This window comes from Saimiri boliviensis, chromosome X, assembly GCF_048565385.1.
Source record: "Saimiri boliviensis isolate mSaiBol1 chromosome X, mSaiBol1.pri, whole genome shotgun sequence".
NCBI lineage: Eukaryota > Metazoa > Chordata > Mammalia > Primates > Cebidae > Saimiri > Saimiri boliviensis.
Genome location: NC_133470.1, coordinates 84602511 through 84856984, shown reverse-complemented (window position 1 = coordinate 84856984; position 254474 = coordinate 84602511). Strand labels below are relative to the sequence as shown.

At 55.0% G+C, this 254474-nt stretch overlaps 11 protein-coding genes and 3 pseudogenes across 34 annotated transcripts; 9 read left to right on the top strand and 5 right to left on the bottom strand.

Annotated features, from left to right (window-relative positions):
• Positions 1-11030: 11030 nt before the first annotated feature.
• Positions 11031-17745, top strand: SLC6A8 (solute carrier family 6 member 8). The gene is made up of 13 exons (XM_039464153.2): positions 11031-11368; positions 12894-13025; positions 13776-14025; positions 14438-14570; positions 15438-15572; positions 15659-15762; positions 15864-15988; positions 16257-16369; positions 16468-16605; positions 16685-16787; positions 16874-16974; positions 17054-17224; positions 17410-17745. The coding sequence occupies exons 1-13, from the start codon at positions 11107-11109 to the stop codon at positions 17548-17550; spliced, it is 1908 nt and encodes a 635-aa protein (XP_039320087.1). The 5' UTR covers positions 11031-11106; the 3' UTR covers positions 17551-17745.
• A 4860-nt stretch (positions 17746-22605) lies between these two features.
• On the bottom strand, positions 22606-50629 carry BCAP31 (B cell receptor associated protein 31). 2 transcript variants are annotated; one of them, XM_039464155.2, is made up of 8 exons: positions 50523-50629; positions 49318-49453; positions 47202-47302; positions 41707-41854; positions 26063-26198; positions 25010-25133; positions 24078-24178; positions 22606-23079 (listed from the first exon to the last, which is right to left on the bottom strand). In XM_039464155.2, the coding sequence occupies exons 2-8, from the start codon at positions 49407-49409 to the stop codon at positions 23041-23043; spliced, it is 741 nt and encodes a 246-aa protein (XP_039320089.1). In that variant the 5' UTR covers positions 49410-49453; positions 50523-50629; the 3' UTR covers positions 22606-23040. The 2 variants fall into 2 exon arrangements, with proteins under 2 accessions (XP_039320089.1, XP_039320088.1); XM_039464154.2 differs by having other exon boundaries at positions 50450-50623.
• Positions 50630-50973: 344 nt separating this feature from the next.
• ABCD1 (ATP binding cassette subfamily D member 1) lies at positions 50974-68598 on the top strand. The gene is made up of 10 exons (XM_003943876.4): positions 50974-52360; positions 55629-55809; positions 59154-59296; positions 59386-59554; positions 60170-60264; positions 63303-63448; positions 63749-63894; positions 66018-66102; positions 66251-66376; positions 66520-68598. Exons 1-10 carry the CDS (start codon positions 51461-51463, stop codon positions 66764-66766), a joined length of 2238 nt encoding a protein of 745 aa, XP_003943925.1. The 5' UTR covers positions 50974-51460; the 3' UTR covers positions 66767-68598.
• An 8-nt stretch (positions 68599-68606) lies between these two features.
• LOC101031351 (cytochrome b-c1 complex subunit 7 pseudogene) lies at positions 68607-69176 on the top strand (annotated as a pseudogene). Its single transcript, XR_012515568.1, has one exon. The product of XR_012515568.1 is annotated as a cytochrome b-c1 complex subunit 7 pseudogene (transcript).
• A 3299-nt stretch (positions 69177-72475) lies between these two features.
• On the top strand, positions 72476-73182 carry LOC101051701 (small ribosomal subunit protein uS5 pseudogene; annotated as a pseudogene).
• An 18106-nt stretch (positions 73183-91288) lies between these two features.
• On the top strand, positions 91289-105624 carry PLXNB3 (plexin B3). Of its 3 annotated transcripts, XM_003943882.3 has the most exons (36): positions 91289-91392; positions 92476-92584; positions 93850-94890; positions 95210-95389; positions 95881-96009; positions 96095-96195; positions 96668-96800; positions 96907-97063; positions 97153-97261; positions 97343-97457; positions 97573-97698; positions 97780-97896; positions 98123-98216; positions 98296-98465; positions 98713-98864; positions 99057-99162; positions 99529-99659; positions 99963-100139; positions 100251-100446; positions 100584-100823; positions 100913-101071; positions 101145-101296; positions 101398-101498; positions 101575-101798; positions 101920-102098; positions 102289-102355; positions 102548-102875; positions 103016-103119; positions 103206-103299; positions 103580-103752; positions 103914-104074; positions 104252-104399; positions 104538-104602; positions 104673-104748; positions 104883-104957; positions 105217-105624. In XM_003943882.3, exons 2-36 carry the CDS (start codon positions 92540-92542, stop codon positions 105319-105321), a joined length of 5730 nt encoding a protein of 1909 aa, XP_003943931.1. In that variant the 5' UTR covers positions 91289-91392; positions 92476-92539; the 3' UTR covers positions 105322-105624. The 3 variants fall into 3 exon arrangements, 2 of the variants coding, with proteins under 2 accessions (XP_003943931.1, XP_010330077.1); XM_010331775.2 differs by lacking the exon at positions 99963-100139; XR_743898.3 differs by lacking the exons at positions 103580-103752; positions 103914-104074; positions 104252-104399; ... (2 more) ...; positions 104883-104957; positions 105217-105624 and having other exon boundaries at positions 102548-102808; positions 103206-103294.
• A 1053-nt stretch (positions 105625-106677) lies between these two features.
• Positions 106678-111898, top strand: SRPK3 (SRSF protein kinase 3). Its single transcript, XM_003943884.4, has 15 exons — positions 106678-107393; positions 107465-107595; positions 107763-107871; positions 107999-108086; positions 108382-108469; positions 108986-109092; positions 109167-109332; positions 109434-109459; positions 109936-110065; positions 110155-110394; positions 110475-110575; positions 110921-111028; positions 111105-111174; positions 111247-111339; positions 111501-111898. The coding sequence occupies exons 1-15, from the start codon at positions 107344-107346 to the stop codon at positions 111683-111685; spliced, it is 1692 nt and encodes a 563-aa protein (XP_003943933.1). The 5' UTR covers positions 106678-107343; the 3' UTR covers positions 111686-111898.
• Positions 111899-111923: 25 nt separating this feature from the next.
• On the bottom strand, positions 111924-120107 carry IDH3G (isocitrate dehydrogenase (NAD(+)) 3 non-catalytic subunit gamma). Of its 3 annotated transcripts, XM_003943885.4 has the most exons (13): positions 120023-120107; positions 116305-116346; positions 116156-116167; positions 115793-115890; positions 115354-115466; positions 114117-114177; positions 113867-113999; positions 113510-113643; positions 113091-113193; positions 112842-112988; positions 112537-112631; positions 112385-112445; positions 111924-112131 (listed from the first exon to the last, which is right to left on the bottom strand). In XM_003943885.4, exons 1-13 carry the CDS (start codon positions 120101-120103, stop codon positions 112030-112032), a joined length of 1182 nt encoding a protein of 393 aa, XP_003943934.1. In that variant the 5' UTR covers positions 120104-120107; the 3' UTR covers positions 111924-112029. The 3 variants fall into 3 exon arrangements, with proteins under 3 accessions (XP_003943934.1, XP_074248024.1, XP_074248023.1); XM_074391923.1 differs by lacking the exon at positions 116156-116167; XM_074391922.1 differs by lacking the exon at positions 116156-116167 and having other exon boundaries at positions 115793-115906; positions 116309-116346.
• On the top strand, positions 120102-124172 carry SSR4 (signal sequence receptor subunit 4). Of its 3 annotated transcripts, XM_074391926.1 has the most exons (7): positions 120102-120168; positions 120452-120532; positions 122154-122272; positions 123237-123311; positions 123484-123573; positions 123836-123901; positions 124012-124172. In XM_074391926.1, the coding sequence occupies exons 1-7, from the start codon at positions 120102-120104 to the stop codon at positions 124114-124116; spliced, it is 603 nt and encodes a 200-aa protein (XP_074248027.1). In that variant the 3' UTR covers positions 124117-124172. The 3 variants fall into 3 exon arrangements, with proteins under 3 accessions (XP_074248027.1, XP_074248026.1, XP_010330078.1); XM_074391925.1 differs by lacking the exon at positions 120102-120168 and having other exon boundaries at positions 120257-120532; positions 123484-123630; XM_010331776.3 differs by lacking the exon at positions 120102-120168 and having other exon boundaries at positions 120258-120532.
• Positions 124173-127799: 3627 nt separating this feature from the next.
• PDZD4 (PDZ domain containing 4) lies at positions 127800-156154 on the bottom strand. 9 transcript variants are annotated; one of them, XM_010331778.2, is made up of 9 exons: positions 155442-156151; positions 133840-134093; positions 133395-133637; positions 132786-132876; positions 132281-132379; positions 131638-131700; positions 131104-131205; positions 130692-130802; positions 127800-130507 (listed from the first exon to the last, which is right to left on the bottom strand). In XM_010331778.2, the coding sequence occupies exons 3-9, from the start codon at positions 133400-133402 to the stop codon at positions 128960-128962; spliced, it is 2022 nt and encodes a 673-aa protein (XP_010330080.1). In that variant the 5' UTR covers positions 133403-133637; positions 133840-134093; positions 155442-156151; the 3' UTR covers positions 127800-128959. The 9 variants fall into 9 exon arrangements, with proteins under 9 accessions (XP_010330080.1, XP_003943938.1, XP_003943937.1 ...); XM_003943889.4 differs by lacking the exon at positions 133395-133637 and having other exon boundaries at positions 155442-156152; XM_003943888.4 differs by lacking the exon at positions 133395-133637 and having other exon boundaries at positions 133858-134093; positions 155442-156152.
• A 25117-nt stretch (positions 156155-181271) lies between these two features.
• On the bottom strand, positions 181272-208300 carry L1CAM (L1 cell adhesion molecule). Of its 3 annotated transcripts, none has more exons than XM_074392245.1 (28): positions 208283-208300; positions 195404-195586; positions 192821-192835; positions 192162-192267; positions 191723-191925; positions 190745-190867; positions 190479-190649; positions 190096-190207; positions 189780-189964; positions 189551-189682; positions 189268-189411; positions 188588-188699; positions 188331-188497; positions 188072-188228; positions 187767-187891; positions 187571-187681; positions 187126-187323; positions 186897-186967; positions 186512-186734; positions 185273-185388; positions 184892-185093; positions 184683-184805; positions 184414-184587; positions 184180-184299; positions 183932-184072; positions 183503-183637; positions 183151-183223; positions 181272-182618 (listed from the first exon to the last, which is right to left on the bottom strand). In XM_074392245.1, the coding sequence occupies exons 2-28, from the start codon at positions 195477-195479 to the stop codon at positions 182387-182389; spliced, it is 3747 nt and encodes a 1248-aa protein (XP_074248346.1). In that variant the 5' UTR covers positions 195480-195586; positions 208283-208300; the 3' UTR covers positions 181272-182386. The 3 variants fall into 3 exon arrangements, with proteins under 3 accessions (XP_074248346.1, XP_074248345.1, XP_003943942.3); XM_074392244.1 differs by lacking the exon at positions 208283-208300 and adding an exon at positions 205766-205885; XM_003943893.4 differs by lacking the exons at positions 192821-192835; positions 208283-208300.
• Positions 203930-206868, top strand: LOC141582716 (putative lung carcinoma-associated protein 10; annotated as a pseudogene).
• A 19361-nt stretch (positions 208301-227661) lies between the features above and the next one.
• On the bottom strand, positions 227662-253142 carry ARHGAP4 (Rho GTPase activating protein 4). 5 transcript variants are annotated; one of them, XM_010331786.3, is made up of 22 exons: positions 252962-253142; positions 248176-248380; positions 247935-248097; positions 247667-247729; positions 247173-247355; positions 246419-246547; positions 246097-246318; positions 240662-240763; positions 240293-240484; positions 240103-240187; positions 239909-239936; positions 239563-239665; positions 238057-238117; positions 237850-237927; positions 237625-237759; positions 237422-237527; positions 237088-237321; positions 236930-237003; positions 236662-236845; positions 236365-236457; positions 235991-236090; positions 227662-235000 (listed from the first exon to the last, which is right to left on the bottom strand). In XM_010331786.3, the coding sequence occupies exons 1-22, from the start codon at positions 253026-253028 to the stop codon at positions 234767-234769; spliced, it is 2841 nt and encodes a 946-aa protein (XP_010330088.2). In that variant the 5' UTR covers positions 253029-253142; the 3' UTR covers positions 227662-234766. The 5 variants fall into 5 exon arrangements, with proteins under 5 accessions (XP_010330088.2, XP_010330087.2, XP_074248030.1 ...); XM_010331785.3 differs by having other exon boundaries at positions 236930-237321; XM_074391929.1 differs by lacking the exon at positions 237088-237321.
• Positions 230990-233881, top strand: AVPR2 (arginine vasopressin receptor 2). Of its 2 annotated transcripts, none has more exons than XM_039463979.2 (4): positions 230990-231889; positions 232233-232286; positions 232700-233584; positions 233676-233881. In XM_039463979.2, exons 2-4 carry the CDS (start codon positions 232262-232264, stop codon positions 233879-233881), a joined length of 1116 nt encoding a protein of 371 aa, XP_039319913.1. In that variant the 5' UTR covers positions 230990-231889; positions 232233-232261. The 2 variants fall into 2 exon arrangements, with proteins under 2 accessions (XP_039319913.1, XP_074248031.1); XM_074391930.1 differs by having other exon boundaries at positions 231152-231245.
• Positions 253143-254474: the final 1332 nt, after the last annotated feature.

Sequence of the window (254474 nt, the reverse complement as noted above, 5' to 3'; positions counted from 1 at the left end):
TCAGCCTCCTGAGTAGATGGGATTACAAGCGTGTGCCACCACACCCCGCTAATTTTTGTATTTTTAGTAGAGACCAGGTTTCACCATGTTGGTCAGGCTGGTCTCAAACTCCTGACCTTGTGATCCACCCACCTCAGCCTCCCCAAGTGTTGGGATTACAGGCGTGAGCCACTGCACCCAGCCAAGACCCCATTTTCTACAAAAAATTTACAGATTAGTTGGGTGTGGTGCTGTGTGCCCATAGTCTCAGCTACTTGGGAAGCTGAGGCAGCAGGATCACTTAAGCCCAGGAGTTGGAGGCTGCAGTGAGCCATGCTCATGCCACTGCACTCCAGCCTGGGAACCAGAGAGTGACGGCCTAACTCAAAAACAAAAGGAAGAAGAAATTTCAGCCTTTGCATCTGTGTAAACATCATTACAACGCACACGTGTGTGTCGGGTGGTGGAGATTACAGTTCAAATCTCGTGTTGAACGGTAATACCCAGTGTTGAAGGTGGGGCCTAATGCCAGGTGCTTGGGTCATGGGGATGAATCCCTCATGAATGGCTGACTGCTGTCCTCACAATAATGAGTGAGTTCTCGCTCTGAGTCCGTACAAGGTCTGGTTGTTTTAAAGAGCCTGGCACCTCCTCCACTCTCACTCTTTTGCTCCCATTCTTTTTTTTTTTTTTTTGAGACGGAGTTTCACTCTTGTTACCCAGGCTGGAGTGCAATGGCGCGATCTCGGCTCACCGCAACCTCCGCCTCCTGGGTTCAGGCAATTCTCCTGCCTCAGCCTCCTGAGTAGCTGGGATTACAGGCACGCGCCACCATGCCCAGCTAATTTTTTGTATTTTTAGTAGAGATGGGGTTTCACCATGTTGCCCAGGATGGTCTCGATCTCTCGACCTCGTGATCCACCCGCCTCAGCCTCCCAAAGTTCTGGGATTACAGGCTTGAGCCACCGCGCCCGGCCTTTGCTCCCATTCTTGCCATGAATATTCCAGCTCCCTCTTCACCTTCCACCACGATTGGAAGCTTCCTGAGGGCGTCACAAGAAGCAGATGCTGGCACCATACTTCCTGTATAGATAGCCTGCAGAACCATTAGCCAAAATAAGCCACTTTCTTTATAAATTACCCAGCCTCAGCAATTTCTTTTCTTTTTTTTTTTTTTTTTTCTTTGTTTTTTTTTTGAGTCGAAGTCTCACTCTGTGGCCCAGGCTGGAATGCAGTGCCGTGATCACGGTTCACTGCAACCTCCGCCTCCCGGGTTCAAGGGATTCTACTGCCTCAGCCTCCTGAGTAGCTGGGATTACAGGCATGCCACCATGCCCAGCTAATGTTTGTATTTTTAGTAGTGACGGGGTTTCACCATGTTGGTCACGCTGGTCCTGACCTTGTGATCTGCCTGCCTCGGCCTCCCAAAGTGCTGGGATTATAGGCATGAGCCACTGTGCCCAGCCTAGGAACTTCTTTATAGCAATGCAAGAACGGACTCAGACATGACAGATAAGAGCTTTTCAGATCCATTCAGGGGACACATGACACAAAAGTTAACTTAAGGCCAGGTGCAGTGGCTCACACCTGTAATCCCAGCCTTTGGGAGGCCAAGAAGGGAGTATCGCTTGAGCTCAGGAGTTGAGGCCAGCCTGCGCAACATGGTAAAACCCCATCTCTACAAAAAATTCAAAAATTGGCTGGATGTAGTGGTACACGCCTGTAGTCCCAGCTACTCGAGAGGCTGAGGTGGGAGGATTACTTGAGCCTCAGAAGTGAAGGTTGCGGTGAGATCACACCACTGCACTCCAGTCTGGGTAAGAAAGCGAGATTGTGTGTCAAGAAAAAAACACCTCAAAATGGATCACAAACCTAAACGTAAAATGCCAAAGTATAAAACTCATAAAACTTCCAGAAGAAAACAGGAGACAGTCTGTGTTACCTCAGGCTTGACAATAAATTTTTAGATGCAGTATGGAAAACACGATCCATGAAAGAAAAAATGATAAATTGTACTGTAACAAAATTTAAAATGTTTGCTCTGCAAACAGTATTAGGAGGATGAAAAGATAAGCCACAAGCCAGGGAAAGAATCTTTGCAAAACACATATCTGATAAACAACTGAGATCCACAATATAAAAAGAACTCTCAAATCTTAGTGAGAGGCTGGGCATGGTGGCTCCCACCTGTAATCCCTGTACTTTGGGAGGCCAAGGCGGGCAGATCACTTGAGGTCAGGAGTTCGAGACCAGCCTGGCCAACATGGCAAAACCCCGGCTTTACCAAAAAGTACAAAAATTAGCTGAACCCAGGAGGCAGAGGTGGCAGTGAGCTGAGATTGCACCACTGCACTCCAGCCTGGGCAACACAGTAAGACTCTGTCCCTCTCACCCCCCAAAAAAAACCTCAATAAGAAAACAATCCCAATTTAAAAATGGGCAAAAGATCTAAACAGATGCCTCTCCATAGAAGAAATACAAATGGTAAATAAGCAATCAGAAAATGTTTAACATCAGACATCATTAGGAATTGCAAATTAAAACCACACGGAGATACCGCTGCATACCTGCTAGAATAGTCAAAATACAAAACGCTGACAATGCCTAATGCTGGCGAGGACACCTAGAGCAACAGAAATGCAACATGGTTCAGCCACCCTGAAAAGCGGTTGGCAGTTCCTTCCAAAGCTAAGTATACTCTTACCCGTACAATTCAGCAATCATACGCCTTGGTATTTACCCAAATGATTTAAAACTTATGTCCACACAAAAACCAGCACACACATATTTATAGCAGCCTTTTTTTAAAAAAAAGACCAGTGTGATAGTATATAGCAGTTTTATTGGTAATTGGCAAAAACCAGAAACAATTAAGATGTTCCTCAGTGGGTGAACAAATAAAACATGGTACATCTAGACGATGGAATACTAGTCAGTGATAAAGAGGGAAAAGCTGTGAAGCCATGCAAAGAAATCAGTCACTCTTAAATACATATTGCATAGTAAAAAACCTGACACAAGCTACATACTGTATGACTCCATTTATCTGACATTCCGGAAAAAGCTAAACAGACAAAAAAAGGCAGAAAACAGATCCATGGTTGCTAGGGGGCTGAGAGAGGGGGTCATGCTTGACTAGGGGCAGCACAGGGATTCTGTAGGGCAGAACCCATAGCACTTTACAGCAGACAGAGGGAACTTAAGATAGGCAACTTTTCAAATAATCTTTTAGAAGGTTGGGAGATCACAAGACAGAATGCAGACTGCGACAAAAGGCAATTAGAAATATACAAAACATTAGCCGGGCGCGGTGGCTCAAGCCTGTAATCCCAGCACTTTGGGAGGCCGAGGCGGGTGGATCACAAGGTCGAGAGATCAAGACCATCCTGGTCAACATGGTGAAACCCCATCTCTACTAAAAATACAAAAAACTAGCTGGGCGTGGTGGCGCGTGCCTGTAATCCCAACAACTTAGGAGGCTGAGGCAGGAGAATTGCCTGAGCCCAGGAGGCGGAGGTTGCGGTGAGCCGAGATCGCGCCATTGCACTCCAGCCTGGGTGACAGGGTGAGACTTGATCTCACAAAAAGAAAAGAAAGAAGAAAGAAAAAGAAAGAAAGAAAGAAAGAAAGAGAGAAAAGAAAGAAAGAAAGAAAGAAAGAAAGAAAGAAAGAAAGAAAGAAAGAAAGAAAAAGAAAGAAAAGCAAGCAAGAAAGAAATGTACAAACAGTCTCACTAAAGGGGCGTCTGTCAGACTAAAAGCAAAAGGAAGCACACAAGCTGCACTCGAATTGATAAGATCGCTCCCCACCACATTAGAGTGATTCTGAAACCTCTCCACCTTTATACTGGAATTAAAGACCTGTGGCAATGGACGGCAGGAGGCAGAAGCCAGTTTTCTCACTTTAATGTTAATTTTTTATTTTAGAGATCTTGCTGTGTGGCCCAGACTGGAGTGCAGTGGCACAATCATAGCTCACTGCAGTCTCGACCTCTTAGACTCAAGAGATCCTCCCACCTCAGCCTCCTGAGTAGCTGAGACTACAGGCATCCACCACCATGCCCTGCTAATTTTTTGTATTTTATTTAGGGTTTCACCATCTTGGCCAGGCTGATCTCGAACTCCTGACCTCAGACGATCTACCCGCCTCAACCTCCCAAAGTGCTGGAATTACAGGCATGAGCCACCGTGCCTGGCCTAGGTTTCTCACTTTTAGAGTGAGAGGTTATAGACAAGCAAGGGCAGGCAGCTAGAATGACCCAGATGGTGATGGATTCGAGTTGGAGACATCAGTGTGCACTTGTGTTGAATTTAATATAAATACTGATACATAAGTGTATCTTTTTATAGATGTTACATTACTAACATAACATGGGTTAGTATATACATAAATACATGGATTAGTGTATACAAAAAATGGGTTCGGGTATGTATATATGTAAATACACATACATGGGTTAGTATATATTTTAAAGTCCTTGCTGTCAGTGGAGAGGGCCTAGAAGCAACAACACTCCAGGAACAAGGGACACACCTAGAGCCCAGATCTTCATCTCCAACACCATTCTCTCAAAAATGGCTCCTTAAAGAAAATGGCTGGTTCTACGACTGGTTCAGGAAATATAAGGGATGAGCACAGAGCCAGATAGTAAGGCAATGCTCACACACACTCACACACACTCACACACACTCCCACTCAGTCCCACTCACTCCCATTCACACACACACACACACATACACACTCACACACACTCCCACTCACACACTCCCACTCACACACACACACACTCCCACTCATGCACACAAACACACACGCACACCACTCACACCCACTCACACATGGGCACACACACACATGCAGTGATGGATGCAGTGATGGAGGAATGTCAAAAGGACACAGGTGGCCAGGTGTGGCTAACGCCTGTCATCCCAGTACTTTGGGAGGCCAAGGAGGGCAGATCACCTGAGATCAGGAGTTTGAGACCAGCCTGGCCAACATTTTGAAACTGTTTCTATCAACCCGGGCATGGTAGTGGGCGCCTTTAGTGCCAGCCACTTGAGAGGCTGGGGTGGGAGAACTGCTTGAGCCCACGAGGTGGAGGTTACAGTGAGTCGAGATCACACAAGTGCCCTCCAGCCTGGGAGACAGAGTGAGACCCTGTCTCAAAAAATAAAAAAAGGACACGGGAGCCAACAGAAAGAGCCCCCAATGGTCCAAGATGGAAATTTTGAGCAAGAAAATAAAGAGTTGTGTTAGATTATAACCAAATATAAGGTACACGTCCACAAGTCCGTACCATTATAAATAAACGATTACATAAATAAATGCAGGAGAACAGACAACTCCACATAACTTGTGCAGACACTCCCTGTCCAGGAGGTGGCCCCGCTCCCCAACTGGCTCTTCCCAAGAGCTCGGTAAAGAAACGGGGAACAGTCAGATCCCAGTGGACCCCAGCCAGTCGTCCAAAGTCCACATGGCCACTCATGAGGAGGCACTTCACCCCCGTGGTCTTCCTCCTGATCACCTCCCAGGCCCACCAAATCAGCAAAAGATTCCCAACAGGGGGCTGTCAGGGTCACCAAGAATAAGGAGTCTGAGAAACTGTCGAAGCCAAGAGGAGCCTCAGGAAACAAGATGACTAAAGGCAACATGTGATCCTGACAGAAAAAAAGACAGAAAAGCCAAGAAAATAGGAATAAAGCATGGGCTCTAGTTACTAACAATGTTGATTCATTGTTTGCAATGGCCGATGTTGATTCATTAATGGCAATAAATGAGCTGTCCTAAGGTAAGAGGCTAATAAGGCGGGAGATGGGGGAGGTGCTCCATGGGAACTGTACATCTAAAACTAGTCTAAAAGGTGAGGGTTGAAAAATTACCTATTGGGTACAACACTCACTATTTGGGTGGTTCATTTTGCCCGCTGCCGAGATAGATAGAGCCGACTTAGCATGGCGGGGTAATTACAACAAAGTTTTGTTTCGTTTTGTTTGAGACTGAGTCTCACTCTGTCACCCCGGCTGGCGTGCAGTGGCACGATCTCAGCTCTCTGCAATCTCCGCCTCACAGGTTCAAATGATTCTCCAGCTACACAGTAGCTGGGTCTACAGGCGGGCACCACTGCATCTGGCAATTTTTGTCTTTTTAGTAGGGAGAGGCTTTCACCACATTGGCCAGGCTGGTCTCGAACTCCTGACCTCAGGTGATCCACCCACCTGGACCTCCCAAAGTGCTGGGATTACAAGTGTGAGTCACCAGGCCCGGCCAGGAAAGATGTTAGTACTCGTAGAAGACACTGGAGTTTTATTATTACTCAAATCCGCTGCCCTGAAATTTTTTTTTTTTTTTTTTTTTAGGTGGAGTCTCGCTGGAATGCAGTGGCATGATCTCAGCTCACTTCAACCTCCACCTCCCAGGTTCAAGAAATTCTTCTGCCTCAGCCTCCTGAGTAGACAGGGTTACAGGCGCCAGTCACCACGCCCAGCTAAGTTTTGTATTTTTACCAGAGACGGGGTTTCACCATGTTGGTCAGGGTGGTCTCAAAGTCCTGACCTCATGATCCACCCGCCTCAGCCTCCCAAAGTCCTGGGATCCCAGGTGTGAACCACCGCGCCCAGCAGGATTTTTGAAAATAGTTTGTCGGACACGGGGCTAGGGAATTGGGGCCGCTGACTGGTTGGTTGGTGTAGACCCATCTGGTAGTTAGAAATGCAAAAATCTGAAGACATCTCAAAAAGCCGATCTGACAACAGTAATGTTATCTACAGGCGGAACTGAAGAAGTTACAAATCTCTCAACCTCTGGAACAATGGCTGGCAATCTCTAACGTTTGCAGAATTCAGGCCCCTCTCATCCTCCTAACCTGGTGGGCTTTCATTAATTTTACAAAGGCAGTTTCATTTTGGGAAGGTCTATTATCATTTAAACTATAAATTAAATTTCTCCCAAAGTTAGCTTGGCCCATGCCCAGGAAAGACCAAAAGCAGTTTGGAGGGCAAACGCAGATGGGGTTGGTTAGATCAGAGCTCTCACTGGCGTAATTTTGTGACTGTTGTAATTGTTGCAAAGGCGGCTTTAGGGTGATGGGTCCGCTAAAAGCTCAGACTTCACCCCCACGAAATATATGCATGTACCAAAGCGCCTCTCAATCTACAAAACGAATCAATAAAATGAGTCTAATAAGTTTACGCAAAATGTAAAAAACAAACCAAAGCCTCCTTTCTGCGGGCCTGTGTAAAGCAGCACAGCTGGTGAGAAGGGTGGCGGTTCTGTGGCCCCCATCCCTGCACTGCTGCAGGCCCTCGCCCCCAGCCCATTCTTTCTGTTCTCCGCTTGGCTGCAGCTGCTCGGGCCCCCTCCCCAGGTGGACTCTGGCTCCCCCTTTGTTCCCGGCTCATTCTCATTCCAAAGCGCATTGTGCCGGCTCGCCTGCAGAAGACGAGGCACCCCCACCCTGTCCAGCTGCCTGTCCTCCCGGAAGAACCAGTCACCCACGGCTGCGTGGCCCCCTACCCAGCCCCTCCCGGTCCGCAGCTGCCCTAGACTTCAGTGGGCACTGGCTCCAATTCCCAGGCCTCCCCTGACAAATGGGAGCATTCCCACTAGGCCTCCTCCCCTGCCCTCCCTCCAGCTCCCCCTCTCCTCCCCTCTCCCTCCTCCTCAGCTCCTCAGCTCATACTCCAACCCCCAGCCCCAGCTGGGACCCGAAAGGCCGCCCACTCCCTGGGATACCGTAGGGGGACGGCGCAGCTCTCCTCCATCACCTCTGCCCCAGAGAACAGTTTGCTTCTCACCCAGGAGCCACCATGGGAGCTCTGGGCTGGGCACAAGTCACAGGGCACCCTCGCCCCCTGCTGCACGTGCTCGGAAACCCCCTTCGGTGAGTAGAACACAAGGGCCTGGCAGGACAGGCGGAGGCTTGGACAGGGCTGGGGGGGGGGGACAGCTGTTGCCCCCGGGCCAAGCCTGATGTGCCTTGTCAAAACCCGAGAACACTCTGGAGCCTCCAGATGTGGGAGGGGACCCAGCCAGGGCTGGAAACTGCTTTGCCTTTGTTCCCTCCCCCCCACCCCCATTCCCTCAACTGCTCAGCCGCCTCAGAAGACACTGTCACTGGCCACCTGGGTCACAGCCTGCGGCAGAGACCAGAACTCTGGCCTGAGCTCCCAACCAGGAACTCCAGCCTCAACAGCCTGAACTTCATGCACTGCTCAGAGGCGCAGCTCGCCCTGGCTGGGCAGGGGCAGCTCCCAGGGTGGCTGACGAGGGCAGGGCTTCTGAACCTCCCTCAGGAGCCTCCTGGAACAGAGACCTGGAGGTCAGCAGAGAAAGGGTAGCGCAGGCTGTCGGCCCCGCATGGAGGGAAAGCTCAGGGGGAACGCCCTGAGGCTGGGAGGCCACAGCACCATCACACGGAATCTTGTAGTCTGAAAAGAATTGAGCTGTATGTCCAAGGCACAGAGAAGCCCAGATAAGGGATGAGACAAGGCGGGGGTAATCAGATTTGTGCATCCGGAGGGTCCCTCTGACTGCTCAGAGAGTGCGGTTTGGGGTCTGGCCTAGGGCATGAGGGGGAGTTCACAGCCACTATGGGGTCCAGGTCAGCTAGGGGGGCCCTGGCCCAGGGGCTGGCAGGGATGCACCCCAGCAGAGTTCGGAGAGGGAAGTGCAGGCTGGACTGGCAGGGAAGAAGGCGGATATGGGAAAGGGTGGCTGCCGGGAGGTCAAGGGAGTCAGGTGTGGGGGCCTGCTGGACCTCCCTTCAGATGTGGGGGCCCCCACTCTGAGGGTCCATGGTAGACACTCTCCAAAGCCCCTCACCCTTCACTTGTCTCCAGTACCCTCCAGCCTGGCCACCTTGCCCTCCTCCTCGGCCAGCTCTGATCTCACAGAGGCAGCAGCAGTCAGGGGTGGTGGCTCCCTCCCCATCCTGCCCCTGGCCTCGGAACCCGCCAGAGTAGAACCTTTCGCCAGCAGTGGCCACTTCCGCAAAGTGCCATTGGCTCCCCACATCCTTCTCTAGCCTCTGCTCTCTTACCCTTCCACACCCACCCCCTGGACAAGCAAGATCTGAAAGTCTTCCCTGCCCTCAGTTCCCAGAGCTAACTGGCCGTGGACCGAACTCCCCCTCAAAGTGGTGCTCCCCCAGGTCACTGTCCTCCCTTCGCTGACATCACACGCCCACCCTGAGCTCCCGCTGGGCTGAGGCCCTCTGAGCCTACTTCACTGGATCCTCTTCTCTCTTCTTTGAAAGGCCATGGGGTTTGCCTGCGGTCCAGTTGGGTCAGCCCTCTTCCCCTCTGTCCTGCGTCCTTGAGTGGCCCTGGCTTCTTTAGGCCATCTATGCGTCACTTCTCTAACACCCCTGTCTTCAGACCAGCTTCAGTCCCAGGCTGGGCCAGAGAAGGCCGTAGTGAGAAACTTCTGATGAGCAGTGTGACCCCGCCACGTCAAGGGTACCCGCGCACCACCCCTGGTCGAAGCACAGGTGACACGGCCAGTCTCCCCCAACCACACACACCCCTTGAGGCTCCTCCTCCAAGCATGGGTGGGGACATGGCCCCTCCCTAAGCCAGCAAGCTCAATCTGGCTTGGGCCGGAACTGCTTTTCTTCCTAAAGCTGGCCGGATGGCCGCCGGCTTAGCTTAACGGGATGAGCCATCTGGGGACTGCAGTGTCCACGATCAGATCAGGGAGCATGAGGTTGAGGGGGGCACTGTACCTCCCAGGTCAGGACAATGACCCCTTCCTTCCCCACCCCACCCCCAGGCTGCTCTTGGCCCTAGAAAGTGCTAAACAAGCTGCTGAGCTGGCTCTTGCTGGGCAGGCCTGGGGGGTCCTGGGGAGAGGAACCCTGGGTGGGTGGGGGCGGCAGCAGGGGCCTCGAAGCTGAAGCCTCTGGGGAAGGGTCCGTGCACCTGCCAGGCATCAGGGGGGCAGCCTTGCCGTATTTCTGCTCCAGTCCCGTCAAGTCTGAAGCCCTTACCCACTCTCACACCAGGCACTGGTGGGGGCCGCCAAGGTCATTTACCCAGGCCCCTTGTTTGCCTTGGTGACAAAGTCGAGCCTCGCTCCTCAGGCAGCCAGGTTCCCCTCTGCCCCGTGTGGAGACAAAGAGTCCTGTCACCTGAAGAGCTGGTGGTTCCGACCTCTAGCTTCCAGGGTAGCCGGGAAGCTTTAGCCCCAGTGTGGCAGCGGTGGACAGAGCTGGAGGAAGCGGGGGCAGCGGGAGGAGAAAGGGAGGGAAGGGGAGGCGAAGGGCTGAGGGGGTCCGAGGGGCGTCTTCCTAGGGCTGGGAGGGGCGGCCGGGAAGCCCAGACCCCGCGGGGGACGCTGGCGGCCGCCCCAGGTAGCAGCCATGCTGCCCCCAGCTGGAGCGGCGTCTCCTCCTCGGGAGGAGGGCGGGGAGGAGGTGGGCGGAGTGACAAGGAGGGAGGGATGCGGGAGGGGGAGGGGGCCGGCCGGCCGTGGGGGTGGGGCGACAGTGACATCACCAGGAGTCGGTTCTTAAGCAGCGGCCGGCCGGGGACGGGGAAGAGAGGGACAGTCGGAGCGTGGTGGCGAGTCGCTGAGCCCGCCGCGGCCCCGAGAGCGGCTGCAGCCGCCGCCGCCGGGAAGGAGGGGCGAGGCACTCCCGAGCCGCCGTCACCGTCACCGGAGTCGCGGGCGAGCCGGGTAGCCGCCGCGAGCCCCGGCCGGGGCGGGGGGCACGGGCCGCAGGCCCCTCCTCCGGCCGCTGCTTGCAGACCGCGGGCGCCGATGCCGCCGGCGCCCCGCTAGGCTGAGCTTCAGGCCGGGCGAGGAGCGGCCCGAGCCGCCCAAGCCGGGGACAGAAGCCTCGGGAGCCGCCGCCGCCGCCGCCCGGCCGGGCCCCGCCGCCGCCCGCGCGCCCCCGGGTTCCCGACACACATGAGATTCTTCAGGCTCACTTTCAAGTGCTTCGTGGACTGCTTCTGACTGCGCCGCCCGCGCCCCGCACCCCGCCGCCCGCCCGCCGCCCCGTCCCCCGGCCCCCGGCGGGCCCGCGCCCTCGGGGCCCTCCCCGGTGCCGCCGGCGCCCCCGCCCGACCGCCGCCCCCTGTGAGGCGCCGCGACCCCGGCCCGGCCTCGCGGCCCGCCGGGGCCATGGCGAAGAAGAGCGCCGAGAACGGCATCTATAGCGTGTCCGGCGACGAGAAGAAGGGCCCCCTCATCGCGCCCGGGCCCGACGGGGCCCCGGCCAAGGGCGACGGCTCCGCGGGCCTGGGGACTCCCGGCGGCCGCCTGGCCGTGCCGCCGCGCGAGACCTGGACGCGCCAGATGGACTTCATCATGTCGTGCGTGGGCTTCGCCGTGGGCCTGGGCAACGTGTGGCGCTTCCCCTACCTGTGCTACAAGAACGGCGGAGGTGAGCGCCCTTACCCGCCGCGGCCCCCTCCCCCAGCCGGACCCCGAACCCGGATACCCGGGACCGCCGCCGAGGAGCGAAGTCCGGGAAGCGGGTGGCCCTCGGACGCTCGGGGTTCGGGGCCGCCCCTCGTCCGCCGCTGCCGCTCGGTGGCCCGGCCGGGCACCTCCACCCCCCTCGCAGTCATGTGCCTGGCAGGGTGGGGGGAGGGGGCCGGCGATGCCCACGGGGCTGCCCCCCAGACTCCCGGGCTAGGAGGAGCGATTGGCCGCCGAGGTGAGAAGGCAGGCCTCTGCCTTGGGGTCTCCGCGAGGTAAGGAACCCTGGCTGCCCCCGCGGGTCGGGCACACAAGGGGCACATTGTGTGGTCCCCCCACGTGTGCACACACGAACACACACACACACAGACACACACACACACACAATGGGCCACTCTGTCCCTCCCCCTGTCCTCCCCTCCCCTTGCGGCCCTCCCGCCCCTCCCCTCTGGCCTGGGCCTGGAACACTGGGTGCCGGAGCCAGGCTTGGGAAGCCTGCGGCCTGGCCGGCCTGGCGCCGCCACTGGACACACTGCATGCACGTCCCATGCCCGCCCGCCCGCCCGGGCCCAGCTTAGCAACAGCGATGGGCATGCGTGTGTCCTGTGACTACAAAACAGCACTGGGGTTGCTGGAAGCCGAAGTGACCCGGTGATGGGTGGGAAAGCAAGGTCCAGAGCAAAGGCCTTTGCCCAAGGTCAAGAGAAGGATGCTGGGACCTGGCATCAGACAAGTTGCGGCCAAGCTCAGCCTCTGAGTAGTGGAGCGAGCCCAGCTGAGGCAAGGGTACGAGGCCCAGAGAGGAGGAGGGGGCAGTGGAGCTGGGCTCTCCCTGCTCCTCTGCCAGCCCCACCCCGGCCTGCTGGCCAGGACCTGTGTTTGGCCCTGCCCTGCCCCCCGCTGCAGAGCCCGACTCCTGGGACTTGCTAAGGCTGGCCTGGCCCCTCTTCCCGCACCTGTCTCCCTCTGTCCTTGCACATTGCCACCCCACCAGCAGGCGACTTCGACCCACCCACCCTCTGCCTTGGACCTCACACTTCCAGGCAAGCGTCCAAGCGCAGGACGGTTGGGCTTCCTGCCTTTGGACGAGCCCCCCAGGCCTGAGCACGCAGCCTTGGCGCACGCACACACGCACGCACACACACGCACGCACACACACAGGCACGTGCCCTCACTGTGCTGTCTGAAACGGGGAACTGCAGCATTAGGGACAGCCTGCGTGTCTCCGTGTGTGTGTCCTCCATGGGCATCACTCCAAGTGACCGTGGGGGTGGAAGCCCTGTGGGCCTAGGGTCCCTCTGCCACCCTGGGAATCGGGCTCCAATGGCTCAGGGCTACCTTAGCCCCACTTCCACACACTCAACCCACCCCAGCAAGACTCCGCCCTGGGCCTGAGTCAGTGGCCGCCCCTACACTGACTCACCCAGTGGGAAGTTGTGATGGGGCCTTTGGAGCCTGGGCAGCCTACCCTGTGCCTCCACCCCCAGGTGTGTTCCTCATTCCCTACGTCCTGATCGCCCTGGTCGGAGGAATCCCCATTTTCTTCCTGGAGATCTCGCTGGGCCAGTTCATGAAGGCCGGCAGCATCAATGTCTGGAACATCTGTCCCCTGTTCAAAGGTGAGCAGCCCTTGGCCAGCCTCAGGGACTCCCGACTTTCCCAGCTGGCTCCCATTTGAGAAATCTTCCTGTCCTGAACGCCGGGCCTTGGGGCCACGTGATGGCGCCCAGTGTCAAGGGGGAGCCTGGAGATGTACGGGCCACACAGTGAACTTTGGGAAGCACGGACTAGAGGGGCCATAGACAGCTCCACAAGGCAAGGATGGGCCAGGCATAGCCTGGCTGGGGACGAGACCCGCCCAGCACACTTGGCACTCTAGGTGGGTGGGTCCCTCTATTATCATCCCCAAGGACACTGGGGCACGGACAGGTGGATGGACTTACTGAGGCTGCCCACTACAGAGGCAACTGTCTCCAACAGTACCTCAGGTTACTAGAAACCCCCCAGCTGATGTGCACTGGATGCTACCGGGGAGCCAGGTGGAGGCTTGGGCCTCCTGGAACCGCCATGGTGGCAGTGGGACCCACAGATGGGGCCACGTGTATGAGGCTGGAGAGACTCAACAGCACTTGGTCAGATGCGGCAAGAGGGGAGGGGCTCAGTCTGCCTTGGGTCTGGGGGCGGCTGGAGGAGAGGAGACAGGCTAGGGAGTCAGCCCAGTTTTGGGGCTCACACAAGGGCGAGTCCAGGGGGGTCAGGAGCAGCACAGAGAAGGCTCCAGGAGGACAGACAGTGGGAGCACAGCCAGCCGCGGTAGGGAGAGAGGTGCCCAGGAAAGAATCCACATGGCAAGGACTTTCCGGCCACAGGCCTGGGCTATGCCTCCATGGTGATCGTCTTCTACTGCAACACCTACTACATCATGGTGCTGGCCTGGGGCTTCTATTACCTGGTCAAGTCCTTCAGCACCACGCTGCCCTGGGCCACATGTGGCCACACCTGGAACACTCCCGACTGCGTGGAGATCTTCCGCCATGAAGACTGTGCCAATGCCAGCCTGGCCAACCTCACCTGTGACCAGCTTGCTGACCGCCGGTCCCCTGTCATCGAGTTCTGGGAGTGAGTCAGGCACCTTGGGGACAAGCCCATCCCATCCCCCAGGTCTCCCTCATGGGGACCGGCTCCAGGGGAATGGGCCTGAGGACACAGAGCCAGGGCGTTGCCTGGCAGCCCATCCCGGATTCTGCCTGCCCTTGCCTGTCCTCGGAGACTGTTGGGCCAGGTGGGGTCTCGTTCTTGGGTTCAGCAATCTGTCACTGTCCTGTTCACTGCAGCTGGGGTGGGGAAGCTGGGGCTGCATGTAGCGTGGGGTGGGGTGGGAGTGGCCTCCCACTGACCACGGGCTCCTAGGCTCTAGACCCAGCCCAGGTAGACAAGAGGGACCCACTGACCCCTGCGCTGTGGGAGACAAGGAAGCCACGACCCCTGGGGGTGGACCCTTTGGCCTCATGGGACCTCTTCCTTCCCCTAGGAACAAAGTCTTGAGGCTGTCTGGGGGACTGGAGGTGCCAGGAGCCCTCAACTGGGAAGTGACCCTGTGTCTGCTGGCCTGCTGGGTGCTGGTCTACTTCTGTGTCTGGAAAGGGGTCAAATCCACGGGAAAGGTACCACTAGAGGCATGCAGGTGGGAGGGTGCCAGGCACACATGTGGCAACAGGAGGTGACCAAACAGTGTCTAGCCCTGAGGAAGGGCCAGTGTTGAAATCCAAGCCACACTCCCCACCCTCCAAATCCAGGGCCTAGCAGCCTTCACTCCTTGGAGGAGAGGCCCCGGCAGGTGTTGCCCCTTCCCTGTACCCATCACTCCCACCGGTGCCCTCCTAACACTCTCTGTTTTGACAGTCTGGGTAGACCTGGTCTGACCATCTGTTACCTGCCTGTCTTGCCTTGGGGACCCAAAGCAGAGTCCAGCCACATCCCTTGGGGGCTCCTTGTCAGGCTGGGGAGTCATCTGAACAGACACATAAGACAGTATCTAGGGCCATGGGACATGGCCAGGTCCCTGGGAGACAAGGTCCCCAGAGCAGCATGTGGGAAGAGGGGGCAGAAGGCGTGGCAGCCACATCTCGCCTGCCTCTGCCTGGCCCAGTTCCACTCTCTAACTGCTCAGCCCCCACCTCTCTTCAGAAGAGGAGGGGGACCCGGCCCCGGCCTGATGTCCTACTCCCTGCCTGGGCCCCCCACACCTGCACTGCCCACACACTCAGAGAAGTCCTCACAGCCCTCACTCCCCACACCTCCAGTCCCCACTGAGGAGAGCTCCCAGAGGCTTGCCTGCTCCCACGGACCCAAGTCCCTGCAGACAAATGAGGCACCCAGAGCACGTCACCCCTGCATTTGCTGGAGCTGCCGGGTCCCAGTCTTCCCCTAGCTTCCTCTGAACATACCTGCCCACTAGGGGACCAACGGTGCCGGGAGTGGGGGTGTGGGGGAGGTGGTGCCTTGCCCCGCTGAACAGCCTGGCCCCCCAGATCGTGTACTTCACTGCTACATTCCCCTACGTGGTCCTGGTCGTGCTGCTGGTGCGAGGAGTGCTGCTGCCTGGGGCCCTGGACGGCATCATCTACTATCTCAAGCCTGACTGGTCAAAGCTGGGGTCCCCTCAGGTGAGGTGGCAGTGGGGAGGCTGCAGCAGGGCACTGCAGGAAGCCCAGCAGACCCCTCATGCCTGTGCTCTCCTGCCCTCCTCTAGGTGTGGATAGATGCCGGGACCCAGATTTTCTTTTCTTATGCCATTGGTCTGGGGGCCCTCACTGCCCTGGGCAGCTACAACCGCTTCAACAACAACTGCTACAAGTACGCACTGCTGCCCTGCCACCTGTGCCCTGCCCTGCCCTGCCCCACTCTGCCCAGCAGCCTAACCCATCCACTCTGGTCCCTTCACCCCCCCCCCCCAGGGATGCCATCATCCTGGCTCTCATCAACAGCGGGACCAGCTTCTTTGCTGGTTTTGTGGTCTTCTCCATCCTGGGCTTCATGGCTGCAGAGCAGGGTGTGCACATCTCCAAGGTGGCAGAGTCAGGTAGGACCCTACCCCCCACCCCACCTCCAGAGCAGAAACTGGCACCCAGATGCACAACGTACATGAACACGCAATAGAAATGCCGAAAAGTGATGAGGATTCAAACGGAACTTGTCAGATTGTGGGCCTTCGGGGGCAGGTCCTGGGATTCGTCAGTGTTGACAGAGGGAGACAGGACCTCCCAGCCCCTGCTGCACGACCCAGGGTTCACAGCCCCTCCGAGGCAGGACGCCTGCTGCGAGGTCTAGAGCCTGCGCCTTTTCCACAGGGCCGGGCCTGGCCTTCATCGCCTACCCGAGGGCTGTCACACTGATGCCAGTGGCCCCGCTCTGGGCTGCCCTGTTCTTCTTCATGCTGTTGCTGCTTGGTCTCGACAGCCAGGTTTGCATGGGGATCCAGGACAGGGAGCCAGGAGGGAGGCAGGCAAGGAGAGGGGTGGAGGGTGGTGCAGGGCTGGGCCTGAGCTGCCCTGGCCACAGTTTGTAGGTGTGGAGGGTTTCATCACCGGCCTCCTCGACCTCCTCCCGGCCTCCTACTACTTCCGTTTCCAAAGGGAGATCTCCGTGGCCCTCTGCTGCGCCCTCTGCTTTGTCATCGACCTCTCCATGGTGACTGATGTGAGTGGGGTGGGGGGGGGTCTCCCTGTGGCCTCTGGTGGCCGTCTGCCACCTTCCCTCACTGGACTCTGTCCCCCAGGGCGGGATGTACGTCTTCCAGCTGTTTGACTACTACTCGGCCAGTGGCACCACGCTGCTCTGGCAGGCCTTTTGGGAGTGCGTGGTGGTGGCCTGGGTGTACGGTAGGTCATGGCTGAGGGCTGGGCTGGGGAACAGTTGGGGGGCAGGCAGGTCTCCAGCTGGGCCCTCCTGCCTCACCTCACCACAGGCGCTGACCGCTTCATGGACGACATTGCCTGTATGATCGGGTACCGACCTTGCCCCTGGATGAAATGGTGCTGGTCCTTCTTCACCCCACTGGTCTGCATGGTAAGGGCTGAGGGAGGCGGGGTCAGGGGGAGGCAGGGCAGGGTGGGGGCCCCACTAACCATGGCATTCTGGTTCGTAGGGCATCTTCATCTTCAATGTCGTGTACTATGAGCCACTGGTATACAATAACACCTATGTGTACCCGTGGTGGGGCGAGGCCATGGGCTGGGCCTTCGCGCTCTCCTCCATGCTGTGTGTGCCGCTGCACCTCCTGGGCTGCCTCCTCAGGGCCAAGGGCACCATGGCCGAGGTAAGGACCCCGCCCAGCCCACTCTCCCCTCTGCTGCTGTGAACATTCAACCCAGCCTCCTTCCTAGCCAGGGAGTGGCCCCGACTGGGCTGGCAGGCAGGGGGAACTGGAGAGAGGCAGAAGTAGTCACCTGGGAATAAGCAGGTGACGCGGGGCTACAGCATGTCCTCCTCCCTCTCCTGCAGCGCTGGCAGCACCTGACCCAGCCCATCTGGGGCCTCCACCATTTGGAGTACCGAGCTCAGGACGCGGACGTCAGGGGCCTGACCACCCTGACCCCAGTGTCCGAGAGCAGCAAGGTCGTCGTGGTGGAAAGTGTCATGTGACAGTCCAGCTCACATCACCAGCTCACCTCTGGTAGCCATAGCAGCCCCTGCTTCAGCCCTACCCCATCCCCTCCAGGGGGGCCTGCCTTTCCCTGACACTTTTGGGGTCTGCCTGGGGGAGGAGGGGAGAAAGCACCATGAGTGCTCACTAAAATAACTTTTTCCATTTTTAATAAAATGCCAAAAATATCACAACCCACCAAAAATAGATGCCTCTCCCCCTCCAGCCCTAGCCAAGCTGGTCCCAGGCCCTCCCTAGCACCCCACCCCCGACCTGCAGTGCTGCCCTCCTCCCGTCCCTGCCATGCCCACCCCTGCCCACCTCTCCAGCCTCTGCTCTGCAGCACACCCTTGGGTGACTCCTCACCCCAGAAGCAGCAGTGGCAGCTTGGGAAACGTGAGGAAGGGAAGGAGGGAGACACAGGAGGGAGGAGAGAGAAGACAGGCAAGGGAAGGGCAGCGGAACTAAGGCTACACCCTCTCCCCCATCCCTGTTACAGAAGCTTAGAGAGCCAGCCAGCAATGGAACCTTCTGGTTCCTGCGCCAATCACCACCAATCTGTGTGAGCTTGGGTGCGAGTGCTTGCGTGCGTGAGTAGGTAGAGTATATATAGATCTCTATCTCTTAGCAAAGGTGAATACCAGATGTAAATGTTGCCTCTGGGCAAAGGAGGCTTGTATTTTGCACATTTTATAAAAACTTGAGAGAGTGAGATTTCTGCTTGTATATTTCTAAAAAGAGAAAGGAGCCCAAACCCTCTCCTTGCCACTCCCATCCCTGTAAGCCGCGCCTTGCCCCTCTACCCCTAGCCAAGGAGTGTGAATTTATAGATCTAACTTTCATAGGCAAAACAAAAGCTTCCAACTGTTGTGTGTGTGTGAGTCTACTGTGTGGATGTGCGTGTGTGGTCCCCAGCCCCAGACTGGATTGGAAAAGTCCACGGTGGGGGCCTCAGGGCTGTCCCCATGCTGTCCCTTTGCCCACAAGTCTGGGGCAAGAGGCTGCAATACTCCGTCCTAGGTGTCTGGCCTGCTCACCTGGCCTGCTCAGTCTTCCCACCCTGTGCCCTGGGCTGGGCAGACCCCCCAGGAAGGGACCCCGGGCACAGCTTCCACCTCCAGGCTTAAGGCGGATATACTTCCTGCACCTCCAGTCTTCTGTGTAGCAGCTTTCACCCGCATATGTCTGTGTCACATCCAGTCCTGAGACAGCTGAGTGACCCTGAGAAAGGCTTCCCCCACACCCGGACAGAGGCTGGAGGGCTGGGGCTGGGTGAGGCTGGCAGGCCTGCAGGGACATTCTTACTGTGCTAAAAAGTCACTGCAAACATAGCAATAAAAACATGTCATTTTCCAAAGCGGGCTGCTGCTTCCGCCTCTGCTGCTCTAAGAAGGGGTTGGGGTGCAGGAGGTAGGGGAACCTCTTCCAGCTGGAGCTGCTGCAGAGGGCAAGGCTCTGCTCTGGAGGCCTCCGCAGCCGGGGTCGGCCCCCTTCTGGGGACTGGGAAGGCAGCAGCCCAGGGAAAGCCTCATCCCCTGGAGCGGAGGCACTTGGGGAGAACAGGACGAGAGTAAGCTGGAGAGCAGCGACACTGTCGGGGAAGCCATGGGTGCTGAAATTTTCAAATTGTTGCCCCAGGAATTTGTTACTGACCAGGTGGCCTTCCAAGATCTGAAGCAGGTGATGGGGCAGGCCAGGGCCAGGCAGGTAGCAGCGGAGGGGATAAGTCTTTGCAATAACTTATCCACAAGCCACGGCAATAACCCAGGGAAGAGGTGGTGTCACTTGGGCCAGGCAGGTGGCAGCGGAGGAGTAATTCCTGCATCAGGGATCAATTTGGAAGGTGCAGCCAATAGGGGCTGTGCACGACCAGGATGCAGGGCTGAAAGAGTTCAGGATGACAGATTTGGCCTGAGCAGGAGGACAGGTGGAGCAACAGGGAGGCAAGGAGAGAATCATCCAGAGTCGGCCTTGGGTGTGTCATGCACGAGTGACATCCAAGTGGAGATGTCTAGTTGGCAGGTGGACACAGGAGTTCCAAAAAAGCATTGGAACTGAAAGATGGAACTTTGCAAGTTCTTACCACACAGAGATGACACGGAAAGCCCTGAGCCTGGCAGAGCTCACAGGGAAGCTGCGCACCCCAGGACACGATGAGAGGAGTGAGGGAGGTGTGGCAGCGGGCAGGGAGGACACCCAAGAGTGCCTGGTCCAGGAGGGGCAGTGTCCGGCTCCCATCTGTCCAGCGCTGCTGCTGGTGAAGGACAGTGACCTGCAGAACACTCACTGGGTCTGACGAGGGTCACAGGGGCCTGGCAAGGGAGGCTTGCATGCTGGGGTGTGCAAAAGGCTGGTTGGTGTGGGATTGAGAAAAGGGGTGGCGGCAGCCCAGTGTCATCTGCAGATGAAGGAGAGATACAACGGAGTTCATCCAGACAAGGGAATACGAGCTGGCCTGGAAAAGGAAGGAACTCCAACACACAACAACATGGCTGACCCTGGAGGGCATCTGTGAAATGAGCCATCATAAAGGGACAAGTGCTATGGGGTGCCACTCCTGTGAGACAGAGGGCAAGGGTAGAGGCCAGGGGCTGGAGACGGGGTGAAGAGTGTTGAGTGGGGACAGAGTGGCAGTTTGAGAAAATAAATTCTAGAGGCAGATGGAAGTGGTGGCCGCATTTCATGCCACTGAATTCTACACTTAAGGATGGTGATGACGGCTCCTTACAGATACACTGATGACACTACATATACACTATATATACACACACGTTTTACCACGGTAAGAAGAGGCGGAGAAGAACTAGAGGCAGCCAGTACAGACAGGTCCTTCGAGGGGCAGGACCCGGGGCACAGGGTGAGCATGTGGTACCCCACCCGCAGGAAACACAGTGGGTGGCCCAGGCAGGCACAGGGATGGGAGCCTGTGAAGGGGGAGCAGGTGACCGCTCAGAGCAAAGTGACAGCTTGGGCTGCTCCCTCCACATCTTGCCCAGGACTGCTACTGTGCTATGGGAGAGGCCCTGCTTCTCAGCAGGCAGCACCCTCTATGGAGGGGCTTTACTCACACTTCTGGAGCCAGGGGAGGGACCTGGCTTGGAATATGGCCAACCAAGGAGAGGCCAGGTAAGAAATACACGGACCAGACAGGGAGCAGAGAAAGGAGTGGCAGTGCAGTCCCTTAGCCGGGGACTCTGGAGCCTGTCCTGTGGGCCCCACCCCCACCTCTTCAGCACGGCTGTTTCCAGTTTTCTTTCTCTCCCTGCGAAGCCTCTCCTCTCACCATGGCTACACCTTCCAGAACCCTGCCTGCTGGCAGCTCCCAGACGCCCAGCCTGGCCCTCCTTAGCTGCAAAGGCGCTTCCCAGCGTCCCTCACACAGCCCCTGCCCCCAACTGACTCCAACTGTCCTGCAGCCCACGGTCACCCTCAGGACCCCTGAGCTCACGCCAGCTGCTTCATACACTGTCAGCCAGGTCTCTGCCTTCAATTGTTCTCCACACCTCCAGGCCACCTCATGCACCGCAATGCTACCAAACATACAGAAAAGGGACATTGAAAAAAGCAAACTTCACAGAGGTGTGTCATCGAAACTGGGTCCCGAAACAGAGACACCATTTCCTCAGGAATTGGCTCCTGCAACAGAAGTTGGGACACAGAGATCAACAAGCAGCAGGCTCTGCCCTCAGGCAGCTAGCAGTCTAGTGGAAGATGGGTAAGAAGACAGATCAGGATGCCCACGACTGCAGACGCCCTGAGGAACATGCGACCCTGCAGGCAACCCTCCAGTCCAGGCTGGGCACATGCCTCAATTTCCAGCTCTAAGAGCCTGTACCCCTAATCCATTGTTGTTCCATCCCCCTACTAGAAAGGGCACTCCAGAAGCCAGCCTCGTGCAGAATGGAGGAAGAGGCTGTCAGGGCAGGTGAGGGCAGTACCCGTCTGGACTTTAGCCTTTCAAAGCTCAGAGAAGGGTGAGCTCAGGGAGGCCCAAGGTAGCCAAGAACACTTCCTGGAAAAGTGGGATCAGCCTTCGGCCTTGGCACAGCAACCAGAGGGCATGGCCCACGTGCCCCCTACTCCCCCAGACACCACCTCTGAGACTGCCTGGAAAGGGACAGAACTCGTCTGAGCACGGGGAAGGGTGATGGGAACCACCGGCCTGGACCCGGACAGGGCAGGCAAAAGCAAGCATGCACAGCGGGCCGTCAGCTACCCTGCCAGCATCAACATCCTTCAGGGGTCCCCCTACAGTTCCAAGAGACACACCTCTAACCTGCTCTAACCTGCTCCCTGCCCCCTCCACCCATTCCTCATGCAGACACCAGGCATGGCAGAGGTCCTGCAGGGGGAGCATGGGGCTGCGGGCAGGGGCCGCCTTCCTCATGCGCTGCTGGAGAGCAGCAGAGTGCAGGGCCTGGGCACTGGCGGCACGCAGGAAGCCCCATTCCTGGCTCGGCATGCCGTGGGCCTGGAAGACAGCTCCGAGGAGCCACCGGAGGGATGCCCTGGAGCCAGCGCAACACTGTGTGGCAGGCACACACCCAGCACGTTCGCAGGGCCAGAGCCCCGGCCCATTCCCAGCCCCTTTCTGCCTAGCTCTGCCCTGGGCAAGCTCCAGGTCACTGCCAAGGACAAGTCTCCTCTCCCGGCTGGCATTAGTCAGAGGTCATCCTGCAAACCTTCAGTGGGGGGTGGGGCAGGGAGTGACTAGTGGCATTCTGCCATGTTCTGTCTATCCCAAATGTGACGAAGAGAAACCCAGAGAAAGCAAGCAAGTCCTTTACCTGGAAGCCTTGCCGGTTTACTGAGCCTCCCAAGCTGCCCACACCCAGGGAGGCAGACAGGACACACACTCAGCGGGTGGCCCTGAAGCGGGGTCTGGTCCAGCCCAGGGAGCAGAAGGGCAGAGAGGCCAGGGCCTTCGAGACCAGGTGTGAACCCAGGCTTCAGTGGGGGAAACAGGTTGAAGGGCTATGGCTACTTGGGAGTTCTGGACAGGAGAGGAAGCAGAGGCCTCCCCCTGGCCGTAGTCACAAGCCGCACCACGCACACACCATAACCATTTTTATTGCCCTCGAGAGAAACTCCAGTCCACCTGCTTCACCCGCCCTCCTTCGGGACCAAAGAAAACACCCAGAGGGCAAAACAAAAAGGGCGTTCAAATCTACGGGAAGCCAGCCCCACCGCAAGCCAGACTGCAATTAACTCGTGCCCTCCACGCTCAAGCGTGGAAGCTAGGGCCGCCAGGCCTGGCCAGGCCAAGCGGGATGACAGCAAACGCATTCTGAACCTGTAGCAATCAGGTCCCCTGTGGTGTGCTGGGAGAGTGCGGACGGGGGCCAAGATGACGAGCTATGCGCTGTGGAAGGGAATGGGGGAAGCAGAAGAGCACGAACAGAAGTACCAGAGGGAGAGGCCCGGCTCTCAGGAAGCAGCAGGCACGTGCCAGGTGGAAGCCGGCTGCAGGCAGGGGAGGAGGGAGGCCCTTACTCCTCCTTCTTGTCCGTGGGACCATCTACTGCAGCCTGGAAAGGGACAGAAATCCCACAACAGTAGGTTGGCTGGGCCCACCCCTCCCCTGCCACCTGTAGCCCCGTGTCCCCCGAGGCCCAAGCTTGGTTCCTGTCTCCCCTAACGACAGATCTTCAAGTGAGCAAGGGGCCCCCTCCCCAGCTGTATCCGAAGACCTGCCAGGGTGGGAGAGTCAGCCATTGCCTACACTCTAGGGAGAGCCCCGGACCTAACGCCAGCCAGGGAGGACCGCCGGGACCTCACTGGCGGCCGAGTTCTGGCTGTGGGGAACAGCAAGGCCTGCCAGGCCCTTTCAAGACCTGATCGGGCCCTTCCCAACTCTGCGCACCTTTGACAGGTGCCCTCAAGGCCCAAGTCCCATCTGCAGAGCCTGCCCCATACAGACGGTATAGGTGCCCTCTTTGGGGCTGGATCCTTCCTCCCCACCTACTGTGGTGCCCAAACTTGGGCCGCCAAGCACCAAGGCCAGCTGTCCAAAGTTGGGCATATTTACATGGCCCTCACTCCCAACATCAAGACCACCGGAGCTTCCAGACGCAGCCTGCTGCACCCAAGCTAGTCTGAGGACTCGAACGAGGCCTGGGGCAGCAGGCAATGGTAACAGCTAGGGCCTGCTGGGGAAGGCGCCTTTTTGGCACCTTGTACCCTCACTTGCCCGGGGTGTTTGCCCCACGTCACACCCGTAGCGCTCTAGGAGAGAAAGCCAGCAGTGGGTCCCAGAGTTTCACCTGCTTCTGTTCTTCATGGGGCTGCAAACCATGGACTGAATCTGAGCCCGAAGGTAGGAAGGCTGAGAGCCTAGTGAGCCAGTGCCACTCCTGAGGGCCACCCCTCTCCTGCCCAGTGAAGGCTCCCACACAGCGGGGCAGAGGCGGCCAGTGGGAGTAGGGGAGAAGGCAGCCGGCCCCTAGGCCTCTGGAAGGCTCCCTCCCCACGGCAGGGGCTGCCCCATCCTGTTCTGCCCTGGACGCGGCAGCATGGGAGGGCTGACCTGCAGCTTGGCATGCTCCTCCAGCAGGCGGTCGTACTCCTTGGTGAGACCCTCAGACTGCTTCTGCATGGCCAGAGCCTGGTTTTCAGCTTTCTCTAGTTCTGGAAATGATGTGAATGACCAAGAAAACAGAAATGAAAAGGCTGGAATTAGGGGGGAAAACCCGATTGCTACAGGTACCAGAAACTAACCCAAATCTATCTCAAATGAGGCTATATAGGAGCCCACTTCTCAAATAAAGCCCCTCTTATTTTGCAGGCCCCAAAGTAGAGGGAAAGGGCTAACAAAAAAGCTACATAAAATCGAAGAAATACAGAGGATGTCCCCTACTCCCTTTAATGGAGGAAACTCTAGTGGCTCTCGGCCGGGGTCACCTTCAGGGAGGCTGAGAGCCAAAGGCAGGCAGCGAGATCCCAGCCTGAAAGCAAGACCCCAGATGACAACCGTGCCTTGCAGAGAGCAGCAGCAGCTGAGGCCTGTGGTGTTGGGGGAAAATGTCGCAGACTTAAGTCTACGCATGGGAGAGCAAAGACAGGCAGGCCACTTGGGAGCCGCCCATTCCCTTCCTGAACACCACTCCCACACTCCCCTTATTCTCAGCCCCCAGGCATGCTGAGGCTCCCGTGCCACACTCTGGACAGGGAAGTCCCAGTGTGCACTGCTCTAGCGCGGGGCGATCGAGGCCCTGCAGCTGCAGCCTGGTTCCTCCTAGGACCCGCTCAAACCACTTAGCCTCAACAGCCTGCAAGCTAAGTGTGGCCGCACTAGGGTGGGAGGCACAGGGTGCTGTTTGTTTTCAACCAGCCCTCAAGCATGTGTGCGTACGTGCGTGCGAGGCTTGTTACTAATACTCTGGCATCAGACAGACAGCAGCAGGCAGAGGAGCCTCCTCTGGACCTCCCTGAAGGGGAGGACACGGGGTTGAGCCTCACTTTGCTTAGTGCTGGCCAGCTCGTCCTTTAGCTTCTGCAGGTCAGCCTTCAGGCTCCTGTTCTCTTCCTCCAACTTCACCTCAGCATTCCCGATATCCAACTTGCCTCCATCAACAGCAGCTCCCTGGGAAAAGTGCCAAAGGCCAGGGTTACTGAGGGAAGGAGGGAGGGAGGGGCTCCGGCCCCATCCTCCCTACAGAGCGGCAGTTCCTCAAGCTGCCCTGGACACTTGCCCCTTCGGAAATGTCAGCGCGGAACCGAGCCACCACTTGCTCCCAGCTCCTAGGCAAAGGCCAGGGCGTGGCTGCACGCCGAGGGAAAGAGAAGTGCCAGCAGGGCCACCTGCTGCAGCTCGCCAGGCACGCCTTGCCTGCCCTGGCCCTTGGCCCTGCCTCCTTCCTGAGCAGCAGGGCTCAGCGGCTCCATGGCACTCACCAATCCCTCAGCGGATGGTGGTGCCTTCTGCGCCCCGTGCGGTGCTGCCTGCTGCAGCCAGGAGCCCCAGTCTGCCCGGCCAGCTCTATCCCACCTCTGCATCACATCCCTCCGCGCTTAGCTCGCAGCTCACCTCCCAACTAGAGGCCTAGGACTGACCAACCACCCTGCCCCCACCTTCTCTCCAGCACTGGTGGATGCCACAGACCCCGAGTTCCAGACAGGGTGCAGCAATCTGCCAGAAAACCAGGGCCTAGCTGATGGCCTTCGGTTCACAGTGCAGGCCCTGGCTCACTGAGGGGTCGTTTTTCTCTGGGAAGGGTTTGACTGGAAGCAGTGGATGGAAACGAGAGCAGCAGCACCCTCTTCCTCACCAAGCCCTCGCAAGCTAAAGGCATCGCAGTTGCCCAGATCCTCCCACACGGACGCCTCCAGCAGGCACACCCTCCCCACTGAGGACTGTCCCTCTGCGGCTCCACCCAAGTCTGGCTTTTCAAGCAGTAGGAGTTTCACACATTTCCCAGCCTGATAGGCTACCAGTGGCCACTGAGGCCTTAAGAAGATGGCTCCCACGGTGTGGCACCAGGATGCCCCGTGGTGGGTCGGGAAGGGGCTCACCTTCTTGAGCTGGTCATTCTCTTCCATGTACTTCTTGGCTGCCTCACTAGCGCTCTCCGCCTGCTTTTTAAAGGCTTCATTGGAGGCCAGCAGTGTGGCCTGCTGTGAGATGAGAGTCACCAGGCGTCTAAGCAGGCTGCAATTATTTACAAAAAGAAGGGAGAAGTGAGGAAAGGAGCATGAAGGGCTGGCAGGAGCGCCTCCTGGTTGCTCCCACCCCACACCTGGCTCCCGCCTGGGCCTGCCCTCCTGCCAGGGCAGCTGAGCAAGAAGCCGCCAACCTGGCGCTGGCAGTGTGAGGGAAAAGGTGGGGCCCGGAGCTGTCCTCTGCCACTGTGCCCAACAACCACCCTCTGCTCTGGGGGATGGCTCAGGGAGGGGCTGGAAGCAGAGGTCTGGGGAGCTGGGAAGAGCCTCACTACAGCATGAGGTCCCAGAACGTGGCACTTTCTCAATCAGGGCCTAGACATGCCAGACAAGCCACAGCACCACCTTCCTCCCTGCGAGGCCGGGCTTGCCTCAGTAAGGTAACGAGAGCAGCTCATCAATGCAGGCACTTCCAACATGCCGGCCGCATTCTCACGTCTACCTGACCAGGAACTTACTATTGCTGCCCCAGCTTATAGAGGAGGAAGCTGAGATTCAGCAGCGTCAATCAATGTACCAGAAATGGACGTGGCTGGAATTCCAACTTACGTCTGCCTGACTCCAGAACCTGAGCTCAAAGCCACTATATTCTCTAAACTAACAGGGAACAGCTCCCAGGTCCCGACATAAGACAGAACTCTCTTTTCTGGCCAACCTCCTTCCCAACCCGTCATGCAGGCTGCACCGGAACATATCCGTTATGTAACAGCGCCCCAAATGAGGTCTTCTTGGGCTGGAGGGTGTAGAGGAATCAGGACACAGGCACACACTGCCTATCTGAAGCAGCCAGGAGAGACAGGCAAACAGGTGGCACCTGGAGGCAGATGCTGGTCCCCAATCAGAGGGAATGACCACTTCATTTCCCTTGGTTCACCCTTGCCCTGAAATGTTAGCCGGCAGGAAGAGAGGAGGGAAGGACTTGGTCAAACAGTCAAAACAAGACAGGGGTACCTTTGCCAAACACCTCAAAAGGCAAGGCACACACAGGGCCTGGGGGAAGGAGGAGACAAATCTGCTTGGTTCAGGGTGCTTCAACAACAAACCGCTTGCTCAGAAGAGCCGAAGTGGCCTCCTTGGCCAGCCAGGCCTTCAAAGCCTCTGCTCACAGCCAGGGGCAGCCTGGAAGGGCTGGAGAAAGCAGAGAGCAGACCAGGTGAGCTACCTCCCTGGCCCACGGCATGGCTGTCCAGGGCCTCGGCAGAGCCCCTTTCCAGAAGGACTCAGGATAGAAAGGACCCACCCGGGCCAGGAGATACCCGAAGTTCCTAGTTTAGGGAGAGGCTCCCTGGGGCCCCTGGCAGCACTAGGAGAGCCAGGCCATCGATTCCTGGCAGAGGAGGAGAGTTTCCAGTGACATGTGCTTTCTAAAATTAGCAGCCCAGGACCTCGTGGCCTAGGGCTCAGGTTTCCCTGCCTCAGCCCCCAGCTGCCCACCAGCCTGCCCCCAATTGGGCTGGAGCCTGAAGGTGGAGGAAGCTACTGAGCGCCCAGAGAGAAACAACACGACTGACTCACATCAGCATGGCCAGAAGTCACTGGGGAGGCCTAGAAAGAAAGGCAAGTCTGACTAAGACCCAGCCCCCCAGCAAGGAGCTGCCCAAACCCAGACCAGACGGCGATGACCTAGAAAGAGGAAGAGGACCGTTCCTCCCAGCTGGAATTGTGGGGTGGGGTTCATGCCACCTGGTGGTAGAGACAGGACTGAGGGACTGAAGGCTATACTCCCCGCCACCAGGCCAGCCAAGTGGCTGCTGGTGAGTGCCCATGGCTGTCACCCCAGTCCCCAGGGAGATCGCTAACACAAATGCTTCCTCGGCAGGGCGGCAGATGCCCAGCTCTCCTATGACCGTCCCAGGCTTTTCCCGGCTATCGAGAACCAGGGCTTCCAAGACAGGCCACGGCACACACAGTCTAGTGCAAGATCCATGCCGTGTCTCCCCAAAAGCCTGGCCCCGCTCAGCCCCAGCCCAGGCCTTTGGTTCCCAGCCTTGGGACAGTCTGGGGCTCCCCGCTGCCAGGCTCTGGTTCCCCTTCCTCTCGCCAGCCCTCACAAGCGCTCCCCACCCCACAATGCCCTGGGCATACTCCTCCCACTGCCCCCCTGCTAGGTCCTCTCTCTTCCTGCTGGATGACCTGGGATCATTCCCCCCGCCCAGGAACCTCGCCTTCAACTGTGTCCTTCCTGGAGTCACCCTGCCCAAGTCCCTGGTCTTTTCCCTTGCATACATTCCTCAACCTAGGCCAGCCAAGGCCTGCCCTTCCAAGCTAGCAGCAGGGCCACCAGTGGCCTCCTAACCGCCCAGTCCAGCGGCCACCCTGATGTCCTTGCTCTGCTGTTAAGTTACCCTCCTGAGGTCCTCCTTGCAACACCCCCTCCTGCTATCATTCTGCTCCCTCTGAGTTCTGTACTCTTCAGCTGATAGCCTATACTTTCTCCTAGCCACTCCTATCCCTGAAAGGGTTTTCTCTGAGGCCCAGACTCATACCTAACCCCTTGCTAAACGTTGGCTCCTGGATGTCCCCAGAGACATTCCAGACTCAGTTTGTCCAAAACAGGCCTTCCCTTGCCCCACCTGACCTGACCACCTTGTGCAGCCCCTGCTGTAGTGGTGGGCATGCAAACCGCCTTAGACTCAGCCCTCTTGGGCCCCTAGCCCAAGCCACAACCAGTGCTTTCCATGTCAGCTGCAAACGTGCCTGCCTTCATCCCCACTGCCAACACGTCCTCCCTATCTGCAGCCATTAGGCTTCCCCAGCCACCTCCCTGAGCCAGGCAAATCCGACCACGTCAGCCCTCTGCTTGAGGCACCTGCCTCCGGTACGCAGGCCCTCAGCGAGCTCTCCTCCCTCACTAACCACGTGGCACCCTGCTCTAGTAACACCTAACCCTTCGCCATTCCTGGAACACGCCTGGCTCTACGTGGTAGTCCTCCAGGTCGGAATGTCCTCTCTACCCAGCTCGATCCTCACCTCCCCCAAGAAACCCTTTCGGCTCTCCTGCCCCATCAGAGGGACGCAGTCTCCTGCAGCAGCCCCCTAGGCACCCACACGAAACCACCTCATTCTCTGTTCTCTGCGTGGCTGCCATCCATTTATATGGCTGCCCTACCAGGCTATGAATATCTTTAGGCTGGGCGCTGTGCCTTCATCTCTGCACCCCCATACCTGGCACACTGAAAAGGGGTCTTCTGCCCACTCCACAAAGCATAGCTGAAAAAAGGGGAGCAGGCTTCCAGATGACCCAATCCTACTCCCAGGAGAGGAAGTCCTCCCTGACAGGTAAGAGGATGGGTTTGAGGCTGCACGTCAGGCTAGACAGAATCTCCCTGGGCTTAGACTGCACCTGTGTCCACCTGGGAGCCTGGCACCAAGAGGGGAAGAGGCAGACACACAGCTGGTCAGTCTAGCAACAGAGGAAACAGAAGACAGGAGTGGGAAGGCGACGTCTCAGACCCATGCTGATGAGCAAGCCAGGCTCCGGAATACCGGGGGGAAAGCATTCACTGCCTCGAGCTGAAGGCGTATCCCAGAGCTACGACATCCTAGTGCCTCCAATCCCCTCAGGACCCCAGCAATGCAGACCAGGCTTTCCCTCATCACTGGGATTTTTCAGCCTGGAAGCCAGCCTTCTAGAACATTTTCCTGCTCCCTCACACTGGGCCACTCAGGAACATTAAGATGCCCTTCTGGGCCGGGCGCGGTGGCTCAAGCCCGTAATCCCAGCACTTTGGGAGGCCGAGGCGGGTGGATCACGAGGTCAAGAGATCGAGACCATCCTGGTCAACATGGTGAAACCCCGTCTCTACTAAAAATACAAAAAAGTAGCTGGGCATGGTGGCGCGTGCCTGTAATCCCAGCTACTCAGGAGGCTGAGGCAGGAGAATTGCCCGAACCCAGGAGGTGGAGGTTGCGGTGAGCCGAGATCGCGCCATTGCACTCCAGCCTGGGTAACAAGAGCGAAACTGTCTGGAAAAAAAAAAAAAAAAAAAAAAAAAAGATGCCCTTCTGTTTGTCCCTTCTGTAGTTTCCCAGACCCCCAGGACAGGGCACAGAACAGCCTCTGCTGGATCTCCTGAGTCATGTTACCCGAATCACTGTTCTTAGCTATTAATTTCCGGAAAACAAGCAAGAGCCTAAGAGCCAAAGGTATCACCTACAGATACAGGGTGGTCACCAAGAGAATGGCCTGGGGTCCAAGCAAAGGCCAGTGAACACAACTTAACAGAATCCAGATGTAGCCTTGGCAGACACATGGCAGCCCCAAATGCCTCAATCTGACTGCGCTCTCTTGACAGTGTTCTTGGACACTGAGCAGGGCTATCATGCTTTTATAAAAGGTTGAGTAAACCAGAGAAGGCAGGAGAAACAGAACCTCTCCACAGACTCAAGAGAAACAGGGCCAACCATATCAAATGGGGAGAGCCATGGCTCATAAGCACTCTTCAGCAGCCCTGTCTTCCCCCCTGAACAAGGGGAGGAGGACATGGGCTTCACGGGAATGGGGGGGGAACAAATCCCAACCAAAAGGTTCCATGCTGTGGCCGCCCCCAGGCTGCCCTGCTGACGGGTTTCAGGTGAGTCGAGTCCTTCAACCCCCAGCCCCTGCACACACAGGGTGTTCACACAAGCTCACTCCTCTGCCCCCAGCCGGCAGGAAGCTGGTGTCCCAGCGCCACCTGCTGACTCTCCAGGCCTACCACAGGGTGGCCAATGGACTCTGGGTGAACACGCCCCAGCTGTGGAAGAAAAAATGAGGCAGCGCCCAAGCAAGGATCCAAGTCAGGTGACGCCTCAGGAAGGCTTTGGTGAAGGAGAATGATTAACACCAGGGCTTCTACTGTCCTGAGCGAGTCTCACCTGCCAGTCTGGAATCAGGAAGACAGGTTACAACTGGGAAGTCACCTACTGCAGACCCGAGAAGGCCACCCCAAAGGACTGTCCCAAGTCCACTCTAGTACAGCTGATCGGCATTCCCTGTAGCCTCCCAGCACAAGGTGCTGGAGAAGACAGGAAGAGGAGGGCCAGAGCTGGGGGATATATAGGCCCTTTCGCATAAGAACATGCCTTGTGGCAGCTCCAGCCTGCGACCCAAATGGAGCTCCCCAGTCCTGAGGACAGTGCAGCGAGCACAGGGCGAAGGGGAGGTGTGGGTCTGGCCTGTCCTCTCTTCTTCTTGAGAACAAGTGACATGGACCAGCTGGGTTTCTGGGGTTTTGCCGTGTTTCTCTTTTAAAACCAGCTATCTGAGGGGTTTTGGGTAATACGCTGGAGGGCAGAGGGCAACCAAGTGAGGTCAGACAACTTAGGCAAAGATAATCTGTGATTAGATAACTCAACCTAAAAAAGAAAAAGAGGAGTGCAGCAGAGAAGCACAGGCAGTTCCATCTGGGTTAATGGCAGCGATGGGATTCTACCCTGGAGGGGTAAGGAGGAAACGAAAGATGCCTGTGGATCAAGTTCAGGTCAGCAAAAATCCAGGGGCTCCCACACAAACAGGGGCCTTCCTATCCCTGGCTGCTAACTGGCACTTCGGGCCTAACCTTGACCACCATTTAAGCTGAGTAAGGCAGAGAAGACAGTGCAGCTCCTCTGAACACACAAAACCCAGCCCAGCAGGAGCTGCCATCCCCAATGCCCTCCGAGACTCAAGAGGGTTCTGGCTGGCTGTGCCCTCAAAGTGCAAGGCTGGCATGAAGGGAACAGGAGTGATGATATAACAGGGGCGACTGCCAGAGTCTTTCCCAAGTGGAAACCAGTGGCTCATCCAGTGTGGTCCCCTGGAGGTGGCCCCAACACATCCATCTTCACAAACTGTCATAGCTCCTCAGACCTGAAAAGCTGGGCTTCTCATCTAAAAAGCTGGACCTGACAAGTTCAACCCAGACACACACCTAAAACTGTTGCCATCAGCCCAGGACAGCCCATTCCATCACCAAAGGTTTCAGGGGCCCTTCATATATGCCAGGCCCTTGACACTGAGCTGAACAGTCTAAATGGAAGAGCCCAGGTTCCCATGATGAGCAACCCTGCCAAGTGCCACGCCTCAGAGCTGTGTGTGCCGGCTGCCCTGGGACCCGAGGACAGCACTCTAGGCCAGCTAGGGACACGGCGTGGGCCCTCAGAACAGGCTCTACAGGGAAGCCTCGGAGATTCACGAGTAAGAGGTGCCAGCAGGGCCGGCAGGTGGAGGGGTGTTCTGCACAGAGGCCCCCAAAATGCTCAGAGAATAGGGTGTCAGGGAGAGCATGTGTTGTGTGAGGAGACCCACGTGGCTGCTTCATGACAGGGAGGCCGAAGCAGAGCCTGTGGGGGAGCTGCATCGTGGAGGATCCCTGTGATACCAAGCCACTGGAAGTGGGGTGCACAGGCCAAAGGGGGGGACGGTGGGTAGCAGGGCGCTTGCTTGGTCTATACAGGATGTTGGTGGCCCCACCACAGCAGCGGTCCCAAGGGTGGTGAGAGAGGCTTAGGAGGTGACATCCACAGGCTGTTTCATGCGTGGAGTCCAGCTCTGCAGGTTGAAGACTTCTGGAGGTCGGCTACATGACAATGTGAAAGCGCCTCACCCTGCTGGGCCTCATGCTGAGAAATGGCCACGATGACTGGGCAGTCACCTGGGACAAGAAGAAAGGGCAGAGCAGCCCCAGGCTTCTGGGTCAAGTGGCAGGGTTGAGACAGTGGTGGCAGAGGCAGGACAAAAGCCCAGAAGGCTTTGGCTGGGAAGCTGGGACTCTCCCACTGCTGCCCCACCCAGCAGCAGCAAACTATGGGGGGAAGGGGAATGCAAGCCTGCTTCTGGGTGTGATATCTTCTTTCAGGCCAGGCCTTCTTTCCCAATCACAGAGGCTACTTGGGGGTTCTCAGGCTAACCTCCTGTGTGTCCTGAGCCCAGTCCCACTGAAAACTAGTGCCGAGCACCAGGCCTTCTCTGGAATGCGCTCCCCTCCTTGGCCACTGACCTGCTCACATCTTCCCTCTTGATCTGGCTTCCCTCTGCCTTCTGCTCCTCCATCTTCTACTGCTAACTGGGGGCAGGAGCCTGGCCTGCCAGCACATTCCCTTTGCCCTGGCCTCAACACCTCTGTGAAGCCAGCAACCCAAGCTCGACTGCCTGGCAGGACCCTATCCTGTTCACCTGCCAGGCCTTCCCCTGCTTAACCCTGCTTTCCCTGTCCCCTCCTTTCCTTGCTATCCCCAGGTCTAACCAGAGGTCCCACTCTGCAGCCAGCCCTCAGTCCCAGCACAATAGTGTTACCCCATGGGCAGCCAGAGCTCCCTTTCCAGCAGGGGCCTGGGTCCTCGCATTCTGCAAGTCCAGAGCAGAACCAAGACCATCTCAGGCTCCCAGAGACTGGAAAAGCCTGGTGATTAACTCCACCTGGGCCTCTCAGGTCTGTCCCCTCCTCCCCACTCCTGCTACCACTGCCCCAATTCAGGCTCTGAGCAACTCTCACTGTGACGATCTCCAACTTGGTCTCCTCACTTCAGGCTCTCCTGCTCCACACCATCCCATACACCCTTGCAAAATATTAATCCACACAGGTGACCACATCCTAGCAGTACTGGAATACCCAGTAGGCAAGAACCCTTTACCCCTAACCATCTAACCTTCTCCAGTCATGAGCACCTGCTCACATTCAAGAACTGAGCCAGCTCCCCACAGCAGGACATAAAAAACATGGAAAGAAAAAGACAGGGCCGGGCGTAGTGGCTCGTGCCTGTACTCCCAGCACTTTGGGAGGCCGAAATGGATGGATCACATGAGGCCAGGAGTTGTAGACCAGCCTGGACAACATGGCAAAATCCCAGCTCTACCACAGATACAAAAATTAGCCAGGTGCAGTAAGGAGTGCCTATAGTGCCAGCTACTGGGGAGGCTGAAGCGGGAGAACTGCTTGAACCCAGGAGGTGGAGGTTGCAGTAAGCTGAGATTGCGACACTGCACTCCGGCCTGGGTGACAGAGCAAGAGTCTGTCTCAAAAAAAAAAAAAAAAAGAAAAGAAAATCAACAACAAAAAAGAGAGAGATAATAGGAGTGGCACAGATGCTCAAAGAGGATCAGGAGGCCCAAAGAAAGCTGACTGGCTAAGGCCACTGTTTATGACATCGGAAACAGAGCCACAGGCTCAACGCCTACGAACGAGGAATTGGCTCATGCCTGTAATCCCAGCACTTTGGGAGGCTGAGGTGAGAGGATCGCCTGAGCCCAGTGGTTTGAGACCAGCTTGGGCAACAGAGCAAGACTCTGTCTCTACAAAAAAATTCAAAAATTCGCCGGACGTGGTGGTACGTGCCTGTAGTCCCAGCTACTCGGGAGGCTGAGGCAAGAGGTCAAGGCTGCAGTGAGCCATGATCACACCAATGTATTCCAGCCTGGATGATGGAGCAAGACCCTGTCTCAAAAAAAAAAAAAAAAAAAAAAGCTGGAGACAGGTCCCAAAAAATATTCATGATAAACTGAGTAGAACACTCAAGTCACCAAGGGGCATTTAAAGCATGAAAGTTTTTAAAAAGCATGTGGAGGCCAGGTGCGGTGGCTCATGCCTGTAATTCCAGCACTTTTGAGAGGCTGAGGTGGGCGGATCACCTGAGGTCAGGAGTTCCAGACCAGTCTGACCAACAGGATGAAACCCCGTCTCCACTAAAACTACAAAAATCAGCCAGGCGTGGTGGCACGCACCTGTAAGCCCAGCTACTTGGGAGGCTGAAGCAGGAGAACCACTTGAACCCGGGAGGCGGAGTTTGCAGTGAGCTGAGGTCACGTCACTGCACTCCATCCTGGGTGACAAGAGCGAAAGTCCATCTGGGGCGGGGAAGGGGAGCATGTGGATTCTGTAGGGAGAAAACCCCAGGTGATCAGGTCAGATCATTGTAAGTCTGAATTTTCAGCTCTGCTGATGGCCAGCCTGGGCAATACAGCGAGACCCGATCTTTTAAATAAAAACAACATCCCTCAAGCAGGGGAACTATGAAATATCTGGAAAGGCATACGGCAAAGGTGTATGGCAAGAGCAGAGACAGTGGCATTTCAGAGCACTTATTTTCCTGGTTTTGCTTATTTAAAGCCTCATCTTTCTACAACAAATGTGAGCTACCAAATAATTTCCTGATAGCCAAACACAGAGAGGGCCTGAGATTAGATGTCAGACTCATAAAATCAAAACTAATACCTAGAATATGCAGGGAGTCACAGATTACACGGGCACTTTCTTACCCAACGCCAGGTAATGACTACACAGGAAAAAGCAGCCCACACCAATCCAGGACTCACAGCTTCCAATAGAAAACACCTCGTATTTGAACAAGGAATTAGAAGCAGGCAGGGGCTCTGGGCTGGGCCACTTAGAAGCCATGCCACTCAGGCCACACCATCTCACCTACTGCCCATCTTCATTTACAAAGGCCCATGTCATATGAAGAGTTACTGAGGTCCTGAGTGATTTCAACTAGAACCAAAACGAACCACACAGACAGCTTACATACACACACACAGGCAGAGTCTGGTGGCTGCTGTCTCCTACATAAGCCCTTAAACAGATGAGAACACTTAGGGCAAGGGGGCTGAGTTGCTGACCCACAGCCACGCAGTTGCTAAAGTACCGCCTCGGCCTGGGAACGCAGGCCTCCCGGGGAGACATCAGGAGCGTGTGACAGCACGTGCCGTACATCTGCGCTCCCGTGCATTCTGAGCATCCCTCTGTCCTGTCTATGAAAACAGCCCAGCACTGTCTCACAGAGAGCAATACTCTAGTGTTCACTAAGACTGTGAGTGGGCCCCCACCAAACAGTTCTCGTGATACAACAAACCTGGCCCAGCAAAGAGAAAGACACCTCTGTCGTTTTTACATATAGGTCTGCACCTGGCTAGCAACAGTGGTTCATTTTTAAAAGGTTGTGCATAAAAGTTCGGAGGGCACATCAACAACAACTAGCCTACCACAGAGATCAGCCCATTTATTTATAACCCAACTAGGGCAGACGGCATGTGCTGACAGATGCGAGGCTCACTTCAAAAAGAAAGCACGCTGCCCAAAGCAATCTACAGATTGAACGCGATCCCTATCCAATTATCATCATCAGGCCAGCACGGCGGCTCACGCCTGTAATCCCAGCACTCTGGGAGGCTGAGGTGAGCAGACTGCTTGAGGTCAGGAGTTTGAGACCAGCCTGGACAACATGGTGTCTCTACTAAACCCCATCTCTACTAAAAATACAGGGTGGCACATGCCTATATTCCCAGCTACTCAGGAGGCTGAGGCAGAATTGCTGGAACCTGGGAGGCAGAGGTTGCAGTGAGCCGAGATTGCGCCACCGCACTCCAGCCTGGGCAACAGAGCGAGACTCCATCTCAAAAACTCCATCTCAAAAAACAAATAAAAAACCCATCTTCTCATCGGCAGGCCTGGGCCAGCCCAAGCGTCTGCATTTCTGAGAAGCCCAAGTCCTGCCAAGGTTGCTGGACTCTGGGCCGCACTTACAGTATTGAGGTGCAGCAGAGCAGGTGTCAACTATCCAGTTCCAATGATTAAGAAGGGGAAAGGCAAAAAGGAACAGTGTGCAGAAAGCGTAGACAAGAAACCATGGATGTGGGCCACTAAACTGTGGCCGGGCGCGGCGGCTCACACCTGTAATCCCGGTACTTTGGGAGGCCAAGGTGGACAAATTACTTGAGCCTGGGTATGCAAGGCCAGTCTGGGCAACATGGCAAGACCCCATCTCTCCAAAAAAAAAAAAAAAAAAGTTAGCCAGCGTTGGTGGTCCGCACCTGTAGTCCCAGCAACTCAGGAGACTGAGGAGGTCGAGGCTGCAATAAGCCGTAATCAGCCCACTACACTCCAGCCTACGTGTCAAAATGAGACGCCATCACCAAAAAAAAAAAAAAAAAAAAAAAAAATTGATGGCACAAAACAGGCTGGAGTAAAATAGAAAAAAAGATTTCAAAGCAGCTCACACATGTCTGAGTAAGGAACTGGTTAAACCCCAGCAACTGAACACTGCATGCGGCTGAGGATGACGGCGGTCTGCACAAGCCTTGTGGACCAATCGCTAAGAGGCACTGCTGGGTGGAAAGGGCTAGTGAAAGCAGGACAAAAGCAGGCCTGGCACTTGTGAGGAGGAAGTTATCCATAATGTAAAACATCTGAACCATTGAGAAACACCAGCCACTCTCTCTGGGTGGGCCCACTGGGGAGCTCACCTGATACTTCTCTATTATGTGAAGTTATTTTTTGGGGGAGGAGTGGGGCTTGTTTTTACAATGAGCAGGTATAACATGTAACAGAAATATAAGTACGACAGCTTTGTTTGTTTTGTTTTGTTTTGTTTGAGACAGAGTCTCACTCTGTCGCCCAGGCTGGAATGCAGTGGCACCATCTCGGCTCACTGCAACCTCCACCTCCTAGGTTCAAGCAATTCTCCTACCTCAGCCTTCGGAGTAGCTGGGATTACAGGTACCCACAACCATGCCCAGCTAATTTTTGTATTTTTAGTAAAGATGGGGTTTCTCCTTGTTGGCCAAGCTGGTCTCAAAGTCCTGACCTCAGGTGATCCACTTGCCTCAGCCTCCCAAGGCGCTGGGATGACAGGCGTGACCACTGTGCCCAGCCTCCTTTGTTTTTAAGTGTCTCCCGCAAGCTGCAGATGGGCTGTGTGGCTGTAAGGCTGGACAAGAGCATCACAAACAAAGCGAAGTTCCGCTAGGGTCACAGCCACCATCTTAGATTTAACTCTTAGACTATCAAGGAATACCGAGTTCTGGCAAAATTCCAGAAATGATTAACTAAATCCCTTATGGGCAACTGGTGAATCCCCACTGATCCCTGGGATCACCGTTTCTTTTTTTAAAAATTTTTAAATTTTTTTTATTTGTTTTTTTCCTCCTCCACCCACCATTTCCTTTTCTAAGAAGTCACGAAAGACCAACCTCGTGCCTTTTTTGGATCAGGCTACTGGATGGGAGGATGGGAGGAGGCGGCAGGCACACCGAGGCAGCTGATGCGCAGCTTCCAGCCAAGGTGCACACACGATGTGCGTGACTGCGTGAACCGTCCGGCCGAGAAAGCAGTAGGGCCGCTTGCTTGTCAGACTTGTTCAACAGTGAGTGAGGTGAGGCCTCACACTCGTGTCAAAGGGAAAGGTAACAGAGAAGTGAGAGAGGCCGCAGACACCAGAGAGCATGTCAGGACTGTAAGAGTGGACTGCAACAGCGGGCCGAAGTCAACTGCACTGCAGCCTCCGGGCATCACTTTGGGTATACTGGAGGTGCTCCTGAGAACTGCCTTTACTGGAAGCCAGGCATTGAGGGTAGAAAGTGTGAGCTGTGCTGCATCCTAATGGCGGTGGTATTAACCAACACTCTGCATGTCAAAACACTCACAACTGTATGCCAGAAAGTTAATTTTACAACATGTCAATATTTTTCAAATGTCTACTGTAGAAATTAATCTGGAACATCCTAGCTTCACACTAAGGCACACAGAGAGGACTACACTGAGCGCAACACATTTGCCTGGTAGCCTAGCTACCTCAAAGCTACAGGAGGGAGGTGACCATTCCACTGTCCCCTGGCATGGTCAGACAATACTTGTAGCGCCCAACCTGGAGGCGTCCTAGAAACAAGATCATGAAAGCAGAATGGAGTCCAGAGAACAAAGGACTTATTAGTAAAAAGCAGTCTGTGAGGAATCAGCACTGGCATACCTGCTACCACTATGACAGCTTCTGAGGCAGCAATCTGCTCCCAAAAAGGTGGGGCCTGAATGCAATCCTCCAGGTAGCACAGGACTGGCAGCCAAACCTGCCAGCGCCAGCACCTCTCTCCTGGCAGCCCTAGCCTTCACTGAAGGCTGCTAACTGCTCTTTTTTGCAGTAGTTCTGTCACTAACATAAACTGAACTGCAATAAGCCCCAACCCCTAAGTCTTTGAGCTCCTGGGTAGCCCAGTCCTCCCTGCCCTTTATGAAGCTACATGCCCTTAGAATAATGTCTCCCATTGAAAACTCAAGTCTCACTGAATTCATTCTGATCAGGGAGCCCATCTAGACAGCTAAGGATTCTGAATGGTCACTAACCTTCTTGCTATTCCTCCTAGCATCCATTTCTCCCCACATCTGCTCACCATGACAAATGTCTTCAGGCAGATAAACACTGGGCAAGCCAGACATAAAGAGTGAGCCTCCTAGGGCTTCTATGTGGATGGAGCTGATCCACATGGCAGCCACCCATGTGGGTTCGGACCACACCTAACTACACTGTTCTCCTGGCACCTTCCTCGCACTTCAGCATCTGGTCCTTAAGAACAGACTCAGACTAGCAAGCGTCACGCTAAAAATCCATCTACACTCCATCTATAGAAGGCTGACGGAACTTCTCCAAAAATTCACAGCAGTCACCAATGATCCCACTCTTCTTTTCTGAAAGCATACAGCTATTCTTTGTAGAGCATGTCTGGAGATCAAAGTCAACCCTCCCCATGTCAATTCCTCATCTACCTGCTCCTCCCTTTGGAAATTGGGTTGCTTGCCTGGCTGCAGTCTGCCAGTATTGCTCCCACTCTGCAAATCCTCAAGCATCGGTGGCAATTCCATCTGCAGACCAATCTCAACAGCTTCTGGGCATAATCTCATCAAGTCTAAGCAGAAAGTACATCATTTAGGGACGCTACCCTCGCCCATCTGGAAATTCCATTTTCTTATCCAAGTGTTTCCTTTGCCCTTGACCACCTACCCTCCATCTCCTTCCCTACAGACATGAAAGGGACTGCCTTCTCCCCACTTCTCCCCATCTCTCATGATTCAGAGTTCCTGGCAGGTTTTTACCTTCCCGATACTATTCTTTTTTTTTTGAGATAGAGTCGTTCTGTCACCCAGGCTGGAGTGCAGTGGTGTAATCTCAGCTTACTGCAACCTCTGCCTCCCAGGTTCAAGTGATTCTTCTGCCTCAGCCTCCTAAGTAGCTGGGATTACAGGTGCCTACCACCAGCCCGGCTAATTTTTTGGTATTTTTAGTAGACACAGGGTTTCACCATGTTGGCCAGGCTGGTCTCGAACTCCTGACCTCAGGTGATCCACCTGCCTCAGCCTCCCAAAGTGCTGGGATTACAGGTGTGAGTCACCGCACCCGGCCCCCGCATACTGTTCTTAAAGCTCTAGATGCTTTTCTGGTAGATGGCCTTAGTTTCCTCTCCTTCCCTCCTCACTGTGGTCTTTTTTCCTCATTTGGCTGACTGTCATACTCGGAATTCTGGTTTTGAAACTCAGTCCTCCAGATCTGCTTCCCTTTCAACCTCAGCCCACAAGATCATACTTGTTTGGAACTTCCTGGAAAATCTAGGGTATGTGTCTGACTCCTCCCGGCCTTCTCACTTCCTAAGTTTGAAGATGGCAAGCTTGTAGATCAAATCTGTGATCAAACCCATTATCTTGAAAAAACAAAAAGTGTTTACCTTTTCTAGCTCCACAAGTCTTTCCAACTTGGACACAGAGTACAAGATTATCTGAATGACAGACTTTAAGACAAGCAGTCATCGTAGTGCCTGGTAAAGCAGGACACACCAGGTAACTAGAGGGCAAGAATCTCCTAGGCATGGAGATTCTTGAGTCTCGGGACACAAAACCAAGTGGAGAATAACTGTGCATGAGCCTGAGAATCCACGTGATCACTTGATGCTATGGGCTAAGTGCCCTCCAAAATTCATGTGTTAGAATTTCATCCCCACCATGGTAGCATTAAGAGGAGGGGCCTTTCGAGAAGTGATGAAGTCGTGAGGGCTCCACGCTCACAGCAAGCACCTTTCCAACGCCTTCATACACTCTTGGTCTGAGCTTCCATCTACCTCTCAACCAGGCCCTGCAGATCAGAACTGCTGGGTAAAGCAAGATGCAGCAAACAGGGCCCCAGACTCAAATAGGCACCTCACAGCAGGCAAATCTTGCCCAACTAGCTTCGTCCTGACCAAGGTACTTAATTTTACCCAAAAAATCCACCAGAAATACTCTGGCTGCCATGGAAGCTAACATGCCCTCATTACGAGTTTTACGTGAGAAAGGCCCTGAGGTGAGGGGAGGAGAGGCCTGGCCTCTTCGTGCCACTTCTACCTGCTGTCCCTAGGTCAGCATCCCAGACACAAAGAGCCCCCATTCGCTTGCTCCCTTGTGAGCTGGACTCCGAAGGTCCTCTCCCGGAGGAGAACAAGGCCTTACCACTACACCTAACTCTCCATGCAAACAGAGCACGAGATAGTCATTTGTTTGCCCCAAGAGAGTCTGTGGTGCGTTAGGGTCTTCTGACATTTCGGGTGGCCGTCTCCCACTCTCCATGCTGCCTCTAGAGGTGAGGACAAAACTATGTGGCTTCCCTAACACAGACAGGGCCTTGGGGTCCAGGCCACAGACTGAGGAGGAATCAAAGTCACAGGGGAGACTGAGCCCACTGAGCTTCGTGTCCCTGGCTAGCCCAGGGCTCCTCTAACAGCACCTGCCCCTCGACCCCCCACTCACAAGGACAGCAGCAAGGAAAAGCCAGCAATGTAGAGATTCCTCTGGGCACGGAAAAGCTTCATGTGGAAGTGTTCCATGGCTCCAGGGTTGTTCTGGAGGTTCACCTTTTCGGTCACATCATCGTACTTTCGAATCTCGCGCACGGCATCTGTGGTGGAGCAGAGGGAAACATAAGTGTGTAGCAGACACTAGGGCAAGTCAAGGCTGTACCAGGCAGACGCAGCAGGAGACAGGTCAGCCTCACTTCCCCCCTCACATTGGCCTCCTCAGTTCTTCCCACTTCTACACCCACACACCCCTTGTGGGATGCTGCTATCAGAAGCTCCCCCTCAGGGGGGGCTCACACCGTAATCCCAGCACTTTAAGAGGCCAAGGTGGGCAGATCACATGAGGTCAGGAGTTCAAGACCAGCCTGCCCAACATGGCAAAACTCTGTCTCTACTTAAAAAAAAAAAAAAAAAAAAATAGCCATGAGTGGTGGTGAGCATCTGTAATCCCACCTACTCAGGAGGCTGAGGCAAAAGAATCGCTTGAACCCAGGAGGCGGAGGTTGCAGGAAGCTAAGATCACACCATTGCACTCCAGCCTAGGGGACAAGAGTGAAACTCCGCCTCAAAAAAAAAGAAGCTCCTACCCTCAGACCCACTCCTTTCTCCAGTTTTTCAATCCCTCGCCCCATTCGATGCAGGCTTGCTCTGCAGTTCAAGATGCCAACCAAGCCTAAAGAGTTGCTAGAAACAGGGGTGGCTTCCTTTTCCCACGGTGCACCCAACCACATCTTGTTCTGTTCATCTCAGGTTGGCCCACCGGCCGCCCCCAGTGATAAGCCCGGGTGAACCTGGTGATAGAAACGCCTGCTGAGGGGACCTAAGATGCTGAAGAGTCAAGCCCCAGGCCAGATGTGGTGGCTCACGCCTGTAATCCCAACAGTTTGGGAGGCCAAGACAGGGAGACTACTTGAGGCCAAAAGTTCACGGCCAGCCTGGGCAACACAGGAAGACCCTGTTTCTACCAAAAAAAAAAAAAAAAAAAAAAAAAAAATTAATAGCTGGCCATGGTGGTGCACACTTGTAGTCCCAACTACTCGGGAGGCTGAGACAAGAAGATCGCTTGAGCCCAAGACGTCAGAGGAGCCATGAGTTAACATCATGCCACTGCATTCCAGCCTGGGTGACAGAGCGTGCCTGTAATCCCAGCTACTCAGGAGGTTGACGCAAGAGAATTGCTTGAACCCAGAAGGTAGACGTTGCAGTGAGCCGAGACCGTGCCATTGCACTCCAGCCTGGGCAACAAAGAGCGAAACTCCATCTCAAAAAACAAAACAAAACAAAACACATTTTTTGGGTCCAACTCTCCCAAACAAGAGTACAAACTTCACAAGAGCAGAAATCTTTTCTACTATATTCCCAGGGCCTGACATAGCTCTGGGTGCAGAGTGGGCACTGAAATAATTGCTGAGTCAGTGAACAGCCTCTGCTCCTCAAAGAACTGCTGTTAGACATATAGAGCACCAGTTAAAATATATTTACATTTGTCTCTAACGTAGAAATTGAAAATTGAGCCACACCAAACCTACTGCTTTTTACCATGTATCCTGAGACATCTTTTTAAGTCAATACACTAAGATGTACCTAAAGAATGTGCTTAACAGACTCCCATATGAGAAGGGTAAGATATCACTGTAAGGGCATCAAGATTCTTTTTGTAGGGTAGGTTACAGGGTCTCAGTCTGTCACCCAGGCTGGAGTGCAGTGGCACAATCTCAGCTCACTGCAACCTCTGCCTCTCAGCCTCAGGCAATCCCTCCACCTCAGCCTCCCCAGTAGCTGGGACCACAAGTGTATGCTACCACACTCAGCTAATTTTTTTTCTTTTTCTATGTTTGATAGAGACAGGGTTTCACCATGTTGCCCAGGCTGGTTTTGAACTCCTGAGCTCAAGCAATGGCCTTGGCCTCCCAAAGTGCAGGGATTACAAGTATGAGCCAGGGCTCGGCCTCATGGCGTTCTTCATTTCCGGTTTTAGGCTGCTTGGTTTTTAGCTGATCTTGCATTATAAAAATCTGCCCATCCTTCCTGGCGTCTTTGTGTTACATCAGTACCATGAAGCAAGTACTCTCTTCTTTTGTTTGTTTTGTGTAGAGACGGAGGTTCACCACGTTCGCGGGGATGGTCTTGATCTCTTGACCTTGTGATCTACCCGCCTCGGCCTCACAAAGTGCTGGGATTACAGGCATAAGCCACTGCGCCCGGCCAAAGCAAGTACTCTCAAACACTATTAGCAGGGGTATAAACAGCACACATGTATAAAATGTAAAGTGTTCATATCCTTGGGTTCAGCAATCCACCTCTGTATTTGCCCACAGAAGGATTTGCATAAATTTGCGATGATGCGAGGAGGCTTATAAAGAACTGACCAGGGCACAACCATATGAAAGAATACTACATGATCTTTAAGAAGAATGATATTGAAATACAAAGATGTCAGCCAGGCATGGCGGCTCACACCTGTAATCCCAGCACCTTGGGAGGCCAAGGCAGGCAGATCACATAAGGCCAGGAGTTCAAGACCAGCCTGGCCAACATGGTGAAAAATTAGCTGGGCGTGGTGGTGGGCACCTGTAGTCCCCAGCTACTCAGGAGGTTGAGGCAGGAGAACTGCTTGAACCTGGGAGGCAGAGGTTGCAGTGAGCTGAGATGGTGCCACTACACTCTAGTTTGGGTGACACAGTGAGAGTCTGTCTCAAAAAAAAAAAAAAAAAAAAAAGCTGTCTAAGGTGCAGTAAGTGGCAAAAGCACAATCCGAAGCACTGGCTCAGCTCTGCTGTGGACAGCAGTCTTGTCTCAGAGCTGTGCTGCCTGCTTAAGCGTGGAATGCTCCTCCCGCCATGTCCCAGCAGGACCGTGGAAGGAAACATAAATACTCAGGCCGGGCGTGGTGGCTCACGCCAGTAATCCAAGCACTTTGGAGGCCAAGGCGGGTGGATCACCTGAGGTCAGGAGTTCAAGACCAGCCTGACCAACATGGTGAAACCCCGTGTTTAAAATAAATAAATAAATAAAAATAAAAACTAAAATTAAAAAAGAAACATAAATACTCTGTGTGTATGAACCCACTGCTGTAGACATTTTATTAAAGATGTCAGCATAGAAAACACCTGCGGAAATGTGTAACAAAATATTCATGACGGTTACCTGTGGGACATGGGATTAAGAGGAAGTTTAATTTTCTAAACTTAATTTTTGAATTTTTAAGAATTACGCATTGTTTTTGTAATCAGAAAAACAAGATAAAATACATTTTTTCTTACACTGTCAGCTGCATCCAAGAACCCCATCATCCTAAGGACCACCTTGGCCAACGACCAAGAGTGGGGACGGAGGACTAAGCAATACTAACCCAAGTCTCTCCCTGTCTCAGGCCTCAGCCCAGGTGGGAAGATCCTACACCCTCCCAGGCAGATCTGCTCGAACCTCTCTGCCCCCAAGTAAGGATGCAGCTCTAGCTGGTTATGCCCATTACCCTTCACTAGTACCTGTGACTAATACTTCTATTTGAAGAAGGCTCTGCAGATCTTTCTAGATTATGCTTCTTAACATGAGAGTAGGAAGCAGCCAGTCACCATGGCCATATGTTCCTCTAGAACTTCTAAGCAGTTGCCTGATCCCAAAAAAGAATGAAGGCTTTGTCAACTACTGGATTCTGCAAAGGATCTCTCCAGCCTACTCAGCTGCTCTAGGAAAGAGATATACTCCTTCTGGTTTGGGGAGGGGGCAAGGCCCTGAGGGAATCATCCTCAGCATGGTCCCTCTCTTCCCCAATCCCCACCCCAGACCCAAAAACCAAAACACACACGCTCAGTTCAAAAACTCTGTAGCCTGGCTTTTCATGCGCACTTAGCCCTGGGGACGACACATAGATTGCCTGCTTGGAGGGTGCTCAGGGAGAGAACGAACCCTGGTTAGAAAGAGCTACCTATTGGTACCTTGCCTATTATTTGGGGAACACTGAGATACTCAGGCAGCTGGTACCTACCCTCTGTGGCTGGAAGCTGTCAGGTCACAGTTGGCCTGTTCAGAGGTAGTCTTGCCCGAACATAACCTACCAGGCCCTGAGACATCAGGAAGGATAAATGCCTGATGCTGAAGCTGGTAGGTGGGGCTTTGCACATTCCCCTGAACTACAGCCTCCACAACTCCCCCACCCCCCTCCACCTCCCCCACCGGACTCAGTGGGAGGAGTGTTCCATGCCTAGGCAGGCACCACAGCTCTGAGACAAGACTGGTGTCCACAGCAGAGCCAAACCAATACTTCGGAGCCCAAACAGGGGGACATACTGATCACTTACCACAGCAGAGCAACAAACACCTAACAGTCAGACAAGAGCTTTATCGATTCCTCATCTCCAGATGGTCACCCGACTACCTCACTGTAAAATGTCTGCCATTCATCTTAACACCGCCTGGCCTGGCCCCACTACCTCACTGTAAAATGTCTGCCACTCATCTTAACACTGCCTGGCCTGGCCTCATCCTTGAGCTGCTTTCCCTCGGACCAGCTTATCCACCAAGTCCCTGCTGGTGTGCACCTCAGTGTCAGAGTTTACAGAACTACAGAGCTGGAAAGACCTGGCAAAATGTCAAGTCTAGCCCAGCCGCAGTGAGGTCTAGGACCTCGCGCCACACATCTCAGTGTCCTCCTCCTCCTCCTCCAGGGAACAGCAGGACCTCCCTCACAGCTAGGTTCATGGTGAGCTTGCCTGCTCAGTCCCCCACTAGAGGCCTTGCTCCAGACAATGCTGCTCTTTCAGTGACTGGTGAGCAGCACTCCTCAGACCAAGGTCTCAGGCCAGTTAGCTTCTCTTGGCTTCAGTTCTACAGTGACCTGAGGAGCAGCCTCAGAAACCTAAGGTGTCCTTTCTCCCAAGGTCTTGAAAAAAAAAACAATGTAGGGTGGCCATGATAAGGCTGCATACAAACTGCTTAGTATAAGCCCATGCCAACTGCTAAAGGGGGCTTTTTTTTTTTTTTTTGAGAGTTTCACTTGTGTTGCCCAGACAGGAGCGCAATGGCACAATCTCGGCTCACTGCAACCTCTGCCTCCTGAATTCAAGTGATTCTCCTGCCTCAGTCTCCCGAGTAGCTGGGATTATAGGCATGCACCACCACGCCCAGCTATTTTTGTATTTTTAGTAGAGATGGGGTTTCACCACGTTGGTCAGGCTGGTCTCAAACTCCTCGCCTCAGGTGATCCGCCCACCTCGGGATCCCAAAGTGCCAGGATTGCAGGCATGAGCCACCATGCCCGGCCTAGAGGGGCCTTTCAAAGTGAAGGCCTGAATAGCAGTCAGCAGCATGGACAAAGGGAGCCTCTTCCTTCCCCCAAGAGAAAGACACAGCATTTCATCAGTCTATCTCCGAGCAGTCAGAACTGGATGCTACACATCAAAAGTGGCAAAGGGCTTTGCAGCAGAGACCAAGGTCTAGCTCACTCACCGATGACCAGCAGCACCAGGATGACAATGAGAACCACAAAGAAAGTGTTGCCATAGGATACCACCAACTCCACCAGCCGGGACTTGAAAATTTTCTGCCATCTGTGAAGACAAAAAGGACAGGGGCTGAACAGAAAGTACACACACACGGGCTCTAGGGCCCTGAGCAGAATGGAAATCCAGCTTTGTCCTCTTCTCCAACGGCCTCATTGGCTTGCAGTTCTCCAATATGACGTCCACTCGAGAGTGTTGGAAAAAAGGCCAGGTGCAATGGCTCACTCCCATAATCCCAACACTTTGGGAGGTCAAGGTGGACGGATCACTTGAGGTCAGGAGTGCAAGACCACCCTGGCCAAGATGGCAAGAACCCATCTCTACTAAAAGTACAAAAATTAGCAAGGCATGGTGGTGGGCACTCGTAATCCCAGCCTACTCAGGAGGCTGAGGAAGGAGAACCACTTGAACCTGAGAGGCGAAGTTGCAGCGAGCCGAGATCGCACCACTGCACTCTAGCCTGGGCAACAGAACAAGACCCTAGTTCAAAAAAAAAAAAAAAAAAAAAGATGCTGGTCCATGTATAGATAGAAAGTCTGGAAAACTAATCTTAAAACACTGGTAGTTGGCCAGGCACAGTGGCTCACGCCTATAATTCCAGCACTTTGGGAGGCAGAAGTGGGCAGATCACCTGAGGTCAGAAGTTTGAGACCAGCCCAGCCAACATGGTGAAACCCCATCTCTACTAAAAATATAAAAAGAAAAAATTAGCTGGGCATGGTGGCAGGCGCCTGTAGTCCCAGCTACTCATGAGGCTGAGGCAGGAGAATCACTTGAACCCGGGAGGTGGAGGTTGCTGTATGCTGAGACCACGCCACTGCACTCCAGCCTAGGTGACAGAGCAAGACTTTGTCTAAAAAACAAACAAACCACATAGTGGTAGTCTCTGAGAAGGGAAACTTACTTTTCATTGTACTCCCCTTTGTAATATTCCAAATGTTTGCCCCTACATGTGTTATTTCTTTAAACTGTCTTCCACATGACAAACCTTGGTTTGTCTAGATCCCCACCACCCTGGGTTATGATGAGATGGACCCCAGACCTCACATCACTTCCATCCACAAATGTTTTGGGATGCAGCTCTAAGAAACTTCAGAAGTGTTTACATACTGTTCAAACCAACAAGGAGCCCTCATGATCAGAGCTAGAGTTGAAAAGGCCAATCACTGCAGGCAACAGCATTTGTCTGAATCAGGACCCAATAAGGAACTGATTAAGCATTCGGTAGGTAAGTGTCTCAAATCTCTCTTATTCCGTAAGTTCCCCTTCCCTCTCCCTCTTTCATTTGCTCTTCCAGTTTGCTTTGTGCAGAAACCAGACCGTTTGTCCTCTACAGTTTCCCAGATTAAAGCTCCCCGGGGCCCTCAGTCTCTGCATGTCCTGTCAACTGCACAAAGGTTTGGTTTTTTGCAAGAATCCTCCTCAGGCAGCAGTGGATCTGTCATTTTTCACCAAAAAACAGCTTTTGAAAAAACCTGTGGAAATTTGCCCTTATTCATAAGTAACACTGTAATTTAAATACGGACAATGTGTTCCGGTATTAAACATAATTAAAAATTAATTTCTCATTCACTTTTTTAAGGTCTTGTGTTCATTAAAAGGGAATATGGCTTCATCCTTTACAGGCTGAGTAATGTTCATGCAGCCACTGCGCAATGGCAGTGAGACTCGTTAGGAGGACAAGAGTCACCAAATCAGAAACAACGTGACCCAGTGGTGCAAGTCCTCCAGATCCCACGCGGCCATCGCAGCACCCCAGGGACCAAGAGTAGGCGTGAGGGCATCATTTCCAGAACCGAAATATAGATCTTCCTGCCTCTCCAGGGCATTCTGAAGACCAGAAGGCAGGGGACACGGGAAAGGAACTGAGCAAGTCATGATGAAGGAGAACTCTGGGGAGGGTTGGCGATAACGCACACAACCCCTGCCACCTCCACCTCAGACAGGTTCTACCTGTTCCATCAGGCCCCAGTTCCAGGGTCCACGAGCTGCACACATCAGTCCCAGGGCTAGGGCACAGGCACCCTCCTGCCTAACTTGCCTGCTTGCTCCACAGGCCGTACCTTTTAGGAGAAATGAAAGGAATGCAGAGGAGCAACACAACAAAGACCTCCGCATAGAGGAAGGTGGCAACTGCAGTCCACTGCAGACTCATCCTGTTGCTAGAAGGTTCCCCACAGGGAGATGTGAGCTTGTTTCCTGGCAGGGCACAGAAGGAACAGGACTTGTAAGCGCTGGGCAGCCAAGGACATCCAGTTCAGGTACCCCGAGAGGCTGGGACCGCCAGTCTCCACCCTGACACACACCCACCCACCCCCCCACCCACCCCTGCACTCTGCTTCAGAGTCTCTGAAGCGCTGGCGGGAGCAGGGCTCAACTCGGCAAGGCCGCTAGGCCAGCAGCGTTCACAGCCCCACAAACTTCCGTTCACTGGTCAGTTACCTGCCCCCCTCCAACACGTGTGTCAACACGTCCAGAGCCACCTCTCCCAACAATCCCTGTCCCAGGGAGCCCCAGACTCCCGACGCCCGTTTAACTGGAAAGGTGTTCTTCGGAAAGAGCAGTACCAGGGCGCCAACAAGACGCCTTGGCACCAATCGGGCGCTCCCTTCCCCGCCAGGCGGAGCTCAGCCGCAGAGGCCGGCGCTCTGCGAGCCCAAATTCTCGCTATCAGGAGGGCCCTGGGCCGCTTGGACCAAGCGCTGCCGACGCCCCCACCCCCACCCTCCCCACGACGCCTGCGGAGAGAATCCAGCACCTCCCTCCGGGCTCAAGCAGCCTTCCGCCCGGGGTCGCTCCGCCTCCGGTGGGCTGGAGACCCGCAAGAGCGACTCCTAGAGGACAGGAGTCGGGGCCAGGCGCAAAGGCAGGTCTCGACGGAGCACCTCAAGGCCCCATACGAATAAAGTTCTACACGCAGTGTTCTCAGAAGCCAGGGCCCCTTCCAGCAGCCCCGGCCGGCCACAGCGCCCACCCAGAGCGAAAGCCGGCCACGCGCACCGGAGGCTCCCCGACGTGGCTCCGGCCCGGCACACCGTCCCCGAGGCGCAGCCCGGCCACCCCCCCGCCCCACCCCGCCCCCGAGCCCAGATCCTAGACATGCCGCCCAGTTTTCCCCTCGCCCCTACCCCCCACACCCAGGTAGGCTGCGGGCCCCGAGATTCCCCGGCCCCCGGGCCTCCCAGCGCTGCTTGCCTCTCTCCCTCATCGACGGGCCTGGGAGCCTCGGCAGCCCAGGAGCCCAGCCCGGCGCGCGGAGCCCGCTCACCGAGTTTCCCACAATCAGTCAGCAAGCCCCGCCGCAGCCACCAAACTCTCCCACAGCAGTCCCAGTCCCGGCCCCGCCCCTAACCCCGCGGCCGGAAACCGGAAGCGCCCGCCGGGCACCGCCCACTAGCCCTCGCGAGGCCTCAGAGGCTCCGCCGCCCGCCGCTTCCCGCCCCGCCTCCCGCCCCGCCCCGAGCGGAGGGCCAGCGCCCCGGGCGCGAGAGGAAGCGGCGCCTTGGCTCTGGGCGCGCGGAGCGGGTAGAAGGGCGGGGTGAAGCGGGCACGCGGGCAGGGCGGGTCATTGGCTGGCCGGCGACGGCCGCTTCTCTAGCCCGCGCGGCCATCCCACGTCTCTGTGGTGCGGAAGTGGGCGGGCCCCCGTCGTGGGGCGAGAACGGGGTGGGGCGAGAACGGGGTGGGGCTCCCGCGCCCGGACTCCGCCCCTCGCCCCTCCTCCGCCTCCTCCCCTTCCCCCACCTCGCCCCTGGGGAGGGGTGAGTAGGTGGGGATTCTGGGCCGGTGGAGGAGTCACTGTCGCTTCAACCAGGCTGCGGAACGGACGGACGCGCCTGGTGCCCCGGGGAGGGGGCGCCACCAGGGGAGGAGGAGGAGAAGGTGGAGAGGAAGAGACGCCCTCTCTCCCCGAGACCTCTCAAGGTTCTGACCTCAGGGGCCAGGGCACTGACAGGACAGGAGAGCCAAGTTCCTCCACTTGGGCTGCCCGAAGAGGCCTCGACCCTGGAGGGCTCTGAGCCCACTGCACCAGGGGCCCCAGCACCACCCCGGGGGCCTAAATCGACAGTCTCAGGGGCCACCGCAAGGTTTCCAGTTGCCTAGACAACAGGCCCAGGGTCCGAGCAACAACCCTTCCAGCCACCTGCCTCAACTGCTGCCCCAGGCACCAGCCCCAGCCCCTGCTCGCCAGCCAGCCCAGGTGACATGCCGGTGCTCTCCACGCCCCGGCCCTGGCGGGGGAGCACGCTGAAGCGCACGGCGGTGCTCCTGGCCCTCGCGGCCTATGGAGCCCACAAAGCCTACCCCTTGGTGCGCCAGTGCCTGGCCCTGGCCAGGGGTCCTCAGGCTCCCACCAGGGACCCCACACAGGAGGCCTCCGGGGCCGCGGCGGCCAAGGCCGGCATGAACCGGGTATTCCTGCAGAGGCTCCTGTGGCTCCTGCGGCTTCTGTTCCCGCGGGTCCTGTGCCGGGAGACGGGGCTGCTGGCCCTGCACTCGGCCGCCCTGGTGAGCCGCACGTTCCTGTCGGTGTATGTGGCCCGCCTGGACGGAAGGCTGGCCCGCTGCATCGTGCGCAAGGACCCTCGGGCCTTCGGCTGGCAGCTGCTGCAGTGGCTCCTCATCGCCCTCCCTGCCACCTTTGTCAACAGTGCCATCCGCTACCTGGAGGGCCAGCTGGCCCTGTCTTTCCGCAGCCGTCTGGTGGCCCACGCCTACAGCCTCTACTTCTCCCAGCAGACCTACTACCGAGTCAGCAACATGGACGGGCGGCTTCGCAACCCTGACCAGTCTCTGACGGAGGATGTGGTGGCCTTCGCGGCCTCTGTGGCCCACCTCTACTCCAACCTGACCAAGCCACTCCTGGACGTGGCTGTGACTTCCTACACCCTGCTTCGGGCAGCCCGCTCCCGTGGGGCCGGCACAGCCTGGCCCTCGGCCATTGCCGGCCTCGTGGTGTTCCTCACGGCCAACGTGCTGCGGGCCTTCTCACCTAAGTTCGGGGAGCTGGTGGCAGAGGAGGCACGGCGGAAGGGGGAGCTGCGCTACATGCACTCACGTGTGGTGGCCAACTCAGAGGAGATCGCCTTCTACGGGGGCCACGAGGTGGGGCAGGTTGGGGTGCTGGGCATGGAGGGAGGCGTTTGGCAGGGAGGCCCAGGGGCAGGGAGTCGTGAGCGGTGGGGACAGCCCGGGACAGGCCAGGGCTGATGCCAAAGGTGTGGGCAGGCCATGAGAGAGTGGGGCTGGGGTGGGCAGGGCCTTGGGCCACCATGGACTCAGGCGAGGTAGTGGAGAGACAGGAAGGCTGGGTGAGGACTGTCCTGTGCTGGTTGCCTGCATGCTCCAGGCCACTTCTGCTTCCTCTCCTCCTCAAGGAGGTTGTCCTGGCCTTAGAGCTGCGATCCTAGCGGTTTGAGCCTTGAGACCTCCTGCCCGCTCCACTCCTGGAGGCAGCTAGGAGGAGATGCCTGCCATTCATGAGCAGCAACCGCCGGACGAAGCCTGCTGCCCAGCCCCTCCTGGGCCCCTGGGCCCTTTGAAGGCTGGCGTCCAGCAGATTTGGCCAGCCAGGCAGGCGGGCATTATGGGCATGACTCAGCCCAAGCGGAGGTTAATGAGCAGCGCCCAGTGCAGCAGTGGGACTTGGGGTCAAGGCCACCCCCTCCTGAGCCCACGGGCCTGCCCAGCTACCAACTGGCTCAGCTGCCTTCCCGGGCCACCAGACCAGAGATGCCGGCCCCAGGCTGCCACTGCGGCGGGACACACTTCCTGCTCCTGGTGTGGCCGCCCTTCCTACCGCCGCCCGGTCTGTCTCCTGGCTCCCTGGTGGGCCGGGGGTGGGCGGGCTAGGCAAGCGCTGGGAAAGGTTACTCCAGGTCAGTGCTCCCTTTATCTCGGCTCGGCCCCTCCCCTTCCTCGTGCCTGGGGTTGCAGCTGCCTTGAGCCCGTCTCTCTGCGACTCAGTTTCAGTTCCCCAGTGCTTCTTGGGAGGAAGGGCACAATGGCATTCATCCCCTGAAGGCCTGTGTGTGCTCCCTGGGTCAGGTGACCTCTTGCCCTGGGACCTGGACTCACTCACTGCACCAGCAGAGAAGCAGGCTTGTCCCCAAACTCCACGGAAAGGAGCATCCCAGGTGTGGGCCAGACTGCAGATTCTGAGAAAAGGCACCTGGACTTCAGCCAGCACCCCGGCTTCCCTCTCCTCGTCTCCCGCATGCTGGGCTGCAGGGCCTTGGCAGGCAGCCGTAGCCTTGGGCGAGGCACTTGGCACATTCCCTGCAGCTACATTGTCAGCCTTGGCTGGCACCCCTGCCAGCTCCCAGCACGAGTCGGGATTGCCAGGGTGCTCGCTTCAGGAATGGGAGATCGGGCTTGCGGGGAGCTGAGCTGTACAGGCTGACCTCCGTGGCAGAGACAGAAGAGAGATCACTGGTTTTTTAAAGCCTTCATCTGCGCTAGCTTCAGGAAGTAGAGAGATCACTGGTTGTTTGAAGGCCTTCGTCTGGGCTAGCATCAGGAAGTAGTGTGTTGGCCAAGAGAGTTTGTTGGCTGGGGCAGGAGGGCCCCATGTGCATCTGCGGCCTGTCCGCATAGGCCTCAGCTGGAAAGCTGTGTGGGGTAATAGGACCCCCCTGATGGCTGGATGGCCCTTGCTGGGCAGTTATATGGCCCGTGCCAGTCCTGCTGGTTGATGTCTCCGTGGACACTGGCCTAGGCTCAGCGCAGGGCAGAAGCAGCTGACTGGCTGGAGGGCACAGAGTAGAGTATTCTGTCCTTCCTGGGATTGCCACGAGGAGGCTTATTGAAACAGTGCACACGCACGCACACAATCTCTTGCTTGCTCGAGAAAGTAAACCTCTCTTGATAAGTCAAAGCATCATTTACAAAATCTGGTTCTCCTAGCGTCTCTGCCAGTGTGGTCCAAATTCCCACACCGGTTGCTACCATCAAGCTGTATGGGCTTGGGCAGGTCTCTTTGCCGCCCTGGGCTTCAGTGTTCTGTGTACAATGAGCATGTTAATAACATGCAGTGGGACATGGTGAGAAGCAGATGCAGAGAGACAGGAGAGCACTTGGCAAACAGTGCCATGCTGGGCAGCTATCTTCCGACGGCCGTGGGGAGGCAAGGCTGGGGCGCATGCCCCTGGACTGAGTCCAGAAACTCACAACCCCTTGGCTACCTTGCCCGACACTTCCCACCTTCCCCACCTGTCTGACTGCTGCTGCCACCTCTTCCCTGCAGATGTCCCTTTCCCCTCCTGCTGGTGTCCTGACGTGGTGGCGGCCAGCGCAGGAAGGGAGACAGAAAAGCAGGGGAGGCCTACCTACTGCTGCGCGAGCAAGGTCCCGGCTCCACAGTGGTCGGGACATCCCCCAGGGCGAGTCCTATAGGACCCAGCTCGGGAGCGCATCCTCCTGGTTTCTGTGGGAGGATGCCATGCAAATTTCTCACCAAAAGGAACTGTGGGAAGGGAAAGAGGGGGCTGGGCCAGGCAGGTGGGCATTATGGGCGTGACTCAGCCCAAGCAGAGGTTAATGAGCAGTGCCCAGGGTAACAGTGGGACTTGGGGTCAAAGCTACCCCTGCTTGACGGGGGCAGAGGATAGGGACTGGGTAGGGCCTAAATAGGCCCAGACTGTTGAACTGAGTTTTTCAGAACCAAGAGACAGGGTCTCATTCTGCTGCCCAGGCTGGAGTGCAGTGGCACCATCACTGCAGCTTCAAGCTCCAGGGCTCCTGTGATCCTCCCACCTCAGCCTCCTAAGTAGCTGGGACTACAGATGTGTGCCACCATGCCTGGTTAATTTTTTTAAATTATTTCTGGTAGAGACAGCATCTCGCTATTTTGGACAGGCTGGTCTCCAACTCCTGGGCTCAGCCAGTCCTCCCACCTCAGCCTCTCAAAGTGCTGGGATTGCATGTGTGAGCTACTGTACCCAGCCCAAGAGCACCGCCTCTTGCTGTCCTGCACTGCTCTTTGCTTAGTTTAGGGGGAAAAATTAGAGCTGAAGGATGATCTCTCTGGACCAGAAGGAGAGGGCTGGCAGGGAGAAATGGGCTCTGCAGAAGACAGAAACAAGGCGAGTGCCCTGGACTGGTTTCCAGGGCTGACAGGGTAGTGGTGAGCATCCCGACTAGACAGGGAGTGGAGAGGGGATGGAAGCCACACTGGGACATCAGGCAGGCCCTTGCACCCCCTCACACCTTGAGTTTCAGACCTGGCCCCACCCAATCATAACCCCCCACTCTTGGCCTTCTGTTGCCCATCCATGGCATAGCGTGTGTGAGTGGAAGACTCTGACCGTCGCCCCCATGGGAGCTGACCCTGTGCACAGCCACGAAGCCTCTCTGTGTCTGTCACCCCCCTCAGGTGGAGCTGGCGCTGCTGCAGCACTCCTACCAGAGGCTGGCCTCGCAGATCAACCTCATCCTTCTGGAGCGCCTGTGGTATGTCATGCTGGAGCAGTTTCTCATGAAGTATGTGTGGAGCGCCTCAGGCCTGCTCATGGTGGCTGTCCCCATCATCACCGCCACTGGCTACTCAGAGTCAGGTGAGAGCCAGGGCTCCAAGACGATCCAGGGCAGGGGCCCATCCCCCACACCGCTAGGTACTGGGCTCACAAGGGCCCAGCTCAGCCAGCCCACCTCCCACCTCTGCTGCCTGGGCCACTGAGGCCCTGCTGCCACCCTTGATGCTCCCAGAGGTTGGGCTTGCCTTTTGCTCTGTGCGCACCTCACGCCCCTTGGTACCACTCAGCGAAGCGCAGGACTGCAAGTCAGGGACACCACACGTCACTTTCTCCAGGCACAGGTACCCTCAACCCCCCTGTCCCTGTCTTCAACCCAGCCGCGCCTTAGGGATGGGAGGATGTGGGGAGTACCTTGATCACTCCAGCCTTGGTTTCCTCAGCCCTAAAACAGCTCTGGCAAGTTGCAGAGGGGAACCTCACCCTAAGGCGTTTCAGAGGAGTGGGGAGCCTGTTCTACCTGTTATTTTAGTGATAAGATTCAACATTTAGGTTTTCTGCATTCCTGGGGTTTTTTTGTTGTTGTTTCATTTTGTTTTTTGGTTTTTGAAATGGGTCAGCCCAGGCTGGAGTGCAGTGGTGTAACCTTGGCTCCCAGTTCAGCCTCCCCAGTAGCTGGGACTACAGGCTCAAGCCACCACACCTAGCTAATTTTCATATTTTTTGTAGAGATAGGGTTTCTCCATGTTGCCCAGACTGGTCTCGAATTCCTAGTCAGATGATCCTCCCATGTCAGCTTCTCAAAGTGCTGGGATTACATTCCTGTTTTGTTCCTCTACTGGATTGCAACTTCTGCATTCTATTTTTAATCTGTAAGTGGTTACCCTTTACAAGATCAACAGGCCTACTCATTAGGTTAATCAATAGCTCCACCTCCTCCTGGACCTTAGAACACAGAAGCAGCCCCCGTGGGGTGTGACATCATAGCCCAGCCAAGGGTTGGATTTGTACCTTGTTTTTCTTCTTTGCTATCGCCTTATCCATGCACATTGAAACTTGCTAACGGGTTGGTTGATTTCTGTGCTAACCATTTTGTTCTTACATCTCAGTCTCTATGCTCCATTATCTTCCTCCAAATAGACATCTTCTGAGTTTGTTTGTTTTTTTTTAACTCACAAGTATACTAGAACAAACAGACATCAGTACTTCTAATTGTGGTTGGTTTTTTAAAAAGGTTCTTTCAGTAAGGGTTTTGTCATGGGAAATTACTGATTATTTATTGTAATTCTTTATGTTGTTTCGTTTTGTTCCGGTTTCTGTAGGGCAGGTTCTTGCTGTGTTGCCCAGGCTAGCGTGGAACTCCTGGGCTCAAGCGGTCCTCCAGCACTGGCCTCTCAAAGTGCTGGCATTACAGGTGTGAGCCACCACACCCAGCCTGTTGTCATTCTTGATTATTTTTGTTGAAAATGTTTCTATTCCATCCTTATTCCCAAGTTAAAGTGGACTCACACAATGGAGTCTCGGTGGACGGTTCTTTTCCCTCAGCCCTTTCACAGTGTTCACTGTCTCCCTGCTTCTGTAGCTGCTGACAAATCGGGCTCCCGAAGTACCTGTGTTTTTCCTCTGGGTACTTTGATGACTTCCTTTCTCTTTAGCTTTCTGCAGTTTCACTGTGACATGTCTAGGTGTCAGTTTCCGTTGATTCTGCTTGAGACTTGCTATATGTCCTTTGAAGATTCAGGTTTTTCAATCATTCTGGAAGATTCTCAGCTATTATCTTTCCAAATGTTGCCTTACTCTCATTGTTTTACCCTCTTCTAGAACTCCCGCCAGCCATGCTGGGCTTCTCCCTCTCTTCGCTGTGTGTTTTGGTTTCTGTTTACTGTTCCCCATCTCACACTGTGCTGAGTTCCGGGGACTCCATCAGGCCTTCTTCCTGCCCGCTGATTCACCAGTTGACCAGTCTTCTCTTTGGCCATGTCTGATTGGAATTTTGCTCACATTTCAGTGACTGGTTCTGTAAGTTCTAGTTAGAACTTTGTAAATGGAAATTTCCTTTTTCGAGTAGACGTGTCAGGCTGTTTCTGTGTCTTATTTGCTCAACTTTTGGTTGGCTCCTTTTATGCTGCATATCACGTTAGTCAGACTTACTCCACCGTCTCTATCTGATGGTTTGGTCTACTTCAGTTCTTGGGAGTCTCATTCACCTGTCTTCTGTCTGCTGCTCTTCACTCATGGTACATCAGTTCCTTGTGGGTTTTGCAACAGAACTTCTATGGGGATTGGTGTGGCCAAGCACTCCAGGGTAATTAAGCCGTTGGAGGCCATTTTCATGTTACCTTAGCTAGTGCGGGAGGGGGATGGTTCCTGAATTGAGAGATAGTTTCATTTGAATTCATTTGAACTCCAGGTGCATCATTAGAAATTCTCAGTGCACATAGAGCCCTCGATAAGCAAAGAAAGCGTGCTGGTCTTCGCGCTGCCTGCCTCTGGGGCTTTCAAAGGACCACCTGGCTGCCTGCTTCCCTTTGGTCCCAGGAGTTTCCCTTGCTTTCTGTCAAGCTTGGCTCTGCTCGAAATAGTGTTATAGTTTACTCAGTTTGGTGGGAAGAGGGTTTTCGATTTATAAACAAAAGTTCGTTTCTCCTGAGTGTATAGCTAGGAGTGGAACTGCCGGGTCACATGGTAACTGGAGGGTTCACTTTTTGAGGAGCTGCCAGACTGTTCTCCGTAGCGGCTGCGCCGTTTGACCTTTCATCCTGCCTGGCGCTGGTTATCTCCTTGGCATTCTAACCACCTCGTGGGTGTGAGGAGGTATCTCTTGGTAGTTTTGATTTGCATTTTTCTGATGACTAATGATGCTGAGCCTCTTTTGCTGTGCCGAGTGGCCATTTGTATGACTTATTTGGAGAAACGTCTGTTCATGTCCTTCACCCGTGTGTGATGCGGTTATCTCTGTTGTTGAGTTGTAAAAGCTCTTTATGTATTCTGGATACTGCGCCCTCATCAGGTATGTGGTGCACCATTGCAGCATTTTCTCCCGGTCTGTAGACTGTCTTTTTCACTGTCTCAGCGTTGTCCTTTGGTGCACAAAAGTGTTTCGTTGGATGAGGTTCAGTTGATCTGTTTTTCTCTTGTTGGTCATGCTTTTGGTATCCTAGTGAAGGAACTATTGCCATATCCAAAGTCACGAAGCTTTACCCTTGTCTTCTTCTGAGAGTCTCAGAATTTGGGCTACACTGCATGTCAGCCTATGCTGCGCTGCAGGTTGCTTTGTCTGTGTGGTGTGGGTGAAGATAGAGAGAGAGATCTGGACGTCCCAGCACCATTTGCAGAAGAGCCCCGTCTTTCTCTCTATCGGTTCATTTTTTACTTTCTCCCATCTCTGCCCCTCCCCACCCACCACCTGTCCCTCTTGGGCTTTGCAGATGCAGAGGCTGTGAGGAAGTCGGCCTTGGAGAAGAAGGAGGAGGAGCTGGTCAGCGAGCGCACAGAAGCCTTCACTATCGCCCGCAACCTCCTGACAGCAGCCGCAGATGCCACCGAGAGGATCATGTCGTCCTACAAGGAGGTACCCCCGGCCCAGCCCCACCCTTGCCATCCTTGCCATGCTCCTCTCTCTGCACGTGGCAGGGGCTGAGCCAGAGTCGCCTCCCTCAGGTGACGGAGCTGGCTGGCTACACAGCCAGGGTGCATGAGATGTTCCAGGTGTTTGCAGATGTCCAGCGCTGTCACTTCAAGAGGCCTGGGGAGCTGGAGGACACTCAGCCGGGGTCTGGGACCATAGGCCGGGCCGGTGTCCGTGTGGAGGGCCCCCTGAAGATCCAAGGTAAGGCCGTCCCCTCCCTGTGAGTGACCCTGCATCTGCTGCTACTGCTACCCGAGCTCCTCCCATCCCTGCCCTCTCACTCAGGGCCCGCCATGTGCTCCTGGCCCATCCCAGTACACCCGAGACGGGAGGGCTGCCCGGCAAGGGGTTTGAGGACTTAGGCCTGGTCGAGCCGGGCCCCTGGAGGGTTTTCTGGGGAGAGGTGCTGCCGGCCTCCCTGCTGCCTTGCCCTTTGAGGGCCCCAGCCTGGCTTATTGGTTGTAAACAAGGGGATGGGGTCCCCTCCCCCATGCAGGGCAGCAAGAGAAAGTTCCAGACAGTGTGGCAGCTGCTGGCTGTTGTGGGAGGCAGGCGCTGCAGACGAGGGCCCCCAGAGGGGAGAGTTCTAGAGGACCAGAGGGTGGCAGCCCAGGGCACCGTACTAGACACTATGGGAAGAGTTCAGCTTGTTGGAAGACCTGGCTGTGTTCCCGAGGGGCCCTGGACCACAGGCTACTGGTGGGGAACCGGCTGGCATGCTGCCGTGGGGTGGGAATACAGCCTGGGGCACGCAGGTCCCCCGGAACGCAGGGGGGCGCCACCACTGCCTCTCCTCACACTGTGCTCTCTCTGCAGGCCAGGTGGTGGACGTGGAGCAGGGGATCATCTGCGAGAACATCCCCATCATCACGCCCACCGGAGAGGTGGTGGTGGCCAGCCTCAACATCAGGGTAAGTCCAGCGGGGAGGGTGACGGCCAGGCTGGGCTGAGCGCATGGGGCCAGGGTGCCTGGCTACACATACCTGCAAGCCTCAGCCCTTGGCTTCCTGCCTGTCTGTGCTGGCAACAACCATCGCCCCTACATCTATGTGGCAGGTGGCCCAAGGTCAAGGTGAGACACCAACGTGTCTCTGACTGTTCATCCAGGGGCAACAGGGGCAAGGCTGATAAAAAAGACTAGAGATACCAGGATTGGCCAAGGTTCACCCCAGCATTCCTGGCTCTGTCATCTGATGCCAGCTCCCCACACTCCCGAGACAGCCAAGACGTTGGTGAGGGGGCGCTGGTTCAAACCACTCCTTGACTACCCTGGGAAGACCACAACAAAGAATCCACAGATCACCTGTGTCTCCAGATGGGGGTTTGGATGGGGCTAGGGAGTGAGGGGGAGACCGGGGTGCAGGGACAAGCGGAGGAGTGACAAGGAGTCACTCATTCATTCATTTAACCAATGTGCCCTGACCTCTGAGCTGGGCAGCAGAGCCTGAGGTAAATGAGGGGCTCTGCGCTCAGGGAGTCCCCACCGTGGAGGGTACTAAAGTGTTACAAAGGTCTCCAGGTAGACAGCTGTACAGGGGACAGCAGGGGTCACAAGAACAGTGGTCAACATCCCTGGGGTGGTGTGGGTGGGATGAAGCCTTGCCCAGGAGTCGCCGCAAGCAAGTGGGCAGGCAGCTGAGGGTAGGGGAGCGAGGGGCTGTGGGCCTGAGGGCCGCTCACAGAGGAGGAAGCAGAGAGGAGGTGAGAGGAGGGGCGTACCAGGGCTCCAGGGGCTGGCACAGGTGGTTACCCCTCGCTGCAGGCAGTGGCCACTCCTAAGGTGGCAGGGAAGCTGATCACCAGTGGGTCCGAGGGGGTGCTTTCCAGGCTAGCCCTGGGCAGCACAGCAGGCAAGCTCAGGGATCCGGGTGTGTAAGATGGGGCCAGGCCAAGGCCCAGGCCCTCGGGAGGGGACAGTCAGGTGGCTTTGTCAGCATCTTATGGCTGCTGTCACAAAGTGCCACAAATTGCAAGTGGCTTCCCCAGCAGAGATGGTCTCTCTCCCGCCTGGGGGGCCCGCTGTCCAAGAGGAAGGCGCAGGCGGGGTGGGCTCCTGCCGAGGCCTCTGTCCCAGCTCCTGTTCTGCTGCCCCTCTACGGAATTCCTTGGCTTCTGCCACGGCATGTCGGGTCGGCCCCAGCTTCTGTCTCCACACGGCGTTCTCCCTCTGGGTGTGTTCGTGTCTCTGTACTCCCTTTCTGTCAGGACATGGGTCACACTGCATTAGGGCCCACCCTGCGGAATGACCTCATCCAAATCTAACTCATCACGTCCGCAATGACCGTGTTTCCAAATAAGCTCACACTCTGAGATAGGAGGGATTAGGGTTCCTGCATAGGAGTTTCAGGGAACACAGTTCCACCCGTGACACTGCCTGAGGTCAAAGACCACAACCTCAGGTCTTCCACAGGATCCCCGTGTAGTGTTGCTGTTGCTACCGTGAACCTCACTGACTGTAGGCCCCATGGCCTCCTCCCTGCACACAGCCCGCCTCCAGCCTGGCTGGCATTTTCCCACAGCAGGCATTTCGTAGCTCCTGCGAGGCCCATGGAATCAGTGAAGTGAGCCAGAGGTCTGTGACGCTGAGCCAAGGGGTCTGTTTATCAGTCTAGACCATAAAGAAAGTGCCTTTTGGGCCGGGTGTGGTGGTTCATGCCTGTCAATCCACCTTTCTGGGAGGCCGAGGCAGGCAGATCGCTTAAGCCCAGGAGTTCAAGACCAGCCTGGGCCAAAGGACAAACCCCGTCTCTACAAAAGTTGTTAAAAATACAAAAATTAGCTGATTGTGGTGGCCTTGCCGGTAGTTCCAGCTACTTGAAAGGCTGAAGTGAGAGGATCACTTGAGCCGAGGAGGTTGAGGCTACAGTAAGCCATGATCCCACCACTGCACTCCAGCTTGAGTAACAGAGCAAGGCCCTGTCTCATAAAGAAAGAACATGCCTTTTGTGCCCAGTGACTCAGGAGGCCAAGGCCAGAGAATTGCTTGAGGCCAAGAGTTTGAGACCAGCCTGGGCAACACAGCAAGACCCTGTCTCTACAAAAAAAACATTTTCAAATTAGACAGGCGTGGTGGCTCAGCTACTCAGGAGGCTGAGAGGGGAAGATCACTTGAGCCCAGGAGCTGGAGACTGCAGTGAGCTGTGATCGCACGAGTGCACTCCAGCTGGGACGACAGAGTGAGATCTCATCTCTTGAAAACAAAGTGCCGGCCGGGCGCGGTGGCTCAAGCCTGTAATCCCAGCACTTTGGGAGGCCGAGGCGGGTGGATCACGAGGTCGAGAGATCGAGACCATCCTGGTCAACAAGGTGAAACCCCGTCTCTACTAAAAATACAAAAAGTTAGCTGGGCATGGTGGTGCGTGCCTGTAATCCCAGCTACTTAGGAGGCTGAGGCAGGAGAATTGCCTGAGCCCAGGAGGCGGAGGTTGCGGTGAGCCGAGATCGCGCCATTGCACTCCAGCCTGGGTAACAAGAGCGAAACTCCGTCTCAAAAAAAAAAAAAAGAAAAGAAAAAAAGAAAACAAAGTGCCTTTCAGGGCAGTTCCTTAAAAGGGCTGAGAGTCGACCCTGCGCTTGGATTCCCAGTGAAGTGGGAGTCGGATGGGATTGAGAGCGCCACTAACTGTTGGAGCACCCCTCCTCAGTCCACTGTGGCGGAATAGCCCTTCCTCTTGTGCTGGCCCCATGTTCTCTAGGCATGTCAGGGCCTGAGGACAGGGCCGGGTCTTGGCCTTTCCTGTGTCCTGGGCCAGGCATTTAGCTAGCGCTCAATCTAGCTAGGGCTGGGGACGCTGGATCCCATCCCCCAGGCCCTGCTGTCCCTTATCAAGAGATCAAGAATGGCCTGCCTGCTGGCCTCGGGAGTTGGGAGCCTCTCAAGACCGGGCAGGAGGCCACAGGGTGTGGGAAGGGGCCGTGCTCTCTGGCGTCAGCAGCTGTTGCCCCGCAGGTAGAGGAAGGCATGCATCTCCTCATCACGGGCCCCAACGGCTGTGGCAAGAGCTCCCTGTTCCGGATCCTGGGCGGGCTGTGGCCCACGTATGGCGGCGTGCTCTGCAAGCCCCCGCCCCAGCGCATGTTCTACATCCCGCAGAGGTGAGGAGCCTTCTCTTCCCCCCCTCTTCCTGCCTGTGCGCTCAGACGTAGCTTCCTGCAGAGGCCCAGGAAGTGGTGGAGAGTCAGCATCTCGGGAGAGGATATCGGTGCTGTCCTCAGAGCCGGAGAGGGGCTATGCTGCCTGCTCCCTCCATACCCACCCGACCCCCTGCCCTGTCTGTTTGGGGTCTGTGTGGGGTGTGTGCACGGGTAGTGATGTGGACCCCACCTGGGAGGCACAGAGCATCTTGGGGGAAGCAGGGCTGGCCCTTCCCTCTGTGACACCCAGCTTTCCCACAGGCCCTACATGTCTGTGGGCTCCCTGCGTGACCAGGTCATCTACCCGGACTCAGTGGAGGACATGCGAAGGAAGGGCTACTCAGAGCAGGATCTGGAGGCCATCCTGGACATCGTGCACCTGCACCACATCTTGCAGCGGGAGGGAGGTAGGAGGCCCGGGCCCAGCAGCCACCCTTCGTCCCGCCCTGGCCTCTCCCTTGGCCTCCAGGGGGTGAAGATTATCTCCACATCCTGGAGTCTAAAGTGCCAGGTGCCACAGGGGTGGGGCAGAGGGTGCTACCTCGGAGGCCCGCCTACCAGGGAGGACCAGCACCACACAGATGGCCCCAGGTGGCAAGGGTGCCCTAGAGAAGGGGGCACCTCAGGGGCGTGCACCTCATTGGGGAACCTAGAACACCCTCTCCCAGAGAAAGGAGGTCTGAGCTGAGACCTGCAGAATGCTGAGTGCTTACCCCGTCCAGGAGCCAGGGACAGCAGGGCGGAGTGTGGCCCGCAGGCTTGGTGACAGGAGAAGCTGGCTCACAGAGCGCCCTCTGGACCAGGCAGGAACTTGGGCTTTCCCTGAGCGGGATCAGATGCTCTTGGAAGGACCATGGGGCGGTGGGCAGGGGCAGCATAGGAGAGGCAGGCACACATGTGCGGGGACAGGTGCTGTCAGGTTTGTGCAGAGGTTTGGAAGGGGCTGGGGTGAGCAAAGTCGGGTAGATTCTGAGACAACCTCTTGGGAGAGGAGGCCAGGCTGAGCTGTTGTCTTGACCTGGGCTTATCAAGGAGCGCTGTATGTCCACAGTGTCCATCACGCCTAGAGTGGAGGAGGAGAGCGGGTGCAGCTGCAGGGACAGCGGGCAGACTGTCCAGTTCTGTCTTTGAATTCTGAGCCTCTGGGTTCTGTCTCCAGCCCCCACTGCTGGGTGAGAGATGGCCTTGAGCAAGGACCTCGCCTCCTGGGGCTCCCTTCATGGTTCAAGGACCTGGGCACCAAGCCCCTGGCCTGGCCCTGCCTCTTGCTCCTGCTGCCTTCTGCCTGGGCGCCTGTGGTCCCTCCCACCTCTGTGGCAGCCCTGAGTCCCCAGGGCCTGCGGCCGGCCAGCATGAGCCATTAGGATGGAGTTCAGCTGCGAGGAACAGAACTGGCCTCCCCACAATCATGGCTAAGATCATTCGTGAGTGTATCCTACTGAGCCGTCAGGTCCTCAGAGGGGCAGGCCATGGTTGCTGGGGCTGGCCCTGCTCTGCGAAGGCCCCAGGGCTCTAGGCTTTTCTACTAAGTCACTCTGCTGTGTGTAGCCTCCATTCGCAAAGTCACCTCATGATCCAGGAGGGCTGCTGCAGCCCTCGCATCATGTCACAGGGTATAGGATGGAGGAAGTGGAAGGCAAGCGGCAAAAGGTAGCCACCCAGAACAGCGATCGTGCTTCCCAGGCGGCCTTGTGGTGAGGTATGACCATGAGACAAAGTTGTGGCCAATGATATGGTGGCTTCCAGAAGCGCGATCTCTGTTCTGGGTGGCCACATGCCCTGTCATTACTTCCAGCCCTGGGCCACAGGGGAAGGCAGCATGGGGGAGAAGACAAGAGGGGTCAGTTCTGCCTCAGCGCCCCAACCCGATGTAGCGGCTGGCTCACCTGCTTACTCGAGCAGCCCACCCGAGCCTTGCCAAGGTACTGGCACAGGGCAGTGATGGCGAGCCTCCTATGGGTGGCGAGCCCCCGGCCTAGGGAGAACACACTGGCCACTCCAGGGCTCTGTGCCAAGAAACTGAGTGAGCGCCCTGGCGCTGCCATAAACTGCATGGGTGTAGATTCAGGGCCCAGCAGGGTGGGTTCCTTCCGGGGCCATCAGGAAGGATGTGTTCCAGGCCTCTGGCCTTGGCGCACAGATGGCCAGCCTCGCCGTCTGTATCTTCACATCTTGCTCCCTCTGTGCACATCCTCTGCCCGCACACCCCTTTGTATGAGGACACAGTCATACTGAATTAGGGTCCACTCTGGTGACCTCATCTTAGCGTGATCACCTCTGTTAAGGCCCTATCTCCAAATAAGGTCACACTGAAGTGCTGCAGCTGGGACTCCACCATATCTGCTCTAGGGGAACACACGATTCCATTCCCCCTCCTCTGTGATGAATGCCTGGCAGACAGACAAGGACACAGAGGCACGGGGGCCCTGTCTTTTCAGCCAGCTCACTCCCGCAGCTGCCCCAGCTCCCCCACTGGCCCCCAGGGCTCAGTGCTGGCTGAACTGAGCCAAGCCCCTTGCCCCCTGCCCAGGTTGGGAGGCCATGTGTGACTGGAAGGATGTCCTGTCGGGCGGGGAGAAGCAGAGAATCGGCATGGCCCGCATGTTCTACCACAGGTGAGCACTCCAGGCTGGCAGGCTCCCTGGGGTCCCCTGGGAGGGGAAGCAGCAGGCATGGAGAGGCCTGGGCTCCATGGAGCCCTAGCTGGGATAGGGTGCCAGGCGCTGGAGGGTTCACAGAGTCTCCTCTCGGCCGCGACGCCAGGCCCAAGTACGCCCTCCTGGATGAATGCACCAGCGCTGTGAGCATCGACGTGGAAGGCAAGATCTTCCAGGCGGCCAAAGACGCGGGCATCGCTCTGCTCTCCATCACCCACCGTCCCTCCCTGTGGTAGGCGCCCTGTCTCCCTGCCTGGGGTTGGGTGGGAGTGGCAGCCTGAAGAGAGGAAGTGGTCTGGTGGGCCCAGCAGCGGCACACGGCTTCCATTGGCAGCCCTGGTGTCATTCCCCTGACCCTGTCCCTGTCCTGGCCAGGAAATACCACACACACTTGCTACAGTTCGATGGGGAGGGCGGCTGGAAGTTCGAGAAGCTGGACTCGGCCGCCCGCCTGAGCCTGACCGAGGAGAAGCAGCGACTGGAGCAGCAGCTGGCGGGCATTCCCAAGATGCAGCGGCGCCTCCAGGAGCTCTGCCAGATCCTGGGCGAGGCTGTGGCCCCAGCAGAGGCACCAGCACCAAGTCCACAAGGCCCTGGCGGCCTCCAGGGCGCCTCCACCTGACAAGTCCCTCCCAGGCCCCTGCCCCGCTCCCAAGCTCGGATCACATGAAGGAGACAATAGCAACTACCCATGCCCACCCTGTCCTGCATGCCTGGCCCTCCTCCTAGAAGACCCTTCCCGCCCTTGGGAAAGTAGCCATGGAGGGTGGCACCCTGCATCCCTCCCCCCATCCCCCATCCCTCCCGCTCCCTGGGGAGCTGCTCCACAGTGACTGGGCCCTGTCCAGGGCAGTGAGTCGTTGACTTTGCCCCACGGAGGGAGCTGGGGCACAGGGGGCCCCAGTGCCAGCCACACAGCAGCGCAGCCAAGCACCAGGGACCCCTCAGATCACAGCCCCTGGCACTGCAGGTGGCCTCCCTCCAAAGACTGGAGTCCCCACAATTCCCTTCCCAGTCTCTCAAAGACCCCACGCTCCATCCCCCGAGGGTGGTCAGCCAAGGCTTCCGTCCCACGAGATGCCATAAAAGCCCCCCAGTGGAACCCATGGTCAGACAGAGCCCCTCACCTGCATCCTCTCCCCCCAGGAGCCCCAAAGAGCCTGAGGGAGAGGGACGCACAGCGCTGCCTTCTGAATGAGAACGTAGCCCAGCCCTCGGCCCCTTGCCGCCTCTTTCTACTGCCTAATTTATTGGATTCCCTATTCATAACCATCTCCATGGCCAATGTGACTACCCTGTCAGCAGCGAGGGCAGCCCAGCCTCTGAGTCCCATGGGGCCCCGGCTCCCACTGGTGCCAAACCCAGCCCCTGGGGCCATCACCCGCCAGCCTACACTGCCAGCCGACACCGGGCTGCACAGGCCTCTGCTTGCCAGCCAGGAATGCAGGCACCACGTTCCCAGCTCAGTGCCAAAGAAGGGTCGCTTGGGGGAGCTGTCTGCAGAGCCAGCGCCTACCCGAGGGAGACCCCACTGCCACCGTGTGCCTTTCCCAGGCCCTCAGCCCTTGGGCTGGGCGCCACCCCCAGTCCCTCAGTAAAAGCCTCCACTGGCAAATGTAGTCCTTCCTCTGTGCCTTGTGCCTCGGATTCTCGTGGTGTCTGCTGCGGGTCTTGGAGAGCGATGGAGAGGAGGGAGTGGGTTGCCTGTCGAGGAAAGAGTGAGTTGGGGAAAGGAATGGGCTGGACCCCCAAACCCCTCCGCCAGAGAAAGTTACCGGAAGACACGGTCCAGCCCTCCTCGGAGCTTCACGCGGAGACTCAGGGTTCCCGTGACGATGGAGGTGGAACCTGCAACAAACTCGCACAGAAATACTGGCTGAGCCCAAACAGGACTCGTGGTGGGGACATGTTGCTCCCTGTGGGAGGAGCACGATGGCAGGAGAAGGGATGTCTAAGCTGCCACACGGGGTGCTGTGGCTCTTCTATCTAGGGACAGGGGGCCGCTTGTGCAGGGACCTGAGGGGAATCAGTGGCATAGCCCAGGGTATTCATACTACATGCAGGGGAAGGGCGGGCTGCGGCCCGCGGGCCTTACAGACCACACTGCAGAGCCAGGACTTAGCCCAGAGGCCACCAAGGAGTTCTCAGCAACAGGGAAGCAGTGTGGAGCTCTGCAGGCATGTGGCTGCGTGTGAGGGCGGCCGGGGGGAATGGGGTGCCGCAGCCCACCTGGCCTCAGAAGCACGAGAAATGAGAACATCCGTGCGGCCAGACCTTTATGCACGGTTGGCCATAGCCTCCCAAAGGTGGGGCAGCCCAACTGCCCATCAGCAGAGAAATGGACGAACAGCCTTCCCGCACAGTGCGGTGCCATTCAGCTGTAACATGACACAGATGGGCCTCAAAGAAGCCAGACAAAAACTCATAGGGAAAGAGAGCAGACTAGTGAGTGCCAGGGGCTGGGGTGGGGGAAGGAAAATGCTGGGGGTGGGGGATTCCTTTTAAAAAAGAATTGTAGCACAGTGTGTTCTCTATGAGTTACCCCAAAGGCAACGGTTCACTTTCTGCCCAAAATGGCTGGCAAACAGGCTGTTTCAGCATCAGGCAAGTGGCTGGACGGTATTCAAAAATGGTATTACAATGCTGCAGGATTCAATAAACTGGGGTTAATGCAAGATGATACAATGTACGAGGACGAAGAGGTAAAACAACCCATAAGAAGGCTTCCAGAGAACCTTGATAATGACAGGATGTTTCAAATTAAGAGGGCACTGGACCCATCCATGAGGCTTCAGAGCTTGCCTAAAGAGCAGTGGACCAAATATGAAGAGGAAAATTTCTGCCTTGAACCATATCTCAAAGAGGTTATTCGGGAAAGAAAAGAGAAGAATGGGAAAAGAAGTAATCATGTAGTTGAAGTCTGTGGATGCAGCTGTTATGAAGATGATTAAACTTGAAACAAACAATTTTAAGAATTATTTGGTCTGCAGATGTTTTACTTTAAATAAATGTCTATTGTAAAAAAATTAAAATTTTAAAATTGTGTTTATTTTTTATTGAGACAGAGTCTCACCCTGTGACCCAGGTGGGAGTGCAATGGCGCAGTCATTGTGAATATCACTGCAGCCTTGATCTCCTGGGCTCAAGCAGTCCTTCTGCCCCAGCCTCCTGAGTAGCTGGAACTACAGGCATGTGCCGCCATACTCTACTAATTTTGCGATTTTTTTTCTGTAGACAGGATCTCACTGTGTTCCCCAGGCTGGTCTCAAACTGCTGAGCTCAAGCAATGCTCCTGCCTCAGCCTCCCACAGTGCTGGGATTACAGGCATGAGCCACTACATGAAACCCAGCCTCTGGGTTTCTTTTTAGTGTGAAGAAAATTTTCTGGAACTATACAGCGTACTAAATGCCACTGAATTGTGCACTTTAAAGGGATTGATTGTGTATTTTTTGAATATCACCTCAAAAACAGGTAGATAGATGATAGATGTTTGATGGATAAATTGATACATAGATATGTAGATGTATAGCTGTATAGACACGATTGGTAGATAATTGGTAGATGATGGATGATAGATTGATAGGGGATAAGTGATAGATAAAAGATAATGCATGATAGATACATGGATAGATGATAGATGGATAGAGAGAGATGATGGATTATTTTAAATATTTTTTTAGAGATGAGATCTCACTATGTTGCCCAATCTGGACTCCATCTGCTGGCGTCGAGCAGTCCTCCTGCCTCAGCCTCCTGAGTTGCTGAGACTACAGGCACATGCAACAGGGCCTGGTGATAGATAAATGATTGAAAGATACATGGTAGAGGGATAAATGACAGAAAGATAGATGGAGAGACAGATGATAACAGGTAGATACGAAGCTACATGAATAGATCAATGATTTATTACGTAGATAGATAACATAGATTGATAGATTGTTTATTATAGATTGATAGGTGGATAGTTGATTGATGATTGATCAATTGATGATTGGTTGATTGATGGAGAGAGAGAGAGAAGGAAGCATAGCCATTGCCGCAGCCCAGACAAAACATGCTGAGGGCCGACGTTCCAGAAGGTTCGAGTAGTTGGAAGAACTCGACAGGCATGGGAGCAGCCTGTTTAGGGAGTGGAGCGGGCAGCAAGGTACCACTGGGTTCTGGCTTGGAAAGTTAGGTGGGTGACAGCACCCTTGGCAGACAGAGGCGGCTCCAAAGGAGGGGCAGGCCTGGGGAGCAGGTGTAGCCAAGGGGATGGTACGTAGACAGCTGGTTCAGAGCTTGGGGCTCCTCAGTGGGACGTGGGCCAGTGTAGAGGCCAGTGGTCCTTGAAGTTTTGATGGAGACAGCCTGGCTGAGGGGAGGGTCATGCTTGGCATCTCATTTAGGGGACGGGAGGTAGACTCGACAGTGTCAGCATTTTGAGGTTACAATTTATTCCTGATCCCAGGAGGCAGCCGATTCAGAGAGCTGGGATTTGTTCCTCCGTTTCTTCTGATGATTGTGCAAGTTGTCTGTGCTTGATCGTAAACCCCTTTTACTTGTTTATTTTTGACGCCTAGCTGGAATGGCTCTAATTGCTACAGACAGAAGGTGATGACGTACTTGGCAAAAACCACTCAAAAGGAAGCTAGTGGTGAAGAGCTTATATTGCACAAAGCAGGCTCCAGGGCAAAATCATTATTAGGATTAAAAGAGGTTGCAGCATACTGATAAGTATTCATTCTGAAGCATTCACCAGCAGGGAAAAGCGAGGCAGGCGGTGGGGGGGGGGGAGAATAATTACATAAATAAGTAAATTTTTTAAAAAGAAGTATTAGCAGCCAGGCGTGGTGGCTCACGCCTGTAATCCTAGCACTTTGGGAGGCCGAGGCAGGCAGATCACCTGAGGTCAGGAGTTCGAGACCATCCTAACCAACATGGGGAAACCCAGTCTCTACTACAATACAAAATTAGCTGGGCGTGGTGGAGTGCGCCTGCAGTCCCAGCTACTCAGCAGGCTGAGGCCGGAGAATCACTTGAACCTGGGAAGTGAAGGTTGCAGTGAGCTGAGATCATGCCACTGCACTCCAGCCTGGGTGACAAGAGCAAAACTCCATCTCAAAAATAAAAAGAAAGAAAGAAAGAGCCATTCTGACCTTGTGTGCACCTGCACAATGACCACAGAACAAAAACATGGCAAGAAAAGGAAAATCCATCAATGAGCACATTCTCCACACAGGGAATTATACCACCTCTCACTGGAACTGCTGGTTCAAGCAGACTCAATTAATAAGAATATAGAAAAATTGGGCCAGACATAGTGGCTCACACCTGTAATCCCAACAGTTTGGTAGGGCAGGCAGATTACTTAAGATCAGGAGTTGGAGACCAGCTTGACCAACACGGGAAACTAAAATAAAAAATACAAAAATGAGCCAGGTGTGGTGTCTCATGCCTGTAATCCCAGCTACTCAGGTGGCTAAGGCTGGAGGACCACTTGAACTTGAGGTTTCAGTGAGCCGAGACTGTGCCCCTGCATGCCAGCCTGGAAAACAGAGCGAGACTCTGTCTCCAAAAAAAGAAGAAGAAGAAGCATATAGAAAAGTTGAACAAGCTTGATTTACTGGACACCCAAAAACTACAGACCAAATATTGTTTTCAAGTTCACGTCAGACATTTACTAACACTTGTCATGTCCTAGGCTGCAAAACAAGACTCAACAAATAGCTAAAGGACTATCAGACCAGCTAAAGGATTATCGTACCAGCATGTTCTCGATGTAATAGAAAAAAGGCAGAAATTGGCAACTAAACTAAAATTAGGGGCTCCCCCATTTTTGGAATTTTTTTTTTTTTTTTTTTTTGAGACGGAGTTTCGCTCTTGTTACCCAGGCTGGGGTGCCATGGTGCGATCTCGGCTCACTGCAACCTCCGCCTCCTGGGTTCAGGCAATTCTCCTGCCTCAGCCTCCGGAGTAGCTGGGATTACAGGCATGCGCCACCATGCCCAGCTAATTTTTTGCACCTTTAGTAGAGACGGGGTTTCACCATGTTGACCAGAATGGTCTCGATCTCTTGACCTCGTGATCCACCCGCCTCGGCCTCCCAAAGTGCTGGGATTACAGGCTTGAGCCACCGCGCCCGGCCTTGGAAATTTAAATTTAAAGATACACTACTGGCCAGGCACCATGGCTCACAGCTATCATCCTAGCACTTTGGGGAGCCAAGGTGGGAGGATCCCTTGAGCCCAGGAGTTCAAGACCAGCCTGGGCAACATAGTGAGACCTTAATCTCTATAACAATAAATTAAATTATTTTTGCTTCTTCTCCGACAAAACACCAAATGGCAGATGACGCCGGTGCAGTGTTGCAGCGGGGGTGCTGGGGGCCCTGGGATGGTGACCCGCTGCCACATGATCAAGGTCATGAAGATCAAGACCCTGGAGGAGAGCTATCTCTTTGCTCTGCCCATCAAGGAATCTGAGATCATTAACTTTTTCCTGGGGGCCTTTCTCAGGGATGAGGTTTTGAAGCTTTTGCCGGTGCAGAACCCGTGCTGGCCAGCGCACCAGGTTCAAGGTGTTTGTTGCTACTAGGTACTAAAATGGTCATGTTGGTCTGGGTGTTGAGTGCTCCAAGGAGGCGGCCGCTGCCAGCTGCGGGGCCATCATCCTGGCCAAGCTCTCCATTGTCCCCGTGCGCAGAGGCTACTGGAGGAACAAGATGGGCAAGCCCCACACCGTCCCTTGCAAGGTGACGGGCCGCTGTTGCTCTGTGCTGGTGCGCCTCATCCATGTGCTCTGGGCACTGGCATCATCTCAGCACCTGTGCCCAAGAAGCTGCTCATGATGGCTGGTATCAGTGACTGCCACACCTCAGCCAGGGGCTGCACTGCCACCCTGAGCAACTTCGCTAAAGCACCTTTGATGCCGTCTCTAAGACTTACAGCTACCTAACCCCCGACCTCTGGCAGGAGACTGTATTCGGCAAGTCTCCCTATCAGGAATTCACTGACCACCTCAAGACCCACACCAGAGTCTCCATGCAGAGGACCTAGGCTCCAGCTGTGGCTACAACAAAGGGTTTTTATACAAGAAAAATAAAGTGAATTAACCCTGAAAAAAAATTAAATAATTTTTTTAATTTAAAAAATAAAAAATAGGCCAGGCACAGTGGCTCACGCCTGTAATCCCAGCACTTTGGCAGGCCAAGGCGGGCAGATCACCTAAGGTTGGGAGCTCAAGACCAGCCTGACCAACATGGACAAACCCCGTCTCTACTAAAAATACGAAATTAGCTGGGTGTGGTGGCGCATGCCTGTAATCCCAGCTACTTGGGACACTGAGACAGAAGAATTGCTTGAACCTGGGAGGGGGAGGTTGTGGTGAGCCACGATGGCGCCACTGTACTCCAGCCTGGGCAATAAGAGCGAAAGTCCATCTCAAAAAAAAAAAATGTAAAAAAATACAAATAAACAGGCCAGGCGTGGTGGCTCACGCCTGTAATCCAAGCACTTTGGAGGCCAAGGCAGGTGGATCACCTGAGGTTGGGGGTTCAAGACCAGCCTGACCAACATGGTAAAACCCCGTCTTAAAAAAATAAAATAAAATACAAATACAAATAAACAATATAATGAAGGACAAAGGGATCTCCCTCCAGGTACCACTGTGAGCTGAAACATCAGGGGCACCCGGGAGCAAAACACATGGGTGAGAACAACTACAGCCCTTGCTTTTCCCAGCGCCGCTAAAAGGACTGCAAAGAGATTGCAGATGTCAAAGGGAAGAGTTCACAGCACAGTGAGAGCAGCAGCGCCTGCCAGGAACACAAGTGGGAGAGTGATCACTGATTTAAGAGATCAGAGCGAACTTTGAAACAAATAGTGGGAGGCACCAGGAGCCTGTGCCCACAGAGGAAAGGCCACGTGAGGCCATCGCCCAGAAGAGAGGCCTTGGAAGAAACCAGCCCTGCTGGCACCGTGACCCTGGGCTTCCAGCCTGTAGGACTGTCGACCATTACAGTGTTGGACTGATACTGTAAAGAAAGAAGTAGTGATAGCAGACATGGTTGTTTAATGCCAGTACTAAAAGGGGGAAGGCAGCTGCCATGGTGAAAGGACACCCAAGCCTCCTGCAGGAGAGGCCCACATGGGGAGGAACCAATACCCTGACAGGTTCCGGTAACAGTCAGAGCCCACCTGCTAGCCACACAAAGCCACCCCCACAGATGACTTCAGATCACTCCTTCATGCAAACTCCAAGCCACAACTAGCCTTTGTTTATTAGTTTTAAATTGTTTTAATTTTAATTTATTTTTGTAGAGACAGGGTCTTGCTCATTTGTCCAGGCTGGTCTCCATATACTGGGCTCAAGCGATCCTCTCGCCTCTGCCTCCCAAAGGAAGTGCTGGGGTTATAGGCATGAGCCACTGTCCCCAGCCTCAGAGCCAGCCTTTCTTGAATTCTGATCCACAGAAATTGTGAAAATGTTTGTTGATCACCTCCTGCCTTCAAAGATGTATTTGTTGAAGATGAAGGTCCCGGGTTTCCCATTAGGAAAAGCATAGTCTGCATATGAATGAAGAATGTTCTCCCATTACAGCCCCTATGGCCAGAGATGGACACTATTTAAGGTGACTCTGGAATATTCTTCCAGCAAATAGCCCAGGGTCTACCCACAAAGGTCTATGCTGCTGGGGAGAGGAGGCCTTTCACGTTTGGGAGTCAGGGCTCCAGAAGGCCCTCCCATGTTTCTCTGTGGCTCTTATGGCCTTCAGAGCCAAGGAACATAAAATAGATGCAAAAACAGGTCCCTTGGGCACCTGCAGCGCCTGGATGTCAGCACTGGGAGAAACCGCCTCAGAGTCACCTGTAAAACCCAAACATCACTGAGCTGAGCATCCTTACTTTCTTTCTTTTTTCTTTTCTTTCTTTTTTTCTTTTCTTTTTTTTTTTTTTTTTTTTTTTTTTGAAAGAAGAAAAAGAAAGGGGGAGAGAGAACAGGAGTCTTGCTCTATTGCCCAGGCTGGAATGCAATCTAAAAATAGGTATTAAAAACCTCTTTTATGTCGATAATTGTGCTTAAAAGCGTAGACAGGAAGGAATAAGGGAAGAAAATAACAAACAAACAGCCAACCAGTATTTCATTCAAGGCTGTGAAATGCTATGCAAATGCTGAAGAGTGATTTACTTCTATTTATGTGGTCATTTTCAAAATAAGTGCAATATGATACTGAGAAAAATGTATGTTCTGTGGACCTGGGGTGAAGAATTCTATAAATATTCACTGAGTTTACTTGTTCCAGGTTTGAGTTCAAATCATAGATGTCCCTGTTAATTTTCTATCTCGTTGATCCATCGAATATTAACAATGTGGTGTCAAAGTCTCTTGCTATTACTGTGCGGGAGTCCAAGTCTCTTTATAAGTCATTAAGAAATTGTCTTATGTATCTGAGTGTTCCTATATTGGGTGCATATATATTTATGATCATTGACTCCTGTTGTTGCATTGATCCTTTTACCATTAGGTAATGTCCTTCTTTGTTCTTTTAGTCTTTGTTACTATTAAAGTCTATTTTGTCAGAGACGAAAGTTACAACTCCTGTTTTCTTTTTTTTTTTTTCTCTCTCTCCATTTGATTGGTGAGTCTTCCACCAACCCTTTATTTTAAGTCTTTGTGTGTCCTTGCTTATGAGATGGATCTGGATACTGCAAACCGATGGGTTTTGACTTTTTATTCAATTTGCCTGTCTGTGTCTGTGATTGGGGCATTTAATCCATTTAAATTTAGAATTAATATTGATATTTGTGAGTTTAATATTGTCGTTTAATGCTAGCTGGCTCTTTTGCCCATTAGTTGATATAGATTCTTCATCATGGAGATACTCTTTACCTTTTGGTAAGTTTTTGGGATGACTGATACTGGCTGTTCCTTTCTGTGTGTAGTGGTTCTTTCAGAAGCTCTTGTAAAGCAGGCCTGGTGGTGATGAAATCTCTGAGTGCTTGCTTATTTGTGAAAAATTTTATTTTTCCTTCATTTATGAAGCTTAATTTGGCTGGATATGAGATTCTGGGTTAAAAATTCTTTTCTTTGAGGATATTGAATATTGACCCCCACTCTCTTCTAGTTTGCAGGGTTTCAGCTGAGAGATCTGCTGTGAGTCTCATAGGCTTCCCTTTACGGGTAACCTGACCTTTCTCTCTAGCTGCCCTTAGAATTTTCTCCTTTATTTCAACCCTGGTGAATCTAACGATTATGCGTCTTGGGGTTGCTCTACTTGAGGAATATCTTTGTGGTGTTCTCTTTATTACCTGAAGTTGAGTATTTTCCTGCCTTACTGGGTTAGGAAAGTTTTCCTGAATAATATCGTGAAGAATATTTTCCAGCTTGGATTCATTCTCTTCGTCACGTTCAGGTACACCTATCAAATGTAAATTAGGTCTTTTCACATAGTCCCATATTTCTTGGAGGCTTTGCTCATTCCTTTTTACCCTTTCTTCTCTAATCTTGTCTTCTCATTTCATTAAGTTGGTCTTCGACCTCTGATATCCTTTCTTCTGCTTGATCAATTCGACTGTTAAAACCTGTGCTTACCTCGTGGCGTTCTCGCATTGTATTCTTCGGTTCCATTAATTCATCAATATTCCTCTCTAGATTGTCTATTCTCGTTAGGATTTCATCAAACCTTTTTTCGAGGTTCTTAGTTTCTTTACATTGGGCTAGAACATGTTCTTTTAACTCACAGAAGTTTCTTATTATCCACCTTCTGAAGCCTAAATCTGTAATGGAATGCACTCGTTCTGCATCAGGCCTTGTTCCCTTGTTGATGAGCAACTGTGATCACCTGTAGAGGGAGAGGCATTCTGATTTTGAGTATTCTCAGCCTTTTTACGCTGATTTCTTCCCATCATTGTAAATTTATTCACCTGTCGTCTTTGTAACCACCGACTTTCAAATTAGGTCTCTGAGTGGACATCCAACTTGTTGATTCCCAGTCCCAGAATCTGAGCAACCCACTGTGCCGGCCAAAACAGCGGCGTTAAGATTCGTGGTGCTTTTCTGCCCAGGAATCTCCGGTCTGGCTTCCTTCTTGAGTCTCTTTTTCAATCAGCTGAATAGGTGACTCTGCCTTCCCGGAGCTCCAAACGTCGACCAGAAGGGGACCCAGTCCCGTTTACTCTGCACCGAGAACCGCCACGCCGGGGCACCAGCAAAACCGCCGCGCCAGCCACAAGAGTCGCGCTGGCGACCCGTGGGACTCCTCCGCTGGGAATCTGCTGGTCTGTGAGCAACACAAATTCATCTGAAAGTGTGACGTCCTCTCGTTCTCTGCACTGGGAGCTACAATCCTGAGCTGCTAGTGATCAGCTATCCTGGATCTCTCTCCAGCACCCCCACTTTCGCAGCTCTCTGTTACCATTTCTCAGGTTTTGTTGTTTGGGCCAGGGCCAGCATTAAAGGCAAACCCAAAGTTGCTCTCTGTGCATTGACCTCTTCTTCCTTCTCTTATGTGTCTGCCGTGTCCATTAGCCTGCGAGCTTCAGGAGACAAAGGAGCATGTTTCTTCATCCTGACATCCCTGAAACTCGCACAGTACATGCTACGAAATGCAGGTTCAATGAGGGTTCTTTGCATTACAATTTTGAAAGAGAATCATGAACTGTGATTCAGCATCTCTTCCCATCAAACCCCAGGACCATAGAGCAGTCGCCTCTACCTGTGACACGTCCCCCTCCTCCCAGGCATCCCTGTCCTGCAGACCAGACACAAAACTCATCGCCATCCCTCTCCAACCTGGCTTCTTTTCTGACTTCCCTTCAGGTGCCCCAAGCAGAGCCATGGGGATCATCTGACCCTCTGTCTCCCTCATCCTTCCCTATCCCACCATCCCCTGTCCTACTGACTCAGTTCCCAAAGTCTTCGTCATTCCCCAGTGGATCCTCAGCATCTTGTGGTACAGTACCTGACATGGGAGGTGCACAGCAATCGCCAGGTGAATACAAGAATGGTATGATTTAGGGTGTCTGCGGAGTCTCATATGCTGCCTGTGCTAGGTAACACAGTGAATCATCATCTGTTTGGAACAGTCTAAGTCTCCAGCCAGACTGTCTTTGCACCAGGGCACAAGCTCCCCCGAGGACTGTGAAGCCTGTCCAGGAGGGGCTTGACATGGATGGTCCCAAGGAGCCAATGTCCCGCCTCAACTTGCACATGTGCCCTAACCTAACGGTGCCCAGTGTCTTTCCCAGGAATGTGACCCCAGTTGACAAGAGCGGGGCATTGTACCATGATACGCTGTGGGGTCAAAGGCTACCAGACCAGGAAAAGCTGACATCTCCAGCTCTGCATTTCAGGATTTTCCCTTCACATTTAAGAATTACAAAAATTGTGTTATTTTACTCAATTATATGCTAGGAAAACGTAGCAATTATACCATCCCCAATTAATTTTTTTTTAACACTTAGGTGGAAAAATCGGTAGGAGGCAGCCAGTGGCAGAGGTGGATTGAGGCACCAGATAGCTCAGAATCAGTGTGTGTGTGTGTGTGTGTGTGTGTGTGTGTGTGTGTGTGTGTGTTGCAGAGTGCAGAATGAGATGGTTGATTGGAAGTCTCTATAAGGAGCTGCTGTCCTTTCACTGGCTACACAGATTAAAAGAGAAAGAAGAAAACAAAGAAGCGACTAGATACCAGCACCTCTGCCCCACTTTGTGCAGAAGACTGGAGACCGAACAGAAAGTCATAGAGTCTCACCCCACCACCCAGGCTGGAGTGCGACGGCACAATCTCAGCTCACTGCAACCTCTGCTTCCCGGGTTCAAGCGATTCTCCTGCCTCAGCTTCCAGATTAGCTGGGATTACAGGCGCACGCCACCTCACCTGGCTAATTTTGTATTTGTAGTAGAGACAGAGTTTTGCCATGTTTGTCAGGCTGACCTCAAACTCCTGACCTCGGGTGATCCACTCGCCTTGGCCTCCACTTGAACAACACTCTAGAGTCTAGACCAACACCCAGTACCAGTCTGTGGCCTGTTAGGAACTGGGCTGCAGAGCAGGAGGCGACTGGTGGGCAAGTGAGCATTACCACCCGAGCTCCATCTCCTGGCACATTAGCAGTGGCATTAAAGTATTATAGGAGCACAAACCCTATCGTGAACTGCAGATGTGAGGTTGTGCCTGATGATCTAAGGTGGAAAGGTTTCATCCTGACCCTCCATCCGTGGAAAAACTGTCTTCCATGAAACTGGTCCTTGGTACCAAAAAGATTGGGCTCCACTGCTCTAGACCAAATGGACCTAGCAGACGTACACAGAACATTCCATCCATCAGCAGCAGAATCCACTTTCTTCTCAACTGCACATTGGACATTCTCCAGGATAGACTATATGTGAGGCCACAAAACAAGTCTTAACAAATTCAAGAAGATCAAAATCACATGAAGCATCCTGCCCAACCACAAACGAGAAATCACTAACATAAATAAAGAAAACGGAGGCCGGGCGCAGTGGCTCATGCCTGTAATCCCAGCACTTTGGGAGGCCAAGGCGGGTGGATCACGAGGTCAAGACATCGAGACCATCCTGGTCAACATGGTGAAACTCCGTCTCTACTAAAAATACAAAACATTAGCTGGGCATGGTGGCACGTGCCTGTATTCCCAGCTACTCGGGAGGCTGAGGCAGGAAAATTGCTTGAACCCAGGAGACGGAGGTTGCAGTGAGCCGAGATCGCGCCATTGCACTCCAGCCTGGGTAACAAGAGTGAAACTCCGTCTCAAAAAAAAAAAAAAAGAAAGAAAGAAAAAAGAAAACTGGAAAACTCACAGACAGGTACACAATACCCTCCTGAACAGCCGATGGCTCAGAGAAGAAATGAACATGGAAACATACAAAATGTGGTGTGCAGCAAAGCAATTCCGAGAGGGAAGTTTAGAGCCATAAATGCCCCCATTAAGAAATAAGAAAGAGGCTAGGCATGGTGGCTCACTTCTGTAAACTTTGGGAGTTGGTGGCTCACATCCAGCACTTTGGGAGGCCAACGTGGGTGGGTCACTTGAAGCCAGGAGTTCAAAACCAGCCTGACCAACATGGTGAAAAACCGTCTCCCTAAAAATACAAAAAGTAGCAGGCATGGTGGCACGTGCCTGTAGTCCCAGTTACTTGGGATGCTGAACATTAGATCAGCAGCAGCATTAGATTCTCATAGACTCTCATGAGAGTCACTGGAAAAAAAAAGAAAAAGGAAAGAAGAAACATCTCAAATAAACAACCTAATTTTACACCTCAAGGAACTAGAAAAGGAAGAACAAAATAAGCCCAAAGTCAGCAGAAAGAAGAAAATAACAAAGATCGCAGCAAAAATACATGAAATAGACTAGAAAAATAATAGAAAATATCAATGAAACTTTACAGATAAAATCAGCAAACCTCTAGCTAGACCAACTAAGAAGAGATAAGACTCAAATCAATCAGAAGTGAGACATTACGACTGATACCACAGAAATGCAAAGGATCGTAAGACACTATTATGAATAATTATACTCCAACGAACTGGATAGCCTAGAAAAAATGGATACATTCCTAGACACATCAAACCTACCAAGAATGACTTAAGAAGAAATAGAGCCGGGCACGGTGGCTCAAGCCTTAATCCCAGCACTTTGGGAGGCTGAGGCGGGTGGATCACGAGGTCAAGAGATCGAGACCATCCTGGTCAACATGGTGAAACCCCATCTCTACTAAAAATACAAAAAACATTAGCTGGGCATGGTGGCACGTGCCTGTAATCCCAGCTACTCAGGAGGCTGAGGCAGGAGAATTGCCTGAACCCAGGAGGCGGAGGTTGCAGTGAGCCAAGATCGCGCCATTGCCCTCCAGCCTGGGTAACAAGAGCGAAACTCCATCTCAAAAAAAAAGAAGAAGAAATAGAAAATCTGAGCAGACCAATAATGAGTAAGGAGATTGGACCCGTAATAAAGAGCCTCTCATCAAAAAAAAGCCCAGGACCTGATAGCTTCATTGGTAAATTCTACCAAACATTTAAAGAACTAATACCAATCCTTCTCAAACTCTTCCAAAAAATTAAAGAGGAGGGAACACTTCCAAACTCATTTTATGAGGTCAGAAAATTCCCTGATACCAAAGCCAGACAAGGACACTCACAAAAAAAGCTACAGGTTAATATCCCTGATGAACACAGTTGCAAAAATCTTAAAATACTAGCAAACCAAATTCAATAGCACGTCAGAAAGATCATTCACCACGAGCAAATAGCATTTATTCCTGGGATGCAAGGATGGTTCAACATTTGCAAACCAATAAATGTGATGCACCACATTAACAGAATAGAGGATTAAATCATTTCTCAACTGATGCACAAAAAGCATTTGACAAAATTCAGCATTCTTTAATCACTAAAAAAAAAAAAAAAAAAATTGGGCAGGTGCAATGACTCACACCTGTAATCCCAGCACTCCGTGAGGCCAAGGCAGGCAGATGACAAGGCAGGAGTTCAAGACCAGCCTGGCCAACATGGTAAAATGCCGTCTCTACTAAAAATATGAAAATTAGCCTGGTGTGGTGGCACATGCCTGTAGTCCCAGCTACTCGTGAGGCTGAGGCAGGAGAATTGCTTGAACCCAGGCTCATGCCACTGCACTTTGGGATGCCAAGGCAAGAGAGTCTCTGGAGTCCAGGAGTTCAGACCAGCCTGGACAATATAGCAAGACACTTCTACAAAAAAATTGTTAAATTAGCCAGATGTGGTGGTGTGTGCCTGTAGTCCCAACTACTCTGGAGGCTTCAGCCCAGGAGTTTGAGGGTGCTATGAGCCAGGATCGTACCACCGCACTCCAGCCTGGGTGACAGAGCAAGACCCTGTCTCAAACAAACAAACAAATACAAATTAGCCAGGTATAGTGGTACGTGCCTATAGTCCAGCAGTTTGGGAGGCCAAGGCAGGAGGATCACTTGGGCCCAGGAGTTCAAGATGAGCCTGGGCAACATAGCAAGGCCCTGTGTCTACAAAAAAATTAAAAAGCAACTGTCAACAAATTAAGTACAGAAGGAATGTACCTCAACATCATAAAGTCCATATATGACAAACCTACAGCTAACATCATACTCAATGGTGAAAAGCTAAAAGCTTTTCTTTCAAGGTCAGGAGCAAGACAAGGATGCCCACTCTCACCACTTCTACTCAACATAGTCCTGGAAGGCCTAGGCAGAGCAATAAGGCTAGAAGAAAAAAATTAAATACCCAAATTAGGCCAGGCACAGTGGCTCACGCCTATAATCCCAGCACTTTGGGAGGCTGAGGTGGGTGGATCACCTGAGGTCAGGAGTTCGAGACCAGCCTGGCTAACACGCCTATAATCCCAGCACTTTGGGAGGCTGAGGTGGGTGGATCACCTGAGGTCAGGAGTTCGAGACCAGCCTGGCTAACATGATGAAATCCCATCTCTACCAAAAACACAAAAATTAGCCAGGTGTGGTGGTGTGTGCCTGTACTCAGCTACTTGGGAGGCTGAGGCAGGAAAATCGCTTGAACTCGGGAGGTGCAGGTTGCATTGAGCCAAGATCACACCACTGCACTCCAGCCTGGATGACAGGGTGAGACTTCATGTCAAAAAAAGAAAGAAAAGAAAAAGAAAAAACAAAAACATTAAATTATCTCTGTTTGCAGATCACAGAATCCTGTATGTAGAAAACCCTAAAGACTCCACCGAAAAACTATCAGAACTAATAAACAATTTCAGTCAAGGTGCAGGATACAAACTCAGCATACCAAAGTTAATCTCATTTCTTTCTTTCTTTCTTTCTTTCTTTTTTTTTTTTTTTTTTTTTTTTTTTTTTTGAGACAGAGTCTTGCTCTATCGCCCCACCTGGCAGTGGCTCAATCACAGTTCACTGCAGCCTTGACCTCCTGGGCTCCAGCAATCCTCCCACCTCAGCTTCCTGAGTAGCTGGGACTATAAGTGTGCACCATCATCCCTGACTAATAATTATTATTATTACAATTAGTGAGACTGGGTCTTGTTTGGTTGCCCAGGCTGGTCTCGAATTTCTGGGCTCAAGCGATCCTCCTGTCTTGGCCTCCCAAAATGCTGGGATTATGGGTGTGAGCCATCATGCCCTGCCTAGCAGCATTTCTATACACTAACAACGCACTTTCTAAGAAAGAAATCATCCAAAGAAGATTTATTTTGTTTTCCAAAAAGGAAATCAAGACAACAATCTCATTTATAATAGCTACAAAAAAATAAAATACTTAGGAATAAATTTAACCAAGGAGGTGGAAGACCTATACACTGAAAACTGTAAACCACTAATGAAAGAAATTGAAGAAAGCACAAATAAATGTAAAGATATCTTGTGTTTATGGATTGGGATAATTAATATTGTTAAAATGTCCATACTACCCAAAGTGATGTACACATTCAATGTAATCCCTATCAACATTCCCATGACATTTTTCATAAAAGTAGGAAAAACAATTCAAAACGTATATGAAACCACAAAAGACCCCAAATAGCCAATGCAATCTTGAATAAAAAGAACAAAAGGAGAAAGCTCACACTATCTGATCTCAAAATACATTACAAAGCTGTAGTAACCAAAACAGCATGGTACTGGCATAAAAGCAGACACATATACCAATGTAGCAGAATACAGAACCAGATATAAATCTATGCAAAGATTGAGCTTTGACAAAGATGCCAAGAACACACGATAGAGAAAAGACAATCTTGTCAATAAATGATGTTGGGAAAACTGTATATTCACTTGCAGAAGAATGAAATTGGACCATTATCTCATACAATGTACAAAGATCAACTCAAAATGGACCAAAGTTTCAAATGTGAGACCTGAAACTAAAAACTACTAGAAGAAACTTTCAGGAAAAAGCTTCTTGACACTGGTCTGGGAGGTACGTTTTTTGCTATGACACCAAAAGCACAGGCAACAAAACAAAAACAGACAAATCAGGTTGCATCAAACTAAAAAGCTTCTGCACAGCAGAGGAAGCAATCAACAGAGTGAAGAGACAACCTACGGAATGAAAAAACGTAGTTGTAAACCATCCCTCTGATACAAGGTTAATACACAAAACACACAAGGAACTCAAACAACTCAATGGCAAGCAAACGTATTTTCTTTTTCTTTTTCTTTTTTTTTTTTTTTTTGAGATGGAGTTTTGCTCTTGTTACCCAGGCTGGAGTGCAATGGCACGATCTCGGCTCACCGCAACCTCCGCCTCCTGGGTTCAGGCCATTCTCCTGCCTCAGCTTCCTGAGTAGCTGGGATTACAGGCACACGCCACCATGCCTAGCTAATTTTTTGTATTTTTAGTAGAGACGGGGTTCACTATGTTGACCAGGATGGTCTCCATCTCTTAACCTCGTGATCCACCCGCCTCGGCCTCCCAAAGTGCTAGGATTACAGGCTTGAGCCACCGTGCCTGGACGCAAACGTATTTTCTAACCCAGTTAAAATAATCCAGTTACACCTACAATGTACTCCTAAAAATTAAAAATTGAAAATTGAAAAAATAAATACAAGAAATAAATAGCCCAATTCAAAATGGGCAAAGGACCTATACAAGAAGACATAGAATGTCCAATAGGTCTATTTAAAAAATGCTCGACATCGGCCAGGCGCAGTGGCTCACGCTTGTAATCCTAGCCCTTTGGGAGGCCAAGGTGAGCGGATCACCTGAGGTCAGGAGTTCGAGACCAGCCTGGCCAACATGGTGGAACCCTGTCTCTACTAAAAATACAAAAATTAGCCAGGCGTGGTGGCACGTGCCTGTAATCCCAGTTACTTGAGAGGCTGAGGCAGGAGACTCTCTTGAACCTGGGGGGGCAGAGGTTGCAGTGAGCCGAGATCACACCACTTCACTCCAGCCTAGGCGACAGAGCAAAACTCTGTCTCAAAAAAAAAAAAAAAAAAAAAAAAGGCTGGGCGCGGTGGCTCACGCCTGTAATCCCAGCACTTTGGGAGGCCGAGGCGGGTGGATCACAAGATCGAGAGATCGAGACCAACCTGGTCAACATGGTGAAACCCCGTCTCTACTAAAAATACAAAAAACTAGCTGGGCATGGTGGCGCGTGCCTGTAATCCCAGCTACTCAGGAGGCTGAGGCAGGAGAATTGCCTGAGCCCAGGAGGCGGAGGTTGCGGTGAGCCGAGATCGTGCCATTGCACTCCAGCCTGGGTAACAAGAGCGAAACTCCGTCTCAAAAAAAAAAAAAAAAAAATCACCAATCATCAGGGAAATGCAACTCAAAACCTCAATGACACACCACCTCACTCAAATTAGAATGAACGTTTTCAAAAAGACAAAAGAAAACCAACTTTGGCGAGGGTGTGGAGAAAAGGGAACATTTACACCCTGTTGGTGGGATTGGAAAATGGTATGCACAGCGGTTCCTCAAAACGCTTACAATGAGAATGACCGCACAATCCAGCAATCCCACCTCTGGGTATGTATCCAAAGGAAATGAACTGGGCATGTCGAAGTAATATCCACACTCGCATGTCCACCACAGCACTATCCACAATTGCCAAGATATGGAATCAAACAAAGTGCCCATCAACAGATGAATGAGTAAAGAAAACGTGGTACAGATACACAATGAAGCACTCTTCCGCCTTTAAAAAGAAGGCAATCTTGCCATTTGCAACATAGAGGAACCTGGAGAACATCATATTAAGTGAAATAAGCCAGGCACAGAAAAACAAATACTGCATGACCTCACTCATGTGGAACGTAAAAATGTCAGCCCCATGGAAACAGCAGAACAGTGGCCGCCAGGACCGGGGTGGGGAAAGGGGGAAATGCTCGTCAAAGGGCACCAAGTTTCAGTTATGCAAGACAGAGATCTGACGTACAGCACGGTGATTCTAGTTAACACTTTAAAAAAAAAAAAAAAAAAAAAAAAAAAAAACATTGTTGCAAAAGTTAATAATTTATTGTTTAGGGCTAATTCATATTTTGGACTAACTGAAGGGGAAAAGAAGGGTCCGTGGTGGCTTCCAGAACATTGTGACACTGTTCCCCAGCGATTTTGTGTGTATTCGGTTGAACAAGATGAAACTACAATTTTTGTACATTAAAAATAAATGAACATTAAGCAACTTCATCTGGTTTTGACCCAAGAAATTTCATAACAAATCGATAATAAAATAAAACCAAAAAACTTTATGCTAACTTGAAAACTTCAACAAAAGTTTACGCTAACTTTTATGCTAACTTGAAATTTCAAGGAAACGGGCATGTTCCTAGAAAAATATTGTTTATCAAAAATCGACTCAAAGTAGGACAAGTCATTCCAAAATTCGGATAAAATCTCAAGGGACTCCAAATAACCAAAACAACTCTGAAAAAGAAGAACAAAGTTGGAGGACTCACACTTCCTGATTTCCAAAATACATTACAAAATAAAACATATTACAGTGTGGTCCTGGCGGAAAGACAGAGACAGACCAGTGGAACATAATCCAGAGCCCAGAGAGAAACTCTCAGTATATAGTCAGATGATTTTTGACAAGGATACCAAGGCTACAAATTGGGAAAAGAGCAGTCTTTTCAACAAATGGTGTAGGGGAAACTTGATATCCACATGCAAAGCAATAAAGTTGGAGGCTGGGCATGGTGGCTCACACCTGTAATCCCAGCACTTTGGGAAGCCAAGGTAGGAGGATCCATTGAGGCTGGGAATTGGAGACCAGCCTGAGCAACATAACAAGATCCCATCTCCATCAAAAACATTTAAAAATTGAGGCTGAGGCAACAACAGAATCACTTGAACCCAGGAGGCAAAGGTTGCAGTGAGCCGAGATCACACTACTGCACTCCAGCCTGGACAACAGAGTGAGATCTGTTTCAAAAATAAATAAATAAATAAAAATAAGCTAGGCGTGGTGGTGCATGCCTGTAGTCCCAGCTACTCGGGAGGCTGAGGCAGGAGAATTGCTTGAGCCCAGGAGTTTGAGGTTACAATGATCACAGCACCATACTTTGCCAGCCTGGACAACAGAGCAAGACCCTGTCTCTTAAAAAAAAAAAAAAAAAAAAAAAAGATGGCAAAATTTGTGTTATGTATTTTTTTCCCACAATAAAAAAATTACTCAAGAAGAAACAGAAAACCTAAGCCATCCCATAATTATTGCAGAAGTTGGATCCATTGGTTAAAATCTATAGGAGGATGGGCATGAAGCTACAAAAGCAAGGAAGGCTGGGCCGGTCAAGCTGGCTCACACCTGTAATTCCAGCACTTTGGGAGGCCGAGGCGGGTGGATCCCCTGAGGTCAGGAGTTCGAGACCAGCCTGGCCAACATTGCGGAACAGAGTCTCTACTAAAAATACAAAAATGAGCCAGATGCAATGGTGCATGCCTGTAGTCCCAGCTACTTGGGAGGCTGGCGCAGGAGAATCACTTGAACCCGGGAGGCAGAGGTTGCAGTAAGCCAAGATCGCACTGCTACACTCCAGTCTGGGCAACAGAGTGAGACTCTGTCACAAACAACAACAACAACAAAAAAAAACAAGGAAGGCCTAGATGGTTTTACAGATTATCTCCAGCAAACATGGAAGTAACTGATCATTTCCATCTTAGACTAACTGTTCTAGTGAACAGCTGAAAGAGGAAATACTGCCTCAAGTCACTTTATGATGTCTTGATACCAAAACCAGACGAGGATAGTAATACGAGACTAAAAAAACAAACAAACAAACAAACAAAAACACCCAATTCAGAATTGTATATGAAAAAAATGCATCATGCTAAGTTGAGTTTAGCCCAGAAAATGCAAGAGTGGCTTAACATTGAAAAATGAATGAAATTTGCCACATTAACAGATTAGAGGAGGAAGATCCTGTGCTCATCTTGTGATCATCTCAATGCATTCAAAAAAAGCATTTTATAAATATTCAGGCCGGGCCGGTGACTCATGCCTGTAACCCCGGCACTTTAGGAGGCCGAGGCTGGCAGATCATAAAGTCGAGAGATCGAGACCATCCTAGCCAACATGGTGAAACCCCGTCTTTACTAAAAATACAAAAATTAGCTGGACATGGTGGCGCATGCCTGTAATCTCAGCTAATAGGGAGGCTGAGGCAAGAGAGTTGCTTGAACTAGGGAGTCAGAGGTTTCAGTGAGCCGAGATCACGCCACAGCACTCCAGCCTGGCCACAGAGTGAGATTCCGTCTAAAACAAACAAAGAAACAAAAAAGTTCAACATATAGTACACTAGGAATGGAAGGGAACTTTCTACATTTGATAGATACCTACCAAACGCTGCCTGCAAACATCATACTTAATAATGGAACATTGCAAACGCCTCCTATGCTTTCATTCAAAGGAAGTAAAAGCAAAAGAAAGCAAGTCCGGGTAATTAAAGTAAGAAAAAGAAATCAGCTGGGCGCAGTGGCTCACACCTGTAATCCCAGCACTTTGGGAGGCCAAGGCAGGAGGATCAGGAGTTCAAGATCAGCCTGGCCAATATGGTGAAACCCTGTTTCTGGTAAAGATACAAAAATTAGCTAGGATTGGTAGAAGGTGCCTGTAGTCCCAGCTACTTGGAAGGCTGAGGCAAGAGAATTGCTTGAACCCAGGAGGCAGAGGTTGCAGTGAGCCAAGATTGTGCCACTGCACTCCAGTTTGAGCGACAGAGCCAGACTTCATCTCAAAAATAGAAATCAAAGCTAAGAGGACTGGAAGAGAAGAAACGAAACAGTCATTACTTGCAGATGATAGGACTGTGTACACAGAAAGCCGAAAAGAATCCAGAAAGAGAACCCAAAGACAATTATTAGACTTAATATGAGAGTTTACAAGGTTACTTGATACAAAATCAAAACACAGAAATCCAGTGTTTTTCTATATGCCAGTGGCTCCTGGGCTCATTGTCCAGCACTTTGGGAGGCCGAGGTGGGAGAATCACCTGAGCCCAGGAGTTTGAGACCAGCCTGGGCAACACAGCGAGACCCTGTCTCTACAAAAAAATTACAAAATTAGTCGGGCACTATGGTGCCTGCTCACAGTCCCAGCTGTTCAGGAGGCTAAGGTGGGAGGATCGCTTGAGCCCACGAGGCTTCAGTGAGCCATGATTGCACCAATGCACTCCAGCCTGCACGACACATCGAGACCGTGTCTCAAAAACAAAACAAAAAGATAAGATTGACAAATGCTACGATATTTTTAAAATTAAGATTTTGTGTTTCAGACATGATACATAAGCAAACTGAGAGGACAAGTAGCAGGTGGGCTGAAGACATATGCCCCAAGGACTGGAATCGAAAAGACGGAATCCCTGCAAAATGTAAGGTCAAGACATGCACGGGCATTTCACAGAAGAAACGAAGGGCTGCGCTATGATGGGTGGTCAGGGAATGCTCATTCCAAACCCAGCGAGGCACCATTTCACACCCACTGTATTGGCAGAAACTATCAAGTCTGCTCGCTGGTGTGCATGAAGACTTGGAGCAGCAGTGGCACTGAGGATATCGGCTGGGGCACTAGCACTGAAAGCTGTGTCTCTAGCCCAGCAAACATGAAGCCCACGTCCCACTGACCCAACAAGTCCCCTTCCAGCATCGAGATGCCTGGCACATGGCAAGGAAACGACACCAGGCCGGGTGAAGGGACCCCGCCATTGCAAGATACATCCAGCAAGACTCCCTGACATAAGATGTTTCAGTTTCCAAACCAGCCTAGATCCTTTCCGCATACACCAGCTTCAGACCAGGGGCTGCCACAGCCACGCCCCTTATCTGCTCAGAAAGGTAGAAGGTGCAGCTGCAGGCTGTATGCACACATATTTATGAAAACAGTGCTGCCAGTGGGTGGATTTATTTTCTTTCTTTTTTTTTAGACAGTCTTGCACTGTCACCCAGGCTGCAGTACAGTGGTACCATCACGGCTCACTGCAGCCTCCACCTTCCAGACTCAGGCGATCCTCCCACCTCAGCCTCCCAAGTAGCTGGGACTACAGGCTCGCACCAGCATGCCTGGCTAATTTTTTATTTTTATTTTGTAGAGATGGGGGTCTCACTATGTTGCCCACACTGATCTAGAACTCCTAGGCCCAAGCCACACTTCTGCCCTCCCAAAGTGCTGGGATTACAGGCTGGAGCCACCATGTCCAGCCTGATTTATTCTCTTCTGTGGAAAGAAAGGAAAAACCCACCCCCCCCAATGCCAGATTGCAGATCTCTGTCATCCGGGGGCCAGCAAGGACATGTGTGTGTATGTGTTGGGGTAGGCGTGGGGGAAAGACAGGGAGAGGAAGAGCTTCTAGACCCCTCCCTGGCCCCTTCAAGGCTGCCTGACCTTCCTGTTAGGGAGAGACCCCTCGCCGGCTACTCACTCGCTTCTTGGTGGTCTATTCCCACAGGCCTTCCTGGTTTGCCTCCACGTCCTCATTGCTTGCAGGTGACAGGCTCTGGCTCTGGGACTCAGTGGTCCAGAGCATGACCCTAGACAGAATGCCTGGGTTCAAATCCCATCTCCGTGGAGTGCTCTCTGGGGAACTGACGTCAGGCCAAAGCCCTGGGCAAGTCACCCACCTATGTGCCCCATTTCTCTCCATGCAGATTGGAAAGAATAACACAGCTGCTCAGGGAAGCGCCCACACCCCGAGTCTGCTGGGCCTTTGGGCTCCGGGGCGAACACCCGGCCCCACACCCTGACTGCCCCCAGGGCTCCAGTCACCTGGGCCAAGCTTCTCACCCCTAGGCCTCCCCAGCCCCGTCACCATTTCTTCCTCCTTCGTGGGCCCCTCGGTCTCACTGTTCTTCCCCTTCCGCCCACCCCTCCGTGGGTGACCCTGCCCCAGGGGAACAGTGCCCCAGCAGAAAAGTCCCAGGTTTGCCTGAGTTCTCCTAACCTCCCGTGCTGTTTCCCGACTTGTGTGTTTAACCATCCACAGCACGCTTTGTTGCTGAATAGTGCCAGTGCCGAGCCCAGGCCTGGCATCCAGTAGGTGCTTTGTGCCACGTTATGGAATGCCCAGCCGAGAGGAGGGCGCTGCCTTCTCTCTCCTGCTCCAGCCCGGTGCCCACGGTCAGCCCTCCGTCATGCCCGCCGGGGCCAGCAGAGGGCAGCAGCACCCTGCCCTGCACCGCTGGGCAAAGGGGCGGGTGGAGAGAGGCTGGGCTGCCTGGCCAGGCTGGGCACCATTGCATTGTGGGGAGGGAGGCTGGGGCTCCGCAAGACGTGCTCCTGGCACCGCCAGCTGCTCCTTGGCCCTCGCCAGAGGCCCGCCAGGTAGGCAGGAGCCAGGGCAGGGTCGGGTTCGGAATGCAGGGGCTCCCAAGCCTCAGGGTGTGCTTTGGCCAGAGAGAAGCCAGGGTCTTAGGGCCAACTGGTTGGGGTCAGGCAAGAGCCCTCGGGTGCCAGCCCAGCCTGATGATGGCACTAGGGGCCTGGGAGCATGGTGTCCCCCGAGGGGCAACCCTGGGGTTAGGAGGTAGGGAACTGAGTTTCTTCCCCAAAATGGGAGAGCCAGTGCCAGTCCCGGGCAGAGTACAGGGTGGAGACACTGCCCACCTGGCTCCCCACCCCCAAAGCCTGCTGCCACCATGCCCGGGAGCCTACTGCTGCCATGCTGCGGGGGGAGGCAGAGACTCCATCCCCAGCTCACCTACTCCTGTGCCTCTGGCCAGCTGCTAGCTGCCCCTCCCTTCCACGCCCTGGGCATGGATGGTGCTTCAGGGGGCCTGTGGACCCTCTGCCTCAGCCTGTCTCAAGCAGCCTCCTCCCATGCCCTGCTCGCTGCCACCATGCTGTACTTGGCACCACTTCACCAGTCCCCAGGGGCAGGGCTGGGCCAGGGGCATGGGGGAAGATCTTTTGGACAATGACAGGCATTGAGGGCCAGGACTGGTACTGCACACTGGCCCCAAGGCTACCACTGGCACCTGCAGGGGCATTGCAGGGGCTGTACAGCCCACCCTGTGCCCTTCACAGGGACCCAGGGGAGTCAGGGAGGGGCATGCTGAGTGACATAGGGGTGGCAGGGCCTGAGGGGGAGGGCTGGCTGGAGGAACCCTGGCCCTTTGTCCCTGGATCCCGGGGGTGGCTCCCTGAGGGCGGGAAGTGGCAAGGAGCCCCCTGTCCAGAATAGCCTGGGTGGGGGTGACAGCTGTAACAAGTGGGGCCCTGGCCTGGCCTCCGGACAGAGGAAACATTGTTGTGGTGGAGGCAGGGCTGCCTTGGCCTGGCCACTATTGACAAAGCTGCCAGCTGTGAGGGAGCCTGGTCGCCAGGCCTTGGGCGCCACCTCCCCACCCCTCCTCCCCCAGGCCAGCTCGAATGGGGCTGAGCCTTGACTGTCTCCCTCCCACTCAGGGCAATGCCCCCCACAGCCATCTCGTGCCCATCACCACTGCCCTGGGGCAGCTGAGCTGAGCGGATGTGCCGCGCCGCCCAGAAGACCCCTCTGCTGCTCCATTTCATGGTAAGTGCCCAGGCCCCACATCCCCAAAGATGTTCCTGGGAGGGGCAGGGTGGGGCAGGATGGGGCAGGATGGCTCTGGCCAGGGCCCAGGACACAGGCTGCAGCCTCTCACACATGCCAGGCACGACCACAGATAGCCCGGGGTCCACAGGAAATGCCCAGCTCTTCCCGCCTGTGTTCCTGAGATAAGGGCTCCTGGGCCTTCCTCCAGGCGCTGCTCTGCCCCGAGTCCCAGCGGCCCCACTCCGGGTCGGCACGTGACCACACGCCCAGCTACGTGGACCCCTGCTCAGCTCAGGGCCTGGGCCTGGAGCTCTGCCCAGTGTCCACCCCTTCCCACAGGCTCTGCCCAGGACAGCATCTCTCTGCGGGGGGGCAGCAGGGGCCACAGCAGGGGCTGCTCTCACCTCTCACCCTCAGGGGCTCAGCCATCTCCAGTCTGGCACCCCTTCCCTGCCCCTCCCCTAGCCAGCTCTCCTGGCTCTCCTTCTCCCGGGTCACTCCCACACTGAGGTCCCCTGTGCCAGGCCCTGAGAGACCCATGGGGCCCATGGGGCAGGAGCTGGCCTCCCTGTACCCCTGCAGCCTGCCTTGCCTCTTGGCACCCTTGGCTTCTCCCAGCACCCCTGCTGGCTCACCCCAGTGCCCCCTACCCCTGCCCTGACCCTGCTCCTCTCCGACTTGCTCCTTGCCCAGCCCGTGGCTGCCTGGCTCTCCCCCTTGCCGCTGGCCCCGGCTGCCCAGAGCAGTGTTTCTCTCCCTGCCCTGTCCCTCGTGCCCCACACGGGCCTCACTCCTCTCGCCCCGCTGCCATCTCTCTTGTCTGGATGGCAGTCACAGCAGTGTGCTGTGACACAGCTTCCGCCAGCCTTCCAGCTCCCGCAGCCTCCCTCCCTCCCCTGCCCTCTCTCCCTCCCTGCCCCCTCTGTGACTCAGAGTCCCTCTGTTACCACTCTTGTGGCTTTCCAGGACCTGCCCCCCTTCAACAATCTACTTGCATATCAAGTAGGAGATGAAAGAATTCTCTCCTTGTGTGCCTGTGAGTGCGCGTGTGTCCCCTCCCCGCCTCCTGCTCCAGCTCTTGGACAGTCTTTGTCCCTCCTTCGGTCCACCTCTCTCTGTGCCCCTTCTGACTCTTCATCTCCGCTCACTCCCGCTCGCCCTCTGTCTCTCTGCCTCCCTCCCTCCCTCCCTGGCCTCTCTCCACCTTCCTCTGGTCCCGCCAGCCTTGGGCCCCCACTGGCCTGACTCGTGCCTTCTCACAGGCCCCCGTGATGGTTCGCTGGCCTCCCTTCGGCCTCTGCCTCCTCCTGCTGCTGCTGTCCCCACCACCACTGCCCTTGACAGGCGCCCATCGCTTCTCCGCACCCAACACCACCCTCAACCACTTGGCACTAGCGGCTGGGCGAGGCACGCTCTATGTCGGCGCGGTGAACCGCCTCTTCCAGCTCAGCCCTGAGCTGCAGCTCGAGGCCACGGCTGTCACCGGTCCTGTCATCGACAGCCCCGACTGTGTGCCCTTCCGTGACCCGGCCGAGTGCCCGCAAGCCCAGCTCACCGACAATGCCAACCAGCTACTGCTGGTTAGCAGCCGCACCCAGGAGCTGGTGGCCTGCGGGCAGGTGCGGCAGGGCGTGTGTGAGACACGGCGCCTCGGGGACGTGGCTGAGGTGCTGTACCAGGCCGAGGACCCTGGTGACGGGCAGTTTGTGGCTGCCAATACCCCAGGAGTGGCGACGGTGGGGCTGGTGGTGCCCTCGCCCAGCCGGGACCTCCTGCTTGTGGCCAGAGGCCTGGCGGGCAAGCTGTCAGCAGGGGTACCACCCCTGGCCGTCCGCCAGCTGGCGGGGCCTCAGCCCTTCTCCAGCGAGGGCCTGGGCCGCCTGGTGGTGGGCGACTTTTCCGACTACAATAACAGCTACGTGGGGGCCTTTGCCGACAACAGCTCTGCCTACTTTGTCTTCCGCCGCCGCGGGGCCCGGGCCCAGGCTGAGTACCGCTCCTACGTGGCCCGCGTCTGCCTGGGGGATGCCAACCTGTACTCCTACGTGGAGGTCCCCCTGGCCTGCCAGGGCCAGGGCCTCATCCAGGCCGCCTTCCTTGCCCCAGGCACCTTGCTGGGGGCATTTGCCGCGGGCCCAAGGGGTACCCAGGCAGCACTCTGCGCCTTCCCCATGGTGGAGCTGGGCGCCAGCATGGAGCAGGCCCGGAGACTTTGCTACACGGCAGGCGGCCGAGGCCCCAGCGGTGCAGAGGAAGCCACCGTGGAGTACGGCGTCACGTCGCGCTGTGTCACTCTGCCCCTTGTGAGTGGCGTGCCCTTCCATCCCCCTCCCTCTGTAGATGGGCTGGCATCTCTCAGCACCAGGCAGGGGTGGGTGCCCTCCCGTGGGAACTGTTAGCCAACCTCAGCCAGGTCTCCTGCCCGCTCTCCACCCGTTTCTTTCTGCCTTTCTCCTGGGTGCTGCGAGCTTGCCAGGTGCCCTGGCCCTTTGGCCCTGATTGCTGGGCGTTGGGGTCCTCCCAGGGGTGGCTGGCTGTCCTCTGACTGGCAGCCTGGGCATCCCCCTTGACTGCCGCTCTGACCCTCTTCCGGGGACTGATTTTCTGCTCCGTGCCATGTAGGACTCTCCCGAGTCGTACCCCTGCGGTGACGAACACACCCCCAGCCCCATTGCTGGCCGCCAGCCCCTGGAGGCCCAGCCTCTGCTGCAGCTCACGCAGCCGGTCAGCGCCGTGGCAGCCCTCCAGGCAGATGGGCACATGATCGCCTTCCTGGGGGACACCCAGGGCCAGCTGCACAAGGTGAGGGCCCACCTTGCTGTCCGGCTGGGTGTACCCCTGGCCATGAGGCTCAGGGAAGCACCCAGAACCTTCCACCTCTTTCTTAGCCCATATCCCACCAGTGGGTCAGGGGGCTTTGCCACACAGTGACTGCTGGCTGGGTGCCACCCCTGCAGCCCTGCCTTCACCAGCTGGTGGGGGGCTCACGGTGAAGGTGGCTGGGGTGGCTGGGTGGGGTGGGCAGGGCGTGGTGCCTCCTGGTGACCTTCCTGTCTCCCCATAGCTGCCCTCCCACCTGGCAGAACTGTCCCTGGTATGCAGGGCCTCACCCAGGGTGCTGCTGCTGTCCCGGAGTAAGGGTGCTGAGTGGGGGAAGCAACGTGTCCTCCCTCGATGGCCCGGCAGGAAGGGGAGCTAGCTCTTAAAAGGAGCCCCCACTGGGAGGAGGGGATGTCCCCTGAACGGGCAGCCTCTGGCCATCTGGGTAAGCCTTGTCCTTGTCCTCCACTCAGGTGTTCCTCCACAGCTCCCGGGGCCAGGTTTACCACTCCCAGCAAGTGGGACCTCTGGGCTCGGCCATCAGCCCAGACCTGCTGCTGGACAGCAGTGGCAGTCACCTCTATGTCCTGACTGCCCACCAGGTGAGGGCCGTCCTGGGGCTGAAGGGGCCAGCACACGTGGCCCGAGTCTCGTGCCCATTGCCTCTCTGCCCCGCTGCCCCTTTAGGTGGACCAGATACCTGTGGCGGCCTGCCCCCAGTTCCCTGACTGTGCCAGTTGCCTCCAGGCCCAGGACCCGCTGTGCGGCTGGTGTGTCCTCCAGGGCAGGTGAGCACTGAGCCTCTGCCTAGGCAAGGGCCTTCAGCTGGTGTGTGCCAGGAGACTGCCCCTGGGAGCAGCCCTAGGTGTGCCAGGACGCTTGGGGCCACCGCAGAGGTCACCTATCCAGCCCCATCTCACCGAGCCATGAATCCGGTTGGCAGCCAGTCCCCTCCAACACCACCCAGTCTGTGGGCTCTTCATCCCAGCAGCCCCAGCCAGGGACCGGGACGTCCACGCAGCTCCCTTTCTGACCCATGCTCCATGCGGCAGCCCCAGAAATCCTTGAAGGCAGCCCCGAGTCACTTTGTGTACTCCAGCCCAGTTGCAGCTGCCGCTCAGTCACGGCTGGAGTCCATGCTTGCTTGGCCCTTCCTCTCTGGGCACAGTCCCCTTCACACCTCCTTCTGGGCCGGCCTGCTGCCGCTCATCCTTGGAGCCTAGAACCCCCACGGTGACCCAATGGGCCCCTGCCTGGCAGGTGTACCCGGAAGGGCCAGTGCAGGCGGGCAGGCCAACCGAACCAGTGGCTGTGGAGTTATGAGGAGGACAGCCACTGCCCACACATCCAGAGTCTGCTGCCAGGCCACCACCCCCGCCAGGAGCAGGGTCAGGTGAGGCGCGCACCTCCACTGGACCCCCTGGGCAGCATGAACCCCGCCTGCTTCCCGTCCCCTCTGCTCTGGCTCCATTTCCCTGTTTCTCCCCACTGCATCCCAGGTCACCTTGTCTGTCCCCTGGCTCCCCACCCTGGCTGCAGATGAATACTTCCATTGTGCGTTCGGGGACTATGACAGCTTGGCTTCTGTGGAAGGGCCCCATGTGGCCTGTGTCACCCCTCCCCAAGACCAGGTGCCACTTAACCCTCCAGGCACAGGTGAGTGGCCCATGGGGTAGGGAGCTGGGGTGGGAGCTGGAGGGGGCAGGAGCTACCTGACCTGTCCTGCCCCCACTGTCCCCTCCCAGACCACGTCACTGTGCCTCTGGCCCTGATGTTCGAGGATGTGGCTGTGGCTGCCACCAACTTCTCCTTTTATGACTGTAGTGCCATCCAGGCCTTGGCGGTGGCTGCCCCGTGAGTCCCTGGGCCTGCCTCCTGGGGTAGGGGTGGCGACCCCAGAGGGCACTCAGCTGAGCCGCTGTCTTGCCCCTCCAGGTGTCGCGCTTGCGTGGGCAGCATATGGCGATGTCATTGGTGCCCCCAGAGTAGCCACTGCGTGTATGGAGAGCTCTGCCCAGAGGGCGAGAGGACCATCTACAGTGCCCAGGAGGTGGGTGGGCCCAACTTGCGGGCAAAGGCAGAGCCGCCCCTTCTCCACCCTTCCCAGGGCCGCCCGGCTGCAGGTCCCTTGACTTCTGAAGGGCTGAGGGCTCTCGTTTGCCCAGGTGGATGTCCAGGCGCGTGGCCCAGGGGCTTGCCCACAGGTCGAAGGCCTGGCAGGCCCCCACCTGGTGCCTGTGGGCTGGGAGAGCCATTTGGCCCTACTCGTGCGGAACCTTCGGCATTTCCAAGTGAGCCCTCAGGAGGGCAGGGGACAGGGCGGTGGGGGCAGCCAAGAGCATGTCCCGGCTCCTGACAGCGTCCTCCCCCAGGGCCTGCCTGCCTCCTTCCACTGCTGGCTGGAGCTGCCTGGAGAACTTCGTGAGCTGCCAGCTATCCTGGAGGAGACAGCAGGGGACTCGGGCCTCATCCACTGCCAGGCCCATCAGGTGAGCGGCTGCCCTCCGAACCCTCTTGTCCCCCGGGCTTCTGTAGACCCTCAGGGCTCTGCCATCTTTGTGGAGAGCCTTGGGGCCCACAGCCTCTGTCCCTGGACCCCAGTTTTGGGGGAGAGGCAGGGAATAATCACATTCATTCTGGGGGATGGCCCAGAGAAGACAAGAGTCAGAGGTGCCCTGAGTGGGCACCCAGCCTGACACCATGCTCCGCCCACAGTTCCAGCCCTCCATGTCCCAGCGGGAGCTCCCAGTGCCCATCTATGTCACCCAGGGCAAGGCCCAGCGGCTGGACAATGCCCGTGCACTTTATGGTGAGCCCGGGGACAGCCAGGCCCGCGGGGCAGGGTGGGTGGCAGACAGGCGCTTAGTGCACTGCCTGACCTTCCGTAGTGACCCTGTATGACTGTGCCATGGGCCACCCGGACTGCAGCCACTGCCAAGCGGCCAACAGCAGCCTGGGCTGCCTGTGGTGTGCTGACGGCCAGCCTGCCTGTCGCTACGGGCCCCTGTGCCCACCAGAGGCCGTGGAGCTGCGGTGTCCGGCCCCCAGCATCGATGCAGTAAGCCCCTGCCTCTAGGGTTGAGTGGAGTCTCCTTGTTGGGGCCACACAGCCCAGTGTCCCACTTCTCCTACCCCCACTGTCCTATCCTCCGTGGTCAAACCAGCCCTGCCTCAGGCCCCCAAACCCCAGCAGCTGGCCTGGTTGGCTGGCGGGCACCTGGAACTGCAGTCAGGCGTGGGTGTAGGAGCAGGGGGGTGCAGAGTCAGGCGTGGGTTCGCCATCTGCCATCATTTGGCTGCTGCAGGTCGAGCCCCTGACCGGTCCCCCTGAGGGAGGCTTGGCCCTCACCATCCTGGGTTCCAACCTGGGCCGGACCTTCACCGACGTGCAGTACGCCGTGAGCGTGGCCAGTCGGCCCTGCAACCCTGAGCCCTCTCTCTACCGCACCTCGGCCCGGTGAGGCACTTGAAGGGTGAGGATGGGTGGGGAAGCCCTCAGAGACAGCCATCCAGAGAGATGGCAGGCCTGCGGCCACGAAACATGGGGCCCTGGGTCAGGGGTGGGCTGGAGAAGGCTGGCTCAGCAGCAGCTGGCCGGCTGTCCCCTGCATCCCTGGCCCTCAGCAGCTCCTGGGCCTTGGCTTCCCAGGATTGTGTGTGTGACATCTCCTGCCCCCAACGGCACCACTGGGCCTGTCCGGGTGGCCATTAAGAGCCAGCCACCAGGCATCTCAAGCCAGCACTTCACCTACCAGGTCAGTGGCACGAAGCTGTTGGGACCTGCTGCCCTGGGCACTTGGTGGCACCATTTCTGGGTCGGGAAGCCCGGGACAGGAGCAGTGGGGGCTGCAAGCTGTGGTGGGGAAGATGCTCTGCGAAGGCGGGGAGACCGGCTGTGAGGATGAAAGAGTCCCACCCTACTCCCCATGCGGCAGGGCTGGTTGGGAGGAAGCTGGCCAGTGTGCAGAGGCCTTGGGAAGGACAGTATGGTCCACTCTGGCCCCAGGAGGTAAAGCCCAGAGATGGTGTGCGCTTCCGAAGCAGATGGCCTTGGGCATGGCCTAGGGTGCGGAAGGGCCAGACGGGGCTGCTGTGCCTACCCAGCCTGTGCTGTTCCCCAGGACCCTGTCCTGCTGAGCCTGAGTCCTCGCTGGGGCCCCCAGGCAGGGGGCACCCAGCTCACCATCCGCGGTCAGCACCTCCAGACAGGCAGCAACACCAGCGCCTTTGTGGGTGGCCAACCCTGTCCCATGTGAGTCCCAGCCTGGCTACCATCTGGTGCAGATGGGCTCCTACCCGTCGCCTCCCCCCTCCCCATGCAGATGGGCTCTTCCTCCTCACGGTGAGGGCCAAGGGGCAGGAGTCCCCAGTGGGCACCCCCACAGGCCTCAGTGTTCCTTCTACATAGTGGGGGTGGTGCATTCAGAGCAGTGGCTGCTGTGACCAGCCCTGGTGGTCCCTGCCCTTGTTCAGCGGAGGCAAAGGAGGGCTTGTACTATGGGGGCTGGGCCAGGGCTGGGGTCGGAGATGAGCAACCCTGCCACCCATCCTGCAGCCTGCAGCCCGTGTGTCCCGAGGCCATCGTGTGCCGCACCAGGCCCCAGGCTGTCCCAGGAGAAGCAGCAGTCCTTGTGGTCTTTGGCCACGCGCAGCGCAGACTGCTCGCCAGCCCCTTCCACTACACTGCCAACCCCCAGCTTATAGCAGCAGAGCCCAGCACCAGCTTCCGGGGGTGAGGGTCAGCCCGCAGGCCAGCCTGTGCACCAGCAGGAGGGAAGGAGGGGTGAGGGCTGCGGTGTGCTGCCCACCGCCGGTCCACATCCTGACTGTCATCCGGGTACAGGGGCGGGCGGCTGATCCGAGTCAGGGGCACTGGCCTAGATGCGGCACAGAGGCCCCTGCTGTCTGTGTGGCTGGAGGCTGACGGCGCAGTGCAGGCTTCCAGGACCCAGCCCCGAGACCCAGAGCCAAGGAGGAACTGTGGAGCCCCTGCTGCAGACCCCGAGGCTTGTATCCAGCTTGGTGGGGGGCTCCTGCAGGTGAGCCCCTCACCAGCAGGTGACAGGGTTGTCCCTAACCATGCCCAGTGGGGAGGGGGAGGGGGCCGCCATGGCCCTGGCAGCGCACAGTGGAGCCCAGCTCACTCCACCTGCGGCCGGCCCTGAATACCCCACAGTGCTCCACCGTCTGCTCTGCCAACTCGTCCAGCCTCCTCCTCTGCTGGAGCCCTGCCGTGCCAGACGGGGCCCACCCGAGGCGGGTCTTCTTCACCCTAGACAATGTGCAAGTGGATTTCGCCAGTGCCAGCGGGGGCCAGGGCTTCCTGTACCAGCCCAACCCCCGCCTGGCACCCCTCAGCCATGAGGGGCCTGCCCGCCCCTACCGCCTCAAGCCCGGCCACATCCTGGACGTGGAGGTGAGGGCCATCTGCAACCCTGCCCCACCAGGGTACTCAGGGGCTGCCTCTGTGGGGACCGGCAGCTCAGGCTCCCATGTGTGTCCCAGGGTGAGGGCCTCAACTTGGGCATCAGCAAGGAGGAGGTGCGTGTGTACATCGGCCGCGGTGAGTGCCTGGTAAAGACGCTCACACGTACCCACCTGTACTGCGAGCCGCCTGTGCATGCCCCACAGCCTGCCAATGGCTCTGCCCTGCCACAGTTTGTGGTAAGTCTTTGTCCTGGGTGGGCAGGTGAAGTGGGCACCACCAGCATGCACTCAGGAGCCCCGTACCCCCCAGGTGCAGATGGGCAACGTTCGGCTGGCCCTGGGCCCTGTACAGTACGAGGCCGAGCCCCCGCTGTCCGCCTTTCCCGTGGAGGCCCAGGCAGGCCTGGGCATGGGTGCTGCTGTGCTGATTGCCGCCGTGCTCCTCCTCACCCTCATGTATAGGTGAGGCCCCCACCCCCAGCACACTTCCTTCCTCACCATGGACAAGGGTGCCCGGGCCGGCGGCCCGCCTGGCCCTGGCTGATGCTGGCCCCGGGCTGCAGGCACAAGAGCAAGCAGGCCCTGCGGGACTACCAGAAGGTGCTGCTGCAGCTGGAGAGCCTGGAGACCGGCGTCGGAGACCAGTGCCGCAAGGAGTTCACAGGTGGGCGCGGAGGTGGGGCGGGGGCACTGGGCGCCCAACGGCCTGAACTCAAACCTCAGCGGCTCTTGGCCTGCAGACCTCATGACGGAGATGACCGACCTCAGCAGCGACCTGGAGGCCAGCGGGATCCCCTTCCTGGACTACCACACCTACGCCGAGCGAGCCTTCTTCCCTGGCCACGGCGGCTACCCGCTGCAGCCCCAGCCCGAGGGGCCAGGAGAGGATGGCCGGTGCGCCACAGCGCGCCAGGGCCTCACGCAGCTCTCCAACCTGCTCAACAGCAAGCTCTTCCTCCTCACGGTGAGGGCCGCGGGGCAGGAGTCCCCGGTGGGCAAGGAAGGTGGGCTGGGGACCTGCTGGTCTGAGACAAAGGCGGGGTAAGAGTGGGGCTTCCCAGGACTAGCCTCCACCCCCTGCCCAGCTCATCCACACCCTGGAGGAGCAGCCCAGCTTTACCCAGAGGGACCGCTGCCATGTGGCTTCGCTGCTGTCACTGGTGCTGCATGGCAAGCTGGAGTACCTGACCGACATCATGAGGACCCTGCTGGGTGACCTGGCGGCCCATTACGTGCACAGGAACCCCAAGCTCATGCTACGCAGGTGGGCCTTGACCTGGACCCAGTGGTAGGAGTGAAGGCTGACCACAGACCTGCCCCCACTGTGCCCTGGGTGGGCTCTGTCCCAGGGTGGGTGGAGCCAGGAAGCCCTAGGAGGCGGGGAAAAGGAAAGTGAGACGTCCTCACCAGGGACGCGGGCATGAAGGCCTGACCCTGTGACTGGTTCCCCGCAGGACAGAGACCATGGTGGAGAAACTGCTCAGCAACTGGCTGGCTGTCTGCCTGTACGCCTTCCTGAGGGTGAGGGGCAAAATCCTCCCCTCCCACCACGTGGGGGCTGCTGCCTACGCCCTGTCTGACCAAGGCCCGGCAAGGGGGGCTTTGGAAAGGGAACTTTGAACCCTCTCCCTGGCTAGAGGCAAGACAGAGGTGAGAAGGGCTGTCATCGGTCCCTTCTCGCTTGGCTGATGCCAGGTCATCTTGGCGGTGCAGGAGGTGGCCGGTGAGCCACTGTACATGCTCTTCCGGGCCATCCAGTACCAGGTGGACAAGGGCCCTGTGGATGCCGTGACAGGCAAGGCCAAACGGACCCTGAATGATAGCCGCCTGCTGCGGGAGGATGTGGAGTTCCAGCCCTTGACGCTGATGGTGCTGGTGGGGCCCGGGGCTGGCGGGGCTGCAGGCAGCGGCGAGGTGCAGCGCGTGCCTGCTCGGGTGCTCGACACCGACACCATCACCCAGGTCAAGGAGAAGGTGTTGGACCAAGTCTACAAGGGCACCCCCTTCTCCCAGAGGCCCTCAGTGCATGCCCTAGACCTTGGTGAGAGAGCCAGCCCTGCCCACCCATCCCAGGGACCCTTCCCCACCCCTTGGCACCTGGAGAGCCTCAGCTGTGCCCTACTCTGAGCGTAGGGCAAGGAGAGCAGGCTGTGGACTATCCGCTTCCCCGACTCCCTCCAGAGTGGCGCTCAGGCCTGGCTGGTCACCTGACCCTGTCGGATGAAGACTTGACCTCTGTGACCCACAACCACTGGAAGAGACTGAACACCTTGCAGCACTACAAGGTGCGAGGGGGGCCAGGCCAGGCAGGGTGGGAGCGGTGCGGGCACCTGGCTGGGGTCAGCACCGCCTCCACTACCATCTCCGCCAGGTCCCAGATGGAGCAACAGTGGGGCTCATCCCTCAGCTGCACAGTGGCAGTGCCATCTCCCAGAGCCTGGCCCAGAGCTGCCCCTTGGGAGAAAGTGAGTCCCTCAGGGTCGGCCCTGAGCTAGGCACTGGCTGCAGCCACTGGAGTCCAGTCTGGGCAGGCAGAATTCCTGGCCACGCATCTGCCTCGGCTGCATCCCCCGCCCCACTCTGCCCAAGGCTGGGCCAATGGCCTGGGGGCTCCCCCGAGCTCCTCTGCCCAACTCCTTCCTTTCTTCCAGTCCCCACCCTCCTCACCTGGTAGGGGGAATGCACTGGGCAGTCCAGGCCAGGGGCAGGGGGCAGAGGCCTGAGGCCAGGCTCCTGTGTCCCCAGACATCCCCATGCTGGAGGATGGCGAGGAGGGCGGGGTGCACCTCTGGCACCTGGTGAAAGCCACCGAGGAGCCAGAAGAGGCCAAGGTACGGCGCAGCAGCCTGCGGGAGCGGGAGCCAGCTCGGGCCAAGGCTATTCCGGAAATCTACCTCACCCGTCTGCTGTCCATGAAGGTCAGTGCAGCCCGGGCAGCCAGGCCCGAGGGGAGGCTCAGCCAGAGGCCCCTGATAAGCCAGGGGATGAGGGTCATGATCCTGGAGGGGCAGGGGTGGCCTCAGCCATGAACAGCCCCCACATGCTGTCCTCCACACGGCCCCCGTCCCCTGCCTCACAGGGCACGCTGCAGAAGTTTGTGGACGACACCTTCCAGGCCATCCTCAGTGTGAACCGGCCCGTCCCCATTGCCGTGAAATACCTGTTTGACCTCCTGGATGAGCTAGCGGAGAAGCACGGCATTGAGGATCCAGGGACCCTTCACATCTGGAAGACTAACAGGTGCCTTTCCTGCTGCCCCGCCCCTGCTGTGCACAGGATCCACTGAGTCCCAGAGGGACCAGGATGCTCCCAGGGTGGATTCACCTGCCCAGGGTTTCTGGAACTTAGAGGAAGATCTAGGGCCCAGGTCACCTGGGCCAGGGCCTCATGCCCAGGCCCACCCTGCCCCCCCCCCAGTCTTCTGCTGCGGTTCTGGGTGAATGCCCTGAAGAACCCACAACTCATCTTTGATGTGCGTGTGTCGGACAACGTGGACGCCATCCTTGCCGTCATCGCCCAGACCTTCATTGACTCCTGTACCACCTCAGAGCATAAAGTGGGCCGGGTGAGAGCAGCGCCAGCAGCAGCAGCTGGCAGGGGCTGGAGGAGGAGAGGCTTATGGGGGAAGCCTGGGTGGGCGGTGGCAGCATGATGGGGGCTCCTTCACCTCCTAGCTCATGCCTTGCGCCTCCCTCCGGAGCAGGATTCCCCAGTGAACAAACTGCTCTACGCCCGGGAGATCCCACGCTACAAGCAGATGGTGGAGAGGTGGGTGTCAGAGGCAGTGGGGCTGCAGGGACGGGGACTGCCCCACCCCTAACTAAGCCTGCTCCTCCAGATACTATGCGGACATTCACCAGAGCTCTCCGGCGAGCTACCAGGAGATGAACTCGGCTCTGGCTGAGCTCTCCGGGGTGAGGCACGGCCCAGGGGGTGTACCTGTCCACATGTGGGTGGAAAGACTAGCAGAGCAGGGGCAGGGGGAGGAGGCTTGGGGCTGGAAGACCAGGCTGGGACCTCACTGCCTCCCGCTACGTGGTGCCCCCAGAACTACACTTCTGCTCCGCACTGTCTGGAGGCTCTGCAGGAGCTCTACAGCCACATCCACAGGTACTACGACCAGGTGAGCCACGGCACGCTGGAGGGGAGGTGCGGTGGGGAGGGATGCCCGTGGACCCTCTGAGGGGAGCAGGGGTGCCAGTCTATGCTGGCAGGGCGCAGGCTGGGGAAGGGACTCAGGTTTTCATTCAGATTCCTCAGGGAGACACCAGGCAGCCCCCACTGGACCCCCAGGCTCCCGTGGAGATGGAAGCAGGGTGGGCAGCCCTGGGCCAGCAGGCAGAGGGGCAGGCTCAGATGTGAACCCTCCTCTGCCCGGGCAGATTATCAGCGCCCTGGAGGAGGACCCTGTGGGCCAGAAGTTGCAGCTGGCCTGCCGCCTGCAGCAGGTCGCTGCCCTGGTGGAGAACAAAGTGACTGACCTGTGAGCTCAGCTCAGACAGCAGCAAGCCAGATCCACCACCACCGCAGTGCCTTACAACCCCAGAACCGAGCCAGCCACCGAGGGGAGCCAGCAGAACCAGGGGGCGCAGGGTACACAGCTTGGCACTGTGCCCAGCAGTGGGCTCCCTGCCTGCCGCCTCCCCTGCCAGCCAGCCCGCCTGCCTTCCCCTACCTGGGCTTGTTTCTAATTTATAAGGATCCCCTTCCTTCCCCCTCTCCCCACTGTATTTATTTGCCTGCTGGAAAATTACATCTGGAAATAAAATAGAAATGTCTTTTTATTTTGAGATGGAGTCTCGCTCGCTCTCCCAGGCTGGAGTGCAGTGGCGTGATCTCGGCTCACTGCAACCTCTGTTTCCCAGGGTTCAAGCAATTCTCACGCCTTGGCCTCCCAAGTAGCTGGGATTACAAGCACCTGTTACCACACCCGACTAATTTTTGTATTTTTAGTAAAGATGGATTTTTGCCGCGTTGGCCAGGCTGGTCTCAAACTCCTGACCTCAGGTGATCTGCCTGCCTCGGCCTCCCAAAGTGCTGGGATTATAGGCGTGAGCCACCAAGCCAGAAATGTCTTTTTAGAAAGGGCCCAATCCCCAGCCCCTGCTTTTCCCTGTCCAAGTTGACCCAGTGCTCTCCTGATCTGGGAGCCCCTCAGCCCCATGGCTATAACCTGCTGCCCACGGACAGAGAGAGGCCATCAGGTACCCAGGCTTCACTCTCCCCTCGACCTCCCTCGCCCCACAGGAAGGCAGCCCCTCCACCAATGCCTGTCCCACCCCTACCAGTTCAGTAACACTGCACCAATATCTTGGGACAAGCCCCCTCCCTGCCAAGCACCACCCCCTTCATTGGGACTCCTCCAGCAGGCCCTAGCTGACCCCACAGCCCCACTCTCACCCCTCTATTCCCTTGTCCTTGAAGCAGCCAGAGTGATCTTCTGCTGAGCAGCTCAGTGACCACCCCCCGCTACGCTGCCCAAGCTCCACATTGAACTCACAGACTCTAGTCCTCTAGCCCTTGCCCCCGAAACATTCACCCACTGTGACCAGCACGTGGAGAGCTAGAATGTGTCCGGCTGCAAGCCTTGCCCCGCTGTGCCCTGTGCTTCCCTGGATGCTTCTGGGGACCCAATTTCTCCTGTTCTCTCAGGATGCAGCCTCTAGGTCACAGGCCCCTCAGTCACCACCACACTCATGGGAAAGTGGCTATGGGTTTGCTTGTCCCCAGCAGCGAGTGGCTTCTTGCTGTTTCCCCCGTGTCCAGCTATGGAGGCGCCCACGGCAGGCACTTGGCAAATGGTGGAGAGGGAAAGTAGGCGCTGGGAGCCAGAATGCCAGACAGGGCCGCAGGAGCAGGTTCTGGGCTGGCAAGCTCCCAGGCCTCCCGTCAGCAGGCCTAGTGCCTTTGGTAGTGGAAATGAGGGATACCCAATAATGCCACATTCAGAGGGCATGGGGCTCCCACCTGTCCTAGAGGCTGACGAAGTGCAGTAGAAGCAGGAAGCAGCTGGGAGCAGCCAGGGATGGAGTTCCCATGGGAATGAGAGGGGCACCTCCAGGAGGACGCCCACAGGGGCATGGGTGGTCGGGGCTTGGCGTAAGGACCAGGTCGCCAAGTGGAGCATGTCCCCGAGGTAGGCACTGGAGCACAGGAGCTTGGCCTGGGGTAAGGGTTACTTCACGGCTGTATGGACCTCCCACTCAGCTCAGGTGCAGGCACTCAGCCTGGGGGCCCAGTTGCCCTTGGTCCCCCAGCAATAGCTCCCTCTGCCTCCAGGGTGGGCCTGGAGCAGGAAGGGGGCTTGGCCTGGGGGCTGGGCTCTCTGGGCCGCTGTCACGCTGCCCCCTCCCCGTGCTGCATACCTTGCCCACAGCCGAGCAGCTGGGAGGCTATTTATAAAGGCGGGTGAGATCAGCGGCCGGCTGAGGCTATAAATTTGCAGGCCGGGGCCGGGCCCCACAGGAGCAGCCGCCCGGGGCACCGGAGCTGCTGGCTGCGCGGCCGGGATGAGCGCCAGCACAGGCGGTGGTGGGGACAGTGGCGGCAGCAGCAGCAGGTAGGGCTCAGCCTGGGCACCCAGGGCCCCTGGCGTCTCTGACACTCACTGCCCACCCACCCCACCCACAGCTCACAGGCCTCCTGCGGGCCCGAGTCCTCGGGCTCTGAACCAGCCCTGGCCACACCGGCGCCTCAGATGCTGCAGGGGCTTCTGGGCTCTGATGACGAGGAACAGGAAGACCCCAAGGACTACTGCAAGGGTGAGGCTTGGTCTTGGACACATGTGGCCTCATGGCCACTGCAGGGACCCAGGGCAGCCCGGGCCCATACAGGCCAGGTGGCTAGTGGAGCCAAGCTGTTTGGGGACCCAGGGGAGTGACCCAGGGGAGGACCCCCACCGCCCTGATCTATCGCCTCCCCTTGGCAGGCGGCTACTACCCTGTGAAGATCGGGGACCTGTTCAATGGGCGGTACCACGTGGTGCGCAAACTGGGCTGGGGCCACTTCTCTACCGTCTGGCTCTGCTGGGACATCCAGTGAGTGCCTCCTTCGCCTCCCGGGCCCAGCTGGCTGGGATCCTGTCCCTGGGCTTGGTTGGTGCCACCCTGATCCCCGCCGTGGCTCCTGCCAGGGCCACAGCCTACAAGGGTCTCGGTATTGCAGGCGCAAGCGCTTTGTGGCCCTGAAAGTGGTGAAGAGTGCAGGGCATTACACGGAGACAGCTGTGGATGAGATCAAGCTCCTGAAATGTGTGAGGCGCCTCCCCTGCCCACTCCCAGCTCCTGGGGCCTGGCAACGTGGGTGCAGGGCCTGCCGGGGCTCTGCAGAGTAGGGCGGGGCTCCCCGAGGGGCAGCCTCCAGCTGGCTGGGCCAGAAGGGGAGGATCTGGAGGAATGGGTGAAGGGCAGGAGGGGCTGGTGGCCTTTCTCACAGCATGGCGCAGCTGGAGCAGGAGTGGGGGCTACCGCTGCTTCAGGGTACACTGAAGGGAGCTGCTGGAGAGGGGCAGGTTGGAACCATCTGTGGCCCCTTGGCTTTTACTCCAGGTCCGGGACAGCGACCCCAGTGATCCCAAGAGAGAGACCATTGTCCAGCTCATTGATGACTTCAGAATCTCAGGAGTCAATGGAGTCCGTATCCTTTGCAGGAAGAGCAAAGCAGTGTGGCAGCCAAAGGCCACCAAACCAGGGTCCCCACTGCCAGAGCCTCAGTCTGTAGATCGCACAATGGGCCTGCAGCCCTCCCAGTACCTCGAGTCTCTGATGAGACCCTGCCCCTTTGGGTAATGGTGTTTACGTGGGGGTGGTGACAAGCTAGTGATGATCCATGGACATTGCTGTTACCCCAAATGGCAGATGCTGCCTCTGTAGCACTGCCTTCCCTCTGGGGGATGCCAAGAGGCCCTATGGCATGACTGGCATGGGACTGGGCTGGCCCAAGAGGCCTCTGTGCCTGCTCCGCTAGGATGACCACAAAATGCATTATCCCAACTGGCATACCTGTTGAGAGTGACAGGGACACTATCAATGACACCAGCGTAATGGTGACCAGGACTGCCCAGGGCACATCCTGCCTCCCCACCTCTGCATGGCCCAAGCCTTGCTGTTCCCCCAGCTGTTGCCCGCTGGCCACCCTTCACTCCCAGCCCAGATGTGTGCATGGTGTTGGAGGTGCTAGGCCACCAGCTCCTCAAATGGATCATCAAGTCCAACTACCAGGGCCTGCCTGTGCCCTGTGTGAAGAGCATCGTGAGGCAGGTGAGTGCTGCCCACTGGGCTGCCCAGCCCGGCCTGGGCAGGAGCTGATGGAGGTCAGGTGCGGCTCTCTGCAGGTGCTGCATGGCCTGGACTACCTCCACACCAAGTGCAAGATCATCCACACGGACATCAAGCCTGAGAACATCCTGCTGTGTGTGGGGGATGCCTACGTCAGGCGCCTGGCAGCCGAGGCTACCGAGTGGCAGCAGGCAGGGGCGCCAGCCCCCTCCCGCTCCATAGGTACCAAGGGCCCGCATGGGGCGGGGTCAGGGCCTCTGGGCCTGAGCCCCTGCCTGAGTCTCCAATCCTCCTGTCCCCCTGCTCCCCACCTGCACTCCCAGTCAGCACTGCCCCCCAGGAGGTCTTGGTAAGTTGGGGTGGGGCTCCCTTTCCCTTGCATCCTCTCCCGTCTGAGCAAACCAGAGGCCGTCCCAGAGCTCACTCCTGGGTCACGCTGGCCCCACTCCCCCGCCTTCCCACACTCCCACAGTGGCACTCCCAAAAGGCTGGGTGGCTGGGCTGAGGGTGATACCCGGGGTGGGTCACGTGCCCCAAACTGCTCTTGGTGAAAGGATGTTGTCATCCTTGAATGGCCACTTCTGGCTGCCTTAGCTGGGGCTGGGAGGGGACAGAGAGTACCGAGGCGGGCCGGCCAGGTCCTCCCACTCCTAATGAAGCTGTGGGGAGCTGGGCCGCAGGTGGGGAGGCAGGGACAGTAGTGAGGAGGTGGTGTCCAGGGGTGCCGGCGCCACATTCTGGCATCCATGGGAGCCCTGGGGCCCGGAGGCCTCTTTCCTGGGGTGGGCGACAGGAACCCTGGGGTGACCCTGGCTCTGACGGCAGACGGGTAAGCTGTCCAAAAACAAGAGGAAGAAGATGAGGCGCAAACGAAAACAGCAGAAGCGGCTGCTGGAGGAGCGGCTGCGGGACCTGCAGAGGCTGGAGGCCATGGAGGCCGCGGCCCAGGCCGAGGGTGAGGGGCCACAGCGGGTGCTGGGCTGCAGAGTGCAATGCAGGCTGCAGGGAATCCGCTCACTCTCCACCTCCATCCCGTCTCCCCAGACTCCGGCTTGAGACTAGAGGGTGGCAGCGGCTCCACCTCCTCTTCGGGTTGCCACCCTGGGGGCGCCAGGGCAGGCCCCTCCCCAGCCTCCTCCTCCCCCGCCCCAGGGGGCGGCCGCAGCCTCAGCCCCAGCTCACAGACCTCAGGCTTTTCTGGCTCCCTTTTCTCTACTGCCTCCTGCTCCATCCTCTCTGGCTCATCCAATCAGCGCGAGACCGGAGGCCTCCTGTCGCCCAGCAGTAAGTTGGGTGGCAGGTGGTGGGCAGGCAGGGCTGGCAGGAGTGAAAGCGGCTCAGTCTCCCTGCTCTTCCTTCCCCAGCACCATTCGGTGCCTCAAACCTCCTGGTGAACCCCCTGGAGCCCCAAAATGCAGATAAAATCAAGATCAAGATCGCAGACCTGGGCAACGCCTGCTGGGTGGTACGAGCAAGCCTGGGAGAGCAGAGTGGGGGACCCTGGTCCAAGGATGGAGGTACAGGCCCACTCTTGGGGAGCCCCACCCCGGCCTGCAGCACACGTGAACCATCAGCTGGTTCGGCATCAGTCCTGCCCAGTCAGTAGCACTGGGCCGTGGCCAAGGGCAGAGGCCACTAGGAAGGGGTCAGCCTCTGCCTCAGATCACCTGGCCTGTCCCTCTTGGGAGATCTGGGGACCCCAAGGCTCAGAGCAAGCGCCACCGAGCTCCTCGGGTGCATGGATCAGGTGGGGTAGGGTCCGTGGGGGCAGCCAGCCTTGCCCCAGCCCCAGGGCTCCCATTGCCTCCAGCACAAGCACTTCACAGAGGACATCCAGACTCGGCAGTATCGGGCCGTCGAGGTTCTGATTGGTGCTGAGTATGGCCCCCCGGCAGACATCTGGAGCACGGCCTGCATGGTACGCCCGCCCGGACCGCCCTGTGCCCAGGGCCACCAGCCCACCGGACAGCAGCCTCACCTCCTCCCCCTTCCAGGCCTTCGAGCTGGCGACTGGAGACTACCTGTTCGAGCCGCATTCTGGAGAAGACTACAGTCGTGACGAGGGTAGGGGATGTGGGCCCTGAGCTCAGTCTCCCGGCCTCCTGCCCGCCCCCAACCTCCTCTTTCTGCCAACAGACCACATCGCTCACATCGTGGAGCTTCTGGGGGACATCCCCCCCGCCTTCGCCCTCTCGGGCCGCTATTCCCGGGAGTTCTTCAACCGGAGAGGTGAGGGCCCAAGCAGGCTCAGGCCATGTATCTGCAGGGAGGGTGGGACGGGGACCTTGGGATCTGCAACAGTGGGAACACTGCGTCCCAGAAGCCAGGGCCTAAGCAGCAAGCAGGCGGCGGGACAGAGATGGAGCGTGACACCCGCGGCCTGCCTGCAGGAGAGCTGCGGCACATCCACAATCTCAAGCACTGGGGCCTGTACGAGGTGCTGATGGAGAAGTACGAGTGGCCCCTGGAGCAGGCCACGCAGTTCAGCGCCTTCCTGCTGCCCATGATGGAGTACATCCCAGAAAAGCGGGCCAGCGCCGCCGACTGCCTCCAGCACCCCTGGCTCAACCCCTAGGCCAGCCAAGGCTCCGCCCCCAGCTCTCCAAGCCTAGAGGGAAGGCGGGACAGCTCCCGCACCCTGCTGGGCACCAGCTCCCCTCAACTGCAGGGCAGACAGACGCTGGAGCCAGGCCCAGCGCTCAGAGCGTGTTCTGCCTGAGACTCCCAGGAGGGCCTCGGAGGTGTGCATGTTCCTTTCTTAATAAAGTGTGGACTGAACACCGGTGTCTGGAGTGAGGGAAGCCCACGCCAAGTCTGGGGAGAAGCTGCTTTATTCTGCGCTCTGCCTGCCAGGCTGGCTGGGGTGCTGGAGTGAGAATGGGGATCTGAGGAGCAAACCAAGAAGGTTCCAGGGCCAGCCTAGGCCTCCACAGCCCGGCCATTGACGACACGGATGTGGCGGATGATGTCCTGGATGGCCTCAGATGTTGTGCCCTGGCCCCCAATGTCTGGAGTGTGCATCTGTAGGAGACAGGCAGGCTCGGCACACGCCAGACCCTGTCACCCCTGCCACTGTCTACCTGCTATCTCCTGTGGCCTGTAGAGGCTGGGACTGCCACCAGGAGGGCAGTGGCACCAGCTAAGGCCCAGAGGCCCTACCAGACCCAGTACCACCCTCCCCTGAGGACTGTGGTCAGTGTGAGAGGTGGGCTACAGGAGGCTGCAGAGGGAGGCTGGGGGGGGGCAGCAGGGCAGGGGGTGAGGGGAGCCTCACATTCTCATTGTCCATGGACGCCAGGACAGCCTTACGGATGGAGGTGGCGTAGGAGTGCAGCCTAGAGGATGGGACAACCAGCCTTCAGTCCCTGGGGCTCAGAGGGCTGGCCAGGAGCACGGCGGGGGCGGGGGGCACCAGGAGCCACTCACTTGAGGTGGTCCAGCATCATGCAGCTGGCCAGCAGGGTGGCCGTGGGGTTGGCGATGTTCTTGTTGGCAATACTCTTGCCAGTGTTCCTCGTAGCCTGGAAGAGGCAGGATGGGGAGTGGGTGGAGGTGCAAGGGTGTGGGGTGGTGACCTGTGGCTACTCCACAGGGACAAAAGCCCATCAGTGGGTGCCAGGGGCTGGGGTGCGTGTGAGGACAGACAGCTCGTGTGGGGTGCTGAAAACGCCCTGGGATGACAGGGTGGTGATGCTGAATCATGCACTTTGAACGGACCACCCGGCGCTCACCGTTTCGAACACCGCGTACACATGGCCGTAGTTGGCCCCAGCCACAAGGCCTGGACCTCCTACCAGTCCCGCGCAGACGTTGTTGACAATGTTGCCATAGAGATTGGGCATCACCATGACATCAAACTGCTGGGGCCGGGACACCAGCTGCAGGTCAAGGAGGGGGCTGGCTGAGGGGCAGATTCAGGAGCACGGGTGCAAGAAGCCCAGGGCACCCAGGGCAGGGGATGGCACTGGGTGGGCTAGTACCTGCATGGTGGTGTTGTCCACAATCATGTTCTCAAAGGTGATCTGGGGATAGCCAGCTGCCACCTCCCTACAGCACTGCAGGAAGAGCCCGTCACCCAGTTTCCTAGTGGGGGGTTAGGGGCAGGACACCAGTTCAGCCATCGCAACAGTCAGCCAGAGGGGAGGGGTGTGCAGAAGGCACAGAAGGCTGGGGTCTGACTTCTAAGCTGTCCCTCACCAGCAAAACGCACATAATCTCATTCCACTTCCCTTAACTGTCGGCTCTGGTGAGGCCTTGGGGACAATGGGGCATACACCCGGGGTGGCCCCTCGGTGGGTGGCTGGGCTTTAGGACCACAGATCCCTGAGAGCAGGCCCAAGCAGACCATTGCAGCTGCTTCTGGACTGCGCGCAGAGCAGTCGGGGGACAGGGGACATACATGATGTTGGCCTTGTGCACAGCCGTCACTTTCTTACGCCCGCTCTCCTGCGCCAACTTGAAGGCATACTCGGCAATGCGCAGGGACTTGGCCTTGGTGATGATCTTCAGGCTCTCCACCACCCCCGCCACACTCTGAGGACAGGATGAGGAGAAGAGAACCATGACCTACTGGAGAGCAGCGAAGGCCAAACGAGCTGCTGCGACGGGGCCCCAGTAGGAAGCAGCCCTGTCTGTGGATTTCCGGCTTCTCCCTCGGGGATGGCCTCTGCCCTCTGAAGGTAGGCCTGTCCCTGGCTCCTTAAGCTCTCCCCATAATCTTGGCCCCAGCGGGGCTCGCCCCCAGCCCCGGGCACACCTCATGCTCCAGGCTGCTGTACTCGCCCTCCGTGTTCTCCCGGACAATGAGAATGTCTATGTCCTTGTGCCGGGTCACCACACCTGGCAGGCTCTTACAGTGGATGACGTTGGCATAGAGGTCCAGGCTGGTGCTGGGAGGGGACAGAGAAAGAGGCTGCTAGGCCTGACAGGCAGCTGACTGGAGCCAGACTCCGCCGGCACACCCCCTCAGCCCCGCCGAGCCCCTGGCCCGTGCACCTGGGCCTCACCGAAGGATGTTGTTTCGGGATTTGTGGGATGGCGGCAGGTTATGGTTGGTTTCGATGTTGCCTACAGAACACAACACAGGCTTAGAGGCACTGCCCACCCCCGCCCCACCTCAGCAAGGCAGCTGAAGGTTGCCAGCGTCAGAAGACAACTCGGGGAGCAAAAATACTTCATGGAACACAAGAATGCAACTTCCAGCCTAAGCCCCACGGGGCTACATGCTCAGGGATCTCTGGCACCTGGCATGCAGCAGGCGCTCCATGAATAGCCACTGAACAAAGGAATGAACAAGTAAACAAATGAAGAAAGGTTGGCAACCAGCCAGGCAGCCATGCCATTCCCCGCCCAGCATCTGGAGCAGCAGAAAGTGACCACTCTTTACTACTAACAGGCTGGCTGGCCAGGCTGGAGCTAGCAAGGTGACCTTGGCGGGGCTATTGCCAGGCCCCGCATCACAGCACCACACTCAGGGGCAGGCAGTGGCTGCCTGGAGGAGGCCACGGATTGGCCAGGCTCTGCCCTACAACCCAGGACACCTGGAGGAAGGGAAGCAGGGGCCAGTGGCCAATGGAGACAGCAGTCAGAGGGCGCCCAGCAGAGGCCACCTGCCCATGATTGGCACCCTGCCCAGCTCTCTCTACTCAGAGCACAGGGGTCCCCTGTGGCTGGCATGAAGGCCCCTCTACTTGACTGCCAGGGCCTGGGGCTCCCCCTGGGTTCACCTTTGCTCACACCTTCCTCATACAGAGCAGGTGATGGGCTGAGTATGCAAACTGAGTGATGGAGGCAGTTTTAGGACCTCAAGCCAAGCAGGGCAACCCGGGAGGGCTCCAAGAATCCCTGCCTGGGCTGTGCCAGCCACCACTGGGCTGGCTGCGGCTGACGCGCCAGGCAGAGGGTCAGAGCTGTATCCCTGTGACACCTGGTTTGTGAAGAAAGACACTGAGGGTCAAAGGTGACCCCAGCAGAGGGGTGATAAAGGACTGCCTCAGGAGGGAAACAGGGGTGGGAGGGAGCTGTCACTGGACAGGCGCACATACAGGTGCTCCCACCCAAACCCCAGCATCGTAGCGCAAACAGGCCCAAGGAGGCATCCGTCCAGCCTCCAAGCACAAGGGTGCTCTCAAGCCAGACAAGCCCCGAAATCAAGAGCCTCGGGGCCCCACTAGAGTCAGCTCGAAAGGAGGTAAAAGAAATCATGCCTAGGGCCCCATCCTGGGCCCTGGCCCTGGAGCTCACCCTTCAGGGCCACACGGTTCCGGCGGATGGCCATGATAGCATTGCGAATGTCCTCTTCATCAGCATTGGAACTCACATGCACCTCTTCAAAGTCCACCGGTACACATGCGTGCCTGAGGCAGAGCAGGGTCAGGGAGGCCAACCCAGGCCTTCCCCACACCTCCTCCAAGAAGCCCGCCCCGGCTACCTCTTCCGTTGCTACCCGCCCTGACCTGGCTCTGACTGAGAGAGGGCTGGGCCCACCTTCAGCGACTGATGGGGACACACTCGAACTCCACAATGCACACTGGCAGGATCACAGGCACTGGGACGCAAGGCCTGGGCTTACAGGCCATCCAGCCATGGCCTCACCGAGTGCTTCTGGGAGCAATACCCCTCTCAGCATAAAGTCCTCAGGGCCCCCTGGCTGGGGACAAGGCAGGGCCCAGGCGCTCCATACCTGAAAACGGACTTCACGTGCAGCATGAGCTCCGGCCCGATGCCATCACCTGGGATCATGGTCACCGTGTGCCGCCCACCATACTTAGCTGATGGAGGCTGCAAGAGGCAGAGGGTGGAGGTGGGGACCCCACATGCCCCCAGCCTGCGCCCATGGACTCCAGCCAGTTCCCTTCCTCCCATGGGCGCTGACCCCACAGGCCGCCCCATGGCAAGGTGCCAATGTGGGGCAGCCCCATCCCAGATAGGGCTGCTCATCCGGGGCTTCTGGGTTAGCAGCAGCCCATCTATGCCTGGAATTTAGTCAACCCCAAAGCAACTGAGAGCCCCCCAAACCTAACAGGCAGAGAAGAAGGATACTCACAATCGTTTGTTGCTAGAAGGGGAGGAGAAATAAGACACAATCAGCCAAGGTTGCAAGAGCATCTCGGGGTTAAGGACACAGGCCGTACGCACACACGCACACTCACGGCCGCATGGAGATGGACACGCGTGGGCACGGCAGATACTTACTGAGGAGATGCTCCTCGAGGGGCCCTCATAGGCGCCTAGAACCTGGTAGAGAGACCCAAATGCCAGCGGTTGGTTTGATGTCAAGCCAAGTTGGAAGGAAAAAGGGACCTTCCCCACTGTGCCCAGGCAGGCCCCCTGTCTGTGCAGCACGGCCCACTGCTAGGGGAACAATAGACAATCAGTTCTGAAGCCTCGGTCTCCAGGGCTGGCCCGCTGGAACACCTGGCAAGTGGAAGTTGCTCCAGCCTCCTGCTTCATTCAGCTCTTCGGTCAATTTCTTTCTTTTTTTTTTTTTTTTTTTTTTTTTTTTTTGAGATGGAGTCATGCTCTGTTGCCCAGGCTGGAGTCCAACGGTGAGGTCTCGGCTCACCACAACCTCTGCCTCCTGGGTTCAAGTGATTCTCCTGCCTCAGCCTCCCGAATAGCTGGGATTACAGGCATGAACCACCACGCCCAGCTAATTTTGTATTTTTAGAGACGGGGTTTCTCCATGTTGGCCAGGCTGGTCTTGAACTCCTGACCTCAGGTGATCCGCCCACCTCAGTCTTCCAAAGCACTGGGATTACAGGCGTGAGCCATCGCACCCGGCCATTCTTCGATCCATTTCTTAAAAGACATGTCTCTGGCCTCCCTCCTTTTTTTTGTTGTTTCTGATTTTTTTTTTGGCCAGTTAGTCCTGCCCAGTGATGTTTGTAATATGTGAAAATGGGCAAACTAAACGTGGCACAGTAGGGAAATCCTTACCACAGATCCAAGACAACAACAATCATACTATCACTTCGCTCATCACTTTTCCTTACTACAAAAGTGGTATGTGGTTGCCACAGAAAGAGCAGAACAAGGAGATAAAAAGGAAGCACCCAGCCTCTGGCCTCCCTGACACAAGCACCGTCGGCCCCCTGGGGAATGGCCCTTCAGAGTGAGAAACAGAAAACAAACGTGTAGGGACATCCAGCCATTTCTGGAAGGTTGATAACAGACACCCAACTCTAGGGAGGCCTTCGGAAAGGACCACTGGATGCCAAATGTCCCCAAACCTCTGCCTAGAAGCGTGACAGCTTCACAGCCAAAGCTGCCTGAGCCAAATGTGCCAGATGCCAAGTGACCTGCTGTCCTGGAAGAAGCCCAGGCCCCAGGTCCCACCGCAGGAGAAGCTTCCCTCCCCGCTGTACCCCACCTAGGAACACACCTGAGGTCTTCCCTGCCACTTGACCACCCGCCAGCAGCAAAGTGTTCCAGTCAGTGTCAGAGGCCTCACAGCCATTGGCCAAAGAGCTATGCCTTTCTGCTAGAAATCCAGAAGGCTGGGGTGGAGTCTGATCTCTCCCTGTCTGTGTCTGCCTGGTTGGCATTTGCAAGGGTGCAGGTGTGCCACTCACCAGTCCATGCCAGGGGCCAGGAGAGGGTCAACACAAGGACCAGAGCCCCGAGGGTAGCTCAGCTGATCTGTGTGGCACCTGGATCTGTAGCCACTGGCACAGTCGAGACTTCTGTCTTCTCTCCAGCACTTATCAACATCTGGAGTCATCTTATTTGTGGGCTCTTATAAGCATACAGAAGGCAGCTTCCATGGACCTCCACAGCAGCTTTCCCTGATGTCCTAAGGCTGCTGAGTGGGGCTCCTAAAGCCCTACCCACCCCTCTCCCTAGGTTATCACTGGATTGCTCCCTCCTCAACCCCTGAGCCGAGAGGAGGGGTCGAGTCAGTCTGGTCCAATACTGTCACCCCAGGACCCAGCACAGTGGCCCAGAGCTGGGACATAAGGAACATTTCCTGAGTGAACAAGCCCATCAGAAAATGAAGAAAGAAATGGAGAGTGGGGAGACGTCACTCCAAATCCACCATCCACTCCTCTTGAGATGGCTTCATGGCCTCATCTGAAATTCACAGAACAGACACACCTACTTTCCACGACTGCTGGAAAGATTAGGCGAGAGGAAGTGTGTGAGCTGCTCACAGTAGCTAGTGCTACAGTATGCCTGCCCCTTCACCCCACTGGCCCCTACGTCAGAGTTCAAGGCTGGTGTCCCTGGAGGGTCACGGGGTGGACCCCTGCAGCTCCCAGCTGTAGTTCCTCCTGGGCTTCAGCTGTGGCAGTCAGCCAGCCTCCTGAGGGCATGGACCTCCTGCACAGATGGCAACATCACTACCAGGGCTGAACCTCTCCTGCACCTGGTCCCTGCGCCAGGTATTCCTTTGGGCTTCGGCAAAAGACCCAGAGAGTGCTCCAGATGGACTTCCCTGACCTGACTGTACAGATGCAGGCACCTTCCTTCAGGAGGTCGCAAAGGCTCTGCCTTATGCCCCGGCTTCCCTGTGAAGCCACCAAAGGAGCCAGGTGCGAGGCAGGATGAATACGCACATGCCTCCAGGTCTCCCATCACCCTTTCATAGTTCCACGGAAAGAAAGGGCAGCCACACCCACATCTTATGCTTGCTGACGTTTCTCTCTTTGGCACATTTCTATTGGACCGTGTGCCAATGGTGGTGTGTGTTTTCCCAAGGCATCCGAATCACTGGGATCTAAGACCTGGGGTTCCTCTCTAGGGGTTCTCATGCCCAGGATAGTCAGTCTCAGGGCAAGGCACTGACCAGCTACCGACCGTTCACTGTCCCTCACTCCCACCCCAACGCACGCACACACACACAGGGGAGGTCAGGGAGGAGGCATATGTCTTCACCAAGAGCCTACAGGCACCTAGCTGCTGGAGCCGCCAGAGCCTCTGGAAAGCCACTATATACTGCTGTCCTCTCAGCAGCACGATGGGAGAAATCAGCAACGTCAAAAGAATTTCATTAGGCATAAGCAGTCTCCCCCAGAGGTCAGAGGGAGAAAACACAGCAAGTAGAGGTGTCCCTGGGGAGTGGCAGCAAAGTCACGGAGTTCTGGCAGGTCAGAGTTGACAGGATCCTTTGAGAATGTGAAATCTCCTTCCCTCTGGGTCCCAAAGAGGAAACTGGAACCCAAAGAGAAGAGGAACTGGTGTAAGGGCACGCAGTGGGTCAGCGGGGGAATATGGCCTAGAGGTCAAACTTCTTACCCATCAGGGCCAGTGCTGGATAGCAGCTGCTTCAGATGGTTTCCAGCCCAGCTAGGACCTAAATTAACCTCATCTCAAATATGTGTAAGGAAAGAGGACTCAGACCCGAATACGCAAGACTGCAGACGGAGAAGAGCAGAAGCAAAACCCCCGGCAGCCTCAGAAACCCTAGCTCCCTTCCATTCCAGGCGTCTCGGGGGAAAGGCATCTGGGGCTCTAAGACTGTGGGAGAATGGGCGATGACTGGCAAAGTCCGATTCTTTTGCCACCATTACAGGTGGCAAAGCGGTGCGCGAGAGGGGAACCCGGGGAGAAACTCAGTCCCACAACCGGATTCCCGAAGCGGTTTGAGAAGGGCGGGCCGGAATATGTGACCGCCTCAGAAGGACTCCTTCAAATACACTAAGGAGGTGGCACCCGGCCGCTATGGCCCACTTTCCCCCGCCTGTACAGAGCCCCCCGCCAGTAGTGCGGACACCCTGGGGGAGCCGGCCCAGGGCCAACGTTGGCCAATCCTCTCAGTGACAGCAGAGGCGGCCAATCAACCCCGGAGCACAGCCCTCTCCCCGCCCCTGGTGGGGCCCACAGCCAATCGGACTCCAGACTGCTTCGGGAACGGCTACCCCACCGGTCCCCCGCGAGCGCTGCGCGGTCCCTTGGTCCTTTCCCTGCTCACCTCCCAGGGACGGCAGAGAAGGGCTGGCCTGAGCACTGCCTTCGCAGCGCCGCCGGCGGCCGTCGCTACCTTCAGCGCCATGACGGAAAGCGAGAACCTCCGCACGTCCCGACACGCAGACACCGTTCTCGCGAGAATTCGACGGTGTGCAGTCTGGGGGCAGGCGCGGGCCCGGTACTGCGCAAGCGCGGCCGCACCGATTCTCACGCCCCCTTGCAGCGCCTAGAGCGCCGCTGCCGCCATGTTGTTGGGCGGCGGGGATCGTGACCAGCTGGGCCCCTGGCTCGGGAGGGGCCACGTCAGTGCTGCCAGCGACGACACAATGCCGGCCCGGCCCTTCGGCGCATGATTGGCTGCCGCTGCCACTTACGCGTCGCGCTTCCCTGTCTGCCCCTCGGGTTCATGGGAGCTCTTTCTCTTTTCCTCTAGGCCGAGAAGAGGCGATGGCGGCGACGGCATCTCTCGGCGCCCTGGCGCTGCTTCTGCTGTCCGACCTCTCCCGCTGCTCAGGTAGCAGCCCGGTGGGGGCTTGTTCGAGGCGAGCCTCTGACCCACGGCAGGTTGTGTTGACGGGAGGAGGGATACGGGGTCTGACCTTTTGGGATCCGTCGTTGCCTTCCTCCGAGAGGCCGGCGGCCTCGGGGCCCCGGGGACCAAAGCACCTCACGGACGTTTACCGGCATCCAGGCTTTTTCTTGTCTGCTCAGACGAAGAGGAGTCCCGGAGCCTCCGCGGTGCGCCCGGCCCCCAGCTTCGGCACGGAACGTGACACCTGTCCCCGCTCCCTCTCCGTCTCCCTCTCCCTGCGGGTTCGGACAGGAGCAAAACTCTGTAGTGCTGAGCGGATCGCGGCCAAAAACGGGGCTGGAGGAGCCATATAAGCCAGGAAGAGAGCTCAGTGAGGAGAGGGAGCAAGAGTGGGGCGAGTTACATGGGGAGCCGAAGGGGTGCGCAGGGCCTTGAGTGCCAGGCTGAAGACCGGCTTTTCCGGAGGACCCTGCCTTACCCTGACCAGATCAGAGCCAGGGGTCCCGTCGATTTGCGATCGTGAGGGGCTGAGCTGTGAGCTCCAGTGTTTAGGAGTGGCTGCAGCAGCCAGCCTCGGGCCTGGGAGCCTGGAACATGCTTTCTGCATGTTCCCTTTTCCATCCTCTTTCAGGCCAGCAGCCTTGCTGCCTGGAACATTTTGCCAGCCTGACTGGCCTCCCTGCTCGCACCCTCATCGTCTGTCCCTGAGGAATTCCCTGAGCTGTAGCCAGGGACGTATCCGGAGGACAGGGCTGGCCATAAAACCCTTCCAGGGCTCCCATGCGCCACGGAAAGCAGGCCCGACTGAGGCAGGACACAGAAGGGCTGGCGGGACTTGGCCCCGGGGAACCGCCTGTTCCCAGGGATCTTCCTCCTGCGGTCCAGACCCCAGAGGCTTCTCTGACATCCTCTGCTGAAGCCATCATTCTGCCAGGGCACCACATCGAGACAGCAGGTGGCTGACAACAGTCCCACTTTGGGAAGGCTTTGCTTCACACTCTCTGACCTAGGCAGCAGCCCTCCTTTCCCGTGGGCCTCTGTGGTTATTGAGAAGGCTAATTAAGGCAGGGTCCTTTCTGTCACAGCTGCCAAGCTGTGCTTCTGGAATCAGACCCTGTTCCGTTTTCTTCCTCAGGAAACGCTGGGGCCGGTCTTGACCTTCTGTCAACTGGCCAGGGGCAGAGACCCTTTCCCTCATCTTGAAAGTCCCCATGCCCTGCCTGCCTGCAGCCCCTACCCCTGATGTCTCTGCTGAGGATGCAATCAGTACTCATCCAGGCTGTTTGTGGCTCTGAATTGAGGCTGGCCTAGCCCCCAGGCCTCCATGTCATAGGTCCAAGTGTTAGCATGCCTCGTCCAGTGAGTCCAGCCCCGCCTGCCCCCGGCACACCTTCAGAAAGCCGCCTTCATAGCCGTCCCACTCTTGCCGCTGCACTGGTTACTGAGCATTTGCTTCTGTCTCTTAGCCCACCTGGAAGGGGCAGTAGGATCCGGTGGGTCCCCAGCTGAGCCGAGCTGTGAGACAGGGCCGGGCCAGCCTTCTGCCCTCAGCCCGGCACACTCGAGCTGGCCTTCCCCAGATAGCTCTACCTCTTCCCCACAGCCGAGGCCTGCATGGAGCCCCAGATCACCCCTTCCTACTACACCACTTCCGATGCCGTCATTTCCACTGAGACTGTCTTCATCGTGGAGATCTCCCTGACGTGCAAGAACAGGGTCCAGGTGAGGCAGTGGGGATTCAGCCAGGAGGGCAGGTTGGGGTGTTCCTCACTGGCAGTTGACACGGGGACCCGTGTCGACAGAGGAAGAATAAGGATTCCAACTCTTGGGGTGCTGGAGAGATCAGGAGACAGCAATGCAGGATCCTAGCCAGTGTTGCCAGGTCCCCCTCCTCACCTGCTTTGTGTGCGGTGCCTACACGAGGTACCGCTGGGCTCACACCCCGCTGTTCCCTGAAAGTGTCTGGACCCGGAAAAAGTGCCGGGGTCCGCCCACCCCAGTTGCCGTTGGCCAGTTTGTCTGTGTGGGTGTTAATGTTTTGGTTTTTATTTTTTCTTTGTTTTTTTTTTTTTTTTTTTCTGAGACATGGTCTCACTCTGTGGCCCAGGCTGGAGTGCAGTGGCACCATCTTGGCTCACTGCAACCTCTGCCTTCCGGATTCAAGCGATTCTCCCCTCAGCTCCCGAGTAGCTGGGATTACAGGTGCTCACCACCAAGCCCGGCTAATTTTTGTATTTTTTGGTAGAGATGGGGTTTTGAGGGTTGTAACTTCAAGATTGAGGAGCCTTGGCCTTGACCTCTGACCTGCGTTCCCATAAGTCCAAAGAAGAAAATTGGGCCTTTTTTGGGTACAGACCTCTTAGGGTAAAACACCCCTTGGGCAGCCCACTGGGCATCCCTGACCCCAGCACCTACCTTGCAGACTCAGGGAAATCACTCAGACATTTTCATCATCCTACCCCTGCTCAGAGTCAACAGGGTTCCTATGGGTCCAGTTAGGCCAGCCCATGGGGGGCCCTGTGCCCCATAGGGGAAGGCTGATGCAGAGGACCAGTCACAGGATTGGTGAGTGTTCCCTGGTACCTCCTGCCAGGGACCTGCAGGCCATGTGAGCAGCCCACAGGGCTCCTTTGCCCACACAGCCTGAGAGGGCAGAAGGTGACTCTGCCTTTGTCCCCTCACCCAGAACATGGCTCTCTATGCTGATGTTGGTGGAAAACAATTTCCTGTCACCCGGGGCCAGGACGTGGGACGTTATCAGGTGAGGGGCGTTCCCTGCTCCTGGGTGTAACCTGAAGCCCCGGGGGTGGCTAGTCAAGTAGGGCCAGGGGCCATGGGTTCGGGCTGCTGGAGAGCTATGGTGTCGGTACTGGGAGGCAGGGCGCCCCTCTGTGTCCACTCTGCCCACGCGCTGCACAACACACCCAACCCAGGTGTCCTGGAGCCTGGACCACAAGAGCGCCCATGCGGGCACCTATGAGGTCAGATTCTTTGACGAGGAGTCCTACAGCCTCCTCAGGAAGGTGAGGACGCCTGCAACGCACTCTACTCTGCTGTCCCTGGGGAGCAGGATGGGCTGGGTGAGGAGGTGTTGGCAGCAAGTCCAAGCCAGGTGGCCCTCCTGTGCTCCTGTCCCTTCTCTTCATTAGTATCTCTGACCCATTTCTCTCCTTTCCTTTTCCGGGGCTCGGACTGGTGTTCCTGCCTGTCTTTCCTCTCCCCGCCCCCACCCCCCACCCCCTGGCTGCACACTGGGCAGCCCTGAGCACAGCGCCTCCCTTGCAGGCTCAGAGGAATAACGAGGACATTTCCATCATCTCGCCCCTATTCACAGTCAGTGTGGACCATCGGGTAAGTGGCCTGCTCCCTCCTCCTTTTGGGGGGCGTTGGGCTGAGTGAATGTTATCCTGGTCTGCTCGCCCATCCCCCTCTGAGCTGTCTTGTGATGTCCCTTCTTTCAGGGCACCTGGAACGGGCCCTGGGTGTCCACTGAGGTGCTGGCTGCAGCGATCGGCCTGGTGATCTACTACCTGGCCTTCAGCGCGAAGACCCACATCCAGGCCTGAGGGCGGCACCCCAGCCCTGCCCTTGCGTCCTTCAATAAACATCACAGGGACCTGGGGCTGCTGGCTTGCGTTGTTGTGCCTTCCCCACACCGGGAGAGCTCAGGACTGGTGTCCCCTTGTCTGCCTGGTTGATGGAGGCAGCGGGCGGGAAAGGGGCGGGCTTTGGTCTGGAACTCCCCTCCCCCCTCCCAGTGAAGTCTCATGTCTGGTCCCCACAGAGCCCTGTGTCCACCTTCCCTGCATCTCTCTCCTGGTTCAGGGGTGAGGGCAGCAGGCTTGGCCGACCCCTCCCCAGGTGGCCCCACAGGCTTCACATGGAGACACAGCCATCCTAGTCTCCATACAGCTCCTGTGTTGGGAGCTCCGGGCCTGATCTGCACACTGAGGCCTTTCTCTGCACTGCTGTCAGGCATGCCAAGCGCCCCCACCCTGCCCATGCAGCATGCAGCTGTCCAGGCCTGGCCCCTCTGTGCTCCACAACCTGACCACACCACCTTGCTTCCAGTGTGCTTGGCCTTCATGGGATGTTGAGAAAACACACGCCCATGGCCAGGTATGGTGGCGCAGGCCTGTAATCCCCACGCTTTGGGAGGCTGAGGTGGAAGGATCACCTGACGTCAGGAGTCTGAGAACAACCTGGGCAACATGGGGAGACCACGTCTCTACAAAAAACCCAAAAGTTAGCTGGGCTTGGTGGCATGCGCCTATAGTTCAGCTAGTCGACCTGGAGAGGTCAAGGCTGCAGCGAGCCATGATCACACCACTGTACTCCAGCTTAGGTGACAGACTGAGACCTTGTCTCAACAAAAAACCGGCACCTGTGAAGAGCACACCACCTCCTCCTAGAGACCTCTCTCCCGAGAGCACCCATGCCCTCAGGACGCCAGGCAGGCATCGCGGCCTGGCGTTCCACCTGCAGCTCACCGTGCAGCGTTCTCTCCCATCAGCCTGTTTGCAGCTTGGCACATGCTGGCTCCTGGCCAGCTAATGGCATTCCTTAGGGGCACTGAGGGCCCATGAGGCAGGGAGGGTGCTGGGGTCCAAAGGGACTGGGTGCAAACCCCAGGTGAGCCCTTCCCAGCCATGGGACCCAAGTCAGTTTGCTCAGCTGCTAGGCAGTACCCGTGCCCACTTCAAGGTGTCAGGGGGTCCGTTGGGACCAGCCAACAAAACCCTGACATCTGGGTCCTGGCTCACCCATTGGCTGTTACTGGAGAGAAATGGAACCCTCCAGAGAGGCTGCTTTTTTTTTTTCCTTTTTGTTTTTTTTTTTGTTTTTTTTTTTTAAGGTGGAGTTTCACTCTTGTTCCCCAGACTGGAGTGCAATGGCATGATCTTGGCTCACTGCAACCTCTGCCTCCTGGGTTCAAGCGATTCTCCTGCCTCAGCCTCCCTAGTGGCTGGGGTTATAGGTGCCCGCCACCACACCCAGCTAATTTTTTATATTTTTAGTAGAGATAGGGGTTTCACCATGTCGGCCAGGCTGGTCTCGAACTCCTGACCTCAGGTGATGCACTTGCCTCAGCTTCCCAAAGTGCTGGGCTTACTGGGATAAGCCACCGCGACTTGTCAAGACCGCTCTTGAAAAGAAGGGAAGGCCTAAAAGCTGTCTGGGAGGTAAGGGCTCCTCAGTACTTCAGCTCGCTCCCCAGAAATAGTGGCACTGTGAGCGGCCAGGGGTGTCAGGATTGGGTGAGGGTTGCTCTGCCAAAATCTTGGAAGGGGGTCATCTATACTAACAGAGAGCCCTCTCTTCCCACCCCCAGGCCTTGGGAAGAGGGGTTGAGTTGGGCGGGGCCTGCTGCTAGGAATGCGGAGGCTCCTAAGAACTGGGCACCCACCCCAGGACAGTGCACAGGGGCTGAGGGGCCACACCAGCTTTGCCAGCGGATGGAGTGTACAGATTTGACAGGAGCCCTGCAGCCGGAGGAAAAGCTACTCCCCCGGCTGCTGAAGGAGCCGCTCGTGTCTTGCCCGCAGCCTGTGCAGGGCAGATGGCTGGGGCAGGCCAGGTGTGGCGGGCACCAGGGCAAGTGGCAGGCACCCAGTTGCTCTTTTTGGTTCTGGGTCTGCCACAGAGCCTGATGGCAGCGGGACCCAAACGTGAAGTTGCCATTCCAGGGCATCCGTAGCCAAGTGCTGCCAGTCTTCCTGGTGCCACCTCTCCCTGAACCAGCCAAGGGACTCCAGGCTCCAGGCCCGTCTAGGCCCACATCTCAGGAGCACTGGAGGGCACCCCACCAGAGGAAGAAGTAGGTGCCTTTAGGGCCATCCAAGTGAGCCCCCCAGCAGCTAGAGGGAGGCCAAGGGTAGAGTTTGACCTGCATCTCCAGCCTATGCTCTGTGGGCGCCTTGTTTCCCCAAGGGACAGAGGGGGCTGGTTAAGTGTTGGGTGTGCCAAGCCCTCAGCGGGTGAAGTCCTGAGGGGTGAGGGAAGCCATTATCTCCAGCCCCTGCCCTCTGCCCCCACTTCCTGCCACCCAGCCAGCAAGGCCCTTCCTCTTTCCCCTGCCGGTGGGGTGCGATATACCAGGCCTGCCCTCCCAGGGCTGCTGTGTGGCAGCCCACATCCTTGTGCCCCAGCCTTCCCTGCAGCAGGACTCCAGGCTTCTGGGAACAGGCACTGGAACTTTTCCCTCACAACCTTCTTAGCATCTAATATGTCACTGACTTGCTGCCGAGAACTTAAGAGAAGTTTAAAATTTTTTTTGAGGCAGGGTCTCACTCTTGCCCAGGCTGGAATGTAGTGGTACGATCTTGACTCTGCGACCTCCACCTCCCAGGTTCAAACGTTTCTCCTGCCTTAGTCTCCCAAGTAGCTGGGGTTACAGGTGCCTGCCACCACACCCGGCTAATTTTTATATTTTGAGTAGAGACAGGGTTTCTCCATATTGGCCAGGCAGGTCTCAAACTCCTGACCGCATGTGATCCACCCACCTTGGCCTCCCAAAGTGCTGGGATTACAGGCGTGAGCCACTGTGCCTGGCCTGGATTCTTTCTAGAGAATTTTAATTCCTCCTCACCCAATTCCACTCCTTCAAGGCAGCACTGCCCACTCCAGGGAGCACCACTCCAACAGCAGGCTGTGCCCATGTTGTCTGTGGAGTTGTCTTTGAGGCCCCGGCCCCACACAGCACTGAGCATGGCTCCTGGCACTAGACAGAGCCCGAGGATTCGCTGAGAGCTCCCAGGATGGAAGGGCCCTGGCAACCACATAGGCATTCATCTGTCTTGCTAGGCACAATGGGATCACCAAATGGGGATGGTAGCTTCCGCCTTCCAGAGCGAATGGCACCTGGCCCTGCTGGGCGGGATAGAGGTGGAACCCACTTCTCTGTGGCATGCGCCAGCAGCAGGCCTCACCTAAGGTTTGGTCCACGGAGACGACCATGGGGCCTTGCCTGGAGGCTAGTCCAAAGTCAGGCTTCTGCCATCCTACATCTGGCCACCACCCTGTGACTGTGATACCTCTGAATGACTCAGGTGACTGAGACTGATCTCTCCTCCCAGAGTGCCACACAGTTGCCCATGGGAGGTCACAGTCACTGTCCCTGACATCCGAAACAAATGGAGAGCTACAGCATGGCTTTCAGTTGACCCTAGCCCTGCCCACTCTTCCTTCCCCCACCTCAAACTGACAAGTCTTCCCCAGCCCAATAAGAATGCACACAGGGAGGCCAGGATTCAACCGAGTACAAAGGCAGCTTGCTTTATTCTCCAGATGCAGGGGAAAGGGGTGGTGCAGCCTGTCTGCCAAACCCCACAGGCAGCCTCGGTCACGTGCAAAACCTGAGGAGGTTGGGGCCTCTCCTTCCCAGTCAGCCCACCGCCTCTCACTGGGGTCCAGGTTGCAGATCACCACCAAGTTGTCTCCAGGCCGCATGGCCTAGGGTCTTCCACTGCTGTGATGGGGCTTGGCATCTAGACCCCTTGCCATCCAAGCACCGTCCTCAGTTCACTCAGGAGAGAAGCCCCTGCTCCAGATGGTGTGGGGCACAGAATGGGTGCAGTGACTTCTTGGTGGACACCTTGCAGGAACCCTCTGTCCCTGCAGTCTTGTTCTCTCAGTCACTGGGGAAAGAGGTGACCCCCAGCGGCTCCCCATTTCCACACCTCAGAGTGGAAGCCACCAGAACAGCTGCTTCCCATTCCTCCCACCTTTCCCTCCCCTTCCCTCCCATCCCCAGCCCTCCCTCCCACTCTTCCTCCCCCACTCCCTTCCCAGCCATCAGTGGAGGGGGGAGTTTCACCTCTGCCAGGCTGCCTGAAGGAGCTGCCAGCCCCCAGGGCAGGTCCACAAAACAAAACAACTATTGGCAAGCACAGAAAGGGGGAAAAACCACAAAAATCAGGGGTGCCTTTGTCTACAAATAACTGCGTGCACAGCAGTGGGGAGAGGCCACGCTCAGCAGCGAAGCCGACAGCCTCTTGTGCTCCTTTCAGCTCAGCTTCCCTGTCTGCAAGTCCACGGGTCTCGTGGAGAGAGCACTGGGTGTGTGTGTGCGTGCACGCGCAAGCACACGCAAGAGCGTGGGGAATGGGGAATGCACACGCACAGCTGAAGGGGTGCCCATTACAGGTATGCCCCCAATGCTGGCCACCAGCGTGGTGACTACTTGGGGAGAAGGAAGAAAAGCGTCCCTTCTCCTCAGGACCTTCTCTCTTCTAACAAAACCCTGTGTGCACACCCACAAGGGGAGATGTGTGCGTGTGCTCGGCGAGCGCGTGTATACACACACACACACACACACACACACACACACACACACTAGCTCTATGGGAGAGTGAGGGCTGGGGCCCCAGGGGGCTCCCTGGGCCCGGGCCGTGCACCCACCCGGGCAGCTCACACGGTGGTGACCGAAAGCAGAGGGTTGTAGACCCGCTTGCCATCGGCCGAGCGCGCACCGTGGGCCAGCATCTCCTGGATGGTGATCCAGTTGTCCAGGATCTTCTTGTTCCGCTTCTTCATAGTCTTGCGGTGGCTCAGGGCGATGATGTTGAGCTCGGGTTTGCTGTCGCCGTTGTGCTGCTCCCGCAGGCATTCCAGCCGGCTCTGCATCATGAACTCGCGCCGCTTCCGCTGCTCGCGGGCCCGGATCAGATGCTGCTTCCGCTCCTCCTTGCTCCAGTAGCGGCCCATCTTCATCTCGCTCACCGCATCGTCGTCGGTGGTCATACCGCTGCGCTCCTCCCGGATCTTCAGGGCCCGGGCTTTCAACAGCCGATCTCGCACGGGCCGCTTGGCCACGTAGCGGGTCCCGTCGCTGCGCACCTTCACCTTCCACTCCATGCGCGGCGCTTCGGTGGCAGCGGCCGCCCCCCCGCCAACCCGAGGGCCGCCGGCCAAGCTCAGGGGGCCATGGCCCAGCTCCTCCAGGCCTCGCGTGGGGGCCAGCTGCATGCAGCTGTGGTAGTGCTCGCCCTCTTGGCCCTGGCCGCGGTGGCGCCGCGAGAGGTAAGGGCTGCCTTCGGGACCCATGCGCTCCAGGGCCAACCCCGTCTTGGGGTTGCGGCGGCCACGCTCCTCCGCGTGCTGCCTCCGGCCAGCCTCAGGATCCCGGGAGAGGGACCGGAACTTGGCGGGGCTCCCCTGTGGAGGAGCTGCCTTGGCAGGGGTGGCAACAGTGGGGCCGGAAGGGGTCCGGTTCAAGTTGGAGTTGCCGGCAGCGGCCCGCCGCAGGGGGCTCTCGGGCAGGGGCTCCACGAGCAGCGGGGTGCTGCGGCAGCTCTCTCCAGTGTTGTAGGCACTGGTGCTGTCCTTGTCCGACTTCTCAGGCAGCTCGGAGATGTCGGACAGCTCGTGCTTCTTGGGCTCGCTGGCCGCCAAGTCGTAGAGGCTCTCCTCCTCCAGCAGCCAGGCCTTCATGCAGCGCTCGCGCAGCTGCTGCATCTTCTGCGCCCGCAGGATGTTGCGGCACTTGAATTCCAGGTGCCGTAGCTCTTCCTCCAGCATGGCCATCTCGTGGCCCAAGCTCTCGTTGCGGTTGACGTCGAGGGCGCTATTGCCTGCGGAGGCCCGGGGTAAGAGGAGGCCCAGCTGGTTGCCGTTCTCCAGGTGGCACTTGATCTCCAGGAGCTCGCGGTAGCGCTCGTACTCCTCATCCGTGAGGCCTGGGACGTCGCTCCCTCCCAGCCCCGCCCCCTCAGCCAGCAAAGAGTCCATGCTGAAATGGAAGTCCCGGCTCTGCAGGGCGTCCCCTTGCAGGCCAAACTTTCGCAGGCTCCCCGGGGTGTTGGTGGAGCTCGGGGGCTCATCCCCCAGCAGGTCGTGCTCAGAGCTCTCTTCGTTCCGGGTGCTCTCGTCCGTCCGGCCCACCCCGCTGTCCAGCTCCTGGCTGTTGCTCAGGCCTGGGCCTGCCTCAGGAGCCCCCTTCTCCTCTTCGTTTCCCAGCTAGAGCAAAAAGGTTAGGTACCACTCAGTTAGGTCCCATGGACAGGGCTGTCACAGGAGGATCTGAAGGGGCTTCGGGCCTGGTTCATTTCCCCACCAAGCTTTGGGAGACCCTGCACAGCCTCAGCGCCCTCTGCCCGGTTCTCTCCTTGCCCTCCCCACCAGCGCCCTTCTCCTTCCTCACCTGCTGGGCAGGGGGTGACTTCAGCTTCCGAGCACGCAGCTCCCCCTCATTCTCAGAGCCAAAGTCATCCAGGAAGTCATCCCGGTCGCTGTCTTTCCACCGTTTCGCCAGCTGCGGAGACAGGCCCTGGTGTCCCCACAGCTTCAAGGACCTCCCCAGATACTCCTCTGGTCTGATATGGGCCCCAGACTTGGCCTCTTTGTTTCAGTGAAGTGCAACAACCTGAGGGGTGGGGTCCCAGCCCACTCAGCCTTCAGAGGCTAGGAGGGGAAACAGGCCCTGGAGACCCCTACCCACCTGCCCTCCATCAACTCTGGGTTGTTGGCACATCTGTGCCCTAGCCATGGTCAGCAGCTTCCAAGACAGAAAGCCTGATGTCAGGGCCCCGGATCGCCCTGCCAGGTGCACACACCTGGCTCTCAGGTCGGGCCACCAGCAGGGAGATGTTGGTGTTCTCTTCCTGGCTGAGGATAGCTACCGCCTCTTCCCGGTTCTGGACGTCCACACCGTTAATCTGAGGCAGGCCAAGGGAGAATCAACAAGGATACTAGGGCTAGCCCTGGGATGGGCCCTGGGTGGGTGCAGGGAGCCCAAGCACTCTGGGAGGATGTCATTAAGTGAAAGGTGCCAGGGATCGGGCAGCCTGGCCCTTTCAGAAGCAAACAACTGCTCAGGACAGCATGCGGTGGTGCAGAGGGAGAGGGGCCAGGAAGTGTCAAAGCAGCACGGGCCCTGGATGCCAGCAGATCCCATGGGCACACAGGAGCCACTGGGGCGAGTGGGCAGGAGAGAGATGAGACTCAGCCCAGGTTTGGGACATGGCAGCTGCCTGTCCTCTCTGGCTTGGCTCTTAGAGGGAGAGAGCTAGGGATGTGCTAAAGAGAGGTGGCTGGGCCACTGGGCACAGTGGGGTCTCAGGCCAGGCCTACAGCCTGCGAGCACTCACCTGTATGATGCGGTCTCCCTCACGGATCCGGCCATCTTTGGCTGCAATGCTGTTGGGATTTACCTACAGGACACATGCATCTTGGGGACTTGGCGCCTAACATGCCCTTTTAGTAGAAGGGGGCAGGCTCACAGTTAGGGGCCCCCACAACAAGCTGAAGGCTCTCTGGCTCCCCCTCCAGCTCTGAGCCCCAGGAAGCAGGGGCAGAGACTGTGGACTAGTCACCTCTCCCCGCCCCTGCCCCTGGCACTGCGGGGCTCTTCTGCACAGAAGCCTGTACTTTTGGTCAGCCCTGGGCGTCGGTGGGCAGTAGGACACTGTCTGTCTGGAAGGTGGCTCTAGTAGGGAGGGCAGCAAGGGGCCATCGCCTCCTGGGGATACACAGACATCTGCCCAACACAGATTCGGAAGAAGGCTAGAAGGCAACCCTGATGCCGGTTCTCAGGCCTGTCTGCTGTCTCACCCGGGCACAGGCCTCTTTCTGCAAATGACTGCCCCACTGCACAGTGGCTGAAGCTGTTGACCGTCCTGGCCTCGCCACACGATGCCCTGTCCCTGGTAGCTGGGACCTAATGGGCAGCCTCTGAGCCATGGGCAGGCCACATGGAGGGGCCTCAGGGCTGGGGCACACCCGTCTGCGTACCTCTCCGACGTAAATGCCCAGGTCTTCCTCGTCGTCCGTGCGGTAGCAAACCATCAAGCCCAGCTTGTCGCGGTGGCTGCTTTTATACAGTTCCACCTCCTGCCACAAGGGGTCCGGAAGGAAGCAGAGGTAGAAAGCCCCAGAAACGTGTGAGCAAGGGAACAGGCGGCACAGCCCAGCCCCTCAGCCCGCAGCCCCTCAGCTTCCTCTGGAGCCCCTGATCTTTGACGGTCTCTCTTACCATCCCATGTGGCGCATGTGCTCAGTGGTCTCCCTACCAGGAAATATGCGAGGCACGCACAGAGGCACAGGAGACAGAAGACAGACGTGCATGGGACGTGGACTCACCGACATGGACGGAACACGCAACCTCACCCGCACCCTCCCTGACTCAGCCAGACGTGTGCCAGGAGGGCCACGAGGCCAGGCCTGGGCAGGAAGGCACACAGGCGTCGGAGCGGCTCCCGCGGTTGGCTGCGGGCCCTGGCCTGGCCACCCGGCTCACCTCATACTCCAGCTCGTCCAAGCGGTCTGCCTCCTGCGGGCCGCCCTCCATAAACTCCGCCGGGTCATAATACTCATGGCTGATGGGGGGGCTGCCCAGGAGAAGGTGGGGGTCAGACTGGCAAGCCATCCTCTCACGCCTCAGCCCCAGCTCCCAGGCAGGCCACTCCCAGCATGCCTGGCACGGAGGCCTGCTGTGCACGTACACTCAAGGGTGGCTGGCCTGGCTGCCTCCTGCAGAGCCCCCCTCTGGGCGACATGCAGCCATGCAAAGACCGGGGACACTTCTTGGACCAGAGTGTATGGCATCCACACAGAGGATCTGGGCACATCTAGCTCTCTTGTCTCCAAGACCAGACTCCTCCAACCATGCCAGCTGGCAGGGATTGACTTTGCCAAGCTCCAGGCGCCCACCCGCCCGCCCAGCACTGGCCCCACTCATGCAATGCCCCCAGGAGTTATCCAGGCCCTGGAGGACTTCTGCAGAGCAGAGGGGCCCCACCCTACCTCCAAGGGGCTACCCTCTTGGCCCCAGCGCTGAGGTTGGCTGCTCACGGCCCTGTGCCTACCTCCCTGCAGCCTGGGCTAAGATTAGCAGAATGAGGCTCACGCGGTCATGAGCCACCAGGCCTGGATGAAAGGCCTTTCTTCCAGTCAGGCCAAAGAAAGAAGCCGAAGAGATGGAGGAAATTCAGAGCAGGTAGAGGAATGAGACAGACAAGGGATGCAAGAAGATTCAAGGAGTGATGCTTGTGAGGCGGCAGAGGAGAGAGGATGGAGGAGGAGGAGCTGAGGCCCTCAACCCTGGCACTTCCAGCAGCGACGTCCCGGACAGGACGGTCCTCCCTTGGCCCTGGGGGTAGATACAACGGGGCACCTGCTGGAGCCCGGCCCAAGGCTAGAGGCCTGGAGGTTTCGGAGCCCTTGGGTACCACGATCCACTCTGGAGGCCAAGGGGCCTGCTTCGTGCCCAAGAGGGTGGTGTGCAGACGGCCACCCCAGGTGGCCTGCCCTCTCTGGAGGCAGGGCCCGGGGCCCTCCTGAGGGCAACTCACAGCTCAGAGAGGACGTACGGCTCCAGGATGACCATGGGCGGGGTGGGCGGACGCAGCTTGCCCAGCGCCATGATATGTTCGAAGGTGATGTCGGTCTGAGTGCCACTGTCCACCAGCTGCAGGTCGTGACAGGAGCTGTCCCCCCGGAGGCGGGGGCTGCGTCTCAGCACCTGGATCACCAGGGGCTCCTTGGAGGAGCGCAGGGCCTGCAGAGTTTGCTCCTGAGACAGCTTGGAGAGCTCCTTCCCGTTCACCTGCGGCAGAGACACGCCTCTGTAAGAACCCTCAAGGGCCCGCTCCTCCCCTCTGAAGTCAAGACAGAGGCCCTAGCAGGCAGGACCTGGGCTGACAACCAGCACCCCAATCTGCTCTCCGCCTGCAGCCCTGGCTACCTTTCATCCGCTGAGGGCCGGCTGGGGATCGCCAAGTCACACCAAGACCTGGGGGCTCGGCCTCTGTGCACTGGGTGTGGAGGCTGTGATCTCGCCCTAGAACCTCCTCCAGTCTCTGCTTGAGCTCTCCTGGCCTCTCCCCATCTGGACCCGCTTCTTCCTAGGGCAGCACTGAGGCCAGAGCTAGCACAGTGATCTCACTGAGTTCCTTGGCAGTGACTGGACCATAGCAGCCATCAACATCAAGGCAACAGGCGAACTTGACTCTTCAGATGAGCTGAGTCTGTCAACAGATGTCTACTCACTAGGGAGGGCCAGGGTCAGGTTGGGGGGACAAGTAGAAAGATGCCTAAAGATATGGTCTTGTGTCCTCACAGTGGCAACTAACTTGCCCAAGAGAAAAGGCCTTGACGTACAAGAAGCCTCCCGAACTGCAAAGTGGCCTAAAAGAGGTGGCAAGAAAGTGGTCCTGATAAAGCCACCGCTTTTTGGGCACGCGCCATGTGCTAGGTTACGGGCAAGAGCCCTGATGTGGGTCCCCACAAAATCCTAACCCCCAACAACCTTGAGGAAGATGCCATTATTGCAGCAAGGTGGCTGGACTGAGTCAAGCTCCTGAGCCGGGACAGGCTGACCGCTGGCCAGAAGGAGGGGTCGGGAAGAGGAGGCCATCAAGGGTCGGGGCCCAAGGTGGAAGTGGGGCCTGAGCAGCTCTGAGGGATACTTTGGGGGAGGTGAAGGAAGGAGGATGGAGAGGAGCAGAAGGAAGCCCATTACCCACAGCGCAGCACCCAAAGTGCGTTGGACCCTAGTATAGTACGCTGCAACCTTCACGTCCTCCTTGGGGAAAGGAGGCAAGTAGAGAAGGGATGAATGACGAAGGCCCAAGAGGGACTGAAGAGACTCCACCAGAATTCAGGACACATGCCATAGGTCCAGCAAAGGGAAGCCGGAATCACTTCCAGGAGGAGGCAGGTGTGCAGGGTCTTCTCATGGGCTCAGCAGCTTGTGGAAGGGTTGTTCTGAGCCTGGGAGGCTACACACTAGTAGTGTGCCCAAATGGCTATGCCCTGCAGGTAAGCACGGGGACAGACCTTACCCGCACCTGAGGGAGCACGCGGCCAGCCACACACGCCTCAGTGGGAGGCAGGAAAGGCTTCTGGAGCAGGGGGCACCTGGCTTCCATCAGGCAAAGGGAGTGGGGCCAAGAAAAGACACAGGGAGGCTGGTTTGCAGGTGGAAGCGAAGCTCCCAGTCAGCATGGAGATGGCAGGGCGAGGAGACCCAGAGTCCACCTAGGGATGGAGCAGGCTGGGAACTTGTGCCAGATGAGAGGGCGCAGGTGGCCGCGGCTGCACACAGTCCTCTGCTTTTCCGAGTTGTGCGAGTATTAGGAAGTTTACAGGAACCCTCTGTCCTGCATCCTTACGGTGGCACCTCCCTCCCCGAGTTTCGCACAGAGATGCCAATTCCAATGGCAAAATCTTGTCTTAGTGCCTGCAACACAGCAGAACCACCACTGTAGGAATCTTTTCAGGAAGATAACTATCTCAGGAGAGCCCAGCTTGTCCTCGGAACCCCTGTGGCCTCGGCAGTGGCTCCTGCATTACCTTTTTGCAATTTGCCCATGTCCTTGTAGATAATCATTGTCTATGTCTCCCTTCTCCCCCAGATTTTCATATTCTGAGAAAAGCTTTTTGTCAAAATCAGTTTTGTCTTACCATCAAAGAAACACAGGTTTTTGTTGTTGTTGTTTTGAGACGGAGTCTTGCAGTGTTGCCCAGGCTGGAGTGCAATGGCGCGATCTTGGCTCACTGCAACCTCCACCTCCTGGGCTCAAGCAATTCTCCTGCCTCAGCCTCCCAGGTAGCTGGGACTACAGGCGTGTGCTAGCACATGGGCTCTGGGTACATGTGCACATCCTGAATCCTAGTCTTGCTCTGTCATCCAGGCTGAAGTGCAGTGGCGTGATCTTGGTTCACACAACCTCTCCCTCCTGGGTTCAAGCAATTCTCCTGCCTCAGCCTCCCCAATAGCTAGGATTACAGGCACCCACTACCATGCCCGGCTAATTTTTGTATTTTTAGTAGAGATGGGGTTTCACTATGCTGGCCAGGATGGTCTCAAACTCCTGACCTCAGGCGATCTACCTGCCGCTCAGCCTCCCTAAGTGCTGGGATTACAGGTGTGAGCCACCATGCCAGCCATGCGGCCTGTTTCCTTCCAGTCTTTTTTCTACGTGTGCCATTTTGCAGCTGCAGGCCCCTTAAGGTCCACCCACAGCAACACACCTGTAGACCATCATGTTCATCATCACCTCACTAAGGCTGCCTTTGATTTTTTGTTATTATAAACAATGTGTCAAAGACACATTTTGGGCTCCATTTTGTACATTTTTCGTGCTTAAATCTTTGTGTATCCAGTGGTTGTCCAGGTGGAGAAAATTTCTCCAGGTGGAATCTCAGGATCAAAGACTATAAAGGAAACAGCTGTTAGCCAAGAAGGTATTTCTTGGAAGCCCGTACAAATGCCAGTTGGGATAGAGCCTGCTGTGCTTGGTGGAGAGGCTGCAGTTAGAAAGGCAGGATGGAAGAGGTGCGTGGCAGCGGAGAGTGGGTTCAAGAAGGCTGTAGACAAAGGGACACGAGGAATGGCCTCAACACCCTTGGCAGCAGTAGCTAGAGCAGACCGAAGCTGGGAAATTTGGAAGCCAGTTGTCAAACACAGCCATTATTGATATTTTAACTGTAGAAATGTACAGATAACTGAATGATATTAACAACAAAGACAATAAATCCTTGGAATGCCATCACTGTCTAATTATCTTAATACACTTTTCTGTCACCTGTGCTCTTGGGGTTATTCACATCTGGTGTGGGAGGTTGGAATACTCCGTGATGGTGTGTGCATCCCTCCCTACTCCAAGTTCAGTGACATCGCAGTGGTGGCTTGAAACCTGCTATAGTGGCAGCATTTACACCAAGGAAATCGGCAAATGCTCCAAATCAGGGCTTTTTGTCTGGGAACATTTACTGGCTTACCACTGCCCTTGAGGAGAAGCTAACACAGAAGCAGAAGGGCTCGGAGCTGTCCTCAGGATTTCTCCCTGAACTCCTGGGACAGGACACAAGCAGGCAGTGGGACGCTCAGGTGACAGAGATGACAGAGAACGCAGGAATGACTTACTCCCCAGAATCATTATCCAGCAGCAGTGTTGCTATGGAAACTGAGGAGAGCTTGCTGGGTGGGCTGGTGGAGGCTGGGATGTCAAGAGGGGGATGGGCACGGGTACAGCCTCAGCGCCTCGGATCAGTGGCAACCAGAGTGATCGCCTGTGACAGCCAGGCAGGTCTCTGGGTGGAAGCCACAGGCTCCTGCAGCCATCTCTCTTTCTCTCTCTCTCTCTCTCTCTCTCTCTCTCCCTCCTCCTCTCCCTCTCCCTCTCTCTCTCCCTCTCCCTCTCCCTCTCCTTCTCCTCCTCATCAGGTCATGCTGGACCCCAAAGAAGAAATGAGCTTCCCTCTGGGAATGAGCTTCCCTCTGGGGAGGGGCTAAGGGCTACCAACAAGACAAGAAAATATGGGGCCATGAGCAAAGAGGTGCAGGGCCAGGCGCATGGTGAGGAGCCACAGCATGGCTTCTGATGACCGAGCTCTTCCGGCCCTGCTCAGAGACCCACCCCCAACCATCCTAAGGTAGCACACTGGTAAAGGCCGCCCTGTAATGCCCCAACCTTCAGATTACCTACTCAACCATTCCAGTCTCTAAAAGGCAGAAACGCTCAACATGGCCAACCCCAGGCGTGCTTCCTGCCACACTCCCTCCTGCCCCACCTGCAAATGTTTCCACACTCTGGGAACTCACTCCACCAAGACACAAGACCTAGTTCAAGCCCCAGCCAAGCAATTCCAGTTGGATCAAAGACCTATAGGGACAAAGCAAAACAAGATAACAATATCTTTACGGTGTGGGATAGACAGGAAATTCTCAAGATTCAAAATGGACGAGCAATAATGGAAGAGATGTAAAACTTCTGGGCAACAAATGACACCCTAAACGCAGTCAAAAGGTGGGCTCAGAGGAGAGCTTTACAACGCACAGACCTCATAATGGGTTTTCCAGAATATGCAAATAATTCCTACAAAACAACAAGAAAACACAGACACAAACAACTCAAGAAGAACATGGGCAAAGCGTATGAACAGGTGCTCAGGACACAGGGGACCCAGACCCACAAACAAGCACTTAAAGCTATGAGATGAGAGGACATGCCCTTCAGGACACCAGGCCACCAGGAGGACCAAGACAATGTGTGCACGAAGGCCACAGCAGCCGAACACCGCAGGCAGCCCAAAGGTGCCAGCGGTCAAACAGACAAACAATTCCTGGTATTCCGAACTTGCGGTTAATGGAGGTGCACTGGCTTATTCAGAGCATATACTTGGTAGAAAACACACCCAGGCCCTCAGGAAAGGGAAGCAGAGGAAGGGTGTCGGGGATGGGAAAAATCCCCAGGCCAACAGGGCCCACATCAAGGCTGGGTGGCAGTGCTGGTGCTAAGTGACGCGAGACGATGTCCCATACTTCTCCGGATGCTACAGTAAGTCCAGGAGACCTCAAGGTACCCAGGCCGGAGCTCGGCCTTTGACACGTGATTGTCTAATTACCTCCCTTTCATTAGACTACAGACCCCAAGACGGCTTCACCCTGAGCTGTACTTCCATGCCAACTCCTGACAGTTTGCTGAAGATAAAAGTTTAATATGTTTCTTGGCTGAATTAAAATTTTTTGTTTTTCCAAAATTTGTTGAATATATATTAAGGACCTGTAATGTATCTGATCTTAATAATAAGAGATGGAAGCCGGGCGCGGTGGCTCAAGCCTGTAATCCCAGCACTTTGGGAGGCCGAGGCGGGTGGATCACGAGGTCAAGAGATCGAGACCATCCTGGTCAACATGAAACCCCATCTCTACTAAAAATACAAAAAATTAACTGGGCATGGTGGCGCGTGCCTGTAATCCCAGCTACTCAGGAGGCTGAGGCAGGAGAATTGCCTGAACCCAGGAGGCGGAGGTTGTGGTGAGCCGAGATCGCGCCATTGCACTCCAGCCTGGGTAACAAGAGCAAAACTCCGTCTCAAATAATAATAATAATAATAATAATAATAATAATAATAATAATGAGATGGGGTTAGGCCAGGCGCAGTGCCTCACACTTGTAATCCCAGCACTTTGGGAGGCTAAGGCGGGCGGATCACAATGTCAGGAGTTCAAGACCAGCCTGGCCAACATGGTGAAACCCTGTCTCTGCTAAATATACAAGAATTAGCTGCACGTGGTGGCAGGCACCTGTAATCCCAGCTACTCAGGAGACTGAGGCAGGAGAACCGCTTGAACCTGGGAGGCAGAGGTTGCGGTGAGCAGAGATCATACCATTGCACTCCAACCAGGGTAACAGAGCGAGACTGTCTCAAAAAAAAAAAAAGGGGGAGCTGGGCGCGGTGGCTCAAGCCTGTAATCCCAGCACTTTGGGAGGCCGAGGCGGGTGGATCACGAGGTCAAGAGATCGAGACCATCCTGGTCAATGTGGTGAAACCCCGTCTCTACTAAAAATACAAAAAATTAGCTGGGCATGGTGGTGCGTGCCTGTAATCCCAGCTACTCAGGAGGCTGAGGCAGGAGAATTGCTTGAACCCAGGAGGCGGAGGTTGCGGTGAGCCGAGATCGTGCCATTGCACTCCAGCCTGGGTAACAAGAGCAAAACTCCGTCTCAAAAAAAAAAAAAAAAAAAAAAGGTTTCCTGCCCAGCACAGTGGCTCACACCTGTAATCCCAGCACTTTGGGAGGCCAAGGTGGACAGATCACTACTTGAGGTCAGGAGTTCAAGACCAGCCTGGCCAACATGGTGAAACCACAACTATACTAAAAATACAAAAATTGCCAGGCACGGTGCCTCACACGTGTAATTCCAGCAGTCTAGGAGGCCAAGGCTGCTGATCACCTGAGGTCAGGAGTTCGAGACCAGCCTGGCCAACATAGTGAAACCCCATCTCTACTAAAAATACAAAAATTAGCTGGGTGTAGTGGTGCATGCCTGTAATCTCAGCTACTTGGGAGGCTGAGGCAGGAGAATCACTTAAACCTGGGGGGAGGTAGAGGCTGCAGTGAGCTCAGATTGCCCCACTGCACTGCAGCCTGGGTGACAGAGCTATACTCTGTTGCCCCCAAAATAAAAAGTCTCCTTCATCAAGTGCAAACCTCCCTCCTTTGCTTCTAGTATGGAGAGAGTGAGGATTGTCGACTGAACTCATTGTCAGTAAACTCACACTATTGAATGTTTCCTTTATTGAGAGCAACTTCCTTCCTCTGGAACAATCCAGAAGAAACCCACTTTATCTTGCAACACTTCACGTACCTGAAGCCCACTCCAATGCCCCTTGCAGGAAGGGCGGGGCTCAGTGGCGGGCCTGGACGCTAGGGGGCAACTTGGAGCAGGGACCAAGCTCTCTGGCGCACAGATGAGTGGGAGGGGTAGTGGTGGGTATGGGAAGACCTTTCCAACCATGGGGGTGTTGGGGGGTGATCAAGGCAGGGGAGAGGCCCTTGCTGGTGGGGCGCCAGGGGCCCCAGGACTGGGGCTAGGCCTGTGGATGGGGCATGTTCTGGGGATTCTGTGAGCCGAGGACATGTCACTCCCTGACAGGCTAGAGATGGTGCGTTGTGTGCCTGAGAAGCATGGGAGTCCTGCCCCACCCACACTGGACAGGGTGCCGCACAGGAAAGGAGTCCCAAGGAACTGAAGGGAGAGAGGGCGGACTGCGCGGTGAGCAGAGGGTGTGAGGTGGTCGGGTCCAGAACACAACCACCATCCCGTTCCGCTCCTCAAGGGGCTTGTTTGGAAAGTGGGAAGGACAGGGACAAAGCTGCCCAGGTGAGTAGAGTGGTCAGGACAGCCTCTGCGGGTCAGTGACACTTGAGCTGAGACGGAAATGATGACAAGAATCCAGCCATGCTTCCTTGCAGTGAAGAATGCTCCCAAAAGAGCAGAGTGTAGGGGCCTGACCAGCAGGTGATGGCAGTGTCCAGACCACAAATGACGGTGGCATGACCCCGGGGTGGCAATAGCGGTGATGGGATGTGGCCAGAGTCAGCTTGGGTTTTAGAGGCAGGCTGCCAGGAACTGCTATTGGGCTGGGGACAAGGGACAGGGAGAGATTGAAGATGACAGAGGAAATGCACGTCCAAACCTCAGTGAGATACCGCCACACACCACGAGGGAGCAGGAATCAGTGAAAGGAAGCAGGAGTATTGGAAAGGGTGCCAGGACCCTGGAGCCGCACGCCTTGCTGCTGGGCATGGAAAATAGTGCAGCCTGGAAGCAATCTGGTGGCTCCTCACAAGGTTAGATGTAGCTTATGTCTATGACCCAGCAATCCCCAAAGAAATGAGAACAGGCATGCAAACAAAACGTACTCAAATGCTCACAGCAGACTATCCATAGTAACCAACACTCAGAGGCAGCCCGTGTCTGCACACAGTACACCCATCCCGGCATAAAAACAATGAAAGACCGACGCATGCAACCGTATACACACAGTCTAGCCAAAGAGGCCAGTCGCAAGGGCCTATACTTCATGATTCCATTTCCATGAAACATCCAGAACAGGCAAATCCCTACAGACAGAAAGCAGATAAATGGTTGCCAGGACCTGGAGAAAAGGAAGCCGGGGGGGGGGGGTCACTGTTGAGGGGTATGAGGTCCCTTTTGGGGTGAAGAACTTGTTCTGGAACCAGCCAGTGGCCATGGCTGCACAGCATTGAGAATAAATAAATGTCACTAGTGCTAAATGTTAGGTTATGCACATATTAGCACAAGAAAAAAAATTGCCACACAGGACCACAGGATCAGGGGTGTCCTCACAACAGTGAGGAAGACTGAGGGACGAAGGACTCAGAGATTAGGCTCAGGGCAGCCCAAACTTCCCGAGGCCTGTGAACATCCCCAGTGCTCCACTCCAACTAAGCCTGGCCCAAGCCCAAATCAGCCAACTGGGTGGTACGGGACCATTGCTGTTCAATTAAACTAGGAATTTTTCTTGATTTAAAATCATGAGATGACAGCTGGGAGCGGTGGTTCACAGTTGTAAATCCCAGCACTTTGGGAGGCACAGGTGGACGGATCACTTGAGGTCAGGAGTTTGAGACCAGCCTGGCCAACACAGTGAAACCCTGCCTCTACTAAAAACACAAAAATACAAAACTTATAGCTGGGCATGGTGGCGTGTGCCTGTAATCCCAGCTACTCAGGAGGCTGAGGCAGGAGAATTGCCTGAACCCAGGAGGCGGAGGTTGCGGTAAGCCGAGATCGCGCCATTGCACTCCAGCCTGGGTAACAAGGGCGAAACTCCGTCTCAAAAAAAAAAAAAAAAAAAAAAAAAAAAAAACTTAGCCGGGCGTGGTGGCGGGTGCCTGTAATCCTAACTACTTGGGAGGCTGAGGCAGGAGAATCACTGGAATCCGGGAGGTGGAGATTGCAGTGAGCTGAGTTCATTCCACTGTACTCCAGCTCCAGTAACAGTGCAAGACTCTGTCTCAAACAAAAAAATCATGAGATGGCCAGGCGTGGTGGCTCAAGCCTGTAATCCCAGCACTTTGGGAGGCCAAGGTGGGTGGATCACGAGGTAAAGAGATGGAAACCATCCTGGTCAACATGGTGAAACCCCGTCTCTACTAAAAATACAAAAAGTTAGTTGGGCACGGTGGTGCGTGCCTGTAATCCCAGCTACTCAGGAGGCTGAGGCAGGAGAATTGCCTGAACCCAGGAGGCGGAGGTTGCGGTGAGCCGAGATCGTGCCATTGCACTCCAGCCTGGGTAACAAGAGCAAAACTCGGTCTCAAAAAAATAAAAAATAAAAATCATGAGATGAAACTCGGCATGGCCTCTCGCTCCTGTAGTCCCAAGCAGAGGGGGCGGGTGAGCGGTAGTGCAGAGACAGGAGGATCACCTGAGCATTGGGAGGTCAAAGCTGCAGTGAGCCAAGATTTTTCCACGGCACTGCAGCCTAGGCAACAGACTGAAACCATGTCTCAAAAATAATACAAATAAAAAACAAGTTAAAATTTACAAAACGAAAGCACGAGGTGGACGTGCCCACCTGGGAAATGGGTGTAGACAAGACCCCAGAGGCCCAGGGAAAGTCCTGGGCGCCTTGACTTGGAGCAGGTGGAAGCTGGAAGCCGAGGAGCAGTGCACTCGAGGAGTGCACTGGGTGGGAGCCGCACTGGGTGGGAGCCCCGGAGGGGAGGGCGAAGGTGGAGCGTGCACCTCTGGGTTTGCTAAGACGTGGAAGGGGCCGGGTGGGGAAGCTGGGTGTGCATCGACACGGCCTTACAGAGCTTTTTGCAGAGAAGGACCAGGGGCAATTCCAGCAGCTGAGCTCTCATCAGCGTTTTTAGAGACATCAGAGTGGCAGCTGAATGCCAATGGAAAAGCAATTCGTAAGGCCAGGGGAAGTGCTGGCACCACTTTCCCCGCATGAGAGGGACGTTCGGGCAGGGGAGAGGGCAAAATGGCGCAGGCGAGCCAAGTGCTGTGGGGTGCTGATCTCCAACAGGGCAAGGCACTGCGGGGGGCCTTCGGGGAGGCAGGAAGTGGGGAGCCCTGGCCGGCGAGGGCGGGGCCCCAAGCACGCTCGCCCCGCCCCCTAAGCCCGGAGCAGCAGACAAAGAGCTGGCGGCGGGGGGCGGCGGGGGGCGGCGGGGGGCGGCGGGGGGCGGCGGGGGGCGGCGGGGGGCGGCGGGCAACTCTAGTCTCTGCGTCGCCACACTGGTGGCTTGACAAGTAGGACTACTGCCCACCCGCCCCGCCACCCCCGCAGGGGACTGAGCTCTGTCTCCCCGCCCTGCCTCAGGAACGCTCCCACACCCAGCGGTGGCAGGCGCGCAGCCGGGTGGAGCGCGACGCCCTCCTGCTGATCAGGGATCTCTGGGAAGCCGAGAAGAGGGCCAGGAGAGGCTAAGAAAACAGTTGTGAAACTCGCAATCCCAAGTGCTTGTCACACGGCGCCTGCGACCCCTTTCACTCTCACTGGCAACGCTAGGGGTGGGAGATGAAGCCATATCACTTCTAGGGGACCCCATGACCGCCACGTTCAGACTCTCCTTACCCCACTGCTGTAGAATAGGCAACAGGCTGGGGAAGGATGGAGACAGGAAGTTATCCTCTGCCAGGGACCGAGTTCTGACCCACCTGCTGGCTCTCAGCTCTGCGTCTGGAGTATCCAGGACACCTTGGAAGCAGTTGTGACTCTAGCCTCCAGGCCAAGTCAGGTATCGGGGATCTCCCGACTGGTAGAGCATTGGAGGAGAAAGGAGAAGCCACGAGCTCACTACATTCATCCACTCAGTGGCCCAGCAGAAGTCCCCCTTCATGTTTCCTCAGCTCGGGATTTGGAAAACTGTCCGCCGACAGCGATGTCGGAACATCTGCAGATTCCCGCACCTGCTCTGCCAGTTTCTACACACACATTTACAGCACAGTTTGAAAGCAAGATACCATCACTCCCGTTCTCCGTGGAATCAGAACACCCTTAGCAGGGAATCCCACACTCATAAAAGGGGCCAGGCTCACATCTCCCCAGCTGTCCGGCTAACACCCCTACGGCTTTTTAAAAAATTATTATTATTATTATTATTATTAAGATGGGATTTCACCATATTGGTCAGGCTGGTCTCTAACTCCTGACCTCAGGTGATCCACCCATCTCAGCCTCCCAAAGAGCTGAGATTACAGGCGTGAGCCACCGCGCCCGGCTACCCTTACAGCTTTTTTAAAAATCTAGAATTTGAGGCCAGGCGCGGTGGCTCACGCCTGTAATCCCAGCACTCTGAGAGGCCAAGGCGGTGGATCACCTGAGGTTAGAAGTTCCATATCAGCCTGACCTACATGTGGAAACCCAGTCTCTACTAACAGTTCAAAAATAGCCGGGCATGGTGGCACAGCCTATAGCCCCAGCTACCCGGGAGGCTGAGGCAGGAGAATTGCTTGAACCTGGGAGGCGGAGGTTGAAGTGAGCTGAGATAGTGCCACAGCACTCCAGCCTGGGCAACAAGAGCGAAATTCTCTCAAAAACCAAACAAACAAACAAATCTAGAATTCAACGAAAAAGCACACATATTACATTTGGTTGTTCGGTCTCTAGTTATGTCTCCTCTCCTTTAATCTAGAAAAATCTGTAATTTTTTTTTACTTTAATGACAGTGACCTCTTGGAAGAGACCAGTCCTTATGGAAGGTGCCTGGTTCATTCCCGAGGTGAGATTCAGATTGAGCATTTTGACAAGAGCGCCTTGCAGCAGGCAGCAGGCAGGGTCGGACACTCAGTTGGATCACGTGGTCCAGGTGGCAGCTGCCAGATCTCTCCCTAGTAAAGCTGCATATTCCCTTCCTGATTCACTGGTAATTTGGGGTAATATTTGGAGACTCTGAATATTCTTTTTACTGGAATATTCAATTACTGGATGGCAAAACCATTGGATGCCCAGCAACCTGAATCAATTACTGCCCAGCAACCTGGGCATCCAATGGTTTTGCCATCCAGTAACTGACTCAGGCTGCCGCCGCCTGGGCAAGCCACACCACCCACCTCCATAACTCTGTGCCCACCCTTTCTGCCTGGTGGCAGAAGAGAGAGAAGCATGGGAGGGCTTCATCTTCAAGCCCTTTGAGCAGTTAGTGGGGGGAAGGGGTGTCTGGGTGTCCATAAGAGACGTGTATACTGGTGGGGTGCATGTGATAGGGAAGGACGGTCCGTTAGCTGCACATGGCAGAGAAGAACAACTTTCAGAGGTGTGGGGCGAGGCCTTGACCCCTTATTTGTTTAAAAAAAAAAAGCACCTCACTTCATCGATGTTCATGTGGTTTGGGGCTACCATGGATATGCTCGCGGTCCCTACCCAAGGCCTTAGCTACTCACAGCCAGTGGCATCAACATCACCTGGGGGCCTGTGAGAAATGCAGAATCCCAGGCCTCACACTGGTGGCTCAGTCAGAAAGTGCACTTTAACAAGGGCTTCCAGTGGAAGGTGGCACTGCACTGTCCCAGAGCGAACCCTGGAGGAACCAGGGCAGACCTCAATGAAGGCCTTCTGCACCAGGTGTCTCCTGCCCCTCACTTCCCCTTTCTTCCCTGAAGTCCAGGCTGTGCTGATGACTCACCAATCCATCTGGCCCCCACCTTTCCAGATGAGAGGTGGCCTCACAGTCATGTCTGTAGTCCTGGCTCAGAAGCAGACATGAGGCCTGGAGCAGTGGCTCATGCCTGTAATTCCGGCACTTTGGAAGGCCGAGGCGGGCAGATCATCTGAGGTCAGGAGTTTGAGTCCAGCCTGGCCAACATGGTGACATCCTGTCTCTACTAAAAATACAAAAATTAGGCCGGGCGCGGTGGCTCAAGCCTGTAATCCCAGCACTTTGGGAGGCCGAGGCGGGTGGATCACGAGGTCGAGAGATCGACACCATTCTGGTCAACATGGTGAAACCCCGTCTCTACTAAAAATACAAAAAATTAGCTGGGCATGGTGGCGCGTGCCTGTAATCCCAGCTACTCAGGAGGCTGAGGCAGGAGAATTGCCTGAACCCAGGAGGCGGAAGTTGCGGCGAGCCGAGATCGCGCCATTGCCCTCCAGCCTGGGTAACAAGAGCGAAACTCCGTCTCAAAAAAAAAAAAAAAACAAATACAAAAATTAGCTGGGCGTGGTAGTGTGTGCCTGTAACCCCAGCTACTTGGGAGACTGAAGCAGGAGAATTGCTTGAACCCAGGAGCTGGAGGCTGCAGTGAGCTGAGATCACGCCACTGCCCTCCAGCCTAGAGGACAGAGCAAGACTCCGTCTCAAAGAAAAAAAAAAGCAGACAGGAAAGAGGGGTGTCCCACACTTTGCACAGGAAAAGCCAACCACTTCGTCAAGCCATTATCAAGATCAACCTTCGGGTACACGTTCACAGCTTTCCAAGCACGTGGCCCAGCAACTGAAACCCATCCTCCCACCCACCTCGGGCTAGCTTGGCTGGCTAAGGGCACAGTTCACATCTAACAGCAATCAAAGTAATATTCCCTCTGCAGCGTTTTTCATTCCCAATGCTCCAAGCAGGCAGAAGGACAGGCAGAATGCACCAACAACCTCCAAGCCCAGGGTGCTCAGCCTTACCTCCTCCAGCCCAGCTCCTGTGCAAAATGACCACATCTGCCTCCGCATTGGTCCCTGTCCCTCTGTTTTTGGTTTGTTTCTTTCTGTTTTTGTTTTTAGACATGGTCTGGCTCCATTGCCTGGCTGGAGTGCAGTGGCACAAGCACGGCTCACAGCAGCCTCCAACTCCTGGGCTCAAGCAATCCTCCTGCCTGAGCCTCCCCAGTAGCTGGGACTAGAGGTGCATGCCACCATGCCCAAACAATTTTTTTATTTTTGTAGAGACAAGGTGTCGATATGTTGCCCAGGCTGTCCTAACTAATTTTTTTTTTTTTTTTTTTTTTGAGACAGAGTTTCACTCTTGTTACCCAGGCTGGAGTGCAGTGGCGCGATCTCGGCTCACTGCAACCTCCGCCTCCTGGGTTCAGGCAATTCTCCTGCCTCAGCCTCCTGAGTAGCTGGGATTATAGGCACGCGCCACCATGCCCAGCTAATTTTTTGTATTTTTAGTAGAGACGGGGTTTCACCATGTTGACCAGGTTGGTCTCGATCTCTCGACCTTGTGATCCACCCGCCTCGGCCTCCCAAAGTGCTGGGATTACAGGCTTGAGCCACCGCGCCCGGCTCTAACTAATATTATAGTACATCACACTTCTTCACAACTCAGGGGTCTCTTTCCTGAAAAATTCTCAGAATAATATTGGACCCTCTTCTGTTGCTGGGCATTAACTGTGTAACATATCCAGATGTAAGGAGGCCTTCTCCATGTGAGTTCCTTTTTTTTTTTTTTTTTTTTTTTTTTTCAGAGACAGGTCTCCCTTTGTTACCCAGGCTGGAGTGCAGTGGCACGATCTCGGCTCACTGCAACCTCCGCCTCCCGGATTCAGGGATTCTCCTGCCTCAGCCTCCTAAGTAGCTGGGATTATAGGCACGCACCACCATGCCTGGCTAATTTTTGTATTTTTAGTACAGACTAAGTTTCACCATGTTGGCCAGGCTGGTCTTGAATACCTGACCTCATGATCTGCCTGCCTCGGCCTCCCAAAGTGCTGGGATTACAGGTGGAGCCAAGGCACCAGGCCAATTTCCACTTCTTAATGACCAATTGAATGGCCTGAGGGCAGCAGCTCCCCCTCCACCCAGTGAGATCCCTGGGGGCACACACTGTTTGCTTTCCTCATCACAATGGCCCTCGAAGGCAAATACTCATTTCACAGATCAGGAAACTGAGGCACTGAGCCAGTAAACCATGCAGCCACTTGCCCCTGGCCATACAGCTGTCAGTTGGTGGCTGCCTCCATTCCCATCATGCCTTCATGATATGTCGTACGTGAACCTGGCTAACTGTCACCACTGTCAAGACAGTGGCCGCTTCTATCTTCCCCAAAAGTGTCCTCGTGCCCCTCTGCCCATCCCTGCAACCATGAATCTGCTCTCTGGCCCTATCGAATTTAATTTCAGCAGATCGGACAGGCCTCAGGAACCCCAACTTGAGGGCGGAAGGGGCATTCTACAATCATGGGACAATGGCACAGAGCGGAGTGACCTGGTCCAGAAGGTAGCAGGCGGAATTCAGTGTCCCGCCCTCTGTGTCCCGCCATCTGTTACCCCAAAACACGAGGACTTCCCCCGGACCTGCTGCTTCCCCAGTCAGCTTCTGCGGCCAGACCACTGAGGTGACCGAGAGGCCAGCTTTCCCCTGGAAGGGTGGAAGCCAGTGTGGATGTCACAGGAAGCCCTGTGCAAGCAGGAGGGAGCCAGTGAAGCCACCCTGCCAGGTGGGTGGGAGAGCAGCCTGGAGGAAGACATCGCTGAAGAGGGGACACTGGCTGCCACCCTCATTCCGGCACTCCAGCAGCACTTTCTCTCCCCCACATTGCTTGTGTGCTGGTGATGGTCTTCCCCTTATAGAAAGGGGAGCCCAGAGGGAGAAGCGAAGCCCTGTCTGCAGTGTCTCCCTGGTGAATACCCCACACCCAGGATGGCTGTCAGCACCGTGGGGGCTCAGCATGTAGGTGCTTTAGGCAAGAATGCCCAGGAGACCACCAGAAGGACTGGCCAGGTATCCTTTGGCCTCCCTCGATGTGGACAGAGGAGAGAAGACAGGTGGTCCTCACCCACTCCCCCTCTAGAGCCTAAGTAGGGCGGGCAGGAGGCCAGTTCCTCGAACCAGGGATTTATCCCCCAAGCATCTCCAGTGTGCCTGGATGCTAGCAAACACATCATGGTGTTGGTGGGGGGGGGGGGGTAAGGCCAGAGAGACAAGTTCAGCAGAGTGTGGACTATGATGAGATATAAGACAAGGGGCCAGGTGGCAGTGGAGGCACATGGGCTGCAGTAAAGGCTCCAGAGCTGGGGGCATGCAGCTTCCTGCCCTCCATTCCGGGCAACTGCGCTTCCTTCTCCGAGCTCAACACACAGTAATCCTCCATTTTCAGGAAGGCCCCAGATTTTCCTAACGAGGAGAATATAACTGGAATACAGGGATGGGGCTGAGGTTCCGACACAACACACGGAAGTGCCTGTGACAGCCCACATCCGTGGAATAAAGGAACAAAACCATGTGCTCATCTAACCACAGAAGCAGCACTGGGCAAATCCAATGTCTCCCATGATAGAAACAAACAAGGAACAGAATGGAACTTCCTTACCCTGATAAAGGACAGCCATGAGAAAGTCACAGCTAACTTTATACCCCCAGTGAAAGACTGGAAGCTTCTTTCCCTCTAAGATGAGTAACAAGGGAAAGACACTCACCATCTCTTGTATTTGACATTATACTAGAGACAATAGCCAGAACAAATTAACAAGAAAAATAAATCCAAGGGGCCAGGCTTGGTGGCTTTCACTGGTAATCCCAGCACTTTGGGAGGCCGAGGTGGGTGGGATTGCTTTGAGGCCAGGAGTTCAAGACCAGCATGGCTAACATGGTGAAACCCCAACTCTACTAAAAATACAAAAATTAGCCGGCATGGTGGTGCATGCCTGTAATCCCAGCTACATGGGAGGCTGAGGCAGGACAATCGCTTGAATCCAGAAAGTGGAGGCTGCAGTGTGCCGAGATTGTACCACTGCACTCCAGCCTGGGCAACAGAGTGAGACTGTGTCTCAAAAAAAAGAAAAGGAATCGAAGGCATCCAGATTGGAAAGGAAGAACAACTCTTTCTATTTGCCAGTGACATGATATTAATATGCAGATAATCCTGAGGAATCCACTAAAAAAATTACATTTAATAAACAATTTTTATTTTATTTTATTTTATTTATTTATTTATTTTTGAGACGGAGTTTCGCTCTTGTTACCCAGACTGGAGTGCAATGGCGCGATCTCGGCTCACCGCAACCTCCACCTCCTGGGTTCAGGCAATTCTCCTGCCTCAGCCTCCCGAGTAGTTGGGACTACAGGCGTGCGCCACCATGCCCAGCTAATTTTTGTATTTTTAGTAGAGACGGAGTTTCACCATGTTGACCAGGATGGTCTCGATCTCTTGACCTCGTGATCCACCCGCCTCGGCCTCCCAAAGTGCTGGGATTACAGGCTTGAGCCACCACACCCAGCTAATAAACAATTTTAGTAAGGTTGCAAGATATAGGATCAATGTACCAAAATCAATTGTGTGTATGTATATATATAGAGAGAGAGAGACAGAGTCCTGCTCTGTCACCCAGGCTGGAGTGCAGTGGTGCAATCTCAGCTCACTGTAACCTCTGCCTCTGGGGTTCAAGCGATTCTCTTGCCTCAGTCTCTGGAGTAGCTGGGATTACAGGCACACACCACCATGTCTGGCTAATTATTTTGTATTTTTAGTAGCGATGGAGTTCCATCATGTTGGCCAGGCTGGTCTCGAGCTCCTGACCTCAGGTGATCCGCCCGCCTCAGCCTCCCAAAGTGCTGGAATTACAGGCGTGAGCCAACGAGCTCAGCCAATCATTGTATTTCTATGCAGTACCAATGAGAAACCTGAAAGTAAAATTAAGAAAACAGTTCCATTTACGATAGCATCATAAAGAATAAAATAGCCGGGCGCGGTGGCTCAAGCCTGTAATCCCAGCACTTTGGGAGGCCGAGGCGGGTGGATCACGAGGTCGAGAGATCAAGACCATCCTGGTCAACATGGTGAAACCCCGTCTCTACTAAAAATACAAAAAATTAGCTGGGCGTGGTGGCGCGTGCCTATAATCCCAGCTACTCAGGAGGCTGAGGCAGGAGAATTGCCTGAGCCCAGGAGGCGGAGGTTGCGGTGAGCCGAGATCGCGCCATTGCACTCCAGCCTGGGTAACAAGAGTGAAACTCCGTCTCAAAAAAAAAAAAAAAAAAAAAAGAATAAAATATTCAGGAATAAACTTAACAAAAGTGAAAAACATCATTTAAAGAAGTAAAAGACCTAAATAAATGGAAAACACACCCCATGTTCATGGACAATACTCCACAAATTGATCCACAAATTCGATGCAATTGCTATCAAAATGCCAGCTGGCTTCTTTCCGGAAATTAACAACCTGATCCTGAAATTCATATGGAAACTCGAGGGACTCAGAATAGACGAAACAGTCTTGAAAAAGATGTACAAAGTTGGAGGACTCTCATTTCCTTATTTCAAAACTTGCTACAAAGCTGCAATAATCAAAGCAGTGTGGTGGTGGCATAAGGACAGACATTTTTCCAAAGAAGATATACAAATGGCCAAACAAGCAGAAGAAAAGATGCTCATCATTTAGCTAGCAGGAAGTACAAATCAAAATCACAATGAGATAACACTTCACACCCAGCAGGACAGCCATAACAAAAACCCAGGAAATAACTGTGGGCAAGGATGTAGAGAAATTGGAACCCTTCATTTCTGTTACTGGTGGGAACGTAAAATGGTCACAGCCACTGCAGAAAACAGTTCAATGGCTCCTCAAAACATTAAACAGATGATCACCATATAATCCAGCAATTTCATTTCCAGGTACATACTCAAAAGAATTAAAAGCAAGGGGCTGGGCGCGGTGGCTCAAGCCTGTAATCCCAGCACTTTGGGAGGCCGAGGTGGGTGGATCACGAGGTCGACAGATCGAGACCATCCTGGTCAACATGGTGAAACCCCATCTCTACTAAAAATACAAAAAAATTAGCTGGGCATGGTGGCACGTGCCTGTAATCCCAGCTACTCAGGAGGCTGAGGCAGGAGAATTGCCTGAACCCAGGAGGCAGAGGTTGCGGTGAGCCGAGATCACGCCATTGCACTCCAGCCTGGATAATGAGAGGGAAACTCCGTCTCAAAAAAAAAAAAGCAAGGACTCACATACAAGTAGACCAGTGTTCACAGCAGCACTATTCACAACAGCCCAAGGGTGCTGATGAATGGATAAATATTATTTGGCAATGAAAAGAAACTGACTACTGATACATGGGTGAACCTTGTAAGCATTATGATTAATGAAAACCAGACACAAAAGATCGGTTTCTACGAAATGTTTAGAATAAGCAAATCCATAGAGACAGAAAGTAGATTGGTAGGTCCAGGGGCAAGGAAGTTTGTGGGAGAAATGGGGATGTGACTGCTAATAAGTGCAGGGTTTCTTTTGGGGTGATGAATATGTTCTGGAATTACTGGTGTGGGTTACACAACCTTGTGAATGTACTAAAAACCACTGAGTTGTAGAGTTTGAAAGGGTAAGCTGTACAGTAGGAGACTTACAACTCAGTACAGCTGTAATTTAGGAAATGCTGTGAGTCACTGGCAGAAAATGGCTTGGAGCACAAGGCTAGGCTAGAGATTTGGGGGTTCCTACCCCGGGGGTCCCAGACCTCTGTGAATTGTGTATGGGAGGCGCTGCAGGCGCACATGTGCTTTTTTCTGAAAATCAGACCCTGACAAGGTGCAGAGGCCCAAGTGGGTGCAGATGAGGTCACTCAGGGGAGCCAGGGAGAAGTACTCCCTGAAATGGAGGAGCACCGGGAGTCAGGCACGGAGTCCTAGAAGCTGACTGGTCTTTTGGAACAAAAGCTCCTTCTCCTCTGAAGAGGCTGGGACAGCTCATGGTTTGCACTGCTTTCCGTATCTACTTTTTTCAGTCCTCTTGTTTTCCCTTAGTTGTAAAGGATAGTTCTCCTCTTAAAACTTCACCCCGGCTCCTACTGGGCCAAGGAGGAACGTAGAATGTGCTAGTTTGCAGCCAAACTTTCAACGGAGCTTTCAAAGAGAGCCCAGCAGGAAAGCGTACAGAGGGTGAGTGCGGCAGCGGCCCTCCTCCCAGAGGGTCTCCTTGGCGAGGGCAAGTCCCTTCCATGAAGGAAAACTAAGGGCGCAGAGCAGGGACAGGCCATCCCGGAGGGCTGTGGGGAGTCCCAAGGGCTACCGGTGTTGCGTGCCATGGCTCATTTCAGGCCTGGGGTGCGGCTCGGGTCGCTCTCCCCTTTCCACACGTCCCCACGAGGTCGGCCTAGGCCTTAAGTGAAGAGCTACACCAATCCTTCTCCGGGAAAGTCAAGAAGGCCCCGGAGGAATCGCTCGCCGTTTGATGGAATGACTCCCAAAAAGGAAGCAGTAGGTTGGGACCCAGAGTCCCCGTCAGCCAACACCCAGCCCTGGAGTCCAACACCGATTCCAGAGGACGCCCTATCCCGCTAGGGGCCTGGCCGTGGCCAGACAAGGTTTCCAAACAGCAGGAAAAAGAGACGAGGAGTGGCAGTTGGGAACTGAGAAAAGGCGGAGGACAGCAAACGGGAGAAGCCGAGGGCCCCTCGCGCTCCCGGAGAAGGGCCGGAGAGAGGGGACCCGGAGCTCCACCAGGCTGGGGCAAGATTTGCGTCCCAGCCCTGCCTCTCCACTCCCGCACAAGGTGGTCAGAGGAGCTCGGCTCGCAATGTGAAGGCAGTCCCCGGATTCCTGGGAATTCTCCCCCTTGCCCCGCCCCGACCCCCATCCCCCAGTCTTCGCCGATAGCTACACGGGTTTCCCCCACGTTCTCCCAAGCCAACACCTTTCCTGCAAAGCACTTGATTCCTTCCCAGTTCTGACCACTAAACCCGGGAGTTGAATCCAGGCCACTAAATGCATACCTGTCTGCGACCTGTCTGCTCCTGGGTGCCTTGACCTTGACCTCCCTCCACTTAGCCCTAGGGGGTCTCAGCCCACAGCGTCCGGGACATTTCTCTAGACAGTTTGCAGGGTGCACACAGAAAGTACACAAATGCGGGGCCGGGGGAGCCTCCGCGCACACAGAGACGGGGCACAGGAACGCACTCACGTAGTCACGCCACGCACAGGCAAGAAGCCCGGCTCCGGGCCGTGGGGCTGGGCTCCAGGTCCCAGCGCCGAGCCCCGCGTCTCCTTCCCTCCCCGTGGCGCCCCGCTGGTCCACGCCCCCCAAAGCCCGGCCGGGAACTGCCGCCCGCAGACAGCCCAACCCGCTGATTCCGGCGGTGCCCACTCATCCGAGACGCCCAAGGCCCGGAAGCCCACCGTTCGGCCAGGGCCAGACGGGAGTGGGTGTCGCGGTGGGCACCCAGCCCCCGGCCGGACTTGGACCGCGCCAGGGGACTCCCGCGCACTCCTACGCTCCAGGCCCGCCGGGATCGAGATTCGGCGCCCCCCGCACGGCGGGCGCCTGACTCCCTCCCCCGCCCTGGGTCCTGCCGGGAGAGCGTGTGCGGGCAACTGCGCTCGTTGCTATGCAACCTCCATCCCGCGCCCGTCACCCCGCGCCTCCCGGGACGGAAGCGCGCCCCACCCGGGCGAACCCCAACTTCCCACCCCGGGCTAATCTGGACGCAGGGCTCGCGTCCCAATCTACTCCGGGCGACCAAGTCATGCGCTCCGCACCCCGCCCCCACCCGGCTCTCCCACCCGTGGCTGGTTCCCACGGAGCGTCAACACCCAATGGCCCCAGGATGGGAGGGTGCGGACGGCTCCCTACCGTTTCCTCCTCGAGCCCTCCGGCTCTCCCACGCCCGCCGCCCCGCAGCTCCGGGCCTCCCCACCCGCCCGCTCCTTCTCGCGGAGGGCCGCGCCCCCGCCGCAGCGCCGGCCGCCCTACCTGCAGCATCACTTTGTACTGCTCCTCCGGTTTCTGGACCACGCACATATTACATCCCATGGTGCTGGCCGGCGAGGGGAGGTGGAGGGCGGGAACGGGAAGACACCTTTCACTGGCCCGTGCACGGGACCTCGGGTCCCGGGCCGGGGCCGGGGGCCATACCCTGGCGCTGGGGGCGGGCCGCCTAGCGGGGGAGGGGGGCACGCCCCCGAGGGGGGGGCAGTGGCTCGCCCCTCGGGTTAACTCTTCGCTGGCCGAGGCCAGGCGCGGGCATGCTCCCTCGCACCCGGCCAGGAGAAAAAGGGCAGCGGGGGATGGGCGGGCGCGCCAGGCGTTGCCAGGCTACGGCCCCCCAGGGAGAGCGGGGGCGCGCCGGGCCGCCAGGGGCCGTCAGGGACCGTCAGGGGTCGTCGGCCGCACGCCTCCCCGCCTGCGGGGCCCGCCGCTGCAGCTGCCGCTGCCGCCTCCGGCTCCCGCCCATGGCCGCCAGCCCCGGGAACCCGGCCCTCGCTCTCGGCGCCGCGGCCCGGCCCGCGACAGGGGGGCGGCGGCGCGGCGGCGGCCCCCGCCCGCTGCCAGGCCAGCGCCCGCGCTCCCGCCTCCCCCGGCCACGCTCTTGGCGCTCCCGGCGCCCGCTCTCCGGCCGCCAGTAGCTGGCCCTCTCCAGCTCCCGCCCGGCACAACGGGCACGCGCGCGCGCGCCCACGGAGGCGGGGGAGGGGCGCGGGGACGGGGCGCACGCGCGCCGGGAGGGGCAGGGAGGGGAGCGGGGCCGACTGCGGGAGGGAGCGGCTGGGGCTGCAGCGGGCGCGGGAAGCCGGGGGCGGGCGCTCGACGGAAGCGGGTGGGGGTTCCCGGCACCCCACGACACCCGACGTCCGGCCCCGAGAAGTGGGCGCCCGGCACGTTGTCTGCCTGATGCCGCTCTGAGAGAGGGGTCCTGCCAGGAGGAGCAGTCTCCTGGGTCCCCCGGAGAGAGCCCGCGATTCAGCCACTCTCCGGGGTCCTGGAAGCAGCAGCCCTCACGCCTCTGCTCCTTCCTCCGGCTTCTCCTCAAATGACTGTATGCCTCCTTCAACTCAGCCATTCCCTGCTGTCTTTGAAACGGACACCTTTGTTTAAAACAATAAAGAAAGGAAAAGGTTAAACGAAGCGTGGGGAGGCGGTGGGTCGTGGGGAGAGGGGCCAGCCGGGGTCACCTACCTGTTCCTCAGCCCCAGCCCTCACCCGGCCCCCGCTTTCACAGCCCTTCCATCTCTTCCTCTTCACTCCCACCACCTGCCCCCTCTTCTTGGACAGGCCTGGAGGGAGAAGGCCTTTGCCTGGAAAACAGCAGCAGGTGGAGGGCTGAGTTCCCAGGGGGTGCCCCGGCTGCAGGAGATCACTTGGAGAAATTGCCACATGCTTCATTTCCAGGCTTGGGCAAGTGAGGGAAACCCAGCCACACCGGGCTGTTTAATTAGAGCCCTTCTTTTCCTCCCTAACACCTGGTTAAAGGACAAATCAGGAATGGCGGGCCTGCCCAGAATCTGGAGAAGGGAGGTGAGTTTCTTATCCGGGGCTTCTCCCGCAAAGCAGAACTTGAGACAATGGCTGGTGTGTCAGTTACAACTTGCCACCCAGTGGCTGGCTGGTCTTGAGGAATGGTATCATACTGAGGGCTCAGCATCGGTGTCAGCTGCTGGTGGGGCTGGTGGGTGGAACATTCCAGATGAGCCTTAATAAGAGAAAGTCTTTGCCATCGGGCTTACACAGAGCCTCCAGCCCTCCCACCATGGCCTCTGGCGTAGTGGGTCCATTGCATCCTGGGGAGAAGCTGGCTGACCTCCACCAGATGGTCCCCTCTGTCCAATAGCTTATGGCACAGCCCCTCCACACTGCATGCTCCCCAGCGGCGTGGGCGAGAACATGGGGCTCCACACACACTTCCTGAGCACTCCTGTAGGTACCTCTTCGCCCCACCTGTCTCTTCCTCCATCTTCCTCCACCCGGGTACCTGACCAATCAACCCAGCCATTTTCCACAGACCGGGGATCATGGCCACCTTCATCTCAGGCCATTTCTCCCTCTACAAAGTAGGCAACCTAGTGTCTTGCTCCCTCAGGGCCACCTTGCGTGGGATCTCAGTGAGGCAGCAGGTGTTTTTCTTAGTGCCGACATGAGATGACCTGTCCAGGACCTGGCTCTGAGTTAGTCATGGGGACACCACACCACCACCACCCATGAGGCCTTAATGTGAGCTGAGGGGGTGTACCAGTGTGAAAGAGCCAGGTGACGGGAGGGGTGTTGGGGGGAAGGGAGGGGGTCTGGACTGCCTGGGCCTCAGCGTGCCATCTCCAATACTCAGTTCCGAATAGGCAGCTCGAGTCACACAGGCCCTGGATGCCCCATGGTCAGGCTCCAAGTCTCTCCTAGGGCGCAGTAGCATGGCCATGGCTGTGTTTTTTTCAGTGGTGAATAGCTCTGCCACCGAAGGTGTGGCCCTGCTGCAGTCCCTATGGTCCCTGCTGGGATCCTTCCATTGAGGCTTCCCGACGGCTGCACACAGCATCCTGGCCTACCATGGACAGATCCCTCCCACACCGTCAGGTTGACCGGCTCTCACGACTAGTGGCAGAGCAGCTTGCCGTGAAGCCCAGTCCTTCTGCAGGGTCCTTTTCTTGCTCTGGATCCCATGAAAAACAGGTATTGGTTAGCTGGGCATGGTGGCACTCACCTGTAGTCCTAGCTACTCAGGAGGCTGAGGCGGGAGGATCGTTGGCCCCAGGAATTCAATGTTACAAGGAGCTGTGATTGCACCACTGCACTCCGACCAGGGCCATAGAGTGCGACTCAGTCTGTAAAACAATAAATCAAAAAAAGAACTGGTCTTGCCTGTGCATCTCAAGGCCCCCTCCATTAGACAGTCCACCAGTTTGGTGATCTGCACAGCATCTTACCAGATAAATCCATCTTACCAGATAAATCCCTTTTCTTGCTAAAGTTAGTCAGCTTAAACCCTAACAAATACACAGCCCTGGGAGAGTGTTCGGGAGGAAGGACATGAGGGACAGCTGATCCTGGGGCAGCCACTGTGCTCAGCTTGAGTACAGTGCAGTGACATCCCAGCACAGCAGTGAGGCTGGAGCGGGCCATCTGGCTCAGATAGAGACAGGATGAGAGCGGCACTCCAGCATTCTTTAACCTGAAGATGTGTGTGTGTCTGGCCCAGATTCCTATCTGGATGGGTCCTATCTTATTCTGTGCTGCTGAGGCAGGTCCCTGCTCTCCCTCCGTGTCCCAGAGCTTGGACCTACTGAGGACACCATGACACCCCAGAGAAGGGCTCCACTCTGACCCACCATAGACAGCTGCAAAAAGGCCATAGTGCTCTTAGTAGCAGGACACATAGAGAATCCCACCCTCCTGACTACAGTTGTCCCTTGGGTTCCACGGGGCATGGGTTCCAGGCTTCCCCCTAGTGGGGATACCAATATCCATGGATGCCCAAATCCCTGATCTGAAAAGGCGTACCATTTGCATAGAACCTTTGCTCATCCGCCCTAATGTTTTAAATCTACTCTAGATTACTCTTATTATCTGATGCAATGTCAATGTTACATAAACAGTTGTTATAGTTTATTGTTTTGTTTTTGTAATTTGTATTATCTTTATTGTTGTATTGTTATGTTTTATTTTTCAAGTGTTTTACATCCATGGTCGGTTGAATCCTTAGAAGTGAAACCCATGGATACCGAGGCCAGCTGTATTTTTTCCAGTGGATGCAATCCCCAGTCCCAAGCCCAGCCCTGTCAGATGTGTAAGTGGGGACCCCTGTTTCCCAGGAGTCTCTAACGACCTTGCCCACTGGCTTTTTCAGAAAGGAACTGTCAGTGAGGCTGAAGCCAGACCGCAACCCAGAAACTCGGTTCAGCTTCCTTCTCCTGGAAGCCTTGGCCTGCAGTGGCTGGGTTACCCTTTCCTTACTCGGCCATGAGCTGAGTTTGCTGCTCTGTTTTCTCTCCATGCATCATGCTGTTGGCACTGTATCTAAAGAAGTCATCACCAAACCCATTGTCACCTAGATGTTACCGTGTTATCCTCTAGGAATCGACAGTTTTGTGTTTTACATTTGAGTCCATGATCCGTTTTAAGTTAATGTTTGTAAAGGATAGAAAGTCTGTCTCAGACCATGTTTCTCACACTTCTGGAGAATGGAACGTCCAAGATCACAGTGCAGACTGATTCTGTGCCTGGTGAGGATCTCTTCCAACAGTGATGTCTTCTCGTGATGTCTTCTCATGATGTCCTCACGTGTTGGAAAAGGGGGGAAAGCAAGATTGCTCCATGAAATCTCTTTCATCAGGGCACTAATCCTGTTCGTGAGAGTGGAGCCCTCATGACCTAATCACCTCCCAAAGCCCCCGCCTTGTGATACCACCATCTTGGTAATTAGGTTTCAGCATATGAATTTTGGAAGGCCACATACCTTCAAGCCACAGCAGTCTGCATGTGGATGTCCAGTTGTTCCAGCACCATTCACTGGGAAGGCTACCTTTCTCCACTGAATTCCCTTTGCTCTTTGGTCTATTTCTGCTAAATCATTTTTATTTTTATTTTTTAATTGCACCTTGAATTGTATTTTTTTTTTCTAGATGGCGTCTTGCTCTGTCACCTGAGCCGGAGTGCAGTGGAGCAATCTCGGCTCACTGCAACTTCTGCCTCCCGGGTTCAAGCAATTTTCCTGCCTCAGCCTCCCTAGTTGCTGGGATTATAGGCACCTGCCACCACACTCAGCTAATTTTTGTATTTTTAGTAGAGACAGAGTTTCACCATGTTGGCCAGGCTGGGCTCAAACTCCTGACCTTAGGTGATCCACCCGCCTCAGCCTCCCAAAGTGCTGGGATTCCAGGCGTGAGCCACCACACCCAGCCTGCTGCACCATTTTCTCAAAACTGAAAAATGCTGCTGACAGCGTAGAGGAAGCAGATGGGGAGGCCAGGGCTTCTCGTGTTCTCATATGAACATGGCATTTTCTTTTCTGTTTTTCAATGTTGTTGTTGCTTCAGATTCACAGAGCCAGCCAGATCATCATTATCCATGAACACTTGTCCACCCAAGGACCTCTTACATTTTATCTATTTAGAAAATAAGTTAATGCCGGGCACGGTGGCTCTCGCCTGTAATCTCAGCTAATTTTTGTAATTTTAGTAGAGACGGGGTTTCACCGTGTTGGCCAGGATAATCTTGATCTCTTGACCTCGTGATCTACCCGCTTCTTCCTCCCAAAGTGCTGGGATTACAGGCATGAGCCACCACGCCCAGCCAGAACTGCATTCTTTTTTGTGACCCAATATCTGTCGTTCTGTTGTGCGAGTAGACTGCATTTCTTGCTTCTCGCTTAGGTTTTGGCTCTGTCACTCAGAATGAAATATAGTGGTGCCGTCTCAGCTCACTGCACCTTCCACCTCCTGAGCTCAAGTGATCTTCCCTCTGATCCTCCCACCTCAGCCTCCCGAATGGCCACAACTACAGGCACATGCCACCACACTCAACTAATTATAATTTTTTTGTAGAGAGAGACGGTTTCACTGTATTGCCCAGACTGGTCTCAAACTCCTGGGCTCAAACGATCCCTCCACCTCAGCCTCCCAAAGTGCTGGGATTACCAGTGTGAGCCACTGCCCCCGGCCTAGTTTTTGTTTTTTTCATATAGCTGTATCATATATGCCTAAAATAATATGTTCTTTAGTTGAGCTTATTTTTCCCCTATTCCCCAGCTTTCTTTGTCATAGTTTAGCTTATTTTTGAACTTTATGCAAAAGTGTCCTATGTATAGTTTTCTGGGACTTGCTTTTCTTCTCTTCAACATTATGTAACTAAGCTTTTTTTCCATGATGCTGTCTGTAGACATTGTCCATTCATTTTTACTGATATATAATATTCTCGAATTTATTTACCCATTTTCCTGTTGGAGAGCACTTGGATTGGATCCAGTTTCCTTGCTACTAAACAGCATTACAGCTGGGCATGGTGGCGCATGCCTGTAATCCCAGCGCTTTGGGAGGCCGAGGCGGGCAGATCATCTGAGGTCAAGATTTCTTTTTTTTTTTAGATTTTTTTTTTTTTTTTTTTTTGAGACTGAGTTTCGCTCTTGGTACCCAGGCTGGAGTGCAATGGTGCGATCTCGGCTCACCGCAACCTCCGCCTCCTGGGTTCAGGCAATTCTCCTGCTTAGCCTCCTGAGTAGCTGGGACTACAGACACGCGCCACCATGCCCAGCTAATTTTTATTTTTAGTAGAGACGGGGTTTCACCATGTTGACCAGGATGGGCTTGATCTCTTGACCTCGTGATCCACCCGCCTCGGCCTCCCAAAGTGCTGGGATTACAGGCTGGAGCCACCACGCCCGGCCGAGGTCAGGATTTCTAAGACCAGCCTGGCCAACATGGTGAAACCCCGTCTCTACTAAAAATAAAAATATTAGCTGGGTGTGGTGGCGCGCACCTGTAATCCCAGCTACTCGGTAGGCTGAGGCAGGAGAATCTCTTGAACATGGGAGGCAGAGGTTACAGTGACTCGAGATTGTGCCATTGCACTCCAGCCTGGGCAACAAGAGCAAAACTCCATCTCAAAAATAAAGAGCACTGCTGTGAACATTTGTGTACCTGTCTCCTAGTGCAATGTGGAGAAGTTGCTCTTGCATGTGTGCCAGGTAGCGGAACTGCTGGGCTGTAAGATCAGCCGGTATGCAACTTTACATCAGCCCTAATTGTTTTCTAAAGTGCTCCTACCAATTTACACTTCCACTAACGTTGTGTAGAAGATCCTTTTTGATCTGCATCTTCTTCAACTCCTTTTTCTTTTTTTTTTTTTTTTTTTTTTTTGAGACGGAGTTTCGCTCTTGTTACCCAGGCTGGAGTGCAATGGTGCAATCTCGGCTCACCGCAACCTCCGCCTCCTGGGTTCAGGCAATTCTCCCGCCTCAGCCTCCCGAGTAGCTGGGATTACAGGCACGCGCCACCATGCCCAGCTAATTTTTTGTATTTTTAGTAGAGACGGGGTTTCACCATGTTGACCAGGATGGTCTCGATCTCTTGACCTCGCGATCCACCCGCCTTGGCCTCCCAAAGTGCTGGGATTACAGGCTTGAGCCACCACGCCCGGCCTCCAACTCTTGCTATTTGGGGGATTCCTTCTTTTTTGCCAGACTGATGTGTGTGAAACAGTATCCCACCATAATCTTGCATTTCCGTGGTTACCAGCAATGCTGCTCTTTTCTTCTCTGGTTTCTGGGCCATATGTGTTTTCGCTTCTGTTTTGCTTGGAGTTGTCTTTTGCCCATTTTCATATCTTCTTCCTTTTGCTTATTGATTTGTAGGAATTTTTTTCATATTCTAGACACTAATCCTTTGCCAGCTATGTGTACTGCAAATGTTTTCTCTCATTTGTGGCTTGCCTTTTTACTTTCTTGAAGGAGTCTTTCATAAAAAGAAGTTTCTAATAAATTCATCTTATTTTTCCTTTTCTTTCTTTTTTTTTTTGTGTGTGTGTGTGTTGTTGTTGTCGTTGTTGAGGCAGGATCTCATTGCCCAGGATGGAGTGCAGTGGCAGAAACGCAGCTCACTGCGGCTTCGAACTCCCGGGCTAAAGCAATCATCCCACCTCAGCCGCCAGTGTAGCTGAGACCACAGGCAACCACGACCACACCCAGCTAATTTTTAATTTTTTTGTACAGATGAGGTCACATCATGTGTCCAGACTGTCCTCAAACTCCTTGGCTCAAGTAATCAAGCCTGGCTACCTTATTTTCTTCTGAAGAATTAATGCTTTTTATATCTGGTTTAATAAATCCTTTTCTAACCCAAGGTCAGAAAGATATTCTTTTACATTTTCTTTTAAGAATTGTAAAGTTTTCCTTATGACATTTAAATCCTTAGTCCATCTGGAAATTATTTTTTTGTAAGATGTGGAGGGCCTGCCGGGCGCGGTGGCTCAAGCCTGTAATCCCAGCACTTTGGGAGGCCGAGGCGGGCGGATCACAAGGTCAAGAGATCGAGACCATCCTGGTCAACATGGTGAAACCCCGTCTCTACTAAAAATACTAAAAATTAGCTGGGCATGGTGGCGTGTGCCTGTAATCCCAGCCACTCAGGAGGCTGAGGCAGGAGAATTGCCTGAACCCAGGAGGCGGAGGTTGCGGTGAGCCGAGATCGCACCATTGCACTCCAGCCTGGGTAACAAGAGCGAAACTCCGTCTCAAAAAAAAAAAAAAAAAAAAAGATGTGGAGGGCCTAATTTCATTTTCCCCATTATAAACCACCTCTATTTAATTCTCCTTTATTAAATAATCCCTCTTTCCTCGCTAATCTGTCTTGCCACCTTGTCATATTATGGATGTATTTTTTTTTTCTTTCTTTCTTTTTGAGGCAGGTTCTCACTCTGTCACTCAGGCTAGAGTACAGTGGTGCAATCACAGCTCACTGCAACCTCAGTCTCCCAGACTCAAGTGATTCTCTCATCTCAGCCTCCCAAGTAGCTGGGACCACAGGCACACGCCACCTTTTCTGGGTAATTTTTTTTTCAGAGACATGTTTCCCAGGCTGTTGTCATATATATATATATATATATATATATATATATATATATATATATATTTTTTTTTTTTTTTTTTTTTTGAGACGGAGTTTCGCTCTTGTTACCCAGGCTGGAGTGCAATGGCGCGATCTCGGCTCACCGCAACCTCCGCCTCCCGGGTTCAGGCAATTCTCCTGCCTCAGCCTCCTGAGTAGCTGGGATTACAGGCATGCGCCACCATGCCCAGCTAATTTTTTTTGTATTTTTAGTAGAGACGGGGTTTCACCATGTTGACCAGGATGGTCTCGATCTCTTGACCTCGTGATCCACCCGCCTCGGCCTCCCAAAGTGCTGAGATTACAGGCTTGAGCCACTGCGCCCGGCTACCATATACATTTTAGAATGAACTTCAGTTTCTCAAAACATACTGTGGGGATTTTGATTAGAGTGGCATTGAATCTGTTCACTCAGTTTGGGGAGAATTGACACTGTCTCATCAATCACCAATGAATATCTCTCCATTTATTTAGGTCTTTTAAAAACGTGTTTAGAATTTTCTGTACATTGTTCTTTTTATTTTTATGATTATTATTTTAGAGATAGAGTCTTGCTCTGTTGCTCAGGCTCAAGTGAAGTGGCGTGATCCTAGCGTGGTGGCTCACGCCTGTAATCCCAGCACTTTGGGAGGCCGAGGCGGGTGGATCACAAGGTCGAGAGATCAAGACCATCTTGGTCAACATGGTGAAACCCCGTCTCTACTAAAAATACAAAAAAAATAGCTGGGCATAGTGGTGCATGCCTGTAATCCCAGCTACTCAGGAGGCTGAGGCAGGAGAATTGCCTGAACCCAGGAGGCGGAGGTTGCGGTGAGCCGAGATCGCGCCATTGCACTCCAGCCTGGGTAACAAGAGCGAAACTCCGTCTCAAAAAAAAAAAAAAAAAAGAAAAAAAAAAGAAATCGAGACCATCCTGGTCAACATGGTGAAACCCCGTCTCTACTAAAAAAATAACGAAAAATTAGCTGGGCAGGGCGGCGCGTGCCTGTAATCCCAGCTACTCGGGAGGCTGAGGCAGGAGAATTGCCTGAACCCAGGAGGCGGAGGTTGCGGTGAGCCAAGATCGCACCATTGCACTCCAGCCTGGGTAACAAGAGTGAAACTCCGTCTCAAAAAAAAAAAAAAAAAAAAAAAAGAATAGAAAATGCTTCTAACATTTCTCTATTAATACAATTCTGTGTGTATTTTGTCAAGTCTAAGAAGTTCCCTTTTATTCCCAGTTTATGAAGAGTTTTTGTTATGAATAAGTGTTGAATTTTATCAAATGCTTTTTCCGCACTTAATGACATGACCAACATGTTTTCCTTTATCCTGCTCTTGTGTTGAAAGACATTTAGAGGTATTCTAACATTAAATCACCCTTGCTTTACTGACATTCACTGAGTTTGGTAGTTATTGGGTATTTTCCTTTATACACATTTGGATTTAGTTTGCGAAATTTTTGTTTAGGACTTTTGTCTCTGTATTCAAGATCGAAATGGACCTACAATATTCCTATCTTGTTCTGTCTTCATCTAGTTCATGGGAAGGTTTTGGTCGTATGAACTAGACCTACTGTTGTTGTTGCTGGTCCTTCCTTTCTCTGGCAGAGTCTGTAGGGTGCTAGAACTTGTCTGTAAAACCATGTGGGCCTGGCATCTTATTTGTGGGAAGATTTCAAGCCACTGCTTCAATCTGTTTTATACCTTTAGGGCTGCTAGGCCTTGCTTGCTTTCTGTTTTTGTCCGTTTTAGTAAATAATAATTGCGTAGAAACATTTCTACTTTGTTTCAATTTATTCTCACCAGTAGTTGATGGTTTATTTTTAGTCATTAAACTGTATACATATATATTTTCTGTATTTTTATATAATTCACAATTTTAAAGTCAAAATAAAAAAAAACAATAGCGCCGGGTGCGGTGGCTCAAGCCTGTAATCCCAGCACTTTGGGAGGCCGAGGCGGGTGGATCACGAGGTCGAGAGCTCGAGACCATCCTGGTCAACATGGTGAAACCCCGTCTCTACCAAAAATACAAAAAATTAGCTGGGCATGGTGGTGCGTGCCTGTAATCCCAGCTACTCAGGAGGCTGAGGCAGGAGAATTGCCTGACCCCAGGAGGCGGAGGTTGCGGTGAGCCGAGATCGCGCCATTGCACTCCAGCCTGGGTAACAAGGGCGAAACTCCGTCTCAAAAAAAAAAAAAAAAAAAAAACCAATAAATGCAACGGATGAGTTTTTCCCTCATTGGAAGTTTGATTTAGGAAGAAGAGAGAGCATGACAGGACAGTTTGAGTCAGTAGTAGCCTCCTGGCAAGGTCCCTGGGACTGTGAGAAAGATGTGAAAGGCAAGATCAAAAGATGGGACTGGAGGGTCAGAGTGGAGCCAGGCCAGACTGTGAAGAATGAGGAGCTTCTTCAGTGAGCACAGAGGGCAGAGAGGTGTTCCCCTAACAGTCCTAGGAGGTATCAAAGCTGCAGGAGAACCGTAGAGCAAGCTAGAGAATTGACTTCTCAACTGCCCGCAAATTCTCACCAGGCTACTTTCATTAATATCAGCATTTTTCTTCATATTTGTCCAGAAAGAAAATCTTAACAGATTCAAAATACACATTTTGTAGGCCACGTTGACTGCTTATAATCCAGTGAGATTAGATATGCAACATAAAAAGATGATAAAGATATCTTAATTACTTGGAAATTAAGAAACAGTCTCTGAGGAAGAAAGCAAATGTAGTAACATGTTAGCAACTGGCGAGCCCAGATGAAAGTTATCCAGGGATTTGTTGTACTATTCTTTTTTTTCTTTAAATGCTTTTTTTTTTTTTTTTTGAGACGGAGTTTCGCTCTTGTTACCCAGGCTGGAGTGCAATGGCACGATCTCGGCTCACCGCAACCTCCGCCTCCTGGGTTCAAGCAATTCTCCTGCCTCAGCCTCCTGAGTAGCTGGGATCACAGGCAAGCACCACCATGCCCAGCTAATTTTTTGTATTTTTAGTAGAGGCGGGGTTTCATCATGTTGACCAGGATGGTCTCGATCTCTTGACCTCGTGATCCACCCGCCTCGGCCTCCCAAAGTGCTGGGATTACAGGCTTGAGCCACCGCGCCCGGCCAAATGCTTTTAAATTAAGATGAAATTTACATCACATAACAGTAATCACATGGCTAGGCGGATGGCTCACTCCTGTAATCCAGCACTTTGGGAGGCTGAGGTGGGCGGAATACCTGAGGTCAGGAGTTTCAAAGCAGTCTGGCCAACATGGAGAAATCTTGTCTCTACTAAAAATACAGAAATTAGCTGGGCGTGGTGGTGTGCACCTGTGGTCCCAGCTACTTGGGAGACTGAGGCACAAGAATTCCTTGAACCCAGGAGGTGGAGGCTAGAGTGAGCTGAGATTCTGCTACTGCACTCCAACCTGGGTGACAGAGAGAGACTCTGTCTCAAAAAAAAAAAAAAAAAAAAAAACATAATCACTTTACTCGCTTTAAAGCATACATAGAATTCGGCAGTTGTTAGTATACTCACAACGTTGTACCACCATTGCTAATAATTTCAGAACAATTTCTTCACCCCAAAAAGAAGCCCCATTCCCCCCTCCCCTAGCTCCTGGTAACCATTCATCTCCTTCCTGTCTCTGTGGATTTGCCTATTCTGATCTTTCATATGAATGGAATCATACACTATGCGGCCTTTTGTGTCTAGCTTCTTTCACTCAACACAATGTTTCCAAGGCTCATCTGTGTTGTGGCATGGATCAGAGATCGTTTCTTTTTATGCCTGAATAGTATATCAAATAATAATACCAAATCATTGTACTATTCTTGCAACTTTACTGTAGGTTTTAAATTTTTCAAAATAAGAAGTTGAAAAGAAAAAAAAACCTATCTTAAGCTATCATTGGATGAAAGAGGAGAATAGACAGAAATAACAAGCTTTGAGAGCATCATGAAAAGAAGAGCACATCTTCCCCAACCTCTACACACAACTCAAGAGTCCCATGAGGGACAGTTCGAATAGTGAGGATATTCATGATTAAGGAGGATAGATCAAAAGTCAACGACAACCAAAAAAGAATGAGAGAAGCCAAAGGGAAAATAAAGGTAGGGGGACAAAGATAAAAAAGATTAAAACAGGGATGAATAAACTAAAAACATAAAATAGTAACAATTATAAATAAATCCAAAAGCTGATTCTTTAACAAACAACAGAAACAATTGGTAATTTACTAACAAAATATAACTTTCCAAAAACCCAACACGAACTAGAAAATTTGAATCTACAAATTACCATTTTAAAGTAGAGAAGGAAGCCAGACACAGTAGCTCATGCCTGCAATGCCAGCACTTTGGGAGGCCAAGGTGGGAGAATCACTTGAGTCTAGGAGTTCGAGACCAGCCTAAGCAATATAGTGAGACTCCCATCTCTACAAAAATATAAATTTAAAAATTAGCTGGGCGTGGTGCCACATACCTGTAGTCCTAGCTGCTCAGGAGGCTAAGGTGGGAGGATCACTTGAGCCCAGGAATTCGAGGCTGCATTGAGCTATAGTCACACCACTGTACTCCAGCCTTGGCAATGGAGGGAGATCCCGTGTCAAATAAAATAAAATACAAAGGGGATTCTCCAGAAAAACAGTACCAATCCTAGGTAGTTTCAAAGCCAAGTCCTGTATAATCTTGCAAGACAAAATAATTTTGATATCATTGAAACTATTCCAGTCCACGCAAAAACAGTTTATAAAGCCAACAATACCCAAACCTAGGTTGATACCCAAACTTCCTCAAGAGAGTACAAAAAGAAACCTATGAACAACTATCACTTCTGATTACAAATGCAGAAATTCTAAATAAAAGATAAGCACATGGATTCCAGTGATATAGCAAAATAATAAGATATTACATGTGACCAAGACGTAATATTCTATTATTATGAATAGAATAGAATTTTGGGGCTACTCCAGAAATACAGAGGTGATTCAACATCATGAAATCTTTCCACAGAATTCACGACTCAGCAAATTAAAAAAAGGAAACTCATAGGATAACATCACTAGTTGCTGACTAGGCATTTGATACATTTCAACAGGCATTCCTTGAAAAAGAAAGAACATCTCTTCTAAAAGGGGACTTTGGGTAGAAACCGGTGAAGGTGGTAGTAAGAGAAAGCATTTCCACTCTTCCGCATAGCAACACAAAAGCAATGGGGTGCATGGAAACCCCCTGCCAACTCCATTGTTGGCAAGAGGAGGAGTCAGCCTCTAGGCAAGCAAAGCAGAAATCTTTCCCAAGCCCCAGATCCTGAAGATATTCTCCTGTTGTCTTCTACAATCTTTATTGCTTTGCCTTTCGTTCTTACATCTACAACACACCTGGAATTGATCTTTTAGCGTATACTGTCAGGTAGTGGTGAAGATTTGTTTTTTCTTTAACAAAACAAAAAGACTTAAGATCCTGAGGAAGGATTCTGTAGAATCGAATTACAAGGTCCATTTTGGGTCTTGTTTTTAAGCAATGCCAGGAAGCTGACCAAAGTACTCTCTTCCTTTAAAACCGACAGTGCATTGAGATGCATCTCCCTTTGAGGGCAGAGGCATTTGCTTATACATATCAGAACTTGGGCACTTTTACATTGTAAGGGAGCCACTGGCAATTCTCAGGTACCATCACAATTGCCTCCTGGAGAAAATGCACACTGCAAACCCCATGGGGAGGGGATATTGCCAATTCTATGACTTGCACATCTCGCAAATCAAGTCCTTCCTCTCCTTTCGTGCCCTCACTGTCTCGGTGCCTACCATCTGCATCCTTGGGTTGAGGCCATGACCCAAAGGGGCTGCTAGGGCGCTAGTCTTCTTCTTTCTGTCTTTGCAGTCCCTCCAATGGGGTGCCCGTGAAGCTCACTGAATTCTGGTTTAATGCTTAATTTCATTATAAATTGTTTTCTTTCTCTTCTACTTTTGTGGAGCGGTTTTCTGGGCTGGGAGAAGATTTTGTTTTTAATTAAATTTCCGCAACATACTCCATAGCAACTCGGAAAGGCATTGTCCCATTTCCCCATTGCCGTGGAGTGTGTTGGGGAAATGGAACTCATCCGACTGGACACTCTCTCAGGCATCAGTCACAATCAAGTTATGTTATTGTAACAGGAGTTGTCCTTTCCCCATGGCTATGGAGTACGTTGGGGGAAATTTAATTAAAAGCAAAAGACAGAAAGTGCGTACCCACTACAGTACGCAGGTCTTCACAGTTCGGAGCCAGGTAGCAGCTGAAACTGAGAGATGAAGAGGATTATCTTCCTGGATGATTAATTACATTTCAAAAAGCTGGCTCCCGGATCCCAGAGGAGAGGAAACATTCCTGAGTTGTGAAACTGGCCAGAGCTTCTTTAGCCATTGAAAAGATCTACATACATTTGAAAAGGACAGAGAAAGAATTCCAAAAGGAAAAGGAAGAAGGTGCAGGGAGTCCTTTGCCTTATTTTCAACAGAGAAGTAAGCCTCTTGTTTTTAATCTGTATTTGCCTTTACAATCTTCTTCCTGTGTTACCATGAAATAATAACATTGCAATGTTTCATTAACACCATTGTTGCTTTTACCTGTTTCTGGGCAAGTTGCAGATGACTAAATATCCAGCGAGTCCATAGTAAGGGGCAAAACAACTAGCACAATTCCACTAGCATCAGTTTTTGAATTCAGTAAAAGATTTGCCTTAGAGGACAACTTTCAAATATATCATCACATCAATGGTGCAGGGTTCAATCAGATTCTTGGTAAGCAATGTGTGAACCTTTCCCTCCATCATACATTGTACTAGCTGTCATGACATCTTTATTGCTTGAGCTTTCTTTTTTTTTCCTAAAGATAGGGTTTCACCATGATGGCCAAGATGGTCTTGAACTCCTGACCTCAGGTGATCCACCCACCTTGGCCTCCCAAAATGCTAGGATTACAGGTGTGAGCCACCGCGCCTGGCTGCTTGAGCTTTCAAATGGCTAACCATTTGAATATTATTTCATAACTCCTTACAAAGTCTTATCCCATCCCAACCTGGAGTAGTTTAACTCTGGAGTCTTATAATTTAAATTTTTAATTAAGAATTTTATTTGTGGCCGGGCGCAGTGGCTCAAGCCTGTAATCCCAGCACTTTGGGAGGCCGAGGTGGGTGGATCACGAGATCAAGAGATCGAGACCATCCTGGTCAACATGGTGAAACCCCGTCTCTACTAAAAATACTGAAAATTAGCTGGGCATGGTGGCGCGTGCCTGTAATCCCAGCTACTCGGGAGGCTGAGGCAGGAGAATTGCCTGAACCCAGGAGGCGGAGGTTGCGGTGAGCCGAGATCGCGCCATTGCACTCCAGCCTGGGCAACAAGAGCGAAACTCCGTCTCAAAAAAAAAAAAAAAAAAAAGAGAAAAGAGACACTTTGGTAATTGTTCTGTCTTCCTGAATAATATTTCTCAATGTGAACTACAAAGATACCTAGGATCGAAGTCTTATTATGGACTTCCAGGGTGTAATGTACACAGCCCTATGTTTTTCCTTGAGGATAACGTCATCTTACCGCCACTTTCTCAGGCATCAGTCCCAATCAAGTCATGTTATTATAACAGCCTGTTAAGTTGCCCTGGATAACAGACAACCTTTGTTTATCCATCCATACTGGGACTGCAGAGAACTTGCATTGTACAGTTAATGAGGTGATATTACACCTGTCTTCTTCGGCCTCTGTCTGTATAATGTCAGTTTTCTATCTATTGATTAGATGCTGTTCTTTTCATCATTTTCATCTGTTCCGTATTCGTGGTCCCAATATCTAATTGTTCCCTTTAATATGAATAGACCTGCTAATGATGATATTGTAGAACTATTTTGTAGCTAATTGCTGCTGGGCTATGAGTGAGGGCCTCCTACAGCTTGATGAGATTATGTCTTCCCAGCATTAAATTATCCCAAACAGACCAATTTCAAATGTTAACAAATAACATGTTTGTTAGTAAAAATGTGAGTCTTACAGTAATTCAAATAACCACTACCATGAATAGGGCAGCCAGGCAGCCTATGAGGACCGTCGGAGGTTTCCTAGCATACTTCCTCTCTCTGTTCACTTCAGTGCTAATACCAGTTACTAGAAAACTCCTTTGTGGGAACCACAGAGCAGTCCTCCCAGGAGACTGGCTTCACCTGGGAAGCATGGGTCCAGCTGCGTCTTTCTTTTTCTCTGATGGCCCTATAGGTGATCAGTAGCATTTGAAAGGGTTCCTCTCAGCACAGCAGCACCCCAGCCCTTTCCCCTGGGAAAGCTTCAATGCAGAGGAAACCTCCCAGTCAATTAGGATGGTGGACTTCTTTAGAGGTATACCTCCAGATCCTTCCGACTGTTTAAGTCTCATGGTTTCTTTTTTTTTTTTTTTTTTTTTTTGAGGTGGAGTTTTGCTCTTGTTACCCAGGCTGGAGTGCAATGGCGTGATCTCGGCTCACCGCAACCTCCGCCTCCTGGGTTCAGACAATTCTCCTGCCTCAGCCTCCTGAGTAGCTGGGATTACAGGCACGTGCCACCATGCCCAGCTAGTTTTTTGTATTTTTAGTAGAGACGGGGTTTCACCATGTTGACCAGAATGGTCTCGATCTCTCGACCTCGTGATCCACCCGCCTCGGCCTCCCAAAGTGCTGGGATTACAGGCTTGAGCCACCGCGCCCGGCCTAATTTGCTTGTTTTTAAGACAAAGTCAAACACTGTCACCTAGTCTGGAGTGCAATGCTGCAATCATGGCTCACTGTAACCTCGAACTCCTGGGCTCAAGCAATCTACCTGCCTCGACCTCCCAAGTGCTGGGATTATAGGCATGAGCCACCATGCTGGGCCTTGTCCTGGTTATTTATTTTTTATTTATTTATTTATTTATTTTTTGAGACGGAGTTTTGCTCTTGTAACCCAGGCTGGAGTGCAATGACACGATCTCGGCTCACCGCAACCTCCGCCTCCTGGGTTCAGGCAATTCTCCTGCCTCAGCCTCCTGAGTAGCTGGGATTATAGGCATGCACCACCATGCCCAGCTAATTTTTTGCATTTTTAGTAGAGACGGGGTTTCACCATGTTGACCAGGATGGTCTCGATCTCTTGACCTCGTGATCCACCCACCTCGGCCTCCCAAAGTGCTGGAATTACAGGCTTGAGCCACCATGCCTGGCCTTGTCCTGGTTATTTTTTATTGAGTGCTGGACATTGTGAGTAGAAAACTATAAATCATTTGAGGCCAAGGACAACGTTATCTGCCTCCAGAAAAGATTTACATTTGCTTCTGGCAGGCAGCTGGGGCAGTAGAAATTCTGATCACCTTAATCCAATTTTTAGGGATTGAAAGAGCTCAATTTTTGACTACAGTCCCTTAGGGGACAGGGATACAGTCCTTAGAGGGCTATTCTATTTCCAGTTTACACTTATTCCTAGACCTTGGTGAGCCCTGAACTCTGATTTTTGACTCCTTACCGCATAAGTCTGCTAACATTTCTGCTCAGCTTCTTGGGTTTTCAGCTGTCTCTGCTAGAATAAGTAGGTGGCCATAGGGGATAAGCAGCATTAAATGCTGAGCTCATCTTTCAGCTCATTTCCTTTCTCCCATATCTTGGCCCCATATGCTTCATCACCTACGATTTTCAAGCAGATATTTTCCCTGTTTTGTGGAGTCTGTTTAGTTGTTCTTAGTGGCGGCTGTGGTTCAAATTACTTTCTTTGTCATTGCCAGACACAGAAGTCATTCAGCACTATGTTTTAGGCTCTATTTATATTGTTGGGTCTACATATAATCTTACAAGTACTGCATAGTGCTCCCTAATGTTTTATCTGCTTCCTCAGTCGCTGCAAATAATGCTGCAATGGCCTTTGTCATGAGGTCACCTTACACCTTGCATAAGAATTTCTTGGGCCGGGCGCGGTGGCTCAAGCCTGTAATCCCAGCACTTTGGGAGGCCGAGGCGGGTGGATCACGAGGTCAAGAGATCGAGACCATCCTGGTCAACATGGTGAAACCCCGTCTCTACTAAAAATACAAAAAATTAGCTGGGCATGGTGGCGCGTGCCTGTAATCCCAGCTACTCAGGAGGCTGAGGCAGGAGAATTGCCTGAACCCAGGAGGCGGAGGTTGCGGTGAGACGAGATCACGCCATTGCACTCCAGCCTGGGTAGCAAGAGCGAAACTCCGTCTCAAAAAAAAAAAAAAAAAAAGAATTTCTTTTTCTCTCTCTCTCTCTTTTTTTTTTTTTTTTTTTTTTTGGACAAGGTGTTGTTCTGTCACCCAGGTTGGAGTGCAGTAGCATGACCATGGCTCACTGTAGCCTCAACCTCCTGTACTCAATCGATCCTCCTGCCAAAGCCTCCCACGTAGCTGGTGCCACAGGCATGAGCTACCACACCTGACTAATTTTTGTATTTTTTTTTTTTGTAGAGATGGAATCTCACCATGTTTCTCAGGCTGGTCTCAAACTCCTGGGTTCAAGCAATTCTCCCACCTCAGCTTCCCAAAGTGCCAGGATTACAGTCGTGAGCCACCATGCCCAGCCAAGAATTTTTGTGATGTATACCCAAGAGCAGAATTACAGAGAATTGCCAGAATTACCCGACTTAGTGTGTATGTTATTTGATGAGATACTGACACATTGGTCTCCAGAATGGCTGTGTTGGTCTGTATCTCCAACAGCAGTACATGAACGCTCTCTAACCCCACATCCTTGTCAGCATTTTCTGTCACCTGCATTTCTAGGTGTGTGCGTGTTCGCCAATCTAATGGGTATGAAGCAATACTGTTGTTTTGAATTACATTCCTCTGAGAGTCAATGGGCTTGCCTATCTTGGGTGTGGAATGGCTGCTGTTTATGCTGCCAACACAGTGGGGCACGTAGAACTGGGCCTCCAACCTCTGAGGAAGGGGTGTCATCTGGTGGATTCTGAGAAGGATGAAATGAACTGTAGCCTGAAACAACGGCTGCTACTAGGCTGAGGGCCGAGACTGGCGCTACAGCAACAGGAACAGAAAGCAAACAGGAAGGAGTAAGACCCTTCTCTCCTTCCCAGCCTTCCAGTCTCCCTCTAGCGTTCCAGTTGGTGGAAACACCCAGCCAGAAGACAAAGAAGGAATGTTAAGTTTAGAGTCACAGCACCAGCCTTACAAAGCAGAGTATGGCACCTTCCCCACCTCCGCCTCTTTGCCTTCGCAACATCAATTCAAAGCGTTCTTACATACATCTGAACTTCCATCAGCAGTAATGACAACTTTGTTTCTGCTTAACAAGATGCCAGGATCCTTTATACAAATATGCTCCTCCCTCTCCCGAAGAGGGGAGACGTAAAGTCCCAACAGTCTTTGTAATCATCTTCAAATGACAGTCATAGTATTGATGATATTAATTTCTCCTTTAAATACAGTTAACCATCAAAACAACTCCCATTGGCTGGGTGCGGTGGCTCACGCGTGTAATCTCAACACTTTGGGAGGCTAAGGCAGGAAGATGGCTTGAGTTCAGGAGTTTGAGACCAACCTGAGCAACATAATAAGATCCTGTCTCTACAAAATATTACAGATAAAATATTATGCAGCATGGTGGTGCACGCTTGTAGTCCCAGCTACTCAGGAGGCTGAGACAGGAGAATGGCTTGAGCCCAAGAGGCAGAGGCTGCAGTGAGCCGAGATTGTGCCACTGCACTCCAGCCTGGGCGGCAGAGCTACACTGTCCCAAATAAAAAAGAGAGAGAGAGAGAATCAAAGTCTGTAAGTACTGTTTCGTGTCAGAGAGGAGGGACAGACGGCACAGGCTTTAGGCAAGACCGTGAAGATGGACGTAAGCCCTACCAGGTTAAACGAAATGTGGTCTCTGAAGTACAAATACCTGAGCTTTTCAACCCTGAGCAATAAAAAAAAGTGTTCTGGTGTTCTTTGCAAATTGCTATGGAGTAACGCTATTTGACACAGAAGTGGCAAACTAGGCTCGGGGGCTATGACACTTTGCTTTAGTAGAGTGACTGCATCTGAAACAGCAGCTACAATCAGTTCACCCACGGTCATTCTTGAAGTGCCATCCACCTTCTGCAAAATGTTAAATAGACAAATAGCATATGAAACACATCACAACTGCCACCTTCAAGTTCAAGACACTAATCTCTGCAATTTCCCTCAAAATAATGACTTTGGGTTCCTTTCTCTCTATTAGGCAAGGGTTGTTCTGGCATCTCAATATCTTGAATTTAGGCCACAGTTGAGTTCCAGTTTAAGCCAACCAACCACGAAGGCTGTTAGAGTCACTTTTAGCTGCGTGGACCAACATTAAATATAGGCTCTCTGGTAAATGCCTCCAGCTCAAGAAATTGTGCCCAATCCGATGTTATACCCATCCCCTTTGGTAGAACATCCTTAGAATTCACTCTCACACATATTCATGCAGGTTTTTGCCAATATTTTTTTAACAAAACCATGTTACTGTTTTGGTGTCTAAGTGCATACCTATCACTCTGCAGTGGATTGCACCCTCATTATGGGACAGGGAGTGTTGTGGTGGGTCCTGAGAGGAAAACGGGTCACCTCTTGCCAGGCACCAGGGGACTACCTAGTGTCTAGAATTTTTAGGTCAGCCCTAAAAATTCTCTTACTCCTTGTACCTGCAGGGCTAACAGTGTTCAATCAAATACAAACTGTAATTACTTGGGTTACAGAATCGCAACATCAGTTGAATTCCCAGCCTCGCTATGTGTCTCACATGAAATGTCAGGCAGTGGTCGGGAGAAGTGAGACCCTGAAACTTACCACTGCTTTCCAGCTCAAGGGTGCAAACCGCATCTTGCAGAGTATAATTCCTAACAACACTCCAGCAGCCAATTTTGCTATCAGCCGGGATCCAGTCAAGAAGCGGAAAGGATGACAGCTCCTCCCCCTGGTGCGCGCAGTTGAGATCACAAGTGATCCTCCTGCCTCAGCCTCCAGAAATAGCTGGGACTACAGGCGCATACTTACCACATCGGGCTACTTTTTGCAATTTTTTTTTTTTTTTTTTTTTGAGACGGAGTTTCGCTCTTGTTACCCAGGCTGGAGTGCAATGGCGCGATCTCGGCTCACCGCAACCTCCGCCTCCTGGGTTCAGGCAATTCTCCTGCCTCAGCCTCCTGAGTAGCTGGGATTACAGGCACACACCACCATGCCCAGCTAATTTTTTGTATTTTTGGTAGAGACGGGGCCTCACCATGTTGACCAGGATGGTCTCGATCTGTTGACCTCGTGATCCACCTGCCTCTGCCTCCCAAAGTGTTGGGATTACAGGCGTGAGCCACCGCGCCTGGCCCTTTTTGCATTTTTTGTAGACAGGATCTGTCAAACTCCTGGGCTCAAGTGATCCTCCCAGTTCAACCTCCCAAACTGCAGGACTACAGGTGTGAGTCACCGCACCCAGCCTCCTCTGTTTTTGGTTTTTTGATTTTTGTATTTTGTTTTTTGTTTGTTTGTTTGTTTTAGACAAAGTCTTGCTCTGTCGCCCAGGCTGGAGTGCAGTGGTGCAATCTGGGCCCACTGCAACCTCTGCCTCCCGGGTTCAAGTGATCCTCCTGCCTCAGCCTCCTGAGAAGCAGAGATTACAGGCACATGCCACTACGGCCAGCTAATTTTTGTATTTTTAGTACAGACAGGGGTTTCACCATGTTGGTCAGGCTGGTCTAGAACTCTTGACGTCGTGATCCACCCACTTCCGCCTCCCAAAGTGCTGGAATTACAGGCGTGAGGTGTCGCACCTGGCTCAGTCTCCTCTGTTTGAAGAGTTCTAACTCCCTTTGTTCCCCAACTTTAGGGGCTCTGTTAGTTTCCTGGAGCTGCCATACCAAAATGCCACAAACCGAGTGGCTTCAACAGCAGATATGGATTCTCTCACAGTTCTGCATGGAAGAAGCCACAGATCAAGGCTGTGAGAGCCTGGAAGTTTGAGGTTGCAATGAGCCATGGCTATCCCACTGCAATCGTGTGTGGGCAACAGAAGGAGATTCTGAAAGAAAGAAACAGAGAAAGAGAAAGCAAGAGAGAGGGGGAGGGAGGGAGGGAGGGAGGGGAAAGAAAGGAGAAACGGAGGGAGAGAGAAAGGAAGCAGTGAGAGAGAAAGAAAAGAAGGAAGAAAAGAGAAAGGAAGAAAGAAAGAAAAGAAAGACGGAAAGAAAGGTTAGAGAGAGGCCCACAGGGCTGAAGCTGGGTCTCTGAGGTGGGACATGGCCTGGCCAGTTGTGGGGTGAGGGCTGGGATCCAGACTTCTGAGGAGCAGGGTTCTGGCTGGTGCTGGGGTCTCTGAGCTCAGGGGATGGCCTAGTGCTCAGATTTTTGAGCAAAGGGCACTGGATATCTGGTGGTGGTTTCTCAGATATGCTGGTTTTGCAAGTGTTGAGAGATCTGAAAATTGCTTTCAAGTGTCACAAAAATGAACTGCTTGCTGCAAGGGTCAAGAAGCCTTGCTAGACGGTGAGCACAGGACGGAGCAGATCCCTTCTTCCTCCTCCAGCCTTGCAGTCTCCTTCAAACTCCCCTGGCTGATAGAGGCAGAAACATCACCAAGCACAGGACAGCAAAGAAGGTTTCACACACACACGCCACTAGCCAGCACTGCTCCTCCTAAAGCATGGATCTCAGAGAAAGGACTACATATGTCCACTTTATCCATGATGACTATAGCTGGAAACAACCCACACATCCATCAATGGGGGGATGGGTAAGTGAATTGCAGTACATGAGTACGATGGTACTCGTCGGCATCACGGAGGGAAGAAGGGACACAGACAGCAACCAGGCACAAAGGACTCCAGGGCATGTGGTTGCATTTCTATCCCAGTCAGGAGCAGGTGAGACCATCCACAGCCATCGATGGCAGAACAGGGTTTAGCTCTGCAGCCAGAGATCGACTGTCTGGAGCCACGATGGGGCTCTCCGTGGCGGTGTCAGTGTTCTTTAGTTTGGTCTGAGTCGTGGTTGCGTGTGTGGATAGACAGGTATGCACTTGATTTTCTGCACGGTAACCCTCAATAAGGACATGCTTTGTGGATTTTTAGGGCCATGTCAGCTATGGGCTTTAGTTCCTCCATTGTAACAACTGTACATCGTGGGGGTGGGGGTTTAAGGGAAGTATTCCCTCCTTTCCACTCGAGTTTTCTGCAAACCTAAAACTGCACTAAAAAACAAAAGGCCATCGGGCGCGGTGGCTCACGCCTGTAATCCCAGCACTTTGGGAGGCCGAGACGGGTGGATCACGAGGTCAAGAGATCGAGACCATCCTGGTCAACATGGTGAAACCCCGTCTCTACTAAAGGTGCAAAAAATTAGCTGGGCATGGTGGCGCGTGCCTGTAATCCCAGCTACTCAGGAGGCTGAGGCAGGAGAATTGCCTGAACCCAGGAGGCGGAGGTTGCGGTGAGCCGAGATCGCGCCATTGCACTCCAGCCTGGGTAACAAGAGCGAAACTCCGTCTCAAAAAAAAAAAAAAAGGCCTTAAATTTTTAAAAATCCAGGGGAGCAGCCCAGGACTGATGTGGCAGCTCCAGATTCTCAGGACTTTGGGCTCCCTTTGTTGCTGTGCGACTTCCCTTTGTTGCCCTAAGGTGGCTTTTCACAGGATCACAAATCACGTTTGCCTTGCAGCTGTAAGGAGGCAGAAAAGGGCCAGCACAGGGCCAAGCACAGTGGCTCACATCTGTAATCCCAGCACTTTGTAAGACCGAGGCAAGCACATTACCTGAGGTCAGGAGTTCGAGACCAACCTTGACAACATGGCAAAACTCCGTCCTTACTAACAATACAAAAATAAGCTGGGCATGGTGGCGGGAACTTGTGATCCCAGCTACTCAGGAGGCTGAGGCAGAACAATCACTTGAACCCAGAAAGTAGAAGTTACAGTGAGCTGAGATTTTGCTACTGCACTCCAGCCTGGGTGACAGAGCGAGACTCCATCTCAAAAACAAACAAACAAAAAACGGGCCAGCACAGGTGTGCCCTGCTTCTATAAGGGCACAGCCCCGAAGGCATAGGCACAGTCACGCCCCACTGCCCTACCCGGGTGCACACAGGCTGGGAAAGAAGTCTTCAGCTGAGCTGCCACGTCCCCAAGCCACAAATCTAGTGTTATGGAAGAACAGAAAAATAGATATTGGAGGGCAATAAGCGGACACCGTTACAGGTGGGGATCAAGTGGGGACAGTGGCTATAGAGGAGTCTTGAGGGGTTTTGCTGTAAACAGGAGCAGTGAAACAGGGCAGGAGCCGAGGGGCACTTCCGGTGATAGAAGCTATGGGCATGTTGGTAGGCTACTGGGCCTGACCCCACAGGGAGAGAGAAAACAGGAGGAGAGAGGGGTCTCGGGGGTGGCAGAAACCAGTGCACGTGGGGAAAGGGGTGCACCTGAAGGGCTAGGGTTGGGGAGGGGACAGATTTGATGATGGAAAGTCAAGGAAAGAAATTCTCGTCAGTTGCTCTGGAGTTGCTCAATGAAACATAAAACACAGTTCTCACCTTGAGGGTGTGGGGCCTGGGGGCTGCGGGAGCAGTGTGAGGACTTGGAGAACCAGGGAGGAAACTGCAGAATTCCCAAGGCAGTTTAGAGTCGCAAATCACGTTTGCCTTGCAGCTGTAAGGAGGCAAAGAGGGGCCAGCCCAGGGCCGGGCGTGGTGGCTCACACCTATAATCCCAGCACTACTGGGAAGCCAAGGTAGGAGAATTGCTTGAGCCCAGGACTGCAAAACCAGCCTGGGCAACACAGGGAGACCTCATCTCTATCACAAAAATTTAAAGATTAGCCAGGCATGACAGTATGCACCTGTGGTCCTAGCTACTTGGGAGGCTGAAACAGGAGGATGTCTTGAGCCCGGGAAGTGGAGGTTGCAGTGACCTCAGATTGCACCACTCAGCTCCAGCCTGGGAGATAGAGGGAGACCCTGTCTCAAAAAATAAATGAATTAAGGTGCTTCGTACTGGTTTAGAGGGTTGCATACCCCAGAGAAGACGATGCCACCGGGGCATATTATGCCTCTTCCACTGAACCAGGGAGCTGTGTCCCTTGAGACCTGCCACACCGCTCCCATGTTTGAGCAGTGAAGGCCCCAGCCATGGTGAGAGCTAAGCTTGGTCTCAGGAGGCCAGCAGAGGCGAGGACCCTGAGTCCCAGCAACCACGTGACAGCACGGACGGTGGAAGGAGCGGGCTCTGGGAAGGCGCGGACAGAGGAAATGACTGAAGGTAGTCTTGATGTGCGGCTTTATTTGCCTGTTATAATTCTGATATTATGTACATATATATATACTTTTGTTTCTGTAGAGGGCTTATCAGTAGACCAAGCACAGGGAGGCCGTGGCTGCTGGGCAGGGGCACAGCAGTGCTGGGAGAACCAATCTTTCCTTTTTTTTTTTTTTTTTTTTTTTGTCTGTTTTTATTTTTCCTGGGATGGGTTCATCAAAGCTAATTGCTATAAAACCTAGAAACCACCTAGAGACTCAGACATCTGCCTACACACTAGTGGCATAAAGGGAAGGACAGGGGTACAAACTTTCAAAGTCACGGTGTATTTACATTCCCAAGGTAGGGGCAAGAGGAGGCTGAGGAAGATGGGGGTGGGGTTACTAAGGGGTCCTGGGGGCTGGGGGCGGCTGGAAGAGGCCAGGCAGTGGGCAGTGGGAGGTGTGCCCGCCCCACAGCCAGGTAGTGGAGGAGGCCACTCGGATGTTGTCTGGTGGGTACCGAAGGCAGCGCGTGTATGGAGCTCCTGAAAGCTGGCCATGGGGCGGGCTGGGCGGTGGGAAGAGGCGGTGCTGCCAGACTGCGATGCTGGGGGGGACTCTCTGGGCCCTCCAGATGGCCTCCCCTGCCCCTGCGGCCAGCTTGCCCGGCTCCCATCCCGGTTAGAGCAGAGATGGCAAAGAAAAGAGCAGATGGTGGGGACACCGAGTTCTGTCCCTAGTCCCAGCCAGGCTGGCCAGGGAGTGGCTGGGGGAGGGGAATGTGCCAAGCCTGGTCCTGAGGAGACCCCATCATGTCTGACCCCAGTCAGAGTGCAAGAAAGGCAGCATCTTGGAGACCCTTCCGGGCCACCCCTACTTCTCCCCCAAACCACAGCCTCTCTGCCCAAATGAGCTGGCGAGGCAGCACGCAAAGGCTCCTGACGTGGGAGATCTGCCCCCAAGCTGGGGCAAAGCGGTGTGTGCCCAGGAAGAGGTGCAGCTGGGTTTTGGCAATAAAGTGGGGACCGGGTGGTAAGAAGGGGATCAGAGGCAGCAAGTTGTCCTCTGCCCCAACTCCAGCCTCCCATGGGCCTTGATCCCAAGGTCAGGGGCACAGCTTCTCCTGTCCTGGACTCCTCTATTCTAGGGCCACAGCAGGGTTGATGGGGGAGGTAGCCCCTGAGCTGTCGTTGCCCCCTGCCGCCTCCTTCTCCTTCTTGCCACTGTACTGGCCAATGAAGGAGCCATCTTCATTGAACTGAACATCCACACTGCCCCCATAGTCGGCCAGGCTGTCGTCACTGCCCAAGGGCTTGATGTCTCCGTTGAGCGAGGGCTGGCTGCTGCCGAAGGCCTTCTCCTCATTGTCACTGCGGGGGCACAGGCCAAGTGTGAGTGACGCTGCTCCCGAGCCCCTGCAGCAGCCCTGGCAGCCTGACTTCCAGTTGCTTAGAATGCGCTCAGGATGAGCAGCTCTGGCCACCCAGGCAGGCGGGTTTGGGCATTCCCCAGATCCTGGGGACTGAGGGAGGAAGTGTGCACTCAGCCAGAGGGAGCCTGTCTGCGGCCTGTCTGGGGCCTCCCTGGGGGAGAGGGGAGCAGTGAAGGTATCAGTGTGGAGAGGAGGGGCTGGGGCGTGCTGGTCTCTCCCTGAAATGAGGAGCTTCGAGACCTGGGGGCTTGGAAGTGAGAGTCCTGTCAGAGCCCCGGCAGCCAGGGGACAATGGCATGCCAGGGATGCACTGTCTACAGGGGGTCCCTGCTGTGGCCCTCCCCACCGCCCCTGCCTTACCTCTCCAGGGACCTGAAGTCACCCGGCAGCACAAAGAGACAGAGAGGGGGGTGAGAGGCGAAGACTAGGGTGGAGCCCAGCCCCAGCCCCAGCCCCGCCCTCAGGCTCACCTGTACTCGCCGAAAGTCTCATCTTTCATCGGTCGGGCCTCAGAGTCCACCTGGGTGTCCTCTTTATCCTTCACTAGAGACACAGAGAGGAACAGCTTCCTCTCCCACCCCAGCCTGACCCGGGGCTCCAGGCCCCTCTGTGCCCTGCACCCCCAGCGATCTGTCTCAACAGCACCCAGAGACAACAGGCTCTGAAATACAAACCACTCGTCCTCTGCAGCCCGCCACCACTTCCCTGTCTCCCCAGCCGCGACCTGGAAGGATGATTCCCCAGCCTGCCCCCACCATGCCTCTGCCGTCCTGCTGAGAGCTTGTCAGGGGCTCCACCCCTCAAGTGGGGCTCAGGGGCTACCTGAGTATTTGCCGCCCTTGCTGCGCTTGATGAAGCAGAGGATGAGCAGAAGGAGGAGCAGGAGGATGATGGCACTCACAAAGCCAATGAACCAGCCCTCAGTGGCGAAGCCCGCAGGAGGGAGCCTCACGCGGCCTGAGGGTGAGACACCCACGCTGCCGCCCAAGCCCGAACCCGACCGGGGCCCAGAAGTATGCGCCTAAAGTCGGGACCCTCTGGGGTGCTGAGGAGTGACAGGGTCAGGGAGATAGGGAAAAGGGCATCTGTGGAAAGGGCGCTAATTCGGGAACCCCCAGCTTCTGGGAGGAGAAGCAGACAGGAGCTGTGGAGGGGGCCTGGGCAGTAGTGGACATTCAGGGGACACAGAGACATGAATTGGGCAGCACTCATGCCTCCCTGGCAGGCAATGGTGGGTCCCCAGTGCCTCACCTGTGCCGTTGGTCTTCACAGCCATCCTGTGCTGGAACATCCTCTCCTTAAACAAGTGGATCTCATAGTCAGTGTCAGGCTGCAGGTCCCCCTGCGTGTAGGAGCTCTGGTTGTAGCTGACGTAAGCCCCGCCCTTCTCTTCTGCAAGGGTGAGAGGGTGGCATCGGGGGTGAGTCGGAGTTCCAGGCAGCCCCTCTGGCCCAGAGCTCCCTTCCCCATCACCCCCCAGGGCCCCCTTTCACACTCACCTCCCAAGGCTTTGAACAAGATATGGAACCTGAAGTTGCACTGGCCCTCCCTGGGGACCCAGGAGACGACGCTGTAGTTTTCACCCGCTGTGGCTGAGATGTTGCCAAAATCCGAGATCCCTGGGGATGCAGCAGCACGTGGAAACTGTAGCAGCTGCCAGGCAGTCTAAGGCCCTCCCTCTTGGATACTGCTGGCCAGGGCTGCCCCATCAGCAGGTCACTCCTCCAGCTTACCAGACAAGGCCATAGTGCCTCCTTCCCGTACAATGGCTTCACCAGGGCCCTCTTTGGTGGTGGCCTGAAGCTGGAAGCGGTACCGCAGGTGGGGACTAAGATCGGTGAGGTTGTGTGCCCGAAGTTCGGGGTCCCGAAGGTTGAAGGACAGCGGCACCTTGCCCCCCTCATCCACTGTGGGGACAGGCAGGGGTTGGCTGTGGCTGCAGCTCTGGCCCCTCCCCGTGCCCCCTCCACCTCCCTTCCCTGCGGGGCAGGCGGGCACGCACGGGGGCGGTAGGAGAGCACGTAGCCGGTGAGCACGCCGTTGTGGCTGAGCGGGGGCTGCCAGTGCAGCCGCAGACTGGTGTTCGACTGGCACTCCACGTGCAGCGCCTCGGGGTGGCCGGGCACTGCAGGGCACAGAACCGAATGGCAGGTAGGTCCTCGCCCAGGTCTGGGGAGGAGGGCAGGGATGAGGCGTGGGTACAGAACTCACCTCCCTCTGGGGTGCTGAAGGTGAACTCGCTGGCAGGCCCCAATCCCCGCCCGTTAAAGGCCTGCACCTCCAGGTGGTAGGAGCTATAGGGTCGCAAGCCACTGAGGATGACGCTGGTGGTGTTGGCGGGCACCACCACATGGTCTCTGTGAGTGTGCCTCTTGCTGTGCTTTCTCTGACTGCCCTCCCTCCAGTACGTCACCTGCACAGGTGGATAGGAGGCCTCGCAGGGCAGAAGGTGCCCAGCAGGTCGCCAGCGCACACTCCCACCGCCAACCCAAGACTTCCAGGACAGCGGCTGGCAGGTGGCAAAGCCCCCCCACCATCTTGTCACTTCACCTCAGTGACCACCCTCTTGGCCCCCACACCTTGGACTCTTACATTGTATCCTCGGAGGTGGCCCTTGACCTGGGCTAGGTCCACTGGCCGCCACTTGACCAGCACAGCGCTTGAGTTGAGGATCTCAATGCCTTCCAGCTCAGGGACTGCCTGGGGGTCTGGAAACCACCAGCGACTTGAAGAGAGCCACAGGCTCTCGCCCCAGCCCTGAGGCCAGCCCCAAGCCCCCCCCCCCACACACACAGGGAAGATGGATTCGGATGTTTTCTGGGGCACATTGAAGAGGAGCAGTGCCTCTGCATGGTCTCAAGAGTGCTCCTGGGCGGTGTATCAGTTGCAAAGGTGAAAACAGTAACTTATACAAACGAGAAACTGTGGCCGGCGGTGGCTCACATCTGTCATCCCAGCACTTTGGGAGGCCTAGGTGGGCAGATCATTTGTTTGTTTGTTTCGAGGCAGAGTTTTGCTCTTGTTGCCCAGGCTGGAGTATAATGACGTGATGTCAGCTCATTGCAACCTCCACCTCCTGGGTTCAAGGGATTCTCCTGCCTCAGCATCCTGAGTAGCTGGGATTACAGGCCTACGCCCCACCCATGCTCAGCTAATGTTTTATTTTTAGTAGAGATGGGGTTTCTCCATTTTGGTAAGGCTGGTCTTGAACTCCCGACCTCGGGTGATCTGCCCGTCTCGGCCTTCCAAAGTGCTGGGGTGAGCCCTGGCATCCGGCCTCGGGCAGATCATTTGAGGTCAGGAGTTTGAGACCAGCCTGACCAACATGGTAAAACCCAGTATCTACTAAAAATACAAAATTAGCCTGGTGTGGTGGTGCATGCTTGTAATCCCAGCTACTTGGAGTGCTGAGGCGGAGAAAGGCTGAGGCAGGACAATTGCTTGAACCCTGGAGGGAGAGGTTGCCGTGAGCTGACCAAGACCACGCCATTGCACTCCAGCCTGCGCAACAAGAGCAAAACAATGTGTCAAAAAAAAAAAAAAAAGAGAGAGAGAGAGAGAAACTAGAAAAAAAAAAAAAACCTTGACCAGGTGCTTCAAGTCACCATCTGGTCATGTTCCAGATTTAAGGAAATGAAAGAAGCAGCATTGGCTGCTACAACTAGAATACCACTGACAATTATAGAAATGTGTTGTATCAATGTGAAGTGTGGGGAATTTCATGAAGTCGCTCTGGTTATGTAAGAGAATATCCTCATCCTTAGGAAAGGCATACCCCAGCGCTGAGAGGTGTGGACGTGGGCTGGGCAAGGGGCCCTGCTGGATACTCACAGTCCTCTCCGGAGTAGCCGATGGTGACCTGGGGCTCTGGGCCCTTGCCCTGTCTGTTGACAGCCTGGACTTTGATCTCATAGGGCACGAAGGTGGACGTGTTTGACACCACCAGGAAGGGGTCACTGACAATCTGCTCCTGCCAGGGTCCTCGTGTCCCCTGAGGACGCCACTGCACGCGGTACTGAACCTGGGGAGCATTCCAGTCCATCCACCGGAGCGGCTGGAGGAGGCCAGCAGAGGACGAGTTGGTTGGCCAAGAGCACCAGCATTCTTTGGCCTGCCCCCCAGAGCAGACTGCCGTCCCCAGACATCAGCCCCTTCCTTAGCACAGCCAAAGGGGTGGCCCTGTGCCCCAGGGGCATCTCAGCCCAAGGACCCTCACCTTCCACGTGATCACCATATTGGTGGTCTCATTGCCTTCCCCCTTCACGTTCACAGGGTTCTTCTCCGGGGCTGGAAAGGAATGCGTGAACACATTAATGCTGAAGACCAAGGAACAAATGGGTCATTCTGGCACCAAGGGAGCTTGGGCACGGCGCCTCTCTAAGCCCTCCCTTAACAGCCCAGAGCCCCTTCCAGTTGGCATGGGAGTGGGTGCCACCCTGACTCACCTGCCTCAGGTGTGACCACAGTCTCAGAGACGGGGCTGGGCTCCCCGGGGCCGTATTTGTTGATGGCAGTAACCCTAAAGGTATAGTGGACATAGGGCGACAGCTTGAGGGTGGTAGAGGTCTGGTTCCCTGGCACCTTGCCCAAACTGTACCATTTCTCAGGTGCCATTTCCTTGTCCTCAAATTCAATGTCATACTCTGCCAAGAAGTAAACCAGCAATGGAGTAATTAGCATATGGCTTGGTGGGAAGGGCTGTGGAGGGGTTGGGTACAGTCTGGATCCCTGAGTACCCAGGTCAGGTCAACTGGCATCTCCAGATTCCCATGAGGAACCGTGAGTCCCCCCAAACCATGTCTCCCCAGGAAGGCCCCAGGAGAAGGGAAGACCCCAGGACGGAACAGGGCTGGCAGATGGTGGGGGTGGCACCAAGCTCAGGCCTCTTACTCTCAATGGGGGCGTTGTGGTCTTCCGCAGGACTCCAGGACAGGCGTACCTGGCTCTGCTTAAGCAGGTGCAGATCGGACACTGCCAGCCACGGCACCGACCCGGGGCTCCCTGAGGGCAAGGAGGGTGGCTGCTTAAAGGGCCCAGCAATGTGAGCCTGGCCTTCTGGAGTGGAGGCTGCCACCCTGCAACTTACCCACCACCAAGAGCTGTGCCCTGCTCTCCACCACATCCAGCTCAGTGCTGGCCACGCAGCTGTAGTTGCCCTGGTCGCTGTAGTCCAGGCTGTGGATGACCAGCCGCCCGTCCTCTATGAAGTACCTGTGGAGGACCCGTGTCTGTCCTTCCTGCTATCTGGGCTGTTCTGCCCTTCCCGTCCCTCCCTCCTGCCTTTTTTCCCCGCTCCTGCCAGAGCCTTTCCCCTCAAAGCAGGAATGAGGCCAAGAGGTCTGGACTTCCAGCTTTTCCTACTCTGACCCCTTTCACCATCACTGTCCTCACTTGTCACTGTCCCCAAGCTCCTGGAGGTCTCGGCCATCCCCACGCCAGGTGATGCTGGGCTGCAAGGAGGGGTCAAAGGAGGCCTGGCACGTGAAGGTCACCCTCGAACCTTTCTTCTCAATGGTGCTCCGGGGACCCTGGGTGATCTGAGTTGCATCTGAGGGTAATGGGTCCATGGGGGAGTCACTCTGATGTCCTCCAGAGACCTGGACCCTCCCTCCCAGAGGCACTGCCAACCACATGGCAAGGGTCGCCTGACCTTTAATCTGCAGGTTAGCCACAATAGTCACATTGTTTTGGTCATTGGCAGCCTGGCAGAAGTAGCGTCCAGTGTCATTGGCCTGGAGGTCTCGAATGCCCAGGGTCCCGTTGGCATAGGGGAAGAAGCGTTCGTCCTGAAGCACGGTTGTCCCATCCTCGTCCAGCCTAGAGTGTGCAGGGCAGGCCTGGCTCTGACGGGCTGGCCTGGGCTCCCTGCCCTCCCTGGCTCCCTGGCTACTGGGACAGGACACTCACCACTGAACACTGGGCACAGGCGCTCCAAAGGCCTTGCATAGAAGGTAGGCGGTGCTGCCCCGGACAGCCATGTATGTCTGATTGTCTGCAGTCAGGATCTTGGCCGGCAGCTCTGGGGGAGGAACAGTCTTGGGAGACAGAGCAGGACTTGGGCCACAGCCGTGCTAGGAGCCAGGAACGCTTCGCATGGCTTCCTTGGGCCCCCAAGAGCCCTGCAAGTCTTGCTTCCCTGCTCCCAGCTGAGGCCTCCAACAGGCTGTCTGTCTCTGTCTTCAGACACTGCCCTCTGTCTCAGATGTGCCTCAGGTTGCAGCCGCCCAGCTTTTACCAGTTATTCCAGGCCCAACTGACAGTCCCCTCCCCTCAAAAGTCTTCCTGGCCTGGTCGCCAGTCTTCCCTGAGGCTCCAGGAGAGGAGCCACCCGGGCTGGCCTGAGTGACATCCTGTCTGGGGTGAGCGTCCGCTTAGTCACGGTGACAAGACCTTTCCCCTCTTACATCTCTCCCTGCTGTCATGAGGCTGAGTGAGATGGGACGAAGGGTCTCAGCAGGGAGAAAGGCTGGTGCCAGCCTGGTAGGCCAGGGACACATCAGCTGGCAGCTGAGCCACTCTGGTGGCCTGGCCCAGTGGGCTGCAGGGACAGACTGAGAGTGAGGAAGTAAGGAAGGGAGGGCACTCACGGACGACGTAAATGTAGGCATTGGCCAGCAGGAGCCCGTGCCGGTTGCCAGCCTCACACTGGGTCACCATCGTGTCACTGGGCTGCACGTTGCTCAGGATCAGGGCGCCACGCTGGATCCGGTACTTCTGGTCCTTGGCCAGCTCTGTGCGTGCAGCAGGTGGGCCCATGGGCCCCGGCAGGGCATTGAGCTGCATTGAGGCCCTTCCTCACCCTCCTCTTCCTCTGCCCCACAGTGCTTAGGGCTCACAGCACTCCCCACTCCTGCCTGAGGCCCTGCTCACCCTCCACGGGGATCCCGTTGATTCTCCAGGTGATCTCCGGTTGGGGTCTGCCTTGGACTTGGCAGTCCAGGCGGGCAGTCTCTCCTGGCCCATACAGATGGCTCTGGGGCTTGTGCAGCCAGTACGGGGCAGCTGGGAAGAAGGAGAGGGCCGCCCTGAGCCCAAAGCCTGCAGCCGGCTCTTGTCCCCCGAGCAGCCCCTCCCCTCCCCCGTGACAGTGGGTCCATACCCTCCACGGTGACATAGTAGTCATGCCGTGCGCTGCCCAGTGAGTTCTCGGCCAGGCAGCGGTACTCGCCGTCGTCCTCCTCGCCCACGTTCAGCAGCTGCAGGGTCTTGTTGTGGTTCTGGTAGGTGACACGGTCGGCTGGCATGGGGCCGCTGGGGCGCAGCCATTTGATGGTCGGTGTGGGACTGCCCAGGAGGCCAAGGGGAGAGAGCACAAGGGAGAGAAGGCCGCTCACCCCAGCCCCTGTGCCCTGTGTAGGTCCGCGCTCCCTGCCAGGGCTGCCCCACCCTGCCCTGCCCTGGGTGCCCAGACTCACAAGCCCTCGGCGATGCACTCCAGGACCAATGGCTGCCCCTGCAAGGCCACCAGGTGGCTGCTGGAGTTGGTGGGGAAGAGCAGGCGCGGCTTCCTGTCAATCATGCTGTTGGCTGCCAGGAAAAAGGGAGTGGGTGTGTCGCCCACTCTTCCCTCCACCCCAGAATTGCAAGGCTGAGGGACTCGACATTTCAGCCTTCCCCTGGGGCCTCTGCTTCTTCCTCCATTAAGGAGAGTGTCCTGTCTCTGCTCGCGATGCCTGGGAAGGTGTCTGGGCAGGGTAGAGGTGGGAGCAAAGCTGTTGTCTGATAGACCTATGGTGGGAAGGGCCATGCCTGAGGGTGAGAGAAGTCAGGGCGATGTTGCAGAGCCTCTGAGACTCACTGGCCTTGACCCGGAGGTCAATGGGTTCCTTCTGAATGATGGTCCGGGTGCCTGGGAAGTGGGCGTGGCAGATGTAGTCTGAGTGGTTGTCGGAGGTGAGCACATTGGCAAAGTAGAGGTTGCCGTTCTGGCCCATCGTCACCCGCTCGTCCTGCTTGATGTGCAAGATCTCTGCAGGGGCAATGATGCCGAGGTCATGACCCTGTCCAGGAAGACACTCTCACTGACACCCCGGCCCCACGAGGCAGCCCCCTGCCGGCACCCACTGCTGTTCATCCAGTAGATCCGGAGAGGCTCTGCACTGGGGGGAGGGTGGCAAGGCAGAACCACCGACTCCCCTTCCTCCACCTCCACAGGCTTCACTGTCTCCTTTGGCCACTTGGGGGCACCTAGAAGGGACAGAGGAGCTAACACTCTCCTCCTGGTCCAGATGGTGCTGGGCAGAAGGGAAATGGCGGGGGGGCTACCCCAGGGATGGATGAGGGGGCAAGAGGATCAGGCCAGGAGAAAGTTCACAGAAAGAGAGGCAGACACTCTCGGTACCTTCTGGGCTCACGGTGGAGACTGGCACCTATAGAGGCCAGGGTGAGCAGGAGGCCAGGCGGCCAGGAAGGGCTAAGCCTCCACGGTGCTCAGCTTTCCCTGCCCACCCCAGGAAAGGACGGGTGGGGGGAAGCTGAGGCTGAGGTGCAGTGATGGGGGAGGGGAGCTGTGGAGGGATGCGGGAGTCACAGACCCTTCCATCATCCTGACACGGCAACCATGGCAACGGTTCCCAAGGTAACCAGAGGGGTGGGGAGGAGAGAGGAGAGTGCTCAGGAGGCAGAAAGCTCAGGGAGGATGGAATGTGAAGGGAAAACCCCAGGGAAAGGGCAGCACAGATAAAGACAGAGCCCTGGAGCAAGAGAGACCAAGTTGGGGAGAGGGAGAGATAGAGAGCCGGGGAAGAGGGGCCCCCTAAGGAGTGCGGGTGTGGACAGATGACTGCAGTGACTCCGGCGGGTCCGCCCAGGAACAGTCACTGTCCCCACCACCCTGCTCCCCGCCACGGCCTTCCCGCAGGCACCGCAGGCACCCGGAAAGCCTGAGGGAGTGTAGGGGCATAAGCTGACCAGAACAGAGCAAACAAGGAGGACACTGCACAAGAAAAACATGGGGCGGGGCAGAGGGCTGGCAGCTTCTAGCCCACACTCCCACACAAGCTGCCAGGACCTGCCCTCCCTGGTCCCTGCAGCGCCTCGCACCCTCAGCCATGAGCCGGATCTCATGGGACATGGCGGTGCCCAGCTTATTGCTGGCAAAGCAGCGGTAGACGCCCTGGAACCTCTGGGCAAAGTTGCTGTTGTTGCCCGTGATTGTGAAGGAGCCAGAGTGCGGCGCCTGGTACACAGTCACACCCAGCTCATCCTTGGGTTTGAAGTGGACACCATCCCTCGTCCAGCGGAACCTGTGGGCAGAAAAAGGCGCAGAGGACTGAAGCCCTGGAACCCAGTGGGGGTTGGAACAGGCCGGAGGGATGAGAGCATCAGCCAGAGGCCCCAGGGGATGGGCTGGGAGATGGCGAGGACTTGCAGTGATTGGGAAGATCCGGGGCTTCTGGGCTTAGAAGTTAGGCAGTTCGGGGAGGCACGAGGCTAGGGTCAGTGGTGGGTAACAGGGGCTGAGAGGGCAGAGATCACTCACTGCACTTCAGGCTTGCCGCTGGCCTCACACTTGAGGCTGATGTCATCTGTGGGGAAGACAACCAGGCGCCGTGGAGACTGTTCTGTGATGACAGGTGGCTCCATCACTGGAGACAGGGTGGAGAGAGCAGTGGTGAGGGTACTGCCTAGCTGGCGTCATGGCCTCAGCCCTTGTCCCACCATGAGGGAAGCAGGGTCCAGAGCCCCTGGAGGCCCTAGGGCCACCGGGGCAGAACGGAGGTGAAGAACAAAAGAGGCTTGTGGGACATGAAAAGAGGGAGAGAGAGAGAGAAAGGGACACGCAAAAATGTAAAGAGAGGCAGGGACAGAGGGGACAGCAACGGAAGTTACGATGAGATGCCAAAGACAGACAAAAAAGATATGACAGAAAGAAGCAGGGGCAACAAAAGCCAAGACACAGAAACCAAGAAGGACAAACACCTGACAGGGGAGAAGGGACCAGAAAGAATGGCACAGAGGGACAGTGAGGGTGACAGAGGGTCCAGTCTGGGACAGAGACAGAACAAAGCCAGCCCAGCACAGGTGAGAGAAGTCCATGGCGCTCAGGGACAGCCGAGCCGGACCGTGGCACTTGGGGGCAGGGGTTCGGGCTCAATCAAGGGCCCCTTACTCCTCTCCTCTCACCCCTCCCCAACTTACCATGGTGTCCTTCATCTGAGAAATCCAGGTAGGCAGCAAGGGAGGGAATGGAGAGAAATACTGATAGGCAGCCCCAGAGGGGAGTAGATGGCAGCCCCCCGCCCCCACCATGGAGAGGAAAAGGCAGAAGAGGAGACCCTGGCAGTGGCAACAAGGGGACACGTGCTGGGCTGGAGCAGTGGCAGGTGAAGCCCAGGGAGATGGGACAGAGCCTGGGGAACTCTTCCCAGGCCAGGGCGATGCCCAGGAAGAGGGGCTCCACTGGACTGGCACACGGGGCATGTAGCCCAGGGGCAGCCAGGCCGTGCCTCCAGCTCTGGCAGACAGGGAGAGAGAAATGCTTGCTTTTAATAAGGAGTGTTCTTGCAGCCCCATGGCAGGGCCTGCAGAACTGACCCCACCCATTCAGGATGCCTTGGAAGGCACCCTCCCCTGCTCTAGCCCGCTTCCCTCCTAATCCAATTAGCACAGCTGAGTGTTTTCAATTACCAGGGCCCAGCCTTCAGAGCCCTGCTGCCCCCTCCCCCTGGAAACTATCCCAAAGGCCCTGCTGCATCTGAGTTTCCGTAGCCTGCAGGGTTGGCACCAGCCCTCCTCTTCTCCCTCCTTCCTCCCAGCCAGCCACCAAGCTCTCTGGGGCAGAGGCCAGAGCTGCTGCCCCAGTCCCAGGACTCTGCAGAGCACTGGCCAGGGCAGCCTTGAGGAAGGGAGAAGAGAGATGGAAGGAGGGAGCAGCAGCCTGCCTCTGAGAGCTTTGTCTCTGCAGAAGACCTCAGTGTGAAGCTCCAGAGAGGGAGGAAGGGACTCCCTGGGGAAGCTGCAGTGGGCCCTGGGCTGGGGAGGGAGACGGTGACAGGGATGACAGGATGGGGAAAGTCAACTAGGTGGAGGAAGCAGGAAAAGAGACAAAGGGGGCTGGAGTGGCTGCAGAGGGCGAGATGGAAGGCAGGTTCCAACAGGGAGGGCTGGCTGCCTGCCACCACCCTCTGTGTCATATCAGGGTCAAGAACAAGCACTGGTCAGTGCCTGGGGCAGCCTTGGAGCTGCCGTGGCCTTTGGCCTAGTTGTCTCTCCGCACTCCCATCTTTCTGTAGAGAACACACAGCTTGCATTCCGGTGCACAGTGTTATATTGTGTATCTACTACCTCTGTGTTCTCTGTATCTAAAAGCCTCACTGCTGTGTATTTCCCCTCGTGAGGTCTCTCAGTGGCTCTGCTCCTTCATCCCTGCACCTGGCTTGTCTTCATGCACCTGTGTGCATGTGTCCATGTGCATCTGTGCCAGGGGAGTCCGCATGACCCTCCATGTATCTGTCTAAGGGGGCAGCTCCTTTACCTTCCCCAAGCCCTCACTGCCTCCCAATGCCAGGTGCCTCCCCAGCCCCTCTCTTGCAGCCCCTGTCCCACTGCTAGCACAGTCTTCCCCAACCCTATCCGCCAGCTAATCTCTCAATGACACTGGCCTCCTCCCTGTCCAGGCCCAGAGACAAAGGTGTTAAGGTGAAGCTGGGAAGGGACTGGAGCCCCAAATGCCCTCACACATGATACCCTATGCCATGCCCCTCACACAGCCTGACAGCCACTTACAACAGTGTGCTTACAATTCTTGCTCGAATTCAGGAGAAAATCCCATCACAGTAACACCACCCCACATGCAAGTGTGTACTCACATTCAGCCCCACTCACACATACACACGACCCACTGCAATCAAACATCATGGTCAAATGCCTCTCGACCTCCACAAATCTGGCCAGTAAATAACAGTTACAGTGACCCACACACTTACCCATGTAAGGAAGTCAAAATCTCATTCATGAATATCTATTCCCAGTCAATTACAGGAACACACAGTCACACACACAAATACACAGTGTATCCATCTCATAAGCATACACAGAATGCTCATGCTTAGTCACAACCCTACGGCCACACCCTCCATGGTCCACTCACCTGCTTGTGCCCCGCACAAATGTTATAACCATAGACACATACTCCAGCAGCCCTGCGCCCATCCCCACCAAATAACTACACACGAAAAAGGGTCCAGAAGGCTGCTGGGCTGGGACTGGGGTTTTTCAAGGCATCTTTTCCTGTCTCGGTACAGAGACAGGGTGACCAAGGGCCCAGAAGGGGAAAGAGAAACGGGGACAAGACTTGAACACAGGCCTTTGCACAAGCCAGCTGAAAGCTGGTGATGGCCCTGTTCTCCTGCTGCCACACCCCTGTGGTGGGGGGTGGAATCGGAGTCATAGTGGGGTGGGCAGGGATAGGGCGGGCTAAAGAGAGCATGGAGAAGGCCCAAGACCTCGGGCCGTCCGCCGAGTTTGCTGTCCCTAGTGCTGAAATCTCCCCGGCTGGCCGCGCCTGTCCCTGTCCGTGGTGCTGACACGCCTGGCATCTTCTACCCTGCCCTTCTCTCCGGGGTACCCAACGTCCTGGCTACCTCCTGCCCACCCCGTGCCCAGAAAAGGCAAGGGAGAGGAGTCAGGGTCCGGAACAGGGAGAAGGTGAGGAGGCAGAAGATAAACAGCGGCCCAAAACAACGGCGAAGGGAGGCGCCCAGGCTTCCTTCAGCTACTCACATTCCTCGGGGATCTGGATAAGCAAGCAGGGGCTGCAGAGGAGGAGAGGCCACACGTACCGCAGCGCCACGACCATCTTCCCGGAGGCACCGAGCAGCACAGCCGGCCGGGCTCGGTTCAGGCTCCGGCCGGAAGGGAAGGGGGATGGTGGGCGGCTTGGGGGGGGAGCTGGGAGTGGGAACACTAGGAGAGGGGATAAGGGAAGGTAAGGGTGGGGGAAGAGAGAGGAGAGAACGAAAGGACGTTAGTGACTAACATCTGGGTGAGCCCGGGCTCCTGGCCCCGCCCTCAGCCCCGCCCCCAGCTGGCCAGCTTCTCCAGCCCTCCCCTCCCCACCCGCACCCGCACCCCTCCCCACCTTGGAGGTAGAAATCTGGAACAGATAGCCTTGGCTGGGCCTGTAGGTTGCCTTTTATTCCCTCTCCAGCACCAACTTGTTGCCCCATCCGCTCCCCTGTGCATGGCATCCCCATATGTGTCTACATGTGCCTGTGAGCAGGTGCCTGTGGACATGTGTGCGGTTGTGGATCTGCAGGCAGGGAGTGAGCTGAATGTGAGCTCGTATTTCTGTGGTGTGTCTTCTCTGGGAGGGGGTGCACTCATGGGTGGGTGTGTTAGTATGTGTGCCTGAGAGAATCAACACACAACTCTACTAGCTATGTGTGTCTTCTCATGTGTCTCTATGTATCTCTGGGGATGAATCCTTGTATCTATTATGTCTGTGTGCACACAAAAGCACGTGTGCACACATATGTAGAAAAGAACTCTTCCTGTAGTCAGAGTCAACTGATCCCTGGGTGATGTACAGGCCTACAAAGCTAATAGGGGGCTTGGGAAGTGGAATAGAGAAGGGAAGAAAGGGGCTCAAGATCGCTGTATTTCACAGAACAGTTTCAGGAAAATGAAGAATGGGGAAAGGGCCAGGCGTGGTGGTTCATGCCTGTAATTCCAGTACTTTGGGAGGCCGAGAAAGGTTGATCACTTGAGGTCAGTAGTTCGAGACCAGCCTGGCCAACATGGCAAAACTCTGTCTCTACCAAAATATATATATATATATATTTTTTTTTTTTTTTGAGACGGAGTTTCGCTCTTGTTACCCAGGCTAGAGTGCAATGGCACGATCTCGGCTCACCGCAACCTCCGCCTCCTGGGTTCAAGCAATTCTCCTGCCTCAGCCTCCTGAGTAGCTGGGATTACAGGCAAGCGCCACCATGCCCAGCTAATTTTTTGTATTTTTAGTAGAGACGGGGTTTCACCATGTTGACCAGGATGGTCTCGATCTCTCGACCTCGTGATCCACCCGCCTCGGCCTCCCAAAGTGCTGGGATTACAGGCTTGAGCACCACGCCCAGCCCTTAAAATATTTTTTTTTTTAAAGTTGGCCATGGTGGTGGGCACCTGCAATCCCAGCTACTTGGGAGGCTGAGGCAGGAGAATTGCTTGAACCTAGGAGGCGGAGGTTGTAGTGAGCCGAAGTCGGACCACTGCACTATAGCCTGGGTGATGGGGTGAGACTCTGTCTCAAAAAAATAAAAAAAAGAAGAAGAAGAAGACTGGGCACAGTGGCTCGTGCCTGTAATCCCAGCACTTTGGGAGACCAAGGTGGGTGGATCACCTGAGGTCAGGAGTTCAAGACCAGAGAGGTCAGCATGGTGAAACACCATCTCCAGTAAAAAGAGAAAATTAGGCCCTGGGCACAGCGGCTCACACCTGTAATCCCATCACTTTAGGAGGCCAAGGCAGGTGGATCACAAGGTCAGGAGTTGGAGACCAGCCTGGCCAACATGGTGGAATCCTGTCTCTACAAAAAATACAAAAAATTAGCCAGGCGTGGTTGTCCATGCCTGTAATCCCAGCTGCTCAGGAGACTGAGGCAGGAGAATCGCTTGAATCCAGTAGGTGGAGATTGCAGTGAGCCAAGATTGCGCCATTGCACTCCAGCCTGGGCAACAGAGCAAGACTCCATCTTGGAAAAAAAAAAAATACAAAATTAGCCGAGTGTGGTGGTACATTCCTGTAATCCCAGCTATTTGGGAGGCTGAGGCAGGAGAATCGTTTGAATCCGGGAGGCAGAGGTTGCAGTGAGCCGAGATTGCGCCATTGCACTCCAGCCTGGGCAACATGAACGAAACTCCATCTCAAAAGAAAAAAAAAATAAAAATTTTAAAAAAGAAGTAAAAAGAAAGAATGGGGAAGGAAGTCTTTCCTTGACAACTGGTAGGGGAGAGGAGAGGAAGGATAAAAACATCCCACTGAGGCCTCCTCCCTTCCAGATGCTCCACGTTCGGGTCAGGGCAGGGGTCAGGCCAAGCTCTGGGACATTTTCCATGGCAGTGTTTCTTGTGTGTCTCGAAGTCCCAACTTCCAGGTCTTGTCTGAGTCTTCAGAGCTCAACTGGTGTGTGTGTCCACTCAAAGCCCAAGTCACACCAGCCATGTCCACAATCACCTACAAGAAAGGGGGCCCAAGGACTAAGGGTCTGAAAGAGGGGTTTACTCTGACAATGACGAGAAGAGGCAACAGACTCCCAAGTGGACAGACCACTTCAATTCCAAACAGGAAGGGTGTTGTTAGGTGACAGAGCTTGGAGCCTCAGCAGGAACACCAAAAGGATGATACAGAAGTCAGCTATGCTGTGCTAAGCTCTGGGCCCTGTCAGTTTTGTGTAACAGAGGGACCCAAGAAGAGCTGTAAATACAGCAGATCCTGTGGGGACTCTGGGCAGGAGCTTGCTGCAGAGGGTGGTGGAGAAGCCGCAGGGTGGGTCGTCAGCATACATGGCCTGGAGGCCCAGAGCATGACTTGCAGGGTAAGAAGTGTGATTCCCAACTCGTGGGAGCTGAACTGCGGCCCAGAAGGGAGGAGCAATATCGGATCTGTTCCACCCCGTCCTCTCCCGACAAAGCCAGCGGATCAGGGGAAGCCCCAGGCAGCCCTAGCCACAACTTCAAGGCCTGTAGGAGCAGTAGGAGACTCAGATCAGAGAGCAGACGATCAAAAGGCAGCCTTGGGAGCTCTGAGCACTGGTCTTAGGAAAGGGAGGGAGGAAACTGGAGCAAGGATAGGCTCCTGCATGTCACAGGCTTGGGTGCTCTGGCGGCAGCTGATTTCTGCCATGCAAGTTCCTCTATTTGTCCTCCAAATCTAGAATCCTGGAATGGTGTTTGCCACGTACACGCAGGGGAAATACGGTATCCCCAAACGCCTGGTGTCCGCTCCCTGTCCCATCCCATCTCCCCACAGGCTCATATCCAACTTCTTTTTTGGTCTCCCAGTATTTGCCACCCAGTTTGTCACCACCCTGGGCACTCGGAGACAGGCAGGAAGCAGCCAGAAGGTTGAGAGGCATAACAGCTGGGAGGGGGTGCTCCCTCCTCCCCTCCCACTGCTGCTGGGTCTCTGATCTCTCACCATTCCTCAGGCAATTACAGAGCAAGGGCTAGGGTTGTCAGCTCAGCAGGCCCTCTACCCCCCACCAGCACCACCAAGGGCAAAGGAGTGGGGAGGGGGGAGTGCTCCACAGATGGAGCCAAGGCCGGGTCTGCCAAGGGTGACAGACAGAGTGAGAAAGAGGCAGGAGGGAGCAGGAGACAAAGACAGACATAGGAAGATGGCGCTAACCACGATGGAGATGGTTAGGGAGGTGGGGAAATTCAGAAACGGAGACCCAGGCAGCAGGGAAAGGGAGAGAAGAGGAAACCGGAGCACAAAGGGTGAGAGGCAGCCACAGGGAGTGCCGCTGAGAAATGGCAGAAAGAGAGAAGAGTGAGGGGTGGGGGTGGGCGTGTGCACGTGCGCGTGCGCGCAGGCCTCGGGTGCAGCGTCCTTGTCCCTGGGGGCTGTTCCAGGCGAGGGGCGGGGAGGAGGGAAGATGGGCCTGGGTCAGCGGAGGGGCTTCCGAGCTGTGGATGTCAGGCTGACCTGTGTGAAGCAGCTGTGAGCTGTGGCTGGAGGGACCTACAAAGCCCCACTTGACAGAGCATTGAGACTCTGCCCACTTGTGGCACTGGGTAAGCGACAGCCATGAGACAGTTCCACGCACTGCTGGCAGGGAACAGGTGGGGGGTTCCTGCCGTGGGGAGGGACGGGGGAAGGAGAAGCACCCAGAAGATCCCAGGGAAGCCTTCCAAGATCGCTGCTGGCTGGGATCAGTGGCCACCTGGCTGGAGGAGACTGACACCATGCACCGAGTGGACAGCGGCCGCGGTGTTGGGGCAGTTGCAGGTGGGGCCTTTCCTAAGTGAGTCCAGTCCCAAACTCATTCTCCCTTTGTGGGACAGGGCCAGGGAGGTGAGGGTGAGGCCCAGCAGCCTACAGGGAGGGGTTCAGCCACAGAAGAGCCTCTCCCCATCCCGCCCCACCTGGCCCCCATTATGCCCGCAGGTACCTCAGGGAGTCCTCTGTCCTCTGCTCCAAAGTGCCTGCCTGGGTCTGACGGAAAGCAGCTTGCCAGGGAGGGACCTGGGAGGTCTTGGAAACTGGCTAGACCTGGGGTGGCTGCTCCTTCCCTGAACACACACATATAGACACAGAGACACACACACACCACACCACACACCACACACACAGACACACACACACGGACACACACAGACACACACACACACGCACACACACCTTGGGAAGGGAACCTCTAGCAGAGCCCTGCACATGCGCGCTGCACACTTGACTGTCAGCTGTCAGGATCTGCCTGGAGTTCTTCTCAAAGGAGAAGCAACAAGAGGGCCCTTCAACAGCGCAGCAGAGTCCCTGGCTTCTCCCACCCTTGTCTCCTGGGGTGCCTCGTCACCCAGTGGGCCAGAGTGGGGGTGCGACTGGGGGCTCAGCACAGGGCACACAGCAGGGTCAGCGTGCAGTGCCCGGTCCATGTGCCTGCAGGCCTGGGAGCCTGGAGGAGCCTCTGTGCCTGTTGGTGTGTATACAATGGTGTGGGTGTCACCTACACCCTATGAACTGTGTCCCTTTAAGGCTCCCACTGGCCGTGGCTGACAGGTTTCTATGGTGATGCAGCTCCAGTCCCTCACTAGCAGAGGTGGGGGAAGCCAGAGAAAACCTCGCTGTAGCCTATTGGGTTATTTAGACAGCACATAAAGGGGCTGCTCCAGGGAGCCCCCACAGGTACCTGGGGGTCCAGAAGTCCTTTAGGACTGCTGCTTAGTCCTCTGCATTCCCCACTTCACCCCTCCCTAAGGGGCTACGCCCGAGAGAGTGAGCCCTCAGCCCCCTCATCTCGCCTGAGGTTTCGGTCTCCAAGGCAACTACAGCTCACCTGTAACGGACCATTCTCCTTAAAAGATGGGGAGAAGAGACAGAGGTTAACCCTTTGTAGGGGTGCAGGGAGGACGGGGAAGGGAGGGAACAACTGGACCCCTCCTCAGACTGTTCTATTAAATCAACTCACGGTTAGGACTTACCGTGTACCGGGAAGTCTCATGAGCACTTCCACACACATCCGCTTATCTCCTCCCCAGATTTGCCCCAGGGAGGAAAGTGCTGCCACCATCCCCATTTTACAGATGGGGGGACACGGAGGCTTAGACAACCAGAGACTGTGTCCAAGATCACAGAGCTGGTTCTAGAGGACATGGTGGCTCCCAAAGCTGCCTCTCAGAGGCTCTGGCGTCCTTACATGTTCGCCTGCTCGGCTTCCCAGGGGACTAGGGGCCTGGGCAAGGGTGACCTCCAAGCCATCCTGCCCTGCGGGGAGGACCTATTTGCCAGGCAGATGGTAGGCAAATGTGGGGGGCAGGGAGTGGCATCTTGGCAGGGAGGCCATGCGGAAGCAGGATGTGATCAGCATCACGTCTCAGCACAGAGCTGAAGCCCGGGAATGGAACCCCCAAAGCCCCCAACTCCCCCACTCAGGTATTCAGTCCAAGAGAAGGCCAACTCCTTTCCCTTTTGGGCTTGGGGACAGGCTGGTTTCTTGGTCCTCTCTCTGCTCTCTGGAATCTGACTTGTTCTGACCCCTTTATTGCAACCAGAGGCTCCAGAACCCCTCCCCAAGAGGCCCCTCTCCAGTCAGCACTTAGGGACAGCACTGGCCCCATTCTTGTGTCTAAGGGGGCACAGATGCCCCACAGAGGGCAAGGCTTCCCTAGTCACCCAGGGGAGTAGGGCCAAGGCTCCAGCTTCCCAGACCCCTGAAAGCCAGGGAAACGAGGTGGCAGCAAAAATAGGGCTTCTCTCAGGCCCTGGGGCTCCTCAGTGAGCCAGGATTACCCTGGCACTGGAGGGGCCTCAGGGGCCGGGCCAGAAGGGACAGAGTGTATCCAGTTCCTATGGCCTGGCCTGAAGAGGAGAGCAGGGAGGGAGCCGAGCCCAGGGTAGGAAGAGGCCCTGGCCCAAGCCAGTCCTGGGACACCTAGCTTGTGTTGGCTTGTAGGGTGGGGCCGGGGTGCCTGGAAGCAGCTCAGACACTGCCAAGCCCCACTGGCCCCCTCCAAGGGCCCCACTCCCAAAGGGTTAAAAAGCAGAGGGGACACAGGAAGCCCGGGAGCGGACAATGGAGTCTCTGTGATCCCCAGGGCTTGGGCATTCCTAAGTCATGAACACAGACACAGATGGCGGGGGGAGAGGGCTACAGGGAACCCACTCCGCTGAAGCAAGGCCTGGGCCACCACCCTCAGCCGCCACCCTCAGCCCCACCCCTTCCCAGCACTGGCCCTGTTGGGGCATCTGAGGAGACCCACGTGGCCACATGACAATATCTGTGTGCATGCTGGCTCATGAACATACACATACATGCAGCCAAATATATGACCCCACCCAGGCAAACAGGAATACTGGAAGTTCACACACAAATACACACACACACGCACACACACACACACAAATACACACAAGCAGAGACGTGAACCCCACACATGCAGAGAGGAAGACTGCCTGGCTGGAGTGCTGGGGGCGGAGGGGCTCCCAGGACTCAGTCCCTCTTCTTCAAGCTCCTCCCTCACACTGGGATTGACAGGCTCAGAAGTCCTCCTTGGCCAAGTGCATGGAGCCCAGGACGCTGCCACCCTCATGCCCCACCCAATCCCTGGCCCAGGCAGCTGCCTCCGCTGGGCGTAGGGGCCAGGAGCTGCTGACGGCAGGGCAGTGGCTGGGCACTCCCTCTGCGGCTTTCCAACCTGAGAAGAACACAGGGGCCTAGGGTGGGGGGCACTGGACAAAGAAAAGCTTCTAGAAAGAACAGCGGCCAGACCCTCCCCAGCTCCTCCCTCTCTCTCCAGCCACAGCCTTCAGGAAGCCACAAAGACCCTGTTGATATCAGGGACAAGGCAGACTGCGCGGGCTACCTCCCTCCGTGCTCATCTGCATGGTGCTTACCAGGCACCCGCCATCCAGCCTTCCACTCAGACAAGGCCCCTACGAGGGGTCTGGGCCCAACCACAAGACGTAGGGTCCAGCAGAGGGGTGCTGAGTGGCTGCTGGACAGGGCCCAACCTCAGGGCCATCAAGGGTGAGGCAGGGGCAGCTGGGGGGACGGGGAGAGGAGCAGAGCAGTGGAAGACAGACAAAAGGGGAAGCAGAGAGATGGAGCAGGGCCCCGACAGAAAGGGAGAAGGAAGGGAGGGCCAGGCAAGAAGTGGCAGAGGGCGGAGACAGGGGAGTGGGGCACCCCCATCCCCCGGCAGCAGCAGGCTTCTGCCTAGAAGGAGGTGGAAGGTAATGGCCCTGGGGGTGGGGCGCTGGGAGACGTGGAGAGGCTGGGGGAAGCAGGAGAGGGAGGTGTCCAGGATGGGCCAGATCAGAGCAAGTGTAAGACAGTGACCCCACCCAGGGACTGAACCCCAGCCCACCATGGGAACAGGGCAAAGAGCACCCTGCTGGGGACCCTAAGGGCCATCCACCCCCCTGCCTCCTCGACCGTCTGAACCACAGGGTAGGAGAGCAGGGCCCCCACTCATGCCCACAGAGGGAGGCTTGGCAGGACCAGGGGCTTGGCTGCGATCTCTATCCTGGCAAACCTCCTCACAGGTTCTGCCCCGAACGTGCCCTCCTGGAGCCTGGGCCACTCTGCAAGATCATATCACCCTCACAACCAGAAGAGCACCCAATTGCAGCCATTTCGAGTGGCACTGGGGACCATTTGCTCTGAAAGGGACCTTGGTGATCAAAGAGTCTGCCCCTCATGGGAAAGGGCCTGATTGTCCCAAGTCCTTGGGCTGGGGGGCTGGCCAGTATGGCACACAGGCCCATCTCCTTGACCCTCACCAGCCAGTTCTGGCCAGGCACATGCCAAGGAAGGCACCAGCCATATAGGTCTGGTGGTGGAAAGGGCTTGGACCTGGGAGAGGCCGACTGGGGGCACAGCCTAGGCACCCTGCTCACTGTAGGAGCACTCAGGCCAGGCCCCTCCTCACTCTCACCTCCCTTTTCCCTTCAGATAATCAACAAGAAAAAAAGAAAACAGGGACACCCCACGAAGACAGGGACGGTACTACTCCAGTTTGTCACTGGCTCTTCCATGGGCAGCCCAGAGCCCAGCCCAAAGGAGCACTGATGGTGAGCAGCTGCCCACTGTACATGACTGCCATGTACATGACTGCCCATCTCTGGGATGCTGAGCACCTGGGTAAGGAAGCTCTTCGCTGGCTGCAGGGCAGGAGACCCCACCTGGAAGCGCAGATTGTCCTCCTGATTCTCAGCAGGGGGCTGGCAGCTGGGAACTGGGGGAGGAGCCTTTTAGGAGTGCAGTGTAGCAAACCAGGGGGCTGGCGCGTGCTGAACGTGTCTCCCACTTGGTGATCAGATCACCAGCGAATCTTAATTTCTTTTGTTCTTTTCTGTATATTTCAAGTGCACTACAATAAGATGTAACAGTTTCGGGATCATACACACACAAACATCAGTACATGTGGAGAGAGACTCAGATGCAGCTGAGAGAAATGGCCAGGAGCCGGGGAGCTGGGAAGGTGGGAAGGTCCCAACCCTGCCCTGGAATTCCCTTGTGGCCAAGACAGCCGAGTCCCCAAAGGCTCTGGAGCCCACAGGTGCGCACATGCGGGCACTACATGGGAGCTGTGCCAGGGGAGAGGCCAGGCTGGGCCAAGTCCCACCACCTGCAGCAAGGAGTCGATGTGAGGGGGGAGGTCCCCACCCCAGAAAGATGGGGTTGGGCAGCAGCCCCCAGGGGGAGAAGAGCAGACTGTGCTGATTTACATCAGGGTCACATGAGTCAGCAGAGATGGCACTGGGCTGCTCCGATGCCCCAGCCCTCAGGGTGGGGTTAACAGGGGCAGGGTATCTACCTGAAGGGTGCCAGGCCCCCACTCCTTTTGGGGAAGGGATCAGATGGCCCTAGGCCTGCCTCCCTGAGAGGGGCAGTGATAGACGGGGGTTCCAGACACCCTGTGGGGTTAGTGAATTGCAGTGCGTGTTCTTTGCAATCCCTGCCAACCAAGAGGCCCCAAAAGTCTGACCTGGAAAGGAGGGAATAGGAATCGCTGACCCCTTTCATAACCGAGATGGGAAGATGTGGCAGTGGGCAAAAGACCCGCAGTAAGCAGGGACCACCAGAGCTCATGAGGCCCTCCCTCCCTCACCCCTTCCTGATGGACTGTACCTGATGGACACCTATGCACGGGAGGCGCAGCAGTGGGTGCCCGAACCCACCTCACCCAGTGCAGCCCTGGCTGGCCACACAGCCTGTGGAAAACGACTCCGGAGGCGCCCTGCGCCTCCAGGGAGGAGCCTCTGGCTCTGCGGTAGGTTTTGCTTTCGGGAGAGCCCAGCGGAGCCCAGGTTGAGATTTGGAAAGAAGGAGGAGGAGAACAAAGCCCCCCCAACCTTGGGGCGGAGGGGCAGGCAGCGCCCAGTTCCGTTCCCTCCCCTCCCCCTACTGCAGGGGCGGCTTAGCCCAATCTCCCTGTCACCACGCTGGCAGCCGGGGTTTTCAACCAAACTGGGCTCTCAGCTGGGGAAGAGGGGCAGCCACGCCCAGGGCCACACCCCACGGCAGCCGGTGGGGGAGCGCTGGGCCCCGATCTGGCTTCTGTTCTCAGACACGCACACACGCACGGGGACCCGGCAACTTTAGCCCCCACCTGCCCACACAGACCCTGCCTGACGCCCCCAGCCCCGTTCTCCCGCCAAGGCCGGCATCTGGGGTGCCGCCCAGGTACCCCTCACCTGTCGGACTCCGGCACTTGGCCTCCCTCCCCCGCCCCGCCCTCGCGCCCGCCTGCGGTGCCTGGAGTCGGACGCCGGGCATGGGTGGGGCTCCGGCCGCAACGGCGGTTACCGAGGGCCAGGACGGGCCGGGCAGCGCTCCCTGGTCCGTGCACCCCGGGCAGAGCTGGGTGGGGGGCCCAGGGGCTCGCGGCCGCGGCCCGGGCGCACGGGCAGGTCAGTCCGCCTTACCTGCGCTGCGGCCGCCGCTCGGGCTGCCCGCCCAGCCTCCGCGCACGCCGGCCTAGGACCCGCCGCCCGAGCGCGTCTGCGATGCCGATGCTGCGGCAGCGGCGGCGGTGGCGGGGCGGGGCGGGCTTGCGCGGAGGGGCGGGGGAGGGGAGCGCCGGGGAAGAAGGGGAGGGAGGAGTGAGATCACCTCCCCGGCCGCCGGCCCCGCCCCGCCGCACCCTAGACCCTGGTCCCGGGCGAGCGCGGCTCGGGCTGGGGACCCCCGGACAGCCCACTCCGGGAGCTCAGCGGGACCCCCGCCGACGGGTTTCGCCAGATCCCCTCCCCCGCAGACCGGGAGTCTCCAGCGGGAGAGTGTCCCCAGCCCCAGCGCAAAGGAGCCCGCCGTGAAAGCTCGGAGCGGGAATCGTAGGCCGAGAGTGCTCCCAAAGACCTGGGGCCGGGCGGTGGAGAGAGGAGTCGGGTGAGGAAGGGGATTCTCCCCCAGCCTCCACCCTGCCCCAGAGGGCTCCGGCCGGCGATTGGCATCCGCCCGAAACGACCCCCCAGCACATCCCGGGCAGAACTCCCGGGGCCTCTCCCGAATGCCCCCCAATCCTGGGCGCCTAGTCCGGGTCCTAATGGAAGGGGTGCCAGGGCTCCTATCCCCAGAGTGTCGGGATGGCGCTGCAGAGCCCGGGCGTCTGCGCACCCCAAAGCGCCGGCGGGCGGCAGGGTAGGAGGCGAGCCCAGGGGCGACAGGGTCTCAGAGAGGTATCCCTCGAACTGCCACGCCCAACACCCAGGTTTTCTTCAAGCTCTCAGGTGTCTTATTTCTTTGTCCTCTGGATAGGCCCCATCCGGCCTCCCGCCTACCCCACTCTCTCCCACTTTACCATGCAGCCCTGCACAGGATTGAGAAGGAAGGAGCTCCTCCCCAGCGCCCCCTCCTAGGCTCAAGGCCATGACCTCACAGGCCAGGAAGCAAAATGCGGGGGGTGGGAATTCCGGAGCCAGCTAGCTGGCTGCAGCCTCAGGGCTAGGAGGGCCTGGGGCCTCGATGGCAGATTGCAGCTCGCAGCTCTGGTGACCACGGTATTTTTATGGGCATGCCTGTCGCCCAGTGAAGCATTCCAGGGGCCCTCAACTCAGTCTCACAAGACTCCCCAAGTGGTGTGGGCCCTGGAGGATGCCCCACCCCCATCGTGCCAGCCTCAGTTCTCCTGGAAGGGGAGGCTTGGAGTGGCCCCACCTGTGCTCAGAGAGGGTCTGGTGCCGTGTTTTCTGGGTCTTTAGGAGGAGAATGGACAAGAGTAGGCACCTGAGTGAAAGTGGACAGAGTGGGGGCACTCGCAGGGTGTCTTCAGGTGACAACAAAGGAAACTGAGCCCACTGGGGTCACGAGGCCAGCGGGGCTATGAGCTGGGCCGAGAGGGTGTATTTTCCATGAGGCACTGAGCCGTGGTCGGCTTCCTGCCTTTGCTGATCTGATCAGCATGTTCCCAACCTTTTCTCAAAAGCCCCAACTTCTGCAAATCCTTTATTTAATCTAGGGTTTGATGCCGATCAAGATGACTTTGACAGGGGTGAAGTAAGAAGGGAATAGAGCCCGTTTAGTATGCACCTGCTAATGTGTAGTGATGGATCCGTTTATAACAAAAAATTCATTACCAGTATTTACATGATATCGCATTTCCTGAGCATGGCCATGAACGTGCCATCGTTATGTTTCCTGCACATTTAAATTGCACACCAACCTGGGGGGGTCTGTTGAAGCACTCGCCTCATGTTACAGAGGAGAAAACCAAAGCCCCTGGATGATGGTGCTGTTATTGTCCTCACTCCCCCAGTGCCCCCATTTCACACATGAGGAAACAAATGTTCAGAGAGGTCAGGTGACCCATCCAAGATCGCCCAGAAGGTAAATGGCAGGACTGGGACTTGAATTCTCTTCTGCTTGACCACAACACCCATTCTCACTTCTGTGTAATGAGGTGGAGGAGCCCATGGGAACAAGAGCAAGAGTGACAGAAGACCAAGGGCAAAGCAAGTCCCCGGAGAACAAGATGCAAGCCACCCCTCCACTGCCACGTGCTTGCTGTGGAGGTTACAGGGCCACGGAACAGACAGATGGCTGTCTCTCTCCCTTCAGCGTCAAGTGCTTCTCACAGCCATGCTCCCTGTGACCCACCCCTCATAGACACAGTACTGGACCCTGTGATGAGCAGGGGGAAGTGGCAGAAGCCACAGCTGACAGTGGGGCAGAAGGAAGTGCCAGCAGGCAGGCCGGGTGGGCTTGGGCCGACATATCTTTTTCTGGCCTTCCTTTCAATCTTTCTGTGCCTTCGTATCTCAAGTGTAGCACTTGGAAACACATACTGGGTTTGGTTTGATTCTAACAATTCCTGTCTTTTTAAAATCAGCTTTATTCGACACCAGCCAGGGCAACATAGTGAGATCCTGTCTCCACAAAAAAAGAAAAAACATAGAAAAATCAGTTGGGCATGGTGGTGTACGCCTGTAGTCCCAGTTACTCACCAGGCTGAAGTACCAGGATCGCTTAAGCCCAGGAGGCTGAGGCTCCAGTGAACCATGATCACGCTACTACACTCCACCCTGGGCAACGGAGTGAGATCCTGTTTCAAAAAAAAGAAAAAACAACTTTATTGAAGTATAAAATTTACATACAGCAAAATTCACCCTTTTGAGGTTTACAGTTCGATGAGTTTTGGTGAATGCTGTGCAACCATCACCAAAACCATGATCTAGAGCATGCCATCACCTCTCCGAATTCCCAAATGCCCTTTGCAACCACCAGTGATCTGATTTCTGTCTTTTCTAAACTTTACTACAAATGGAATCATACAGTATGTATTCTTTGGTCTGGCTCCTTTCACGCAGCATACTTTTTGAACTTTGTTTGGCTGGATCAGGGTTTGTTCAGCCGTTCACTCGCTGAAGGACACTTGGGGGGTTTCCAGCTTTGTGTAAATATGATGGAGCAGCTCTAAACATTTCTGTGCAGGCTTGTGTGTGAACGCATGTCTTCATTTCTCTAAGGTAACCGCCTAGGGGTGGATTGTTCAAGCCAGTGGTAAACTGATGTTGACCTGCCTTTGTCTTTGAACTGCGCAGGTCAGCTGGTCGCACAGTGAAGACTGTTGTTATCTCTGGATGTATTCATGCCAGTTGAGTATTTGTCCAGCTCTCCCCATTTCTCTCCCCCATCTCCACTTTATTATTTTTTTATTATTGTTCTTGTTATACTTTGAGACAGAGTCTCACTCTGTTGCCTAGGCTGGAGTGCAGTGGTGTGATCATGGCTCACTGCATCCTCCACCTCCTGGGCTCAAATGATCCTCCCACCACAGCCTCCCGAGTACTGGGACCCACAGATCGCCACCACACCTAATTTTTTATTTTTTTGGTAGAGGTGAGGTCTCACTATGTTGCCCAGACTGGTCTTGATTCCTGGGCTCAAGCGGTGATCCACCCGCCTTGGCCTCCCAAAGTTCTGGGATTACAGGAGTGAGCCACTGTACCCGGCCTCACCTCCACTTTGTATCATTGAGGGTTCAGGGTAGGAAGCAGAAATTGCTCCTGTGATCATGAACAAAAGGGATTCTATAGAGGAGATCAGATACTTACCTAACTATTGGATGGTCCAAATGAGTGGGCGCTGGGCTGGGTGTCGATAACACCAGTGCAGACCTGGCTCCCCAAGGGAGCTGCTACTTCTGCCACCATCCACAGAGTGGAGGATTGGGAGACGGCCAGTGTAACCTTTGAGTTCAAAAGGACACCACCAAAGTCATGACCTGAGGATCAGCAAGATGGGACTGGGAGGCCATTGCTGCCACAAATGCCCCTCAACAACCAAGAAGTGGAGGTTAGACCCCAGAAATTCCTTGATGTGCAGCAGAAACGCAGCCCACACAGCGGGAGGTGGCCTCTCTTCCCTCAGACTTCACGTGAGCATGCCTGATCGGCAAAACTGAACTTGCTTCCCAAATTCCAGCTGCTCCGGAGTCTGGGACGTTTCCAGAAGGAGGTGAGAGCTGTCAACAGGCTCAGGCGGACACTCTGCTCTTGGTCATCTTGTTCTATTTTCCCCTCTGTTTCTTTAGAATCGCTCTATGAATTTTTTGGTAGTTCCTCTAGCTATTTTAACATGCATTCTTAACAAAGTCTGAAGTTAACCAATACCTCTGTCCTGGTGGTTTTGATGTAGGTCCATAATTGTTTGATACTCCTGCCTTCAAGAGATGGTGCCTAATTCTCCTTCCCTTGAGTATAAGCTGGACTTGAACTGGACTTGGTGGCTTACTTTTTTTTTTTTTTTTTTTTTTATGGAGTTTTGCTGTTGTTACCCAGGCTGGAGTGCAGTGGCGTGATCTGGGCTCACTGCAACCTCTGCCTCCTGGGTTCAAGCGATTCTCCTGCCTCGGCTCCCCGAGTAGCTGAGATTACAGGCGTGCACCACCACGCCTAGCTAATTTTTGTATTTTTAGTAGAGATGGGGTTTCATCATGTTGGCCAGGCTGATCTCGAACTCCTGACCTCAGGTGATCTGTCCGCCTCAGTCTCCCAAATTGCTGAGATTTCAGGCATGAGCAACCATGTCCAGCCTCACTTCTTTCTTAAATTTTATTTTAGGAGTTGGGGGTCCTGCTCTGTCACTCAGGCTAGGGTGCTGTGACATGATCATAGCTCTTGCTCGCTCTCTCTCTCGGATTGCTCTGTTGGGTGAAGCAGGTGCCATATCATGAGGACACTCAACAGCCTTATGGAAGGGCTCACGTGGAGAAAACCTGAGGTCTCCCACCAACAACCATGAGTGTGCTGTTCTGAAAAGGATCCTTTAGTCCCAGCCAAGCCTTTGTATGACTGCAGTCATGGCCAGAACCCCACTGCAGCCACACAAGAGACTTTGAGCTAGAACCATCCAGCTAAGCCACTCCTGAATCCTGGGCCGCAGAGACTGTGAGAGAAGAGATGGTTCCTGTTATTTTGAAGTACTACATTTGGGGGTGATTCGGTTTGCAGCCACAGATCACTAATGTATCTTTCCCCCTCCTACACAATGCACGGCCTGAGCTCACATACTAGGCACGTGAGGTGAACCCTGTTATCATGTAGGAACAAGGAAGGCAGTGATCTCAGACATGTGGACAGGAACCCAGGCAGAGTCAGCTGCCTGAGCTTTGCGGAGCCTGGTTTTCAGTAGCTCTAGGGACCAGCTTATTTTACCCACCCCCGAGCTGCGGTTATGGTGCTGCAGCTACTGTGGTGCCTGTCACTCTCCTCTGTGTCCATCTTTTCTTCTCCTCTTTGCTTCTACTTGCATTCTACTGCTCTGTGACAAATATACATGGCTTTTTCTGCACATGTCTTTTGGATTCTAATCTCACTGCAGTTTTAATTCCAAGAGAGAGAAACTTATGGGCCCAAATACTCATTAACCTCACTTTGGCAGAGCCTTCATGCCAGGCTTCATAGGGAACTAAGCAGCCTATAGACTAGCTTTTTTTTTTTTTTTTTTTTTTTTTCTTTCCTTGAGACAGAGTCTTGCTCTGTCGCCAGGCTGGAGGACAGTGGCACGATCTCAGCTCACTGCAACCTCCGCCTCTGGGGTTCAAGCGATTCTCCTGCCTCACCCTCCCAAGTAGCTGGGATTACAGGCATGTACCACCACACCCAGCTAATTTTTGTATTTTTAGTAGAGACAGGGTTTCACCACGTTGGCCAGGATGGTGTCAATCTCCCGACCTTGCGATCCACCCACCTCGGCCTCCCAAAGCGCTGGGATTACAGGCGTGAGCCACCGTGCCCGGTCTATTTATTTATTTTTGAGACGGAGTTTGAGGCTGGAGTGCAATGGCACAATCTTGGCTCACTGCAACTGGTCCGGGCAGCTGAGGCCAAGGTTGGTGCAGGCTCTGTGACATGCAGCATGTCCATCTGTTATGGACTGAATGTGTGTGTACCTTCAAAATTTGTATGTTGAAGCCAAAACTCCCAAATGGACATCTAAAGAAGATGAAGTAGGCATGAGTCATCATGCTGTAAGCCCAGCACTTTGGGAAGCCAAAGTGGGTGCATCACCTGAGTCCAGGAGTTTGAGACCAGCCTGGGCCACATGGTGAAATCCTGTCTCTACAAAAAATACAAAAAGTTAGCCAGGCATGGTGACACACACCTGTAGTCCCAGCTACTCGGGAGGGTGAGGTGGGAGGATCACTTGAGCCTTGGTGGGAGAGGCTGCAGTGAGCTGAGATTGTAGCACTGTACTCCAGCCTGGGCGACAGAGTAAGACCCCACCTCAAATAAAGAAAGAGAGAGAGAGAGAGAGAAGAGAGAGAGAAACAAAGAGAAGAAAAAAAGGAAAGAAAAAAAAAAGAAAGAGAAACAAAGAAAGAAGGAAAGAACATGGCCGGGCGCGGTGGCTCAAGCCTGTAATCCCAGCACTTTGGGAGGCCGAGGCGGGTGAATCACAAGGTCGAGAGATCGAGACCAACCTGGTCAACATGGTGAAACCCCATCTCTACTAAAAATACAAAAAATAAGCTGGGCATGGTGGCACGTGCCTGTAATCCCAGCTACTCAGGAGGCTGAGGCAGGAGAATTGCCTGAGCCCAGGAGGCGGAGGTTGCGGTGAGCCGAGATCGCGCCATTGCACTCCAGCCTGGGTAACAAGAGAGAAACTCCGTCTCAAAAAAAAAAAAAAAAAAAAAAGAACACAAGACAACGAAACTCCGTCTCAAAAAAAAAAAAAAAAAAAAAAAAACACAAGACAAGCCCTCCCCTCCACTGCCGTCCCTACCATATGAGGACACAGTGAGAAGGTGGTCGTCTGCAAACCAGGAAGAGAGCCCTCACTAGAAATGGACCCTGCCAGACATTGATCTGGGACTTCCAACCTCCAGGATTGTCAGAAGATAAATTTCCATTGTTTAAGCCACCTGCTCTGTGATATTTTGTGATGGCGGCTGGAACTGACTAAGACATCAACTATGTCGTCACTGGCTGCTGGGCACCTGGCTGGGCCTGTCCTATGTGACCACACTGCTTTGTTTTTCCCTTAAACTCGGCCCATGAGGTCCCAGGCTTTGAACAGAATTGTTGTTTGCCTTCACCACTCCTCCTGCCAGCCTGGAGGTGATCATGTTACTGTGTAGACTGGTATCCCTAGGGACGAATGGGCTCCAAACAAGCTGCCCATGAATATCACAATCCTGCCACGTGGTCTTGTCCAGCCATGCCTCCCTTCCACTCAGTGCACCTTCTAGACTCTCTCCACATACCGTTGATTTGAAAACAGAAGTGACTGGCTGGGCGCAGTGGCTCATGCCTATAATCCCAGCACCTTGAGAGGCCATGGTGGGTGAATCACTTGAGGTCAGAAGTTCAAGACCAGCCTGTCCAACATGGTGAAACCCCATCTCTACTAAAAGTAAACAAACAAAAAAATGAGCAGGGTGTGTTGGCATGTGCCTGTAATGCCAGCTACTCCAGAGACGGAAGCAAGAGAATCACCTGAACCCAGACGGTGGAGGTTGCAGTGAGCTGAGATCACGTCACTGCACTCCATCCTGGGCAACAGGGCAACAGAGAGAGACTGCATCTCAAAAATAAAATAAAGAAAGAAAAGAAAAGAAAATGAAGGTGACAGATTAAGCACATGCATTTGCTTTTTCTTCCTCATGAAATCACACCAAAATGACAGTAAATGACTTTTTAAAAAGAAAAATTTCCCAAAGACAGAAATAATGGGAAAATAGATAACAGCAACAAAATCATTGGAGCTGAACAGTAACTGATGCAGCAGACCCAGGAAAGCGGGGCAATAGGGAAAGCTGAGCACCGCCTGAATTTCACTGCACAACACACACATCCTACAGAGGAGCCAGAAAACGGGGGTGAATATGGAAGTGCCATTGACAGTCTGTGGAAGAGGCAGTTAGATCTCCATGTGCTTTTCTCTATCCCAATGGAACAGAAGCAGCTTAGATGGCATCAGATTAAAAGTGAGAGGTTTAAATGAACATTTACTTATGAATTTGGATCACTTGGGGCCCTCTTGGCCCACTCTGTTTCTCAAGTGCTAACAACCAGCCTCAGGCATCAGGCTAAAGATGCCTCTCTGGGTATTTGGCCATCCCAAGATGAAGGAGCTAAAGGTAGTAAAATTGGGGTTCTCCAATAAAACCAGCCCAGCTAGATGATCCTACGATGTAGCTCATAGTTTACAAGTCCTTCTCTTCTAATCAGCTCATTAGTGCCCTTTTTTTTTTTTTTTTTTTTTTTTTTTGAGACGGAGTTTCGCTCTTGTTACCCAGGCTGGAGTGCAATGGCGCGATCTCGGCTCACCGCAACCTCCGCCTCCTGGGTTCAGGCAATTCTCCCGCCTCAGCCTCCTGAGTAGCTGGGATTACAGGCACGTGCCACCATGCCCAGCTAATTTTTTGTATTTTTTTAGTAGAGACGGGGTTTCACCATGTTGACCAGGATGGTCTCGATCTCTCGACCTTGTGATCCACCCGCCTCGGCCTCCCAAAGTGCTGGGATTACAAGCTTGAGCCACCGCGCCCGGCCTTTTTTTTTTTTTTTTAAATGGAGTTTTGCTCTTGTTGCCCAGGCTAGAGTGCAGTGACAGGATCTTGGCTCACCACAACCTCCGCCTCCTGGATTCATGCGATTCTCCTGTCTCAGCCTCTTGTGCAGCTGGGATTACAGGCATGTGCCACCAGGCCCAGCTAATTTTGTATTTTTAGTAGAGACAGGGTTTCACCATGTTGGTCAGGCTGGTCTTGAACTCCTGACTTCAGGTGATCCACCTGCCTTGGCCTCCCAAAGTGCTGGGATTACAGGCGTGAGCCACCACGCCCAGCACTCCCCATTCTTAAATATGAGAAGACAACCAAGGATTACCAGACACCTGGTAATCCTTGGTGTTAGAGGAAAACCTCTAACATGAAAGCAGGAAAGATCAAGATCAAAATAAAGAGGAAATGGCCGGGCGCGGTGGCTCAAGCCTGTAATCCTAGCACTTTGGGAGGCCAAGGTGGGTGGATCACGAGGTCATGAGATCGAGACCATCCTGGTCAACATGGTGAAACCCCGTCTCTACTAAAAATACAAAAAATTAGCTGGGCATGGTGGCGCGTGCCTGTAATCCCAGCTACTCAGGAGGCTGAGGCAGGAGAATTGCCTGAAACCAGGAGGCGGAGGTTGCGGTGAGCCGAGATCGCACCATTGCACTCCAGCCTGGGTAACAAGAGCGAAACTCTGTCTCAAAAAAAAAAAAAAAAAAAAAAAGAGGAAAACAATTGGTGGGAAACACAACTATCAGAGATAAGAATTTTTGAAACTATTAACTTAGGGAGATAATAGAATGTAAATATATCCATTAAACAAGAATAGGATGCTATAAAAAAAAGGAACATTCAGAGAACAAACAAGAGCTTTTTGTGGAAGCATACATTAAAAAATCAATAGACAGATATTTTGCTTCTAACATGTTGGAAATAAATGCTTGATGCCACAAAGAAAAATTAGCACTGAGCCAAGGGATCTTTCAGCAACGAAATTTTTACTTCCTGGACTGTAGGAAGGGTACTCACTAGCCATCTTGCCACGAGAGTACAATGAACAAAGGAAAACACACAAATTTATCCCTTACACATTTGGGGTCGTCCTTCCTGCTGTGTCTGATCTCCGTTGGTTGGAGTCAGACCTCACCATCTAACTAAAACCGGATTGGCTAATAACCTTAAAACTTTTCTAAACAGGTAAAAGCAATGGAGAGCTGGGACTTGCCTGTGAGCACATCCAGCACAGGTATCTTGGTGAAAGTACAAGGACACAGAATGTACTATGTGCCTGTAAGCATGGTATGTCTAACAACTATATAGGATAGGACTTCACCAAGTTATTAACACACATATTCTTTTTTTTTTTTGAGATGGAGTTTCGCTCTTGTTACCCAGGCTGGAGTGCAATGGCGCAATCTCGGCTCATCGCAACCACCGCCTCCTGGGTTCAGGCAATTCTCCTGCCTCAGCCTCCCGAGTAGCTGGGATTGCAGGCACACACCACCATGCCCAGCTGATTTTTTTTATTCTTAGTAGAGACAGGGTTTCACCGTGTCGACCAGGATGGTCTCGAACTCTCGACCTCGTGATCCACCCATCTCGGCCTCCCAAAGTGCTAGGATTACAGGCTTGAGCCACCGCGCCCGGCTTATTCTTTTTTTTGAGACGGAGTTTCGCTCTTGTTACCCAGGCTGGAGTGCAATGGCGCAATCTCGGCTCACCGCAACCTCCGCCTCCTGGGTTCAGGCAATTCTCCTGCCTCAGCCTCCTGAGTAGCTGGGATTACAGGCACGCGCCACCATGCCCAGCTAATTTTTTGTATTTTTAGTAGAGACGGGGTTTCACCATGTTGACCAGGGTGGTCTCGATCTCTTGACCTCGTGATCCACCCGCCTCGGCAAAGTGCTGGGATTACAGGCTTGAGCCACCGCGCCCAGCCCAACACACTTATTCTTTAACAAGAAAGGAAACGTTAAAAAGGAACTTTTCTATTTCCCACAAACAAAATATAGAAAGTTGCAAGACAACATCACTCCCACCCTAGCTACAAGAAGCAGCTGGATCACCTACAAAATCATGGAATTTTTTCTCTTTTAAGCCTATCAGGAAGGTGATGTTGTGGGGAAAAAAGAATGAAAATCTTAAAAAGCCCTTTCTAGGAGAAAAGAGCTCCATAGCTGCTTTTATTTTTGACAGAGCAGCAGCAGGAAGTGGACACTGCCACAAACTTGTGTAAGAAAGAAACAGATAAACTTTCAACACATTTTAAAAGGCTGAGTGGGGCCGGGCGCGGTGGCTCAAGCCTGTAATCCCAGCACTTTGGGAGGCCGAGGCGGGTGGATCACGAGGTCAAGAGATCGAGACCATCCTGGTCAACATGGTGAAACCCTGTCTCTACTAAAAATACAAAAAAAAAAAAATTAGCTGGGCATGGTGACGCGTGCCTGTAATCCCAGCTACTCAGGAGGCTGAGGCAGGAGAATTGCCTGAACCCAGCAGGCGGAGGTTGCGGTGAGCCGAGATCGCGCCATTGCACTCCAGCCTGGGTAACAAGAGCGAAACTCCGTCTCAAAAAAAAAAAAAGGCTGAGTGGGACGGCATGAGGCTGTAGACACTCTAATACCTGATTCAAGAGAGCTTGCATTCACCCACTAACTCTTGCATGGGCCTTCACCAAGAAAGTTTGAAGGCAAAGCAGGTAGGCTGAGAAATACTCTCCGAGGTAGAGATGTGCTCAGGCTGCTGTAGTCTGGATGCAGGACAAGGGAACTGACAGGAAACTCCCCTGGCGCTCCTGACCTTCCACTGAGGACAGAGCAGCTGTAACTGGTGACTGCGCCAGGGCAGGAGAGATGAACACTTCGTCCCCAGGCTCTAGGAAGTCTTAAGGCGGGACAAAAGAACTGAAAGAAACCTTCCAGTTGATTCTAAGCCTTACAATGAATACAAGGCAGAGGCCGCCTACAGCTGGAGTGGAGGCTAAAGACCTACCAGAGGCACCCAGGAACCCACGATCCAGAATCTGCTGAAGTCTACAGGTGAGGTAGGAGAACCAAAGAAACTCCCAGCCACTCAGATCACAAGTCCCGCCAGAGACAGTTCTGATCCTGCTCTGAAATCATTAGCAGTACATAGGGAACTGAGTCTATGCAAAGCAACAAGAAACCCCAGACTCCACTTAACTACACAGCAGCCTCTGACACACACACACACACATACACACACACACACACACCACAGACACACACAAACACACATGCACACACTAATAGCCTGACAAGAAGGGTCATGCCCTTTTTTGGGCATAATTTTATTTGTTGTACTCCCCACTGTTCTATTACATATATTTACCACAGAAGGGGTAAATATATATGATTTTTCACTTCTTAGAAACAGCCCAGGTGTGGTAGCTCACACTTGTAATCCCAGCACTTCGGGAGGCCAAAGTGGGAGGACTGCTTGAGCCCAGGAGTTTCAAACAGCCTGGGCAACATGGCAGGACCCTGTCTTCACGAAAAATACAACAATCAGCTGGGTGTAGGGGTGCATGCCTATAGTCCAAGCTACTCAGGAGACCGGGAGGTCAAGGCTGTAATGAGCTGTGATCATGTCACCTCATTCCAGCCTGGATGACCGAGTGAGACCCTGCCAAAAAAAAGAGGCCGGGCAAGGTGGTTCTCACCTGTAATCCCAACACTTTGGGAGGCCGAGGCAGGCAGATCACTGAGGTCAGGACTTCCTGACCAGCCTGACCTATATAATGAAACCCTGTCTCTACTAAAAATATAAAAATTAGCCAGGCGTGATGGCATGCACCTGTAGTCCCAGCTACTCAGGAGGCTGAGGCAAGAGAATCACTTGAACCTGGGAGGTAGAAAATGCAGTGAGCTGAGATCCTGCCACTGCACTCCAGCCTGGGCAACAAGAGCAAAGCTCTGTGTCGAAAAAAAAAGAAAGAAAAGAAAAAGGCGGTGGCTCAAGCCTGTAATCCCAGCACTTTGGGAGGCCGTGGCGGGTGGATCACAAGGTCAAGAGATCGAGACCATCCTGGTCAACATGGTGAAACCCCGTCTCTACTAAAAATACAAAAAATTAGCTGGGCATGGTGGCGCGTGCCTGTAATCCCAGCTACTCAGGAGGCTGAGGCAGGAGAATTGCCTGAACCCAGGAGGCGGAGGTTGCGGTGAGCCGAGATCGCGCCATTGCACTCCAGCCTGGGTAACAAGAGCGAAACTCCGTCCCAAAAAAAAAAAAGAAAAGAAAAGAAAAAGAAAAAGGGATTTGGGAAGGGCTCACCTGGGTAGTCCTGGCCCAGATTTTTCACGTGGCGGCTGTCAGATGGTGGCTGAAGCTGGAACAGTGTGGCTGGCCATCTCTCCCTCTTCATATTGTCTCAGAGCACCCCCCCCTTTTTTTTTGTGAGACAGAGTCTCACTCTGTTGTCCAGGCTGGAGTCAGTGTGCGATCTTGGCTCACTGAAATCTCTGCCTCCCAAGTTCAAGCAATTCTCATGCTTCAGCCTCCGGACTGCCTGGCATTATAGGCGTACATCATCACACCTAGTTCTTGTATTTTTAGTAGAGACGGTGTTTCACCATGTAGAACAGGCTGGTCTCGAACTCCCGACCTCAGGTGATCTGCCTGCCTCGGTCTCCCAAAGTGCTAGGATTATAGGCATAAGCCACCGCCTGGCCTCAGAGCCATTTCATGTGGTCCTTCCATGATGGCTGATTTGGACTTTCTTGTAGCCTCAGGGAGGTTGGAATGCTTACATGGTGGCTAAAGGCTTGAAGAGTGAGTGTCCCTGCTAACAAGGCAGAAGCTGCATTACCTTTTCTGCACCAGCCTCGCAAATCAATCAGCACCACTCAAGAAAGTCACAAGCCTGCCCAGATTATAGTGGGGGAGGGTTAAATTCCACCTCTTGATGGGGGAGTGGCAAGATTCCAGGAGAGCATGTGGGATGGGAGATATTGTTGGGGCTACCTTTGAAAAACACAATCTGCCACACACACCAGTTAAAAGGCAGAGACTGTCAGGCTAGATAAAATAGCTATATGTTATTTACAAGAAGCATATTTGAAGCATAAAGACACAGACATGTTGAAAGTAAAAGTATGGAAAAAGATATACCAAGCAAACACTGAGCATAAGAAAGCTGCCATGACTATCGTACTAATATCAGGTAGAGCAGAATTCAAGACAAAGAGTATTACCAGGTATCAAGACAGACATTTCTTTTTTTTTTTTTTTTTTTTTTTTTTTGGGACGGAGTTTCGCTGTTGTTACCCAGGCTGGAGTGCAATGGCGCGATCTCGGCTCACCGCAACCTCCGCCTCCTGGGTTCAAGCAATTCTCCTGCCTCAGCCTCCTGAGTAGCTGGGATTACAGGCACGCGCCACCAGGCCCAGCTAATTTTTGCATTTTTAGTAGAGACGGGGTTTCACCTTGTTGCCCAGGATGGTCTCGATCTCTCAACCTCGTGATCCACCCGCCTCAGCCTCCCAAAGTGCTGGGATTACAGGCGTGAGCCACCGCGCCCGGCTAAGACGGACATTTCATAAGGAAAAAGGAACACGTAATCAAGAAAACGTAACCATTTCAAATATGTAAGCATCTAATCTACTAAATACATGAAACGAGAAGGAGAAGACTACAGGGTTCTAGATACAGACAAATCTCCAAACACACTGGCCGACTTTAACATTCCTTTCTCAGTAATTGATAAAACGAACAGTAAAAAAAAAAAAAAAATCAGAAGAATATAGATTTGAACAACACTATCAACCTCATTGACTCAGTTGATATATACGGAGCTCTCCATCCAACAACAGCAGAACACATTCTTCTCAAGTGCAGATGGAGCCCCAACCAGCATAGACAATAAATTACAAAGTACGATTTCTGACCACAATGATGTTGAATTAGAAATCAACAACAAAAAGACATCCAGGAAACATCTAAGTATTTTTAAATGAAAAAAATCTACTTCCAAATAACCCATGAACCAAAGAAGAAACCACAAGTAAAATTATTATTATTAAGGCCGGGCGCGGTGGCTCACGCCTGTAATCCCAGCACTTTGGGAGGCCGAGGCGGGTGGATCACGAGGTCAAGAGATGGAGACTATGCTGGTCAACATGGTGAAACCCTGTCTCTACTCAAAATACAAAAAATTAGCTGGGCATGGTGGCACGTGCCTGTAGTCCCAGCTACTTGGGAGGCTGAGGCAGGAGAATTGCTTGAACCCAGGAGGCGGAGGTTGTGGTGAGCCGAGATCGCGCCATTGCACTCCAGCCTGGGTAACAAGAGCGAAACTCAGTCTCAAAAAAAAAAAAAAATTATTATTATTATTATTATTATTATTATTTGAGACAGAGCTTTTCTCTTGTTGCCCAGGCTGGAGTGCCACGGTGCAATCAATCTCAGCTCACTGCAACCTCCGCCTCCTGGTTTCAACCAATTGTCCTGCCTCAGCCTCCCTAGTAGCTGGGATTACAGGCATGCACCACCATGCCCAGCTAATTTTGCACTTTTAGTGGAGACAGGGTTTATCCATGTTGGTTAGGCTACTCTCGAATTCCCGACCTCAGGTGATCTGCCCGGCTCAGTGTCCCGAAGTGCTGGGATTACAAGCGTGAGCCACCATACCCGGCGTAAAATTATTAATAGAACATATTTTTCACTGAATAAAAATGAAAACAAAATATCAAAATGTCTGAATTCGACAAAACAAATGATTAGAGGAAAATGAACTACTTATATTAGAAAAGCAGAAAGGTCCCAAAATAATTATTTGTCTACTTTTTTTTTTTTTTTTTTTTTTTGAGATGGAGTCTCACTCTGTTGCCCAGGCTGAAGTGCAATGGCGCAATCTCAGCTCACTGCAACCTCCACCTCCCTGGATCAAGCAATTCCCTTGCCTCAGCCTCCTGAGTACCTGGGATTATAGGCATGCACCATCATGCCTGGCTAATTTATTTTGTATTTTTTTTGTAGAGATGAGGTTTTACCATGCTGGCCAGGCTCAAAGTCTCTACTTCAAGAAACTGGAGCCGGGCGCGGTGGCTCAAGCCTGTAATCCCAGCACTTTGGGAGACCGAGGCGGGTGGATCACGAGGTCGAGAGATTGAGACCAACCATGGTCAACATGGTGAAACCCCGTCTCTACTAAAAATACAAAAAATTAGCTGGGCATGGTGGTGCGTGCCTATAATCCCAGCTACTCAGGAGGCTGAGGCAGGAGAATTGCCTGAACCCAGGAGGCGGAGGTTGCGGTGAGCCGAGATCGCGCCATTGCACTCCAGCCTGGGTAACAAGAGCGAAACTCCGTCTCAAAAAAAAAAAAAAAAGAAAAAAGAAACTGGAAAAGAGGCCTGAGTGTGGTGGCTCACGCCTGTAATCCCAGCACTTTGGGAGGCTGAGGTGGGCAGATCATGAGGTCAAGAGATCGAGACCAGCCTGGCCAGCATGGCGAAACCCCATCTCTACTAAAAATACCAAAATTAGCTGTGCGTGGTGGCTGGTGCCTATGATCCCAGCCACTCCAGAGGCTGAGGCAGGAGAATCACTTGAACCCAGGAGGTGGAGGTTGTCAAGATTGCACCATTGCATTCCAGCCTGGCGACAGAGAGAGACTCCACGTCAAAAAAAAAAAAAAAACTAGGAAAAGAAAAGGGAAAATTACATACAAAATAAGCATAGAGGAGGAAATAATAAAGTTAAAAAGTAAAAATAGTAAAAGAAAAAAAAAGAAAAAGAGTAGGCAGTACTTAACGCTTCATGTCTATAATCTCAGCACTTTGGGAGGCCAAGGTGGTAGGATCACTTGAGGCCAGAAGTTCAAGACCAGCCTGGGCAACACAGCAAGATCCTGTCTCTACAAAAAAACTTAAAAATGGCCGGGCGTGGTGGCTCACGCCTATAATCCCAGCACTTTGGGAGGCCGAGGCGGGTGGATCATGAGGTCAAGAGATCGAGACCAGCCGGGGCGCGGTGGCTCAAGCCTGTAATCCCAGCACTTTGAGAGGCCGAGGCGGGTGGATCACGAGGTCGAGAGAGCGAGACCATCCTGGTCAACATGGTGAAACCCCGTCTCTACTAAAAATACAAAAAATTAGCTGGGCATGGTGGCTCGTGCCTGTAATCCCAGCTACTCAGGAGGCTGAGGCAGGAGAATTGCCTGAACCCAGGAGGCGGAGGTTGCGGTGAGCCGAGATCGCGCCATTGCACTTCAGCCTGGGTAACAAGAGTGAAACTCCGTCTCAAAAAAAAAAAGTGAAAAAAAAAAAACTTAAAAATTAGCTGTGTGGGCCGGGCGCGGTGGCGCATGCCTATAATCCCAGCACTTTGGAAGGCTGAGGCGGGCAGATCACAAGATTAGGAGTTCGAGACCAACCTGGCCAACATAGTGAAACCCAGTCTCTACTAAAAATACAAAAAAATTAGCCAGGCATGTTGGCACATGCCTGTAGTCCCAGCTACTCAGGAAGCTAGGGCAGGAGAATCGCTTGAACCTGGGAGGCAGAAGTTGTGGTGAGCCGAGATCATGTCACTGCACTCCAGCCTGAAAACAGAGCGAGACTCTGTCTCAAAAAAATAAAAAAATAAATTAGCCAGTTGTGGTGGTGAGTACCTATAGTCCTAGCTACTGGGAGAGGCTGGGGCAGGAGGATTGCTTGAGCCCAGAAGTTTGCAGTTGCAATGAGCTATTATCACACCTCAGCACTCCAGCCTGGGTGACAGAGTGAGACCCTACCTCTAAACAACCTAAAACAAAAAACGAAAAACAAAAAACCCCAAACAACAACAACAAGACAAAGCAAAACAACAAACAAAGAGTAAATGGGAGGCTGGGCGAGGTGGCTCACGCCTGTAATCCCAGCATTTTGAGAGGCCAAGGCGTGCAGATCATGAGTTCGAGACCAGCCTGGCCATATGGTGAAACCCTGTCTCTAGTAAAAATACAAACATTAGCTGGGTGTGGTGGTGCGTGCCTGTGGTCCCAGCTATTCAGGAGGCTGAAGCAGGAGAATCACTTGAACCTGGGAGGCAGAGGTTGCATTGAGCCAAGACCGGGCCACTGCACTCCAGCCTAGGCAACAGAAGAAGACTCCATCTCAAAAAATTTAAAAAAAATTTTTTTTTTTTTTTACAAAAGAGTAAATGGGGCTGGGCACTGTGGCTCATCCCTGTAATCCAAGCACTTTGGGAGGCCAAGGTGGGCAGATCACAAGGTCAGGAGATCGAGACCAGCCTGGCTAACAAAGTGAAACCCTGTCTCTACTAAAAATACAAAAAATTGGTCGGGCACAGTGGCTCACACATATAATCCCAGTACTTTGGGAAGCGAAGGCGGGTGGATCACGAGGTCAAGAGATCAAGATCACCCAGGTCAATATGGTGAAATCCCCTCTCTACTAAAAAATACAAAAAATTAGCTGGGCGTGGTGGCACACGCCTGTAATCCCAGCTACTCTGGAGGCTGAGGCAGGAGAATTGCTTGAACCCGGGAGGCGGAGATTGCAGTCAGCCGAGATTGTGCTAGAGCCTGGCGCCTGGTGACAGAATGAGACTCTGTCTCAAAAAAAAAAATACAGGGGCTGTGCGCGGTGGCTCAAGCCTGTAATCCCAGCACTTTGGGAGGCCGAGGCGGGTGGATCACGAGGTCAAGAGATCGAGACCATCCTGGTCAACATGGTGAAACCCCGTCTCTACTAAAAAAATACAAAAAATTAGCTGGGCATGGTGGTGCGTGCCTGTAATCCCAGCTACTCGGGAGGCTGAGACAGGAGAATTGCCTGAACCCAGGAGGCGGAGGTTGCGGTGAGCCGAGATCGCGCCATTGCACTCCAGCCTGGGTAACAAGAGCGAAACTCCGTCTCAAAAAAAAAAAAAAGAAAAGAAAAAAATACAAAAAATTAGCTGTGGTGGCACAGGCCTGTAATCCCAGTTACTTGGGAGGCTGAGGCAGGAGAATCACTTAAACCCGGGAGGCAGAGGTTGCAGTGAGCAGAGATCACACCATTGCATTCCAGACTGGGCGACAGAGCAAGACTCCATCTCAAAAAAAAATCTGCTTCTTTGAAAAGATCAGGCTGGATGTGGTGGTATTCTCAGCACTTTGGGAGGCGGAGGCAGGTGGATTGCTTGAGCGCAAGAGTTTGAGAGCAGTCTGGGCAACATGGGAAAACCCTGTCTCTACACAAAATACAAAAATTAGCTGGGTATGGTAGCTCATGCCTGCGGTCCCAGCTACTAGGGAGGCTAAGGTGGGAGGCTCACTTCAGCTCAGGAGGTGGAGGTTGTAGTGGGAGCCAAGACGCCACCACTGCACTCCAGCCTGGATGACAGAGTGAGACTCTGTCCGAAAAATAAAAGAAAAGAAAAAATCATGGGATGCTGACACAGGTGGATCACCTGAGGTCGGGAGTTCAGCCTGGCCAACATGGTGAAACCCCACCTGTACTAAAAATACAAAAAATTAGCCAGGCGTGGTGGTGGACACCTGTAATCCCAGCTATTCAGGAGGCTGAGGTGGGAGAGTCACTTGAACCCAGGAGGAGGAGGCTGCAGTGAGCCAAGTTTGCACCACTGCACTCCAGCCTGGGCAATGAGAGCAAAACTTCATCTCAAAACAGAACAAAAAGATCAATGAAATTGGTAAGTCTCTAGCCAGACTGATCTAAAAAAAAAAAAAAAAAAAAAAAAAAAGGATAAACAACACAGATTACCAATACGGAGAATAAGAGAGAGGGGACATCATTACAGATCCCACAAATATAAAAAATTGATAAGAAGAGAATGTGGTGAAAAACTTATTCCAATGCATCCAACAACTTAAAAAAATGGACAAATTCCTTTTTATTTATTTTTTTTTTTTTTTGAGACGGAGTTTCACTCTTGTTACCCAGGCTGGAGTGCAATGGCGCGATCTCGGCTCACCGCAACCTCCGCCTCCTGGATTCAGGCAATTCTCCTGCCTCAGCCTCCTGAGCAGCTGGGACTACAGGCACGCGCCACCATGCCCAGCTAATTTTTTGTATTTTTAGTAGAGACGGGGTTTCACCATGTCGACCAGGATGGTCTCGAACTCTCGACCTCGTGATCCACCAGCCTCGGCCTCCCAAAGTGCTGGGATTACAGGCTTGAGCCACCGCGCCCGGCGACAAATTCCTTTAAAGATGCAAATGATCAAAGCTCATTTCGTTTTGAAAAAATAGGTAACCTGAATAGCCCTGTATCTGTTAGAGGAGTTGAATTTGTAACTGAAAACATTCTCACGAAGAAATCTCCAGTTTGTATACTACCAATTCTATACAAACGCTTCCAGAAAATAGAAAAAGGGAGAGCACTTCCCAACTCATTTTATAAAGTCAGCATTATACTCATCCCCAAACCAAAGACATTATAGAAAGGGAAACCGTAGACCAGCAACTCTCGCTAATCCAGATGTAAAAACGGTAAACAGTGGCTGGGCATAGTGGCTCACACCTGTAATCCCAGCACTTTGGGAGGCCAAGGCAGGCGGATCACAAAGTCAAGAGATGGAGACCATCGTGGCCAACATGGTGAAACCTTGTCTCTATTAAAAATACAAAAAATTAGCTGGGCATGGTGGCGCGTGCCTATAATCCCAGCTACTCAGGAGGCTGAGGCAGGAGAATTGCCTGAACCCAGGAGGCGGAGGTTGCGGTGAGCCGAGATCGCGCCATTGCACTCCAGCCTGGGTAACAAGAGTGAAACGCCGTCTCAAAAAAAAAGTAAACAAAATTTTAGCAAATCGGGTCTAGCAATATATAAAAAGATAGGACATCATGACCAGGTAGGTAAGATTCCTCCCAGAAATGCAATGTTGCCTCAACAATTGAAAATCGGTCAATGCAATTAACCATATTAACAGAACAACAACAAAAACATCACACTATCATCTCAATAGAGGCAGAAAAAAATTCTGACGAAATTTAATACTAGCAGCCAGCACAGTGGCTCACGCCTGTACTTCCAACACTTTGGGAGGCCCAGGTGGGTGAATCACCTGAGGTCAGGAGTTCAAGACCAGCCTAGCCACATGGTGAAACCCTGTCTCTACTAAAAATGCAAAAATTAGCCAGGCATAGTGGCGTGTGCCTGTAGTCCCTGCTACTCAGAAGTCTGAGGCAGGAGGACTGCTTGAGTCCAGGAAGGTCAAGGTTGCAGTGAGCCATGATCATGCCACTGCACTCTAGCCTGGGAGAGAGTGAGACTCTGTCTCAAAAAATAAATAAATAAATAAATACTTGTGATAAAAGCTTTCAGTATACTGGGTGACAGAGTGAGACTATGTCCCCTGCCCCAAAAAAAGTTTTGATTTTTTTTTTTTTTGAGACGGAGTTTCGCTCTTGTTACCCAGGCTGGAGTGCAATGGCGCGATCTCGGCTCACCGCAACCTCCGCCTCCTGGGTTCAGGCAATTCTCCTGCCTCAGCCTTCTGAGTAGCTGGGATTACAGGCACGTGCCACCATGCCCAGCTAATTTTTTTGTATTTTCAATAGAGACGGGGTTTCCCCATGTTGACCAGGATGGTCTCGATCTCTTGACCTCGTGATCCACCCGCCTCGGCCTCCCAAAGTGCTGGGATTACAGGCTTGAGCCACCACGCCCGGCCAAAAGTTTTTAAAAAGAAAGAAGTTAGACACAAAATACTACATACTAATTTATTTATTTATTTATTGAGACAGAGTCTCACTCTGTCGCCCAGGCTGGAGTGCAGTGGCGAGATCTCAGCTCACTGTAACCTTTGTCTCCCGAGTTTAAGTGATTCCTGCCTCAGCCTCCCAAGTAGCTGAGATTACATGTGCCCACCATCACGCCAGGCTAATGTTTTAAAATACTACATACTCTATGATTCTATTTAAACAAAATTCTAGAAAAGGAAAATCTTGGGCCGGGCGCGGTGGCTCACGCCTGTAATCCCAGCACTTTGGGAGGCCGAGGTGGGTGGATCACAAGGTCAAGAGATCAAGACCATCCTGGTCAACATGGTGAAACCCCGTCTCTACTAAAAATACAAAAAAGTTAGCTGGGCATGGTGGCACGTGCCTGTAATCCCAGCTACTCAGGAGGCTGAGGCAGGAGAATTGCCTGAACCCAGGAGGTGGAGGTTGCGGTGAGCCGAGATCGCGCCATTGCACTCCAGCCTGGATAACAAGAGCGAAACTCCGTCTCAAAAAAAAAAAAAGAAAAAGAAAAAAAGAAAAGGAAAATCTATAGTGATAGATCAGTGGTTGCTAGGATTCAGGTAGGGGAAGAAGCTTGACTACAAAACGCTACAAGGGAACTTTCTGGAATGTCAAAAATGTTTATTCTATGTCATGAGTGTGGTTGTGGTTACACGACTGTATACATTTGCCAAATCTTATTGAACAGCGCAATTAAAATTAATGAATTTCACTGTATGCTAATCATATCTTATTAAAGCTGGAAAAAAAAAAAGTCATTCTGGAGCTGCTGCTGCAGTGACCTGGAGGAGGAACGTGCACGCAGAGAGAGCACAAGGAAGTCAGACTGGGAAACCCGAGGCAATCACCTCGACAGCCCACTGAGAGCAACTGCGGAACACCGCCTCTGGGAAGGAAATGGGGAGGAGCCACTGCCTTAAAAAAAACCTCTGCAGATTTGCCAGGGAGCCGCCTCCTGCCTGACTCTCACATGATGACCTGGAGGCCTCAACGCTCACTCTTCTTCTACCTCCCGCTCCTCACCCCAGCACCTGCTGGGGACTCTGGCCCTCCCTTCCACTCCGTGGGGCTCCTAATCTAACCAGTTCCACTGGCCGCCTTCCTGCAGCCAGAAACAGGCTCCGTTCACCTTTCCCAGTTATTATCCACTCAGGTGAATGGACACAATTAGATGATCATCTGCAGGCTGTCTTCTTGTCATCATTGGCACACAACCACCACACACACTCCTCACGTGCACACCATCATGTGCATGCCTTTACATACACACCTTCACACACCCACACCCTCATACACACACACGATCACACACACACCTTCATACAGGCGCATACACATGCACACACCATCACACAGGTACACACCTTCACACACACCCTGACATACATACATGTACATCCTCACACATGCACACATTCTCACAGTCATATGCCCACACCCTCACATGCACACACACCCATGCACACCCTCACACACACACCCTCACATGCATACTCCCTCACACCCTAACACCCTCACACGCACACACACATGCACACATCCTCACATGCACACACCCTCAGATGCACACACACATGCACACACCCTCACACGCACACACACATGCACACCTCAGACGGACACACCCTCACACACATGCACACACCCTCACATGCACACTCACGCACGCACACACAGACACACCCTCACACGCACACATGTGCACTTGCATTTTAAAATTTGTTTTTGTCCCTTTTAATCCCATCCTCCATCTCGTTGCTCCTCCCCGTCTCCCGGGCTCTTCATATTCTGCTCCTTCGGGCCACAGTCTCTGTGAGAGCCGTTCCTGTTGACAGGCACTTGGCTCCTTCGTCCTTCCCACTGCCCACAGACTCTGCCATCTGCACATGCGCCCCTCCCACACAATTGGGGGCCTCCTTCTCCATGTCCTTGTCTGCCTCCTCTTTGTCTCCCACCTCTTACAAACCCTCCAGGGCCTTTTAAATACCACCTGTCTGCTTCCTCCAGCCCCGCTGCCCAGTGTTAAGTGGGTCACACCATTTCTCTCCTGGGTGACAGCCACAGCCTCCACCAGCCTCCCTGCCTCCACTCTTCTCTGTACAAGCCCATGTGCTCCTGGGGCAGGTCCTTTCATCTCTGCAGCCACAGTGCTGGGCCAGCAACACTTGCAGTTGGTGAGCGGAGGGTTCTGATGAACTGCTGGATAGAGGAGGGACAAACAGTGTCCCTCCAGTCTGCCTCCTGTCCTATTCTGCTCAGACACTGGACTGGCAGATCAGTGGCCATGCCTTGGCCCTTTCTGCAAGTCTTAGAGGGACCAGTGAGAGGCATGCACAGTGGGGGACCTCGCCAGGCTGGAGTGCAATGGCACGATCTCAGCTCATTGCAACCTCCGCCTTCCAGGTTCAAGCAATTATCCTGTCTCAGCCTCCCCAGTAGCTGGGATTACATGCGGGCACCACCATGCCCAGCTAATTTTTTTGTATTTTTAGTAGAGATGGGGTTTCATCATGTTGGCCAGGCTGGTCTCAAACTCCTGACCTCAAGTGATCTGCCTGCCTCCACCTCCCAAAGTGCTAGGATTACAGGCGTGAGCCACCACGCCTGGCCCCACTCTGCTCCTGTTAATGCCGGAGGGAAGGGGCTTGGGGCAGCCTGGTGCCATCCCTGCTGACTCATGTGGACCTGGCATGAATCAGCACAGTCTGCCCTTCTTTTTCAGCACCCAAGGGGTGGCTGCCCAGGGCCTCTCTCCTGGCACAGCTTCATGCAGCGCCCGCCTGTGTGCCCCTGCGGCCTCCAAGCCCTTGCCATGGTGGTTCTCAGTTCCTCCTGGGAACCCTGGCAGAGCAGAGTAGTGCCGGGTCCTGGTCTGGCTTCTTGCATTCCAGAGGAGACCACCATGGGGACCCTTCCTCCAGACTCTTCCCCAATTTAACAACAGAAGTGAGGAGTCCAGGGGGCAGAGATTACCACAGGCCTGGCCACATTGCTAGGGGAGCCCCCGGCCCACTGCTGAGATCCAGCCGTGTACAGCCTCGTTCAGGCAGAGAACCTGATAAGGAGATGGTTGCCTGCTCACCCCAAAGGCTGGCATGGATTCCTCTGCCCAGCCAGCTTTAGACAGAGAGAACAAAGGCTTTCCCAGGGTCCTGTCAGTCCCCAGCCCCGCCCATCTTATCGCCATAGTTCACCCTCAATCACCAAGTCCCATTGCACAGAAGGGGAAGCAGGTGTCGAGAGCTGGCATGGCCTGTTCAGGGTCCCCAAATTCTCTGCCAATTGAGGGAGGCCATGTCCCATTCCGTTGATCTGGGTGCCATTAGGAAGGCCATTTCTGCACTTCTAGGCTAGTGACAGCGTGTGGTTATTGGGGACAGCACAAGCATGTGGAATGGTGTGCAGGTGTGTGCATGTGTGTGGTGTGGTATATGGCTGTGTGGTGTGTGCTATATGGGGTGTGTGGTGTGGCGTGTGTACGGCGTATGGGTGTGTGGTGGTGGGTGCGGGTGTGGTGTGTAGCTGTGTGCTGTGGTGTGTGCACGGCACGGCGTATGGGTGTATGGTGGGTGCGCATGTGTCTGTGATGCATGGCTGTGGTGTGGTGTATGCATGGTGTGTTGTGTACGCATGTGGAATCATAGTGGCAGGGGGTGGTGAGTGCCTAGCACTGTCTCTGGAGAATGGCCACCCCGTGTTCCCACCACCCTGACAGAGCCAGGAGGGGCAGGAAGGGGAGGCCTTGGCCACGGGCCAGACTGGAGCCTGGTCTGCAAGGCTGTTTTGGTCTCTGGCCTCACGGGCCAACAGAGAAGACAGACAAACAGGAAGAAAGCGGCTGCTTGGGCTGGGCTGGGCTGGGCTGAGCCAGGCCTGGGTGCGGGGTGCGGCGGAGTGGAGAGAGAACCACTGGGATGGGGGCTGGGGGGTGTGGAGCCGGGGAAGGAGAGAGGTATTGGGGGAGGGAGGAGGAGGGCCCAGCCCTGAAGCCCTGGCGGCTCCCCCTCAGGTCCCTGCACCTGAAACAGGTACAGGGAAGGTGCGCCCACACTCACAGCATGTTCAAGACATGAGCAAGCGACTCCTCGTCATGTATGTGTTTGTGGCTGTGTCGTGCATGTGAGGGCATGTGTGGCAGGAGGGAGCCCCTGAGCACACGGAGGTCCCCAGCCCCTCTTCCAAGGACAGGTAATTGCAGGTGGGGCAGGAGGAAGAGGGTGGGGGGTCTCCCTGGATCTCACAGGGGTTCATGCAGCCTGACTTGGCCACCACCCCACCCCTCCCTTTCCTGTTCCTCATCTCCGGCCAAACTGGCCCTAATTGTGGAGGAGGAGGGGCCTGCATGGGTCTGGGAGGGGCCCAGCGAGGGTGCTTTCACCCCCTCCTCACCTGGGCCTAGCCAGAAGCAGGAGGACCCCAACTTGGGAAGGTGGTGTGAAGCTCCCATGAAAAAGCATCGCAGTCCTGAGCCAGACCCATGCTCTCTGGTCTCAGTTTCCCCACTTATGAAATGGCAATGCTGAACTAAGTGACCTCCCAGAGCACTGCCAGGCGAGACAATCCAGCTGGGGTGTGTGGTGGGGTGAGGGTGGGCGTGGAGGCTATGGCAGTGGGAGGAGGGAGTCCTGGACCCGGACCAGGGAGGCCCTGGGGAACGGAAGGGAAACGAGAGGCCAGGGGGAAAGGAGGAGGGGGAGGAAGTCCCCTCCTGGCCAGGTCACTCCCAGAGGCTGGGCTGGGCCAGGGCGGGGCAGCCGATGGAGAGCAGATCTGAGCACCCAGCCACCTTCACGCCACTGCCCAGCTGCCCAGGAGCCCAGGAGCCCTGCCAGGTAAGGGGCTGCGCAGGCCTGTCCCCCTCCCCGCCCAGCCCCCAGCCCTCCAATGGTGGCCTCTCTTGGCATCTGTCAGGGCAGGGGAGATTTGCATGTCTGCCTGGGTGCCCACTCCCAAACTCGGGGCTTGTGGGCTGCCTTGGGTCCTGGGCGCCGTCTGTCTGTCTGACCATCCCTCTCAATCTTCCCTGCCCAGGACTAGCCACACTCCCAGCTCACGCATGCACACATACCAACAGGTACCGGCCACAGTGGCACCTCTGTAAGGGCTCTGGTCCACAGACACTGGGTCGTGGGGCTAGCCACTTGGGCAGAGGCTGAGTCCACCCATCTCCTCCAGGCCTTCAGAACACCTGCCACAGCCCCACCATGCTCATGGCATCCACCACCTCCGGTAAGCCTTGTCCCCCATGAGCCAGGTGGGCACAGTGGGTTTGACGATGCAGGGAAGCCCCTCTTTCTAAAGGCCTTCTTCACCCTTGCCTCTGGGGTGCGCCTCTCCAGGCTGCCAACAATCGGGGCGGGGAGGGTACTGTCCCACTTTCCTGCCAGGGCTAGGGCTGGGGCTGCCCTTCCTCCTGGACCACATGAGCCTGGGATATGTATCCCCCATAACATGGCTTTCCCGGAGTCCCCTCTGCTAGGAGCCAGGAAGTAGGTCTCCGGATGGCGGTAAGGGAGGCTGGAGGCCCAGGTTAACGGCTGCCTTGGCCACTGGCCCTAGCAGCTGGGTGGGAGCCTCCTTGACCCTGCGTTCCCCTGCACAGCACCCTCTCTAACCAGGCCCTCTCCCTGACCCCTGCCCAGCTGTGCCTGGGCACCCCTCTCCGCCCAGCCTGCCCAGCAACAGCAGCCAGGAGAGGCCGCTGGACACCAGGGACCTGCTGCTGGCCCGGGCAGAGCTGGCGCTGCTCTCCATAGTCTTTGTGGCCGTGGCCCTGAGCAACGGCCTTGTGCTGGCGGCCCTAGCACGGCGGGGCCAGAGGGGCCACTGGGCACCCATGCACATCTTCATTGGCCACTTGTGCCTGGCCGACCTGGCTGTGGCTCTGTTCCAAGTGCTGCCCCAGCTGGCCTGGGATGCCACCGACCGCTTCCATGGGCCGGATGCCCTGTGTCGGGCCGTGAAGTATCTGCAGATGGTGGGCATGTACGCTTCCTCCTACATGATCCTGGCCATGACACTGGACCGCCACCGCGCCATCTGCCGTCCCATGCTAGCTTACCGCCACGGAGGTGGGGCTCACTGCAACCGGCCGGTGCTGGTGGCTTGGGCCTTCTCGCTCCTTCTCAGCCTGCCCCAGCTCTTCATCTTCGCCCAGCGTGACGTGGGAAATGGCAGCGGGGTCGTTGACTGCTGGGCCAGCTTTGTGGAGCCCTGGGGCCTCCGTGCGTACGTCACCTGGATCGCCCTGATGGTGTTCGTGGCGCCTACCCTGGCTATCGCCGCCTGCCAGGTCCTCATCTTCCGGGAGATTCATGCCAGTCTGGTGCCAGGACCATCAGAGAGGACTGGGGGGCGCCGCCCGGGATGCCACACAGGCGGCCCCAGCGAGGGAGCCCGTGTGTCGGCAGCTGTGGCCAAGACCGTGAGGATGACGTTGGTGATTGTGGTAGTCTATGTGCTGTGCTGGGCGCCCTTCTTCCTGGTGCAGCTGTGGGCCGCGTGGGACCCGGAGGCGCCTCGAGAAAGTGGGTGTAGCTATGGCTAGGGCTGTGGGGGGCCACTTGGGTTTGGCCGCATGCTTCCGTGCGCCGCCAGCTGTCCCCCCAACCTCCACAGGGCCACCCTTTGTGCTGCTCATGTTGCTGGCCAGCCTCAATAGCTGCACCAACCCCTGGATCTACGCGTCCTTCAGCAGCAGCGTCTCCTCGGAGCTGCGCAGCTTGCTCTGCTGTGCCCGGAGGCGCACCCCACCCAGCCTGAGTCCCCAGGATGAGTCCTGCACCACCGCCAGCTCCTCCCTGGCCAAGGACACTTCATCCTGAAGAGCGGCTGGGTGTCTTGCCTCCAGAAGCTTTGAGAAGCTCAGCTGCCTTCCTGGAGTCCACTGGGAGGGGGACCCATGGAGAGCCAGCAAGAGCCTGGGGCCCTGAGCTAGCACATTGTGTGGCCCTGGACAAGCCGCATCCCCTGCCTGGGTCTCCACATCCTTAGCTGCATGAGGAAGGCCTCAGGTCCCAGAACTGTGGGGTCCTCAGGTCAGCTCACTGTGCTGGGTGTGGGAGGGCTGCAGCAGAGGGCTGAGGGGCAGGAAGGAGGGAGCAGGTGCCCCCAGGTGAGAGAGTGGTCCCGGGCCCCTCTAATCCCTCCCTTCCTCCCTCCGTTCTCATTCTCTCCCTAATAAAAGTTGCAGCTCATCCTCCACATGGCGAGGGGTCTCCTTGGATCAGGGTAACAGTGGTTGTGGAGGCAGCACAGAGACGTACACAGACCCCCCACACACACCCACAGTCACGTGCCCAGCTCCGGAACCCATGGCGCAAGCAGCCAAGACTTCAAAGCTGCAGGACCTGCAGGGGAAACTTCTCCAGCCTCCAGCACCCACCTGTGTACCCCTGAGACAGAGAGCTGGCTCCCATCGGGGAGTCAACACATAGGTCTTTATGAATCACAACGCAGTTCCGCCAGGCATCTGAGCAAGGGCGCCCGCCACCCAGCAGCCACTGACCAAGCCCTCCTCAAAGCTGCAGAGGAGGGTTTCCCCAGCCTCCTTCCTCAGCTGCCTCCCAAAGGGGCCTGGGCCAGGGCTGCGGGGCAGGCAGGGTATGGGGTGGGCATCCCTACACAGTGGCCTCATCCCACCTCTCGGCACTTGCTGGAAAGGGCTGGAGTGAAGCAAGGGGGCTGGGGAGAGTGGCCGGCCCAGCACCTCAGTGTGGCTTGGGGGTGGGGTCCAGGCCCTGGGGGTGGGAAACTGAGAGTGAGGCTGGGGCCCCAGGGCCCCGGGAGAAGCCTTTGTTCCTGCCCAGGCGGCTGCTGACCGGGGCCTTTGGGCTTCGGGGCCCAGGGCTGGGAGAGGTGACAGGTGCTGGCCCGAGGCACTGGCGGGCAGAGGCCTTTCCCAAGAGCTCCTTAAACACAGAGTCCATGTTCTGCGCCACAGCCTAGTGCAGGGGAAACAGTGACCATCAAGACCCAGAGCTCCGCCCACTCCCAAAGCAAGTCCCTCGGCCTCAAGGTCACTCTTCCCCAGTGTGCCCCCTTTGGTGTCTCTGTCACAGTCTCCTCTGAGGACAGCAATTCCTTGGCTTAGCCCAGAAGCGGGGACCCCTCTCTTCTTGCCCTCATCCTTTCCCTGGCAAAGATCACAGCCCGTCTGCCCACGGCCTCAGGAGCCGCCAGCAGCATGCGGGGACTCCCAGGTCAATGTCCTCCCGTGGCATCTCCCGGCTGTCCTGTCCCTGGTCCCGGCTCCTGCTCCTGCATGTCTACCGCACTCTCCCCAGGCTCCCTGGGCCCGGGGACTCGGCCACAACTAGGACACCTGCACACTCTTGGGCTCTCTCCTCCTCGGGCTTAGCCACTGTCCCCCGGGCTTCTCAGCCTGATGGTGCTCACAGGGCCCACGGTACAGAGCACGTAGCAGGGCCCATGCCGGGACCAAGTCAAGCCTGAGCTCTGCTCCTGCAAGAGTCACTTCTGCCCCACCCCGATCCCCAACCAGCCACCCCCTCCTGCGTCCCTGCCATCTGTCCCTTTCATCCTCCCTGGCATGTCAAGTGCCTGCCATGGCACCGCCTGTTACCTAGCCCAGCTACAGATACCAGCCTTGCAATCTGCCCTGGAATCCCCTGCGCCTACCAGGTAAACAGCCTCTACTCAGCCCTGCCACTTGCCTGCTCAGAAGCCAAACGTAAATCCCAACATGCAAGCCCTGGGTTCCAGCCAGATCAGGTGTCCTCTGTCCCTCTCATCCCTGCCTCCGTGGCCGTCCCTTGCCATCCCCACCTGCCCTCACAACCTTGTCTTCCTGTGTGTCTGGCGGCAGGTTCCCCTGAGCTGAGGCCAGGGAGTGCAGCTTGGCTCCCGAGGGGAGGCAGAGATCCCCCAGGAGAGGTGCCCTCACCTGCCACATAGCCAGTCCTGGCTCTCACCTTATCCACCTCCACGTGTTGCTCCAGACAGGCTGGGACCAAGCAGTGTCGCCTGTGTCCAGGGGGTCCCACGGCCTCGGGTGAGGTGCATGGCTCTGGCCTGCAGGACAGATGGGGAGCCTGGTGGGGGCCCTGGGAAGTCCCTGAGCTCACAGGGCAGTGGCTCCTCCCATCTTAGGGTGTGGCCAAGGAAAAGAGGCTGGCCCACTGGTCCCCAAGCTCCTCTAGAGCCTCTACCTGTCACAAGCTGGGTCACTCTATCACATCCTCATCTCACAACCCCTCCCGCTCCCACATGGCCAAAGCCTGACCCCAGTCTCCCCCGGCCTCAAACAGCACACGCATGGGTTCTCCAGTCCCATCTTCTTGCTCACCGGTAGCCCAGCTCTGATGCCAGGAGGCCCTCGGGGCTGCTCTCCGAGTCACCTGCAGTCTGCACGCCTGCGCCCACCCCCTGCTTCTCTGCCCTGCAGTGGGAAGGACCGGCCTGTTTTGAGGGCTCCTTTCCAGCACAGGTCTGGGCCAGCAGCCTCCATGCCAGCCAGAAGTGGTCAGAGATGCTCATTCTCCAGCCCAGCCCACACCTTCCGAATCTGACCTGGGGTCGAGGGCAGGCTGGACGAAGCGGGGGTGTGGAGACCCCGAGATCCCCAAGGGCGAGGCTCACTCACCCTGCAGGCAGCGTGATGTACTTGTGGGGAATGAGGCCCCGTGCGCCCTCGTGCTCTCCCCACCACCAGTCGCTCGATGCCCTCTCGTGCAGCCGCAGCACATCCCCACGCCGGAAGCTCAGCTCCTGGGCCGTGCGGCCCGCGTAGGCAAAGCAGGCCACAGCCTCCACAACCCCCTCCAGGTCTGGTGAGGAGAGGAGGTCCAAGCTGTGGGGGGTGTGGACACCAGGGCGGGGACAGGATGGGGCTCTCTGCCTACGGCCCTCACCATCCTCCTGGGCCAGTGTCTCAGCTTCCAACTCCGGCTCATTGTCTGGCCCCAGGCTCTCCAGTGGGGCGTCCCTGAGGTCAGGGTAGAGCGAGGTGGATGAGGGGGGCTCTTCTCCAGTGGACCCCCCAGTCCCCTCGGCAGCACCAAGGGTGTACCCCAGGCAGCGGGCGGAAGGTGGTGCCATGCACTTCTCGTAGACTGGGCCAGGCAGCTCGGTTAGGGATGGGAAGACCCGATCGGGCTGCATTATGAGTGTCTGCACCAGCTGGTTCACCCGGCCCTGCAGCGTCACCGGGTCCTGTCCAGCGGGCACGGGCAGCAGCGTGGGCCCAAAGCACACGGCCAGGTTGTAGGGGTCCATCATGTTCTCATCGCTGTACTGGGCCAGGCTGGGGGGATACTCACGTCACAAGCAGAGAGCCCACACACCAAGTCCCCTCGCCCCCTCGGCCCCGGCCCCCACCCCAGTGCTCGCCCCAAAGCACTCACTGGTTGAGGAAGGTGAAGAGGTAGCGCAGAACCACCAGGACTGGCGCTGGCAGCCGCCCCAGCAGGTGGCTCACATGCTCCACCCGCGCTGCTGTGGCCTCCAGCTCTGTGGCCAAGGCCACCCGGAGAGAGCCGTGTGAGTGAGTGCGGCTGGCTGCCCTACCAAGTGCCCTCCCCACACTGGTCTCAGGCCCTGGCCTCACCCGAAGAAGCCAGCAACTCGCTGAACAGGTCCGGGGGGAAGAGTGGGGGCTCCAGGCTCCGGAAGTAGAGCTTCAGCACCCCAGCCACCAAATCCAGGTCGTGGGCACTGCAGCCTTCCACCAGCGGGTCCTCCCCTGCAGATTGGCGAGTGATGCATGCGGTGCGGGGAGGAAGCTGGTGTTGTCTGCCCGAGCCCCCAAACCGCCCGCCCTGCCCGTCCCCACCTCTCTCGAAGGCATCACGGATCTCTGAGACCCGAAGCTGGGGACCCGACACCCGGAAGATGCCTTCGTGCTGCAGGCCTGCAGGAGGACAAGGAGCTGGTGGGCACTGAACATCTTCCCCAGCCCTGCCGGGATGGCCTCCCAGGCCAGGTGCCAGGAACTGGGTGCTGGGTGCCAAGATCCTGGGAGGGGCTGGGTCCTGCTCACCATTGAGGTTAATGAAGCGAATGCAGCTCTCCACCACCAGGGGCACAGACTGGCCTGAGCTCTGGGGACAGAAGGTGTTTACTTCACCGTGGACACAGCATGTCCTGTGTTGTCATTCAATTGCTTTTTTTTTTTTTCCTTTTTTTGAGACCAGGTTCTCACTCTGTCGCCCAGGCTATAGTGCAGTGGCACGATCTCGGCTCACTGCAGCCTCGACTTCCTGGGCTCAAGTGATACTCCGGCCTCAATCTCCCAAAGTGCTGGGATTACAGGCGCTGACATCATTGTTGTCGGCACAGAGGCCTAGCACACAGTTTCTTATATTCGCTCCTAGATGTCTGATATTTTTGATGAGGTTTTAAGCACTGACTTACGTTTTATTTGCAAATTGTTGCTGGAATATAAAAATGCAGTTCAATTCTGTACACTGACCTTGAATCAAGTAACATTTTGAAACTCAAGCTGGGGGTGGTGGCTTACACCTGTAATCCCAGCACTTTGTGAGGCTGAGGTGGGCAGATCACCTGAGGTTGGGAGTTCCAAACCAGCCTGACCAACATGGCGAAACCTCGTCTCTACTGAAAATATAAAAATTAGCCAGGTGGTACACACCTGTAATCCCAGCTACTTGGAAGGCTGAGGCAGGAGAATCACTTGAACCTGGGAGGCGAACATTGCAGTGAGCCAAGATCGCATCACTGTAACGCAGCCTGAGCGACAGCACAAGACCCCCTCTCTCAAAAAAAAAAAAAAAAAAAAAGTGTTCATTTAAAGATCTGTTGATTTTTTTTGAATGGTCTACACACATAATCATATCACTGAAAATGATGGCATCAGTTCCGATCTTTCTGATACTCTCCACGGCTGGTCCTTCCTTCCTTCCTTCCTCCATCCCTCCCTCCTTCTTGTTTTTGTTTTTTTGTTTCTTTTTTTTTTTTTGAGACCAAGTCTCGCTCCGTCACCCAGGCTGGAGTGCAGTGTTACAATTTTGGTTCACCGCAGCCTCCGCCTCCCAGGTTCAAGTGATTCTCCTGCCTCAGCCTCCTGAGTAGCTGGGATTATAGGCACATGTCACCACACCCAGCTAATTTTTTGTATTTGTAGTAGAGACAGTTTCACTATGTTGCCCAGGCTGGTCTCGAACACTTGGGCTGAAGTGATCTGCCCACCTCGGCCTCCCAAAGTGCTGAGATTACAGGTGTGAGCCACCACGCTTGGCCCTCTCTGATGCTTTCTGATATCAGTATTAGTTTTCTGATCTTTCCTGCTTCCCCTCATTTCACTGTCAAGGCCCCCCAGTACCATGCTGGCCAGAAGTTGCAGGGGAAAAGCTTTCAATATCTCACCCCTAAAAATGCTGCTGCCCCGAGTTTTCTGTATGTTCCCATTACTAGTTAATTATGCTCCCTTCGATCAGCGAAGGCCACGGGGAGCCCATCCAGGAAGGTACAGTTGGAGAAAGACCACCACATACAGGTGGGCTGGTGTGTGGGGCAGAGCAAGTACCTGGATAAACTTCTCCATGTCTCCCCCAAATAGTCTCTGGTTATACTGGGAGCTGGGGCGGGGGTGGCGGCTCTTCTGGAATTTTCTCTGCGTGTACTGGGTCCTGCGGTGAATGGGAGCTGGCTCTGAGGGGGCTGGGTGTGGAGAATGGGATGCCCCACCGCCCCCCGCTCAGCCAAGCAGGCCTCTAACCCTCTGAAGTGATTCCACAATTCAGTGGGAAGACGGGGAAATTGAGGCCCAGGGGACTGGGCAACTGAGTTGGGCCCCAGGGAGAGAAGAGATGGGGGAACCATCGCAGGGACCCAGCTCCTCAGAACGTGCCAGGCTCTCATGAAGGACTCACCAACACATTTCCCGCTCCTCCTTGTCACCTGTGGGGTGGGAGAACACTGGTCTGCCTCTCAGGCCAGGGGTCTTCAATGCATTCCAGAAAAAAAGGCATGGAGAAGGGCCAGGGACAGGCAGGCAGGGAGGACCTCGGGCCAGATAGGGTCCTGGGCAGGGGAGAGGCAGGGAAAGGGGCAGCACTGGGCCCACCTCGCTGAAGGGCCTCCTGCAGCTTCTCGTGCTTGGCCTGCAGCTTGGCAAGGATGCTGCGTCCACTCAGATACTCCTGGAGCTTCTGCGCAGCCCCAAGAAGAGCCCAAAGTTTAGCTCTGGCTTGAGCCCCTCCCTCTGCCCCAGCCACGCCCTGGTGGGTCTCGCCCACCAACCCAGCCCTCCCCACCGAGATATAGAAGGTCTCAGTCTCCTGCTGCTGGCCACGCCTTCGGCCTGCCTGCCGGCTGCCTGGGTCTGAGCTGGTGGACTTGAGGGACTCAGTGGAGGGGCTGGTCTGGAAGGAGTCGAGCACATCCCCGTCGTCCAAGGCCACCACCTCTAGCAGGGCCTGCAGCGTCGCCTTCAGCGTCTTGTTCACCTGCGCAGGAGACCGCACGAGGTTGGTAAGAGGTTAGGGGCAAGGAGGGAGACAGGAAGTCCAAGTCAGAAGGAAGGGGCCAAAGGGAGGGGGGCAGGCAGGGTGGCCACTTCCAACAGCAGGCTGTACAGGCTCCAGGTCCCCGTCTCCCCCCAACCCCAGGTAGGTCGCCCAGACCTCCTCTGTCTCGATGGTCTGTCGGTCCAAGCGGCTCTGGATGTTCTGGGCTCTGGGCAGAATCTCATCCCGCAGCTCCATTTCAACGCAGAGCTCAGCCACCTGCAGAGGGCAGCAGCCAGGGGGCTGAGGGCTAGGCTTGGGCAGCAGGTGCCAAGATCCCCAGGGCATGAGAGATGCAAGCACCCTTTTGTGGCCTGGTGGCCAGGCACAGGACCACCAGCCCAGACACTCAGCTGAAGAATGGCAGAAGTGAACACTTGCGTCCAAACCGAGACATGTACACAGAGTTTCATGGCAGCACCGCTCATCCGAGCCCAGAGGCAGGCGCAGCCGGAGTGTCCACCAACTGATGGATGGCTACACTCAGCACGGTCTATCCAAAAGAGGATTTGATTTGATTACAAGAAGGAACGAATCCACTTATGTAAAGCGTCCAGCCAGACAAATTTAGAGACAGGAAGCAGAGGAGTGGGTGCCAGGGGCTGGCGAGGGGAGTGGGGAGTAGTGGCTAATGGGTACAAGTCTCCTTTAGGAGGTGACGAAAATGCTCTGGAATTAGATGGTGATGGCTGCACAACTCTGAATATACTAAAAACCATGGAATTGCACTATTTATTTGGCCAGTACGGTGGTTCACGCCTGTAATCCCAGCACTTTAGGAGGCTGAGGTGGGCAGATAACCTGAGGTCAGGAGTTTGAGACCAGCCTGGCTAACATGGTGAAACCCAGTCTCCACTAAAAATACAAAACATTAGCTGGGCGTGGTGGTGCGTGCCTGTAGTCCCAGGTACTTGGGAGGCTGAGGCAGGGGAATTGCTTGAACCCAGGAGACAGAGGTTGCAGTGAGCCGAGATCATGCCACTACACTCCAGCCTAAGTAACTCCGTCTCAAAATAAATAAATAAAACAGAATGGCCGGGCGTGGTGGTTCACGCCTGTAATCCCAGCACTTTAGGAGGCTGAGGTGGGCGGATCACCTGAGGTCGGGAGTTCAAGACCAGCATGACTAACATGGAGAAACCCCATCTCTACTAAAAATACAAAATTAGCTGGGCCTGGTGGCACATGCCTGTAATCGCAGGTGCTCGGGAGGCTGCGGCAGGAGAATTGCTTGAACCCGAGAGGCGGAGGTTATGGTGAGCCGAGATGGCGCCACTGCACTCCAGCCCAGGCAACAAGAACGAAACTCCATCTCAATCAATCAATCAGAATGGTAAGGAAGACCGGGGTCCAAGACGGCAGGGAGGGCCCAGCCCCACCTCTTCTAGGGAAAGGAGTGGACAGAAAAACTGCTCACTCTAACTGGACAGACATAAATTTCCCTGTGGCAAGACGAGAGCAGCTTGCCACATGGGCAGAGTGGGGGCCAACACTTTAGGAAGGAAAGAATTACTCTTTTAAGCATGCAAACATCCAGAAAGCTACCATTACAATTAAAACTGAGACTGAGGACTCATCTGCAGCTAGACACTTGCCCTGCTCTCCATCCTCACCTGTCATACAGGACTGCATGAAGGCACAAGTCACAGAGAAGAAAGGAAGGCCATTCTGAGACGGGCTCCCACACGGCTGACCCTCGAGGACATGGGACTCAGTGAAAGAAGCCAGTCACAGAGAGGCCGGCACTGTAGGATTCCACCCCTGCGAGGGGCCTCACAGGAGAGCCGTGAACTCCTGGGGGACGGGCAGTAGAAGGGCGGGTGCCCGGGGCTGAGGGGTGGGGAGTTGGGCTGAACAGGGCCAGAGCTTCAGTTGGGGACGATGAACAGGTTCTGCGGCTGGATGGCGGAGATGGCTGCACGGCACAGGAGTGTGCTTATGCCCGGGATGCACACTTAAACATGGGGAGCGCGGTGTGTTTTACGAAATGTGTATTTTGCCACACATTTTTTTAAAAGTCCATCTAGAGTGCGCATGGTGGCTCACACCTGCAATCCCAGCACTTTGGGAGGCTGACGCGGGTGGCTCGCTTGAGCCCAGGAGTTCGAGACCAGCCTTGGCAATATGGTAAAACCCTTCTCTACCAAAAATACAAAAATTAGCCAGTCTCATAACCTGGTCTCAAACTTAATTTAATAGTTAATTAATTAAAATTTAAATATAAAATAATTTTTTTAAGTACAAATCTTAGCCAGGCATGGTGGGTGGCATGCACCTATAGTCCCAGCTACTCAGGAGGCTCAGGCGGGAGGATGACTTGAGCCCAGGAGTTGGAGGCTGCAACGAGCTATGATCACACCACTGCACTCCAGCCTGGCAACAGAGCCAGATCCTCTCTCTAGAGAAAAAATAAGTCTATGTATACCCTAGGGAACATTGGTATTTGATCCCTCCCTTAAACTCACAGGATCAGCAGAAAACTAAAGATTTGCTGTCTGGAAAGTATACAGCAGGGATTTGGAGTCAGGGACACTGGTCCCAGCTGAAAAAAATGAGTACAGCAGCCCCGCCATCGGGAGCTGGCCTGGTCCTATGAGCCTGGCCTCAGTGCTGCCCTGCTGAACACAGGAAATGTCCCAGAGCGTCAACATCAGGCAAGGCCAGTGTGTGACCATGAAGGGCGAAGACAGAAACAAGACCACCCAGCGATCATGTCTGAGTGAGGACAAAATCAAGAATTTCTTCCAAGCCACAAAATCATCCCTCCAGCCTGGCATCACTTCAGCCACCATCACTGTCTCCTTCTAGATATGATTCATCAAGACATCCAGTCATACAGTTACCCCTGCTTCCAGACGGCCTCCGGTCCAAGGCCCAGCCCCACTTCCCTGGGTGCTCCCCGAGATCCCCTCAGGCAAGCCTGAGTCCTCTAAGGCCCTTCTACCACCCTCTCGCTGAGAGGCCCCAGGCTCCCCCGGAGCAGGACTCCCTTCATCAATGGGGATTATAGCTGTCCCTGCTAGGCTTTGGCTGGATGGTGTGGAACTAAAACCAGTTCCAAGGAAGTAGTTCCAAGGAAGGTCCACACAGCAGAGTGAGCTCCCAGGCCTCTTGCCTCCTTCCTCCCTGGACAGGGTCAGAAGAGTTTCTACTGCGGAAACTGGCTGGGCCAGGAGGAAAGACCACAGACATCCACATTTGTGGGGGGGTATATGTTCAGACCTCCTCTTAAATATGAACTGATGACCAAGAATCACCAAACAGAGACCGAAGCAAGAAAAGAGAGCAAATGCAGGAGAAAACAAAATAGGACGTTTCAGGCCAGGCAGTGGCTCATGCCTGTAACCCCAGCAATTTGGGAGACTGAGGTGGGCAGATTACCTGATGTCAGGAGATGGAGACCAGCCTGGCTAACACGGTGAAACTCTGTCTGTCTCTACTAAAAACACAAAAATCAGACGGGTGTGGTGGTGCCTGCCTATAGTCCCAGCTATTCAAGAGGCTTAGGCAGGAGAATCACTTGAACCTGGAAGGTGAAGGTTGCTGTGAGCCAAGATCGTGCCACTGCACTCCAGCCTAGGCAACAGAGCGAGACTCCATCTCAAACAAACACAAATAAATAAAAGAATATAATAAAATAAATAAATTAGCCGGGTGTGGTGGTATACCTCTAATCGCAGCTACTCAGAAGGCTGAGGCAGGAGAATCGCTTGAACCCAGGAGGTGAAGGTTGCGGTGGGCCAAAATTGTGCCACTGCACTCCAGCCTGGGCGACAAGAATGAAACTTCATCTCAAAAAAAAAAAAAAAAAAAAAAAAAAGTACTGTATTCATGAAATAAGAATAAAGGGTTGGCCCCGCACAGTGGCACGCCTGTAACCTCAGCACTTTGGGAGGCCGAAGCAGACCAATTGCTTGAGCCCAGAAGTTTGAGACCAGACTGGGCAACATGTTGAAACCCTATCTTTACAAAATATAGAAAAATTAGCCTGGCGTGGTAGTGCAGGCCTGTAGTCCCAGCTACACAGGAAGCTGAGGTGGGAGGACCAGAATGTTGTGTCTGCAGTGAGCTGAGATCAGATCACATCACTGGACTCCAGCCAGAGTGACAGAGTGAGACCCCATTTCAAAAAAAAAAAAGAGGCCAGGCGTGGTGGCTCATGCCTGTAATCACAGCACTTTGGGAGGCTGAGGAAGGCGGATCATGAGGTCAGGAGTTCAAGACCAGCCTGGCCAAGATGGCGAAACCCCATTTGTACTAAAAATACAAATACTAGCCAGGTGCAGTGGCAGGCGCCTGTAATCCCAGCTACTCGAGAGGCTGAGGCAGGAAAATTGCTTGAACCCAGGGGACGGAGGTTACACTGAGCCGAGATTGTGCCACTGCACTCCAGCCTGAGTGACAAAGTGAGACTCTGTCTCAAAAAAAAAAAAAAAAAAAAAAAAAAAACAGGATACGAACATTTGCAGATATGCAAAGTCAGGAAACCCTTGGTGAAGGCTTCCACCAAAACGAGGGTATCAAATCAAGAAATGCTGCCATGGAATCCAAAAACAGAGCACTGGGCAGGGGAGCTCCCGGCCAGCAGCTTCAGAGCAGGCCTAGAAGTGAAGCCGTTTAGACTGGAGGGCTCTGGGGGCACCACAGAGGAGAAAGTGGGCCCCAGAGGGTGCCTGGTGTGGAGGACAGTGCTGGGACGAGGCAGCGATCAACTCCTAGCAATGAGCAGCATTCCTGAGGCGAGGCTGTTATTAATTCCGGAAGAAAAACTGTCCAAGCTGAAGGACACGTGATCCTAATAGTACATGGCTTAGCTGCCAACAGTACCTGTTGTCATGGTGATTTAAACATTGAATGTTCATTGAGCCAAAAATTCTGGAATAAACTCGCTGGGAGAACAAGATGCAGGGAAGCATGTGGTGGCTGTGGGAGATGCTGGTGGTGCTTGGTTGTCACTGGCCAATGGAAAATGGCTGCTTGACGCTTGGAGGGGGCGCCAGAGGCATCCGTAGGAAGACTGGAGGTGGAGCTAGGAACAGGAGGGGTGGGTTTGGGAGTGGCTGTGTGCCATCAGAAGCCCTGGTGAGGCTGGACTCTTTGGAAAGGGGCCCAATGTAACCCCTAAGGAAAAACCAGCTGGAGGGAGAAGTCGAAAGAAGCCCAATCCGAGGTTGCAGTGAGCCGAGATCACACCACTGCACTCCAGCCCGGGCAACAGAGTGAGACTCCGTCTCAAAAAAACAAAAAACAAACAAACAAAAAAAACCAATTCCATCTTACCGCGTGTATGGTTCATTTCCTCCCAAGTTTGTGTCACAAAATTTAAAAACACAATGAAACCAGCCTAGAACAATGTACGGGCAGCCACACGGCCACCTGCTGCATGGGGTGACAGTTAGTGTCTTGCCTTCCTTGGACACTTCTGTAGCAGCTGCACTGCCTGGGACCACGGAGAGCTTGGATTCCTGAGCAAAACGTGAGTCACGCCACCCTACCACCTGCCATTACAGTGAAGGCCAAAGAATGTTGAGCCCAGCAGGGGTGACCCTCACCTCATCCCCGTCGTGGGGCTGGTAGTCAAAGCGCAGTGGGGGACAGAAGGCGATAGCATGCACCTCGAGCACCTTGGCCTTGTCTCCTGGAGGATCCAGGGACTCCACGGCTTCTTCCAGGCTGCCCAGGCCCTGCACTTGAGAGGCCTGGGCGCGGCTCTCAGCAGCCGTGTAGCTCCGCAGCACCTGCCCTAGGGCCAAGTGGAACCCTGTGTCGCAGCACTGAGGGGAAACAAGGACATGCTTGGGTGGGCACTGCAGCCTCGGCCTCCCAGCCCCGGGGCACTGGGCACCTTTTCCCACCCGTCCACCAAGGACTCACGTCCATGAGGTCCAAGACGTCATGCAGGTAGTAGTTCCTGACAGCGGCATTGACGCTGGCCAGGCTCAGCAGGTACTCGTTGCGTGCCTTTGTGCACTTGAGTCTGTGTTCCATGAACTTGGCCTGCCGCTACTCAAGACAATACAAGCCCACTCTAACCACAGCAGCCAGGGAGACCTTCCCCCGACACAGCCAAACTCTGCCATTTCCTCTAAGAAACTCCCTCCTCTGCTCCCAGAGTCCCAGACCATCACCCCCAGCCCCACACAGCCTGACCACTCCATCCACGCGTTTCCCAACCTCCCCACTCTCTCTACAGGGCCCAGCTTGAAGGCCCTTTCTCTGTGCGTGTCACCCGATCACCCACCCTAAGTGTCTTCTCACCCCTCTGAAACCTTACAGCGTAGCTGCTGGAAGAGCAGAGCTGCAGGGGCCCCGCCTGGAGTGCGCAGAGGCTGCATGAGGCTGCCCAGGGCCAGACAACTGCTCTCCCGGCTCTCTCAGGCCTGAGAGCCTTCCGTATGGAATCCCTGGAACCTGATGGCACTGTCCTGCCATTCCTGCCCCCAGCTTGGGGAAGTCACCAGAGCCAGCAGGGTGAGTGGGTGTGGGCCCTCCACTCCCAGGTGGGGAGGGTCTTGCTGAAGGGGTGCAGCCCTCCCCTGCACCCAGTCCTGCGTCCCCCTCAACACAGCAGGTCCTAGTTAGGGCCCATAGCCCACAGGCTTGCTTCTGAGGTGCCCTCCAGGCCCACCTTCTCCACCAGCCGCCCACCCTTCTTGAGGGAGGTCTTGCGGAGGGGCCCTGCCTCAGTGGCAGCAGTGGTGGCAGTGGGTGCGCTCCGGCCTGCCCGCTTCTCCTCCTGCCGCTCGGCCTCCCGGAGCTTGGCTTCAGCATTTACGCTCTCTGTGTGATACACCTGGTACGTCTTCTTGGCCTGCAGGGACACCCAAAGCAAGGTGGCGCTGCTGAAGGTCACAGCCGGGCCAGTCCCCAACCCTCCACCCCCGCCCCTCTGCAGCTTGAACCTCAGAGCTGGGCAATCCCATGTGAGCACCTGACCTAACGCTCTGTGCCTAGGGAGACGGGGCCTTTGCCCCTGAACCCCCGAATCCAGGACTCCCCTAGGTGCACACTTCTCCCTGAGCCTGGTTTGGGGCAATGTGATGGTCTGGGGATTTTCCTCCTTAATGAGTATCATTTCTCCCTGAACTGTTGGGACGGGCCCCTCCCCAGCCCCGTCCTCACCGTCTGGAGCTCCGAGACCACCTCCAGGAGCTCGTCCTGCAGCTGCTGCTCCAGATCCCTGCTCTAGATGTGGAGGCAAGGGTGAGCAAGCCACAGCTCAGAGCAGCACGCACCAGCACTCGAGGCTCTGCCCAGCTCAAGCCCCATCTGGGGGGCACACAGGTTCACTCTGCCTGGTCCCCACCTGGCCTCCGGTGCCCTCCCAGCCACGGCAACTCCCGATCCCAAAGCCTCGAACACCTCCCATAGCCCAGGGTGAGAGTCTCACCTTCTTGACCAGGCGCCCCACGTCCTCGGCAATGTGACTCAGGCGCTGGGCCAGGGGCCCAGCCAGCACCTCGCTGAGGGCCGCGCTCTCCCGGCTCTGTTGCCGCGTGTGCTGCAGCAGCACTGCCCAGCAGTGAAAGGGTGACAGGAGGCACGGCTCCTTCCTGGGGGTAGATGGGCACTGAGAGCCAGGAGTGGGAGCTTGGGCCCTGCCATGGCCCCCCTGCCAGCACATCACCTACCTGAAGCTTTGGTGCTCCCGGCTGCTCCCCAGGCGGCCTCCGCGGCTGGAGAAACGCTCGGCCAGCTTTTCCAGGCCCCGGGAGTACTCCAGCTCCACCTCGGCACGTCGCCGCATGAACTCTGCCAACTCCTGCAGCAGCTCCCGCCGCAGCTCGCCCTGCAGCTCCAGGCAGCGCAGCTGTTCGCTCAGCTGCCAGCGCATCTCTGTTGGGAGACCATGGCTCAGGCCTGGCCAGCACGCCCTGCCTGGGTCAGCCAGGCCAGCATGGGATGGGAAAGGCAGAGACACACAGACCCCGATCCCATCTGCTCTGAGGGCTCCTTTGGACTTAGCATAGGCTGACGGCAGGAGCTAAGAGGGAGGAAAGGGGCTAGGCCCCTGCAGGCAGATCTGGCCTCAGCTGTCCAGCTGACCTCTGCTGAGGCTAACAGGAGATGGCCAGACCCACTCGGTTGAGGAGGAAGGGGAAGTGTGTCCCAGCAAGAGGGGAGAGCCGTGCAAAGGCCCGGAGTGAGAGGGAGCAAGGCCGCCCTGGGAAGGGTGAAGCCCACCATGGTGAGTGAAACACAGACCCAGCCCCGTGTCACCCCAACACCAGCCAGGCACCTTTCGTTTTGACTTCCTGTCTCTCCGTCGTTCCTGGAAAGCCCCTGAATGGCTTCCCCTGCCACTTCCTTCCCCACCGGTACCCAGGCCCCGGGCAGCCTCCCTTGCGAACACAGAGATACACAGCACACAGATCACAGCACTGCTCAGGGCAAGCCTGCAGCAAACTCGCCGTCTCAGTGGCTAGGGAACCCTGTCCTCAGGCCCCAGGGGAAAGGGCAGTCCACAGTGAGGGCTGCGTGCCAGGGAGAGCTGATCCAGCCTGATAAGTGAAAGGATGGGGGAGGGAGCTAGCCCCTGTCTTCTGTCCCCACTTCCCACTCCCAATCACCCTGCCCACACCCCGTGCAGACAGACAGCCCCACCCAGGGCCCCATACTGCCAGCCGTTTGCACCCTATCACTAGCTTGATTTGGCAATGCTGCTTCCCTGACACAGGCCTGAAGCAAAGAAGTACCCACCCGGCAAGTTAAAGCAACCTGCAGAATACACTTTTGCCACCTGCAGATGATATCTCGGCCTCTGGCCAGCAGGCTGCCCACCTACTCATCGCCATCCACATCCCAAGGGAGGGACAAGCACGTCCTAGATACAGAGGCAAAGAGGGTTGACCAAGTGTCTCCCCTCCTGGAGCTGGGATTGGAACGGGGGCACAGACACATGTCCGTGGAGTGATGGGTGCTGAGAACATGAACACACAAAGCAAGATCAAAGCGGGGGCTGGGGGGTGTGGCAAGGAGCTCTTTTTAAAGGAGGGTGGTCAAGAACAAGCCTCATCGTTGGAGCAAAAAGCTGGAGCTGGCTACGAGGCGTGCCGGGAAGAATCCGAGAGGCTGGTAGGGACAGATGGCACAGAGCCCACGGTTTAGGGAGAATTCCCAGCTGGACTCCTAGTGAGAGAGGAGTTTCGTTTACAGGCCCCATCGCACTGCCTGGTGGAGCCCAGGTGGCAGCTACTGCACTAGTCCAGGCAAAAGACTGCAGGGTTTCAGACCGGGACCAGTGCGGGAGGACTCCGCTAGGAACAGCTCAATCTTGTTGGATTTCTGTCCCACCAGTGACTTCCCAGGGGTTGCTGCATGAGGACCCTGTGGGTGTGGCCTGCTCGGCATCCCTACCTCCTCTCTGATCTCCTCTCGCAGAATGTCCACTCCCTAGTCTCAGCCCCCTCAACTCCAGGTGCCCCAGCCCTGACTGCATGCATCACCCACCCCTCTGCCCCTCCACTCCCTGCCCCCACCAGACTAGCCAGGTGAGGGACCCAGGAGCCTGACCCTTCCGATGGAATCACCGAACAGGAGAGCTCTTCCCACCAGAGGACCAAGCTGTGTAAGTGGAAGCCTGGGGCGGGGGACCTCCCGACAAAGCAGAGCAGAGCCCACAGTGCCAAGGGAGACAGATGGAGAGTGTTCTCATCCTATCAGAGGCTGGCCTCCTGTGGTTGACTGGTCAGCTAGAAAGGCCGGGTGGGGTAGGCGCTAATGCCATTTGAAATCAGGAGACTCCTCACTGAATCTGTTTAATGTTTTGTTTTGTTTTGAGATGGAGTCTTGCTCTGTCGCCCAGGATGGAGTGCAGTGGCGCCACCTCAACTCACTGCAATCTCCACCTCCCGGGTTCAAGTGATTCTTTTGCTTCAGCCTCCCGAGTAGCTGGGACTACAGGCACCCAACACCACGCCCGGCTAATTTTCGTGTTTGTATTTTTAGTAGAGATGGAGTTTCACCATGTTGGCCAGACTGGGTCTGAAACTCTTGACCTCAGGCGATCTGCCCGCCTTAGCCTCCCAAAGTTCTTGGATTATAGATGTGAGGCACCTCACCCAGCCCAGTTTAACATTTTTTTGATAAAAGTAAATTCCATAGACCGGGTGTGGTGGCTCAAGCCTGTAATCCCAGTACTTTGGGAGGCTGAGGTGGGCGGATCACCAGGTCAAGAGATTGAGACCATCCTGGCCAACATGGTGAAACCCTGTCTCTACTAAAAATACAAAAATTAGCTGGGTGTGGTGGCGTGTGCCTGTAGTCCCAGCTACTTGGGAGCCTGAGGCAGGAGGATTGCTTGAACCCGGGAGGCGGAGGTTTCAGTGAGCCGAGATTGTGCCACTGCACTCCAGCCTGGCGCCTGGTGACAGAGCGAGACTCTGTCTCAAAAAAAAAAAAAAAAAAAAAGTAAATTTCATTTCATTCCAAGAAAGGTCGTAGACGACTGCTTGCCTCACCGTCCCTCTGGAGCCTGCCCTGCCCTCTTCCCCGAGAGGAATACAATCCCTGGGGACTTATGACAACTGAACAGTGCAGAAAGAACCAGCAGAGAGAACCGCTGCCTTTCTTCATCACTGCTGGCAGCAAACACTGACTGGAAGTCATGTCCCGGTCCAGATCCGGGCATGCACACTGGCTGGTGTTGAGCAGGAAACGTGAATTGCAAGTCGATTGCATTGGTGGCTTTCCCGGCAGAGCTTTCAGATCTCAGTTCAGACAAACTCGTCAGCACACCCTGTCCTGACCTCCCCCTAAATTAGGGCTGGCCCTCTTCCGACCCCTTCATGGCACCCTGCACTTTCCTTTTGCAGTGCTTATTATCCTAATGGAAACTCTATGTCTCCGCCACTAGACCCGTGAGCCAATGTGAGTGGGGCACCGACGCCATCTGAAATCAGGAAAGTCCTCACTGAATCGTTTTTACTCTGGGTAAAAAGCCAGGGCTAGAGGAGCTGGAGGGACTGGAGGGGCTGGAATCTGGGCCTGGGATAGCACAGATATATAGGAAACATCTGGCCAAAGGCGAGCTGGAATCCATGTTTGCCTGAATTACACAGCACGGCCAGGCTCCACTAGCACTTCCTGTGAGCAAGGCATTCAGTCTCACTTCTGCTGACAAGCAAAACAGAAGAGATGATGGTCTCCAAAACCATGGCTATGCTGACCTTTGAGAATTTAGGGTGTCAAGACAGTGACCCCCGTTTTGTAGCATGGTAGGATGTTTTTCCAGGGAGTGGGACGCAGACCCAGAGCAATCAAGGAACCCTTAGACAGTCCTGCTCGAAACCCCAACTTTTCAATGGGAAATCACTGACCCATATTTGCTGATTGAAGTTTTCCAAGTCTTTCAGCTTCATGGCATTTTGGGGAAGCAGGATGGAGATCATTACCTCCATCTGAACAAGATGGTGGTGAAGCTTGGAAAGCTGGCTCACCCTGTGTAGTTACCTCAAGCTGGCTCTGGACACAGGCTGCCTCTTCCAAAGGAGGAGGACTGGGGTATATTTTGGTATAAATTGCTTGCACTGAATAATGAGGTTGGAACCTACATCTCTGGGTTGAAAGGCACTTCAAGGGCCATTGCATTCTATGTCCTAGAAGTTGTAGTGCTGTGTGACTATGGGCAAGTCACTGCACCTCTCTGAGCTTGTTTCGGTAATTGGCAAAATGGAGTGATTGAGAGTGATATGGAGGAGCTGCTGGCGCTGAGATGTTGCCTTTCTCCTTTGCAAGAGTTACCATGCCCTGAATAAGATGGGCACAAGCAATTGGCTAAGAATTTGCAAAGCTGATTTGCATGTGATTTGCACATAGGTGTTTATCACAACCCGAAGAGGTTCAATTTCAGAAGACTGAGAAGCCAGCCCTGCTGAATCGCTCAACCAAGACTCACTGCGCCAGCCTGACCCAGAGACAGTGGCCCTCGCCTCTGATCCCCCTCAGTGCCAAAGAGAGGCAAAAGGTGCTGGGGCTCCAGGGACTGCAGCGGGGTTAGGGCCAGGTGATCTACACCAATCCAGTCATCCGGACTCCCTTACCCACTCCCCAGCCAAATGAAGGTGGTGGACTTCACTGCAGCTAGAACACTGCCTCCTGGGGGCACGTTGGTGCATCCGGCTCCCCTTTACCAGCGGCCACCAGTGTCTCCACTGGGCCTTGGGTGAGGAACAGAGACCAAAGGAGAACAGAGACCAAACGAAGGAAGAGAGGAAAGGAGAAAGGGAAGATGGCAGGCGGTTGAGGCCAAATGGGCGTGCGGAAGCCCGCAAGGGGCTCGGGCTCCCTCCTCCACCCACTCCAGAGGTCGCTGGGGAGAGCATCGGGCCCTGGGTAAGTGCGGGGACGCTTGGAGCGCCCTCACGACCTTGGGAGTCTCCGCAGGAAACGGGCCGGGAGCGCCCGGCGCCCTCTCACCTTTGACTTGCGTCTCATACTCAGCCTGCAGCCCCCGCTCCCGCCGCAGCTTCCCGTGAGCGGCCATGGCGGCCTGGCGGCCGCGCCGTCGAGCCCCACTGCTCCCACGCGGCCGCGAGCAGGCCCGGCGCCGGGACTTCGGGGCGCTGCGGCCAGCACCCGGAGCGGGCTCCGCCCAGCCCCGCCCCCAGCGCGGCTCCTGGTGGGGCGGGGCGGCCCAGGCCTGGCACTGCCCGCGAGGGGCTCCTGGGAGCAGGGCGCCCCTTGCAGCCCCACTGTGCCCCGGCCTTGTCGTCCCCTCCCACTGGGCCTGCACCTAGGCTGCCTTGTGCCGAAAGCCCCGCTGCCAAGGGACTGCAGCGGGGTTAGGAGTGGGGCGGGTGTGAGAGCCCGAGGTAAGCGGGCATCCCTGGCTGCAATCCTGCCACCACCTCCAGAAGGCTGTCCGTGGTCACCACTGCCAGACTGCACCGTTCGCAGCGGGGCCGCTGGCACACAGAGCCCGTGGACATGAACACCACTGCTGCCCCAGGCCCTGGACTGCCCCTGGGTTGCTGCTTCCCCCAGACATCGGACGCGGTCGTCCCTTCACAGGGAGCCTTGAGAGCTGGGGTGGGAAGTTTGGAGGGGAGGAGAAGGAAGGTCATCGCCAGAGAGCAGAACCTCAGCCCCTGGCTGCTGTTCCCTCCAGGACCCCTTGGTGGGGGAGCAGGGTTCAGCTCTGGTTCCCCTTCTGCTCAGCCCCACAATTTCCACATAGGCGGTTACCACTTCCTGCTGCCGGAAGAGACTGCTCTGCCTCCCTTCCCCTGCAGCTGCACCTGCCCATCATAGAACTGAGGGGGGCAGTCCGCTCAGAGTAAGGTCTTAGCTACCCTGGGGGCAAGTCTGGGGCTTTTCCTCCACCCACTACCACAGGGCAGCAGCTTTTCTCTGGGAAATCGGGAAGGCAGGAGGCAGGAGGTTGTTGACATGCCAAGCAGACAGCTGGTTTGCTGGGAGGGAAGTCCCTGGGATCTAGACTTGGGGAGAGGGACAAAGCACTTGGACACCAGGAGTGTGTCCCGGAAGTGGGCCTGCGGGCACCAGTACAGGGGTCCTAGGCGTGTATGTGCACGGATGTCAGAGTCAGGCTCTGTGCAAATGCGGGCACACATGACCTTGACCTGCAGATCTGGGGAGGACGGGAGGCTGTGCAGGTACTTCCTGCCTTTCAACTATGAGCAATTAATTCTCTTGCCCGGAAGGAAAAAACACTCCCTTAGCTCCCCGCCCCCTTCTCCCAGTACCCAGGCCCTTCTCGAAGACGTTGTTGTGTGGCTCTGCAGGACCTGAGGCTTCCCGGCCTGGGAACTAACCAGACCCAGGCAGGCTCAGGACCTGGACTTCCAGCAGCTGGTCTCAGAAATGCTGAGGTTCGAGTCCTCCAGCAAGCCCAGCGAGCCTTCGCCCCTGCCCACGGCGCGCACAGCCGCACCCACACCCCAGCCTGCTCCTGCTCAGGAGACTCACA

Bases quoted from the DNA above. Each gene is read 5' to 3' on its own strand.
- SLC6A8 (XM_039464153.2), top strand. From the start codon at position 11,107: ATGGCGAAGAAGAGCGCCGAGAACGGCATCTATAGCGTGTCCGGCGAC. The intron at 16,370-16,467 runs GTTTGCATGGGG...CCCTGGCCACAG, and splicing joins TGCTTGGTCTCGACAGCCAG to TTTGTAGGTGTGGAGGGTTT. The intron at 17,225-17,409 runs GTAAGGACCCCG...CCTCTCCTGCAG, and splicing joins CCAAGGGCACCATGGCCGAG to CGCTGGCAGCACCTGACCCA.
- BCAP31 (XM_039464154.2), bottom strand. The intron at 47,303-49,317 runs GTACGGCCTGTG...TTGTCTTCACAG, and splicing joins CCTTTCATTTCTCCTAAAAG to ATGGCAGAAAATTTTCAAGT. The intron at 23,080-24,077 runs GTCAGCCCTCCC...GTCCCTTTCCAG, and splicing joins AGGAGCATGCCAAGCTGCAG to GCTGCAGTAGATGGTCCCAC.
- ABCD1 (XM_003943876.4), top strand. From the start codon at position 51,461: ATGCCGGTGCTCTCCACGCCCCGGCCCTGGCGGGGGAGCACGCTGAAG. The intron at 55,810-59,153 runs GTGAGAGCCAGG...TGGGCTTTGCAG, and splicing joins CACTGGCTACTCAGAGTCAG to ATGCAGAGGCTGTGAGGAAG. The intron at 66,377-66,519 runs GTAGGCGCCCTG...TGTCCTGGCCAG, and splicing joins ACCCACCGTCCCTCCCTGTG to GAAATACCACACACACTTGC.
- L1CAM (XM_074392245.1), bottom strand. From the start codon at position 195,479: ATGGTCGTGGCGCTGCGGTACGTGTGGCCTCTCCTCCTCTGCAGCCCC. The intron at 187,324-187,570 runs GTAAGAGGCCTG...ACTTCTTGGCAG, and splicing joins CCACAACGCCCCCATTGAGA to AGTATGACATTGAATTTGAG. The intron at 185,389-186,511 runs GTGAGTATCCAG...GGTGGTTTCCAG, and splicing joins CGGCTACTCCGGAGAGGACT to ACCCCCAGGCAGTCCCTGAG.
- PDZD4 (XM_003943889.4), bottom strand. From the start codon at position 155,501: ATGGGATGTAATATGTGCGTGGTCCAGAAACCGGAGGAGCAGTACAAA. The intron at 134,094-155,441 runs GTAGGGCGGCCG...TCTCTGCCGCAG, and splicing joins AGTACAAAGTGATGCTGCAG to GTGAACGGGAAGGAGCTCTC. The intron at 132,380-132,785 runs GTGAGCCGGGTG...CCCTTGTGGCAG, and splicing joins TGGACGAGCTGGAGTATGAG to GAGGTGGAACTGTATAAAAG.
- IDH3G (XM_003943885.4), bottom strand. From the start codon at position 120,103: ATGGCGCTGAAGGTAGCGACGGCCGCCGGCGGCGCTGCGAAGGCAGTG. The intron at 112,446-112,536 runs GTGAGTGGCTCC...CCCATCCTCTAG, and splicing joins ATGATGCTGGACCACCTCAA to GCTGCACTCCTACGCCACCT. The intron at 112,132-112,384 runs GTGAGGCTCCCC...TGTCTCCTACAG, and splicing joins CGTCCATGGACAATGAGAAT to ATGCACACTCCAGACATTGG.
- PLXNB3 (XM_003943882.3), top strand. From the start codon at position 92,540: ATGTGCCGCGCCGCCCAGAAGACCCCTCTGCTGCTCCATTTCATG. The intron at 97,897-98,122 runs GTGAGCGGCTGC...CTCCGCCCACAG, and splicing joins TCCACTGCCAGGCCCATCAG to TTCCAGCCCTCCATGTCCCA. The intron at 100,140-100,250 runs GTGAGGGTCAGC...ATCCGGGTACAG, and splicing joins CCCAGCACCAGCTTCCGGGG to GGGCGGGCGGCTGATCCGAG.
- SSR4 (XM_074391926.1), top strand. From the start codon at position 120,102: ATGACGGAAAGCGAGAACCTCCGCACGTCCCGACACGCAGACACCGTT. The intron at 120,169-120,451 runs GTGCAGTCTGGG...CTTTTCCTCTAG, and splicing joins TCTCGCGAGAATTCGACGGT to GCCGAGAAGAGGCGATGGCG. The intron at 123,312-123,483 runs GTGAGGGGCGTT...CACCCAACCCAG, and splicing joins AGGACGTGGGACGTTATCAG to GTGTCCTGGAGCCTGGACCA.
- AVPR2 (XM_074391930.1), top strand. From the start codon at position 231,152: ATGTGTTTGTGGCTGTGTCGTGCATGTGAGGGCATGTGTGGCAGGAGG. The intron at 232,287-232,699 runs GTAAGCCTTGTC...ACCCCTGCCCAG, and splicing joins CATGGCATCCACCACCTCCG to CTGTGCCTGGGCACCCCTCT. The intron at 233,585-233,675 runs GTGGGTGTAGCT...CAACCTCCACAG, and splicing joins CCCGGAGGCGCCTCGAGAAA to GGCCACCCTTTGTGCTGCTC.
- ARHGAP4 (XM_010331785.3), bottom strand. From the start codon at position 253,028: ATGGCCGCTCACGGGAAGCTGCGGCGGGAGCGGGGGCTGCAGGCTGAG. The intron at 248,381-252,961 runs GTGAGAGGGCGC...GTCTCCCAACAG, and splicing joins GTATGAGACGCAAGTCAAAG to AGATGCGCTGGCAGCTGAGC. The intron at 246,548-247,172 runs GTGGGCCTGGAG...TGTCTTGAGTAG, and splicing joins GTGGGCGGCTGGTGGAGAAG to CGGCAGGCCAAGTTCATGGA.
- SRPK3 (XM_003943884.4), top strand. From the start codon at position 107,344: ATGAGCGCCAGCACAGGCGGTGGTGGGGACAGTGGCGGCAGCAGCAGC. The intron at 109,333-109,433 runs GTACCAAGGGCC...CTGCACTCCCAG, and splicing joins AGCCCCCTCCCGCTCCATAG to TCAGCACTGCCCCCCAGGAG. The intron at 110,066-110,154 runs GTGAGGGGCCAC...CCGTCTCCCCAG, and splicing joins GGCCGCGGCCCAGGCCGAGG to ACTCCGGCTTGAGACTAGAG.